The 288,358-nt window shown below is 48.8% G+C and overlaps 1 protein-coding gene across 1 annotated transcript; it reads left to right on the plus strand.

Annotated features, from left to right (window-relative positions):
• The first annotated feature begins 66,942 nt into the window (after positions 1–66,942).
• KCNK5 (potassium two pore domain channel subfamily K member 5) lies at positions 66,943–180,988 on the plus strand. The gene is made up of 5 exons (XM_085610237.1): positions 66,943–68,270; positions 164,304–164,415; positions 169,978–170,144; positions 172,580–172,748; positions 173,694–180,988. The coding sequence occupies exons 1-5, from the start codon at positions 68,085–68,087 to the stop codon at positions 174,506–174,508; spliced, it is 1,449 nt and encodes a 482-aa protein (XP_085466363.1). The 5' UTR covers positions 66,943–68,084; the 3' UTR covers positions 174,509–180,988.
• Positions 180,989–288,358: the final 107,370 nt, after the last annotated feature.

The raw sequence follows: 288,358 nt of genomic DNA on the forward strand, positions 1-288,358 counted from the left end.
AACGGAACGCCGAAGCGGGGGACATCTTCGCCTTCACGCGAGAGCTCTTTAACCAGATCCTGGGGAGGCCGGCTGGCACTGCGCTCATCCTGGACAGGGCCCATCGGGTGAGCCCCCAGCGCCCGGACAATGCCCTACCTGCCGACATTTTGGTCTGTCTCCAGGACTACAACACTAAGGAGGAGATCCTCCGTAAGGCCAGAACACAACACCCCATCACCTTTCAAGGTCATCTCCCGGTGCTCTATCAGGATCTATCCGCCCTGATCCTACAAAAACGCATGAACCTTTCGCCCTGTCACGGACGTCCTCCGTCAACGGGACATTAAATACTCCTGGGGCCACCCGTTTCATCTTATCTTCCGGCACAATGACCGGCTGTATCAGCTTCGCTCCCTGACGGAGGCGTGCAAGCTGTTGGACACTGACTGCCCGAAGGAGGATGGACAGGCAACGAGTTCTCAGAGAGTCAGCGGCCCAGGCTCAGGCTGGAGCCAACTGAAGCAGCGACATAGGGGTGCCAGACGACGGAGGCCGCCCCCCGAGGAGATCGCCCAGGGACGTCATGATGCCATATCCTCGGTGGCAGAATCGTTGGCTCAGAAGGGCGAAGCCCCTTGAGGGTGACTACCTGAGGGAAGTGATAATGTAGTTCCTTTTTCGTTTATAATGCCTCTAAGCTCGTTGGGGCTGTGCTGGCGGGCACGAGGGCGGGTGGGCGGGGGAGAGGGGACAATTTGGTACGCCACGTTACCCTCATTGACTTTGGACATTCTGATCTTCCTTGGAAGATGGACTTTTGGTTCGCTTAACAATGTTGGGGAGGGGGAGGGTGGACTCACGGGGCTAGTTGGCGTTTCATTCTTTTCTATTTCCTTCCCTCCTTTCTCTTCTCTTTCCTGTGTCGGGTTCGAAGGGCGGTGGTTGGACGGCTTGGGCACACTTCCGCCACCACCGGGATGCATATCACAAGCTAGCGTTCGCTGACAGGTGGGAATGCCTCCAATAACACTTAAGATCCTTACGCTCAATGTCCGGGGCCTGAACAATCCAATTAAACGTAGATCCATAATCTCCCTTCTTGCAAAATCAGGGGCGGAGCTATGCCTGCTCCAAGAAACGCATTTACTTACGAAAGACACACACCGGCTGCAGTCCAGGTCATTCCCCATACAGTTCTTTTCCTGTGACTCCACAAAACGGGCGGGGGTGGCGATACTTCTCGCACCGAAGTTCAAAGGGCTCTCGATGTGTAAAGTGGCAGAGATTAAGGGCAGGCTGCTGGTTTACCAATTCCATATGGGAGATTACACATTCACAGCAGGCACGATGTACGCACCCAATGACAGACCAGAACATTTCCTCCATACGGCACTGACGGAATAGTTGTCCTCCCCGGACCGGAGGTTACTACTCGGGGGTGACCTAAACCTGGTCTTCGACAACGTGATGGACCGTTCTGCCCACCGCACGGGGCAGGTAGGCGCTCTATCACAGACGGGTCACACGGCGCTGCAGGAATTAGATATGGTGGATCTCTGGCGGTTATACAATCCCTCGGCCCGGGAGTATACGCACACTTCAGGTGCGCATGGCACATATGCGCGCCTGGACTACTTTCTGGCCACCCGAGCACTCGGTCGGGAGACCTCGGAGGTGGAGATCTTAGCGGCATCCCTCTCTGATCATGCAGCGGTGGTTATGACGCTGACGCTCCCGCCCACGGGCAGGAGGCAGCATCAATGGCGGTTGCGGGATACACTCCTGCTTCGCCCCGTGGTGGTCAAAAAGCTACAAGGGGTCATTGAAGAATACCTTCGATTCACAGCCCTACCCACGTGTTGGCTTGCTCTGAAGGCGGTGGTCCGGGGTGCCATTATAGCCCTCTCCGCGGCAGAAAACAAAGAAAGACAGGTGAAACGCATGGAGCTATCGCAGAAAGTCAGGGAACTAGAACGTATGCATAGCCGTACGGGGGCTCCGAGGGTCTGGCGGCTGTTAAAAACACAGAGAGCGCAGTTGGAAGCGCTGGACCGCGACAGGGCAGAGTATGCAGCACTACGCCTCCGGCATAGCTACTATGTGGGAGGTGATAAATGTGGTAGCCTCTTGGCCCGCTGCCTGAGGGAGCGCAGATTGAGAGAGGGCGTCAAGGCGATAGAGGACTCCCACGGGGTCCTGCAAACAGACGACGGGGAGATTGCCGCGACGTTTCGGGATTTTTACGCCCGGCTCTATGACGAGCAGCCACTCGACGGTGGCGGGCTAGACGCGTATTTGGAACAAGCACGGGTGGAAGGCCTTTCAACACCCCAGGCAGAGCTGCTGGAATCGCCGATCCGGCCTGAGGAGGTGATTTCGGCCATCTCGAGGCTCAAAGTAGGCAAGTCCCCGGGCCCCGATGGCTTTACGGCTACATTCTATAAGCAATTCTGCCCGTTGGTCGCCCCCATACTCACACGACTCTTCAATTCGTTTGACGCGTTCGGGGAGATGCCCCCTTCTATGCTGGACGCCGCAATAGTGGTGATCCCCAAACCCGGGAAAGATAGCAAACAGTGCGGTTCCTACCGACCGATTTCCCTCCTAAACGTGGACCTCAAGTTGTACACGGGGATCTTGGCAGCCCGTATTGCGCCGCACCTGCCGAACCTCATAGATCCGGATCAGGCAGGCTTTATCCCAGGCCGCCAAACGAGCGACCACACAAAACGGGTCCTACATCTTATTGAGAAAGCCTCCCGCTTCCCGGCCGACTACGCCCTCCTGGCGGTGGATGCCGAGAAGGCCTTTGACCGGGTGCACTGGCCCTATCTCGAAGCTGTCCTGCAACGGTTCGGCCTGCAGGACAAAATGAGGGCACGAATACTCAACTGCTACCGTGATCCCCATGCTTCGGTCCGAGTTAATGGCCACACATCTGCGCCATTTCGGATCTCCCGGGGCACTAGGCAGGGTTGCCCCCTCTCCCCGTTGCTCTTCGCAATGTACATGGAACCCCTAGCACAGCACATACGACAAAACGGGCGGATCACCGGTATTCGTTTCGGGGGAGACACCCACACGATTCGCCTCTATGCCGATGATGTCCTATTGACCTTCAGAGAGCCCTTAACGTCCCTGGGAGCGATCCTGGAGGAACTCACCGCGTTCGGGGACGTATCGGGCTTCAAAGTTAACATTGCTAAATCAGTGGCACTCTCCCTTTCTCTCACACCGGGAGCGGTGGCAGACCTACGCGCAAAATATCCGGTCCCCTGGACAACGGGACCAGTCCCCTACCTCGGGGTGCAGCTGACTCCCACGATCCCGAGCATTCGGACCCTGAACTACGACCGTCTTCATTCCACCATTAAAACGGATCTCCATCGCTGGCGACGTCTGCCGATCTCGTGGCTTGGGCGGGTGGCGGCCATCAAAATGACGATACTGCCTAAGATTCTGTACGTGTTCCACACACTCCACATATACCCACCGAAGGGCTGGATCAAAAAGGTCCAATCCGAATTAGCACAATTCATTTGGCAAGGCAGGAAACCGCGTCTCAAATGCCAGATTAGTTCTCTCCCGCCGGAATACCGTGGCATTGGAGTCCCCGACATAATGCTCTACTTCCAAGCCGCTCAGCTACGCTACCTGGCGGAATGGATGAGGCCCGAATCCGAAAAACATTGGCTGTTCCAGGACCAAGCGGTGGCGGGGACACCCCTGGCCACAATCCCGTTTCTACGACGGGAACAGCGGCCACCTAACCTATATGCCTCGTGGGTGACCCAGGCAACAGTACGGATCTGGGACCAGACCGGTGAGAGACAAGACCTGACGTCATTCCCCTCACCACTAACTCTCTGTTCGGAAATTCCGATTTCCCGCCAGGGCTCCCGGAGTCCACTTTCCCGGGTTGGCGATACTCCGGCTGCAGAGCACTAGGGGTCCTGTATAATGAAGGCAGGTTCCTCCCCCTGGCACAGTTGGCAGCTGACTATGGAATTCCGGCCAAGGACCTGATCGGATACTTGCAGGTTAAACACTGGGCCACACAGCCACGGGAGAAACGCGCAGCGCAACGCCGGCTCACACCGTTCGAACGCTGGCTGATCACACGCCATACAGACAAAAAACTGACACCGGATCTTTACAAGATGCTCCTTTCGACACACTATCACTCATATCACGCAGGGAGGGCACGATGGGAGAGAGACTTGGGAAGGGACCTACTAGCAAAGGAATGGGAGGGCAGTTGCTATAGGGCTCGCCACACGGCTACACACACAGGGCTCACTGAGACGTTCACTAAATTGGTGAACTACTGGTATTACACACCGGAACGCCTACACCGCATGGATAGCTCACACAATGCAGAATGCTGGAGGGGGTGCGGTCAACTGGGCACCTTAGCACACATTCTTTGGGATTGCCCCTTGTTATCTTCGTATTGGCGACAAATCCTGGATGAGGTGGACAGATATTTTGACACAGAGCTGCCCAGACTCCCTGCTTACGTCATCCTGGGGGTCCCCAATGCCATTACTTACCCCTTGAAGTCCCACAGGGGGAAACAGATAGCCCTGGCACTAGGGGCGGCCACACAGTGCCTGCTAGCCTGCTGGAAAACACCCCACATACCCACACATTTAGAATGGCTACACCGCCTCTGGCATATCTTAGGGATGGAGCGTATCTCTTTGACATTGGTGGGAAAAGGCGCCTCTTTTCCGGAACTGTGGCAGCCGTTCCGGTCCCTCCTATCCCAGGAGCTGACGTGTCCCCGATACTTACGCCTCTTACGGCTCAGTACAGATCCGGAAGATAGGGAAACCGCATAGACACCCTGATTAGAATATTGGCCCAGAGGTGGCACTTTACGCTCTGCTTTCAGGTCCCTTTGATCCCGAGATAGGGTCTCAATTCTTTCCTTTCTTCTTCTTTCTTTCTCTCCTCTGACTATCTTGTTAACGGGAAAGGGGGGGGGGAGTGAAGGCGGGAGGGGGGTTTCTGGGGGGTTTGGGTTAAGGGTGGGGGGAGAAAATGATGGCGGCTGATGGGTCTAGCAAGCATCTCTTCGACTTCCCACCCAACCGTTAGCGGTGGAAGCGAGCCAAGCTTATTCTGCCCCCGCTGAGGCCAGGGAATGTGTAATTGCTTGATGCTCTACTTTCCTTTGTTGAAAACCTTAATAAAAGATTTAAGCCTAAAGTTAGACTTTTGGTCTAAGTTAGACTTTTGGTCTAACTTTACCTTTGTGAATCGGGCCCAAGGATCGGTGTCGCAGGAGAAAGGGAACGGCCGCCTGACTGGGTCAGAGGTTCCTTATCTGGCATCTCAGTACATTCTTAGAGCACCTTTGTGTGCTACACACTGCCATCCTTAAACTGACACAACATGTTCCATTTGTGCCTAAAAGAGACCAGGAATACCTAAAATCACAAACGCTCCTCTTGGCACGTCGATCGATCAAGAGTAACGATCCGCTAACCCAAGTGTTGCGCGAGTTAAGAGAATGACCTTCTTGCATTGCTTACAGTAAATAGGTTTTTGTGTTTCATGAACATGTTGTGATCATTCACACATTACAGTTTGCTTTCTTATGTAAGCCAGTGACAGTTAACTATGTTTACCGTGGAAACATGTTTTGCATTTCACACGTCAGTTACATATTTAATTGATTTTACATTGGAGTTCTATTTCTAGTTTAAGCTAGTGAAGCCTTGCCATATTTACAATAAATACATGTCTGGTGAGATCTGCATTGCAGTTTTAAGTGAAGAATCACCCTATTTACAGTAAGCGCAGGTGATTTATGCCTTGGGCTGGCTGTGTTCCCAGTTGCTGCTTCACCTGGGTCTCTGCTTTCAGCAGTTGTACAATTTTTGGTTTGGAACTTCTTTCTTTCACTCAGTGCACACTGCTTTCTTGACCCTGGTGGTGATTCAATATCCTACTAACATGTCTCGCATCAGTTACCACTACCCAGTATTAACTTCTATACTGGGAATTCTTGGGGAAACTCTTAAGTTGTGTACCCCAGTGCATACCCATGACCGTGCTAAGACTCAACATTTCCTGACTGATTCGCCAAACAAACGCAGACTAAGCAGGTTATATCATATTTACACTGTAACACCTCAATATGGACATGCTGTTGGTTATCGGAATGATCCATTTTTTACATTTTTTACATGTTTTTAATCCTTTCGCTGCTGCTTGGCCTTTTCTCTCTAGAAAGCTTAGCCTTTTATTTGTCTTTTTGAGGTAGTTTGCGCTTAGGGCTCCATAACTATTTTTTTCGCATTTTGCGTCCTGTTTTCTCCCACCATCCTGGCAGTGGCGACTTGCACGGATCGGGGTTGGTGGCGCGGAGGGCAGGGGCTGAATAAAAATAAAAATAAACTTACTACAACTACATCTCTCCTCCATCGTCTCTCTGCGTCCGGCCGGAACAGGAAGCACCCAGGCTTCCCTAAACCATTCACAATGCTGCAATGCAGCGTTGTGATTGGTTTGAGCACCATGGTTCAGTGCTTAGATGGGGAAAAAGAACCTGGTCATGTTCTCCACCCAGGCTGTATTACAGCCTGGGTGGAGAACATGCAAAATGTGCATGACTGTTTGGCCAGCCCAAGACGGCCGGCCAAACATTCATGCGCACTTACTCCTCACCCTGCTGTGTGAGCAGAGCAACCCCGCCCGCAAAGCTGCCGCAGATCGAAAAAATAAAATGATAATAACATCGAGTTATTTTCATTTTATTTTTCCTATATTTACAGTGCAAAAATCAGTGGGGCAACGCTCCTCCGCCTTAGCAGAGAATCTCCCACATCATCCTGGGGATTCTCAAGATACCCATGATTTGTGTATTCCCCTGCAGGGGACCAAGAAAATAACCAAACTATAGCTAAAGTTTAGATGTTTTGGCAAATATAGTAAAGAAGTGCTCTGCAAAAAAGTGCCAGTTTTTTCCCAATAAATGGCCCCAGAAAAAGGTCTGTTGTCCTAAAGTCACCATCTTCCCATCTTGCAAGAACACGCAGAGCTGAATCAAACAAGAAAACAATTTTAGAACAGTTTTTCAAATAGGTAGCCCATTTGTCCTAATTTTTGTGCTTTCAACCTACTTCCAGTTTGTAGTGGAAACAGGAATGAAACGTATGGTTGATCATGGAAAGCTATAGATTGCTGAAAAGAAGACACAATTCTGAATTCAGCAAATGTCTTTTATCTAAACCTCTCAAAGTTCCCAAAGAAATTAACTGTTAAAATCACATTGAAAATGTGTAGGAAAAACCAGCCATTTGTGATAGAGCTTTCATCCCATGATGGGCGATTTACAAATCAGTATATCCTTCTATCCGCTAGACCCCTCTAGTTCTGGGCTATTTAGGGTTTGAAGGTTCTCCAAGAACCCGAGGTACCCAGAGCCAATAACTGAGCTGCACCTTACAAAGGGTTTTCATTGTATATTGACTATATAGCAACTCATATGACAAAAATGAGTGAAAATGGGTATGAAGGAAACCTATTCATTTCTGAAATGTACGCCAGATACTGAGTTTAGGATCTGTGGTTATTTGTGCACCTCTGAATTTGTGGGCACCCATACTAAAGTGTGGTTCAGAGGGCATTTTTCGATATGTCTTCTTTCTTACAGACTGGGTTACATTTGGAAGTCACAAATGCAGAGAAATCCCATTGGTAATAACACATTTTCTCCTGTTGAGTGTTCCCCCTTATCTCCTTTTACAAAAATGGTAGCTGTGGATTTTGGGCAGGGGACATGTGCAAACGCTGGGTGGTGGGTAATTCATGACTCCCCGCAGAATCTGGTAATTTCAGTCACAGAAATATTAAGAAAATGTGTGTTTTTAGCCAATCTTTGAGGTTTGCAAGGGCTTCTTGGTAAGAAAACCTTATCGGCTCCACATGAGGCACACCACCCTGGAGTCACCTAGTTTGCAAAAATATCTGGGGTTGGTAGTTTTACCCTAGAGACAATGTAGACCCTAGCAGTGAAAGTCAGAAAAGACAAATTTTACTGCACATCCCTGGACTATACAATTTCACACACGTACTGATTGAATTTGGCACAAGGTTGAGTGAAAAGTTCAAAATGTAACTTTTATTAACAAACGATTTAATGAATACAAAAATGCAGAAATCACTGTTAATAAGATAATTGAAATTTCTGAACATTGACCCAGTGACTCACAGTTCGTGAGCTGGAAAGCCACGACAAGGCACCAACCACTTTACAGGCCATTCAAGCACCTTTCATGCGTCACACACAGAAAACCATTAACAACGCCAGCCGCAGGCCCAATTCATTGCAACACCCATGTAAAAAACTGAGCCATTCAAGAGCCCATCACTTTCAAATGTCCACAGGGCTAACACACCAACCACACCCTCTAGAATCTGGTGGACTGTGTGAAATGACGTTTGACTGGCAGTGTGTGTAGTGACCAGCACAAAGTCACTATACACGCACACTGCCAGCAAACCCCCACTACACACACTGCCAGTCAATTGCCACTACACACACCACCAGTGAACCACCACCACATACAGACTACCAGCTAAACACTAGTCCACACACACACTGCCAGCTAGGCACTAGTCCACATATACACCTCCAGCCAAGCACCAATCCAAACACATCGCCAGCCCACACAAACTGCCAGCCAAATGCCAATCCACACACACTGCCAGCCAAATGCCAGTACGCACACCGCTAGCCAAACGCCAGCCCACATACATTGCACTCCAAACACCAGTTCTCACACACCACCAACCAAACCCCAGTCCACACACACCGCCATCCAAATGCCATTCAGATGTCACCATGGAGCTCCACACCACTTTAACTTAAAATGCTCCCAGAATGGACAGATTACACACCAAGAACATACAGAAAAGAATAAAATATCCAACTAAAAACAACACATTATTGTCAGTTTTTTTTTGTCAAATTTAAAATAACCCACCTATTGGTAGAATATGATAAACCAAAAATGAACACATGCACAACAATTGTAACTAAACACATCAAACTATTAGCAGCCTGGTGTCTAAACAGAAACTATATAGCAATACCGTCAGTTGCTCCCAATACTTGAGTCGCGTATGGTACACATGGATCAGGATTTCAAGGACACTTCGAGAAGTACATGCGACTCACCTTTTGTACTCCTCTTCGGACACAGGCTCTAAATCTCTGACAACAAAAGTCGTTTTCGGGTGTTGAAGGAATGTATTCAAGAAAGTGCTGATGTGAGAAATTGGGTTGTTGGCTAACTGCTGTGGAAGCCCTGGTCAAGCAACAGCCACAATCCCCTGCAGGGTAAACCACAAAACGTTCCTAAATTAACCTGTGCTTAACCCTGCATAGCTTGGCACAACAAGCACTAAGGCTTGAAGTGTAAAGTCGTTACGCAGCATACAAACAGCAATAAAGTGAAAACGCAACTCAAGAAAAATCCCAAATCAATTTACAAAAATAGAGTACATTTTTATAAATTATTTGGGAGCAAAACAACAAATATCCACTCAGTAGAACTGGAGTTATGAATTTTTGATGAATAAACTGAAAAATAGTGCCTAACGCATAAAGCGCCAACCGGGTTTATATGGTCGCGCTGGACTGGGTCAAAGTCAAAACTTTACGATGGAGAACGGGTCGGTTACAGTCCCAGATTAGTCTCACTGAAGTTTTACCTTCTCAATTTTTGTGCCGAGAGTTCTCTTTGCATTGGAGAGGATCACGAGGAGCAGGTTGTGGGCGGAAGTCGGTGTGGAGTGAACAGCAGGTTGGGTGTCGCGGACTGATAGGCTGGAGCTTCGCATTGGCAGCCGATGCAGCTATGCGAAGAGCTGTTGGGGAGCCTTTTATGTCCCTGAGGCTCAGGTCAGGAGGCCAGCAGACCAGCCCTTTGAATCACCCCGGAGTCCGGGTTCAAGATGAGCTGCAGGTCCAGTTCTTCATCCCCAGGATAAAGGGCATTGGGTAAGCACAGCAGGGCAAAAGTTCCCTTAGAGCAGCAGTCCAGCAGAGTGGCAGTCTTTGTAACAGCTCAGCTGTCCTTCTTCCTGGCAGAGTATCCACAAGTCCAGAAGTGCACTGAAGAGTTGGCATTTGAGATCCTTATTTTATACCCTGGTGCCCTGGTTCTGGAAGGTAGGAGCAGCTTCTAGACAGTGGCTTTGAAGTGCGTAGAATTCCCTGCCTTTCCTGCTCTGTTTCTAAGCTGGTTGAAGTGACCATGCAGGGTCGTTAGGCCCTTTGTGTGAAGACAGAGCACAGGCTAGTCAGTTGTAAGTTGGGCTGTGCTCAGCTCCACCCCCTCTCCCCCATCCTGCCAGCAAATGGCCCATTCAGGCACAACTACTCCCTCTATTGTGTGACTGTCTGAGAGGAATTCACAAAGTCTAACTGTCAGCTACACCAAGTCATGTGACTCAAGGCAGGCTACAGGAACAAAAGAGTTAAGGGTAGGAAAATGCCAACTTTCTAAAAGTGTAATTTTCAAAAATGTAATGAAAAATCCAACTTTACCATTAAAGAGGGTTTATCATTACCATTTCATAGGTACAAAACATGATATATCTACCTGTTCCCAATTAAGAATTATGTTTATAAAATGTAATGAGGAATCCCGAATGTTATCCTATGGGAGGAGTAGGCCTCACAGTAGTGAAAACGAATTTTGGAGTTTTTAATTACCAGGACATGTAAAACTTGATAAACACAGTGCCCTGCCCTATGGGCTACCTAAGACCTACCTTAGGGGCGACATATGTTATAAAAGGGGAGTTTAAGGTAGGCAAGGGGGTTTAAGTGCCAAGTGGACATGGCATTGTGACGCTGCATTAAGGATGAAATGGCAGGCCTGGGAAATGTTTTGGAGGGCTACTTAAGTGGGTGGCACAATAAGTGCTACTGGCCCACTGGTAGCATTTAATTTACAGGCCCTGGGTATATGGTATATGACTCTACAAAGGACTTACAAGTAAATTAAATATGCCAATTGTGTATAAACCAATGTAACCATGTTTTGGGGCGAGAGTCCCGAAGCCAACTAAAATGGATTCAGGAAAGATATTGAGGGTAAAGGCAAAATGTTTGGGGGTGACTCTAGAGAGGGTCAGGTCCAACACGACCAGCCTAAAGCCAGTGGAGACTAATCAATACCTTGATGTGCTTCTCTGTTTAGGATGATAGAACATGGACACTGGCCCTCTACTGCAGAGCCCTGTGCCAGTTCTTTGCCCCTCTGAATACAGTTGGATCCCTGTTGAACACTCTCTTGAGCCACTTGATTGACCCATGAGGAATCCTTCTCTTCACCTATGGACCCCATCTGTGCAGCACCTAACTTTAATTTGCTCACAAATGCATCCCAGCAAGCAGGCAGTAAAACCAATGGCAAATAAAGTGATGTGGCCCATTCCACTCCTTGGGTCTGTCTTCTGTCCCCAACCCAAGGACAATGCTGCCCGTAAGGGCCACAACCAGAGAGGCTGCTGACAGCTGTGAGTGTCAAGAGCCAGGACCCAGTTCTCCCCAGTATCACTGACCTCTGAAGTTTCTCAGAGTGGGAAGCAACAGTCACGGATGTTCAATCAATCAATAAACCAAGCAATCAATATACATTTGTAGAGCGCGCAGCTACCTCAAACAGCGCTGCCCCGGCGCTATGCAGCAATTGCAGAAGAGGATGCTAGGCACACTAGTTCACTCTCCTTCCCACCAGTCCAGCTGTGGTAGCCTGAGACTGCTCAATCAGCCCACGAGTTGTACCCTGAGGCTGAACAAGAAGTCAGAGGTGAGTCCTTCCTCCTCCTGCCCCTCCATCTGGACACTGTACCCTCCGGTTGGGAGTGGTATAACCAGATTTGTGATCTTTCAGGGCGCCCTGGGCAGCCACCCTTCCTAGCTCTTCTATTACCGGTGGCAACTCTTTCCCCAAAATACAGTCAGTGGGCATCTGGGGACTAACTATAACCCTTCTCTGGGTCACTTCCCCACCCCGCTCATGGGATAGCAGGGTCATGGGGTGGACAAAGACCTGCCCCTGGGCCTGAGATACCCTACACACCTGATCGGTGTACTGCTCTGGGGAAACCAGCCTTTACATTACCATAGTCTGGCTGGCCCCTGTGTCCCTCAGAGCAGTGACAGAGACCCCATTTACTTTGACCTGGTGGAAGTGATACCTCCCGCCCTCAGTAATCGCCAGTCTAGCATATGAGTTCACCAATCAATTAAGGGAGATTAGGGCATAATCTATCTCTTGCCCTTATGGACGACCCTATTCCTAGGGCCATACTGGTCATCCCACTAGAGGTGCAACCAGTGGGTGGTTTCTATAGAGTCCCCCTGCTTGTGTCCTAGCTGGGAACAATCAAAGCAGCGGGGTTAGAAATGGGGTGCCCTGGGCCACCGCCCACCAGAACCTACCTCTTTCTTCTAAGAAGGGACAATGAATACCTTTCCTTCCCCTTCCTCCTTAATCTGAGACTTGTCTGGGTCTCCCTTGACCTCCCCATCACTCTGCTGGGGGAACCTGACCCACCCGTCTTGGGGTCACTCCCAGGTACCTTTTTGGCCATTCTGGTGCTGACATATAGGCCAACCTCCTCAGCAAGCTTCCTGGGGCCAGTCAGCTTGTTGGTGCAGCTCTGAAAAACAAGTATCAAGCATGTGCTCCTTTAAAATCAAGTTGCACAGCCCAGTGAAATCATCTACCTGGAAGCTCCTCACCCAGCCCCTTCCGTGCCTAGCTGGAATAGTCTAAGAAATCCACTCAGGACTGGTTTTGGGAGTTCATGGCTGTCCCAGAACCTTTGTCGGTACTTCTCAGCTACTTCTTTATCAGCCTAAAGTTACTAAGGAGAATGGCCTTCATGAGGGCATACTTGATCTGATTCTCTACCGCAAGTGTGAGGAGTGTGTCTCTCCCCACTGTGGGCAAATACCTGTACATATTACTCCTCTGGGACCTTGTGTACACTCAAAGCTACTTCATATGTGGAGAAACATTTATCTATATCATCCCCCACCACATAACTGGGCACCACGTCTTTGAGTATGCAGACTCTAACCTCTCCATTGGTCACTGCTGGTATGCTGCCACCACTACTACTGGATTTCACTTGCTTGTCTTTTATGTCCAGCTTCTTGAGTTTGAGTTCATGAGCAATACTCTTCTCCTCCATCCTCAGCTTGGCAGTCTCCACCTTGAACTACATCTCCTCCCTCCTGTCCTCCAATTCCCATCGGGTCAGGCCCCTGGCAGACAGACTGCGACCTGCTAAATCCTGGGCATCTGCTGGGTCAAGTTGGGCGCTTCTGGCAGCTCAAGACCCTGGACTATGTCCTCTGTCTCCTCATCCTCTGTTTGTGCTCCCCCTCTTCTCATGCCGTTCACTTCATCTTCTTCCGAGGAGGCCTGCCACCTTTGCACCTCCTCAAACGCTATCCTGAGGGCTACATGGAGATCCAGTTTGGTTGCCTTCTTGTCAGCTTTCAGTCCCTTCTGCTTGCAGAGATTCAGCATCTCAGCCATGCCGAGGGTATCAATGTTGCATGGTACCATCTCCATAGCGCAAAAAGTAAGGGTGGGGTACTTACATTTAGAAAAGGGAGAAAACACCCAATTGCAAAACTAAGGAAGAATTTAAAAAGGGGTCACGATGATGTCAAATTATTTATCTGGGATTCTTGTATTACCCAAATCACTGTATGGTACTGCACAAACACAAGTCCTGATCCACTCTGCTGAACACCAATGTGAGGAATTGGGTTGTTGGTAAACTGGGGTGTGAGCCCTGATCAAGCAACAGCCACAATCCCTTGGTGTGCAACTTGAAACTATATGCATAGCTAGTGGCCCGTTCACACAACATATACAGTTTAATATGATACGTACTGTCTGGAAACCAAACGGCCCTTCAACAGGACCAGAGGCTCGTCCACAGATATATCTTGCCCTGGGACACTGATCGCTGAGAAACGATCGACTAAATGGTCATGGACGTTTCAAATCATGAAGAGATGGTCACAACCAGGGCGATCTCGTGGCAACAGCGTAGCTGTGCTGAATCCACAAAATGCAGCCTCCGCTGCAGAAGCAATTATTGACCTTGACTCACAGTTGCTAGAAAAACAGCAGCTGCCATCGAGGGACCAGTAGACCAGTATAATAAAGACGATGATGACTTCCTTAGCAAACCCATCAAAAACTCCAGAAGTGCTTCATCTCATGGAGATTTGTAGGAGTCCACCGGGTAGCTCTCGATTGGGTCTTAGGTTATCACAGTGCTACCTCAAAAACTGATCTGTATACAGATAGGTCTGCTCAACAATCCAATCCAAAAGCATCATCAATATAGAGCTGGAAGAAATTGATAGGCAAAAAGTTCACTGTATGAACTTTGCTCACTGCAAAACCACTCAAGGCAGGAAAAACAGGCTGCACCCTATTGGGGGCAACCCAGGGCTCACCCCTTCCATTGGGAAGCCTTCCAGCACCTGGCTTCAACCCAGCCTGCTCATGCTGCAACACTGGCACTTCAATGTCCTCCTCTGCAGGAGGTACTTCCTCAGCACTCATAGTGGATTTATCATAAGATGATTCCTCTCTGACAGAACATTGCGAGAGTCTTGCACTGCGTCGTCTGCCTCAGATGCAGAGTCAGTTTCGGAGCCATGTTCGGAGTCAGATCAAAAAGCAAACCAACAACCTTCTAACTGTATCAGTCCTGTGTTCTGTCTTCTTTGTAAAAAAGTTTGGTCTGATAAGTCTGTGTAACTCTGGGTTCATTCGAAGACACATAAGAAGGTACCACCTTGAATGAATCCCATGGGACGATTGTTATATAAATATATGCATCCATTTGGCCTTACCAGAATTTGATTTTTTATCAAACTGATAGGGGTCGTTGCAGCTCATCTGCGGAGATCAGGTATGCCAGTCTTCCTATATCGTGATAACTGGCTAGTGAAAGGCAAGCTCGCCCTAGGTGATTATCTTCCACCTCCAGACTACAGTGGGCCTCCTACCCTTGCTGGGGTTGATTGTAAATGTGCTGAAGTCACACCTGAACCCTTCTCAGACACTCCCTTTCATCAGAGTTGTGCAGTTTCAGGCTCATCCTCCCAAACAGCAAGCCCAGGATATTCAGGCTATGATACTGATATTTCAGCCTCTATCCTGGGTTTCGGTGAGACTGACTGTGAGGCTGCTGGGCCTCATGGCCTCCTTCATCCTGCTAGTGACGGGTGCCTGCTGGCATATACAAGCTTAGAAGGTGTTCCTGAAGTCCCCGTGGGTGCAGCATATGGGGAATCTCTCCAACATGGTCCAGATCGTGGAGGGCACTGCAAAAACTCTGCATTGATAGCTGCGGACCGGGATTCGGTCAGTGTCTGACTCCTCTCCCTTCCCCAACCAGATCTGATGGTAGTGACAGATGCGTCACTCCTGTGATGGGACGGCCATCTGGGAGAGGTGAAGATGAGAGGACTCTGTTCTCTGAAGGAATCTGGACCACACATGAACTTGTTGAAGCTCTGTGCAATCCGATTGGCATTGAAAGCCTTTCTACCCTCCATCAAGGGAAGTCTAGTGCAGATGTTCATGGACAAAACCACTGCCATGTGGTACTGCAAACATTAGCATTCCAATCCTAACAGGGGCATCCTCGTCACCAGGAGCTATCCATTCCCCTTCCGGGACTATCGTATTTACAATAGCCATACACAAAGGCTTTACATGAGCACCAGTTATGTTACGGGCACATTCATTTTTGTTAGGCACAGGGAGATTAAGTGATTTGCCCAGAATCACAGAATGTTAAGCTTCCCTGCCAAGACTCGAACCCAGTTCCCCAGCTCCGAGGTTAACGGCCCTAGCTGTTAGGCCACATTCTGCAACCAATTAAAAAGACCAACAACGTTTCCGTATTGTTGATACAATGATTGATTCTATGTACCCAAGATTGTTTTGATTAGAAACTGTTGCCCCTATATGTCACAACCAATATACCTCTTATGCTGACCTTTCACTTCACCTTTTTCTGTTTTTCTTTGGTTCTGGTTTGATTACACACCTGGGATCTTCTTATCCTATTTTCTTTCTTTAAAAACACTCATTATATGTTTTGTCAGTATATATTTTGTGTCAAAATGATTCAAGTTGAATAAAAACTTGGTTTGGCTGAACCTCAATTGCTTACTTAATTACTGACTGGTTTATTATTGCTTTTCCAAATCCCTAGTTAATATTGGTTTATTTTGATTGAGTTCACACAGAAAAATCTGTGACATTTCAAAATATCCAAACTATGGTGCAAGAGGGAAAGATTCCTTTTGCTGGCGTGAGCACCCTTCCGTGGGCTACTAAATAGCCGTCTTCAAAGTTTAATTCAATAATTTTAAGGAAACTTGTAAGTCAATGATCGTTGATTTTCAAATCAATTTATTTCTGATGAAAATTGCATTAAGACTCCATGCAAAATTACGTGCTTGCGAAGTTAGGAATAAATCTTCCAGCTTTAGGTGAATTAATGATAAATCCAATGCATTTCGGGTCAAATCATGACCCTTCATCAGGGGAATTCCTTATCATAGCTGCAGATACAAAGAACAAAAAAGGCAATTCATTCTACAATCCTGAATCATGTGCCAAAACATATTATTAAAAAAAGAAGATCTGAATCGTGTAGTAGTTAGTGCAATATGAAAGCGGTGAGTTGTGATGTTAAAGTAAAAAAGTGTGGTATAAAGTTTTCTAAGTGTACCGTGAAAAAAAAAGTGGATATTATGCGTTCTAACAGTGCGTTAAATCAGCTGCCAAATGCTAGCAGTCCAGATGTATTAACAAGACAAAAAATTCGATTGAGCGGAAGTTTGTTAAATCGCTTATATCGTTATGCATTAGCAAGCAAACAAGTGCTCATAGTATCGGTGTGTTAACCTAAAGAGGTGCGGTAAAACGGAAACAAAATTGAGCAATTTAACGAAAAAAGTGAACGAGTTAAGGGGCGGCTTGGTGTAAACAGTAACGCGATTTCAGAAAGTAGTTGCTGGTCAAACAGAGCTACCATTCAAAGCTTACCCGGTTAGTCAGATGTGGCTACGTCCGGCGGAAACACGTCAGGTTACGTATCTAACGTGCATACATCGGACTGATTGTGGCTTTAGCTGATAAAAAGAGATGACGGAAAACGTGCACAAATGCAAAAACACTAAACATAGAAAGAGTCAAAATACTAAACATAGAGAAAATCTATGCATGAGAAGTTCAACGTGTAATGCTCATTAACATATTGAAATATTCATAAGCGTAAAAAACGTATAAATGGCTGATCAGAAAAATACATTAATGGCTAATCATAAAATGCCAATAAATATATAGTCATGTTGCGCACGATTAACATTTGAAATAAATAAAAATAGAAATGAAAATGCAAATATAAATCGAAAGAAAACAATTAAATTCTATTCGATCATTCAGCCCCAGAGGTTGTAGGGATTGTAATTTTTTAGTCCAGTAAAATTCTGCACGTGCTAGAGTTTTATGAGGATCAGTGTCTGTTCATAGCTTTAGTGACTTCAGTACGGTAAAACGAAGTTGTGAAATATTATGTTTTGCTTCCATCCAATGTAATGCGACAGTTGATCTCTCATTTTTATTGCGAATGTTGCTTTTGTGTTCTCCTATGCATATTTTCACTTTTCTTTCAGCTCTGCCCACATAAATTTTACCACAAGGGCATTCGTAATTTGATTTTATTGCCTTTGGTTGGATGAATGAAACAATCTCCAATTATCACATTATTGCAATGCACACAGTTCATGCATTTCTGCATCCCTTTAAAGGTTTTAGTGGAAATGCTGGATGGTTTAGTGAGCAGTTCTCTCAAATTTTTAGATCTTTGCATCGCAAATATCGGATTTTGTGGAAATAAAGTAAATAAATCAGGTTCAGTTTGAATAATGTTCCAGTGTTTCATGATGATATATTTAATTGTGGTGGCTTGAGTAGAATGTTTGAGTACACACACCAACGGATTAGATGGTTTTTTACTTGTGCATTGTAATAAACTGTTGCTGTCTGTATTTTCAAGCCTTTGTTTGGCATCTTCTAGAATCTGTAAGGGATATCCTCTTTTGTGAAATCGGTCTATGAATTGCTGGGTAATATCAGCGGTGTCTTGTGGATTAGAAGTAATTCTTTTCAATCTGATGAACTGTGAAAAAGGTAAATGTTTCTTTAGTGTGGGTTGATGGAAGCTGTCAAAATGAAGAGAGTTATTTCTGTCAGTAGTTTTAATGTATACATTGGTTTTGATGGCTCCTATATCAATTTGGATAAGTACGTCCAAAATTTTAATGCTGAGTTTATCTATATCATGGGTACTCATAAACTTTCTCTCGGGGGCCAAATTTACAGTGTGGTTTGTGGCCGAGGGCCGCACCGGTGGGGGCGGGGGCAGTGGTGGAGGGGGCGGGGCTAGAGCAAAAAAAAAACTGTGACCATGAGGTTGAACACAGGCCCCTGCAGCGGACGCCTTCGTCCACTAAGCCACCAGACCCGGCATTCACACACCTCTATCTATCTATCTATCTATCTATCTATCTATCTATCTATCTATCTATCTATCTATCTATCTATCTATCTATCTATCTATCTATCTATCTATCTATCTATCTATCTATCTATCTATCTATCTATCTATCTATCTATCTATCTATCTATCTATCTATCTCGCTCTGTCTCCCTCCCTCTATCACTCTCTCTCTCTCTCTCTCTCTCTATCACTCTCCCTCTCTCTGTCTCCCTCTCTCTCTATCTATCTCTCTCTCTCCCTCTGTCTCCCTTTCTCTCTCCCTCTCTCTCTCTGTCGTCCTCCCTCTGTCTCTGTCTCCCTCTGTCTCACTCACTCTGTGCCTCCCTCCCTCTCTCTGTCTCCCTCCCTCTCTCTGTCTCAGTCCATCCCTCCCTCTGTATGTTTCCCTCCCTCTTGTCTCCCTCCCTCCCTCTGTCTCACTCACTCTGTTTGTCTCCCTCTCTCTCTGTCTCCCTCCCTCTCTCTGTCTCCCTCCCTGTCCTTCTCTCTCCTTCCCTCTCCCTCTCTCCGTCTCCCTCCCTCTCTCTCTCTCTCCCTCTTCCTCTCTCCGTCTCCCTCCCTCTCTCTCTCTCTCTCTCCCTTTCTCTCTGTCTCCCTCCCTCTCTCTCTGTCTCTCTCTCTGTGTCTCCCTCTGTCTCACTCACTCTGTTTGTCTTCCTCTCTCTGTGTCTCCCTCCCTCCCTCTCCCTCTGTTCTCCCTCTGTCTCCTCCCTCCCTCTCCCTCTTTCTCCCTCCTTGTTGTTTGCCATAGACTCATGTGTTCCACACCTAAAGCAAATTCACTGACCCTTTTCTTGTTTCCTGTACTTTATTATGTGTACCATACCCTTTTTACAACCTCCACACCAGCCTGACTATGTTCACATGACTTGCCAATAGTTACCACTTCCATGCAAGAGGGATCATCTTTTTTCCAAAATCTTTCCTTCACCCTCTCTATACCCCACCCCAGTATAAGCTGGCCTCTTAAAAGTTCATCATTATTCATACCAAAATTACACATAGAAGCAAGCTTTATCAGCGCCGTCATGTATTCTTGTACGCTTTCTCCACTTCTTTGCAGTCGTTTACCAAAATGATACGTTTTCAACATGGCTGAATTTTTTCCAAGAAAATGTGGACCTCGTTTTTTAAACAAACGTCATACTCATTCAACCCGAGAGCCTCCTCAGATGACAAATCCGGTTAATGTTGTGAAACTTCCTGACGTGTTCCGTTCAGCGCTCAAAGAAGATCCAAAAATCGAGGCATAATGAGAAAATACCTCTTCAATTTGCCATTTTGAAGCACAGGTTTCACTGGATTGGAGAAGAAGAAGAATGGGGGAGGGCGAACATTCTGCGTTTTAATTGACATTCTAAATCCCTATACAAGCAAGAACGCACCGTTATCGGGCATGATGCCGAAGGTGACAACCCACCTGAAGTGAAATGTGAGTGTAAAGTTCTGAACTCTTAAGATTGGTGTAAAACACTAATTTCACGATTCGGAAACCCCCTAAAATGGTTGCCATTTGTTGGAAGATTACTGCATTGTTCTATGAAGAACACCAAAGCACATTGGGCTGTGCTGCTTCTACCTCCGCCCTACAATTGTGCAGAATCAAATATTAGTGAAAGCAGGCACCGACATCACTACGCTTGTCCAAAGATACTTTCCCAAATCGAAATGGCAGTGGCCTTTGCGCGTCAGGATGATGTCAGGACGTTGAGGTTTGAAGTGCCGAGATCCTCCTTGTCTGCAGGAGTGTAACCCAGGAGAGCTCGAGTGAAAGAACGCCACAGGTCGTGGTGATACATCTTGGCCACAACAGAAGGTAGTTTAAAAGATGCCTGTAATGATGCTAGGTGCTATGTCTGCCTGCTGCTGTTCCCCAATAACTTGCAGGAGGCCTTGTGAGGTAAGTAGATGCCTTTATTATCAATTATATCGCTACTCCGAGAGAGCGCCGGGCAACACGCTCCGATCGCCGTCTCTCGCAACACACTAATGTTCGCGCATGCGCAGTAGCGTCCAATATGGCCGCTACGCGCTTCGCCGTCCTTACGTAGTGCGCGTCAACTAGACCGCGACACTACATATCTCCCCCTTTTCATACCACCCAACATAATTACCCCGACCATGTGGTCAGTCCATTTCATAGTCTCTAAACTTGGATGGTCTCACCACAGCTCTCCCCACCCGGGTGTGTCTTACCGGTGTGGAATGTCCTTCTCGGCCTCCTTCTGCGACCGGGCCTCCGTCGGTTCCTTCCGGAGTGCCCTGGCCCTCTCTCTCTTCTTTCTCGCCGTCTTCCCGGGTCGTTTCCCCCGGGGACCATCCACCTGGTGTGTCTCTCTCTCTCTCCAGCTCTTCGCTCATGTTCTCTCCGCGCTCTCTTTCGGACGTACCTGCGTCCCTTGTCGGCCCTTCCGTCGGGGTTTCCCCTTCCGTGTCCTCACGGGGCCATTGTATGATTTTGTTGCACTTGGCCATGCGATCGTGAGACCACACGTTTCCGTCGCTGAGCAACGCTGCCCGGTCGTAGACCTCTTCTACTCTTAGGGGTGGGGAGTACTTGCTTTCTCCCTTCCGCTTCAGGACTGCCAGATTCACTCTGACCCACTCCCCTTTTTCCAACGCCGTCTCCTTCACCCTCTTGTTGCGGTTGTAGTGTTCCGTATAAATGCGTTGTGCCTTCTCCAGGTTGTGTTGCACCACCGCCGGAGACCATTTGCTGGTGATGGTCTTCTCCTGCCACGCAACATTGTCTCTGGTGAAGGGTTGCCTTCCTCGTAAGATCTGGAAGGGACTGTACCCCGTACTGGTGGGGGTGATACGGTACGCCCATATCGTGCTTTGCACTTCTTTCTCCCAGTCTTTGCCCCTCGTGATGGCCGCTTGTATGGAGCCCATGAGCACCCTGTTGAACCTTTCTACTTGTCCATTGCTGGCCGGATGATATATCGAGGTGTGCCGAAGTAGTATGCCATTCCTGTTTGCAAACGTGACCCACTTGTCCGAGGTGAATTGGGGGCCATTGTCACTGATTATGGTCCTGGGTATGCCTTCCCTGAGGAACACTGCCTTGAGGAAGCGCAGTATTTCGTCCGTGTCCATGATCTCGTTGATGTGCACTTCTGGCCATTTCGAGTACTTGTCTACTAACGCACAGAGGTATTTGGGGATCCCCTGATCGTCTAGTATAGGCCCTAATATGTCCACTGCGACCTCTTCCCATGGGTTACTGGGGTTCGTGAATTTCCCTAAGGGTGGTCTCATTGGCTTCAGTATCTTGTCCGAACCTTGGCACTGCACGCAGTCTCTCACGTGCCTCTCAACTTGCATGTCCATTCCTGGCCACCAGTACGTTTGTTTAGTCCTGGCCTTTGTCTTCACGATTCCCAGGTGACCTTCATGTAGTATGGATAGCAGGGCCGGTACTATGTTCTCCGGTGGTACTACTCTGTGGCCTCTGTAGACGAACACCCCGTCGTTCCCCACCGACAGCTCTTCTCTGACTTCGTAGAAGTGCCGGACTTTGGGTCTTTGTCGTCTCCGTTCTGGCCACCCTCGTACAATGTACAACTTGATGTCCTCCATATCTTCATCCTCCGCATACGTGTTTTTCCACTCCTGCCTGCTGATGGCTTTTTCCGGGTCATCTGTCAGGGCCACCATCTCGTCTTCGTCTTCCCTGCCATTGGAGGCACTGTCCATCGCTGACGCCCTGCTGAGGTAGTCCGCTATCTTGTTTCTTGAGCCCGGGATGTACTCCACGTCGTACCGATACTCCAGGAGTTTCAGCGTCATTTTCGCAATCCGTGGTGTGGCGCTGGCATGACCATCCGATGTCAACACCTTCACTAGGGGCTTGTGATCCGTCTTCACTTGAAATCTGGTGCCCCACAGGAACTGACGGTACTTCGCCATGGCCCATACCACCGCCAGCATCTCTTTCTCGATCACACTGAACTTTTGTTCCGACGCCGTCAACGTCCTGGATGCGAAGCTGATCGTCTCCGTCCCTCCTTCTGGTCGTTCTTGCATGAGCACCGCTCCTAGCCCTTTGTCACTCGTGTCCGTCATCAATATGGACCGCCCCTGGGGATCGTACCCCTGCAGCGGGATCGCTTGGCTAATTTCCTGTTTCACCGTGTCAAACTCCTCCTGCGTCTCCTCAGTCCATACAAACGCCGTCTTGTCCCTCGTGAGTTGCCTCATGTGGTGAGTTTTCGTGGCGAAGTGGTGGACGAACTTGCTATAGTACTCCGCCATCCCTAAAAATGACCGTACTTCTTCCTTGGAGGTGGGCGGAGGTGCGTCGCAGATGGCCTTCACGTTCCCTTTCTTCGGTGTTATCCCCTGCGCTCCTATCTCATGCCCCAGGTATGTGACTGATGTCATCCCGAAGTGACATTTCTCCCACTCCGCCGTCAGGCCGTTCTCCTCCAGGATCTTCAATACCGCCGACAGTTTCTTGTCATGGTCTTCCAGCTCGGTCCCCATCACTAGGATGTCATCCTGGAAGTACTGCACTCCCTCGATGTCCTTGAATAGGCGGGCCATCAGCTTCTGGAACACCGCAGCTGCCGAGGCAAGACCGAAGGGCATGCGGCAGAATTGGTAGCAGCCAAACGGCGTGATGAACGATGTCAGTTTTTTGCTTGTCGAATGCAGCACTACCTGGTGGTATGCCGATTGCAGGTCGATGGTGGAGAACCATTTCACGCCTTTCGTGCGGGCCAACATTTCCTCTATGCGTGGTAAGAGGAATTTTTCTACCACAATGCACTTGTTTAACTCTCTGAGGTCCACACATAGACGCACCTTGCCTGACGGTTTCATGGCCACTACCAGAGGCGCCAACCACTCCGCGCTGTCGATGGGTTCGATGATTCCCCCGTCTTCCAGTCGGTGGAGTTCCTGTTGTACCGCCTCTCTCACCGCAATCGGTATGTTCCTTACTTTGTGCGCCACCGGACGGGCGTTTTCTTTAAGGACGATCTTGTGGGAGAACTTCTCTAGTTTCCCGATCTTCCCGCCAAAGACCTTCGGGTGTCCACTCTGCCATTTCTCTGCCGTCGACTCCTCTCCGTCCAGGGTCACCATCACCTGGGTGTCCCCTCCTGGGTTCAGCTGTACGCCCAACTCTCCTTGGTCCATCCAGCCCAAGACTGACGGCCCTTTCTCCGCGACGTACAGTTTGCAGTGGGCACTCCGCTCTTTGAACTGGAACAACAGCTTCTTGAACCCCACCATCGGGATGGGTTCCCCTGTGTAGGTGACCGGTCGAATGTCGGGGGGTTCTAGCTGTGCGCCCCATGTGGGTCTGAATCTCTCGTTCCACACCGATCTTTGGACGATCGTGTAGGGAGACCCTGAATCCGCCACGATGGTGATGCTTACTCCTCCAATGATCATGTCACACTGGGGCTTGCGTGTTCTCCTCCCATCGATGCCCAGCACCTGGTCCTCTACACACAGGACTTCATCATCTTCCTCCAGACCTTCTGCTTCTTCCCCTGCGTCTTGCGCCACAAATTTCACCGCATGCTGTCTCCCTTTCCTTCGGCAAACTTTCTCGTAATGACCTACTAGGCCGCAGAACGCACACTTGGCTCTGAAGGCGGGGCACCGTTTGTCGTGCGCTGCGTGGCTCGAGCTTCCGCATCTGTAGCACCTCATCGCTTCACCCTTTTCTTGCTTCCATGCCTGTCCTGGTTTGGCCTTCCCTTTGGGCGCTCCTCTGTACTCCCCCGGCGCTGTTTTACCTCGTCCGTGCTGGTCCGCATCATCCACCTTATTGACCGTGAGTCCGGGGGCTGGGTCTCTCTTTGCCGCCTCCGCGCAGCGCTTGGTCAGTTCCGCCCTTTTTACTATGGCGATCACGTCTTTCAGCGTCGCATCCCCACTCGCCCACAGTTTATCTTGCACCGTCTTGCTTGTCGTGTGCATTACGATCTGGTCCTTGATGAACTCTTCCTGTAACCCTCCATACTTGCACGTTATCGCAAGTTTACGCAGCGCCGCCACGTAGTCGTCTATAGATTCCCCCGCTTCTTGCTTCCTCTGCTGGAAATTATAGCGGTCGATAGAGGTGCACACTGCAGGCCGATAGTGGTTGTCCAAGTCTTCTATGGCGTGTGAGAACACATCTGTGTCCCCTACCTGTCTGGCGACCGGTGTGAGGTTTTGAAACACCCGTATTCCTTCTGGTCCCAGGTTGTGTAAGAGTATCCTCTTCCTCCTGGCACTGGAGAACGCCTCCTCGTTCTCATCTTCCAGCGCTTCTAGGTAGTTTTTGAAGTACTCCCTCCAGTCTTCCCACTTCATTTGGGGTTCTCCCGGACGTGGAAGGAACGGGATCGGCGTCGTTAAAGTTGATGGCTGTGCACTCATTTTGGCTTCCGCCTGTTTCCTTGGGCTACCTGGCGCGTCTGTCCCCGCTCCCCTTCTTCGGGTGCCTGGGACTGCGTTCGAGCTGCCTGCGCCTTCGTCACCCGATTCCGCCAGGGTCTCCTCTGCCGTTCTGCGGTCCGCCTGCAATGTTCCTCCACCTCGTGGCCGGCTCCTTTACTGCCCACGTGCCACTCTCTGGCGTCTGTCTGCCACTGCCGCGCTCTCCCGGTGCGTAGGCGTCTGTCCTCGACCCCCTCGGTCCTCTTACCGCGTGGGGTGACGTCCCTCCTTGTGGGCACTCCTCTCTGAAGCAAGTTGGGGGCACCTTCCTCCTGTTCCACGCAGGGTTCTCACCAGCCCAGCCTCGTTGCCACTGTAATGATGCTAGGTGCTATGTCTGCCTGCTGCTGTTCCCCAATAACTTGCAGGAGGCCTTGTGAGGTAAGTAGATGCCTTTATTATCAATTATATCGCTACTCCGAGAGAGCGCCGGGCAACACGCTCCGATCGCCGTCTCTCGCAACACGCTAATGTTCGCGCATGCGCAGTAGCGTCCAATATGGCCGCTACGCGCTTCGCCGTCCTTACGTAGTGCGCGTCAACTAGACCGCGACACTACAATGCCGTGATGAGATGTGTTTAGCAAAGTTTTGAAAACTTTTTTATGCAACACGTCTTACTGAGTAAAGATGTTGTCGGATTCTGCTCCCTTCCTCTCCCTCTGTCTCCTTGCCTGTCTCCCTCTCTCTCTGTCTCTCCCTCTCTGTCTCCCGCTCTCTGTCTTCCCCCTCTCCCTCTCTCTCTCTCCCTCCCTCTGTCGCACTCTGTCTTCCTTCCGCTGTAATCTCACCCGCTGCTCTCACTAGCTGCTGCACCCCCCCTCACTTCACCCTGCTGTCCCTGTCACCTCACCCCGCGCTGAGACGGCTTCCCTGGAACACACACAGCCGCCGCACCCAAGTAGTTCACAGGTCTTTTAAAGACCATTCACTTGTTAATAAGGCTTTGTTGAATTTCACCTCTTCTTAGCGCCCCTGCATCTCCACTCAAAAGCGCCCCTGCATCTCCACTCAATCAGAGTGGAGATGCAGGGGCGCTAAGAAGAGGTGAAATACAACAAAGCCTTATTAACAAGTGAATGGTTTTTAAAAGAATCGCCCGGAGCTATAAAAAAAAACGAGGTATGTTGCCTGCAAGGTCCGCGGGCCGCCAAGGAAGGCTTGCCGGGCAGCTGGCGGCCCGCGGGCCGTACTATGAGTACCCGTGATCTATATGATGGGTGAATTTGATCCAGTTATGAATGTGGTTAAGATCCAAGATATTTCCTTCCAGATGACTGCGGTCTCCTTTCCACCTAAAGCTGGAAGATTTATTCCTAACTTCGCAAGCACGTAATTTTGCACGGAGTCTTAATGCAATTAACCACCATAATAACCGTGTGCACGTTGGCATCAATTTTGTAGTTCTACATTTCAAAATATCCCTGGTGGTTCAACACTTAGTGAGCTCTCTGAACGCCAGAGCAGACAAACTCAGCTGAAGATGCCTAGCAGATCAGGAATGGCATCTCTAACCAGAGGTGGTGCAAGGTTTCTTTGGCAGAAGGGACAGCTTTGGTTAGATCTGTTCGCTGCTACCGAGAACGCGCAATGTCAGCAGTTCTGTGCGCTGGATTTTCCAAGACTGCTCTCGGTCCTCTCGAGTGGAGCTTCGGCCTCTTGCACGCCTTTCTGCCCGTATCACACCTGCCAAGTGTTCTTAAGAAAATCAGAAATCACTGGGCCCAAGTCATCCTTGCAGCTCCAGACTGGGCACGGAGAGTCTGGTATCTCAAGCTGTTGAGCATGTCTAGTTGTCCCTCTGATCCGGCTGCCCCTTCGGGAGGATCTTCTGTTGCAGCAGCAGGGGAGGGTTGCCCTCCAAACCTGTCAACGCTCCGCCTTCATACATGGAAATTGAACGACGACCTTCATCCTTCTGCCCGAAGTCTGTAATGTTATTTTGGCAGCTCAGCGTCCCTCCAAAAAGACTATATACGCCGGCCGGTGGAGCGAGTTTGTGGCATGGTATAGAGGCAAACAGCTTAGTAGGAGTAAGGATGGGGATCATTGTGCCCAAGAATTCGATTATAATATCCTGTGGTAATATCATCCAAAATACATTCTTTGATTTGTATATTTATATATTTGGAGCAAATCCAATGAACCCAGATGAAAAAATTTTAAAAAGCAGCCGACAGGTGTTTCACCCATGGGGCCAGATAGGCCAGGGGCTTTTTCAAGGGATAAGGTCTTGTTAAGGTCATGTGACTGTATATTTTGTACAGAACCTCCCCATATCCACTCGCTCTTGCAATTTCAGCGTCCACACTTTTCCTGGCCAGGTGAAGTGTATATACACTCTGCTCCAAATAAATAAATAAATATACAAATTGAAGAATGTATTTTGGATTATATTACCACAGGATATTATAATCGAATTCTTGGGCACAATCATCCTCACCCTTACTCCTACTAAGCTGTTTAAAATAGTGGTTCTTGGGTGTAACCACTTGAGGGATAAGTGCCAACCACCGATTTGGGTTCTGTCCCTGCTTTTTGCTGAAAATTCCAGATAGTACCCACCCACTCATCTACAATCACTATAGAGCCAAACAGGTTGACCCTTTATCTGTACAGCTTTCCCAAGGTCTTTTGTTTATCCTTCCCCTTGCCCAGTAGGGCTCTGCATTGGGCACGTTGAAGGGTTATTTAGCTGCCATCTCCGCATTCCTGTGGCAGTCAGATCAGCCTTACCTCTTCCAATCCCCCATTGTAAATAGGTTCCTTGAAGATATGTAGCACGTGTTTCCTCCAGCTCCCCTCGTTATACCTCAATAGGACCGTAACTTGGTTTTTACCTTTCTACTGTGTGCTCCCTTTGAGATGCTTCATACCTGCCCTCGAAGGCTCCTCACCATTAAGACAGACTTTCTGGTGGCAATTTCATCTGCCCCCAGGGTCTGTGGACTGCAGGCACTGTCACCTCAACCTCCCTATGTCTTCCTTCCCAGACAAACTGGTTCTTCGGAGTTGGGTGTCATGTCACTCACCGCGTTCCTGTCCGCAGAGATGATGCTGGACCTCCTATCTCTCCTAAGGTAGTGTCTGAGCAAGGAATTGTAACCATGAATCAATTGTCACCCCAGAAGGGAGGGAGGGTTGGGACAAAATAACAGAGAGACTTGCGCGCCTTCGAGATCAGCCACCTTCTTCTTGGAGTCATACGTACGTTTCTTCGCTGTCCTGGAGAGAGCTGTCATGATATGTGCATATTGTAGTGCACAGTGAGTTGTGCTTCAAATACAAGTAGAGAGGTTATTCGACCAATGAATAGTCATTAAATATTCTCTCCCGCCTTCGACATGTGTATTAACAATCACTTACACAATAATGAATCTATTGCTACATAGACTTCTAATAGTCAACTGTTACCCTTGGAGCTGCGGCACTCCCGGCAGAAGCTATATGATGATTTCACATTACACACTAAGGTACATCTTGTTTGTTCAACACTAGGCACAAGGTGCGCATGAGTGGACTTTTGGATTCACAGACTACAGCACAATAAAGGATGGCACATAAGAATGTCACTGGGCGCTAATACCAAGGCCTCGGTATGCGGGTTAAACAACACCCACAATGTCTCAATGTTCAAGAGTCGTCCTGTTTTCTGATTTTCAGCATCATAAAAACAAGTCTTTGGTTGATACATGTGCCATTAGTGCATTAACCTTATGGTTGGTACTTGACCACCTTTTATTTTGTCGGTGCGGGGTAGCAGGGATGGTGTTCGCTGCGTCACTGAATTTTCAGGGAAGAAGATGGCCGCAGTGTTGGAGATTTGCAGGAGAGCCATGGGGCAATGCATGGAGGGGGTTTTCTGCATCGCTGGATTTGCAGGGGAGAAGATGTCCACAGAGTTGGAGATTCACAGGAGAGCTGCAATGCAGAATGCAGAAGAAACTCGCCTAGGCCGTGGAGACATTCAGGTGAGCAAGGTTGCTGAAGAGGATCCATCCTCTTCAACCAGTGGGTAAGCTAAGCAGTGCCTCATGGTTTAGAGGCTTAGTGGACTAATGCATCCACTGTAGGGGTCTGTGTTTGACCACATGGTCACAGGTTCAACCCCCAGCGGGTTCACTCAGTCTTTCATCCTCCTGAGGTCGATAAAATTAGTACCATTGAGTTGGGTAAAAATAAACACCTGTTATTAAGAGCCAAGATGCCCATGAGTGAATGTGCGCTTCACAATTACACGTTATGTCATGTTTGGGTGTGGTATAAATACTGTTCCCAAATCTGAGATGGCAGACAATCTGAACATGAGCTCCCCGAGGGACTATGAGTCAGCCCGAATATCACCATAGTCATGATGAGTCAGCCTAAATATCACCACTGTCATGATGAGTCAGCCTAAATATCACCACTGTCATGATGAGTCAGCCTATAGGCCCTGGGGCATGTTACTGTTTGTGCTTTGGTGTCTCATGACCCGGTGGCCTAGGGTCCCGGGGGATAATTACCATGCCAAAAACATTGTCAAGCCTACAGGTCAATGAGTTCCATGAACAGCCAGGGAGGCACTGAGATATGTGCATGATCCCTCAAGCCACCCACACACAAGGTACAGGAGGAATGAGAATACAAGGAGGTCACGGTCATGACATCGAGTATCCTTCTTGCCGGAGGTAGTCACCCCGTACCACGCAGACCAGTCTATCACATTGCCTACCTTTTACACTCCACCTCATCCCTCTAAGAATGAGGAGAGACTCCACCGGCTTGACCCAAAAAGAGCATTGTCCTTCTAACTTGACCGCACAAAACCGTTCCAGGTGGACGATCAACTCTGCGTGGGATATGTTGGAGCCACGAAAGGAAAGGCAGTGCAGAAACGAACCATCTTCCAATGGATTGTACACTGCATTAAGATCTGTTAAGTATTGGCCAAGAAGCAACCCCCAGAGGGTTTGAGTGCTCATTCCACCAGAGCAAAGGCTCAGACCACTGCATTTTCACTCAGAGTTCTTTGTCCTGGATATCTGCCAGGCAGCAAGTTTGCCAAGCACTGCTGCCTGGACAGCCAGGTCTGTCGGGACAGGCACTTTCCTTGTTCGGTTTTGCATGACTTTCTAGTCCAAATTGTGTTTGTAGTGTCCTCTCACATTTAACACTAGAATCCAGTTTTAGGCAGTCTCTGTATACCCAACAAACTCAGGGACAGACATTTGTAGAGCAAAGCTGAGATTTCAGCAAACAGACAGAGGATACACACAAATTATTTTGACATTTTGTTTCCCTCCTTTGAAGTGTGTCCCAAATGTCGTATGAAAAACTCAGCAGACTAGTCAAGCAAGTCTTGACACTCCAGCAGTATCTGACACTATGATGTCAACAAGAGGCCCAGTGTGACTGAGGCCAGTTTGGCTGGGGGGAACAAAAGAAGGGTACAGGCCAGGATATTAGCTACATCTGCTTGTGACAGGGTAGGTCTCTTTGAAGTTAATCAAGTTCTACGGCCCAGCCCACAGGCCATCCTGTCAAGGGCACAACAACAACTCCCCTCAACCAAAGCATTTTGTCCCTGTCCTGGAAGCAAGTTCACACTTTCTTAATACCTATTACTGGCTGGCAGAAGCTGGGGAGCAAAATGTAAATTTGGCTTCCAGGGAATTCGGGAAGGGCAAAGGTATATTTCTAAAAAAACCTTTTCCATAATATCTACAAAAAAAAATCAGACCTCGCCTTTGAATTGGATTACTAATAACTAATCAAAATAGTTGTTTCATTATTTCTCTAACTAACCCAATTCCCCAGCTACAGTATTAGTATTTAATATTGTACTCCAGGAGTTTCCCCTGGAACAGCCAACCCTGCTATAGTGAAAATAGCTTTGAGGGGCTAGTCTCTCTAAGGCCATGGGTAATATTAAACTTTGACATGCCCGGTTATAAATACTATGCACCATTTGTGGGCACTAAGGCCGACCTGGTTAATAGTAGTATTTAAAAGGAAGATTTTAGGCCTGTCAACAGGGTTTATTTTGACAGTTCAAAATGGCAGTTTAAAAATTACTCTGCCAGGCTACACAGGCAGTCCTGGGGTCGGGTTTATTATGTGCTGCAGCCCACTAATTACATTTAATTTGCAGGCCCTGTATACATTTTATATTTTATACTTGAAACCTATATGCTATGTTGCATTGTATGGCCCTGCTTATCACCCTTTACGGTATCTAGGCGCAGGAGCATAGGCCCTGTGGTGCTCCTAGTTGAACAGCCAGGTCTTCAGTTTCTTGTGAAATCTGAGAAATGGTGTGACAGATCTGATGTGTAGAGGAAGTTTGTTAGTTTTTGGCTGTGATGAGGGAGAATGTGTGGCCTCCTGTCTTGCTTCTGAGGAGGTGGGGGATTTGTGCGAGGGAGAGAGAGGTGGAGCGTAGCTGTCTGGAGGGTCGGTAGAGTTGGAGTTGATCATTGAGGTACGCTGGTCCTGTGTTCCGGACGGCTTTGTAGGCGTGGATGTGCAGCTTGAATTTACAATATATCTGGATTGGAAGCCAGTGTACCTCAGTAAAGTAGGGAGTTCCAGGCAGAGCTCTTACTTCCAAAGAATGGGATCTCTGTTTTGTCCGTGTTGAGTTTGAGGCAGTTCTCTCGCATCCAGTTGGCCACGTTGGACATGCAGGTGGTGAAGTTGGTCCTGGTGGTGTTGTTCATGTCGGTGAGGGGTAGGATGAGCTGAGTATCGTCGTCATAGGAGACAATGTTGATGCTGTGGATTATTATGATGCGGGCGAGAGGTGCCATGTAGACATTAAACAGGGTTGAGATGAGGGAGGAGCCCTGGAGGACTCTGCAGATGAGCTTTCTTTGTAGACGGTGGCGTTAGGGTCCGTAGAGTCCGTAGAGTCATAGAGATGAATGTTGAGTTTGCCGAGCCACAGAAAGTCGTAGGATCCAATAGCGATGGGCGTGATGCATCATCCGAGAAGTGCTGTGGACAATTAAATGTTACCTATAGTAAATGGGGAGTAGCCACTACCAGTATATCGGTGATGGCGAACACGGGCCTGTGGGACAACGTTAGAGTTCCGGCCTTAGTAGGTAGGTGTATATTGTTTGTGTATTTTGTATTTTACTTTGTGTTCATGTGTAAATGCTACTTTTGTCATAAAAGCGAGTGTGTGGATGAAAAATAATTTATTGGGATTGCTGACTGTATTTTGAGTGTTGAGTGTGTGTTCCCCTTGCACCCCCCCCCCCACCGAGAAGTCTTGGACTTCTCAATCCACGCTACCACTGAGAGTCAAGTGTTGAAGTGGTACTTGACCCAGTTACTCAGGACCCATAGCAAGTCGGGCCCCGGAACATCAGAAGTAGAAGGCTTCAACCATCACAGTTGGGTTCAGTATCTTCTGCTTGCTGCATGGCCTTTTTTTGCACATTTATATAGCGCAAACTCGACCCGAAGGTATTGGAGCACTTTACATGAGCATCAGTTACATTACACAAGGAAAAGCATTAGGTCTCGCCTAGCGACGCAGCTCATGCGCTGTCGCCTTGGCGAGATCCATTGTTGTGGGTTTTGCTTCCGAAGTGGGACAAGCCATGTGCACGCGTACAGAGGACAGGAGATGTACATGCGTATGGCTCCGGCGTTAGCACAAGAGACAGCAGATGTGTACGCGTACGGAGGACTGCCCTCCTTTACAGGCAGCAGCAGGACACTTCTCATCGACAACAAGAGACAGCAGATGTGCACGCGTACGGAGGACTGCCCTCCTTTACAGGCAGCAGCAGGACACTTCTCATCGATAAAAAGAGACAGCAGATGTGCACGTCTACGGAGGACTGCCCTCCTTTACAGGCAGCAGCAGGACACTTCTCATCGACAATCAGTTAATCGCCCTGTGACTAATGTGTCGTTGTGTAATGTGACATTACCGGTACAGCAGTCGTGCCTTTAATTTAATTTAAAATGCGTTTGCCAGAGGATACATTTGTTTTGCTGCAACGAGGGCACGTGAATGACAGGAGGAAAAACTGGAAGGTTGTCAAATAAGCGAAGCCGGCCCGCTGAGCGCAAGACAGACAGATTTGATTAGTCGCGTGTGGTTAGAACACATTAAATTAACACTGCAAGCTTCGGTAGGATGACGTCACAAAAAAAGGCGAGCACATCCTGTGATTCTGGGCAAATCAGTTAATCGCTGCGTGACTAATGTGTCGTTGTGTAATGTGACATTACCAGTACAGCAGTCGAGCTGTTACTTTAATTTAAAATGCGTTTACTAGAGGATACATTTCTTTTGCTGCAATGAGGACACGTGAATGGCAGGAGGAAAAACTGGAAGGTTGTCAAATAAGCAAAGCCGGCCCGCTGAGCGCAAGACAGACAGATTTGATTAGTCGTGTGTACTTAGAACACATTATATTAACACTGCAAGCTTTGGTAGGATGACGTCACAAGAAAAGGCGAGCACGTCCTGTGATTCTGGGCAAATCAGTTAATCGCTCCGTGACTAATGTGATGTTGTGTAATGTGACATTACCAGTACAGCAGTTGCGCCGTTATTTTAATTTAAAATGCGTTTACCAGAGGATACATTTCTTTTGCTGCAGCGAGGACACGTGAATGACAGGAGGAAAAACTGGAAGGTTGTCAAATAAGTTAAGCCGGCCCGCCGAGCGCAAGACAGACAGATTTAATTAGTCGCGTGTACTTAGAACACATTAAATTAACACTGCAAGCTTCGGCAGGATGATGTCACAAGAAAAGGCGAGCACGTCCTGTGATTCTGGGCAAATCAGTTAATCGCTCCGTGAATAATGTGTCGTTGTGTAATGTGACATTACCAGTACAGCAGTCGCGCCATTAATTTAATTTAAAATGCGTTTACCAGAGGAAACATTTCTTTTGCTGCAACGAGGGCACGTGAGTGACAGGAGGAAAAACTGGAAGGTTGTCAAATAAGCGAAGCCGGCCCGCCCAGCGCAAGACAGACAGATTTTAATTAGTTACGTGTACTTAGAACACATTATATTAACACTGCAAGCTTCGGTAGGATGATGTCACAAGAAAAGGCGAGCACGTCCTGTGATTGTGGGCAAATCAGTTAATCGCTCCGTGAATAATGTGTCGTTGTGTAATGTGACATTACCAGTACAGCAGTTGCGCCGTTATTTTAATTTAAAATTCGTTTACCAGAGGATACATTTCTTTTGCTGCAGCGAGGACACGTGAATGACAGGAGGAAAAACTGGAAGGTTGTCAAATAAGTTAAGCCGGCCCGCCGAGCGCAAGACAGACAGATTTAATTAGTCGCGTGTACTTAGAACACATTAAATTAACACTGCAAGCTTCGGCAGGATGATGTCACAAGAAAAGGCGAGCACGTCCTGTGATTCTGGGCAAATCAGTTAATCGCTCCGTGAATAATGTGTCGTTGTGTAATGTGACATTACCAGTACAGCAGTCGCGCCATTAATTTAATTTAAAATGCGTTTACCAGAGGAAACATTTATTTTGCTGCAACGAGGGCACGTGAGTGACAGGAGGAAAAACTGGAAGGTTGTCAAATAAGCGAAGCCGGCCCGCCCAGTGCAAGACAGACAGATTTTAATTAGTTACGTGTACTTAGAACACATTATATTAACACTGCAAGCTTCGGTAGGATGATGTCACAAGAAAAGGCGAGCACGTCCTGTGATTGTGGGCAAATCAGTTAATCGCTCCGTGAATAATGTGTTGTTGTGTAATGTGACATTACCAGTACAGCAGTCGCGCCGTTAATTTAATTTAAAATGCGTTTACCAAGGGATACATTTATTTTGCTGCAACGAGGGCACGTGAATGACAGGAGGAAAAACTGGAAGGTTGTCAAATAAGCGAAGCCGGCCTGCCGAGCGCAAGACAGACAGATTTAATTAGTCGGGTGTACTTAGAACACATTAAAATAACACTGCAAGCTTCGGCAGGATGACGTCACAAGAAAAGGCAAGCACGTCCTGTGATTCTGGGCAAATCAGTTAATCGCTCCGTGACTAATGTGTGATTGTGTAATGTGACATTACCAGTACAGCAGTTGCGCCATTAATTTAATTTAAAATGCGTTTACCAGGGGATACATTTCGTTTGCTGCAACGAGGGCACGTGAATGACAGGAGGAAAAACTGGAAGGTTGTCAAATAAGAGAATCCGGCTTGCTGAGCGTAAGACAGACAGATTTGATTAGTCGCGTGTGGTTAGAACACATTAAATTAACACTGCAAGGTTGGGTAGGATGACGTCACAAGAAAAGGCGAGCACATCCTGCGATTCTTGGCAAATCAGCAAATCGCTTCATGACTAATGTGTTGTTGTGTAATGTGACTGGTGTTTATGTAAAACGCTCCAATACATTCTGGTCGAGTTAGCGCTATATAAACAAGCATTTGCAATGCAATAGTTCTCGCATTTTCGAAACTTTGACCTATTGGTATTGTAAATGACAATGCCTTTTATTATTGCAGGTTTTTTTAACATAAATAAAAGGCATTGTCATTTACAATGTGAATAGCGCAAAATCTCGCAAATGCAAGACCTATTGCATTGCAAATGCTTGTTTTTTGGTAGGCATGGGGAGATCAAGTTATTTGCCCAGAATCAAAGGATGTTGAGCCAATGCCAGACTTGAACCTGGTGCCCCAGTACCAAAGTCGGCAGCTATGGCCGCTAAACAGGTTCTGACACCTATCAACTGCATATGGCACTGTTTCCAATGCTGCCATAACATGTGGGGTACAAACCGACCTTGCCCTCCCCATCAATCTGGACTCCCTGCTCAGCTGCCATCAAGGGCCACGCACCGGCCTTCACCACGCCTTGCCTCTATGCGCTCTGGAAGGTGTCGTTTGACCTTTCCCCTCTTGGAGTTAGGCTTACAGGTGCCAACAAGAGCAGTACTGTGGGATAATAAAAGGGTTGGCAGACTTCTGGCCATGGGGATAGCTTCATGGGGGATGTTTGGGGTGTGACACCTCCTAATGAATGTATTTTCTGATAAATAGTTGGGTACAGATGCTTTTTGTCGGGTATGCTGAAGTGTCTGTCGAATTTCACCAGAGATGCTTACACACACACACACACATAAAAAAAACATACACACTCTGTTTTAAAAGTCCTAAAAAGATAGGTTATTTTTCAAAATATTGTGTTTTCACATTTAATACCCGACCAATCCGCAGTCCTATCCCTTTCCGTAGCCCTGTTGGCCCCTCTCATGCACCCTGCTTGTCATATAATGTATTTTAACCTTCTATGCCTGTCTGATTGTCGCCCCCTCCCCTATCTTGCTATCCAAGCTCCGCCCCTGCCGCCGTCAGAGTGAGGGTGAGGATGTCTGGTAGCTAGGCATGTACAGGCATGTATGATGCAACGACATGCACACCTGGCGCCCCTGGCCACGCCCCGCTATCCATCCCCTCCCCAGGCGTCATTGTTCTCTTCATTGACTCGTTAACAGCTGTTTACGGTTCCCGCCCGCCCACGGTTCACACCTGTCACTGAAAACCAGACATCTGAGAGCCCCTGGAGAGGTTTAGGAAGAGAACGGCTGCTCCTAGCAGGTCCCCACCCTCCTCTTCCTCACCCCATTGTCTCCGTGATTTACATCTATTACCCCCGCCCTGGCTATCCGCCGCGTCAACAGGCGCCCCCCAGCCTTGTTTGCTTATTTATAAAAGACAAGCCGTCGTCTTTGTGGTAAGCGTCTCATTTCCTCTTTAAAGTGAGCCTGCCCCGCCCTCCCCCCAAGAAGATAAGCCTGAGGGAAGCTGGGGAGGGGGCGAGCTGAAGTGTTACTGGGTAGATTAAACCTGCTGACGATCCTTTGTGCACGACCCCCCTTCTAATTTCAAATCCTTGAATGGGGGCAGCAAAAAGACAAACCATGAAGGGAAAAGGAGAACTCGCGCAAGAGAGGAGTTCGGCTTCTACTTAACCTCAGGCACGGATTAGCTAGAATGAGTTGTAATGAATACTAAAAGTAGAAGAATTAAACAATCCGAAACATTTTTGTTACTTTTTGCTTTTTTATGTAGCGCGAACTCGACCCTAAGGTATCGAGCGCTTTACATGAGCACCGGTTGCATTACAGAGGGACACATTCATTTTTTAGGCACAGGGAGATTGGGTGATTTACTCAGAAACACCGGATGTTGAGCCGACGCCGAGAATCGAACCGGTTCCTCAGTTCCAAAGTCTGCAGCTCTGGTTGTTAGGCCACATCCTCTAGCTTAGTTAAGACCGTCCTGTCGTGTCCTTGTACAGTGAGACCTTACTGGTCCCTGAGGGACTCCGTAGAGGAATGGATACTCGCAAACATTTCACCGGGGGCAACAAAGTACTTTGTGCTGATATTTTTGCAAGAAGTTGGAAGGTAAACACTGTTGACATTTATTTTCAAAGAACATTGATAGGAATGTTAAAAGTGGCTCTGTCAGCCGCCTCAATGTGAGTGAGGCGAACCAGCCGGCTCAATGTGAGTGAAGCGAACCAGCCGGCTCAATGTGAGTGAAGCGAACCAGCCGGCTCAATGTGAGTGAAGCGAACCAGCCGGCTCAATCTGAGTGAGGCGAACCAGCCGGCTCAATGTGAGTGAGGTGAACCAGCCGGCTCCATGTGAGTGAGGTGAACCAGCCGGCTCAATGTGAGTGAGGTGAACCGGCCGGCTCAATGTGAGTGAGGCGAACCAGCCGGCTCAATGTGAGTGAGGCGAACCAGCCGGCTCCATGTGAGTGAGGTGAACCAGCCGGCTCAATGTGAGTGAGGTGAACCGGCCGGCTCAATGTGAGTGAGGCGAACCGGCCGGCTCAATGTGAGTGAGGCGAACCGGCCGGCTCAATGTGAGTGAGGCGAACCGGCCGGCTCAATGTGAGTGAGGCGAACCGGTCGGCTCAATGTGAGTGAGGCGAACCGGCCTGCTCAATGTGAGTGAGGCGAACCGGCCGGCTCAATGTGAGTGAGGCGAACCGGCCGGCTCAATGTGAGTGAGGCGAACCGGCCGGCTCAATGTGAGTGAGGCGAACCGGCCTGCTCAATGTGAGTGAGGTGAACCGGCCGGCTCAATGTGAGTGAGGCGAACCGGCCGGCTCAATGTGAGTGAGGTGAACCAGCCGGCTCAATGTGAGTGAGGTGAACCAGCCGGCTCAATGTGAGTGAGGTGAACCAGCCGGCTCAATGTGAGTGAGGCGAACCGGCTGGCTCCATGTGAGTGAGGCGAACCGGCCTGCTCAATGTGAGTGAGGTGAACCGGCTGGCTCAATGTGAGTGAGGTGAACCAGCCGGCTCAATGTGAGTGAGGTGAACCAGCCGGCTCAATGTGAGTGAGGCGAACCGGCTGGCTCAATGTGAGTGAGGCGAACCAGCCGGCTCAATGTGAGTGAGGCGAACCAGCCGGCTCAATGTGAGTGAGGTGAACTCTTTCTGCTGCTTAATGCTGTGACCTGAATGTCGTAAATTGGGTAAAAGTAACATCTCTTATTTGCAGCACTTGCAAACAGCAAAAATATGCTAAAAACTTACAGTCAAAACACTGAATGTTTAGTGTAAATCTCTAATAATGGTCTATTAAAATGTATGTAGGAAAGTAGGATCTGCTTTCATAGTCACCCCCACTTTTTACTGGTGTTATTATGTTTTTCTGACTGGGATCCTGCTCATCTGGACCGCAGTCTCTGTGCTTCTTTCCTAAAATGGACATGGTGAGTACTAAGGTACATCCCAGATTGCCTACTGGTATACCCTTATAAGTCCCTAGTATACGGTACAAAGAAACCCAGGGCATAGGTACACCAGGGGTCTCCCATGGGCTGAAGCATGCATTATGCCACCCATGGAAGACCACTAAAACTGTGACTACAGGCCTGTCATTGCTGGCTGTGTGAGCTGGTGCTAGCACCACTCACAACAGATATAAGTTTCCTTATATCTGAGGTCACTGCACTTCAAACCTATAAGTCACCCCTAAGGCAGGCCTTTCAATCCTGAAGGCAGGGTGCTTGGTTCTGAGTGTGAGGGTGCCCCTGCATGAGGAGGACACCCCTACAACCCTAGGACTCCATTCCCCCCCCAGGCTGTAAGTGCATCATCTATTACAATATATAGAGTGGCCATGCGTCATTACGCGATGGCCATCTCTAAACTGGCTGTAACGAACCCTGTCGTGTTTGGTATCAAACATGTTGGAATCATACTCCAACACCGTAAAAACGGTGTTGGAGTAGGATTCCATGCACTGTAAAGCTCCTCCTGGAGGCCCTCAGTGCTCCCGGTGCCAGTCTTCTAGACCCGAATAGCAAACGATGGCTGCTGCCGACCAGACACATGATTCTGCCCTCCTGCTGCTGAGCCAAGCTCCAGCAGAGGAAGGCAGGACAATAGGTATCCTGTCACAGGGAGGTGTGACCACCTCCGAGACAGGACTTAGTGTATTGGGACAGGGTGGGGGCACTGGTCAGTGCCACCCAGACTGCTTGAAGGGAATGTTTGATGCCCTCCTTGCATACTCCAGTTGGAACCAGTTCAGGGAGCCGTTGGCTTCCGCTCTGGTACGAAATTGGACAAAGGACATGGAATTATCCTCTCCACTGTCCAGCCACTCCTGTGGGAGGGACCCCTGAATCGTCCCAACCCTTTCCTTGGGGTACTTAAGGCTTACTTGTAGGTGGTTCCTTAAATTCGTTGTGGGACAAGATTCAGATCGGAAACCACTTCATCTTCTACCATCTGGGCACTTTGGACTTCGTTGGACTTTGCTTTGGGAACCAAGACTGCAATTGGGAAGACTCCTGCTACTCCCGGCCTCGTCGTCCTGCTAGTATTCTGCGTCATCTATGCCTGTGCTCCATATAGGTTCTTCTACAGGCCTGTGAACATCCGAGACACCCAAAGGAATCTTCCTTGAAGTGAAGGAGTTACTTCCCTGCATCTGCAGGCACCAAAACAAAGCTGAACCGTCTGCTTTTCCTGAGCTCCTACAGACTCTGAAAGGTTCAGCAATACAGGTGGTGGTTCTACAACTCCCTCGAGGCCTGCATTGTCTTCACAGCAAGTTTGAATCCAGTATCCCTAGTCGGAACTGATGGAGCAGCACCCCTGTGCACTGCGTCAACTTGCCGTTGCCAAGGCTTATTGATCCTCTTCTCCAGAGATCTTTGGGCTACAAAAAGCCCCAACCTCAAGCATTTCCTGTAGCCAAGATCTTCGCCTGCACCACATCTTCTGCAAGTGGGTCTTCATCCTTTGGTGGGCTGCTCGAGGTCCTCTTGCGACTCCTGTATCTTCGGCCTGTGAGTCCTCTTGAGGGTCTTCTTTGTCTCCAGTGGGCTCCAGTGCTTGCTCGGGGCCTGCTCTGACTTACCTGCTCGTGGTAAGTCACTTGCACCTTGCTGGTCCCGACACTGCACCTTTTTTGACTACTACGCTGGTTGCAGTTGCCAAGGCTTGTTGGTGCCCCTGCTGGAAACTGACACCCTGGCTCTTGACATCCAACGTGGGGCAGCTCGTGAACGGCTCCTGGTCTTCCATAGCATCGCCTGCTCCGCATAGCTACAACTTCAAGGGCACCTTTCAACTCACCTGCAGCTCCGATATCGCTGGGCATTCATCTTCCCTACCTCCTGGTCACTCCTGAGTGGCATAGACTCTGTCCCCTCTTGTGAGAAGGTGGCCTGGTATATGATGTCCACTAATGTAAGCGGGCACCTTGCACCAGTCCAGACAACCCTTCTGGTGATTTAAGAGGTCTTAGACAACCTTAGAAAGCTCTCTAAGTGGTAGCTGTGGAGAGCAGCCTTCAGGCTTAGTCCAGAAGGAGCGTAAAGCAGTTTGTTTCACCAGAATGCAATATTATAGTATTGATTAAGTGAAAAGAACCACACCAAGTATTTATAAAAATATGTATTTATTATATAATACTCTCTAGTACGTTCCGTTATCTTCAACACGGAGATAAACACAATTCACACAATACCTTGGCAAAGAAACACAATAAATAGCACAAAATACACAGTGGAACCCAGGCGGGGACCAAACCATATACTAAGAAAGCGGTATAAGAACCACAACTTGAGTCAGGACAATGTCGAGAGGACCTAGAAGTGCTGGGGACCCAAGGAACCAGCCAAGGTAAGTAGATAGGGACCCCATGGCGAGCGAGTGCAGTGTGGGAACACGACCGCATGCTCTGTACAATTCTACGTGTAAGTCGCAGTTGGATTTTTAAAGATTAAGGACCCTTCCCAGTGGACCCTGAAGAAACCCCATGGAAGACAGAAGGTTGGAGAGCCACCCCACCCGTGGATACCCTAGTACCTACGTTACCTACACCAGAGAAGCTGGGTGCATACGTGTGAAGTGGTGTCGGAAACCACTGTCGAACCCAATCGAGTACTTCGGGAAAGTGCCGCTGTTGCAGAAGGAGAAAGTGTCCGGTGGAATCCGAAGATGGATTCAAGATGAGAGGTACCTGCAAACAGAGGGGACAGAGTCTATGTCAATCGGGAGTGACCAGGAGACTTGGAACACAAATGCCTTCCGATGTTGGATGTTGCAGGATGGATGACGATGACCTGGACTCTGCAGCTGTGAGTACCAGGCGACTCTGAGGAGGACCAGGAGCTGTACACGAGCTGTTCCACAAAGGATGTCGAGTGCTGAGGGGTCGGTGTCCAGCGGGAGCACCAACAAGCCTTAGCAAATGCAACCAATGCAGTAATTGAAGAAGGAGCAACATCGGGACCAGCAAGGTCCAGTGGACTCACCAAAAGCAGGGGAGTCAGGGCAGGCCTGAGCAATCAGGGGAGCCCAAAAGAAACAACAGTGACCCTAAATGGACCCACAGGCCAGAGGCACTGGAGTCGCAAGAGGACCTCAGGCAGCTCACCAAAAGATGCAGGCCATGATGCACACGATACGGTGTGGCTGTAGATTCTGGTCACTGGAGGTGCTCGAAGTTGGGGCTAGTTGGAGCTCGAAGATCTTCATGTAAAGAAGTCAACAAGCCTTTGTAACTGCAAGCTGACGCGATGCATACAGGTTCGGTAAGTGCAACTCCCACGAGGGATACTGGCCTAAAACTTGGTGAGAGGGCAGGGAAGGCCTCGGAAGCTGTGGAAAACGACCACCTGTGTTGCAGAACCTTTGGAGTCTGGAGGAGCTCAGGATAAGCAGACCGGTCGACTTAGTTGTGGTGCCTGCGAATGCAGGGAGTGACTCCAGGAAGGTTCCTGCATGATGCACAGGCACAGACGATGCAGCAGACTGGAAGGGAGATAAAGTCAGGCTAAAACGAACACTTTTATTGGCATTACTTCCTATTGTTGTCAGTGGATCCCTAACTATTCGTTATTAACAAAACCCCTGCTCGCACTAACCACTAAAGATGTGCATGAACACTTGCCTTGGATGCCTGAATGTCAGCAGTCTTTTGAGCAATTAAAAGTTGCGCTTTGCTCTGCGCCTGTGTTTGGTACACCTGATTATGCAAAGCCATATGTGCTGTACGAACACGAGATGGCTGGCTGTGCGCTTTCTATTTCAACACAGGCCTTTGGAGGTAAGCAACGGCTGTGTGCTTATTTTTCTGCTCTTCTTGACCCTGTCGCAAGAGCCCTTCCGAGCTGTCTAAGGGCGGTCACGGCTGTGGCCGTCTCCATAAGGCAATCGGCTGGGCTCGTACCTGATATTGACCTCACAGTCATGGTGCCCCATGCTGTGGATACCCTTTTGAATAAGACCAAGACACAGCACCTCACCAGTGCACGTCTGACCGGTTATGAGCTAACTCTCTTTGTACCACATGCCACGATTAGAAGATGTGCCACTCTGAACCCAGCCACGTTACTACCCCTCCCTTCTGAGAGTAAGGAAATTGACATACATGATTGTATCTTCCTGATGGAGGAAGAGACGAAAGGATGGGTAGACCTGACTGATGTTCCCTTATCGTTCCCCCAAGGGGAACTATATGTCAATGGCTCTTGTTTTAAGTTACCAGATGGCACTACAACAGCCGCATATGCAATCACAACACTGTACACAGTAGTTGAGACATCACGAGTTCCCTATCAGTCGGCCCAAGCTGCAGAGCTTGTTGCCCTTATTCTAGCCTGCGAATTGAGTGCGAGACTTGCTGTCAATATCTATACTGACAGTCAGTATGCCTTCGGAGTTGCCCATAATTTTGGGCAGCTCTGGGCAGAGAGAGTGTTTCTCACTTCTCATGGGATGAAGATCCAGCATGGCCCCCTTATTCATAGGCTTTTGTCGGCTTTGACACTCCCCAAGTGTTAGACCTGGCACCTTGGCGTGAGTCTCCCTTCCACTTTTTTGTCGTTGTGCCTCATGTTTTTGCTGGTGTTAGCTGCTCAGAGCACTGTGCCACTGCCAACCAGTGCCACAGTGCAAGTGCTCCCTGTATAAAATGTATATGTTGGTTGGATCCCATGATTGGCTTATTTGGTTTACTGTCAGACCCCAGTAAATTGCACCAGGAGTGCCCAGGGCTTGTAAATCCAAATGCTGCTGGTGGGCTTGCAGCACTGGTTGTGCCACCCACAGAAGCAGCCTTGTAAAATGTGTCTAAGGTCTGCCATTGCAGAACCTGCGTGCAGTCTGGTACTGTCATGCTGACTGGGCAAGTGCACCCACTTGCCAGTCCGTAAACCTTCCCTTTACTTCATGTGAGTCACCCCTATGGTAGGCCCAAGGGCAGGGTGCGTTGTAAGCATAAGGTAGGACAAGCCCTGATGTGTGTGGCATGTCCTAATAGTGATTACAGGGTAAGCACACTCCTGGAAAGGGAGGGTGTCACTCGTTGCACTCATAAGAGAGAATCAATTCTCCTTGTCCAAAGATTTAGTTCCAAACACTGAAACGGTGATTCAAAGTCAATTAAATCTATTTATGAAGTTCATCCAAAGATGTAGAATTATCATCATTCTATCAATCTTGACTCATATATCAAATATTCAAATATTCATTGATCAAATGCCCAATGCATTTCGGGCCGTTCGAGCCCTTCATCAGGGGCGGCACTGTGGAGGAGACAAGGGAGCAGCACTCATTTATCACGTTATACATAGGTTTAAATATGCATGACAGATTAAAACATGACTTGTGTAACAAGGTGCGGTGAACAATAAAGTTATTTAAATCGAAAGTAAAAGAAACTGGTAGTGCTGGTGAACGTGTTCAAATAACAGCGGGTTTCCATTGTGTTGCAAACCACCGGGTGTGTTGGCGTTAGTGAATGAATTCAAATAGTACAGCTGGCTCTGAAACGCGTGGTGAGATTAAGGAGAGTCTTCATAACGAACAAACATGCTATGTTCGAAGGTGGGGATGCTAAATGGGTGTGAGTTACGGAGGTCATGGAGTGAATCTCCATTAAGTTACAGATCGTAGATCGCTAGGGTAAAAAGTGGGTTAGTAGGGAGCTTTCGTCAAGCAGTATCAGCGCGAATGGAAAAGCGTTCACTTACGTTCGAATCTTAGAATCAGAGTCCCATCACTTAGCAAGACGGCGCTCACGAGTGCTGCGGCAGTAGTGAGGTTAGTGAATCGTAATCATGTGATCAGGGCACGTGACCATTTAAAAGAGAGTAAATTGCACGTGTGCGTGAACTACGGCGGTGGTGGACATAGAAAACAGATTTGTAGTTCGTGAAACGGACGGAGGAAATTAAATCACCTGAGTGAGTAAGAGGAGTCCCTGGAAGTGCTGGGGAAATGTAAAAATAAGTGAACGAAGAGTGAGTGAGTTGTCACGACAGGAGGCGTTGTACCCTTTGATCCTCAGGAGCGAAGCTAGGTCTCACCTTCCCCGAGAACACTGCAAGTCTCCCGATAGTTATAACAGGAACCCTGCAAGTATTCCCAGGGAGCGATGAGCAGACTCGGAAACTTCCACGACGTATGTGTAATGCAGGAGGGATCGTGGCACCAAGGAGAAGATACTGTGAACAAAAAAGGACAATCAATGTTAGAGATCTAAGCGTAAGGGAATCTAAATGTGAGGCTAACATGGAATTGTGTGAGATCTCACTTACCAAATATAAGCAACATGAACCAATGGACTCTCAAAAGAATGATATCATTTTCCGGAACAATCTTTGTGAGGTTGGAGCAATTCACTAGAGCTGAGAAACAAGTGGGTAATGTCCGGTCGTGGAAGTGCCAGAAATGAAAAGTTTATATGTAATTCCGTTTCCGAAAGGCAAGGTTGAAAACAAGAATTGTATAGCTCCGTGAGTCCACTGCATCAAAGTTGCCTTGCTTGTAAAATTGTATCACTCCTTGATTTGACAGGAACAGAGTTTGTTGTATTTGAAATGAACAGTCTCTAACACCAAGGTGTACTTCCGGGAATGGTGTGCAGGCAAAACGCCAAGAACGGCACGTAGGCAGGCGCCTTGGCAGGTAGGCAGGAGAAGCCGGGCTTGATGTACGGATACAACACCGTGAAAGGCACACGGAGAAGCACCGAGTCAAGTAGACAGGAGGACGCCGGGAGCGGCGTGTAAATACACGGGTGCACAGACGAATGCCGAGTCAGGTAGGCAGGAGGACGCCGGGATCGGCGGGTAAACACACGGATGCACAGACGAATGTTGAGTCAGGTAAGCAGGAGGACGCCGAGGTCAGCGTGCATACCCAAATCCCAAGCTGGAATACAGGAAACAGAGCCACAGCGGGCAAACTTCGAGACTCGATAGTTCCAACGAACTGCAGAGGAATTCCGAACAGGCAGGGATGTCCAAACAGATTGGAGAAGCCGAGCAATGAGTGAAGGGGGCGTTTCTCAATTCAAAGGCTGCATGTAATCTAATTGGTTGTTCAACATCATATGACCAAAAGACAGGAGCATTTTGATTCGTTGCCAGGTACTCAGAGACCACACACAATTACCCTAACCCTCCCAATGCATTATGGTACTAGTAGTGTTGAAATAGGTGGTGGTATTAGGGTTGGGAGGTTTTGCGGGTAACATGAGTAGTATGAAAACACAATATATCTCGTAGAGAGAAACTTGTAATGAGTAGAATTAAAAGGAAACCTTGTCGCATTCAGAAAATTAAGAAGATGTAAAATAAGTGAACAGTGAATTCCAGAGGTACATTTTATATACAATCATCAGCTTATCAATGTAGGAGGTCAGATTACAAGTAACAGCCTAAATCATAACGTTCATTCAAACCCTTGGGCTGGGTGGAATTCAGTTTGTGGATCCAATAAATTTCTCTCTGTAACAGGAATCTGTTATTATCTCGTCCTTTCAATATAGGAACCTGTTCAAGGATCAGGAAACGGAGTTGACATATGTTGTGATGATGTTCTTTGAAGTGAGTCGCAATTGGTGATTTAGCCTGTTGCGTTCTTATGTTGCTTTTATGTTCGTTTATTCGAATGCGGATTTTTCTTTCGGTTTTGCCCACGTATGCAAGGCCACATGGGCATTTCAGTAGGTAAATGACATTTTGGCTGTTGCAGGTAGCAGTGACTCTGAGCTCAATGGGGTAACCATGTAGTGGATGTTGGATTGTGGTTCCCTTAATGATGTAATTGCAGTTTCCACAATTGAGACAGGGTTGAGTACCTTTGTAAGGACTTGTAGTAGAATCCCGAGGTTTGGAAAGGATTTGTTTAAGATTGCGTGATCGTTGATACGCAAATCTAGGAGGTGTTTCAAAAATGTTGTTGAAGTCCGCCTCAGTGCTTAACATGGGCCAGTATCTCAATATCGTTTTTTTGATGGTAAAACTCTCGGTAGAGTATTTGGACACAAATGTCATTCTCTGTGGTGTAGACATCGGTCGTTTGGGTTGAAGAAGTGTTTGTCGGGAGAGTCTGTCTGTCTTCAGTACTGCTTTTTCCAGAATGTCACTCGGATATTTACGTTGTTTGAATTTAGAAATACACATGGTTTTACTTGACTCATACAGTTCATTGGTACTGGAAATCCTTTTTAGTCGAAGCAGTTGTGAATATGGCAGGTGATTTTTGAGTGATGGCTGGTGAAAACTGTGAAAGTGAAGAAGGTTATTGCGATCTGTTGGTTTTGTGTACACTTGAGTGGTAAGATTGCCTTGTTGGATGGTAACACGGGTGTCCAGAAAAGTTATAGATTCTGTATTAGTAAGATGAGTAAATTCAATGCGTTGGCCGATGGTATTAAGCGTGGTAATAAGAGATTCCAGTTGTTGAATTGGACCATTCCACAAAAGAAAAATGTCATCTATGTACCTTTTATAGAGGATCAGGTGTTCAGTCCAGTCGTTATTGGTTAAGATGTTGTCCAATTCGAATCTGTGCATGTAGAGATTTGCGTACGATGGGGCAGTGCAATTTCCCATGGAAGTGCCTGAGCATTGGATGTAGAAAGTGTTGGACCATTCGAAGTAGCTGTGATACAGAGTGAAGTGCATCAGTTCCATGAGGAACACTTTAAGATCATTAGGTTTGTCTGTGTTGATCAAAAAAGATTCAATAGCTTCAATCCCTTTGTCATGTGGAATGGAGGTGTAAAGTGATTTCACGTCGATTGTACATAAGATGGTATCTGTAGTTATCAATCCGCGGATGGATTCCAAGATGTTAAGAAAATCAGTAGTGTCCTTTATGTAGGTAGTCATGGATTGTACTGAAGCCTAAAGATGTTTATCTAAATATTTTCCGATAGGTTCATGGAGTGAATTGATGGTAGAAACAATGGGTCTGAACGGAGGTTTTGTGGCGTGCTTATGGATCTTAGGCAGCATGTAAATGTAGGGAGTAGATGGATTAGTTTTGATAAGATATTTTTTATCTTCTTCAGAAATAGTCCCTTGTTCAAGAGCGGTGTTGATGATGGTTTTGAGAATGTCAAGAAAGTTATTTGTGGGGTCCGTAGGTACGGGCATATATGTTCGTGCGTCCTTGACATGTTCATCCACACTTTCAACATAGAAGGTAGTATCCATGATTACTAGTGCCCCTCCTTTGTCAGCTTGACGTATGGTAATTTCAGACCTGTTGGCTAAAGTATTTAGAATTTGTTCTTCTTTTTTTGTGATGTTTTTGAATTTGTTTTTCTTGTGGTAACCAATTTTTTGGAGCTCTTTTAAGACGATTGTCTCGAAAGCGTCAAGTACTTTATGGCTGGTCGGTGCGTTGTAGGTGCTTTTATTCCGAAGTCCTAACAAGGTGTTTTGTCTTGGAATATCCGGCAATTTTAGTATGTTGTTAAAATAGTGTTTGAGTCTGAGTACACGCAAGAACTTAAAGAGGCTGATTTCAGTCTCCAATGCGTTTGAATGGTAGGTGGGAACGAAGGAAGTTCCTTTTTGTAGAGTCATAATTTCAAATTGGGTAAGATCATAGCTAGAGATGTTGATCACAAGATTTTCTGGCTGCGTGTATTCTTCGCTACCGATTTTGTGTGAGTTTTTCCTCCTGGATCTTCTAGTGGTCTGGTGCCTGCCCCTAAAAAATGCGGTTGTCTTGGTGCACTGGTGGTAGGTTCCTCATTGGCTGCTGATTGTAGATCTCCTGTTTCTGCTGGTCTTTCTTTTGGCTGTGAGGTTGAGAAAGTTCTGGGAGCCCTGTCCCTGGAACAAGAATCATCAGAGGACGTTGCGTCTGTCTCAGATCTTTGTCCGGTTTGTTTGCGTTGATGTCTTTTGTAGGCATAAGCCTCGGCCCAAGTATATACCTCTCCTAATTTGTAATCCAAATTGTCGCGTTTAAATTTTCTTAATTTTCTTTCGTTGATCTCTTTAGTGTAGTCATCCAGTTGTTTATTAAGATCTGCTAAGGTGGCATTCCAATCTGTGTCTGACATTTTGTTGGAGACTTCTTGCCGAAGTTCATCAAGTTCTTTATTGAGGTCTTCAAGTAGTATAGATAATTCTTCCACAATAAGTAGTATTAAATCCAAGGAGCATTTGTTAAGGATCGCTTCCCATTTTTCAGAAAAGCGTGAGTTGTTTTTACACAGGGTGGACTTTAGGGCAATAATAGTGATTACAGCCATTTTCGTTTTTCACTATTGCAAGGCTACCTGTTCTCATAGGCCAGAATGGGCTGTCAGAATTGTTACATTCTATGATCCTAACAGACCCAGGGAACCAGTTTAGTATGCCTGAACTCAGAATAATAAAATACATCTTTTAGTAAAGTTTATTTTAATATTCTGTGTTTGCAAATACCACTTTTAGAAAGCTGGTATTTGCTTGCCTAACCATTTCAGCCCGCCTCTGCTATGATGTGTATCTGCTGTCTGGTTTCTATGAGTGACAGGGCTGGGGAATCCCAGAGGGCAGGGCTAGGTAGCCTGTTGGTGAATAGAGAGATTGACATCCAGATGGGTGGGAGGAGTACACCTGGACTCTGAATAGGGCTGTGCTCTGCCACCACAATGCTGGCTCCACCTCCTGTGGAGCGGCTGATGTCTCTGCCCTGCACCTTGAATAGAAAGTCAGAGTCATGTCAACAAAGTGCTCAGGAACTGTTTTTGGCTGGGCAAAGGCCCCTCTACCCCAGAGGAACAAAGGAATTAGGGGTATACGTATTGGGACCCTGCTCCCAAGAAATTAGATCCTGCTTGACAAGAAGAACCTCTGCCTGAGGAGAAGGAACTGGGAAAGCTGTAAGGAGGAGTACTGTCCCTGACCTGGGGGACTGGCCTGCAGTGGTTGCCTTGCTGCTGAAGGAGAGGAGAAAGACTACAAAGAAACTTTGCTTCAACTTGTGCTTAAAGATCTCCAAGGGCTTGTGAGTGAGCTTGCCCCCTGAACGAAGTCCCAGGGCCAGTGGACTTCATCCGCCTCGCAATCCGCTACTAGAAACGCTGTTTTTAGCATTTTCCGAGGCCGGGAGCGGTGTACGCCTCGAACCGCCAATTCGTGTCCAGCAACGCACCGTACCCGCTTGACTGCCTCAATCAACGCGTACTACGATCCGTAGATCGCACCGTGACTGGCCGACTTCGCCGCATACAAACGCTGCACTTCATCGAGTCATCTTGGTTGGTACGACCCGCACCCAGCTCTGAAGTCAAGGCTGCCGTTCGCATCGAAGGAGGGAGTACGCACCGTACGTACGCTCCACATTGCAGCCAAAGACTGAAAGCCGCTCCCACAGTACGGCTCGTACGCCGCAACGAACAGCAAAGCACCGTACAACGTCCCGTCCCCTCAAGCAACGTGACTCAGGGCCCCAACGAGCCGTAAGCTTGCACCGCGAAAGGACGACATCGCAGCGTACAATGCTTTGCCTTCCCCACAGCGTCCGTGACGAACTCTTCAAAGTTAAGGTACTGTGTACGTTCGCACCGTAGGGTGTACGCTTCGCACCGGAGCGTCCGCAACGCTTATAGACTCATTCTGTAGGCCAATTCATCCGCGTACGGGCCGAACTAAGAAGAACGAAGCGCACATAACTTTTAAAGTACGCTGTAACAAAGAACTGCTTATTGCTAATAGTACTGTGGGCCTTTTTATCGTTATTTGGTCTTGTGCTAAGCCTGATATAAAATACTTATTTTTGATAATCCCAGTGTGGAGTCCATTTGTGTGTGTTGTCACTGGGTTACTGTATGTGGTCACAAATGCTTAACCTATAACGCTCTGAGATAAGCCTTGTCTGCTCGCGCCAGGCTACCTAGAGGGTGAGCAGGGGTTATTGTAGGAGTGTAACCCCTTACCCTGACTAGAGGAGAGGGTCCCTGCTTGTCACAAGTACCTACCTGTGCCAACCAGAGATCCCCAATTCTCCACCAAGAAATTAGCGATAGTAAAGTGCAGCGCCCACAAGACAATTACTGACAATGTGGGTAAGGGGAATGCCTTTGCAGACCAGACAGCTAAGAAGACAGCCCGGGCGAAGATGAAAAGGATGTTTGTAGCAGGTCCCACTAGGTGGGTGCCTGAGGGCACCATGTTTGAGGATACGCTGGAGAATGTCAAGGAGATACAGAGTGAGGCAACGATTGAGGAATTGGCAATATGGCAGGAAAGCACTGCACGTTTGGATGAGTAGGGGTGTTAGACTGGTATGTCAGGGAAACAGAGATGGATGTTACCAGATGCATATATTCTTCCTGTAGTCACCATGGTGCTAAAGGTATTTGTAAGTTGTTAGACCCTGTATGGCAAAATGATAACATCCCAAAGACTGGTCAAATATTGTATGGTGTGTATGATGCACAATCCTGGAAAATGTACAGCTACGCCACCTGGTAATTTTGCACCTCCCACTTTCCCTTTTGAGGTCCGCCAGATAGATTACATAGAAATGGATCGAGTCAACAATTTGAAATATGTGTTAGTGGTTGTGTGTACATTCAGTAAATGGGTTGAGGCCTATCTCACGAAAGAAAATACAGCCATAGCGTCTGCAAAAGTACTTCCTTCTTTCCTTGCTTCGGCTTGCCCCGTTTGATTTGGAGTGATAATGGAAGTATTTTTAATGCCATAGTAATTCAGTTAGTTTGTGAGGGACTACATATCAGACAGACGTTTCATGCTGCAAACTTTCCCCAGTCTGTCGGTTTGATTGAGAAGTACAGCGGTACTCCCAAACTGAAACTGACGAGATTCAGGAGACCACAGGGTTGCAGTGGCCAGCTGCTTTACTATTAGCCCTTTTATCCACAAGAACTACAGCGCATTCTAGGACAGGACTGTCACCCTACGAGGTCGTGTTCGGGTGCCCGTCAAATGTCTGGGGCGTCCCGCGTCTGGTAGATTCTCTGAAATTGAATGTCCTCTGATAGTGTACTATCTGTACGAGTTAAGTCTGTGTTCTATTCACTAACAGATCCAGGATTCTCTCCTGCCAGTAGCCGAGGGGCCAGGACATGATATTCGGCCTGGCAATTTTATTCTAATCCGGAATTTTCAGAAGAAGAAGAACTTGGAGCTGAGTTGGAAGGAGCAGTCCAGGTCCTCCTTGCCACCCGTACTGCAGTTAAGGTCACCGGCCAAAAGAACTGGATTCTTTGTCAACACTGCCGCAGAGTGCCTCTACCCTTGCCCTATGATCAGTGGGTCAAGGAAAGAACTGGGGACCCGGAGTGGGAGGAAGTCCCACGATTTGTTCCCCTTTCGGATGCCAAGCTCACATGGACCCGAACAGAGGCCGAGAACAGTGAGGTGCTAAATGCAGCAGTGCCCCCGGAGATCAAGGCTATTCAAGAGCCCCTTTCCACTGTCCCCTCTGTGCCTGAGCCCCTTTTTATTGACCCCTCTGTGCCTGGAGTAGCTAGGTACAATTTGAGCCCTCGATGGAGGAACAGTGCACCAAAGGAGAAGTCAGATTAGCAGGGATGGATTGCGCAAGTTAGGGTGTACTTCCCCTATAGTACCAACAGTAGATTAGGGAGAGGCGATATTGGTGCATTGTTCGGACATTGGACAAGATAGATCAAACGTGCTCCCATGAAGGGGGGTACATTGTCCTGTGCAACGTGGAATTTCATCAAGAGCTAGGATCGAACAGCGCCGCCACCGGTGCTCAAGAGCGCCAACGTTGATGAACAATAGGAGTCTTCCAGTGAGGCTCTGACGGACACTGGGAACACTTGCCTGTGCCATCAGTTTTATTGCATTCCTTTTTCCCTGGTTCCACAATATATCTGTTTGGTCGGCCCATTTCTGAAGAACAGCTGTTTGCACCTCCGCGCCCAGAGCAGGGTTGTTCCACAAAAAGCAAAATAGTTTTTGCATCCATAATTACAATCGCATTGATATTTGTATTCGGGATATCTTGGGTCTCGGAGGAGAAGTATCCTGCATGTTCTTTGACTAGGACAACTCCTGTTCCCCCTGAACACATGTTTGTCACTTTGGCCCCTCACAAAGGAGAGCAGCGAAAGTCTTATAAGGATAATGTGTTTATACAAATGTGCATCAGGCTCATAATGTGTCTAACACAACTAATTGTTGGGTGTGCGGACTACTCCCCTCAATGACCCATAAAAGTGAGAACTTATTGTCCATGCCATTGTCCTATCTCAGCAGTTGCGAGGGTTGGTTTGCATTGCTCAGTATGGTGCGTCCCCATCCCCAATCTGATGCTTTAGATCATGGGTACTCACAAACTTTCTCTCGGGGGGGCAAATTTACAGTGTGGTTTGTGGCCGAGGGCCGCACCGGTGTGGGTGGGGTCAGTGGGGGGCGGGGCTAGAGCAAAAAAAAAACTGTGACCATGAGGTTGAACACAGGTCCCTAAAGCGGGTGCATTAATCCACTGAGGCACCAGACCTGGCATACACATATCTATCTATCTATCTATCTATCTATCTATCTATCTATCTATCTATCTATCTATCTATCTATCTATCTATCTATCTATCTATCTATCTATCTATCTCGCTTTCTGTCTCTCTATCTCTCTCGCTTTCTGTCTCTCTATCTATCTCTATCTCTTTCTCTATCTATCTCTATCTCTTTCTCTATCTATCTCTATCTCTATCTCTTTCTCTATCTATCTCTATCTCTCTCTCTCTCTCTCTCACTCTCTATTTCTCTCTCTCTCTCTCTCTATTTCTCTCCCCTATCTCTCTCTTTCTATCTTTCTCTATTTCTCCATCTGATTCTATCTGTCTCTATCTGTCTTTGTCTCTATCTGTCTCTGTCTCTTGCTGTCTCTGTCTCTATCTGTATTTGTCTCTATCTGTCTCTGTCTGTCCCTGTCTCTCTTTGTCTCTATCTCTGTCTCTGTCTGTATCTCTGTCTCTCTGTCTGTGTATGTCTGTCTCTATCTGTCTGTATCTCGATCTGCCACTATCTGTTTCTGTCACTATCTGTTTCTGTCTCTGTCTCTATATGTCTCTGCCTTTTTCTATCTCTATCTGTCCCTGTCTCTCTCTGTCTCTATCTGTCTCTGTGTCTCTATCTGTCTGTGTCTGTCTGTCTCTCATTGTCTGTCTCTATCGTTATCTGTCTCTATCTGTTTCTGTCTCTATCTGCCTCTGTCTCTGTCTGCCTCTATGTGTCTCTGTCTGTATCTCTGTCTCTGTCTCTACCTGTCTCTGTCTTTCTCAGTCTCTATCTGTCTCTGCCTCAATCTATCTCTGTCCAAAAAGGAAGCTTCCCAAAAGGCCCTTTAAAAGTCAGCTGTGAAAGCGGTTACAGCTGACTTTTAAAGGGCCTTTTGGGAAGCTTTCTGACGGTGCCCTGACGTCACAGAGGCCGGCAGTAAACACAGAAGATGGCCGCAGGAGCATACGTAGTGAATACCTATTTAATACGTATTCACTACGTATGCTCCTGCGGTCATCTTCTGTGTTTACTGCCGGTCTCACTGGAAACGTAGAAATGGCAAAGCAAGGTCCATGGGCCGCCAAGAAGGCCTGCAGGGCCGCTGGCAGCCCGTACTATGAGTAGCACCGCTTTAGATAGAACACATACTGATTCTCGCACCATGGTACAGAATGCACATTTCCAGCATAGGGCTCCCCCCGGCGTTTCAACAGGCCAAGAGCCGTGTGGTAGATTGTTCTTTAGCTCCCTCATGCATGCATACAAGAGGGGGGGAACGTGGTCTCGAATGGTAATAGCTGATTTTCTGCGGGTCAACACGTCAGAGTATTTCCAGTCTTTCCAGGCTCGTAATGTTCGTAATGTTACTGAGGATAAGCCAATACCGCTGTCAGTGGTCAACACAACAGCTAGTTTCTGTGTCCAGGTGACTGGGAAGATAAAGGTGGGGGAAAGTAGATGCAATTCCACATATAGGTTAAGAACGACTGATAGTCTGCCCTTAATGCCACCCCCTAATGTCTATTTTGTTTTTCGACCCCCTGGACCCCGCGGACTTTCGCCACCGCCATCACGGACATCTCGCTGCATGCCATTGCGTCCACCAACTACACCCAACTGGGAGACCTCAACTTCCACCTCGACAACCAACTGGACCCCAGCACGACATCCCTCCTGGACAACCTCCACAACATTGGACTCTGCCAGATCGTGACCGAACCCATGCACTCAGCAGGACACACCCTCGACCCCCTCTTCACAACAGGAAACTTCATCACCTTCAGCCACACCACCGAACTCCCATGGACTGACCATCGATGCGTCCACTTCACCTTCAGAACACCCACCATCCAGAGACACCAGCACCTGCTCCCACAGAGAAACTGGACCAGAATCACAGACGACCAGCTAACCTCATCACTCAACAACTCCACCCCAGCCATCGCAGAAAACGACGACGCAAACACCGCAGCCCGAATCATGCACAGATGGATCTCCAACAGCGCCAACACCATAGCCCCCCTCAAGTAAAACAACAACACCCACACCAAGAAAGCTAGATGGTTCACCACTGAACTTCGAGAGTCCAGACGCACTTGCCGCCACCTCGAAAAGGCCTGGAGGAACACCAAATCCAAAGAATCCCACAACAACTTCAGAGTCGCCACCAACGCCCACCACCAACTCATCAGAACGAGGAAAAAACGATTGAAGACAGAATCTCCACTCACTCACACAACAGCAAAGAACTGTTCAACATCATTAAGGAGTTCGCCCAACCCACCAGCGAGTCCACCGACATCCCTCCCTCACAAGACCTCTGTGACAAACTCAGCATCCTTTTCCACCACAAAATCAAGAGCATCTACGACAACTTCGACGAAGACAACCAACTCACTGAACCCTTACCAACCAACCCCGACACCCTGAAGACAGCGGTCAACAACTGGACAGCCCTCACCACCGAAGACACACTGAAGACGATGAAGTCAATCCACTCCGGGGCCCCCACGGACCCCTGCCCCCACCACATTTTCAACAGAGCCGCCGACACCATCGCACCCATGTTCTGCCACACCATCAGCCGCTCCCTGGCAACCGCCTTGTTCCCTGATGACTGGAAACACGCTGAGATCAACCCCCTCCTGAAGAAACCCTTGGCGGACCCCACCGACCTCAAAAACTACAGACCCATCTCCCTGCTCCCGTTCCCAGCGAAAGTCATCTAGAAAGCCATCAACAGCCAACTCGCCACTTTCATCGAAGAGTACAACATCCTCGACTCCTCCCAATCCGGCTTCAGAAAAAACCACAGTATGGAAACCGCCCTCCTCGCCGCAACAGACGACATCTGTACCTTACTGGACAAAGGAGAAACAGCAGCCCTCATCCTCCTTGACCTCTCAGCGGCGTTCAACACAGTCTCTCACAGCACCCTAATACGCAGACTCCACGACGCAGGGATCCAAGACAAGGCCCTGGACTGGATTCGCTCCTTCATCTCTGGCCGAACGCAGCGGGTCAGACTCCCCCCTTTCCTCTCGGACCCTACACCTACCACCTGCAGAGTCCCCCAGGGGTCCTCCCTCAGCCCTACGCTCTTCAACATCTACATGGCTCCGCTCGCCCCCATCGTCAGAACCTACGGACTCAACATTGTGTCATACGCAGACAACAACCAATTCATCCTCTCCCTATCCAACGAACGCAACACCGCCAGACACAACTTTCGAGAAGTCATGGAAGCCGTCGCCAAATGGATGAAAAACAGCAGTACTCATCATGGGCCCAAACCCAGATGCCTGGTACGACACCTGGTGGCCCCCCGCCCACGTAAGCCCGCCCACCCCCACGGACCATGCACGCAACCTGGGAATCATCCTGGACTCAGAGCTCAAAATGGACCGCCAGATCAACTCAGTCTCGTCCTTCTGCTTCCACACCCTCCGCCTCCTACATAAGACCTTCAAATGGATACCCCTCGAGCACAGAAAGACCATCACTCATGCCCTGGTCACCAGCAGGCTCGACTACGGCAACGCACTCTATGCCGGAATAAACAAAAACCTTACCCGCAAGCTACAGAACATCCAAAATGCCGCAGCAAGACTGGTCCTCAACGTGCCAAGACACTGACACATCTCCCAGCACCTGCACACACTCCACTGGCACCCCATCGAAGCTAGAGTCACCTTCAAGATGCTAACCCATGCTCACAAGGCCTTCCACGACACCGTACCAGCATACCTGAATAGCCGACTCAAATTCCACGCACCCCAAAGGACCCTACGATCAGCCCAGCTCTCCTACGCCGTGGTCCCCCACACCAGAAAGACCAGATCGGGAGGCCGCTCCTTCTCCTTCTGTACGGCCAGAGCTTGGAACGACCTTCTGCTCCACCTCAGACACATAACATCGCTCCCCATCTTTGCTGGAAACCTCAAAACCTGGTTCTTCGACAGACCGCCTCCTTGATGGACCGGAACCTGTGACCCCCCCAACCCCCAGCGCCTTGTGACCCTTACGGTTTGATTTGATCCCAAGGTTATGTCTAGCTCCCGGAGGGATGGTCAGGCAGGTGTTATCTCTTTCCTCCTACCCCCCGTGTATATAGTTCCGTCAAATTACCACAAAGACCATGGGCTGCAGCGTCGGAGTGTACATTTATCCCGAGTTAGAAGGGTTATTAACACAGAAGATATAGATCAGACAGATACCACTTTGCAAAAGTTTGAAGATGCCATGAAGGGTATTGTACCATTTTGGGGCCACATGTCTAATAGCCTTAACATTCGCCAGCTAACAAGGGTTGTTGAAGGGGTTATTAACACAACGGCTGGTATACTGACAAATATCACTGCTGAGCTCCAGGCTACGAGGCTTGTTACCTTACAAAACCGGATGGTTTTAGATGTCATCCTTGCTGATCGGGAAGGGGCCTGTCACGTTATTGGCAGTAGCTGCTGTGTGTACATCCCAGACCATGCCCCAATGTAAATGCTCCCATACAGAAGTTGCGTAGGCTTTCATCTGACATACACCAAGAAAATGGTACCTGGACCCTCTCCGTATGGTTCTGGGGTACATTCACGCCCTGGGGTTGGAAGATTCTTATCTTTCTGGTCGTAATTGCTGGTATTATCTTCACCTGTTGCCTTTGCATACACTGCCTCCCTGCTTGTTGTGCCTATAGTGTGATGAGTCTGAAGACTAAGCCAAGAATTAATGTACATGACACTAATACCACTATCATGATGGTGAAAGATATCAATGATCTCATGTTGCTTGATGAAGGTATTTTTGAATATTGACAATGCATATATCAGCTTGTAGTGGCAGTACATATCTTCTGTATGAGGTTATTTGTTCTTAGACCGTAACAAAATGCTTAGCAAATGATAAAAGGAGGGTCTGTTGGAATAGAAATGTTTATAGACAAATTCTCTATGCATTGTACGACTTATGTTAGCATTTGCTGCACCATTTTGTATACAGCTACCATTTTGAGCCATGATTGAAACTAATTTCTGTCTCATTTTATGTCTGCTTCAGGTGGAAGCAGCTGCAATAGATTTTTTTTGTTTCTCCAAGGCTGAGTTTCGCTGTGCTAATGAATACACTGTCTTTGCTAGTGCATACCTTTCCCTATAGATAGGCTTGCTCCCACCCTTAGAGTGGCGGGCGCAGGCAGAGTGACCTTGGCGTTGAGATAGCATGTACCCGGTCTCAGGACCTAGACCCATCCTTCTGTACCTCCTTTGTTCACCAGCTACCAACTGGAAATTTCCAGTAAGGGCGCGTCATTATCGGTTCTGATCTGTATTTCATATGTTGTTATGCTTTCTGAAGTCAGTCCCTCTGCAGCGATCCAAGGAGGCTGAACAGACCGGACCCCACTCGAGTGTACCTCTAATAAATACCTTTGATTTGTATTCTCTACTATCTGACGACACTATATTTGTGAGGAAGGCTGAGAGGTGGTCGTGGGCGACCCGAGTGACCCTAATCAGGTAACTTCCTTCACCTGACCCTCATCACCAACGCCCCAATGTTATTTGGGAGACAAGTACAGCTCCCCAAGGAATTCTTATTCCATAAGGCAGGGTTCTCCAAAGTCAGTCCTTGAGGGCCGCAGCCATGCCAGATTTTTAAGATAAATACATTTATCTAAATGGGGATATGCAAAAAGTCTGGTAAGGATCCGGTGCTCCAGGACCGACTTTGGAGAACTCTGCCATAAGGAATGGCACCAAGAGCGGGAGCCCCAGGAGGAGGAGTTAGTGACAGTCGAGGCAGTGGAGATCAGACCCACTTACAGGGTCTTGATGGCCTCTGACGACAATCCATTCACATGGGCATGCATTATTTTCTTAGACCCAACTCTCCATGTACTGGACATATCAGACGACTCAGAAGCCTCCACAATAGTCTTTGATGATCCCATAGACAACAGAGTCAAACTGGGCCTCGGAGCCTGTCACCTCGGTAACATCCCTCAGGGATCAAGATTTCACACAGGTAGCCCCACAGCTATGGGCAACTGGACCACAAGACAGGGGGCTCATCAACACCGTCGAACCAGTTAGTAACAAACTCAGGGAAGGTGCCAACCTCCCCAGAGTCAAACAGTATCCACTGTCCAGGGAAGCAGAGGAAGGCATAGTCCCCACGATACAGGCCCCCATCAATCAGGGAGTACTCAGAGTGGGGTATCACCCTGTAATACCCCCATAAACCTTGTGAAGCAGTCAATGGTGGGGCCTTGGTGTCTAGTACAGGAGCTATGCCCCCTAAATGATATAGTAGTTCCAGACTTCCCTGTGGTACCATATTCCTCCATCATACCGACCAACATCCCAACTGATGATGTGTACTTCTCAGTCATAGATGTTTAAAAAACAAATCTGCATTTTGCTTCACCCGGATAGCCAGTACCCAATGACATTCACATTTAGAGGAGCTAAACATCTCTTTCAAAGGTTGCCTCAAGGGTACTGTGAGTCACCAAGTATCTTAAATAGGATCCTGAGGTGCGACCTGTACAATTTCCAATGTAAAAGCACCCAGTTACAATATGCTGATGAGATGCAGCTCCACCGAGCTGATATGCAGGCAAGACACTATAGCCCTCCTCACGCCATCAGCAGAGGGAGCCTACAATGTGGACAAAGAGAAAATAAAATACGTACTGTAGGAGGTCAGCTATTTGGGTCAGCTGATCTCAGCATCAGGAAGACGGGTAGCACCCCAGGGGACACACACCAGTACAGCAATGACGAAAAATTCCTCAGGCTCTGCAACTACGTCAGGCAATAGGTCTTCGACTCTAGCAGCCTCGTAGCCCCCTTGCTGGCCACAATGAAGAATGCAAAGTCCAGTGGTACCCAACTAACATGGACCCCCGAGATGCAGGAGGCCTTCACCCAATCAAACTAAGAAATAACGAACGCACCCGTACTTGGGACCCCAGACTATAAGAAGGAGTTCTTCCTGTTCTACAATAGCGATGGACGGGTGATGATGGCAGTGCTCACTCAGGAGTACCCCTTAGAGCACAAACCCATTGCCTATTACAGTAGTTAACTTGACTCTGTAATGCAGAGACATTTCCCACGCAAGCAGTCCCTGGCCGCCGCAGCCTTCGTGGTGGGCAAAAGCCCATCCGTTGTCATGGGCACACCCCTCACACTGTACACCGAACATGCAGTGTTAGCGATCTTAGAGAAAGGGAAAGGCACCCTGGCCACCCAACGATTCCCAGGAAATGAGCTTGTGCTATCCAGACAAGCGCTCAACATAGTGTGGTGCCATATCGTCATCCCAGCCACTTTCATTGCCCATGAAGTACAGGAAGTCCACGAGTGCCCGGTGCAGGCACCAGACAAGTCCGCTATGGAAGAAGAAGACCCAATCCCCAATAGTAAAATCATGTTCATAAATAGTTCCTCTGTCATAGATCAAGAAACCGGTGTTAGGCACCCAGGGGCATCAGTGGTCACAGGAGACAGTCAGACATCCTCAGATTCCCTGCAAAGCACAGCACAGCCGACACTGCTCCCGCACCTCTCTGCACAAGCAACTGAGGCCCTCACACAAGGGGCAGAGAACATCACATGGTATATTCCAACCTATGTTACAACTACCGTACATTCTAGTATTAGTAGATGGAAGGGAAGGGGTTTCCTGGAATATGATGGCACACCAGTAATGCTCAGGGATCTGTTAGTGCTCCTCATCAACACATTGAAGCTGCCAAAACGGGTAGCAGTTGTCAAGTGCACAGCACACACAGTAAGCCTGACTTTATCTCCCGGGGCAATGCACTCGCCGAACGAGCTGCAAAGGAGGCGGCCTATGGAACCAACCTCCAGGGGACTCTTCATGACCTTACGAACTGCCATACACACAGGTGGCTATATTATACCTTAGGGAAATACAGGAAGGGGCTCTCCCACATGAGCAAGAAATCAGGGAATCTAGGGGATGCAAACCCCCCACGATCTCATCTACAGGGACATTTTTACAGGAAGGCCCATCATGCCCCAAAGCCTACTCTACACCGCCCTGAACCAGCTCCACCTCCTGGCACACACCCCTAAATAGAGCATGCTCTCCCCCCCATAACAAGACTGGTTTATTCCCGACACAGCAGAAATGATCTCTACGTACCTAAATGAGTGCACAGTATGCTAGTTGCACTCACCTAAATCCACACTGAAGGTCATAGCCTAATCTATCCCGAGACCCTCTGGGCCATTCCACGCACTACAAATTGATTTCATCTATGTGATCAACCGGGATGCCACAACCGATATCGAATCGCAGTGGTCTGTCCCTTCTTTAGGTGGATAGAAGTTGGCCCCTGCACACAATGCAATGCTAAAGAAGCAGTTGCCTATCTAGTTCGAGAAGTCATCCCAGGTGGGGCGTACCACAGATCAGACAATGGGTGACATTTCATAAATGAATATTTAAAAAAAATTGTACCCAGATGGGCATAACCCACAAGCTGGCTTCGGCATACCACCCCCAAAGCAATAGCATAGTGGAACGCCTCAATGGCCTTTTAAAAAACAACTCAGCAAACTGTGCGCCACCATGGGTTAGAAATGGCTGCATTGTTTGCCCCTAGCCCTGTTTGCTCTAAGGAACACACCAAGCAGAGACCACCACCTGACCCCCATCAGGTAGTCACTGGTAGGTCAATTCAGATACTAATACCTCAGAGCATAACCAAACTAAGTGCAGAAACCAGCTTCGAGGTCTTAGTTAATGAAAAGCATATGTGTGCCGTTCTTTACATCAACTTTTTCATACCCCGACTAAAAACATTCACCTGTGTATGGTCTTTTGCCCTAGGTGCTTTGATGTTTTTTCAGCTATGTGTCACTATACAGCAACAGGTCAAGTTTCACCCAAGGCCACCTGGTAAAGTGATTCAGCATGAGTCCCGGGATCTAACCCATTTAACATACAACTTCACTACACACAACGACTGAAACCCATATGCATTACACAGCACACTATTACAAAACACCTAGTATCAGCACATGACCTCAGTGGAGAGCCAAGCATATAACCAACTCCTGCTGTTTGATCATTAATACCCCATGCAGTAGGTTCAGATAGACTATACCTGTCCCAGGAGGGACCGCCGAACAAAACCTTGTGTCTCATACACTTATACCTATGCCGAATAAAACCCAAACTTCAGCCCAACACTATAGCACCACAGGACGTCACAGTGAACGTAACTAAGTACGATATTGTACCTGAAATCCTGTACATCCTGACAGCGAGGATCAGACCCAGTCCGAGTTAGACAAACTAAAGAAAAAATGGCTGACACAGTATTGGAAAACAGGGCCTAAAAGCTGCCCCCACAAGGGTTTCTTGGAGCTCACCAAGCCCTCGGCCCAGAGAAATAATGTGTCTGTACAAGTACCAACTTGTGGACCAAGGCTAGCCCTTAGTGTACCTGGAGCCATATTTATGAACAAGTGGAACCCCAACATTCACTTCACCTGCAGAGCCATCACTTTGGGGAACAAGATTGACAACAGGTCCTGTGGGGAAGGGTTGATTAACACTCTACTGATAAAATGCCAAGATTTCTTGAATTCAGAGGCAGGAGGGCACACATGGACAGAGGGTGAGGAGAAACCCATGGTAGTAAGGGAGCCACCAGTGTAATTCTTGGGTTTTAGGCGGAAGGGGACGATACCCATCAGGGTGAACAGCAATTGCAAGAGTATAGCCTATAATAATGATATGCAGTGGGGCACCTCCACCTTGATAGACTCCCATTGGCAATGCCGCAAGCGAGCCTACACCCAGTTTGTCCCCGACTGGAGGAGGATCTGCTCACTGATCACCCTGTACACGCCCACATTAGTCATACCAAGAGACGATCTTTCTGCACTGCATCGCTTTCTGCACTGCATCGCTACCCCATGGGCAAAGGCAACACGCTTCTACACCAAGTACTCAAAAAAAGATCATCCGATTACTTTGGTTGGGACAGATTCAAGGACATTCCTGGAGTTCCGGCTCTTCACCGATCCGTAAATAGGTATAGGATGTTCCTCCTCCTTCTTCACCGTACAAACCAAGGTCAATGCTCGGTGGCTGCAGATTACCAGGGGGGAACTGCTGAAAATGATGAACACCACCAAAGATGGCCTCAACGCAATCAAAGAAGAAATTAGCACCATCCGCCTCATGGTGATGCAGTAAAGGTATGTGTTGGACTTAATGACCGCAATGGAATGGGGCGTATGAGCCAAGATAGGTACTTTCATCCCAATGAACGACCTGGACAATGGCACACTGTCAATTGCCGTTCAAGCACTGCACATCCTGCAGCACGTCATGATTAAAGAAGGAGGTGCCCCAAACATAGAATGCTTCGCAGGTTTGTTTGACAGGGTACCAAGGTGGATCGCAGGCCTGTGTAAGGCCTTCTTACCAGTGGTTGTAATCGTGCACTTGCTGTGCTGCACCCTACAACTACTGTGTGAAGAAGGCTACCCTGAAAATAGTAGGAATACACCTGGTTAGGACACCCAATGCCAAGGGAAACACGCACATCAAATGCCAGAAACAGGAAATCCCATGAGCAAAGGCACCGACAAACAGCCAGTATAGTAGTGGATTAATCAACTACAAGTGGGAATGCTGGCATCAGATTGCTTTATAGAAAGGTCTCCCTCTAAGGAGTTCAGCACACCACAGAGCAACGGTTGCCTGTGCTAACCAAATACACCGTAAAACACTTGTTACCGTTTTAGACCTACCCTTTATCAGATCAACATAAGACAGCTGCCCTCTGTCCACTCCTAGCGCTTCTTGTGCTGGAAACACCAGATATGCAACAAGCCTTAAACACACCTGGAAGGTTGCAGAAGCTGAATCACATATGGCCCCAGGAGGTAATACCTAGAGAAACCAGTCAGATGCACACACATAAACTCAAAAGCACAGCGGAGGGCCTGCATTCGGCCCAAGGACACGATACCTGAGCAGCTGGCCAATTGCATTAATCAGATACAGCCTAATAAATGCCCAGTAGTAAGCGTCACCTTGAATAACACACATGACACACGCGGCCACCTGGATCACCACAGAACGTGACCTCCAGTTCGTATTTAGGGCCCCTTCTATCAGGGTGGTATCAAGCATCTAAACTCACGGTTTATGGCCACTGTTCCAGTATTTGCTGCCGAAAGGGGGCGAGCACCCCTTTTTGCACCCACTGTACAGTATAAAGCATGCCATGTACCTCACGCCAGTTGAATTCCAGTACTAACTGGAAGCGATGCGGCTGCTGGTCCCGGCTGTTATTGTTTAATTCAACTTAAACCATTCCCGATTGCCAATCACTGTTCTCTTTTATGATCATCAGAGCCTCATTCAACACCTGTATTACTGCTTCCGGCTTCAGAAGCAGCCTCTGGGCGCCTTCCAGCAAGGCCTGTTTTATCCAGAGCTCTGGAAAGAGGCGTAGGGTGAAGGAAGTCCTCTGGTAGTTCGTGAAAAGTTACTTGATACCCGTGTTGCACAATGTCCAGCACCCACTCTGGGTGAAATTGAATCTTTCAGCTTGTCCTGGAAGTACATCAGACTGCCCCCTAGTGGCAACCGTTGAAGATCTCCAGAACAGTCATGCTTTGGGGGGCTGGCAGACTGGAAGTAGAAGATCCGGCCCCCTGTGACCAGGGTTGTGGGAAAGCAGGGACCCCCGGCCACATCCCCTACCGCGAACAGGCTGCTTCATACATACAGGCTGCCTAAGGCCTCTTTAGGGGCAGCCTGTATGTAAATGTATGTAAATACATACATAAAAACTTAGGGGCATATCAGCAACAACGGGCGATAATTATCGCTCAGCGCTCTTAGTGTGAGGATAATTATCGCCGGGTACCGTGGATTTTTATCGCTGAGATAGCGTGCTATTAGCAACGCTTATCTCAAAAGCGATAAAAATCCTCACGCTAACTGCCTAACGTGAGATTATCGCTGGAAACCCAGCGATAATCTCACGCAATGTGGCGTTAGCTTGCTGATAGGGACTCACAAACTTAGCCATGATATCCACCTTCCATAGGATATCATGGCTAAGTCAGTCCTGAAGCAGGCGTAAGGAAAGTAGCGATAACAGGGGTCATCGCTACTTTTCCTGACGCTATGCTTCATAGCGTGGGGCTTGATGATAGGAGAAATGTCCTGTCATGTTGTCAGGAACGCCCACTTTGCATCTCATTAGAGATACAAAGCTGGGCGTAAGGAATCCCCACGCTAAAGCAAGGTTTCACGCGTTAGCGTGGCCTTGCTAATTAGGCGATAATTTTTTATCGCCAGCTTGTAAATATTCCCCTTAATTTTCTCTTCCAACAGCCGTGAACTCTTTTTCGGCTAAAAGCAAAGAAAGACGCAGGTTCAGCTTCCTTCTCTGTTGCACGCTGGACGAGGTGGCACAGGCGTCGGGGGGCACATTCAGGGTTGGTGAAACTTTTGTGGTGAGAGAAGCGCCCGATCACTTTGTGACAACTGTGGTGAGGAGATGGAGGAGGAGGGACCTGTCCCCTTTCAGATGAAATACGAAACTGGTACTAATGTGGTAATACTTTTGCCCAGGAGGTATTAATGTGTTAAAATATAGAAAGTGCTGTATGATGACAACTAATTTTCCTTGTTGCTTGATTTATTCAACCCTACAGCATCATGTGGTACCCCACGGGCCCTTCCGCCCCTCCCTCCCCGACTGCTGATTGGGTGATGAAATAGAGCAATGATTAGGGTGCAGTGGATCCTCAGGAACCTGGTGCCACTGCACCTGCTGCACCACTGATACCTACACCCATGCCGCTTATTCATGTGGCCATGGTACAATACATAGTTAATGTGAAATGATGTTAGGGGGTTAACGAGGCGCCCCCTAGTGTGAACACAAGTACACAAAACACAAACCAAAGGCACGTTTCGGTGCATAACTTCGCGCAGCAAAAGAGGCAATCGAAAGTCAACTATCTCGGTGTGAAGGTTGAAAGAATCGTGTTAAAAAAATAGAGTCCCTCCCTTTTCGTCCACATAAGACCAGAGCAATCACCGGTGGCGGGTAACCTTTTGAAGAGATTCAGCTGAGCCCGAAAGTTTGCATCCGAACTGCGTGTGTGTGTGTCTCCTGCCCTCATGCCACGGGACGTGTTCAGTAATGTGCCTTTAATCACGTGGTGTTCACTCCCTCCCGCTAATGTCCGCTTCCGTGCCGCATTACTGGCACTCGGTTGCCACAAGATCCGGTGCCCGGGTTGGTTGTGCGGGTGAGCCGGTCACCTGCTGCTGCTTAATCTGTGGGGGAGCCCCCTGCAGTCCCTTCAGACGAGCACAAACTTCTGACAGCCCAGTGTGAGCGCACGAGGAGATCTCCCGCGCCCCGTCCGAAACTGCCCCGTGTGAGGGCACTGCCACGGCTGAGCACCGCCCTCCCTGGTGGGAGCCCAGGGACCCTTGCCCAGGCACACACCCTCCCTTCCGACACTGCCCGTGTGAGTGTCTTCCGCCCAGGCACACGCCCACCCTTCCGACACTGCCCGGGTGAGGACAGAGCTGAGCACCGCCCTCCTTGGAGAGCCATGGGTCTCCCGCACAGGCACACGCCCACCCGGGTGGAACACCGCGCCTGCGCCGAGGGGGCTCCAAATTCAAACAGGAGCTGAGGCGCTGGCAGACTCAGTGCAGTGCCAGTGGCCGGGAGGGACGGAGCGGAGAAGCAGCTGCGTGCCAGGGGGACACCTGCCCCAGAGAAGGAGCAGTGCCTAGGTACACCTGCCCGAAGAAAGAGCAGTGCCAGGATACACCTGCCCCGGAGAAAGAGCAGTCCCAGAGCCCGGGAAGGAGCGGAGAGCAGCTGCGTGCCAGGGGACACCTGCCCCGGAGAAAGGGGCGTTCCAGCTTTCCAAGGGGGCACCTGCTCCGGATAAAGAGCAGTGCCAGCGTGCCAAGGGGCCACCTGCCAGTGCCCGGGGGGAACGGACAACAGAGAACTAACCAAACTGCACTAGAGACAGCGCTGCGCCAGAGACAGCCTGGAGGACAGCGCGGCACCGGAGACCAACCCAGGCCAGGGAAGCAACGAAGCTGCACCCTAGACAGCCCAGGGGCACGAGAGCAGAGGCAAGGGAGGGTCAGAGTACTGCGCCAGGAAGGGACCTACGCGCGCGAGTGCACTGGAGACAGAGGCGCTACAGAGAACTAAGCCAGAAGTGCACCTGCCCAGAGAATGATTCACAGCGCGGGGAGAGGCACAGAGACCGTCTAGGTACTAGAGAGAAACCGCAGCAGACGCAGCCGAGGGTGCTAGAGTCACCGCGTCTAGGCTCTAGAGAGAAACCGCACTCGAGACAGCCGAAGGTGCGAGAGTCACCGCTGCATCAGAGACAACCGTGTTGTGGCCACAATCCTGTCTGAGGCACACCTGCCCCCCCCCCCCCGAGACAGCCCGGGTTCAAGAGAGCAACAGACAGGCTCTGTCTCGAGGCGCTATACCAGAGCCAGCCACCAGAGTTTGTGGAGAGAGACTCGCGGCGCTATCTGAGCAGTCGCCCCGCCAGCAGAGGGCGCCCTCGCCCCGCCCACCTCATGCTGCCCTTCGGAGCCGCAGGTGGGCGCTGCACACCGCTGCCCCGGCGGAGGGTGTCTCGGAGCTGGTTCTGCTCGCCTTGACTCTTGAGTCCGCCGCTGCAGTATGGTGGACAGGGGGCCCGTGCTGACCTCCGCCGTCATCTTCTATCTGTCCATCGGCGCCGCCATCTTCCAGGCGCTAGAGGAGCCCAACCTGAAGAGGGCCACCGACAGCTACCGCCTCAGCAAGGAGGACCTCCTGCGGCGGCACAAGTGTCTGAGCAAGGAGGCGCTAGACGAGATCGTGGAGGTGAGGTGGGGTCTGGTCGGGGGGAAGGGGGTCTGAGAACAATCGCATGGGGTCTTATTGTTTGAGAAGTATTACAAGTGAGTGCTGTTAAACATGAACTGATACATTCCTGCAGCCCTGTTCGTGATCTGAGTGGCAGATCAGGTGGTGTGTGCAGGCTGTACGTGGCCTTGAGTTTTTTTTATAGACAGAGCGGCATTATCACCTAGTAACTCAAACGCAGGGTGCTGTACAAGGCGCCTCCCGTCCTCCGTACACATTTAGAGGTGCTCCTATACGTGGCACCGACCAGAGGAGTGTTTGAGAAATAAAGGCGCATCCCTGCATATCAGCAGGGATGCGCCAGTTATTATGCCCCACCATGGATGCGCCGCATTTACAATGCGGCGCACCATGGGGCAAAAACGGCACAGATGCGTGACGCATCTGTGCCGTAAAAGTGGCGCATTGCTGGAGTTGCGTCGCAAGCGCGACGCAGCTCCAGCAATGCTCTGGGGGGCCCCATCTGTACAATGCTGCGTCAATCGTTACGCCTGCTTCAAGCAGGCGCAGGGTTTTGACGCAGCATGGGCCTAAAAGTGACTGAGTGAAATCTTGTAGATTTCACTCAGCCACTTTTAGGAGGCGTTCCTGCGCCGGAACGCCCCCCCCTTGCGCAGGAACGCCTACATGTGGCGCAAGGCTTTACAACGTGACGCATCTCCCAGATGTGTCACGTTGTAAATACCCCGCACCATGGCGCAGGATTTGCGCCGCCGCTGCGTCACAAAAGTGACGCAACGGCGGCGCAAAAGTGGCGCAAGTGCAACATAAATCTGCCCCAAGGTATTTGCACAGGATCACACGCGTTGGTCAGCCAGGAGGCTGGGATTGATCCCAGATTTTCCACTTTCTTACAGTGCTATTCGACCTCAAGATTATAACTTTATAACAACAAAGTTAGTGTGTCGTCTTTCATTCCAGCAGGTTTGGATTAGAGCGCGGGTGACTGGCGGAAGCCACGGTTTATTTTCGGCAGATTCACACAGTGGAAACCTTGCACGGGGGCGGGGCATACAAGCGCACAACAAGACGCACAGAATACTTTCCATCTATTTCTTGTTTTTGCAGCACTGGGCAATTTTCTGGCATTCACGGGACTAGTAAACCTGGTTGCCTGTGTTAAATGTTTGTCAGCGGTACCCACAAGGCCAATGCGCCTCCCCTGAAAGCTCGGCTCGAGTTGGGGGGTGGTGGTTCCAAGAGCATCTCGAGCCGAGCCAGGGTTACTTCACACCCGGGGCTCCCCGGTGTCTAGGAGTGTGACGTCACTCTCGGTTTATACCGGTGCCGTGGGGCAGGATTCACTCTGGGGAATCGCCTTTCGGGTAAAAGCTCTGCATATCCGAGTGTGGGGCGGTGAGACGGGAGTATGGCACGGTTGCTCCCCCTCTACTCCTGGTAGGTCAGCGAAACTTGGAACCGTTTAGTAAGTATTCCTTCGTGAGATTTGTGGAGGGGTAAAACGCCGGGCAGTGCGGGATGAGTGGGCATCTTGTGATGCCGCCTCGGGCACACACAGCCAGCGTTGTCGAGCTGCGGACAGACTGCAGGCTGTGTGTGCTGACACCCCCTCCGGCTCTCACACCGACACATTCCACCCCTAAACCGGTAGTTGTGTGTGTGGTCCCACCTTCCCAGTGAACCCTCCCGACTCACACACCGCTCCACTCCACACCACAGTACGCGGTCACACCTACACACTTCCACAGAATGACTCTCAGGCCGTCTAAAGCGCTTCGATGCCCTCAAACGAGCGCTACTCTGGCTGTAATGCCGCTACTTGCAGCGCTACGAAATGCAGCCCTGCCGCGGCACCGCGCTGATCACTCCACTAGAAACGCACGGGGTGAGTGAGCCACGCTGACCTGGAGCTGCAGAGAGGCGCGTGGCGGAGAGGAGGCCTCGAGCGCCCGTCCGGGCCTGTCCGACTTGGCCAAGTGTGCTTGTATCTTGAAGCCCCCCCCCCCCCCCCCCCGGCTTCTCTCTTTCCGCTCTTTCTTTCTCTTTCCACCTGCTCCTTCTTTTTACCCCGTGCACCTTCTCTTTCTCTCTCTGGCTCGCTCTCTGTCTCATTCCTTATCTCCCCATCTCTCTCCCCTTAGTTCCCCATCCCCTCTTTCTCTGCTCTCTCCCCCTCTGCTCTCTCTCCCCCTCTGCTCGCTCTCTCCTGTCTCTTTCCCTCCCTTCCCTCTATCTCTCTCCACTCTCTTTCTCCCTGCTCTCTTGCTCTCCCCCTCTCTTGCTCTCACCCTCTCTGCCCTCTTGCGCTCTCTCCTCTCTCCCCCCCCCCCCCCGCCCCCCTGATACCATGCCGCTGTTGGAGGGCGGCGCGCTCCCATCCCTCCCAGTGAATTACACTGGAGTCCCTCGCCCAGTGACATGATGATTTAGGCGAGGAGGGGGAGTTTAAATCTGATTAAGGAGGTGTTCGGTCACAGTCCCACGGATGGTAACTTTGCGCTACTGGCAGCCCAAGCACTCTTGCGCTCAGCGCCCGGTATCTGAAGTATCCGCATTGGCGCTACTCCCAGTGGGCGTCCTCTGGTATTCCCCGCCTGGCCCCCTGCGCTTTTCTCTGGTCTTGTGAGGGCTTCAATCCTTTGTTCCCATAGACAGACCCTGCATTGTGCTGGGGTTCCCTCCCATGGCTAGGATTGGGGTGGTGCAGAGGGGGAGCAGCTGCTACGTTTTGATTCCACCCCTCCCCCCCCCCCCACATTTTAAGGTATCGGCTGTCACTGCCAGCTCATAGGAGGCAGTGTTGATTTAAATTGCTTGACGGCCATGTTGGGCTCTTGGTCATCCTTCATGGAGGCCGGACCTGGTAATGCAGATGGGCACCCCCTGTCTGTCAGCAGAGTATGAGGACGGATCGGTGAAGGCTGGTTAGCAGTGCTCTTGGTACGGTAGCTGATGTATGGGCAGTATTAACTGACTTGTAGGCGCGATGGTTGCTGATTGACAGTTGTATCCATGGTGGTGATTGGCATGCAGTTCAGACTTTAATTGACAGGCCGTATTAATGGATGCTGATTGGCAGCAGTGGAGTTGGTGGCTGACAAGTAGGATACAGTACAGATGGTGGCTGATGAGCAGCAGTCGTGATCGTAGCTGATGTGACTGGTAGAAGTGATGGTGGCTGACACGACTGATTGGTAGCAGTGATGGTGACTGACTCGACTGGTGGCTGATGTGACTGTTAGCAGTGGAGTTGGTGGCTGACAAGTGGGATACAATGCTGATGAGCTGCAGATGGTGACAGGGAGCTGATTGGCATCTGTCATTTTGGTGGCTGATGAGCGGCAGCACTGATGATGTGGCTGGTGAGTGATAGATGGTGCCAATGGCAGCTGACGGGAACAATTGATGATGATGGCTGATGAACTGCAGACGGTGAGGATGGTTGCCGATTGGTAGCAGTGGCGGTGGTTGATGAGTTGCAGATGGTGAGGATGGTTGCCGATTGGTAGCAGAGACGGTGGTTGATGAGCTGCATACGGTGAGGATGGTTGCCGATTGGTGGCGGTGGTTGATGAGTTGCAGATGGTGAGGATGATGGTTGAGCTGCATACGGTGAGAATGGTTGATGAGCTGCAGGCGGTGAGGATGGTTGCCGGTTGGTAGCAGTGATGGTGGTTGGTGAGCTGCAGGAGGTGAGGGTGGTTGATGAGCTGCAGGAGGTGAGGATGGTTGATGAGCTGCAGACTTTGAGGATGGTTGCCGATTGGTAGCAGTGATGGTGGTTGATGAGCTGCATACGGTGAGGATGGTTGATGAGCTGCATACGGTGAGGATGGTTGCCGATTGGTAGCAGTGATGGTGGTTGATGAGCTGCTGACGGTGAGGGTGGTTGCCGGTTGGTAGCAGTGATGGTGGCTGATGAGCTGCAGACGGTGAGGATGGTTGCCGATTGGTAGCAGTGATGGTGGCTGATGAGCTGCATACGGTGAGGATGGCTGATGAGCTGCAGGAGGTGAGGATGGTTGCCGATTGGTAGCAGTGATGGTGGCTGATGAGCTGCATACGGTGAGGATGGCTGATGAGCTGCAGGAGGTGAGGATGGTTGCCGATTGGTAGCGGGGATGGTGGTTGATGAGCTGCAGGCGGTGAGGATGGTTGCCGGTTGGTAGCAGTGATGGTGGTTGATGAGCTGCAGGAGGTGAGGATGGTTGCCGATTGGTAGCGGTGATGGTGGTTGATGAGCTGCAGGCGGTGAGGATGGTTGCCGATTGGTAGCAGTGATGGTGGTTGATGAGCTGCAGGCGGTGAGGATGGTTGCCGATTGGTAGCAGTGACGGTGGTTGATGAGCTGCAGGAGGTGAGGATGGTTGATGAGCTGCAGGAGGTGAGGATGGTTGATGAGCTGCAGACGCTGAGGATGGTTGATGAGCTGCAGACGCTGAGGATGGTTGATGAGCTGCAGACGGTGAGGATGGTTGATGAGCTGCAGGCGGTGAGGATGGCTGCCGATTGGTAGCAGTGATGGTGGTTGATGAGCTGCAGGCGGTGAGGATGGTTGCCGATTGGTAGCGGTGATGGTGGTTGATGAGCAATAGATGGTGCAGATGGCGGCTGGGTGGTATAATTGACGGTGAGCGCAAAAAGAACAAATGATGGGCTGAATGCTGAACAAATCAAACATTCATCCCAGTCACAGTTCAGGGTTTTAATCAATCATTCCTTTGCTCACCATGCAACCCCAGTTTGGACCCAGCCATATGCAAATCAGTCTTGACCCTGTGCCTCATGGGAGCAGTCCAGCCCCATCTGCCAGGCCAGGTCCTCCCTGGACTGAGAACAAGCATGCTGGGACTGGTTTTGGGCAATCACCCCTCATCATCCAGGATAGCTTGGATACAGTGCCACACTGAGCCAGGGCCCAAAGTCTGGTCATAGCCGGCGCACTTAGGGCGAGAAAGCATAAGGTACAGAAATGATGGACGGAATGTGGAATAAATCAAACATTCAGCCCCAGGCAAGAGATCTAGGCCTAAATCAATCGTTATTTTGCTCAGCCATATGCAAATCAATCTTGACCCTGCTCCTTATGGGAACAGTCCAGCCCGAACTGCCAGGCCAGGTACTCACTGGAGCAGAAGCATGCATCCTGGGTCCGGTTTCAGGGCATCACCCCATATCAGCCAGGCTAGCTTGAATCCAGTGGCATGGAGAGCACGGGACCCACATCTGGGCATACCGGGCCCACTCTGTATGACGAATGCAAAAAAATAGTTGATGGACGGAATGCTGAACAATGTCAAACCTTCACCCCAGTACAGAGATCTGGGCCTAAATCCATCGTGTTTTGGCGGAGGAGCAGCAGACTGCACTGATCGTGGTTGATTGGCAGTGGTGATGATGGTTGTGGTAAGCCGCAGACTGTGCCGATGGTGGTTGATTGGCAGCGCGGATGATAGGGCTGGTGACCCGCAGACTGTGCCGATGGTGGTTGATTGGCAGCGCGGATGATAGGGCTGGTGACCCGCAGACTGTGCCGATGGTGGTTGATTGGCAGCGCGGATGATAGGGCTGGTGACCCGCAGACTGTGCCGATGGTGGTTGATTGGCAGCGGTGGTGATGATGATGGTGGCTGGAGAGCCGCAGACTGTGCCGATGGTGGTTGATTGGCAGCAGTGATGATGATGGTGGCTGGAGAGACGCAGACTGTGCCGATGGTGGTTGATTGGCAGCGCGGATGATAGGGCTGGTGACCCGCAGACTGTGCCGATGGTGGTTGATTGGCAGCGGTGATGATGATGGGGCTGGTGAACCGCAGACTGTGCAGATGGTGGCTGGTTGGCAACGGTGCTGATGGTGGCTGGTGACCTGCAGACTGTGCAGATGGTGGCTGGTTGGCAACGGTGCTGATGGTGGCTGGTGACCCGCAGACTGTGCCGATGGTGGTTGATTGGCAGCGGTGGTGATGATGATGGTGGCTGGTGACCCGCAGACTGTGCCGATGGTGGTTGATTGGCAGCAGTGATGATAGTTGCTGGTGAGCTGCAGGTAACACCAATGCCGGCTGGTTGGTAGCAAGTATGTTCCTTTGTCTAGATCAAATTATGATGTGCCCGCTGGCAACCCTGGTTGCGCCTACTTTGTAAGAGCCGGCTCTGCCCGCTGTTAGCCCCATCCGAGCTGCCATCCAAGGGTGGGGGGTGGGTGGAGTTCTTGTGCAGAGTTCCTAAACAGATGTTGTAAGTCATGCGCAATTGCCCCGGGTCCCCACCTTCCAAGGAGCCCCTTGGAAAGTCAACTTTGTTTGTATGTCACCTCTGTCTTTCTCTCACCTCTGTCTGTTCCTCTATGCCACCCATAGCTGAAAATGGCTAATGAAATACAAAGGTGGTTCCCGCCTGAAGTATGAAGACATACTTCAGGCGAGAACCACCTTTGTATTTGATTAGCCATGTTCTTCTATGCGTGACATAGAGGAACAGACAGAGTAGCGCTGCCCCTGACACTTTGAGTAAGGGTAGAGGAGGCCATTGGCAGGGGCGTGACTTACTCGATAATGGGGGGGGGGGCGGGGGTTTAGGTCTGAGATTCCCCGACAAGCACCCTGGTGAACCCAACCACAGAGGACAGTGGCAGGCTGAGGCAAGGGGAGATACTGAGAGGAAGTGGGGGGGGGGGGGGGGGAGGAGGGACTTCAACTACCAGAGCAGCCCCACTCTAAAGATAAAGGGACCCGCAGCCTGTTTTGCGGCAGGGCACCGGGGTCAGTCTGGCAGAGTGCCCAACCGCCCTCCCCGCCAGGGCTAGGAGTGAGACGCAGAGGGGGTTGGGGGGGGGCATCTAAAAGGGGCACGGGTCAGAAGCATAATTGGGGAATCTTATCTCGGAAGCGTGCTTCACAAAGTGAATCGTGGCTGGTATTTGCTCAGAGTTTCCCATTATTGCAATCCGACATATAGTACAACATTCCTGAAACAGGGCTAACCTATTGGCTTTGCCAATGCTTGTTAGCAACATGAAATAAATGAGAGAATATATGTTTAATAATTTGGAATGAAAAGGGGACCTCGAATGAAACATGAGTGAGGGCTTTGGAACAAGCCGTGGTCTTCAGTGCCCACATCTCTCCCCTTCATACCTCTTTCTTTGGAGTCTCTCACTATTTTAGTCACTTAACACCATTTTTCTTTCTTTCTGAAATTCTTTGTGCATATCTGGCACATCCTCTTTACTCTTTTCAGCAGTGTTTTTGCACTCTGCCCTGCACATATTTCATCTGCACACCCCACTCACTTACCAATCACGCTGCTTTTTTTTCCTTTGGCAGTGACCATATTTCGACAGCTTTATACCTCCTTATCACAGTTCCACACAATTACATTTGGCATAAATGTGACGAACTCTCTTCAGAGGGGTCAAGGATTGAATGTGCATGTAGTCTGAACACCTTTCTGACCCGTTGACAGGCAATAAGCATGTCCCCTGGCAGATGTGGCTCTCTTCTCCTCTGCAGATGCCTAGTGGAGGTGACCACATGGATGGGCAGCAACCCCCTGAAGCTAAAGGGGGGCAAGCCAGGGTCTGTCAGTGGGCCGGCACCCTCCCCTTTGGGGCCCGCATCTTTGGCCAGATATCCTCGGAGCCCCTCCTGTCCCCGTCTCCGTGATTAGGATCTTGGGCTTTTGGCTTGATGGGGAGCTCTCAATGAAACTTCACACTTCCATGGTAGTCTCCACCTGTTTTGGGGTCTTAAGGTGGTTGAAAAGAGTTCTCTGGTTTCTCCTTGTCCCAGCCCAACGAACAGTAATTCAGGCCCTGATCCTGTCCAGACTGGACTATGGTAGCGTTGTGTATCCTGGGGCCTCCAAGACTCCAAGCGCCTACAGGTGGTACAGAACACTACTGCCAGATGGCTTTCTGTCTTCCAGAATTTTCTTATACAGCTACATTTCTCAGAGACCACTGGCTCCCGGTGGATAAAATCCAGTAATAAACATTGTGCTACACGCACAAAGTTTTGTCCAATACGGGTCCGTAGTACTTAAGATTGCCGGTGACGCACTCCCGTCCCAGCCGCTCAGGCCGCTGTCATCGTAGCAAAGTTCCCAGACTCAGAAGAGCTCGCCAGGAGTCGGTTCTTTTTCCTACCTTGGTCCTGCGCTGGGTAATGCACTCCCTGCCAACATGAGACTGCGCCATTCCCTTGGTGGGTTCAGGAAGCCTTTGAAGACGTGGCCACTGATACGCTGCCTCCGAACACCTTATTGTATATGGTCCTGCGCTGGGAAACCCTCGGGTAGCTGTGCGCTCTATAAAACTTCATAATATTAGAAACTCGCTCTGCCACCGGCCTCCGCCCCAGAGTCCTCAATGATCCCCCATCATAAACACTCCCTCACAACCTGAACTCACCCAGACACCTCGAGGAAACTCAGTTCACAACATGCGCGACACACGAGTCATGCGCTGCATAATAAAAACTGCATAAACGCGACCTCTTGAAAAGCAAATATCTTGGGCGCTGAAGATGGAGTGAACCGAGTGAGATGTAAACAGAGACTGCATTGGTTACGTAGATCACATTAAGGGTTTTTGCGATCCTCGCTGAGAAATCCATCCGCGTGTTTTCCAGTAAAGTTAAGGTCATGAATATAAGGCCGTGTAGGGACCAGTTTCAAAGTTGGTTCGAACTAGTGTCTTTTAAAGCACTTGCCAGGCCAGGCAACCCTCCGTTGTGATATGATGGTAACGGAACTGCACTCGACTGTCTCTGCTGGGCTCGGACCCAACTGGAAGATTGAGAGACCTCTAGTGGATCGTACCAAAAACTTGGAGGACGGATATCCGCCCTATTCGTTCCCATCGTTGGTTTTGGTGCCGCCCTCATTTGCTTGCTTCTTATTCAGTGGCGGCCTTCCTCTGCGCATGTCCGTCCTGTGGAGCATAGCCTCTTTACCATCCTTTTGATTGGCTGACTTCTATTGTTCCACTGTACACATCTGAAGAACTACTTTTTCTACTTTCAGCGCTCCGAGAGTGCACGTCTCATTTAGCTCTTCTGAACTGATTCCAGCTACACATACTTGCCCCATGCCCGCCCTGTGTTGCTCCTTTACCTCTTACGTCATTGCTTTTTCTGTCCCTCCCGGCTTTTCTTCTTTTCTTTTCATATCCCCCCCGCTCGAGTGCGCTTGTCGCTCCCTTCCCTCATACTGCCTTCCCACTGCTTCTGCTCCCCTCCCACAGCTCGGCGGCTGCTGTTTACTGATGGCTTCTCCATGTGTCAAAATGCTCTAAGTAACATTTACTTTTATTTACTAACTCAAGTGGTGTCCACGATCTTTCATTGGTAAATAATTAAAAGAAATGGTGTCTACAAGGCATGAGCAACCGTAGTGACGCATGGATGCTCATGCGTTGTCACACATGCGCACGCCTATTGTTGTGGCCGTCTTTTCCCCCCGATGCTGCACAGCACCAGCTGTGTTGCTTCTTGCGATGCCGCACAGCATTGACAAAGCCAATAGATCAGAAAGGGAAGAACGATTAGTTGTGCCAATGATTGTTGCGGTTGGCTGCTGCTACCATGATGGGAAGTGGTCCTTGCGGATGAGCCCCGCTACACTTTGTATAAGAGTAGAAATTATCCTGGTACAAACCTAGAATTGGTCCTTGTGTATTGTGAGCTCTACACTTGGTGTAAAGGGAGGAGAGGGTCCCTTGGATGTGTGTGTCTAGACTTTGAGGTCCTTATGCAGGAAGGCTCAAATTGGTCCTTGTCTTTAGTAGTGGTTCTGTGTGTGGCTAGACGTATCCACACTTTGTATGAGGGTGGATTGGTCTTTGTCTCTAGCAGTGGTTCTGTGTGTGGCTGGGCATATCCACACTTGGGTGTGGGGTGCTACGTGGGTGCGTATTTCCACACTTGGTGTTGGGGTACGATTTGCTCTTGTGTATTGTAGTGGTGCGCTGTGTGGTTGGGAGTTTCCACTCTGTGTTAGGGTGGATTGGTCCTTGTCAATGGTAGTGGTGAGCTACCTTGTTGGGCGCCTCCACACTTGGTGTTTGGATAGGTTTTGACACTTGTCAATAGTAATGGTGTAAGTAATCATTAATTGGCCTTTTCCTGTGGTTGTGGTGTACAGTGTGGTTGGCTGTCTCCACTCTGTGTAAGGCTAGGATTTCCTATGGCGGTAGTGTCATACATGGTTGGGCATCTTCATACTTGGTCCAAGAGCAGGGGTGGTCCTCTTTTGAGAAAACTTTTATTTAAGGGATGGACAATACTTTCCATCTAGAATGGGAAACGGCCTTTACAACACGGGCTGAGACATGCGTGCCGCTTCCACCACAAGTGGCCTTGTGTCCAGATGAGCGGGAAGATGACGCGTCAGAGAAGAAAGCTTCAGACACACACAGGTAAGTGAGGCTATGGCCAGGTTTGGGAGGGAGGGGTAGTTTCTTTTTTGTTTTTACCAGTGAGGTTGGTTGTCAGGCTCATCAGGATAGTTTTAGGCAGGGGGGCAGGGTTTTAGGGCTCACATGCTGGGGAGAGGGGTAGTTGTAAGGGCTGGGGCCAGGCTTGGCGGAGCACCATGTGGCATGCTTGACTCTCGCCGTCGTCGCTCCAGAATCTTCTCCCGAGTGGGGAGGGGGTCACTCCACCCTTGAACCTAAATTGATAATTCGACCTACCCTAAAGTACATCCTAGCTTTGTGCATGAACACACATGCTGCTCTTAGCCTGGGGCGTAGGTAAGCTTGCGTCTGCTCAGTCCCTGGTTCGTGCTGTTTCAGTGGCCCGCTGCCTGCCCGTCTCGGAAGGCGGGCTTCCTAAGCGCCCCGCCCCGTCTCACCTGAATCTAATTAATATAATATTGCTTTGTGTGAAACCCGACTCCTGAAGCGGCCCTTTCCGATTTGTAGCTCGGAGTGGGACAACATTTGATGCTGTATTTACCTGTAATTACACCTCAAAGGCGTTGTAAGTTCTGTGTTCAGTGAATGCCCGGCCAAGCTGGCTGCCTCGCTGCTAGGCAGCTGCTGAGCCGAACTGGCCGGGAGCCCGACCCGCACCTCTGGTGGCCGTGTGCAAACTGCCGGAGAAAGCTATGATCTACATCCGTGCTTCTCAACCGTTTGACTTCTGGGGACCCCCACCGAATCATTACTGGAACCCGGGGACCCCCCAACCACTGTTGGAATACAGGGACCCCCCACTGAGTCATTACTGGCACCCCCACTGAATCACTATTTGAATCCGAGACCCACCCACTGAGTCATTACTGGAAGCCAGGGACCCCCACTGAATCACATTGGAATACAGGGACCCCCCCCCCCCGAGTGTTTACTGCAATCCGGGGACCCCACTGAATCACTATTGAGCTCTGGGGACCTCCACTGAGTCACTCCTGGAAGCCAGGGTCCCCCATTGAATCACCATTGGAATACAGGGACCCCCCTCTGAGTCATTACTGGAAGTCGGGGACCCCAGCCTAAGCATTGTCAATGATTTGAACCGCAGAACAATACACAAAAAATGCATTAAAAAATCATCGAACAAATACGCAAATCATGACACATTTTATTTAATTCGCAAACACCTCCATAAAAGAGAAAAATCAACATTTTAATAGAAAGGTTGGAGCTTTTCTAAATTCATTTGAGGCCGCTCCTTGTCCAGACCATATTCAGTTTGATGCTCCTGCACTCCTCCCACAAATCAATCTGCGCGTGCTAATTACATTCTTAGCCTCCATGCAAATTTCTTCACATCTACAGTATGTTTCACATTGTTAAATTATACATTTAGCTTCTTTATTTATATACACTTTATTATTCTTTGTAATGTGATTTAATATTCGAAGTAGCCGCAGACCCCCTGAAGAGGCTTCGCAGACCCCCAGGGGTCCCCGGAAACAGGTTGGGAGCCACAGATCTACACCAAGGCAGTGGGCCTGCACCGGAGAGCGCAACAGCGAGAAACATGGGCCAGACCCAAAGTCATGGAATGATTTGGGTCCAGTTTATTCCACAGCCCCTTACTTTTTATGGACCGGGTGCAATGTTATCCAGAGTTTGGCGTGACATCAACATCCCTGGGAGTGCACTGGCTTAACCCACCTTGTGCACACCCACCTGATGTGAAGCGAAATCCAGCCAAAACTTACTCTGAAAACCCCCGGTCCTGCTTTGGGTAAATACCATGACGCCCTTGCCCAGACCTGCCCCAAGCCCTTTAGTCTCTGTATGCGGGTCTTAACCTTTTTGACTTCTGTGGACCCCATAGTGAATCATTACTGGGATGTGGGGACCCACAATTAGTCATTAATAGAAGTTGGGCACCTGTTTTCTATGATTTGCACCCCAAAACAATATAAGTAAATACAGAATTAAGCATACACCAAACAAACACATGTGATGAAATATTTACTTCACCGGCAAATATGGAAAAATTGAAATGTTACGTTCAATGGGACGGCTGTATCTTTTCTACATTCGCTTTATTCCACGCACTAGCGTGTCACTTTGTCACTTTTGATTCTAATGCGTGCTCTCTTCCTTGGCCTTTCTACTGAGGCCACCCTGTACATGTGATAATTCTGTTTGTTATGCTTGAGTTACTTCCAACAATCCAGGCAAGGACGCACGCTTAATGTTTAGCCGCTAGGTTCACAATCCTTCACCTTTTAGAGAACATTTTTAAATTTTCAATTTTAGTATATTCTTGCCAAGGCGAAAGCCTTTGGGGGCCGTTTGAGGCTACCAGATGCAAACATCTAGGGTATCCTAGCAACCTAGGCCCGAAGCCGCTGGAATTATGCAGCAGGAGAAGGTAAAATTATGCGGCAAGTTTGAGTAAATTGTACAGCAAGAAAAGGCAAATGATGCAGCATTATGTGGCACATTTTGTAATAGTAATACTTTGTTGTTTTGCCATTTTTTTTTAGTCGAGCCTGGGCAGCGCATTCACTGCTCTACGAGGCATGCTGTATTGTGGTATAGACTCAAAGCCTGCCCACATTTTTCATTGACTTGTCATTGTCTGCTGTAAATTGTGGCTGTCCATTGGTCAAAAGTCTTAGTAGTCCATTCTTAGTACCGCCTTGTCTCATTTTGTGATCTCCCATGGCAACAGACCCTGTTACATGTGTTGTTACTTGGGAGGCTTTATTTACAGCCTCCGAGCACTATTTTCTCAAACAGCTTTGTCGTGCCTGCTGTAGCAGGCAGGAGAACCCTCCTAACACTTTCTAAACCATTTTATAGCACGAGTTTAAGCTATTGGCATTGTAAATGACAATGCCTTTTATATATCCATTTTAAAAAATAACATAAATAAAAGGCTTTGTCATTTACAATGCCGATAGCTCACTCTCGTCAATGCGAGACCTGTTGCATTGCAAATGCTTGTTAAACTTGTTAACACTCTCTAGGCATTAGTTGTACCTCATTAGTACCAGTTTGGCACGCAAATATTGTAATAAGTTACTGAAAGGTGACCAGTCAACCGTTGCAAAGGGTGTTCCACTGCACGGCAACATGTGTCGCTGTGTTTTTACTAACTTTTCAACCGCTTAGGCTAGAAACTATTATTTTTGTCACAGTCTGCAGATTGTGTGGCAGATGGCTTATGTGGCAAATCTACAATTATGCGAAAATCAGCGCAGATGCATAATTCCAGTGGCCCTGCCTATGCCCTAGAGATAGCTGGCTTTCAAACGAACAGCTCCAGGGGCATCGGAGGGCCACAATTCTAGAGACCGGTAGCTGAGGAAATGATCGCCCACCCAAATCTGAAGGAAGTGTGCCACCCCACTCCCAAAAGAACCAACCAGTTGTTGCAATGGCATCATCTATGCCCCTAGCCTCTACCCTGCCTGTCTTTTATTGTTTACTTTTTTTCCCTTTATTGCTTTAATACTTCGCAGCATTTTTCTTTACTCGTCTGTCATTTCCTCAGGACAAAGACTGTGGTGATGGCACTGGAGGGAGGGCGGGGAGAGGTTAAAGGGTATGTGATGCCACTTCTGGTAGTACTGCCACCAAGCCCCCTTTGCAAGGGGGAGAATGTTGTAAAATGGCCCTTACTCTTACAAACCCCAAGTCTACTAGGAAGCAAACAAAATGGCAGGAGTCCAGATGCTGGTGATAAAGGGACTGGCAGCAAAGTTCCTTGGCAAGGGCTCAACATTTCTCAATAGTAAGGCGTTGTTGGATAATTGGAGAACAGCAGAGAAGGGATGGGGTGGGATACAAAATCTCGGTGGAGGGGGCATGTGGGTTTTTTTTTTTATTCAAAAGGATTTATATTGCGCCATGTCATCAAAGTCGTTATTAGAGCGCTTCACAAAAATAATTATTGGAATGCATGAACAAAGGGCCCGATTCACAGAACTAACTTAAGACAAAATCCTAAACTTACTACCATTTTGGTATTCACAGAGGGCACTTACTCATTTCGGTATTCACAGAAGTTAGGAGCCCTAACTTTAGGACTCCTAAATGCCTTCTGTGAATACCGAAAGTCTCAAAATTAGGATTTTTCGCAGTTTAGTAGTAGTAAAGTTAGGAGTCCTAACTTAAGGACTCCTAAACTGAGAAAAATCCTTATTTTAAGACTTTCGGTATTCACAGAAGGCATTTAGGAGTCCTAAAGTTAGGACTCCTAACTTCTGTGAATACCGAAGTGAGTAAGTGTCTTCTGTGAATACGAAAATGGTAGTAAGTTTAGGATTTTGTCTTAAGTTAGTTCTGTGAATCGGGCCCAAAGAGTTTAACAACTTGTGAAGCACACGCAATTAATATACATTTGATAATACAATCAAATAAAAGATCAGATTAACTCTCTCATGTTCTTGGGCTTGTCCAGTTTTTATTTTTTTATTTTGCAAATTGTAAACCACATACTGATGTATAAAAAAAATGTACCTTTTGGCTATTGCTCAACAATTACTGTTATCTCAAACAACACACTGACTCATGTATCCACTTCCATAACCCACTCTCCTCCAAGTTTGTATGAAGCACCAGTCGTGAACCCAAAAGATGGTGTCAAATATAAAAAAGATTTTTTATTTAGCAATGCTAATTCATAAAAAGATATTCTATGTGGTAAACATAAATGCATACACAATTTAAAAAGGATAAAATTACACACTATTTTTTCCAATTACATTTTTTTTGTCATATTCTTAAGACAAGGAGAACACATAGACAAACAATGTGTCATACAAATGTCAATCTGGATTTGAGGAAGACAGTGTTAGGCATGAATCACTAATCCCTGACTTTCCCTAATTCTACCCAATTTGACACACACAAAGCACAGGCGTCGACGCGTTTCGATGGCATTCACTTCATATAGAGCCACCTTCTTCAGGACATAAAATATTATCTCCTTCTCTGTTTGTATTCAAGTCTGGTATCGAATATGCCTATGATGAAACATAATTGTCAACCATAAGATCAAAACATCACAAATTCAGATGATACACATTCTACAGGTTGACATAGAGCCCCTTGACAATATCTTAATTTACATTCTAATATTGCGAGTTATACCGAAAAACGGCGACATATCTCACATATATCCACAACTCAGATGCTTCATACAGTTTGGCGGGATTTTCTAACTCATTTGCAAGAAACCATCTGATTTTTTTGCAGCAACATATCTCTTTTCAAAAACCATTCACTCCTCATTCCACGCATTGATTTTCACTCCGCATTACATTACTTAGCGGTTTTGTACACTATTGTGATTATGACACTCACCGATACAAAAGTATGCTGTCAAAGGTGTTTTATCCCTAAGGGAGTACCTCTAAGGTCCTTCGTAGATGGCTGAAGGCTTGTGATGGCTGCTTCCTATTTGTCACTATGCGTTTTGGAGCAATAGTCTTAAATCCATATATATGGTATTATCCGGATGTAATCACGGTCCCTATAAAACACATAAATTGTATAGGTATCAACAAATTAGATAAGGAGCGCTATTCTAACGTCTCCTATTGATATAAGGGGTGATTTCATTACATAGATCTCACCTTAATTTGTATGAGGGCGCAAATGTTCCCTAAGGATATACGTCCATATATCGAGTATCCTTGTTTTTTACCAGGGCAGATCTGTATTTTATCGTCTCCCGGATCGTCTGTTCGGATGATAAGAATCAGTCAGAACGATTTGTTCTATTTTAATCATTCAATCTTATTGGTGACTACACTCTTCATCTCACATGGTGCTCACCATCTTTTATCTAAAGGCGCGAATCCTCTCGGTGGTTATGGTGATTTCGCATATCCTTATTTTGTCTCGGGGCGAATCTCTGTTGTATCGTCTCCCGGGTAATCTCTATAAATAATGAGGATAAGTATATTAGCTATTATGTCTACCAGTTTTGATTATCCATTCTTATTTACGCATTAAGCCCTAGTATCTTAGTTATCTAAAGCTGGAAATAGATGTCAAGGTTTATTTACCGCGCATTTAATCAATGGATCAGCGTGTTATTGCTGTTAAAATGTTCAAGGGGTCTCACTTAATAAATCGTGGTTTTGCAGCGTGAATCTTTCTGGATTCACTATGCTGTGCATTATTCCGCGATCTTGTGGTTGGGTCCGGATTCGTAGTCTTTTCTTTGTTTTTTTTTTTTTTTTTGTAGCCCAGGTGGGCGTCGACGTCCACCATTTGGTGCACCTCCCGTGACGTCGTCGTGCTTCCTGCGGAAGTCCCACCTTTGGGGCGCCATCTTCAGATTCTTTTTTCCGCCGTTGGGTCTGGATCGACATCGGGAAGCTCCAGAAATTCACTCGGAGGAAGAAGGAAGAAAAGCGAGTTTCATCGATAGAATCAAGAGAAGACATCAGGAATTGAACAGATTTCATCAGGAGCGCTAAGAAAGAGGACCAGCGAGCCTTTTTCTTCGACAGCCCTGGAGAATGCACGCTCAGAGACCCTGAGCGAAATGGACAAGACGCCATTCAAGTTCTGCCCAAACTGCCACCACAAGTTCGCGCAGAGAGACCAGCATCCGGTCTGCAACCTCTGCCTACCGGTCGATCACCAGAGTATCGACTGCAACGCCTGCTCAGCCTTCGCGCCGAAGACACTCAGGGTGAGAGAGCGGCAGAGAAGGGCCAACGCCAACATGGACGGCAAGGGGAAGCCCCCGACGCTCTACGCTCTGGGCCTCTCCTCAGACGACGAGGACAACGTCGCCGAGACAGCCGAAAACTTCACGGTGGTAGAGACCGACAAGAAAAAAGAAGACGAGGTAAGAGAATCGTCGAGCGCAAAACAAAAAGTACCTCGACAACACGAGGGTGACTCGAGAAAAACTGAGTCAAAGTCCACGAAGGGAGCCCCGGCGCCGAAAACTTCGACGTCCAAGGGGGGAACTTCGGACAAAAGGCCCAGCGGATCCTTACAAAAGGACTCCCTGGTGCAGAAAGACGCCGAAAGGCAAGGGTCGTCGAAATCACCCCATGAAACGGGCCGATCGACGCAGAAAGAACGTTCGACGTCGACGCAAGTTTCATCGAAAAGACCCGCGGTCGACGCCGAAAGCATCTCCGAAATGGAGAAAAAGAAGAGGCGGCTCGAGGCCGAAATGGAGAACATCCTTCAAAGGAAGAAGGAGTTCGACACCAGGATGAAGGAATTCAAGATTCCAACAGTTTCATCGGCGGACGTCGTCGAGGTCGAAGAGGAGTTCGACGCCGAAGGGCTGACAAGGGATCTCGAAGAAGAGGAAGAGCCCTATTATGAGGAAGAAGCCGAGGAAGAAGACCAACAGTCGTTCTTCGAATCGGCGGCATCTACCAGCAACGACGTCGAATGGCACGAACTCGACACCGAAAACCCGGAGGAGCCCGTGGACACGTACCCCTCGAGGCCTTCGCCACCCGACGACATCGGGGTATACAATATGGTGGTGAAGAGCGCAGCACTGGCCTTCGGCGTCAAACTCGACGAGGGGAGGCCGAAAGCCGATTTTCTCGTCGAAACACTGCTCCCCATCCAGACTAGGAGTCAGTTCCTCCCCATGCTACAAAGCGTGATGAACCAGGGGAGAGAAGCCTTCAAGGAGCCTGCCACCTGCCGGTCGATCACACCCAGGACAGAGAAGAAATATAAGCACTCCTCCCTGGACCCACCTTACATCAAGGGTAGCGTCACCGCAGACTCCATCATAGCCTCCACGGCCAGGAGAAGGGCCAACGTTCCAGCAACTTCGGGCCCACCTCCGGATAAAGAGAGCAGGAGGATCGACCTCACAGGCAGAAAGGTCGAGAGGAACGCCGCAATGCACTGGCGCATGGCGAATTCGAATGCACTCCTCAATAGGCACCAATACCAACACTGGGATGAGATGGGGGAGCTAGTAAAGCACCTCCCCGAAGAATACCGCCAGAGAGCCTCTCACCTGGTGGATGAAGGAAAGAACATCGCCAACTCCTGTATAAAGACGGCGTTGGATGGGGCAGAGACTTCAGCAAGACTCATGGCCATAGGGGTCACAGAGAGGAGGCATGCATGGCTAAGAATCTCGGGATTCAAACCGGAAGTGCAGAACAACATCCTTGGCACCCCCTTCAACGGAGAGACACTGTTCGGAGCAACGGTGGACGAAAAGCTCACCCAGCTCAAGAAGGAAAACGAGACAGTGAGGTCCATGGGGGCCCTACAGCTGAGGGGAATGAGACGAGGTAATCCCTCGGAGACCCTACGGTAGGGGGGCAAGCCAACAAGGGACATCGCACCAGGCGTTCCAACAAGGTCAGCAGGGCGAAGGTCACGGTCAAGGTCAGCAGAAGCAAAGCTGGCAATATCAACCTCGGGGCCAGTCCTTTCGCGGGAGAGGGAACGGACGTGGCCAAAGGAGGAGAGGGGGCGATCAGCCCTCCTCAAAGTGACTCAGCACGCAAGAAGACGCCTACCCTCGTCAAGTCCCCAAGGGTGAGGCGCAGAAAAGTGTCATCAGGGGGAAGAGAAGATTCAAGAGCCTACGAGCATACGTCACCAGTAGGCGGAAGGCTGAGGTTCTACCTTCAGGAGTGGCGGCGCATAACCACAGACAAGTGGATACGGAACATCGTGCAGTACGGATACTGCGTAGACTTGGAGAAAAGACCTCCAAACAGGAAACCGAAAGGAAGACAGAGATCTGCCCAAGAACTGGCAATACTCAGAGAGGAAACGCGGAAACTCCTACAAAAGGGAGCCATAGAGGCTGTGCCGTTCGGGGAACGCAACAAAGGGGTCTACTCAAACTACTTCGTGGTTCCGAAGGTAGACGGAGACCTCAGGCCCATACTGGACCTCCGTTACCTAAACAAGTTCATAAGAACGCAAAGGTTCAAAATGACTTCACTGCAGGAGGTACTGCCACAGATAAGAGAAGGGGACTTCATGGTCACCGTGGACCTCAAGGATGCCTACCTTCACATCCCAATAAACAGAAGGCACAAGGGCCTTCTAAGATTCAACATCGAACAGGAACACTACCAGTTCACAACCCTGGCCTTCGGATTAAAATCAGCGCCAAGGGTCTTTACAAAATGCCTGTCGGCGGTAGCGGCACACCTTCGAAAGCAGGGCATACACGTATACCCATACTTGGACGACTGGCTGGTCAAGGCAAACTCACGCGAGAAGTGCGAGAGGCACGCAAAACGCGTAACGGACACCCTCACAAATCTGGGATTTTCCATCCACTGGGGAAAATCATCGCTGGAACCGGAACAGGTAAAGATTTTCCTGGGGGCACAGATCAACTCCCTCAACAGTACAGTAGTGCCCAGCGACAGGAGGACAGATGCCCTACTGAAGGAGACGCAGCTCTACCAGAAGGGGCGAGCTCTGACAGTGAGGGCGGTGAGCAAGATGATGGGGATGATGGCGTCCTGTATCCAGCTGGTGCCGAATGTACGCCTGCACATGAGACCATTCCAGGAATGGCTGCAACAGCAATGGTCACAAGCAAACGGAAGTTGGGAGGATCTAGTGGTTGTTACGCACGTAGTGCAGGAGGAGATAACTTGGTGGAACAGAGACAACATAACAACAGGGAGAAGCCTGACACCACCAAGCCCAACAGTGACCATTACCACGGACGCATCGCAGATGGGATGGGGAGCGCACATGGACAACCTCAGAGTGAGGGGTCTATGGGCTCCGGCAGACGCGGTCCGCCACATCAACTACCTCGAGTTGAAAACGATACTGCTAGCCCTGAAGGCATTCCAGAGACACCTGTGCGGGCAGAGGGTGTTGGTACAGACAGACAACACCACGGCGATGTTCTACATCAACAAACAAGGGGGGACACAGTTGTTTCCCCTCTCATCCCTAGCTCAGGAGATTTGGAGATGGGCCATACCTCTCAGGATAGATCTACTGGCAATTCACCTACCGGGGAAGGACAATGTGGAGGCAGACTGGCTAAGCAGGCAGACCTCAGCATCACACGAGTGGGAGCTCAATGGCCAGGAAACGGAGAAACTCTTCCGGAGATGGGGGACTCCCACAATAGACCTTTTTGCAACACGCCACAATGCAAAATGCCAAAGCTTCGCGTCCAGGCAACCAGATCAGCAATCTAAGGGAAATGCCCTATGGATAAGCTGGTCGAGGACATTTGCCTACGCCTTTCCACCGATACCCCTGTTGCACAGAGTGCTCGACAAGTGCAGAACCAGCAACATGACTCTGATCCTGGTGGCCCCACAGTGGGCGAGGCAGACATGGTTCTCACAGATTCAAGAAATGGCGCAAGGCAATCCGTACAAGTTCGAGAGAAGAAAAGACCTGCTCTCAATGCAAAACGGGGAGGTCCTGCACCCAGAGCCAGAGACCCTCAACCTAGCAGCATGGCTCCTGAAGACCTAGAGTTCGCACACCTAAGGTTACCTCAGAGCACTATGCGAGTGCTACGGGAGGCAAGGAAACCTACTACAAGAAAGTGCTACAGCGCAAAGTGGAAGAGATTCACGGTGTGGTGCAGGAAGAAGGGCCTGCACAACAGAATGACAAGAGACTCAACTGTGCTGAGGTACCTCACACACCTTCTAAAGAGTAACCTCTGCTCGAGCTCCCTAAGGGTGCACCTAGCAGCGATCGTTGCCTACACCAGAGGTGAGAAGGGTGGAAGTTTCTTCAGCTCGCAGGTGGTGAAGAGATTCATGGAGGGAGCCAAAAGAATGGCACCCCCGAAAAGGTTGCCGCCGCCGGCATGGAATTTAAACGTGGTTCTGACGGAGCTCATGAAGGCGCCGTTTGAACCCATTCACAAGGCCAATCTACAAATGTTGACGATGAAGACTGCCTTTCTAGTGGCCATAACCTCACTACGCAGAGTAAGCGAGCTTCAAGCACTAACGCTACAGGAGCCCTACATTCAAATTCACAAGGACAGGGTAGTCCTGAGGACGGACCCACACTTCATGCCCAAGGTAGTGTCGGCGTTCCACATGAATCAGAGTATCCAGATACCGAGTTTCTTCCAAAACCCGACTACAAACGCAGAAAAGGCCCTGCACACCCTCGATGCCAGAAGAGCGGTGATGCACTACATTGAAAGAACCAAGGAACTCAGGAAGTCGAAGCAGCTGTTTGTGTCCTTTGCTACTAGCTTCATGGGTAGACCAGTGACCAAGGGCACCATCGCTAGGTGGATTGCCCTCACTATTCAATTCTGTCACAAACAGGCTGGACAGGAGCTAACGGAGGGGCCACAAGCTCACTCCACAAGGAAGAAGGGGGCCACAGTTGCCTTCCTGGCAAACACGCCCATCCAAGACATTTGTCTCGCAGCAACTTGGGCATCTGTGCACACGTTCACAAAGCACTACTGCGTGGACATTCAAATGAATAAGGAAGCACAGGTCGGACAGAAGGTGCTACAACACATTTTCAACGACCAGCGATCATCTTCCACCCAGCCACCACAAAAATAGGAAAACCGCTACAAAGTCTATGCACAGCATAGTGAATCCAGAAAGATTCACGCTGCAAAACGAAAAGTTTCTTACCTGTCGGTGTAGTTTTGCAGCTTGAAGATCTTTCTGGATTCACTAGCGAACCCACCCACCTCCGCCAGGAAGATGAGGCTGGAGGAAGAGGGGGTGAAATGGATAGGATCAAATAGGTGGATACGTACAGAAATATGGACAAAAGGATTAATCAATCGCCTAGGGTTAAAAAAAAAAAAAAAAAAAAAAAAAACAGGGAAAAAAGAACCCGAAGATGGCGCCCCAAAGGTGGGACTTCCGCAGGAAGCACGACGACGTCACGGGAGGTGCACCAAATGGTGGACGTCGACGCCCACCTGGGCTACAAAAAAAAAAAAAAAAACAAAGAAAAGACTACGAATCCGGACCCAACCACAAGATCGCGGAATAATGCACAGCATAGTGAATCCAGAAAGATCTTCAAGCTGCAAAACTACACCGACAGGTAAGAAACTTTTCGTTTTCTCATAGACAATTCTATTGGGCCAATTATAACCACAGTTCTGTTGGATTGAGTCTGCCTTTCAGTTTACTCTCCTTTTCTCTCTTAATGAAGCAAGGACCACTCGGGCCATAACTCTCAGATGCGGTTCTATTTCCTAATGTCTATTCTCTATTGGCCTCTCTAGCGTGCTAAGGATGCAACATTCTACATTTTTTATAGTCATTGGCGCGTATGATAAAGTGTCGGCTTCTACACTCCCCAATGTTTCTAGCATTTTCAAGATTTTACTCTATTTCCCTCCTCTACATCCAGTGCCCATTCGTTTACATTGGCTTACCGCTTGTCGGGGTTGTGTGTTCGTTCCTCCGAGAGCGTCTGTTTCTCCAACTTAAAAACGGCGCCCTATGTTTACGCCCATTATATCCTACGGAGACGCGTACTGGGTCGTTGTATCACGTCACTTGAGTTTGCCGTTAGTTACGTCCCTTCTGTTGCCGCCATTCTGGAGTGGGGAAGGAAACTGAACCATATTCTTCCGATTATTACAACACGTCCCTGCAGTACGGGGCAACCTGCTTGAGTTGTATCCTCACGCCACACCCGATATGGTTTCCATATCGGGTGTGACGTGAGGATACAACTCAAGCAGGTTGCCCCATACTGCAGGGACGTGTTGTAGTAATCGGAAGAATTGGTTTCGTTTGCGGTGTTGGCGGTTTATAGATACCTTGACTGAGAAGGTTTGTGGACTAGCCTGCGGGCAATTCGGGCTCGCTTATTGGATCTTTTATTTACGATTTGAAATCACTGTTTGCAAGGAACCTTTACTTTGAATACTGATGAAATTATCGAGAAAAACGTTTGGAGACTACTTTGAAGCCCTGAGGAAGTCGTAGGGTTTACAACCCATACGCGACGAAACGCATTGGTGCAAGGGAGTGGAAGAAATCGCAAAACTGGCCACGCCCAAGAACAGAAGTCTATCTGATCTTTTATGTGATTGTATTATCAAATGTATAGTACTTGCGTGTGCTTCAGAAATTGTTAAACTGTTTATTCAATATTGGATTGAAATATTGGGAGGACTTGGGTGATTGCTCTCTTTTCTTGAATGCACAGCGGGATACTAGTATTGTGTTGTATATTGTTGCGCAAGTCTATATGAGCGCCTGAAGGCTCTGATATCACCCTTTTTTCTGTTAACTACATGAACAAGGAGTTAACAGAGCTAGGCTGATGGGTAGTGCAGGAGGTTGTGGGATGGAAGTGGGGGGCCAGGAAGAGACAAAGAGGGAGCAAGGGATGGTATGAAACTTAACACTTTGCACAAAAACATAGTGTAGAAATATCAAGTGTCCGTTCTGGCATGCAGGACTGTTGGACTCCGAACTGATGTTGGAGTTGGAAGGATCTGATCTGCCAAAGTAAGTCCTAAGAAGGGAGTCTTTAGGCCTTTGAGGAACAACAAGATGTTCAGTGCTGTGCTCGACTGCAGCGGATTACAATAACATGAAGCCGGGTCTGGTGGCTCAGAGGACTAATGCATCCACCATAGGGGCCTGTGTTCGGCCTCATGGTTGCAGGTTTGAATCCTGGCAGGTCCACTCAGCCTTTCATCCTTCTGAGGTTTCTGAGGTGTGCCATTGATTTGGGTGAAAACAAACATCTGTTGTTCAGCGCCAAGATGCTCTTCTGGGTGAATGTGCGCTTTACAAATACACGTTATGTTGAAGTAATGCCTGTGAAGGATTTTTTGTGAGGCGCTGATTTTCAGTGTTTGCAGGGTGAGAGGGCGCACTCAGTCCACCTGATATGGACAGGAGGTCTGCTAGGCAGCTGAGTCTGCCGTAATGAAGAGGTGAGGCAGCAAGCTTTGAACTTCACTGCGCCTGTAGTGGCAGCCAATCAAGCTGGTAATATTGGAGAGATGTGGTCCAATGTGCGGTTTTAGGTCGAGCCCCTCCAGCGCATGTGCTTCTCTGCGAGGCATGCTGTATTGAGGTATGGAATAGAAACTCCATCCATCTTTTCAATTGGCTCTTGATACTGTCCTTTCAAAATCATTGCTTCTTGTTCGTGAATAGGCTCGGTAGTCCCTCCTTGGTCCCGCCTTGTCTGCATTTGTACACTCCCATAAGGACAGGACTTTTTACTTGTGTGGTTACATGGTCTGTTTTATGTAGTCGGTGAGCACTATTTTCTTTAAAGATCATCCCCTTTTCCACCCACGACGTCGCAGCACGCCGCCCGCTTTTATATTGTAATTAGTAATGTATTTATTAAATTTACGGCACGGTCCGCTTTCTCTTTAGCAACCACATTTATTTATTTAATTTACAGTACGTCAGCTTTCACTTTAGCGGCCGCACTACAGAACCTTTTATTTAATTCTTTTTTTTTTTTTTCTTTTTGGGTGAAAGCGCCCCATCCTATGCTTTCACTTTAATTTTGCGCAAAAGAAGAAAGACCTGGCTGCCATTTTGTGTTGCTGCTGTTTATTTAAGCAGACTGTTGACCTAGACTCATTGGTTCATAGGGTTAATGTGTACAAATTATTTATATTTTCTGTATTTTTACGAACATTTACTTATGTCTGACTAAGATACACAAGCAGTTAACATGATCAGTTAAACATACAATCGTGAAAACAAAACAATAAATACAAAAATGTGCAAATAATGAAAAGCTTTCAAATAATGAGAAATGTTCAAGAATGACACCAGCAGCAAGTTTACATTAAGCCGTCTCAGTGGCCCTGCGCCTTGGCGCTAGTCAAGGGATTGCTGCCACAAGGGTCACACATTTCTCTGCGGGGTTGGTTCATGAAAGTGGAACCTCCTCAGACATCCAACATTTTTACAGGGACCCTTTGCAGATTGAATTTTGGCCACCCCCCTTTCTTTAGCTGCTGCTCACTGTAAACGGAATACAGTGAGAAACGTCTAAAAGGGGCGTGGCCACCATTAAAGTGGTCTTGCATTTGCAAGAGTTTGAGCTATTGGTATTAGAAATGACACTGCCTTTTATATGTGTTGCTTTTAAAAAACACAAATAAAAGGCATTGTCATTTACAATGCAAATAGTGTGAACTCTCGCAAATATGAGACCTATTGCATTGAAAATGCTTGTTCTCTCTGCAATGAGCCGTGCTGTGGAGTGGAGGATAGCTTTGAGTGAGGAAGGTGGCAAACCAGCTAAGATGGCAGTGCCCACATTTCTAGATCTGATGAGCACAGGGGATGTAGGGCTTAATTGGTTGATAGGAAGGAGGAGTTTTTTTTCTTTGGTTGGTCGGGTGGAAGTCGGTAGCGGTCACTTACTTGTTTACATGGCCATTTTGCCCAGTCTCTCCTCCGGGACTTATAGGTCTGGCACTGGCTTCACGTCCCTCCTCCTATTAGTGCATTGCTTGGTAATCTATTAAAAAGATGAGGCATCTGCACGTAAAGTATCCATCCGAAAAAAAAAGTTACTTCCATTTGGTAACGATCTTTCTGGTGGATTCTCCATCCACCTGCCGTTTCCTCCCTGATCCCACCCGCATCCCCATCTTGAAGGATTCCCATTGGCCATGTTGGTAAGGTTTCAAATCATGTTGTGGTAGATGTGCTTTTTCTCTTCGGCATGGAAACGATGGATGGGAAGCTGTTGTCATGGTGGGCGCATTATTGCTCCAGTGAGTTCATGATGGCTTTGGTTCCGGTGCCGATGAGTAGCCAGGGCCCACTTCTGGCTCGCAAAGGGTTCCTGGACCAGTTGAGTTCCTGGGGTATTCAGAAGGTGCGGAATCTGCAGGTAGTGCCCATCACAAAGACTGGTGACGGAAGGCAAGTGTTTCTTTTGTTCAAGATGTTTAGTTCTCCTGCTTCTCTAACCACAGTCGAAGTTTCAGGAAGAAGCTGACCCTCTAAAGGCCGTTTTCGATTAAAGTTTCTAAGAGCAAGGAGCGGTCGAAGGCTGTCAGTGGGTCCTGAGGACCAGAAAGTAGGCCTCACTGTCTTCAAGAATGCAATGAAGAAAATCCATTGAGAGACTTCCGAGTTGCCATTTCGGCCTCAATTAACCCGAGCAGTGTGTATATGACCTGTTAAGTTGGGCAGTGGTTCCCAAACTGTGCGCCGTGGCTCCCTGGGGAGCCGTCAAACCTAGCCTGGGGAGCCAGGGACCAAGCACTTTAATGCATTTAATGTTGAAGGGTCTGTTGGCTTCAGTTAAACTAATTAGACTAAAAAGCATGATGTCGATGATTTGTAAGTGACATGCCTAAAGCTATAAACTTAGTGCTTAATTGACGGCATGTCGAGGGAGATGACCTCCATATTTCACTGGATCCCCACGTACCAACACTCCCAAAGTAAGCTGAAGATGTCTGATTTATTTTGTTAGACTCGTTAATAGTTTTGTTTTTTCCAAATGCATTTACACCAAAGCAAGTTATAGGAAAAGTACAGTTGATCTGCCTGTTAAACACACTATGGGGCCGATTACGATGTCGGTCGGAAACTCTTCCGACCGAATCGGTTACGGAATGGTTTCCGACCGAATGGGGGCTCTGCAAATCCGATCGACCGATTACTATTCTTCCCAACACCATTCAGTCAAACTTGCATTGACTTTAATGGGAGCCTGTGTTCCAAAGGAGAACACAGCCTCCTATTGAAACAAGCATTGGCATAGCCAATAGGTCTCGCTTTTGGGACCTTATAAGTATGTTTACTTTTGCTATAATCGCGGCACATAAAGCATGGGTGCCGCGATTATAGCAAAAGTAAAGAAATAGAAAAAACATCTATTCCTTTACTTTTGCTATAATCGCGGCACCCGCGCTTCACTTTTAATGTTAAAAGTAAAGCGCGGGTGCCGCGATTATAGCACAAGCATTGGCCGCACGGAATGCATACATAGGGGCTGCAGCGGGAGAGAGAGGCAGAGGGAGTTGTGTGCACGCGCGCTGTGCGTGAAAGCACTTGAGCCATGACGGCTTAATGAGATAAGAAAGGCAGATGGCGGCTGCGCGCGTTCACGCAAGCTTTAGGCCATGAAAAGCTTGTGGGTAGCACTTTTTTTTTACCCCCTACTAAAAGTCGAGCAAGTAGCGCATGCGCTGCTCTAGGCTCGACCTAAAAAGGGTGGTTGGGGAAAAGCTTGGACCCTGTGGCGGGCACCTCATGGTACCTGTCACAATGTGCATGGTTGCAAAGAGGGGACCCATGGGTACCCCCACCGGCCCCAACCAAAGGTCTATGGGTGAAGGGGGGTCTGCTACCGTCCTCTGACAGCTGTTTCGGGTCAGGCAAACCGATTCGGAACAGCTATCATAATCGGCCATTGTAATCGCTCAGTCGGAAACCGTGTCCATAATGCTGTACGATTCCGCTCCAAAGGACTCGGGCTGTCTGAATGCCGATCGGAACCGAATCGGACAGCCCGAACGATTTGCCTGCATTGAAATAGATTGGTCGAAAATGTATCCGATTTAGACAGAAACATAGGCATGAGCAAAGCAGTGTAACTAGGAATATTTTATTAGAGGCACCGCCTTAGTAATACGGAATACCCTGCGCATATGATCACAATTCTTTCATCAGCTTCATCCCAATTATTTTCAGGGAGAAAAATGCAAATATTCCCGAGGCCGGAATTACCCTTCCAAATAAAATAAGTAACAGTGGGAAGCCACGGGCGATGGGTCATGGGAGCCCCGGGTCAAAAGTTTGGGAACCACTGAGTTAGGGTGACCCGACGTCCCGGAGTTGCCCGGATGGTCAGTTTTGCATGGACTGTCCCGGTGTCCCTACACTTTTTTCTACAACACAGACATGTCTTGCTTTTTGAGAGCGGGTCGGATGAGGACGCACATTATCAGTGTGGTACAGGCGCACGTTTCCTCCGGCTCTCAACACAGGAACATGAGCCGAGCGGTTTAAAAGCCACCCTCTGTCTTGCCTTTCCCAGGCAGCACAGCAGGATGTAATGAGGGGTCGACTCCGTGTCCCATCAGCCCAAGCCAGACTCAATAGCAGCCCGCCCCTGGGTCTCATCACATGTGGGGGGGGGAGGGGGGAGAAAATATATAATTTACTCACTCGTTCTTTCTATGCACTGGCACTTAAGCCTTAATTGCACCAGACATACAGAATGTAATGACTCAAGAGTCCACTTGCCATTAGTAGCTTTTAACCCTTTCTATACCGTGACATCTGCTTCATTCTCATCTGCGTCGCGCGAGCTCGTTGGTAGCATTAAGGACAATTCTTGAAGGAGTCTGGTGTTTAGCGTGTGCTTTTGTATTTTTCACTCCACGTTCTCTAATCATGTAATGGTTTAAATTATCTGTATCGTGATGAATAAATACAAGAGCTATGAAATATATGCATATGGGAAAGTGACCTTAAATATTTTTAGTGCAATCCTTTTGAAACGTTGATCCGGCCCGAGCAAAACTTAGTCCTATTTCTATGTCGGCGGCCATCCAGGTTTTTTCAGTCTGAAAATCCGGTCACCTCATGCGAAGTGCTCATTATGTGGGGTGCATGGTACTCGAGAGTCTGTGGCTGTAATGTAGTGGCAGTGTTTTGATTTGTTAAAGTGCCGGGGCACTCCTCACGAGCCATTTTATTAGGACAGGGTTGGACAATCATAACCAGAAACATAACACAAATCCCCAACAACATTTCTCACTATCCCATACTCTCCAAGACTCCAACTACTCCATCCCCACTTCACACCGCAACCTTCTCACTTCCATTCGCTTCCTCACTTCTCTTCCAAAACTCCACCATCATCTCAATTCGTCGTACACTGGTCAGACGCACCCCCACGTTTCCCCAGTATCCCCCTCCCTGGAAGGGTGAGTGTGCCCGTCATGGACTCCTCCCCCCTCCCCAATCCGCCCCACACACACACAACCCGTCCTAAACTGGCACGCTGAATAAACATGACAACTCCAACTAGTCACGTGATTGCCGGGTGGGCGGGTGGCCAACGATCCACTAGCTGACCCACCCTGAGGCGCTGGGGAAAGGAAGAGGAAGGACTCCCTCTTCCTCCCCCGTTTATCCCCTATCTGACGACCCCACCCCTTATCCCACCCCTTCCTCCCCTGTCCTTCACATTGCGCGAAATCCCCGGGGGAAGACTAGACCGCTGGTCTTACTTCCCCCGGGGGCCGCATTGAGCACACAAGCCACCGGCTCAAATTAAGCACTCCAGGTCCTGCGGGACTTGCAAGCCCAGGGGTGAGGGCAAGGAGGTAGCTTGAAGGAGAGCTGGAGAAGAGGCGGTGGGCTGGTACAAAGTGTGGAATTGGAGCTACGGTGGTTATCAGGGGGCTTGCCAGATGAAGAGATTGTTGGCCCTCTAGGAAGGGCTCTGGTCTGTAAAACGACATGGCGGGTGTGCAGTGTGTGTGTGTGTGAGCTTGTAGCTGTGAACCTTGAGCGCCCCTCTTGTGCAGTGACCGCCTGTAGTGACTTGCGCAGTTTGGCCCGTCATGTGTCTTAGCCCCGGCTCTGGCTCCGCCTCCCGGAAGCGGTCCAAGGTTGTGTGCAGCCGAGGATCTCAGGATGCGGCGGCGGCTGCTGTTTGCCTTCAGAGCTTGACAAACACTGAGCACTTTTCCCTCTCAAAGTTTGCGAACTCGTCCATGTGATGTGTTTAAGGGGAGGGAGGGGAGAGGGGTGCGATGGGCAAGCGCCCAGGTGGCAGCGAGCCCGGCTCTCGTTCTGCAGGGTGAGAAAAAGGAAGGGCCGAGGGATTCCGACGCTCCTTGTGAATGTGTTTCCCTGAAGAAATGTGAATGACTTCCTAGCGCTAAACAGGAAGGGCTGAGAGTCGTTGACAAGTTGTGGCTGATAAGGGCAGAGTGGAAGCGGCTCCATTACTGTACCCCCTCGCCCCCCACCCCTCGCTGCCACATCTCACACACTGGCACAAAGCCTGGGAGGGCCCCGGCGGCTTGGCTTGTGCGCACCAAGGGAGGCGGCTGCTCTGCCCTCAGCCCTCGCTGTGCGCACCAGGGGAGTCTGGGCCTCTGTCCTCTCACTGTGCACCAAAGGAGTCTGTGCCCTCTCACGGTGCGCCCCAGGGCAGTCTGTGCCCTCTCACGGTGCGCCCCAGGGCAGTCTGTGCCCTCTCACGGTGCACCCCAGGGGAGTCTGTGCCCTCTCACGGTGCACCAAAGGAGTCTGTGCCCTCTCGCTGTGCACCCCAAGGGAGTCTGTGCCCTCTCACTGTGCACCCCAAGGGAGTCTGTGCCCTCTCACTGTGCACCCCAAGGGAGTCTGTGCCCTCTCACTGTGCACCAAAGCAGTCTATGCCCTCTCACTGTACATCCCTTGTGAGTGTGCCCTCTCACTGCTCCCCAGGGGAGTCTGTGCCCTCTCACTGTGCACCCCATGGGAGTCTGTGCCCGGTCACGTGATCATGCTGCACACACTAGAAGGCCCGGTCACATGTTTATGCAGCACACACTAGACTGCCCCCTGCATATGTTCCCTTGCACACGTCGACACCGCGTTCACCAGCCTTCTGCAGTGCTTGCACTCAGCCCGTCAGCATACCTGGGCACTATTGTGCACACTTATCACAAGTACACCTGCTCGGCTCCACTTTTTCACCTCCACGTGAGAGCTCGTATTGTGGGGAGTTTGCAATGACCCCCTCCCTCCCTGACGTTTGCAGTGAGACGCTTGAAGTTTGCAGTGAGACCCCCACCCTCCTCCGACGCTTCGTGTGGCATGGACTGCAGTTTGTGACCCCAGCCCTTGCGTGGGCAGTGTTGGGGGTGGCTGCCAGCGCCATCTGCAGGCATAAGATTATGCCGGGGGGCGTGTCCCTGGCTCTGGGCCCGAAGCCACGAGTGAAGCCCAGTTTCCTCGCTTAGCTAAGCACTAGGCCTGCCTCGTATGCCGGTGGCCGTTGGTGATGCCCACGCGGCGCTTTGCATCAAAGGGGGTGGATTTCAAGGGCGCAGATTGCCGGTTTGGGGTGCGGGAGGTGCCCTCGCTTGGCATACACTGTGTGTGCAACAGTTTGTTCAGGGGGGTCCTCAGATAGTCTAAACAAATCCAAGTGGTTCTCCTTGAACATGAGCCTAGCAAGCAGAAGTGCAGCAGGTGCAGTGTCACCAGGGCCTTAGCCAGCATCACAGATATCGACTGTCTTTTACTAACAACCAGGAGACAATGAGGCCTCGGGCAGGCGCGGTACCCCCTGGCCTGGAGTTGCATCTGTACTCTCGCTCCTAGTCGAGTCTAGTTCTGCACAGTTCTTACATGGGCGAGTCCATCTTCAAGCAGTTTGTAGATCGGCTGCAACGAAGCGTTGTTCCCAGTGCTGTTGGGATCTACCACAGCGCCGCGAAGCAGCGAGCAGCGCCTTGAGACACTTCACGGGTGAATTGTTGTGCTTTATAAGGATTGATTGACTTGGTTCCCAGGGTCGCAACATCACCCTATATGGACTGGCCACCTGGCCCGACAGAGCAACCCCCCCTCCCCCTCACAACCATTTCTAGCGAAGTATAAAACGGAGTAAAAGAGAGAACTTGCTCACAGTGTGTGACCACATGAGACGTTCTGGCGGTGGGTACAGAGAGGCTGCATCTTTTGAACACCGGGATCCGACCTTTGCTGTCATGGAGTCTTGTCTTTCTGATGTCCCAAACCTCTCCTGACCCTGGGGAGTACCTTTTTGTTACTGAGCAGAGCTGGCACTTTTTTCCTTTCAAATGAACCCAGCGCAGGCCCTCAGACCAGACCCGGCAGGGACTGCCCATTTAAAGATTTATGCCCAGATCTCTACTGGGGTGAATGTATGACATTGTTCTGCATTCTGTCCACTGTTTTTGCATTTAAAGAACCGACAGTAGCGCAGAATTATCTATCCTAACGTGGGCGCGGTCACTCCCTGCGAGCAAGGACGGGGGCCGCCAGTCCTGCCACCCGACCAGTGGCTGAGATTAATTCAAGCATTCCATCCATCACCTTGTTGTTTTTGCATTTGTAGCCCTCAGTGCACCGGGTATCGCCGGACGTGGGTCCTGGGCTCACTGTGCCACTGGATTCAAGCTAGCCTGGCTGATGAGGGATGATACCCTGAAACTGGTCCCAGGGTGCTTGTTTCCGGTCCAAGGCAGACCTGGTTTGGCACAGTGGCGTAACGAAAGCTGAAGGGGGGCCCCCCTGCAAGGTACACAGAGGGGCCCCGCTCCGGATTTAATCCGGAGCTCACCGGTGTGAGTACAGTGCTGCGGGGGCCTGTGTTACTCCCCTGGCTTGGCAGCTAGGGCTGGACTGCTTGGTCAATTCTGATTTGGAGATGGCTGGTGCAAACTGGGGTGGCTTAGTGAGCAAATGATGGATTGAGATGCTTCCCGAGCGATTGCCAGTGGCTTAGATTCATTCAAGCATTCATCCGTCGCCTTGTTTTTGCATTACCCGACTCGTGAGGGTCCACTCACCCAGACAGGGCCTCCTCTTGCGCAGTTCGACTGCGTTCTTGTTTCTCACCTGCGCTTCCCCCTCCCTGCACAATTCGGGGTACTCGCCCCTCTTTTCTCTCCCTTATGGTAATGACCCTGCCCTCCCTCTCTTCAGTCATTCTATGCACTCCCTTTCTTCTATTGTCTGTTGTGTCCTCTGACCCCTTCCTCTGTCCTTTCTTTGTCTCCTTTTTCTTCTCCCTAAAACCCACTCCATTCTCTTGAACAGCCTGTATGTTCTCTGCTTTCTCCATGCCCCGCCTGATCCTCTTTCTCCTCCCACCAGCTATTTGCACTCTCTATGTCCCATGCCATCTGTTTCTTCTCTCCATACCTCAGTCGTTGTTCTGTCCTCCCCGTGCACTCTGTTCATCGTTTGTTGTCTCATCTGCCTGCAGTCTCGCTTGTCTCTCTTCATGCACAACCCCTTCTCCTCTCTGTAACCCTTCTTTTTTGTCCTCTCCTGCTTTATGGACTGTTCTATCTCCCTTCCTTAGAACCACTTTGCATCTGCCTCCTTTTTAGGTCTCAACTGAGACAGCGCACGATTTCGTTAGTTACAGGGGAGCCCGCCCGTTGCTTTGTATTGCTAAGTTTCATCCTCACTCTCGCTTCCTTGCTTCTCATTGGTCTGCGTGTGCTGGCGTCACTTCCCCTTCATGTGTTGTCCCTCCGCTGGAGCGCGGCCCAAGTTCAGCTTTGTTCACGCAAGCCTCTGCGCGTGCCTAATGACCTCTTTGTGCAGAAATGACCCCTCCTGATAGAACTTTGAGTGTTTGAAGTCCATCTGCTTGTACAGCCGTCCCATCAGCAAGGCGCATCCCTGCATTCCTAAAGCATGTGGTGGGACAGGTCCGCATGAACACACCCACACTCGTAGCTTTCGGGTCATTTGCGTGTTGCTCGTGGTAGTTTTCCACCACAGTAGTGCGCACAAATGACTGCTGTCGGGGCCAGGACAGGAGTGCACGTGTGTGCAGGGTGAGATTAAGAAGGCACACTAAAGTAATCGACAATCGTTTTTGGAAAGCGGTTTCTTCATGGAATAAATATTCCCTCTAATTACAACCACATTAGAAAAAGAAAATCATGTTTTAATCTGACACAAATGGATGTTGACAGTGCAGAATTAGACCATTGGAATTCTGCATGTACATTTTACGTTCTCGTCAGAATCCAGGACGGTCACCTGTTCCCCAAGCTCCTAGAAGCTGTTCATTTTGTTGTGTGCGCTCTGAAAGTTATCACTGGATGGGATGCTCACGGGTATTGTTGTCTACTTGGAACTAGTGCCTCCTGGTAGACTTGGAGGCGCTAGGCGCTGACCTAGGGCCTGTGCAGTGTCCGTGCTTTCTTCTGGTCCTGCCCAGGGCGCTATCTGGGCTAAGGCCAGCTCTGTTCCAGAGGGAGCCCCGGGGTCTGGGCGACAGGAGGCCGGAGGAGGGAGGGCGCGAGTCTTGGGGTGGGGCAGGCCTGCTGGAAGCAGCTGCTCTGTGGGGACGGGTCACGGGCCGGAAGTGAGGCGGCGGCGGGCCCTCCCGGCACAGCGGCGGTCTCATAGCTTCTAAGGGCACAGTTCAATGATCGCAACCCTCGTCATGTGAGGTCACGCCACTGAACATCTCGACCCCTCTCCACAGTGTCCCTTGTGCATTGTGTGAGATCACGTCACTATGCACATCTCGACCCCTCTCCACAATGTCCTTTGTGTAGTGTGTGTCAGCTCACGTCACATTGTATCGTTTGTGACCGCACGCCACTGCACATCTCGACCCCTTTCCACAAAGTCCTTCGTGTAGTGTATGAGCTCACGCACCCCACAGAAGCGTGCTCGTGATTTCACCTGTGCGCTTTGCAGGCGCCACACAACTCGTTGAAATACTTGGCGCTAAAGGCTGCCTGGCTTGCGCATTTGGCGTTTTTCGAGTTAGAGGCAGGCTGGACTTGGCGACCGTCTCATGGTTTGAGTTAAACCATAGGTTATTATGGCCTTTCACCGTATTACGTTGTATACATATGTGTACGTCACTCACCGCCTCTCTCCTTTACGGGTCGGTCATATGGCCGATGTTTTCTGTCCAACGAACATGGGAGCCCCCCCCCCACCCCCCCCCTTACAAAGCCAAGAGTATTAGGAGAGGGAACCAGCCAGCCCCCGAGACTGTTGAATTATCATGCGGAACACCTGTAAATGCACACAGTTGTTGTGCAAATGAGTTGTCAGATTCGAGCTGCTGTGTGTGGGTGTCGCCTGAGGTGATGGCAGCCCCGCTGCTTGTCCGTACACTGAATGATCTGCATTTATCACCTTTGTGTTCCAGAGCCGGCCTTTGTCAGGGTAGCGCCCTGGGCGGAAATGCATTTGGCGCCCTCCTGCTGGAGCATAAGGCGAGGCAGCGGGGTGCCCCTGTGTTCAGAGGTCCGCTCCTGGCCGATTGCATCAGTGGTGTCTGTCCCCTGAACAGACCCCTCCTCACCCTCACGCCCCTGAATCATACACCGATTTGCATCTCACCCCGGTGCCAAGTCGTTGGTTGGAGGGGGGTTAACAGTGCGTGGCAGCAGGGGGTGAGAAGAGGTGGGAGGGCAAGAAAGGAGGCTTATGAGTGTTAAAAACAGGTCTGCAGCCCTGGAGCCAGGGACCTGGACTCCTTGCGCCCCGCTGAAGCCTGCCGCCCTGGGCATGGACCCCGCTCGTCCATGCCAAAAGCCAGGGCGGCTGGCACACACAGAAGCATGGCCTCTCTGCAGGCCGCAGTGATGTCACCCCTTCCCGACCCTGCCGCCCGCTTCAGCCTCGATCTTTGCAGAGGCCTGCTAATGTTGAGGGTGGCCATGGGCAGTGCCCTTCCAAGGCCGGCGGTGGGCATGGTGTATGCCAGCTGAATTGTTGTTCCTACTTTATCCCCAACAAGCACTAGGAAACTCCGGGGGTCAAGCGCTCCAAAACAGAGGATGCATTTCCCATCATTTAATATTTCCTTTGCATGGGCAGAGGATTAACTTGTTAATAAGGAGCACCAGATTATCAGGCCAACCGGAGCTCAGTTAGCTCCTAGAACCAGCAGTGGCCTCATGGCACTATAAAACAACCCCCAAACAGTAGAACACAGCAAAAGAGGGTTCGTCCAGCCGACGTCCACGCGGACAGTCTTTTAGACCTTAACATGCTGCCAGCGTCTTCCAAAGCCAGGATGTTTGTGCAGCAAAGGTCTGTTCGCCCGGGCTGTGCTTGCCAAGCCTTGCTGCTGCATGGGCAGCTGCCCAGAGTCCAAGCAGAGTGGCACGGCTTTAAGTCTGTGCAGAGAATTGATGGGTAGAGGCCTGTTTGTCCCTCTGTGAAAGGCCTCAGCTGTTGGGTCTCGCTTGACCCTTGCCCGGAGACTAGGCCATTAATGAATGGTAGGTAAACGGTGAGTAATTCACTCCCACCGACCACTGCGAGATGCCTCTATAGGGGGCGCTATTCTGCAGTTGTTCAAGACCTTGTAGTGAACTTGGAAATTCCGAGGTAGCCCCTGCGTGCACAGTTCTTGCAAAAATGAACACTGCCAGCACACCTTGAACTTATATGAACCACCACTGGAATTATGCGGCAGGGATGAGTAAAGTATGCAGCAACAAACGCAAATTATGCGTCACATTCATTTTATAGCATTACTTCATTATTTCATCATTTTTAAACTTGGTAATACTGTCTGGGCGTTGGTTGCACCTCATTAGTACCAATTTAACACCCAAGTATAGAAATAAGCAACGGAAAGGTGACCAGTCCAGCTTTGCAAAGGGCCTTCCACTGTGCGGCTACACGGGCCGCTGCATGGTTAGTAACGTCTGATCCATATGGATTATGTGGCAAATGCGACAGATTTATAATTGTGACTATTGCCGCACAATTCTCACAATCAGAGGCTTGAGGGACAAGTTGGAATCGGCTAATACCCTGGTATTATTGGCTTTAACAGCCACAGATCAAAGAAGTTGCCTACAGTACCAATGCATGTCTCTCTCTTGAGGGACCGATTGGAATCAAAATGGAAGCATAAGTTCCTAAGTAGGTGTACAGGGCAAGTGGGCACGGGCCCCTCCAGATTCAAGCCAAAGTTTGGCCAACTAACTTGCAGCCGTTTATATAAATATATATAAATATATGAAGTGTGCAGAGCCCAGAAGACGCCACACTTGAAGCTGACCGTCTGAGGTCTCAAGGAGGCCGCCTACGCAGGAGTAAGGGAGGGCTCTGTACTGCCTATGCACAGCTGTGCAGCCTCTGTTTGTGCTTCGCTTTACAAAAACAAGCTCTGGCAAAACTCTAACACGTATAGTCTGCAGTGACTCGCAGTCTGTTCAAGAAACCTCTGTTCTGCATATGCTGTTGAATCCTTGTGCACGCGGCCTGTGCTCATCTCACCTGCCTCTGACCAAAGTCCTCGTGAGGTGGACACGCCCTCTGCTTCGAGGGCTCCACACTCTGGAATACTTGGGTTTCAAAAGTGGACGAAACGACTTCCCGATATGGTTCTTGACATTAGGCCCTGATTGGAAGTTCACCAGGGTTTGGCGCTAAGCCTTGTGGCGATAAAATGGTGAGTCCTGTGCCACAGTAGGGTCCTCGTGTGCCCGTTTGACAAAGGACCGCCTGGAGCGCAGAAGATGCCCCGATGGATCCCATTGAGGTATGAAGCCAGTCTGTTACCATGGAGCGCTTCAGTCGCAGATTCCTTGCTCATTAGCAGGCTAGCAAACCGGTGTTTCCTTTAACCAGCTCACTGGTACTTGTTTTATTGATCTCAGAAGCTGACGGGCAAAATCACCCCCGCCTGGATTCACACCATTTTATCCTCAGGTGACCCAAGGTTCCCTCTTCTCGAAAGGTTTGAGCCTTCTGGGGTTTAGAGTGAGCTTTTCAAGGAGCCTGTGGTTAAAGGGCTGGATTCCCGGTGCACCCCACTCAAATATGCGCCTCCTTTCCATTCCAGTACATGGGAGTGCAGACTTCAAACTGTCCCGACCCCTAATTACTAGGATTTCAAAATGGATGTTTTTCTAAAGGAGTGTTTTGGTGGAAGAGGAGCCTTCGGTGGTCTTCATCTCCGTCACAGAAAGCGCTCCTTTTATGTAGCGCCTCGTACCACATTGCAGGGCACCAAGTTGGGATCATCAGATGGGTAGTGCAGATGGAAAGAGTGTGGCTGAAGTGTGCTTTATTGGTTGTGTTCCAAGCAGGGAAGCGTTTTGGTGTGGGGCGTGGTTGGCCGAAGGGTGCTTGTCTTGGCAGTGTGAGGGAGTTAGGAGCCTGATGGCTGCTCAAAGATTGTAGGTGACTGACTGCTATGATGTACTCAGCAGCTCCCATGTTATCTTCAATACTTTTCTGATACTTTCCAATCCGTTCCCCAAGCTGACTGAAAGGCCGGGGCCCAGCCCCGTGTACTCTTTGTTAGACTGGGGTGAAGGCCAGGCGGTGGCCATCGCCATCATCCGTATGTGATGGGGAGTGAAATATGTCACCATGGTTACGGCACTCCGGCTTTGGGACTTGCAGGGATGGACTATATATTTTAAAACTTCTTTTTATTGATTTTCTTACATTAGCAGAACACTATGCTATGTCACAGGCACTATACGGTTATGAAAGGGCGGTTTTATTTCGCTTTCATGCATCATGCCTGGGATTTGTTGCACGTGTGTACAGACATGTGTGGACCATTGTTTGTAGTGTGTCTCAATCTGTATCTGTTACCCTCTCCTTCCCGCTATCCCCTGTGTACCCTCCAGGGCCCCCAGTGCTGTGTGAATCTTGCCTCGGCCCCCCCCCCCATACATTGTTTCTCTGCTTCCAGGAAGACGCTCAACCCGCGAGGCCATTTGCCTATTGCAGGAGCTGTGTGGCCACCGGCTCCGGGTGCGGCTTTGCCACCTCGAGCCCCGAGGCACCGAATGCTGCTTTGCATCTTGTTCGTTCTTCTCCCGGATTGCCTCAAGACACCGGCCCCCCCTGGCACTTGGGTGGGGGTGAGTGAGGGAAAGAGGCAAAGTATTTCCTCCTCAGATAACTGACACGCCCCCTGCCCCCACCCCCATGCCCAGAATATAATCTTTGTCAGGGAGGCGACTACGAATGGCTACATTTTCTTTATCTGTTCTGTATTTTTCCACCACGTGTCCAGAAAAATCCTTCCAGAGACGGGCTGAGAACACTGGATTCTCTGCAGAGAACACTGGAGAGAAAGTTAGGTTTGCCATGGAAGGAAAGGGAGAAATGTACTGAACCTTCTGTGCAGGTTTGTTTGCTTCGTGGGGAGAGTTGCTGAAAGTGACCGCAGGTCCTGGCATTGACACTGTTGACCTGCGCGTCATTCTTTAAAGGTCCGATGTTTTCCTGTGACGGAGCTGTCTGCATTATTCTCACTTTTATACCAAGATTCCCCCCAGCCCCTGCTTGGATCACCAGCGTCTATATGGCCCACACCGGTGACCTGACCCTTTTATACATTTCCGCCTGTGCCATCAAGAACTTGCACCCCGCCCTCTGGCTCCACTCAGCAGCCCCAGACCTTGAACCCTTCCCAGGCTTATGCATAAGTCCATTCTAGTGCCTTCATAGGTGCTGATGTAGCAGACACCGGTGCCAGGACCCTTCATACAGTTCCGCCTGTGCTGACAAGGACTCTCATGCCACCTCTGGCTCCATTCAGCAGCCCCAGACCTTGAACCCTTCCCAGGCTTATGCAGACGTCCATTCTAGTGCCTTCATAGGTGCTGATGTAGCAGACACCGGTGCCAGGACCCTTCATACAGTTCCGCCTGTGCTGACCAGGACTCGCATGCCACCTCTGGCTCCATTCAGCAGCCCCAGACCTTGAACCCTTCCCAGGCTTATGCAGAAGTCCATTCTAGCGCTTTCTTGCCTTCATAGGTGCTGATGTAGCAGACCCCGGTGACAGGGCCCTTCATACAGTTCCGCCTGTGCTGACCAGGACTCGCATGCCACCTCTGGCTCCATTCAGCAGCCCCAGACCTTGAACCCTTCCCAGGCTTATGCAGAAGTCCATTCTAGCGCTTTCTTGCCTTCATAGGTGCTGATGTAGCAGACCCCGGTGACAGGGCCCTTCATACAGTTCCGCCTGTGCTGACCACGACTCGCATGCCACCTCTGGCTCCATTCAGCAGCCCCAGACCTTGAACCCTTCCCAGGCTTATGCATAAGTCCATTCTAGTGCCTTCTTGCCTTCATAGGTGCTGATGTAGCAGACACCGGTGACAGGACCCTTCATACAGTTCCGCCTGTGCTGACCAGGACTCGCATGCCACCTCTGGCTCCATTCAGCAGCCCCAGACCTTGAACCCTTCCCAGGCTTATGCAGACGTCCATTCTAGTGCCTTCATAGGTGCTGATGTAGCAGACACCGGTGCCAGGACCCTTCATACAGTTCCGCCTGTGCTGACAAGGACTCTCATGCCACCTCTGGCTCCGTTCAGCAGTCCCAGACCTTGAACCCTTCACAGTGCTTATGCAGAAGTCCATTCTAGTGCTTTCTTGCCTTCATAGGTGCTGATGTAGCAGACACCGGTGATAGGACCCTTCATACAGTTCCGCCTGTGCTGACCAGGACTCGCATGCCACCTCTGGCTCCATTCAGCAGCCCCAGACCTTGAACCCTTCCCAGGCTTATGCAGACGTCCATTCTAGTGCCTTCTTGCCTTCATAGGTGCTGATGTAGCAGACACCGGTGCCTGGACCCTTCATACAGTTCCGCCTGTGCTGACCAGGACTCGCATGCCACCTCTGGCTCCATTCAGCAGCCCCAGACCTTGAACCCTTCCCAGGCTTATGCAGAAGTCCATTCTAGTGCCTTCTTGCCTTCATAGGTGCTGATGTAGCAGACACCGGTGACAGGACCCTTCATACAGTTCCGCCTGTGCTGACCAGGACTCGCATGCCACCTCTGGCTCCATTCAGCAGTCACAGACCATGAACCCTTCACAGGCTTATGCAGAAGTCCATTCTAGTGCCTTCTTGCCTTCATAGGTGCTGATGTAGCAGACACCGGTGACAGGACCCTTCATACAGTTCCGCCTGTGCTGACCAGGACTCGCATGCCACCTCTGGCTCCATTCAGCAGTCCCAGACCTCGAACCCTTCCCAGGCTTATGCAGACGTCCATTCTAGTGCCTTCTTGCCTTCATAGGTGCTGATGTAGCAGACACCGGTGACAGGACCCTTCATACAGTTCCGCCTGTGCTGACCAGGACTCTCATGCCACCTCTGGCTCCGTTCAGCAGTCCCAGACCATGAACCCTTCACAGTGCCTATTCAGAAGTCCATTCTACCGCGTTCAGGCCTTCATAGCGCACAGTTGACCTTGGCCATGGAAAGGCTGAAGTCTGGGCCTGAGTCACCTCTGCGCTCGGTCCAGTAGGGGGCTCCACCGTATGTTGGAGTAGGCCTGCCTGGAGCCCCAGCCTCTAAGTGTCCATGTTCAGGCAACGGCCAGTGAGGAGTGCGTTGAGACTCGAAGCCTTCGGGTCTTGTCTTTATTGCTTCAGTGCCATTGATTTAACTTTCAGGCATAGAGCTTCTTGGCCGTGCAGCTGTGAGTGATGGGTATGGGTCAAACGTGTGTACCCGTCTCATCCGATGGCGAATTTACATGTAGGAAACTGCAACTTGCGATGTTAGATACAGCAATATCTGACCATAGGACTGAGCCCTAGTCATTCACATAATATAACGTTTATTTGTAAAGCGCACGTTCACCCAGAAGGGTATCTTGGTCCTGAATAGCAGATGTTTATTGTTACCCAATGGTACTCATTTTATTGATCTCAGAAGGATGAATGGCTGAGTGGACCTGCTGGGATTTGAACCTGTGACCATGAGGTTGAACACAGGCCCCCACAGTGGGCGCTTTGGTCCACTAAGCCGCTAGACCTGGCTGCAGCAGTCTGTGCAGTGTGTGGCCGTCTCCTTGCATCCTCTACGCTTCGGACGACCTGGAAGACCCAGCTTTCTCCATTGTTGGTCCGTGCTTGTTTGTGTCATCTTGAAGGTTACACTTTAACCAACACAGCTTATCCTTACCGAAGAAAGCGTTAATCACCCCGGTTATCAGGGAAAGTCCGGCTCCAGGGGAGAACAGTAACTTATTAACATGTGGCGCATTACGTGGGGGTCAGAGAGGGGACCGGTGTCCTGGACTTATCAGGTGCATGATCCAGGCTTGTAGGAATCCGCTGAGCCATGCTGCTTTCATTCGCCCTCGGTTTCTGGTACCTGTCCAGAATTCCTCTGGCCAGACTTCCTGGTCATGACGCGCGTTCAGGTAGAACCCATATCTACAGCATGGAAGGGTCGTCCCGCGGCTGATTTCTTTCGGTGTCGTCAGCCTGTAACATTACCGTCAATTGGTCTATTTCAGTTTCATTGGGTGCTGGATAGATGATGGCCAGGGAATGTGCCGATGTCTCATGGTGGTCCACCCTTACAAACTCTGCCCGCCTGGCACCTGTCTATTAATGGCCAGGCCGGAGGTCAACTGTTTGGATTAGAGATCGCAAGATCTCTTGCCCATATTTATTTTACACACAGTTTTATCAGATCTTTCTTAAAAAATGGATGGTAACCACGGTATTTACATATTGCTTACAAGTGAAACCCTAACTAGTTTGTTGCTGGGCACGCGCCGTCCTGGGTGCTAAACTGGCAGCCATGAGGTCTGGTAAGCTAGGGCACCAAAGCTGCCACCCGTCGCTCCGCGAACGGTGAGGGGAACTCCGCTGCTTCTGAGTGGTGGTACATGAAGGCCTGCATCTTAAAACGAGACCGAGCACCCGCTGCATTGTTTAATATGCGAGGAACATGCTTGGCTTCAAAATTGACGTTCAGCCTCAAACATAGCAGTGGGGTTTCCCTCAAAGTGCCCTTTCTCTTGCCTGAGGTGCCACTGGCCTCGTTCACGGTGCACTCTTGCCTGAGGTGCCACTGGCCTCGTTCACGGTGCACTCTCTTGCCTGAGATGCCACTGGCCTCGTTCACGGTGCACTCTCTTGCCCGAGGTGCCACTGGCCTCGTTCACGGTGCACTCTCCTGCCTGAGGTGCCACTGGCCTCGTTCACGGTGCACTCTCTTGCCCGAGGTGCCACTGGCCTCGTTCACGGTGCACTCTCTTGCCCGAGGTGCCACTGGCCTCGTTCACGGTGCACTCTCTTGCCCGAGGTGCCACTGGCCTCGTTCACGGTGCACTCTCTTGCCCGAGGTGCCACTGGCCTCGTTCACGGTGCACTCTCTTGCCTGAGGTGCCACTGGCCTCGTTCACGGTGCACTCTCTTGCCTGAGGTGCCACTGGCCTCGTTCACGGTGCACTCTCCTGCCCGAGGTGCCACTGGCCTCGTTCGCGGTGCACTCTCCTGCCTGAGGTGCCACTGGCCTCGTTCGCGGTGCACTCTCTTGCCCGAGGTGCCACTGGCCTCGTTCACGGTGCACTCTCCTGCCCGAGGTGCCACTGGCCTCGTTCACGGTGCACTCTCTTGCCTGTCGTTCACGGTGCACTCTCTTGCCTGAGGTGCCACTGGCCTCGTTCACGGTGCACTCTCTTGCCCGAGGTGCCACTGGCCTCGTTCACGGTGCACTCTCTTGCCCGAGGTGCCACTGGCCTCATTCACGGTGCACTCTCTTGCCCGAGGTGCCACTGGCCTCGTTCACGGTGCACTCTCTTGCCCGAGGTGCCACTGGCCTCGTTCACGGTGCACTCTCTTGCCTGAGGTGCCACTGGCCTCGTTCACGGTGCACTCTCTTGCCTGAGGTGCCACTGGCCTCGTTCACGGTGCACTCTCTTGCCTGAGGTGCCACTGGCCTCGTTCACGGTGCACTCTCTTGCCTGAGGTGCCACTGGCCTCGTTCACGGTGCACTCTCTTGCCCGAGGTGCCACTGGCCTCGTTCACGGTGCACTCTCCTGCCCGAGGTGCCACTGGCCTCGTTCACGGTGCACTCTCTTGCCCGAGGTGCCACTGGCCTCGTTCACGGTGCACTCTCTTGCCCGAGGTGCCACTAGCCTCGTTCACGGTGCACTCTCTTGCCCGAGGTGCCACCGGCCTCGGATCAGAGACTGTTCCCTAGAGGGTAGGCCCTTCACGCTGTCTGTAGATTGGAGGACACTGGTGTTTTTGCTGGACACAGGCTGGGTGCAGAGGCGAGGCTGGGCAATGCCTCTCAATGGAGGATCAAACTTCTCAAATCCCAGACTTCAGCCTGTGCGTGCTGTGTCTAATGCATGCAGTTTGGACAAAGTTCACTTTCTCTGGGCTGAAAATTGTTAAAGTGTCAGAACCAGTTCACAGAGCAGGCGTGGAGTGGACGGACAATGGACTTCTTGGTTTCTTGCCTTTATGGTGTCTTGCTTGTGCTTGTCTGGGATGTGAATAACTTATCTGAGGTGGCCTTGCAGGGGACATGGAGGCACGAGGAATCGCTGTGCTGTACTGCTCTGTGATCGATACCCCGCGCTTGGCGTGCTGCCCTACTGCTCATGTCTCGCTCCCCTGCTGCGTTCATGCCAGGGCGACCAGTACTTTTCCTTGTTTGCCTTGAGGTATGTGGATTGTACCTTGTTTTCCCTCTTCCCTCTCCCCTTCAAAAGCCCCCCCCCCCTTGCCCAAGCTCTTTTTCGCTTTTTTTTTCTCTCTCTAAATGTATTCTCTCTCCATCGTCTCATATAGGTACAAAGTGCAGACTGGATAGGAGGTTGATTTCTCTGAGCTGCGGTAGCATGCCCAGTGGCACTGCTCTGCCAAGGTAATGCCCAGGACAACATCTGCATCAGTGCTTGCCTTCTCAATATTGGAGCCGCGTGCGCGCACTGCGGCATCTCCCAGTAAGACCTCCAGTATTGAGAAGCCGACCTGTGGGGCCCGTTGTAGTTCAATGTGTGCCCTTAGGCCAGCATTGAGACAGATGATGTCCTAGGCATTATCTCGGCAGAGAACACACGTGGACTGCTCGAAGGTGAAATTTCAGATGGTATGTTTGCCCTGAGAAGACCCCTGCGACTGAACTCAAGGGTCGAACAACTGTTTTATTGGGATTGTTCGATCATTCATATGGTGTACCGTAACCTGCGATTGTATCTGGGACTGTTTTATTTACTGTAACTTCTAGAACCTCCCTTTCTATGAATGAATCATTGTAAATAATGCACGTCCCTTCTAATCCCATTCTAATACGGAAAATGGAGCGGGAACTCTTCTGCGCTCCAGGTGGTCTGGTCCTGAATGGAGGGGCGATGGAAGCGATATCTGGAGTCGGGGGTGTCTTTCTTCCTGCCATTGTACCATGTCTTGTGGAGTGACAGCAGGGGCATGGAAGTAACTTTGGAAACACCTCTTCAATAAGATATTAACTCAACTCCTTGAGCTTCTGGGCCGACACATGCCTTTTAAGGCCTCTCGGTCGTGGATGGACAGCCACTGCAGAGATTCCCTCCCTCTGTGACATTGTTGGAGTGTTTTAAAGCAACGATCCATGCTACGCGAACAAATGATGGACGGAATGCTGAATAAATCATACATTCACCCCCAGTCAAGAGATCTGGGTTAAATCCATCGTTATTTTGCTCACTGCGCCACCCCAGTTTAGACCCAGCCATGTCAAATCAGTCTGACCCTGTGCCTCATGGGAACAGTCCAGACCAAACTGCCAAGCCGGGTCCCAAGATGCTTGTTTCCGGTCCAGGGAGGACCTGGCTTGGCAGTAGGGTCTGGACTGTTCCCATGAGGCACAGGGTCAAGACTGATTTGCATATGGCCAGGTCTAAAGTGGGGTGGCATGGTGAGCAAAATAATGGACTTAACCCATATCTGTTGACTGGGGGTGAATGTATGATTTATTCAGCATTCCGTCGTATTAAAAAGGTCTGAGCCTTCTGGGGTTTAGAGTGAGCCTTTTCAAGGAGCCTGTGACGAAAGGGCCAGATTCTTGATGAACCTCACTCCGAGATGCACCTTCATTCCAGTACATGCAACTGCAGAGTTCAGGCTGGGCAAAGGAGGAGTCCAGTGTCCGACCCCTACATACAAGCAGGGCCACTGGAATTATGCGGCAGGGTCGAGTAAATTGTGCAGCAAGAAAAGGCAAATGTTGCATCATGCGGCACATTTTGTAACCGTATTACTTCATTATTTCGTTTTTTTCAACTCAACACTATCTGGACATTGGCTGCACCCCAGTGGTACCAGTCAAACACCCAAATACAGCAATACACAGAAAGGTGACCAGACCAGCTTTGTAAATGACCTCCCACTGCCCAGCAATACGCGTGGCTGCATTTTTAGTAACGTTGGAACCGATAGAGCTAGAAACAAAATCTTTGTTTTTGGTAAAATCTGCAGATTATGTGGCACATGATGGCCTGTGTGGAAAATACGGCAAACCTGTAATTATGAGAAAATCGTTGCAGCCGCACAATTGCATAATTCCAATGACCCTGCTGACAAAGATGTCAGAATGGATGTTTGTCTAAATGAGTGTTTTAGTGGAAGAGTGGCCTTTGGTGGTCTTCATCTCCACCGTAGAAAGGGCTCAGCCCTGTTGTGAGTCTGGGTTTTATTTGCAGGCGCACGTGGCCTTCGAGGTCTCGCTGGTGTAGCCGATGGAGGAGAAACTGCAGCGCAGTGATCTGCGGAAGGATACATTTTATGTCTTCTCCCAAGGGCATTTGCTTGGGAGGACTTTACCCTGCTGTCACGCCACCCTTGCACTCTGCCTCTTCATGAGACTAGGCGAACCGTCGCTCCACATGGGCTTGTGCAGTGCTGGAATGGAATGTGGTTTGCATCACAAGATAACGCAAGAGTGATGGGTACCAAGAATTGCCCTCTTCCAGAGGCATCGGTAATTAAGTGTAACCCATGCTCAAATTGAATGTATGAAGTTCACATTTGTCTATCTCTTACGCATTATCTAAGTCAAAGGTCGGCCATGCTGCATTTACCCCACAAGCATTAACGTGGCTATTTGTAACGTGCGCATTTTTCTGCCTCCACTTGACGACAAGCTGGAAGACGCACCACTTCCCCCAGGACCTGCCTTTAGGACACGGACCCCCCCAGATTGTTCCCGGCCCCGCCCCCATAAAACCCACAAATCAAGACTTTGACGCCACAGCTGTGGGTTAAAGAGGCCATGTTTAATCACATATAAACATGACAATATATATAATCAATTAAGATTCAAATTTCATACGACATAGATGTATCATCTTTGATCGCTGTATGACATTTCATATTTATGTTGATCATCACTTCATAATTTACCCAAAGAAATGACAGCACTCAATTTTATCAACAAAGAATGTTCTCTATCGCTCCAGCACTAAGGGGCCTTCTGGCTTGCATCCCCCCAACGGAGAGCCACGCAAGGCGCAACCCACCTGCGTCCTTGAGAGGTGAGCCCCTGCCCTCTGGTCCTTGTCTACCACCTGAGGGGCCCACCCCTCCACCACCAGGCTGCCCATCGGGGCTCGTAGGGAATAACCAGGGGCGGATGCCCCATGCCCTAGGTTGTAAACTGACGCCCTTGCCCCCAGCCGGTGTCTCCATACTCTCTGGGGTGAGCTTATCGTATCTCCCCCTCAGTGCTGGCCTAGGGTGTATGCAGGCGGAGTCCCCTTCACAATGTAAGGCAATTTATGTGGCCTCCTTACCGCCACAAGGGAGACCAGGACCCACCGCCCTTCGCCCTCCCCACCATCAGAATACTGCAGCACCACTAAGTTCCAACATTCCACCGCCTCAGTCATGTCCAATTCAGGTCCCAGGTAGCCACGTGCCCACCGTTGCATAAAACCATACGATTCCCATGCCCAATTTGTGGGCGCAGTACCAGGTAGGCCCGTGCACCGCTAGGTCATTCCGGCCGTTTAGCACTTGGCCGAAACATTAATGGTGCTATTTGACCATAGTCCTGGCCCCCAATTTTGTCCCGGCACGAAGGGACCACGTTATCTAGGACACGTCTTATCCCAATGTGGGCAACCCCTACAGGGCTTCCCTCGTGGCCCGGGGACACAGTCCACCCTTATTACCTCTTAATGTAGGATATCCCTCCAAGAAACTGCAGACCCCATGGCACATGCCCTCTTCCACCAGCTGTCGCTGTGTGTGAACTGAAAGTCTACAAAGTCATTCACCCAAGGGAGGCATTCTCACGGTCCCCAGCTTCAACTCACGCCCCCGCTGCTCATGAGCGATACGGGGGTAGATCCAAATGTGCTATGCACAAACCCTGCACCCGGCCGCCCCTGACAGGTGGGCATGCATGCCCCCTTGAGCTGATTCGGGCTCAACTGCCGTCCCCTCCTAGTACGCTCAGGTTAGCACCTCCCCTAGGAAGTGAGGTGGTCTGCATACCAACAGAGTGTCTAGGAACTGCAGACCCCTCCCCATTGCCCTGAGTTGCGGTGCCTCACAGATTAACCTTGCCCAACCGGGCCAGCGTCCCGACGGTCACTGCCCTGGAAGGCACTAAGAACAACTAGACAACAAGAAAGAGAAACTCCGGCGCCCATCGATTCACGCAGCAGATTCGCGCAGTCCATAGCACACGGGGCCGGCGCAGTAAGCAAGAGAGGATGAGGGCCCGGGCAATGCGCCCTAAATGGGCCCCCACCAACTTCACCTCCCATCGCTGGTCCCGGCAGAAAGTCACGTCACGTCCTGCCCCGAAAGCGATTCCGTCCTCTCTGCCGCCCGTGGAATGACCCTAGAGTCAGGAGGCCGTGGCCAGGATCCTGGCGTGCCAGATCCCAATGTTCGCGCTTTCCCAATGTTCATGCGAGAGGTGTATACAAGTGAAATCTTAAAGGTTCCCACACACACATAAGTGCTTAAATACCACAGACGGGGTGTTTTGTTTTTAATTCGGTCTGTTGTTACCGCAGTAAAAATAATCAGTACAACTAATCTGGGAATACCTCTTGGGTAATTCCGCATCTGGGATTACCAATACTACACTGTTCCTGGCAGATGTACTAATTTCATCCTGCATTCCTGTCTGTCACCCACAGACCTACTCCTGCAGTACTGATTTCCTCCTGCAATCTTGCCTGTTGCCCAGACATACTCCTGCAGTACTGATTTCCTCCTGCAATCTTGCCTGTTGCCCAGACATACTCCTGCAGTACTGATTTCCTCCTGCAATCTTGCCTGTTGCCCAGACATACTCCTGCAGTACTGATTTCCTCCTGCAATCTTGCCTGTTGCCCAGACATACTCCTGCAGTACTGATTTCCTCCTGCAATCTTGCCTGTTGCCCAGACATACTCCTGCAGTACTGATTTCCTCCTGCAATCTTGCCTGTTGCCCAGACATACTCCTGCAGTACTGATTTCCTCCTGCAATCTTGCCTGTTGCCCAGACATACTCCTGCAGTACTGATTTCCTCCTGCAATCTTGCCTGTTGCCCAGACATACTCCTGCAGTATTGATTTCGTCCTGCAATATTGTCTGCCACCCACGGACCTACTCCTGCATATGTAACCTGCCCAGTGTCTGGAACCGCACAGGGAGTGGTTTTAACGCACAAATCAGAATCCCAGTTCTGATTTGAAGTTCTCAACAGCTCCTCGTCCGGCGCTGCCCCGGGGATATGGACACCTTCTGCTGACGCTTACTGTGTGTACACCTATCTGCCTCCCTCCAGGGTGCTGTTGCTGCTGTGGTCTCATGCTCCAGGGAGCTGCTGAACCTGTTCTGCTGAACAGGTTTCCAGCGCCACCTCTGGGGGTAACGGCCATGGGCCTGTCACTCTGTAATAAGAAAGCAGCACCTTTGAACTGTGTGCACCGCCCTTCTGCCTCCCGGGTGCTGCTGCTGCTGCTGTGGTCGCATGCTCCAGGGAGCTGCTGAACCTGTAATGCTGGCAAGCTTCCAGAGACAGCGCCACCTCTGGTGGGTAACTGCCATGGGCCTGTCACTCTGTTATAAGAAAGCGGCACCTTTGAACAGTGTGCACCGCCCTTCTGCCTCCCGGGTGCTGCTGCGGTCGCATGCTCCAGGGAGCTGCTGAACCTGTTCTGCTGAGCAGCCTACCCGAGCCGGCGCCGCCTCTGGAGCAGAGGCCAAGGACCTGTCACTCTGTAATAAGAAAGCGGCACATTTGGAGCGCACCTGCCTTGTGGGAACCCTACACACAGACTTCTCCAAGAATCTGCAAAGGAAAGAAACCAGGCCAGTCGTCTGTACATTCCTAGACAGCACAGGCAATGTGTGCATGGGGGCCTGAACTGCGCAGTTAACGCTGCCGTTGTGCAGGGGTTTAAGTGGGTGGTGTCGCTCCGGGTCTCAGACCTGGTGATAATTTTAAAAACGGTCATTGAAATTGGTCCCTTCCGGACCCTGTATTCATGTCCTTGACTCTTCAGGCAAAACACTAATTTATTTGTGAACAATGAGCGTGGGGAAAAAGTTAAGGTAACCCATGTAGTTTCTGTTTATATTTCGCATGCTTTACTTAATCGTGCATTCCCCACGAGTGTTTACTTTTTCCAGGGTGTTGCTGCTGTGTGTTTTTTTTCAGGCAGATAACACTGTTGTGTAAGACATACTTTAAACTGAGTAGCATCCAGGTGTTTATCTTGGGGCAGAATTGAGTGTGGCTGAAGGTAGGGAGTTTCTCGCTGGGCCGGTCAGTGGGTCAAAAAGGTGAGCAGAATCGTGGCCATCCAAGCCTTGGCCTTTCTGCAAAGTGCACAGGGCAGTGGTAACCTATGCTAGTTACATGTGTATTTCTAAGCAAATGCGCGGGTAGGGTGGCACTTTTTAAACGTATATTTCTATGCCACGCCTTTAAATATTTGGGCCCCGCCCCTTTCAGGGACCCCAACCCACTCTTTTTAAATCCCACTTAAAGCCCCGACTGGGGTATTAACTTGCCTGAGCCCTCGGCCTCTACTGTTCATCACCCATCCTCTTGAGAAGCGGTCCTCCCTTAGTGAAGGCTTTTGATGCTGTACCAGGTGAAGGCCACTACAAATGCTTTAAATATCTTCTATGGCGTGGTCTTTACTCTCAAACTGTGTCCCAAAACTGATCTAATCTGGGTAATAGGTGCTTAGGAGGAAGTAAACTGAGTAATCGGCAGCTCTGGTCACCTTGCACGGTGAGGGCCACTTGTGACCTGAGGAGTAGGATGTGGCAGATGCAAAACAGGTGACAAATGTGCCTTCCGCTGGTGTTTACAGAGGTCCTCGCCCAGGTAGTGGAAACATGTCTGCTTTTCCCAGATCTTAAACTTGGACAGAGACTTGTAGCAGCCTCAAAGGGGAATCTGTCCTATCAACCAGGGACCCAGCGCTTGGTGGCAGACAGACTAGGGGTGACAAGGCCATTGGTTGCGCAACCTCGACCATAACCCAGTTATTACACTCCCAAGAAACGAGACTTTTACGCCTAAATTAAACCCCTTTAATGGTGTTAGGATACTGGCAACCTGAGGTCTGTAGCTTTAATTATACAGGAGATTTTCCATAAAGTAACTTTATGATCAGGGCCCTTGTGCTCTTGCGGCGGCGGTTTTGGAGCCACAATTCTATGGGCCATATGTACGAAACTTCCAGTTTGCATTTCCTGAATAGCAAATCCTAAGAGCGCTATTTAGGAAATGGTCAATGAAATGCACAAAAATAAAGATTTTCTACTGTTAGGAAATCGCTATTTAGGAAATGCTAAACCATTAATTTCTATAGGTACAAAGTTTTGCTTTTCCAAATTTGTCTTTTCCTAATAGGAAATGCAAAACCAAGGTTGAGTTGACATGCATGACATTCGGCCGGTGGCACTGCACTGCCTGCACCCGCTTTACCAACTGCAGTGCAGATGAGTCCAGTGCTGTGCATTTGTTCCTTCAGAGTGGTTGAGTGTTTTGAAGCAGGGCCGTGGGCCAATGTTTGTTATTCTTGCACGTAGGTGTCAAGGCTTTGCCACTGTGGTGATAACTGCACACTACTGAGCATTTCACATCTGGATTCCCTTTTCCAAGAACGCTTATTTATTTGTATTTTGTTTAAACCCCGTGGTGGACGTCACGCCACGATTCATGTGAAGGGCCAGGCCCTTGATTCCTCTCGACTTCCGGTTTCCCACAGTGACGTGCCGGGGGGCGGAAGTGGCCTACCGCGCACTGACGTAACTCGTCGCGTGCTGACGTGGCGCGCAACGGTGTGGCTGCTCCAGTGCTGCCAGAGGCGAAGACGGTCGCTCGGCCTAGGAGTCTATATGCAGGGCGCTCACGGTGACGGCAGCTAGAGCCGCCGGCCTGTGCTGCTGCCAGAGGCGGGGAGGGGGCTCGGCAGGCCTAGGCCCTGGGGGTGTGTACGGCTCGGCAGGCCTGGGAGTGTATATACAAGCCGCCGGCCTCTGCTGCTGCCAGAGGTGGAGAGGGCGGCTTGGCCGGCCCGGGGCCTAGTAGTGCACTTACAGGCCGCTTACGGTGTCCGCACAGCTGGAGCCGCCGGTCTCTGCTGCTCCCAGAGGCGGGGAGGGCGGCTTGGCAGGCCTGGGAGTGTATATACAGGCCGCACACGGTGTTCACAGCTGGAGCCGCCTGCCTCTTCCAGCTGTGGACACCCGGCCATATGTTTGGCTTCACAGCCGCCACGTGGACCTTAAAGGGGGGTGCGGCTGGGAAACCTGACGCTCTTCGAGCAGCCCCTGTGCCATACCACTACAGCGGAGCTCCTCGCAGCCATAGGAAAGGCCACCCTGTGTGTGTAGGGGTCCGCTCCACTTGCACTGCTCTCTGCCTGTAAAATGACATTTACAATTTAAATTAGAACATAGTTCCATGGCCTTTCATTCCAATCTACATACGTCGAGTGTAGCTGCAGGGGGAATCTCTGCTCCAGTTACACACTGCTCTACCTGTACATCGAGCCATTAAAACCTTTAAATTAGAACATGGCTCCACGCCTATGGATATCCGACTGCATCAATCTGTAGTAGCTGCAATGCGAGTCTCTGCTCCAGTTACGCACTGCTCTACATGTGCAAATAGCCTTAATAACCTTTAGAACATGGCTTCACGCCCTACGGATATCTTACTACAGCACAGTCTGTGTTTGATACGAGGGATGATCCTTGCACCTGTTATACACTATATTATGTCTACATAGTCTAGCACTTCACAACATAGTCTTACGCTTGAAGCACTGACCTGCGCCGCCGCCCTGACTGGAGATGCTGGAGTCCACCCTTCCAGTGGGCTGGTTCTGGTTTTCCTTGGTGTAGGGCCTAGCTGCAGACTGTACTGCCTTCCGCCATGGAAGAGGAACTGTGGTGCAACTGTGGGAGGCATCCTGGGAGCCACCTTTACCCCCTCCACTCCAAACCATACCAGACTACTTTCTCTAAATGTCAGCTACTTCCACGGTTCTCCGTTCTCCTCTACTTGGGTTCTGCTGCCTGGTGCTTGTACGATGGAGGCTACATGTGCCAGAGAATTCCCAGTTTCTCATGGGAAATCCCTTTGCAAATGAGATTAGAATTTTAAGGGAACGTGCTGGCTCATGTGTATTCCAGATTAGAGTGCTAACTGAAACCCTTCCTTAATCCAGAGTAGCACAGCAAGTTTAAATGTTGTCACCAAAACCAATCTATTAACTGCCCGAGCCTGTGAGCATGCAAGAATGCGGCCAAGGGGACAGATGGCAGCCCCCTGCTCTCTTAGTTCATTTTATGTGTAATCAGGGGTATCATTTGACAAACGCAGCACATATTAGTATGCCTTGTTAAAGGAAAGTCAAGAACTTTCATTTTTCAAATACACACGTGTGTGTGTGTGTGTGTGTGTGTGTATATATATATATATATATATATATATATATATATATATATATATTACCTACTGGCGGTCGCCAGTAGGTAGTTATAGTTAGGACCCCTTTTCCATAGGAAAACCTCAACATTCTATTTTGAATAACTTTGGCGCCGGTCGATGAATCCTCGCGAATTTCTCAAAATAGGTGGGGCGCTACGCTACGCTCCTACCCTGAAAGTCTCGGGGGGATTCGTCAAGCGGGGGCTGAGATAAAAGGGGGGTCCCAAAACGCGTTTTTCCCATGCATTTTTCCATAGGACCTTTAGAACGAGCTACAGCCCGAACGGCTGAACAGAATTACTAGAAATTTGGCAGAGAGGTAGTCCCTAGGTCAAGGAAGTGCCTTTTGTAGGTTTGGTGTAAATCTGTTCAGTAGATTCTGAGAAAATAGCCTTTAAATCAATATATATATCTGAGCACGCTTACCGTACGCTTACCGTAAGCGTACGGTGGCGTGCGCGAGCGCGATTCTGATTGGCTCTAAGATCTTAGTAAACATTCGAATCGGCCGAAACCAGGAAGCGGCGGCCGCCATTTTGTCTCTCGCACTGAGTGTTGTTTATCAAACAAGATGGCCAAAAACATGTTACGGGGCTGTTTTGACAACTCCCTCCCACATAGTCATGTTGAGGGAGTCCCCAAACATCCCCCAAGAGCAAAAACGGTTTTATTTTTTTTTCGGCAATTTCGCCGAGTACGCTTACCGTACGCTTACCGTAAGCGTACGGTAAAAAAAAAAAAAAAAAAAAAACACTATCCACACTTACCCCACCCCCTGTGCTTTTGGTGGCCGTAGGCCACCAAATGTACAGGGCTTATTAAAAGGTAAAAAAAACTAAATTTTGGCAACATGAAATTATAAAATCGAAATAAAAAAAACACTATCCACATTGACCCCACCCCCTGTGCTTTTGGTGGCCGAAGGCCACCAAATGTACAGGGCTTATTAAAGTTGATAAAAACCGTGCACGGAACGAACTGCGTTAATTGGGCGCGCACGCCTCGAATGGCGTAAAGTAACTTAGCATTTAAAAAACCGTACAAATTCACTGAAAAAACCATAGGTTTCACACACGTTATAGTTAGGAATTAGCATTTAAAAAACCTTGCAAATTCACTGAAAAAACCATAGGTTTCACACGTTATAGTTAGCGGAAATTTTACTGATAAAAAACCAGTGAAATTGCCCCGTTATAGTTAGTGCTGGCAACTATAACTCACGCGACCGCAATCTTCTGCTGATGACATATGTGTCTTTATGAAAAAAAAATATTTGTAATATATGTATAGCTAAAAATGTATGGAAGAAGACATGGGCAAATAAGTGTCTAAATACAGTATTAGCATCAGCAGAGGATTGCGGTCGCGTGAGTTATAGTTGCCAGCACTAACTATAACGGGGCAATTTCACTGGTTTTTTATCAGTAAAATTTCCGCTAACTATAACATGTGTGAAACCTATGGTTTTTTCAGTGAATATATATATATATATATATATATATATATATATATATATATATATATATATATATATATATATATATATATATATATATATATATATATATATATATATATATATATATATATATATATATATATATATATATATATATATATATATATATATATATATATAACCTACTGGCGGTCGCCAGTAGGTAGTTATAGTTAGGACCACGTTTCCATAGGAAATCCGCAACATTCTATTTTGAATAACTCTGGCGCCAGTCGACGAATCCTCGCGAATTTTTCAAAATAGGTGGGGCGCTACGCTCCGCTCCTACCCTGCAAGTCTCGGGGGGGATTCGTCAAGCGGGGGCTGAGATAAAAGGGGGGTCCCAAAACGCGTTTTTCCCATGCATTTTTCCATAGGACCTTTAGACACAGCTACAGCCCGAACGGCTGAACAGAATTACTTGAAATTTGGCAGAGAGGTAGTCCTCAGGTCAAGGAAGTGCCTTTTGTAGGTTTGGTGTAAATCTGTTCAGTAGATTCTGAGAAAATAGCCTTTAAATCAATATATATATCTGAGCCAGCTTACGGTGCGCTTACGGTGCGCTTACCGTACGCGTACGGTGGGGTGCGCGAGCGCGATTTTGATTGGCTCTTAGATCTTAGTAAACATTCGAATCGGTCGAAACCAGGAAGCGACGGCCGCCATTTTCTCTCTCGCTCTCTGAGTTGGGCAGCAAAAACGAAGCCAAAAAATGGCTAAAGAGGCAGTTTCGTCACATCCTAACCACCCAGCATTGATATAAGGGCCCCCAAACAACCCACAAGCCCAAAAAAAAAAAGTATTTTTTTTTCGGTAATTCGCCGATTACGCTTACCGTAGGCGTATGGTAAAAATTAAAAATAAATAAATAAAATCCACATTTTCCCCACCCCGTGTGCAAATGGTGACCGAAGGGTACCATTTGTGCATGGCTTTTTACAGATATAAAATTAACAAAGAATACATTTCAAAAAGTTGCGCATAATATGTCCCCCATGTGCGCACGGTGCGCGAAGCGCATCGTGCGTACATGGCCCATCCCGCATAATGTGGGCACGCGATGCGCGCAGCGCACCGCGTGACCACCGTGCGTGCACGGTACTAACTGCGTTAACTGGGCGCGCAACGCCACGAATGGCGTGAAGTAACTTAGCATTTAAAAAACCGTACAAATTCACTGAAAAAACCATAGGTTTCACACACGTTATAGTTAGGAATTAGCATTTAAAAAACCTTGCAAATTCACTGAAAAAACCATAGGTTTCACACATGTTATAGTTAGCTGTACATTTCACTCGTAAAAAACCAATGAAATTGCCCCGTTATAGTTAGTGCAGGCAACTATAACTCACGCGACCGCAATCTTCTGCTGATGACATGTGTCTTTATGAAAAAAAAATATTTGTAATATATGTGTAGCTAAAATTTAATGGAAGAAGACATGGGCAAATAAGTGTCTAAATACAGTATTAGCATCAGCAGAGGATTGCGGTCGCGTGAGTTATAGTTGCCTGCACTAACTATAACGGGGCAATTTCATTGGTTTTTTACGAGTGAAAAGTACAGCTAACTATAACATGTGTGAAACCTATGGTTTTTTCAGTGAATATATATATATATATTTTATTTATTTTAAAAAGTCTTTTATGAATGCCTGACTATAAAATCTTCCATGTCCAGGCAAACAGAATGGCCGCCGTGAAGAGTCCATGGTCAGACTAGTGCAAACACCTTCACTGTGAGTGCAGAGAAGCTTCTGAGCAACGAGAGGCAGAGTTTGGCGATTCCAGTTCACTTGATGGAAGCTCCAGTAAAGGTTTCCTTGTGTCAGTAACTGAGGGGTGTACGACCAGGCTAGCGAAGTGGTGTCTTCGATGCCTGAGAATTTTTCCTATATGCTGCTGCTTTCAGACCTGCATGAGCACATAAAGTAACAACTATAAAAACAAACCTAACCAGCAATTAATGCATTCTTAGAATGTATAAATCCTTGAGCACCTCGGTTTTACATGTATTGGACGTCACTGCAGGTGTGCAGAATGTCGTGTCCTCAAACCTTGGCAGCACAATATATTGGTTTATAAGACGGTGTGTAACCTGTGCATCAGCTTCTAAACCTCCCCTCTCGCCACCACAGCCTAACCTGGTTAGGAGCTTCTTTCACTCGTCTCACCCGCTCATGTTCCCCCTCCCCATTCTTGCTTGACACTGCTTGTACAGACATATTGGCAGGATTCTGAGTCTCCAGACGCTAAGCAAGGCAGCCCTGGATAGGTCACTGATATAGAAGATGGTGAGTACATTTTAAAACCATGCAGCAGAATGTTCTGCGTAATAGAACTTTACCCCAGGCTCAGTGAACTGCACAGATGTCTAAAAGGACCAGCCATGCAGCCCGTGGGCAAATTCTGACTCTTGTGCACCACTTTCTTCTCTATAATTTTCCGTGCTGTGCCGCAGTGCTTAATTTGAGACCGTGGTTTCCGTTGCTCAGCACCAGCACTTAATTGTCAACACCGACACTTGTGGCAGTTTGCCACATGATGGAGCACGCATGACGTACGCATGCGCACGTGGAGCACGTACGCATGCGCACACGGAGCACGTACGCATGCTTGCACCGTGCGCGCACGGACAAAAACCCTTAAAACAATTTTTAAAAAATGTTTATAAGTTTATAGAAGATATTAACTATGCTGTTCAACTCTATCCAAATAAAAAAATAAAAAAAAATGAGCCATTCCATATTACAGGATGAAGTTAATCTAGAACTATATATATATATATGTATGTATATATATGTATGTAGCTTATTGTAAAATATTTAAAAAATATAATACGTTCATAAATTAGCATTTAAAAAACCTTGCAAATACACTTAAAAAACCATAGGTTTCACACACGTTATAGTTGGGAATTAGCATTTAAAAAACATTTGATATTCACTAAAAAAATATAGGTTTCACACACGTTATAGTTAGGAATTAGCATTTAAAAAACCTTGCAAATTCACTGAAAAAACCATAGGTTTCACACATGTTATAGTTAGCTGGACATTTCACTCGTAAAAAACCTTGCAAATTCCCCCGTTATAGTTAGTTCAGCTAACTATAACTCGCGCGCCCGCAATCCACTGCTGATGACGTCACATATTACATCACTCATGACATGGTCAGTGACATCACTCATGACATCTCAAATTACATCACTGATGACGTCATCTGTGTTAAATTACCACATCTTCTCACACCCTAATATAACCTTTAATACACCGACACAAAATTTCAGAGTTCCATTCTCAAAACCATACATACTCCAATACCAATAACTACATACCCACTTATTAACTGTTAGGTCTACATACACCTCCACTCATTCACCTGTACAGTCACTCATACTTAGTCACTCCATACAAGACTATCATATGCATTTATACACCTATATAGACACACACACACCACCAATCATCCATAGAGGTACTCACACCTAGTCAGTCATGCAAATGATTACCCTCCCATTTACTCACCTATGCGGTTATACACACTCAAGTTCACTTAATCATAAAAATAGTACCACATTCTTACGCTCTTATAGAATCATTGATACAAGCACACACTCATCCATACAGTCACTCTCACAATCTCACATCTACCCACTTATATACTCTTACACGCATATATACTGCCTTATAGTTAGTCTCAAATGTGCCACTGAGATATACATTCAATCCCTAACACACCCATACATACACTCACTCAACCATACAGTCCATCACAGATGCACTCATAAAACCATGCAACCATAGAATCACCCACTCACACATCTATGCATAGTCACACACACCCTACCCACACAAACACTCAGGAACCCATACAGATACTGAGACAAGCAATCAATAACTCATATAGACACTCATATAGGTATTCACAAAACCATGCAGCCACTTATACACCAACATACAGACATTTACACAGTTTAGTCACTAGTCTGCAGTAAGATACATTTAATGACTCACTTATAGTTAGTTACGCACCACAGAAAATCATCCATTTACACACTTGTACACCCACTCCTTCTTCAACAGGCCTTTCCCTATATATATTAAACATATTAAAATTGTTCAGAAACACATACTCAATGGATGATATCAGTGATGTCATTTGAGATGTCATCAGTGATGTCATGAGTGATGTCACTGACCATGTCATGAGTGATGTAATATGTGACGTCATCAGCAGTGGATTGCGGGCGCGCGAGTTATAGTTAGCTGAACTAACTATAACGGGGGAATTTCATTGGTTTTTTACGAGTGAAATGTCCAGCTAACTATAACATGTGTGAAACCTATGGTTTTTTCAGTGTGTGTGTGTGTGTATGTATATGTGTGTGTGTATGTATATGTGTGTGTGTGTGTGTATATATATATTCACAGAAAAAACCCTAGGTTTCAGGCACGTTATAGTTAGGAATTAGCATTTAAAAAACCTCAGAAATTCACTGAAAAAACCATAGGTTTCAGGGGTGTTATAGTTAGCTGGACTTTTCACTTGTACAAAACCATTGAAATTCCCCCGTTATAGTTAGTTCAGCTAACTATAACTCGCGCGCCCGCAATGCACTGCTGATGACGTCACATATTACATCACTCATGACATGGTCAGTGACATCACTCATGACATCACTGATGACATCTCAAATGACATCACTGATGACATCACTGATGACATCATCCTTGTGATAGAGTGGCAGACCTCCTCTTCCCCTAATATAACCTTTGATACACACATTCAAAAATAGAAATTACAATTTTAAAAACAATGGACATACCAATACCAGTTACAACAACCTATACAGTAATTCTAAGATCCACATACACATCCACTCATTCACCAACAGTCCTATACAGTCACTCATACATGTACTCACTCATCATATGTACTCATACACCTATACATCCTGTTACACAATGCCACTCATCCATAGAGGTACTCACACACATAGTCACTCATGCTAATAAAGAATCAAACATACATTTACTTGCATATACAGTTATACACACACCACCACACTTACTTCTACGGAAACTTACACATACTTAGTCTTTTAAACAATCACTTATAGAAACACATACTTATTCATATAGGAACTCTTTCAATCTCTCACTGTCACATATACTCGCTTATATACACCAATAGTCATATATACTAGTTTAAAACATATGTAGTTACTCATAAAGACACTATTGAGACAGTCATTCACTCACTAACACACCCATACACTCACTCATCCACCCATAGAGTCCTGCACACATGCTGTCTTCAACACATACAAAGAGTGAGTCATTCATTCATGCACCTATGCACTACGTAATACCCCCACCGAACCATGCAGACACTCAGACTGATACTCATAAAACCAACTAATAACCTATATAAACACCCATGTAGCTACTCACCAACCCATGCAGCCACTTATACACAAAGTGAGAGACTGATACAGATATTTACATATTTAAACATTACTCACTAAGCCATGTATTCACTATGAAACACTTAATCAGTCAGTTACACAATCAATTTTTCAAAAACAAATCATCCATTTAGACACTTATATACCCATTTATTCTTCCATCGACCTTGAGATATACATATATAAAACATATTTAATTTTCAGAAACACACACATTCACTGGATGATGTCATCAGTGATGTCATCAGTGATGTCATTTGAGATGTCATCAGTGATGTCATGAGTGATGTCACTGACCATGTCATGAGTGATGTAATATGTGACGTCATCAGCAGTGCATTGCGGGCGCGCGAGTTATAGTTAGCTGAACTAACTATAACGGGGGAATTTCAATGGTTTTGTACAAGTGAAAAGTCCAGCTAACTATAACACCCCTGAAACCTATGGTTTTTTCAGTGAATTTCTGAGGTTTTTTAAATGCTAATTCCTAACTATAACGTGCCTGAAACCTAGGGTTTTTTCTGTGAATTTCAAAGGTTTTTTAAATGCTAATTTCTAACTATGCCTACAGAGATAGGACATGTGAAGAAAGAAGAAAAAATGCACAGAAAGAAACAAAAGAAGTGCAGAAAGAAGCAACAGAAGTCCTCAAATACGAAGATAAGTGCAGGAAGAAGGATAACGTGCAGAAAGAACAAAAAGAAGAGCAGAAAGAAGCCTTGTTGCAAAATCATCCTGTACCCTCAACTTTTTCAGACGGATACTGGTGGTAACTGAGTCTGACTAACCAGTCCTAGAGCCAGTGCTATGTTAAAAGACACTTAGAATACAGTGAAAACACCTACATACACTAGGGAACATTATGCGTTGGGGTCCCCCTGTGATTAACATGACCTCCTCTGGAAGCCCCTAGTGTATAATAGGGCATGGGGATTAAAACTACCTCTTAAAACAGGCCACAGGGCGTTTTTGCACACGTTAACTCAGGCCTCGTCCCCTCCCTTCACCACTGTGTAAACACGCCCTGTGTCCATTTTTAGTTGGGAGATTAAGTTCATTTGAATCCTGAGGGTCCCTAGGGTCCAACTAGCCCACTAGGTACCTCCAGTAAGTGCCACAGAGCTGCGTTGCAGAGAGGTGTAAAAAGTGGCACGGCCTGGACCACCTCTCTGCAATGCAGCTCAGTGGCGCTTACTGGAAGCACTTGGTGGGCTAGTTAGCCCCCAGGGGCCCTCAGTATTGAAGGGAAATTATATCCCCAATTTAAAACGTGCCATAGTGCGTGTTTGCACACGTCACCTCAGGCCCCGTCCCCTCCCTTCACCACTGTGTAAACGCGCCCTGTGGCTGTTCTAAGTTGAGAGATTAAGTCCCCCTGAATCCTAAGGGTCCCTAGGGTCAAACTAGACCACTAGGTACCTCCAGTAAGCGCCACAGAGCTGCGTTGCAGAGAGGTGTAAAAAGGGGCTTGGCCTCAGAACACCTGGCTGCAGCGCAGCTCCCTGGCGCATACTGGAGATGCCTGTTGGGGGCGCGTTTGCAGAGTGCTGCACGGAGGGGGCATGGCCTCCGGCACGATGCCAGTCTTTTATTTATTTTAGTTTTTTAAGAAGGGGGGCTGTTTGGTTCCCCTTCTTATTCTAATTTATTGGCCCTGATGACCCCATCCCCCAGGGCCAGTCTCCTAATTATATTTTTTTGACCCCAATCCCCAGGGCCGGCCACTGTTTTTTATTATTTTAAAAAAATATATATTTATAGACACACCTAGGACATGCTGGACAAACCGTACGTACCTATCACCATGACGATTTGCGTGATATTCATTAAAAGGCGACTATGCATGCAATGAATCCACGTGGAATGTATTTACACCACTAGTGAAGCTCTGACATGTCTGATGCCCTACCGTGCCTAATCCTGGTAGACACCCTTGTCGTTTATTTATACAAACATGGGTAGCTATTGACGGGCACATTTAATACACATGCACACCAAGCCATTCAAAGGGGATTCGACAAAAATTCGACCAAAACTATGCAAGAAACCCCCCTCACGGTTAATAAAACACACATCCACTGCCGGATGTGTAATACTTTTTATTTTACTCTCTGGAAAGGGGACGAACATCACTTGAGAGTCACAGCGTGCTCCTGACAGAGCCCAATGCTGTGTTACACCCACCATTGCCTGCCGAGTGCCACACACCTCTGTGTTGTATTTCACTAGCTAGTGCATATGCTATGACACTCTCTAGCCCATGTGCACTGTAACACCACCCCGTGAATATGTCATGCCACACTTGTCTTCGCACGGGTTATATTGCCCCATCTAACGTGCCTTTCTCGATGCCTATGTTATAACGCACAGTGCTTTGCCATACATATTACAATCTGGGATCCATATCTTTGTCACAGTGCATATGCAACGTTACACTCCCCAGCACATATTTTATATTACAACTTTAGAGACTAGTTAGGTTACACAACACTGCCCTGTGCATATTACACTCCAAGGCGCATATCGCATAGCACGCGCTAGTGCCTGTGCTATCTCGCGCTCTCCCATGAATCTGTCATTGCGCACAATGTATTGCATATTATATTTCACGCCCGGTTCATCTTATATCACACTTTTTGGTGCATAGTTTATACCATACACTATATCTAGTTTTCATTTTCAATCGTGCTCTCAGGACTATGTTCTATATAACACTGTGTTCACCTACCCTTTTCACGGGCATTACATTTTGCGATAGGGGGTGGAGGGTCAGGGGGTGTTTCTGCCAAGTGAGCCCGGAGTCACAGTCACAAACGTCCTCTTCTTCCTGAATAAAAGTGAGATTATGCTGCATACTTGTTCATATTTTAAGTAGTTCGCACAGACACAATGTTTTAAAAACAATAAAGTTCCTAATACCCGCCTTCTCTGAACAGTTAGCTTGCTGCCCCATCCCCTTCCTCCCTATCCTCTGTTGTGTGAATCCATGGACTAGCCTCCTCCCTCCTGCCATGCATGGTCTGATGTGCTGCCACTGCCCTCAATTTAGTATGATGTACCAGTCCACTCCTCCTGCCCTCCATTGCCCAATTCTATGCCCCATCATTGACCTCCTGCTTAAACTCTGTGCTTAGCTTGCTGCCCCTATTCTCCTTCCCCCTGCCCTCCGATGTCTTTGTGCATGCCCCTGCTCCATCCTTTTTGCCCACCATGTCCCATGGACCTGCCACTCCTATCTACTCTGAGTGTTCTGTTGAGCTGCCACTCCCCTCCCACCTGCCTAGCATTGTCAGTTGACTGTAACCTGTCCCTGCCACCTCCACCCTGCCTGTCCACATGCCATGCCCCTATCCTCTTCCTCCTGTCCTACATGGTCCATTGTACTGCCACACCCTTCTGCCCTCCCTGGTCTGTTGTGCTGCAACTGCTCCTCCTGCCTGCCCCGTGTGGTCTGTTGTGAGGTCCCTTCCCCTGAACTTTCTTGTCTGTGCACAGGTCCTGACCCTTCCTTCTATCCTCCATCGTCCTTTGTGCATGCCCCTCCACCCTCCTTCTTGCCCATCATAGCCATTGTGCTGCCACTAACCCTCCCACTTGCCATGCATGGTCTTCTGTGCTGCCATGGCCCCTCCCACCTTCCCTGTGTGGTCAGTTAGCTGCCCCTGACCCCCTCCCACCTTCCCTCCATTGTCTGTGTGTATGCCATCACAGTCTCACTGTTGCTCTTCATGGTGTGTCTTGCTTCTAGTGCCCATCCTGCCTGACCTCCATGGCTATCTTGCTGCTCCTGCCCTGCCCCCTTGCCCCCAGCCCTACTCCCTCCCTCCTGGCTTGTCTGTTCCATTGTAATGCCCCTGATCCGTCCCTCCTGCCCTTTATGGTCTGTTATACTGCAGCTTTCTCTCCTGTCTGTCCATTATGGTCAGCTAGCTACCATTGCCTCTTGCCCCTCTGTTCTCTGTTGTCCATGTGCATGGTCCTGTCCCCTCCCTCTTGCTTTCTATGGATTGTTGTGCTGCACTCCCGTCCTGCATGCCCTGTGTGGTGTATTGTGCTGCTGCAAACCCTGATGCCTGCCCTGCAGGGTCAGTTTGGTGCACCTCTCCATGTCCCTCCTGTCCTCTGTTATCCAAGTCCATGTCCCTATCCCATTTCCTTCCATGATCCAATGTACCATACTTGCGAACATTTTGAACTTGGTAAGAGGGAGATTTTGAAAAAAAACTGGGGTATTGATTTTCCCCTTTGAGTTACATTGAAAAAGAGGATATTGTAGACAGGAGACAGATCAAATAAAGCCCATTTGAGCTTAAAAACATTGGACGTTTCCTGGCTGAATCGGGTCTGTTGGCATGTATGGTTGTACTACCATTGCCTCTTCCTTCTGCCCACAATGGTCTATTACATTGCCACAGCCTTGAAGGAGGGTAGATTTTGTATCACAGGGGGCCCCTGGCCCGTTCTGTCCACACCTGAAGTATGAGACCCTTGTCCTTGCCCTGCCAGCTGCATTTGTAGGCCGTATTAAATTGACCAGCGGGTCCTGTGTTGCTATATAATTATCCTGAGACATCCTTACCACTTAGCCAGCATAAAACCCCTGTGTAGGCCCTTCTGTTCAATATGTAGGCCTCTTTGTTAAATTGACCATAGCTCTGCAATTTTAGTGTATAGCAGTCTGAAGGCAGGTCTGCGAGGCCTTCTGATCCAAACTAGTAGCCCCCACCCTACCCGAGTGCTCCGTGCTCGGTATCAAAGTTCAACATCCCCCTGAAGCTGTCGACATACAGTAGGCTGCATCCTGGACTGGTACTTGCTTCCTGGGCAGGTTTCCCGCTTTTAAGGAAGTGGCAACCGCAGAGCGTCAAGTTAGGAGAACTGAGGAGATTTTATACATGAATATATTGAATTCCCGTACAATACCCATTATTTTCTGCTTGCTCTATGGAACTTACGATAAGCGATTGGCCTGAGAGACTGACCTTTTCACCCAGTCCATTGTCAGCATTAAGTGGGTAAATGACGAAATGTCTGGTAAAATCTGCAGACGAAGCTTTTGGGTAGCATACGTAGGTAGATGTAGCGTGCAAAGGAGCCCACAAAATGATATAAAAAGGGAGCACCCACAGATATCGACGGACTACCTCGCCGTCTGTATGTAGGTTAACAGGCAGTGCAGGTTTTCCCCAAGAGCTGGGAGCTCTTGTCTTCCTTTGCTTAAAATGTCTTGCTCTGCTTTGCTTGAAGTATCTTATTCTATTTTACCTATATGAAATGTCATGTTATGTTTAACCATTGTTCTCTTTACTTTTGCATTTAAAAGATTTTGTATTGTAATTGCAGGAATGCTTGCTCTAAGAGTAAACGTGAGTGTTCCTAGGTAACATTTTCCTTGGTGTAACTTGTTTCTCATGATGCATTTATAGATGTGTTTTCTCTCTCTCTCTGTCAGTACATTAATTGAGATACAGAGAATATCATGACAGCTGTATGATTATCTGGATTCTGTATTTTGTACTTTATGTCTCTATTCTGCGGTTTCTTTGAAGTTGCATCTTCTCATTAAACTGCCATTGTATTCTGCCTCCAATTCCATGTCTCATATGTCTGTTTTCTTCATTTTTGGAGCAAGCGTTCCTAGGCACCCCGGCTCAAATTAAGGTGCCCCTTTTGTCCCTGACTCACTCTCCTGCTCAGTTCTGTGGTGGCTCCCGGGGATCTGGGGACCGCCCCTAGCTTCCTTGACCCGTAATAGATCTTCCCTCCAACAGCCTCTCTTGCAAGTCCTGTATTGTTGGTTTGTTGCCCCTGCCCCCCTTTCCACTGCCCTCCATAGTCTGTTGTGCTTCCACGGCCCTTCCTGCCTGCTCAGTGTGGTTAAATTGTTGCCTTTGCACCCTCCTACCTGCCTTCAATTTTCAGAGTCCGTGCCCCTGGCCTCTGCCTCTCAACAGTATCCTAATGAACAACTAGATTGCTAACATTCTATATTTATTACAAAAGTGTGGAACGCCTGACATCATCTTGATGTAATCAAAACTGTAATACCTAGAGCATTTCCTTTAGAAATTACATATATGAGAGGGTCTTATTGGCATCAAAATTATGGTTAGTGCTCTAAAAGACTAAAATAAGGACATATTTTCTGAGTTTTCAAATAGCGACAAAGCACTTTTAAATTATTTGTTATCTTTATGTTTTTTTATCCAGTTGACCACTTGATTAAATGTTGCACTTAGGGGAGAGGATGTGGTGTTACTTCCAGAACTGCAGACTTTGCAACTGGGGAACCAGGTTGAAGTTTCTGCTTCAGCTCGACATTCTGTGATTCTGGTCAAATCACTTAGTCTCCCCATGTCTACAACCAAAATGAATTTGTTCTTGTGTGATGTAACCAATGCTCATGTAAAGCACTCCAATACCTGACAAGTCTGCACTATATAACACTGCAAAAACACAAAATAATAAGTGTTTTGCACACTTCTGTCATTGGGCTATATTTGGGCTACATCTGGGTGATTTTGGGCTACATTTGGGCTCTTTTGTCTCCGGTGGCCATCTTGGGAGATTTATTTGTTATGAAGTTTCCTAATTTCCTCATGTACTGCAGTCTCCTCAGTAGGAAATGCTTTCAGTTTTTTACTTTGATTCCATCATGAAGGTATTCAGATATGTCACACATTTGCCATAAATTCTGAATGTTAGCACTCTAGTTGCTCATTAGATCACTGTAGTAAAACTACTGCACCATGGAAGTCTGCTCCTGGTATTAAAAGTGCATGTTTCAGTCTGCATGTCAGAATTTTTTAATGAAATAGAAGAGGATTTGAGAAGTCACTCAAAATGTGCCCTCATTTTCTTTCTTCAGCATTAATCATAATTTCTATGGCAAAATGAACCTCCTCATTGTGTTCCTTTTTAAATTAAATGTTTTAAGTGTTACCAGTTTATTCCAATCAAGATGGCTTCAGGTGTGCCTTACTTTTGTCATAATGAAGACAGTAAGCGCTCTAGTTGTTTTTAAGAACATTCTGGGACATTCTGTCATTGGGCTATACTTGGGCTACATCTGGGTGATATTTGGGCTACATTTGGGCTCTTTTGTCTCTGGTGGCCATCTTGGGAGACTTATTTGTTATGAAGTTTCCTAATTTCCTCATTTACTGCAGTCTCCTCAGTAGGAAATACTTTCAGTTTTTTACTTTGATTCCATCAAGAAGGCATTCAGATGTGTCACACATTTGCCATAAATTCAGAATGTTAGCACTCTTTTTGCTCATTAGATCACTGTAGTAAAGCTACTGCTCACCAGGGAAAACTGCTGCTGGTATTGAAAGTGCATGTTTCAGTCTGCATGTCAGAATTTTTTAATGAAATAGAAGAGGATTTGAGAAGTCACTCAAAATGTGCCCTAATTTTTCTTTCTGCAGCACTAATCATACTTTTTATGGAAAAATGAACCCCCTCATTTTGTTCCTTTTTAAATTAAATGTTTTAAGAGTTACCACTTTAATCCAAGCAAGATGGCTTCAGGTGTGCCATACGTTTATCATAAGTAGGACTGTTAGCGCTCTAGTAGTTCTTTGGAACACTCTGGGAAGCTGCAGTAGAACACAAAGGAATCAACTGACAGTCTCTGCCCTTGTTGGATGTACATGTTTTACTGAGAATGTCAGACTTCATTCTCACATGACTGAGAAAGATAATGTGAATTTACAGAAAATAAGCTCTCAGTTTAGCCTATAGATCACCTTCCAAACCTCTGTGGTAAAAGCATGAGAAAATATTTTTCTCTCAATCATGATATCCCAGCAGAAGGCTTTTTCACATGGTGAAATCACCTTAGAACATACCACAATTCCTAAAATGAGTATGGTACCATCAACAAATGATTTATAATGTAACTAAAGTCTTAAAACCTTCTATTAACTGCAATGCTTTTTAATGAGGTGCTATCATGTATATTGGTCCCAAGATGGCTGCCAACACTTCTTGGATGAAGTGCTGACAGCCAATCAGATCTCAGGATGAGATGTGTGGTTAGGCTCCGCCCACATATATATATGCTTTTAAATGCTATTTTCTCAGGAAATACTAAACAGATTTACACCAGACCTGCAAAAGGCACTTCCTTGACCTTATGGCTACCTCTCTGCCAAATTTCAAGTAATTCTGTTCAGCCGTTCGGGCTGTAGCTGTGTCTAAAGGTCCTATGGAAAAATGCATGGGGAAAACGCGTTTTGGGACCCCCCTTTTTTCTCGGCCCCTGCTTGACGAATCCCCCCGAGACTTTCAGGGTAGGAGCGGAGCGTAGCGCCCCACCTATTTTGAAAATTTCGCGAGGATTCGTCGACCGGCGCCAAAGTTATTCCAAATAGAATGTTGCGGATTTCCTATGGAAACAGGGTCCTAACTATATCTACCTACTGGCGACCGCCAGTAGGTAATATATATATATAGCGCGGCACCAGTGAGGGAGCACTATAGCAAGGATAGCACGGAGCCTGCGATCACTAGTCCTGATTCGGATACACTGCAAGAACCCTGATCACTATCCTGGTGAGAGTTGGTCCCGGAGGATATATGGGGTGTAAACACGCATTGCGATGGAATCCAGTGGATCCCCATTAAGGACCAAACGGAGGATCTTGGTCACAGCTGGTGGCCTAGTGACTAGAACCCAAGATGGTTCACTAAACCTACTTTAAATATTAGATTTATTTTAGCAAAGCCAGAAGGTCGTTTTTGTTCTTTTCAAGTGGGTTTTATCTCGAATCTTTTATAATCTACTTGCAGCTACTGACCCAAGCAGGGACATGCACTGCACTTGCTGGCCATATCCACTGATCCTGCTAGCCTCTCCTGCAGTCACAAACTCATGTTTGTTTCCACTTCTTCTAGTACACGGTATACCTGCCTTTACACCCTGCATTTCATCCTGCATATTCAACCTAGGTTAGTACATCCCTAAATACGTTGGATATTTTAACCTTTTCAGTCCATTAGTGCACATGTCAGTTCTTTCAGTACATTAGGCACCTCTTTAAACCTCACCTTTCATCCTGGATTTTGTACCTCCTTCGGTACATTGGTACATCTAACTTTAAAACTTGTATTTCATCCTGGAAAGTGCTTGCAGAGGTCTGCCCTGGTAAAAAAAAAACTTACCTTACCAGATACAGCTTAATAGATGGATTTTTATATTAATCTTAAGCCTTAGCACGGTCTGGGCAGCGTGCCATTAATTTGTGCCTTTTCTCCTTAGCCGTCCCCATATAAAATTAAACCTATCACACACTGTCCTTTTCCCACCACAGAAGTTGCAGTTTGGCCCAGACTTAGAGACCATGTACGGTGTTCTCTCTGCTGACTTGGGCTTAGGTTTAAGCTGTGAGCTTGACGCCCTCATGATATCCATGGTTCATTGGGCGTCCTTCCTGCTGGACCAGATATCTGACACTTCAGCAATCTAGCACTCGCTACCACCTGAAATCAGACTGAATCCCTCAACGGCATCTTTAAACAAGCATTTGCAATGCAATCGGTCTCGCCTTTGGGACCCAATATGTATTTAGCTATGCAGCACATTAGCCTGGGTGCTGAAACATCTACTGTTCTTTAACATGGAGGGAAACTAAGCACCAAACTGTATGACGAGCCAGGTATGGGAACTCATGGAGAGAAATATTGCCTTTCAGTGGGAAATGGTATAGCCCAAAGCTCTGTTTTTAATATAAAACCAGGGCCTTCGATGGTCATATCACTGAAAATACAAGATTTGAAAAAAATATTTTTGTCTATGGGTGCCAGTGGAAGACCATTTCTATGGACTGGAATCTAGAGAAAGCTAAAGTGATTCTGGTATTTTACGGACCTCTGCTGGTCATTTTCTATCAAGAAAGTTAAATAGAGGCAGTTGCCAGAATTTTTTTTTTTTTAAAGTCCCTCAGCAGAAAGCAATTCTTGTATTTTACTGAACTCTACTGGTCGTTTTCTATCAAGACAGTTAAATAGAGGCAGTTGAACAAAATAAAAAAGTCCCTAAGTGGAAGCAGACAAGTCCTAGGGCTGATCTCCAGAGCCCACAAAGTACGTACACATACAAGTAATTAAATAATGAGTATATACTAAAGTATATACAAGAGGTCTCGAATGCTCGACCTAAAAAGGAAGCCCCTTCCCTTACACCCCATCCCAGCATGCTGTTAGGCAAGTGGGGCTAGCGAATTTGTTAGTGGAGAGGCAGAGCAGGCCGAAGACCAATACCAATAAAAGGCATACTTGGTGGAGCCTTTAAACCAACTCTTTTTTCCAGCCCTTCCAACACAAATGCGAGCTCAAAGTCTGCATCCAACTTATATTCCACCCGATGCCTAACAAATGAAGGTCAAGCCGTGACTTCGCCGGTCTCATGCGTCTCAGACTGCAGAGAGGCCAAAAGCATTGGGGTCAACTGCAATCTCCATCCACAAAGTTGTATTTTATGGATAAACAAGTAAATGTGCTCTTACAGGGAAATGCTAAAACTGCAAACGTCAAATTCAAGCGAGCCTTACAGGACGCAGAAAGCAAATGTGCGTATAAATTACCCAGCCAAAGCCTAATTATTATTTCTACTCTATATAGATGCCTGCTCCACCCTCACTGTCAGCCACCGCATACATCTCGTATGCTGCTTCCCCATGAATAAAGTTCTGGAGCTTTTAATTAGAATTTCGTATGTTTGTGAAAAGAAAAGGGGGGGGGAAAAAAACTACAACTGACCCAAAAGGAGGATAATCTCCACGAATCAAACAATTCGCCGAAATTCAAAGGGTAAAAGTAGCGACTGGTTACCTCTCTGTTGGGCGAGGTGAACGGCGTGCAGTCAGACCACAGTGCATCGACTATATCTGACCAAGCCCGGCTACAAGTAGCACTGATCAAGGTTACGCTTTTAATGCTTGTGTTATGCGGATAACATTCAGCCGTGACTGGCAGGAAAGACATCTGCCGAATGTGCTTTTAGATCGAACTATAAATAAACAGAGCAGGAATGTGTGCGCAACAGGGAGAGGCAAATGTGCGCTTGCGAGGCAATTGGCCTTCACTTTGCTAGGAAACAAAAGTTCACTAAGCCATAGGGTGAAAAAGTCCATATAAGCAAGGGAGGTGTGAATCGAAAGGCGAGTCTGCCCAGCTAGAATGCGATTTGATGCATCACGGAATCTCAACTGGAAAACAACTTCCCTACAGTGACTAAATAGCAACGAAAACACGTCACTAAGGCTCTACCTCCCATCACCCTTTATGTTCTGCCAAGATGTGTTCAAGAACGTTGGGTACAACAAAAGAAGCCGAGTTTTTACCAAAAAAAAACCAAGGGAAGCCATCGCCTCCTCCTGACAGGAGACTGCTTTGGAGGTCAGAAAAAACGAACAGAACAAGCCGCCGCCTCACGTAGCAGCTGTTTTGAAGCACACTCGTGCTTGCGTCCGTACTGTCCTGGGAGCGCGTGTGTGTGTGTGAGAGAGAGAGGGAGAGGGAGCAGGAGGTGAGCCCGAGAGTGGTGCGCGCGCAGTCTGCTCTTTTTGGAAGCGCATACTCGTGCTTGTGGCACGTCCCTGCGCGCTCCCGCAAGGTGGATGCCGCCACAAGCACGAGAATTTGCTTCGAAAAAAAGCAGAACGCCGGCTAAAGGTCCTCCTAATCAGCGCATGCTCGCTGCATAGGCGAGACCTAAAAAAGTTAAATAACTACTTGTGAGCACATTTCTGTCCTATGTTATGTTAGTTGCATTTGTAGAGCGCATGGTTACCCTGGGGTGTCCTGGCACTAGCACTGGTTGCTAGTGGAAGAGAATGTATGCTACTGCGCAAAGAGCCAGATCTTTAGTCCTTTCCTAAAGGAGAGGAGATCCGGGGCGCTCCTGAGATGGAGGGGAAGCTCGCTCTAAGCTCTGGAGGCACAGTTAATAAAACTCCTAACTCTCCTGTTGACTCTTTTAAATGGAGGGGGACTTGAGCGTATTTGGCTCCTGAGGAGCGTAGCGTTTCCCTGGAACATACCAGAGGAATTTACGCCCAAGGAAGTCTGGTCCTGTTCCATTGATGGCCTTAAACACGGTGCAGGGTGCCTTGAAACAAACTTTGTTTCACCGGGAGCCAGTGAAGTTGCCTTAGCTCCTTTCTCATGGAAACAAATTTAGGAGTTCTGACAGCTCTCTTGCTGCTGCATTTTGGGCTTGTTGGAGCCGATTAATGTGCTGCTTTTGAGCGTTGAGATAGTGGGCATTGCAGTAATCCAGACACGACATTAGAGCCGTAATCACTGTCTTGAGACTATTTTCAGACCGGAAGAACTTTCCTTATAATCCTCAAAGCAAGCTGAGGTCACCATGCTTTTTTGGTCACTCATGGTTAGCTTATTGTCCAGCAGTACCCCTAGGTTTTTTGCTTTCCTTGTGGGGGGGGGGGGGCATACACCAAGATCTTCTGGCCACCAGTCCAGTGTCCATACACGTGGATTGTTGCCTAATTTTATGACCTCGGGCTTGGTGGAATTCAGTTTTAGGAAGTTAGCGGCCATCCAGTGCGAGATGGCCCCGATACAGTCATGAAAACGTGCCCCAGTTTCCACTTCCCTCCCTTCCATCAGTGATAGTACTATCTGAGTGCCATCAGTGTATGAGGTAATCTGGTAGCCAAATGATCTAATGACACCAGCCAGGGGTGCCACATAGATATTGATAAGCATCGGGCTTGTGGCCCTGTGGCACCCCGCAAGGAAGGGAGAAAGGTTTGGAACCGTTACCATCCAGATCCACCGTTTGTGATCTGTCGGTTAAAGACTGCAGCAGTTTCGAAGCTGGCCCTTCTACTCCTAAATCTGACAGACTGTCCATCAACACTCCATGGTGGACCGTGTCGAAAGCCGCCGACCGGTCTAGCAAAATCAGCACGGCATTGGCACCCTCATCCAAGGCCTCTGATTTCCTCCGTGGATTTAAGTAGAGCGAACTCCTTGTTATGCTCTGAACCCATATTGGAAAGAGTCAAGAGTTGTTGAGCTGCAGAAACGCGCTCAGTTTGATATTCATGGCTTTTTCCAATATTTTGGCCGGGAAAGGGAGACGTGAGATGGGCCTGTAGCTGTTAGGGTCTTTTGGATCCAGGGTCTGTTTTATCAGCAGTGGGAGAATGGCCTTTTTCCAGGATTTAGGGAATATGCCAGACCCAAAAATAGCATTTAGCAGGGGTGTGAGTGCTGTTCCAATGATTTCAGGAATTTGCTTTAGAGTCCGTACTGGACTGGGATCAGTAGGAGCTCCAGAACAAATAGAGTTCAAGAGTTTAATAGTTTCTGGTGTCTCAAGGGATTTAAATTGTGCTATCACCAGTGGGGGGCAGGGGCAATCTAGACTATCCAAATATGGGCGATCATGTGCCTTATTGTTTACTTGTGAGAACGAGGAGAAATTGATTTCTACTTTTTGTAGGAAGAAATCGGCTAATTTGTCTCAGAGTTATTCTGACTCTTAGGGACATTCGGGGTGGCACGTTTTTTAATGGTTTTAAACTGTTCCTTCGAGTTTGATTTGGCCAGTGCTATTTGTGTGGTGAAGAACATTTTTTGGGCTTCTGACAATAGTTGTTTGTAGGTAATGATACTGAGTTTGTATTTTTCCTTGTCCGGCTTTGTGTACTTTTTGCGTCATCCCCGTTCCAGTTGCTTACAGGCCAATTTTTGGGCGCGGAGTTTCTCAGAGTACCAGGGTTCTGAAGGTTGAGCCCGTTTAGGGATCCACTTTTTAACAGGGGCTAAAAGGTTGCAGGTTGTACCTAGCCATTGAGTATAGGCTAGTGTGGCCTCATCCACTTTAAAGGGGTCGTACACCCCGACGCATGATCTACACCCATGATTATTGCGAGGCTTTCGGAATTTACCCATGATCTAATCGACTTGTCCTAGTGATATGATCTGTCTCCATTTGTGAATTATTAGGTTTCTTCAGCCTTGTTTAGAGCACTGGTGCACAGTTTTGTACCTCCTGATTAATTTTGTTGTTTGCTTTCTTGTTCTCTTTACTTCGGTCCCAATCTTCTCTAAAGCGCTCTGATCCACTCTCACGTTATGTTTGCGCTATATAAAACTTTATAAATAAATAAAAATACACAAGACACTGGAGTTAGACCTTGGAGGATCCTTTTGCACTTGGGCAAACGAACGTTCAAGTTTGGTCTCCTGTCCCATGCCTCGCCCGCAGGCATTAGTTTGCTATCTACCAAGACTTTCCAGCATGCTGCGCCAATGATAAGAAACCATGCTTTTTCATTCCTGTGGTCTTCGTACACATGCATTGGGTCTATGCCAGTATTCCATGCTCTTGGCCCCAGCGGCCTTACTGTTGATAGCACAGACTTCTGCACCCATAGATATCATGTAACACGCAATACTTGCCTTCTGGGGCATGACTGTCAGTTGAAGACCATAGCTTTCCGCTGCTGCCACTGGCTTGCCCTTTGGTACACTTGGCACCTCTTTTGCCGGCCCAGGTCTTCGGGGCCATGCTGACAGCAGCAGAAAGAGATGAACAGGAATTTATTGCATTTTATACGGTCTATAATTTCCATTACTTGCAGTTAGCACATCAACATCCTCTGATGTGCTACCAAGGGGCTAGAGTGGGGCATGTGGTTAACGCTGTGAGGTCATTGGTCTCCAAAGGATGCACAATGTGCCTTCTGCCTCTTCTGAGCTTGTAGTGAATTGGACGTCCATGTTTGGAAGGAGTAGGCTTCTGATGTCCACAGAGCGAAGCGCTCATCGCTTACAGCTGAGTGCAAATACACACGCGTGTCCAGCAGGATTTAAGGCGCGGGAGCCACGTATTATGCATCTGTGGTTGTGAACGAGACTTCAGTTTATAGGGCTTCCATTGTGAGCCAAATCATGTCCCCAGACGAAGACCACCTTCAGTGCTGCCGAACCTTCAGCCAGTGTATTAATGGGGGTGGAGCAAAACTGATGCCTTATAAGATATATTAGTTTTTTTTTCCTATGGAGATTTTAATAAATTATGGTTCATGCACCAACGGTAAAGCGGACACTGGCTGATTGCTGAATTGATTAATCTGCTTTAAGATGGTCACCCTAATTTGTAATTTGTTTGTTCTATGTTGTTGACCTACAACAACGTGTACCCAGGGCCATTGGTATTATGCAATTGTGCGGCCACAGCTATTTTCCTATAATTATAGATTTGCCACATAATCCATCATCTACTGCATAATCTCCATATTTTCACAAAAAAAACACGTTTGTTTCTAGCTCAAACGGTTCAAATGTTACTAAAAATTCAGCGACAAATGTTGCTGTGCAGTGAAAGGCCCTTTGCAAAGCTGGACTAGTCACCTTTCTGTTGCTTATTGCTATGTTTGTGTGTTAAACGTGTATTAATGAGGTGTAACCACAATGCACATACAGTGTTACCGAGTTTAAAAACAAGCATTAGAATAGCCAATAGGTCTCGCCTTAGGGGCGTTATAAGTGTTTTGACAGAGCTATGGGCTTTGTTAATGTTTTTAATATGGCTTGTATAGTATTGTGAATGTTGTGCAGCATGTTTAAAAGTTATGTTATAATAAAAAAACGTTGCGGTACAAAAGGGGGTGGTGATGGACGGAGCATCAGAACCAATCAAACACTCACACCCAGTCAACAGATCTGGGTTTGATCCATCACCGTTCTTTAGCCCACTCTGCCACCCCAGTTCAAACATGGCCATATGCAATCAGTCTGACCCTGTGCCTCATGGGAACAGTCCAGCCCGAACTGCCAAGCCATGCCTTCCCTGGACCGGAAACAAGCTTCCTAGGACCGGTTTCTGGCATTTCAGCCGTCTTCAGCCAGGCTTGCTTGAATCCAGTGGCAAAGTGAGAAAGGGACTCACGTCTGAGCATACCCTGCCAACTTACGGCGAACAAAGCGGTACAAAAAGGGGTGGTGATGGACCGAGCATCAGAACCACTCAAACACTCACACCCAGTCAACAGATCTGGGTTTGATCCATCACCGTTCTTTAGCCAACTCTGCCACCCCAGTTCAGACATGAAAAACGTGTTATAACCATTGCTGGTACCTTATATATAACCTAAAAAAAACATTCTATACAACTGAAGTATCGTAGGTTAGGTTTGCTCTATAAGCGTCGGTATTAAATATGAAGTGCCTTGGTGAGTCCCAGAAACCACCAGCTCAAATTAAGCACTGTAGGTTACAAAATGCAAAAAGCATATTAAACGGCACGCACAATAACTGCATCGCAGTCCTTAAATAAGAGCTATATCCGAAATGTGTTTTACTTGTGTATGTTTTAAAAGCCAAAGAGCATGTAAAACATTGCGCACAATAACATCGCAGTTTATAAATGAAAAATATATCATAAATGAGTTTTACTTGTGCGTGTTATTATGCGTTTTAATATATCTTTAAATGGTGCTTATAAAAAGCACTCCAAAACCTTTGGGTCCAGTTTGTACTGTAAGCACCGGTGTTGACAATTAAATGCAGTGGGGAGTGCAGGGAAACACTGGCTCAAATTAGCACTACTATAAAACATTTTTTTTAAAAGGAACAGATTAGGAGAAGCAAATGTCATTTGGGAAAGCTATCATGTAACCGGCAAAGATGCCGACTTTAGAGCTGGGGAACAAAGTTCGAGTCTTGGCATCGGATCAATATCCTGTGATCCTGGGCCAATCACTTAATTGCCATGTTTGTGCCAAAAATTCTTATGCCCTTAAGTGATATTTATAAAAATAAGTATTTGTTCCATAAAGTAATATGTACTTAAGTAATGCTTATAAAAAGCACTCCAAAAACGCTGGGTCCAGTTTATGCTATAAGTGCCAGTGTTTATAATTAAGTGCTGTGGTGAGTTCCGGAAAGCACCAGCTCAAATTAAGCACTACTATAGAAAAAGTAACAGATTAGGAGAGGCAAATGCCATTAGGGAAAAGCTATAACAAAGCACTGAAAGGTGCTGACTTCAGAGCTAGGGAACAAAGTTTGAGTTTTGGCATTGGCCCAACATCCTGTGATCCTGGGCAAATCACTTAGTCTTGGCTTTTCTACCAGAAAATAATATGCCCTTAAATTATGCTCCTAAAAAGAATTCCAATATTTTTTGGTCCAGTTTGCTGTATAAGTGCCAGTGTTATTTAAATGCTGTGGTGAGTCCTGGAATCCACCGGCTCAAAAATAGCACTGGCGGTTACAAAATCAAAGCACCATATTAAACACCGTAAAAAATAAGAATATCAAGATCTAAAAAGAAGTATCTCAAAACCCCAAACTCTGACTTGCTCTGCCTCAGCCCCATCGGCCTTACAGAAGCAACGTCCTGTCCTAATTTACCTAGACCACCTGTATCCACCGACGACTCTCACTGTGGTTTCAGATCCAGCAGGGAACCGTTGGGCTTATTAAGAAATAGAAAATATGGGTGACCGGGAGAGCAAAGGGGGAGGAAAGGTGATTTCAGAGGATGAGGACTCGAGATTTTATGCGGAAGGGAAAGGAGTAACATAAGCGGAGTGGTAATATAGGCAAGGATAGGAGAAGCTACAGCATCATTACCGAGCATGGACAGAGGAGAGCGCGACTGACCTATAATGGCCACAGAACAGATGAAGAACAGGGAACACTGGATTACTGCGGAGTGATTAAGGACGGAGTAAGATTGACCGCGAATGGAAGGGAGTGAGACTGACCACTTATTACTGCAGACTAAACAAAGTAAACTTAGCACAAGTGACTGATGTGCACTACAGATTGCATGAAGGAGGAGTAAGAGTGTCACATCATTCATGCACGCGGCACAAGCAGCGAGAGTGACTGATCACTACTCCATAGTGCACAAAAAACAGACTGAGCACAAGACTGCGAAAAACACTGATGCTGGGAAAGTGACCGATAATTACCAAGTAAGAACTACCAAAGTCATTTCAACCGCATGCGGATCAGGGTAGCGCACACTGTACAAACACCAAACACGCTGCAGCAAGGTGGGAACACAAGCATTTGAGACCAGTGCAGCCGCGAAAGTGAAAGCGATCGTAACCTGATCCAAAACAGATGGCACCCTGCGCGCCCCTGCTCGCTCCCGCAAGCTGGATGCCATGGGAGGAAACATTTACTGGAAAAGGTGGGACATGCACCCGTCATTTTTGAAAGCCACACGCAAAGGCCAATACAATGTGTGAAAAATCGAACCACACGCACTAGTTTTCAGAAAAGCTGGAGTGATTCGAAGAGGCCTTCTCCCGCGCTAAGCTCAACCTAATGACATAATAAAGAGGTACTATTACAAAATGTGCCACATTATGCCTCATTTGATTTTTTTCTTGCCGCATAATTTACTCAATCCTGGCACAAAATGTGGCCCTCTCCTGCCACATAATTCCAGTGTCCCTGCCTGTACCTCATGAGCGGTTTGAAGCCCTGTACAAATTCAGCTATAATACACTACAATCATAGCTGAGAGGTTCACCTGCATTCTTCGTTAAACTCTGCAGTCCTGTAGGCCTTATCCTCTCTCTTGTTACCCCTGGGGATGCTTGAACCTCTCAAGGCCTCCTTTTCAGATGCTTGGCACTTTGCCAGTTGCCTGTGGCTTCTTGTTTGCCTGGGACCGAGATCTGAGCCTGGTACTTGTTCCTCTCTACCCTGCAGTTGCCTACTTAGTTGAGCTGCAGTGAGCTTAAGTCTCACAACTCCCATCTTTTAAAGGCTGCCCTGTGCCTAGCTGCAGTATAAACCACATGCTGCCCACGTCACTCGCCCTCATCCAAGTGCCAGTATGTCAAGAGTAGTCTTTGGGCTTCCTTAGCATGCAGCATCGACCTTTGCAGATACTGTGTACTGGTCCTCTGGCTCGCCCCCCCCCCGGACTCAGCTGGTGACCACTCATCAGGGTGTCGCATCTGAGCCCTTTTACTTCGTGATGGGCTAAGCCCATTTGTTCCCTTGTAATATGGACCGCAAGGATTCTAGAGGCCCTCCTGGGTGCTTGTAGTTGAATTATTGTTCTCTTACTTTATGCTTGTGTTGATTTAGTGCTTGTGACTTGTGCAGGCGGAGGAACGCATATCCACAGAGCAAGTGCCTGGTGTATATATGTGTGGGTCTATGTCTTTTTGTGGGTATACGTACATATAATGGGCAACCATGTTATATGGTCCAGTATTGCCAACCATGAGGCTGAAAGTTTGGAAGTGTCGCCAGAAGCGTGAGGTAGCAACATTTGTGTATTTTAAAATGATACATGTTTGTTTTGGGTACTTTGCATTAAATCACGTTTTTCTTCAAAGTATAGCTTAAAATGAGCTGTGATTGGATTATAACATTTCCTAGATGTTAGACATGGATGCGAAAATGATTCTGTCCAACGTAACTTTATTCTCCAAAAGCAGTTAGAAAAAATCTAGAACACTACATATCCCTAAAGCCTTCAGGACAACAGTAGTCAAACACTGAACCACAGTCCAAGTTACTCTAGACCTCTCCATGTAAACACCCCCTGTTTTCATACTTCTCTCCATTTAAATCCTGCTTCTGTTCGGCACTCATCACCAGTAAAAAAATAAGAAAGACATGAATAACTTCCTTCAATACTTTCTCTTAAATCTGTTTACACATTAGGGATAAAAACACTGTTGCGTTATATACATTGTATGTCTTAATGATAAACCAATCTTAATAGGGACAAGCATTTGCAATGCAATAGGTCTTGCGTTTCCAAGAGTTTGAGCTATTGACATTGTAAGTGACAATGCCTTTTTATTTATGTGTTTTTAAAACCAATAAATAAAAGGCATGGACATTTACAATGCCGAGAGCTTAAATTCTCGCAAATGCGTTTGGCCATGAAGCAATATTTGTCCAGTCCAGCTTTGCAAAGATCCTTCCACTGTGCAGCAACATGTCTCATAGCATTTTTAGTACCTTTTTGAAGCATTTAATTAATCGCACCCAACTACTGGTTAACCCCTAGCGCCCTAGCTTCCTTCACCATGGATTCATAAGCCTGAATGCGTTGTACCACAAAGCAAACACAAGGAGATGATGGACGGAGCACTGAAACTTTTTAGGCACTCACCCCCAGTCACAAATCTAGGTTGAATCCATCATCGTTCTTTAGCTCACTTTGCCACCCCAGTTTAGACACAGCCATATGCAAATCAGTCTTGGCCCTGTGCCTCGTGGGAACAGTTCAGCCCAAACTGCCAAGCCAGGTCTTCCCTGGACCGGAAACAAGCATCCTGGGACCGGTTTCGGGGGTAACACCCCTCATCAGCCAGGCTAACTTGAATATAGTGGCAAAGGACCAACATCGGGGCATACCCTGCCAATTTAGGGCGAACAAAGCAAACACAAGGAGATGATGGATGGAGCGCTGAAACTTTTTAGACACTCACCCCCAGTCACAGATCTGGGTTGAATCCATTGTCGTTCTTTTGCTCACTTCGCCACCGCAGTTCAGACCCAGCTATATGCAAATCAGTCTTGACCCTGTGCTTCAGGGGAACAGTCCATCCCGAAATGGCAAGCCAGGTCTTCCCTGTGATGAATACAAGCCCCAGCTAGGCCCGCAAGAGACAAGGGTTCGCTCTTCTGTAACGAAATCTATAAGGAAGTTGGCACGGAAACTGCAAAGTACAAAAACAACGTTTATTAACCCTTAAGGGTGGTCCTACAATCCACACAACACTCTTCAGTATTGCAAGGAGTAGCACACAGAACTTGCATACACAGTCCCCTTTTATACACAGCGAAGGGGCTCATGAGTGGGTGGATACCACTAGGTTGAAGAACATTACCATTTAGGGTCATTCTCGATACCAAATCAATACATGGGCGGAGCTAACACACTCCTTGGGCCCGCGAAAACACATGGTCAAGCAAAGCTAATTATAACAGATGTGGTCAAGTCTGGGCATGCGCCAGACGGGCAAGGGAGAGCTATTTATAACCTGTTGCTAGGCAGATCACAAGAGCAACTAACACAGAAGTCGGACTCTTCTCGTGGTGAGCACATGGCAGCATGTCAATACAAAATGGAGTCCGGACTTCGGCCAACATAATGGGGAAAACACGATAAAAGGGAAACACTAATGTTTTCAGTAAATGCTTAATCACATTCTGCCTTAATTTACAACAGACGACCCTTTCAGCATTTACTGAAGACATCTGGCTTCCAAGAATAATCATCGTATATGTCAATTATCATCATTCCTTTAACCTCTTTAGCTAGACCCTTCTGGCGGGCAACTTCGGCAATAGCTTTCTTATCTGGAATGCAGAATGAAATGCATACAGAACAGCACAATGGTCCACATTGAATACACATACAGAGAAAAAACAGAATTGCTATAATAATACAGAGACCAGTTAAGACCTTCCATCCCCAGGCAGTAACCAATGCCCAAAACCATCCAGAAAAGGACCAAGTGCCATTTTCTGTGTGGATTTCAGCTGCTATTTTATGCAGCTTATTAATGGCGTTATAAACGGATGGCGTATGATCAGGAATGAACACACAACAGCTACTTCCAATAATTTTACAGGCTCCTCCTCGATCAGCTAGCATCACATCCAATACCATACGATTCTGTAATGCAACAATCCTGGTAATCTGTAATTCTTCCGTAAGATTCCCAAGAGCAGCAGCAGTCTGATTAGTCACAGCTTCTACCACTCTTGTTAATCTTCGGATCTTCCTACTATTCAACGCGGCTCCGACAAAGAAAAACAGTCCTAAATTAAAATCAATATACTGTTGCAAACTGGTATCAGTTTGATCCACATCATCGATCGATAAAGTACGTTTATACCTATTTACAGTCACATTATTCAACAATTTCAAGTCTTTATGATACGATGCAGGTGCTAGGAATACAGGAGGTAATAGGAATGATACATAGCATACCCCAGACCACCCAGCCGGCAGACGGTAATAACCTTTATTTCCACATACAAAGTAGGTATTATGGGATGCTAGGAAGGTGCTGTTGTTCAACCCATCAATGTTTAGAACAGTAAGGCAATCACTGACACCAACAGGGATGAAACCCACACTCTGGACACACAAGTCCGCTTGAGCTTGTGCTACTTGAATTACAAATTTCTCTCTTCCCATAGTGTCTCTGGTGTTCGTGAAGATATAGGGAATGGATTCATTGTCCGGTCGGTATTCTTCCCATTCCCAAATTGTCCCATTCGCTTGTGGATATCCATTCTTGTCCTGATGGCATTCTTTATTAAGTCTGAAAAGCAATCGTCCCACTGTCGGTTTTCGAGTGGCAAACAACAGAGTATACCATGCTCTACAAGAGCCATTGTGAGAGAAAGGAAGTGGTATGAATGGCGTACCTCCTTTCTTCTGATGGGCTGGCATCATCCCACATATCCAACAGTTCGTAGCGTTTGTAGCAACGTGGGTGTGATGCAGCATCTGAATGAAAGTGTTATTCAAATAGGATTGCCGATGCTTCAACTCTTGGTATGGCAATGTGTAAAAGTAGTGCTCCGCAGGCACTGGAGTCGTCAACACAAGTGTCTCTCGGGCTGGAGTTGCCTCCTCCACAAACCATGTGGTTATACCAACAATAGCTACTGTTAGCATGAACCCCAACGCACAAAGAATTTTCTTCTTCTCCATGTCAAAGGAAATAATACCCTGATATCTTCCTGCAACTAAAAGTCTGTCAGAACTCTTCCCCTTGGGCAGCGGTTGATTTCTTCACCAGCGGGCCAAGACGGGTGTCGCTACACTAATGCAGGGCTGATCTCCCCCCCCTTGCCTCATCGGCTCTCCGTTTCACTAACCCAAGGGCCGTTCTGACAGTATGTCCCGGTACCGGAAACCTCACTTCCTTGGTCGCAGATGATATCGCCTTCCTCCAGAAGTCGTATGGTCCGGAAAAAGCTCCTCAATGTCGTTTGGCTCTGCAGCACGGCCTGTCTCTGCTGCTAGGATGTCTCGTTGATCGGTCAGCACGGCAGACTCCACCAATCCGGGCGGTACCTTTCGACAGTGCAAGGAATGGATCCAGTTCTTCCTGTTCGAGACTCGCACTGCCGTCCTCGTTGCAAGAAGGACTTGCTCAGGTCCGACCCATCTCGGCTCCAAACTGTTCGTTCTGTCGAAGACCTTCAGCATGACATGATCCCCAGGGCGGAGACCATGTCCTTCACCGGTAGACCGATCAGGGAGCGCCTCTCGGACCTGTTGATGAATAGAAACCAAGTTATCCGTTAACTGTGCCAGATAATCACTCATCATCACACAAGGTACATCATACACAGCCTTAGGCCTTGGTGGACCCCAAATATTCATTGGGCGTCCAAATACAATCTCATAAGGTGTAAGGCCGGTTCGAGAGTGTGGCACCGACCTAATTGACAATAACGCCAGTGGCAAGGCGTCTGGCCAAGTCAAAGATGTTGAAGCTTGAATTTTGGCGATCTTAAGCTTCAGTGTACCATTATACTTCTCGACTAGTCCTGCAGACTGAGGATGGAACACGGCGTGAAACTTCTGGGTGATGCCTAGGCCCTTCAAGACATACTTTATAACATCTGCTACAAAGTGAGGGCCATTATCACTCCACAGAAGTCTACAGACGCCGTATCGGGGGAAAAACTCTTTCAGCAATAGCTTCGCTGTAGTCATTGCAGTATTGTCTTTCGCAGGGTACGCCTCAACCCACTTACTGAAAGCGCAAACCACTACTAGAACATACTTCAAATTGTTACAGCGCTCAAGCTGGATGTAATCCATCTGCAGAACCTCAAAGGGTGCAGTGGGTGTCGCAAATCCTCCTGCTGGAGTTCGCGTGCCTTTCCCTGGGTTGTACTTCAGACAAATCATACAGGTCTGCACCACCCTCTTTGCTGTGCTAGCAATCTCTGGATGCTCCCAGACTTGGGTAAGCAATTTCACAATTGCGGAAGCTCCAACATGTGCTAGCCCATGTGCCATCTGGACCATAGGTTGTACAAAAGCCGTGGGTAACTTCCATCTATCCATCTGCTTATTTCTCCAGCAACCCTCGTCATCCAGTTCTCCTTCGCTAGCCCATTGTTCCCGCTCTTTGTCAGAAGCGGTCTTTTGTATTTCTCGCACTTCCTCCTTCGCATCATGCCATCTCTCCACCTGTGACTTCACTACGTACATGGCAGTAGTACCGGGCTGCATCGCAGTCTCCCGTGCTACTCGATCCGCTAACGCATTTCCTTCTCCAACCTTATCAACCACTTTCCTATGGGCGCTACACTTAACAATGGCGATTTTCTTTGGGTATGTCAATGCAGTTAAAAGGTTGTGAACTAACTCCCCATGCATTATCTGTACCCCATGTGATGTTAGGAACCCTCTCTCCTTCCAGAGTAGGCCGAAATCGTGCGCTACTCCGAAGGCATAGCGGCTATCTGTGTAAACATTCACACACAATCCTGTACTGAGCTCACACGCTCGTGTCAACGCTATTAGTTCCGCCGCTTGAGCTGATTTCTGTGGTATGCGTGCTGTCTCCACTATTGTTTGTAGTGTGGTAATTGCATACGCTGCTGAAGTCGTACCATCTGGCAGCTTCAGGCATGATCCATCTACCCACAACTCTCCATCTACATCTGAAAAGGGCGTATCCTGGAGATCAATACGACCCTTTGTTTGTTCCTCAGTCACAAGAATACAATCATGCGCTTTCTGTGCCTCAGGCTGGGTCTCGGGGTATGGCAACAATGTGGCCGGGTTTAATGTCACGCACCTTTTTAACGTAATGTGAGGAGCTAAAAGCGTCAACTCATATCCCGTTAAACGGGCACTGGTCAAATGCTGCGTCTTTGTTTGATTAAGCAGGGCATCAACAGCGTGGGGAACTAACACCAACAGTTTATGGGACAATACAATTCCTTCACTCTGCCGTATTGACACAGCTGTCGCCGCAACCGAGCGAAAACACCCCGGCAATGCTCGGGCGACAGGATCAAGTACAGCCGAAAAGTATGCACAAGGGCGCTGCTTATCGCCGTGCATCTGCACTAAGACTGATAATGCACATCCATCTTTCTCATGCACATACAACGAAAAGGGTTTTGCATAATCAGGGGTCCCTAACACTGGTGCTGAACAAAGGGCCTGTCTTAATTGCTGAAAAGCAGCGTCACACTCATCTGACCAGGGGATCGGGATGGGCGTGTCTTTTGTCAAGAGCGCTAGTAATGGCTTAGCTATGTGTGAAAACCCCAATATCCACTGTCTACAAAAAGAAACAAGACCCAAAAATGCACGCACGTCCTTCTGCGTGGATGGCCTTGGTGTGTCCAAAATTACTTGGATACGATCTGGTGTGAGTGCACGCCCCTCCTTAGACAAAAGGTGACCCAAATAAGTCACCTTTGGTCTACAGAATTGCAATTTCTTCCTAGATACCTTATGATTGTGGGATGCTAAAAAGGAAAGTAAGGCTATCGTGCTTTTCTCGCACAACTCCAGGGTGTCAGCCGCCAACAAGATGTCATCGACATATTGAATGAGGGCGACCCCCTCGAGTAAAACAAAGGAATCCAACTGTCGCTTCAAAGCCTGACTGTAAATACTAGGGCTTTCTGTATAGCCTTGGGGAATTCTACAAAAACGATAAGATCTATTGTTTAATGTGAACCCAAAAAGAAATCGGCTATCAGGGTGAATGGGAATAGAAAAGAAGGCATTTTTCAAATCAATCACTGAGAACACGGTCGCCGTAGGCGGGACCAAGGTGAGCAACGTCGTGATATCGGAAACCACCGGGTACTGAGGTATCACGATCTTGTTCACCTCCCTCAAATCAATTATAAACCGATAAACCTTTGCATCCGTGTCCTTTTTCAGAATAGGGAGAATCGGACTGTTACAGATATTATAGGGAACTTCTTCCACTACCCCCACTGCGATCAAGTCTTGCACAATCTGTATGAGAGCCTCCTCGCCCTCCTGGGAAATACGATACTGTGGGAGGCGCGGTAGTACCGCCCCCTCCTGGACACTAATGTGGACCGGAGGAATCACCATTTGTCCGACATCTGTGTCCGATGTTGCCCATAAAGTTTGGGGGAGGGTAGCCAACAACACGTCCTCTGAGATCGTACACATCCGCCCAGATCGGGGGTAGTTGTCATTTAAAATCACCCTCACACCCTCAGGGGAACAGCGAATGGTAGCCCTAAAATGCTTTAACATATCAAGGCCCATAATGTTATCCGGTGTGTACGGAGCAAGCAGAAACGGACAAGGCGCAGAAAAACAATCAACTTTAAATGCAAGGGGCTGTGAAAGAGGGCTTCGGGAAAGTGTACCGTCAAACCCTACCGATGTAACTATTGAGCCGGATGGGGGAGCCCCCGGAACCAAGTACCTAGACAATACACTACGTGTCGCTCCTGTATCCACTAGGAACTGATCAGTAGAACCTAAAACCTCAGCCGATACATAAGGACCCGACTGATCGACCGGCACCTCAACTGATTCGGACCCCCATCCTACGCATTCCTATGCATACTGAGAATCATGATATCCTGAGCGATCGATGTCCGATACACGATACTGGTGCTGGCGATCAAAAACATTTGAGCTATCTCGGTGCTGTCCAGCGGTATCGAAACGGACATTATCGTTGGAATTCCCTCTAAAGTTCGAGAAGCCCCCTCTACCTCTCGGGCCACCCGGAGTGTGCCCCTGACGCGAAGCACGCAACGCTGGGCAATCCCTGGCCCAATGGCCCAACTGCTTGCAATACGCACACTGGTTCCTATTCAAATCAGATCGGCCCGAAGGGGGACCATAAGATCCGCCCCTTCCTCTATTATTATTTCCCCGGCGGGGCGGGCCATATACTTGTGCTAACATCACTTTGGTTTTAAGATCTTTCGATTTCTTCTCCTCCTGGCCCTTCGCCTCGTGCTCCTGACGCTCATAATACTGGGCGATGGTCAGAAGGGCCGTCGGAGTCGCGGAGGACCAAGAACTCTCACTCGCTTTTAACCGGGCCGCAACTGCCGGCAGCAGATTAGCCACATATTTGTCCGCGAAAAGGTGGCGGCCCGTGTCGTCAGTAAGCGACTGGCCACTAAAATCATGGAACGTTTCCTCAAAACGCGTAAAGAAGTCCGCGACTGACTCGTCAACTTTCTGTTTACACGCAGCTAACATATTCCAATCAATCTTTTTAGGGGGGATAATCGTCTTCAACTTAGCCACAATAGCCGCAGGGAGATCTAAAATATTCTGGGGTGGTTTCTGTGCGGGCTTCCGTTCCCTATCCTCATCCTCAAGGTCAGACCACCGGGCCTTGAAGGCAACCGCATCATCTACCTTCCGGACAGAGCGCCACGTATCCGGCGGTAGGATAAGGCCAAAGAACAGGTCTATATCCGCCAAGGTCATAATGCAAGAATTCAAGGCCCCCTCGACTTCTTCATAGAAGGCCGCTGGATTCTTGCGGGGGTCAGGCAGCGCATTCTTTAATGCCATAACATCGGCCCTATGCCATGGAGTATAAACCCAGTTATATACAAAATATCCCCTTGCATCGGCGGAGTTAACATCCGAGCTAGTCCCCGCTCCTTTAGGAGGAACATACAAAGGCGCCGCCTCTCGCATTGGTTTAGCATGCACTATGTCATCCTTATCTGACTGGGAGGCGGATGGGTGGCCCCCTGCTGCAGACGAATCCGACTGCTTCTCCTCCTCCGTTTGTTGACGTGCTTTCTCTCTAAGGGCCAGTACCTCGTCCCGCAGAGCGAACAGCCGCCGAGCCGCCTCAGAAGCCTTAGGGGGAGAAAAAACACCATTACGTAATGCTCCGGCATCCGAAGACACGTCGTCAGGCTCAAGGACACTAGAATATTTTCGGAAAGCTGCGATTACTTCTTCTGAAAAATGAGACAGAAAATACACCCTCTCTCTATCTTGCCACGACCCCCAAGCATGGAACAACTCATCCATAGACATCTTGCCCTTAAGTGCACGAAGGGAAAGTTTCCGGAGCTCAGCCATATACTCGGCCGATAACATGGACCGTGTGTCGACCTTACCCGGAGCCGGGCCAGAATCTTGCGGCCGTGGAGCAGATGCGCCAACATAAGGGGGCGGAGAGCGATCTAGTAAATAAAAATCGTCATCAGGATTATTAAGGACAGGATAAAGCGGCTGACGAACAACATATTGACCCGAAACTTGTAGCCTACGCTCTTTCTCTTGTCTGTCCGTTTGCTCTTTGTCCTCCCGACGCTTCGCTTCCTGCGCTCGCACATGATCATTCTTTCGCTGCTCCTTATCAAACAGCGCTTTCTCACGTTTCTCTCGCTCACGCACTTCCTTCACCCATAATCGCACACACTCAAACATATCCTGACGAGCACGTCGCTTACACATACACTGTTCCACATACTCAATCTTACGTATATCAAACGATCCATACAAAGGCCATCGCAACTCAGGATCCTTCCTAGTATATTTCCTCCATAACGTGCTGTACATTATGGAAGAAAGACCATGCTTCACGTACATATCCCTATTAGGAGTCCCCTCTGGGGGAGCTGGAGCAGATTCCTCGAGGTTCAACCGGTTCCCAAGACAGCAACACCACTTACGGAGTGCGCTGAAAGCAGGCATGTTAGGAATAATGCAAAATGTGCAGTATTATCAAAAAAATGGCACTTAATCGTTGCGCCGTTCAAAGTTTACACAGCTCCGGAGAAATTTCTCCACATTACCTGCCTATATGTGTTGCAACGCATATATTTTCACAAAGACAAATTCAAAATATGACTAGTCACCATCAATCAAACTCAAATAGCCAGACCAGGCTTCAAAACTCGGAGCAAGTACCGTACAACGGTTCTTACCAATCAAGAGTCCAGGTTCCAACTGCCAAGCTCCACAATCGCCCAAACGGCTCTCACGGCAGGACCGACAGAAGAGGTCTCAGTCGATGACCGGCGCCACCCAGATGGTCAGCTCGGAAGGGAAGGAAGAAAAACCTCGGGATGCCAAGGCTAAGACGCCGCTGGCAGTGATCACGTCCCTGGCCAAACTCCTCACCTTCGTCGCGACCAGTCCTTCGAGCATCCGAGTCGCCGATGAGCCCCACGTGACGGGCGCCAATTGATGAATACAAGCCCCAGCTAGGCCCGCAAGAGACAAGGGTTCGCTCTTCTGTAACGAAATCTATAAGGAAGTTGGCACGGAAACTGCAAAGTACAAAAACAACGTTTATTAACCCTTAAGGGTGGTCCTACAATCCACACAACACTCTTCAGTATTGCAAGGAGTAGCACACAGAACTTGCATACACAGTCCCCTTTTATACACAGCGAAGGGGCTCATGAGTGGGTGGATACCACTAGGTTGAAGAACATTACCATTTAGGGTCATTCTCGATACCAAATCAATACATGGGCGGAGCTAACACACTCCTTGGGCCCGCGAAAACACATGGTCAAGCAAAGCTAATTATAACAGATGTGGTCAAGTCTGGGCATGCGCCAGACGGGCAAGGGAGAGCTATTTATAACCTGTTGCTAGGCAGATCACAAGAGCAACTAACACAGAAGTCGGACTCTTCTCGTGGTGAGCACATGGCAGCATGTCAATACAAAATGGAGTCCGGACTTCGGCCAACATAATGGGGAAAACACGATAAAAGGGAAACACTAATGTTTTCAGTAAATGCTTAATCACATTCTGCCTTAATTTACAACACCTGAACCAGAAAGAAGCATCCTGGGACCACACACAATTTTGACAATCCTTAGACCAGGTAAAATATTTGCTATTTGTTGTTGAACGCCTAGAAACTGCAAGTGTTACTCCATGCGGTGTAAACTTTCTGCCAGATAAGTCTTGAACCCCAACATCAGAGAGTTGTTTGCAAGACACCAGGCACAGAAGCATAGCCAACTTATCGGACATTCACTTCCTCATTAAAAACGTGTTTTTTACTGGTAAAGAAACACAATCCATGCTCAGTTCACATCCCATACAAAGAAATCTCTCGGCACTGGGAGCAGTGCAAGTGTCGCACCTCATCAATTGTCGCTCAGTGGGATGCTGTCCTACTGCAGTCCCATCTAGAAACAGGTGACCTTGTTGATCTGAAAGTGTTTACTGACCTGTAACCTTGGCGTTCTTCAGCCCTTTCTGATAGGATGTTCAGAATATGGACCATTTCTGCCTTAACAGGATCCAAATTCCGTTAGACACCAACCAGTTCATCAACGCCAAGCCGATTTGTACCTCCTTGAAAGTGCCTTCTGGCCAAGCGAGTTTGAGGAACTCTGCAGCATGTCAAGGAAGGCGTGATACTTCCTAGCAATCTGGTAATCCTCCAAGCCATGAGTTGGGGTGTCTCCTCCTCCACCAAGCGATGGCAAACTCCTTGTGGATCCATGAACATGTTCTGAAGGAGTGGGAGATCAAGCAATACCTTCCAAGATCATTCCAGTAGAACTGACCATCAAAACAGCGACCTCTAAATCAGTGTTACTAATGTCTTCTCACGAGAGCTACCACTTTTACAATCCTGGCAGATAGCAGGATAGCATAATTGTTCTTAGTTTTCCCATTCTGAAGGAGCACATCTTTGGCCACCCGCCCCTGAACTGGTCTCCAACTGAAGTATCTGGGAAGTTGGTCATCCGGACGAGACACAAACGGGTCTGCTCTAAATGTTCCCAATACCTCATCAGGGCCCGCAAAATATCTGCTTATAACTTCCAAATTAAGGAATCCTGAAAGTACTGTACATGAAACCCTAACTTTAGGTAAGACCAATCGACCAGTACAGGGTAAAAGTGCAGCATGCTTCTTTTCCAGGTTTGGGCTATGGAGGGAGTGCATTCTGAAGTGCGCCTCATCCCCAGGAAGTGCAGGTGCCCTTGAGGGTGAAAGGGTAAGTGGACTATGAGTATGGTGCACCAATTATCATTAAAGGGGGTCACCTGCTCTTGTATATGGAGGGTCAAATGAGTTGAGTTGTTATATATAACTCAGCGCTGTCACCGCTTGCTATAGGGAACATTTACAACCTGCGGCACATGGAGCACATGTTTGTTGTAGCATGATAAATTGACCCTGAGGTTCTGCACCAAGAATCGTACTATGTCTGTCCGTGGGCGACTTGCTCAACTATCGTAACAATGTTAAGGTACATTGAGCTGGAGAAGAGTTTGATTAGGTGATGTGGCAGCACATTTGAGTTTCACATAATTAAACTTAAAATAGGCAGGTCACTAATCAATCAATCCGGTCCTATTGGTATGGTGCTGCCTGTCACCCTTGAGGTTCTCCAGGCGCTTTCGGCTGGTCTCAGTCAAACAGCGAGGTCTTGACTCCCTTCCTGAACTCGGCCAGAGATGGTGCAGTGCGCAGGTGGAGCGGCAGGGTGTTCCATGTTTTGGCGGAGAGGTGGGAGGAGTGTTCTCCGGTGCGGCTGTGACGAATGTGTGGAGTCTCTGCGAGGGTGATGCGTGCGGAGCGTTGGCTCCTGTTTGACTGGAGTAAGAAGAGTAGGCGGTGGTTCAGGTAGGCAGGTCCTTGGTTATGGGGTCTTTGTAGGCGTGGGTCAGGAGTTTGGAATGGCCCCTCTTCTGAACAGGTCCTTCAGGTGTTGGGTAATGTGGTTTCTTTTGGGTAGGTTGAGGATGAGTGGCCGCCGTGTTCTAGATCGACTGTAGTCTTTCCGTGAGTTTGGTGGCTACAGTGAGTAGTTAGAGGTGACTTTTTGGGCAGCAATAGCTGCATTCAGAGCCAACCAGCAGTGTGACCAGCAGGCGACTGAGCCAACCCGCAGCTGCTGTTTAAACATAGAAAACCAGAACTAGCTCTCAAGCGCTTTCCTCTGAAATGAGCTCTCGTCACTGGGATTTGTCATTTTATTTTATTGATTTATGTTGTTGGAACTCCTTCTTAGAAAGCATGAAGCTTTTTTTCATGTTACTGCACGCTGGAGGTGGTAACATGTGTTTGCAAGGAATGACTTGCTGGCATGCGGATTGCATGTCCTGTTATTGTCTTCATACGAATGAGCAAACTGTTTACGTGGTTTGAGAAACGAGTGATGGTTTGATCGAGTAATATGAATAAAATCCTCTCATGTTCAAAAGGAGTCTTTAGTGGCTTGCAATATCATTATAATTCAGGCTCCTGTTTTCCATTTTGTACTGATTTTTACAGATCAATACAGACAGTGTTTCCGGTCTGTATTTTTAAAAGCAGAAATACTGAAAATTGTGCTTTAATGAGTGACCTTCTGTGCTGTGTGTGAATTCCAAGACCAGGGGTGAGCAGTTAAGTAGCCATGGGAAGTCAAAAGAAAAAAAACCGGTTAAGATATCTTTAAATACGGCCATATGTTAACATATATGTGTAGTAAGTTGCTAAAATGTACCTGTAGGTGTCGTGTTTTGCTGCTGAATTTGCTAAAACGCAGCAGGGATCAAAGTATGAGAGCCTTTTTATCAGTTAAAGAAATGTGGAAATATACCAATTTTGACTCCATTTATTCGCAAAATATTGTTAAATACCAATAAGATGGCCCAAAAATAAATATGGCTAAATACAGATGGGAATATAACCAAAAAAAAAGCATAAAACCGGAGCCCTAGTTATAATATCTGGTCGATGGGTCTCCAAAACCTTTCAAATACTGGTCTCCGCGACCCCAGAGTGTCTCTCATTGGACAAGCCCTTGTCGCAGACACTGAGGGGCCATTGTCCTGAGGGCAGACAGCAGGATGGGATGAGGGCAGGGGCGTGGCCTGACCTCCCCCATCAGACAGGGCAGCTGTTACATTGAACATGAGCGTCGAAGGGGGGCAGGGGGAGCAGGAAATGAAAGGAGCAGGTGCACTTCTCCCCCACTGAGCCCCTGGTGGGTGGGTGGGGAGGGGGGGGGGTCAACAAAGAGGCTATTCTGGCGCCGGAACGAGGGGTCCCTGTGGAGGACGGACTGCGGAATAAAACAAGCATTGATTAGGAAGTCATAAGACAACAGCAGGACTGCTCGAGCAGGGACCCCTCCCGCCCCCCATGGCCACCGCTCTCTCAGGCATATCAAGAAACGGGATTTCCACCCCCTGGTGTGCTGGTGGCCCTGGTCCCTCGTCTTACAGAGGAAGCAAGCCACTGGGAATCCACCGGCTCTGTAGATCCCATCTTTTGTCCACGCGCTCATAGCACGTGATTACTACAAATGCACTTTTATTCACTTCTACGCTCCCACCAAGCTTGGGGGTCTTTTTTCATTCTCCGCCCGATAAAGGCCTTCCTGCCCTTGACTCCAATACATCACTTTTCCGAATGTGCACATTACTTGTCCAGCGACGTTTGTGAATCCCCCCACTTAGTTCGTTTCCCCCCAAATGTTCTATCGATCCTTGCTCAGAACACCCTGAAAATCCGTAATGTAAAAGGGATTTGATCGCGCCACCTATGACGACAGCAGAAGGTGTATTTATTTGCAAAGCGAACGGGCTAATGCATGTTTATTGTTCCTCAACTTATCGACCACCGGAGGATGGAAGGCTGAATGTACCTGCTTGGACTTGAACCTGTGCCCACGGAGCCCACAGACCAAACTGAGCCGAGCAGCAGCTCACGTCATGTGAATTTGAACATTAAATGTGCACTTTTCTTTGCCGCATTTGGCCCTGTACATTGAACTTCCAGGCACCAGTGGGTTCTTGAATAGGACGCCGTGTGGGCGAGGCGCCTCGGGAGCAGGTCTACTCTGGGCCCTCATCTCAAGCACTGACCCCGGATTCGCAGAGGGTGGGGGGGACTCGGGGAATGTGGTCTGCAGACCATGAACTCAAGCATGTTCTAAGTGGAAGATGTTAGATACGTTGGTCTGTCGCTTAGGAGTGGCTTCTCTTTCTGCCTGGGTTTGCTTCTCAGTAACTACAGACCACTAGGCCCATCCAACACAGAGCAAGACCGTCCCACCCCTGAGAGCCGGGCTCGACCGGGCCGGAGAGCCGAGTCCGACCGGGCCGGAGAGCCGGGCCGTCCAACCCAGACTGACCGCTAGACCCTTTGAAGCTGACCGCTAGGTCCTGCTAACACCGAGTGGAGCCCTGTCCAGTCCCAGTCCCCTCCCAGCTACAGCTCTGTTGGCGGGTCTGTGTGCCCCCGCAGGAGCGCTGCTCACACATTGGCATTGTACACTTGCCATGGGCACCAGGCAGCGCCTCCTGTCTGTGGGGCACCGGCAGCGCCCCGAGGGTTCCGAGGAAGCCTGCCAGCTCCATGGGCCCGTAAACTCGCCCCGCGCAGGCCTGAGTAAAGGAACCAGGAATGCCACCCTTCACCCGCAGTCTCCGTGCCAAGGGCCTTGCCCAGCACCGGGCCCTGGCCTGCCACACCCCGAATATCAGAAACCAACCGGGCACTGGAGAGAGAGCGCAGGCTGGTTCTTCGGCTGCCAGGGAGGCCTTGAAGAGTGTGGGCACGGCAAGCACGTGTCAGGTGACTACCTGCCCCAGGCCGGGGCAGTGCACGTCTGTGTGTAGCACCCAAAGAGCCACTCAAGGTGCTTGTGATGGGCAGCTTCCCTTCCAGAGCACCAGCGCTTGGACGCGTCACTGTGTGACAGGCACGGCGGACTGATCATCTGTCATTTATCACAGTTGACCTAAAGTGCCCTCCATGCAGAGCGTCTTTACACAATCATTTCCCAATCGAATTCTGTGCTCATTCTATCGGTGTCAGAAGGATGAACGCTGGAGTCGGCTTCCATAGCCATAGGATTCGTAGTGATCTGTACATCATGCGCACACATCACTCTAGCGCCTAAGTCTTTCTGTGTTTACCGGGCCACTATTCAGTTCTCACTCAGAATATACAGGTAATGTGGGTCATGCCACTGGCGACGTAGATCGTCACTTGGGAGCGGATATGAGGATCTGCTGATAGCCATTGTTGCTATGTCATTTTGCTGAGATTAAAGTAGCGCTTTATTTCCGTCAGCATCCCTCACAGCACTGTTGGGTGCTCTTCAGGATTTTGCGCACATCCCATAGTCCGTTTTCTGTTTCATCCATCAGTAAAATGCATGTTGTATGTCAGTAAAATGTATGTTGTATGTTGACAGTTGTAATTCTGTTTTAACCGTTTTTCTTCTGTTCCTTGGTATTAACACTCTCCTTTTCTTGTTTTTGCCCTCAGGTTGTTTCAGCAGCCCAAGGTCAAGGGGTGACGCTCTCCGGGAACTACAGCATCAAAACATGGGACTGGCCCAACGCGGTCATCTTTACTGCGACAGTCATTACAACCATCGGTGAGTCTCATGCAATGCGCGTATGTAGCCGAAGTATTGGTGGGTCTCATGCAATGCGCGTGTGTAGCAGAAGTATTGGTGGGTCTCATGCAATGCGCGTGTGTAGCCGCAGTATCGGTGGGTCTCACGCAATGCGCGTATGTAGCCGCAGTATCGGTGGGTCTCCTGCATTGTGCGTATGTAGCCGCAGTATTGGTGGGTCTCCTGCATTGCGTGTATGTAGCCGCAGTATCGGTGGGTCTCTCGCATTGCGTGTATGTAGCCGCAGTATCGGTGGGTCTCTCGCATTGCGTGTATGTAGCCGCAGTATCGGTGGGTCTCTCGCATTGCGTGTATGTAGCCGCAGTATCGGTGGGTCTCACGCATTGCGTGTATGTAGCCGCAGTATTGGTGGGTCTCACGCATTGCGTGTATGTAGCCGCAGTATCGGTGGGTCTCTCGCATTGCGCGTATGTAGCCGCAGTATCGGTGGGTCTCCTGCATTGCGCGTATGTAGCCGCAGTATCGGTGGGTCTCCTGCATTGCGCGTATGTAGCCGCAGTATCGGTGGGTCTCACGCATTGCGTGTATGTAGCCGCAGTATTGGTGGGTCTCATGCATTGCGTGTATGTAGCCGCAGTATCGGTGGGTCTCTCGCATTGCGTGTATGTAGCCGCAGTATCGGTGGGTCTCCTGCATTGCGTGTATGTAGCCGCAGTATTGGTGGGTCTCATGCATTGCGTGTATGTAGCCGCAGTATTGGTGGGTCTCACGCGTTGCGCGTATGTAGCATTTCATGGTGCCGCTCAGGTAGAGGGGTTCCTCTTCCTCTGTTCTGAGATGAGCCTTACAGTTAAAGTTGTGGAGTTTTTCTCTGCTGTAATAAACATAAAAAAATTGAAAGTTGAAAAAAAGTTCAAAGATATGGTAAACCTTCTCATCTACTTTATTGCTTCTAATGATCTACCGCTATGATGGACGGAGTGTTGAACATTGCAAGCACTCGCCCCCAGTCAACTGATCTGGGTTTAATCCATCATTCTTTGGCTCACTCCATCGCCCCCGTTCAGACATGGCCATATGCAAATCAGTCTGACCCTGTGCCTCATGGGAACAGTCCAGCCCGAACTGCCAAGCCATGTCTTCCCTGGACCGGAAACCAGCATCCTGGGACCGGTTTCTGGCTAATCAGCCAGGCTAGCTTGAATCCAGTGGCAAAGTTGTTTTTGCATTTGTCACACCGAGTGGGACGGGTATGCCCAGACGTGGGTCCCGTACTCTCCATGCCACTGGAATCAAGCTATCCTGGCTGATGAGGGGTGAAACCCTGAAACCGGTCCTAGGATGCTTGTTTCCTGTCCGTGGAGGACCCGGCCTTGGCAATTAGGGCTGGACTATTCCCATGAGGCACAGGGTCAAGACTGATTTGCTGGGTTCAAACTGGAACGGTAATGGATTTAGGCCCAGATCTCTGTACTGGGGTGAATGTATGACCTTGTTCTGCATTCTGTCCATCAACTGTTGTTTTTGCACTCTATAAAGTTGCCCATCTTGGGCTGTGATATTTTTCCTGATGGATACTCTTATCTAACCGTGGATTCCTCGTCTATAGAATATCCCACAGCTACACACTGATCAGGAAGATATTTTTTCAGCCTATCCCCTGTGCATCAGTCTGTGGCATCGCGTGGCCCGCGCCATCTCTTCTGCGCTGGAAATGACCACTGGAGCTGCATATAGGGACCACCCAAGCATGCTGACATCCTTTCCTTTCCTTCTACTCCTTGATACGCGGCTCCGGAGCTGGTGCCTGCTTTGTCTCGTCAGTTGAAGAGCTTTTTCTATTCAGATTTCTTTCCAAACTGCAAGGGAACTTGTCGTCTCCTAATACTACGGGGTTTAAGCCTTGTAGGGACTGTCGCAAACAAATGGCTGTGGAGCCTAATCGGCTGCAGGTTCCGAAGCACCTTGAATTTCGGGGTCTAGTGAAGGAATAGTTTGAGGCGTTTAAGGAAGGACTTGCTCTACCAGATCCCACTAGCATGCTTTCCGGCGCCATGGACACCATCTGTTTCTCCTAAACCTGCTTTGGTTTCAGCAGAGCAGACGCCACACCCAGCACCATGATTCATGCCAGTTCCTCCCACATTGTCACCGTACTGCCAAAATTGAAGGAAGATGTATGCCCCCCCTTGTTCTGTCCAACCCTGAACCAAAAGATTCTAAACCTAGCTTCTGTCCAGTGCTCCCCTTACCTCTCCGCTCTGACTGGGTGGCTGACTCCACATGTGATAGAAATCTGTTGTAACCTTTGGGGGGGCTGTGTGAACCAACTGCTGTTGGTTGGAAAGGTGTGAGGAGAACCAGTGAAAGACATTGCTTGTGAATCCTATTTGCGCCATGAGGGTGGGATGGTCAAAGGCAGTCGAAGGCTGCAATAGCAGGCAGGAGTCCTTCATCTGTGGGTAAGACGGCATCGTCTAGGATGTATACGGTGGTGGTCTCTGTGCTGCAGCGTGCACAGGAGCTAGGCTGGTAGTGGTGCAGGGGATGGCTAGCATGGATGCGATCTTGAAGCCACAGTGGGACCGTAACTTGGACCTGGGCTTCCTTATGTGTTCCCCTTTGGAGCCGTTGCACAGCTGTCCTGTCTCCAGACCTTGAAGTAAGCCTTGCTCATCAGCATCACCTCCGCTCCTCATGTGAGTGAGCTACAAGCTTTATCAGTCCAGCCTTCCCATACCGCCTTCTCTCCAGATAAGTTGGTGCTGAGGAATAAAGCGACCTTTCTACTGAAAGGTGTGACTGCATTCCATGTGGGACAGTCCGTTACTCTTCTGGCGTTCTTTACTTCCCCTGGTCCCCCCCCCTTTCACCCCTTGAAAGCGGAGGAGCGAACTATTCACTTGGCACCCAACCGAGCACTCTGCTTTTGCATTGATGGTACCAAAGCCCATCAGGCGGACTGTAAGCCCCTTTGTGGGTTTCTCCTGGGCACAGACAGGCAAGGTCGTGCAGAACAGGACTTTGTCCTGGTGAATACTCCTGCGCATTAAGATCTGCTCATGCCGCCAGGGCCAAGGCTGCTATCGCTGTCCTGGAACACCTGTATTGGGTACTTGTTAGGCGACCACATGACCATCCGCACACAGGTTCATGAAGCACTACTTCCTGCCTTCACAGGTGGGTCTGACCGGAAGGGCATTTTGACTAATCAATCATGCAGGAATGTTTGCTCTGAACCGTTCCACAGACCCGCCGCTGGGATAGCTCCTGCTTTGGTATGTTTCTAAAGGCGAGGAATCTGCCATTAAAAGTATGCATCAGTAACGTGCTTTCTGGTGGATGCTGTATCTAACCACAGGTCACTCACTGCCGTCCCGCCTCCCTGTTATATGGAATAGAATCTTTTGCACCTAAAAAGGTTCCAAATTAGAGGTCTGCACACTCGCACCAATAATTGATTTTTGGGCTCTGCGTTCAAGGGCGCATGCGGCGTCCAGAAAGAAACTGATGTCCACACTCTTGGTGGCGCCTGTATACGACTCCAGCTGTTCTTCTGGGCGGAGCGCAGTCTGCTCAGAGATGCACACCGCCACCTGCTGGCAGGAGGGGCCATGCTGAAAGAATCTTCCAGTCTGGCACCTAGGGATATTCTAAAGGTGAGGCATCTGCGGTTAGATAGACAGCCACCAGAAAGAGCATTACCAAAGGTAAACAACTTGTTAAATTTCAGCCCTGCTCGCCTCAGCCAGATAAGTCTGTAAACACAGGCAGACAGGACTAAAGAGGAGAAAGTTCTGCTCCCCTGAAACCCATTTACAAACATTTGTTTTACATATTTATTGGGGCAATGCAATGATGAACCAAAGCACCAATAAATTCAGGAGTTACACAAAAGATAATCTAAGAAAGCACGCAAAAGAAAAGACGGTTTCCTTTGTTTAAAAATTATCCTGAATGCAGTGTAGATGAGCCTTGGCAAAGCCTAGAAGCCTTGCCTTTTAGCTTTTGTCTCCGCAGACTTATTGGCTTTGACTTTGCATTTGTACGATTCTGTTCAAGGAAATAGGTTCTAGCATGTATCATGATGCATGTTGTACACGTACATGCGTCCTCACACACGCGCTCCTATGGATCATGGTCTACGGCAGCCCCAGCATGATGACTATATGTGCACATGTATCACCACAGACTCTGCGGTCTTTTTTTTTCTTCTTCTAATTTATCACCTTCTGAACGATATTAAAAAAAAAAAAAAAAATTGCTCAAAAGCACATTTTCGGAATGGATTTACCCAGGAGCAAATTATAGCACTTAAAGTAAAAAAAAATATGACTTCTGTATCTGCTGATTTTTATTGTCTTGTTTTCTTTCCTGTAACCATGTAAAGCGCTCTGATACCCGCACGGGTCATGTTCGCGTTCTATAAAACATTAAAAAATAAAAAAAAAGAATGAATAAAAGTCAAATCTGCTAGGAGCTGGGTGTGGGGAAGTTAGTAAACACTGCCGGGAAGTAGGTTGCATGGCGGGATGGGGAAGCAAGAGGCAGGATCGTTATCACGGGGAAAAACACCCAGCAGGGTGGCGAGGGAGGGGTAGGGGAAGCAACAACGAGTCGGGGATGGGTCGAGCAACACAGGAGGGTTTGGGGGACTGAAGGGGGAAACAGCCCACTGATGGAAAGGGGGGGATGGCAGTGAAACTCTTGCGCTCCTTGTAGCGCTAAAAGGAGAATGTGAAAGTAGTTCCCTGTGTGTGAGCAGTGAAAGGATACAAGTCAAAGGATGGGAATGAAGCTGTGCTCCAGGAAAGAGACAAACACAAGAAGAGGAAGGGGAACTATTGAATAGGAAACAAGCACATAAGTGTGACAAAGCCAACCATTGATGAGCAAGGGGCTGCCATAAATCTCAGGGGAAAACAAGGAAGGCTTGGGCCCTGTACTCCCCAGACTGGACCACCCAAATATAGCAATCACAGAAAGGTGTCAAGGGAGGTTTATTTTAAAATATTCGCGATAATCCTGAGACCACCAATTCTGATATTTTTGAGCATTTATTCTGCTTAATTTTGATAATTCAAAAAGACCTTCATAAATAAATTGGGCATGTCTTTTAAAAGGAAACACCACATTAGTAAATCACACAATTGCAACACATTTGTATGCGTAATTTAGAACGATTTCTTTTGGTTGCTTTGGATTACCTCTGCGGGAGGGTGGCTTTCCAAGCCAGCATTACACACACACGGTGTTTGTGGACCATCACACTGCAGAGAGAGTAGACCTACACAGACAAACCAGGGGCGCCCACCCACCACAAGATACCGCAGTGGGTGGAGTGGGCTTGGTTGCTTTGGATTACCTCTGCGGGAGGGTGGCTCCCCAATCCAGCATTACACACACACGGTGTTTGTGGACCATCACACTGCAGAGAGGCTAGACCTACACAGACAAACCAGGGGCGCCCACCCACCACAAGATACGGAAGTGGGTGGAGTGGTCCTTACTGCAATGCAATGTCTGTCTTCGTAATGGTAAACCTTGCATTCCTTCTGATCAATGTCTTCTTCCTTTCAGGCTATGGCAATGTTGCCCCCAAGACCTCAGCCGGCCGCCTCTTCTGTGTCTTCTTCGGCCTCTTCGGGGTGCCGCTCTGCCTGACCTGGATTAGTGCTCTGGGGAAGTTCTTCGCTGGACGGGCCAGGAGACTTGGCCAGTTCATGAGAAAGAGAGGCGTAGGTCTGGTAAGTTCTGGCTCGCGGATGGGAACATGGATTTTAAGAGCCCATAGCTATGGAAGAAGTGCTTCAAGTAATATATCATAATGTTTGTAGTGAAATGTCTGTGGTTTTGTCATGTCCCCTTGTTGCATGTTGGTGTTAGACACACATGAGAAGATGGGCATTTGGCATGTCTTGCACTCAAGTGCAACAAATACCATATTGATTGTGAGACTGTGTACATTGCGTGCTAAAGGGTATAGAGACCTGGTCCAGGGCAAAGGTGAGGGTCCAGGGCATGGCAGAGTAAGGAAAGAGCCTGCTTCATTCCATGGTTTACCTCTAAAAGCATGATATACCCTGGGCGCCCCGGGCACCTCGTGTGGAGCAGAAGGGTCGCCGCCACGTCTTGCTAGATTTCTGATTCAGGGTCGTCTCCATCCTTTGAGTGTGGTTTGTTGCTGCGTCTGAAGTGTGTTTGGCTCTTCTGCTGGTCTTGTCTATGGTAGTGATTTGCAGTCACCTGAGCGGTGGCAGTTAGATGATGCCCCTGCTTCCAACCAGTTTGTTTGTAGGGCGGTGTCTTTGCCATTGGCTCCTCTGTGTAAGGGGAGGCTTTTGATGCCACATTGAATCCGCCCTTCATTACGGTATTGGATGAACCCTTAAGAACCCTCCAGCATTGGCATTTAGTTACTATGGCTTGAGGCACAACCAGGAGGGACAAAGTTTGAGTTTGAACACTCACTATGACCGCGCATTATTACAATGAACCGCCCCATCTGATTTGCCTCTGCTACTACCTCCCGCCTCCACTGCAGGTCCTCACCTCGCTCCTCCCCTGGCTGTACGTCGGAACCACGCTGGCATTTACCGCGCCTTCCTTAACAATGCGGTCCGAACCGCGAATGAGTCTTTGCCAAGCATTCCTTTACCGTGCAAGTAGTTGAAATGACCTGCCCTAGGGAAACTGCTGAGCTTGCAATAGTATCATTTAATATTCCAACTCCAGGCTGCGCACCAGCAGGGAAAGTTTGGGAACTAAAGTCCCGCATCAGTCCAGCAACGCTTTCCTTGGGGCAAGTCATTGTAATGACTTGCGTGGTGAAGGACTGCGTGAAGGTACAGCTGGAGAAGGGTGGCATTGGGGAGGTCGTGTAAGATGACGTAAGAAGGTGCAGCAGAAGGGTGGCATTGGGGTGGTGCAGGAGGTACCCCTAGTAAGTGGCAGCAATAACCTGATGAGAGGGGTGAAGAGGTCGGCGTTAAAGTGAGATTAGCAGGTGTTGGGTTAATGGTTAGTGTACGTTTGCCTACACTTTTCACATGACTTGTTTTCGTCTACATTTATACCTCTGCATTTTAAATCCCTTTTTAAGGTCTCGCCTGACCCAGCGCATGCGCTGGTCTGGCGAGACATTTTGTGAGGGCTCCAAAAAGTGCTACCAGGCCAGCCTAGAGCTACAGTGCATGTGCACGGGCGCGCGCGTCGCGCTTTACCACGATTACTTTCACTTTCTCAGCCGCACGGCAGCTTTGATGTTTGATCGCGATTGATAACTTTCGCGGCCGCATGGCCGCTTTGATGTTCTCCTGTGAGGCTTCAATAGATTGCAGCAGTTAAAACAAGCATTGGCATAGCCAATAGGTCTCGCTTTTGGGACCTTATAAGTGTTTAGTTATGCAACTGTTGCATGGCTAAACACTTGTAAGGTCCCAAAGGCAAGACCTATTGGCTATGCCAATGCTTGTTTTTAACATGGCGCCGTAGTATGATCACGTAGTGATTGGGGCAGATAGGCATCTGATGGAATTACCACATCTGCCAGGAAGCGCAGATTTTACATGGCTGCAAATCCCTAATTCAGGCCTTTGCATGTCACAAGGCACTGCCGGGGTAAATGCAACCTTTCGATGCAGAAACCTCTGGATTGAGGCTTGACCAGCTGCTCTAGATTTTTGTTCAGAGCGATCTGTGGGAAAATATCAAACTGTATTTTACAGAAAGTAGAATGGCTTGAACAAGTGATTAAAGGGGTGTGGTTTCTGAACTCTGACAGAAGTAAACAAAAAGGCAAACTTGCCCTTGCAGGGATGTTCCACAGCATAGCCTGTTGTGCCTGTGTTTAGACCCCTTCCTTTGTGTACCTCGCATCTTTGCTGGGCTTCCAGTACTTTTCCATCAATCAGTACTTCTATAGCGCTGCTGATCTCCTGTGAGGGTATCTGGGCGCTAGGTAGCTGGGCTCAGTTGAAAAGCCAGGTCTTGAGTCTCTTCCTGAATTCTTCCAGCGAGGGGGGGGGAGGGGGGTGGTGACCACACCGTGCAGTATCGTTCCCCTTTGCAATCTTTTACTTTTGAATCCCAGAGGGGAGATAAGGGGGATGTGATCTCATGCTGTGGTCTGAAAACCCCCAAAGTCTGACCACCTTCTTCTCTCTTCTCCTGCTGCAATCAGAGAAAGGCCCAGTTCATCTGCACCGCCATCTTCGTCATCTGGGGCGTGATGGTGCATCTGGTCCTCCCGCCCTTCATCTTCATGGCCACCGAGGGCTGGGACTACATCGAGGGCCTCTACTTCTCCTTCATCACCATCAGCACCATTGGCTTTGGCGACTATGTTGCTGGTAAGTTGAAGATCTGGGTGATATTTGTAGGTGTCGTTGCTTTGTCCCCCTCCGCTGCGTTGCCCTTCAATGTTTGCCTTCATACAATAATACATTGTTTTTTATTTAGTGCTTCATACTCCCCTCTGCCATTTCGAAGTGCTGAGAGCAATTAATGTTACTATTACTCAGTGGTACTATTGCTAAATGGTTCTCAGTTTGCCTGCCTCGCAAGGATGGAAGGCTGAATCTGCCATACAGCGATGCCAGCTCGACTATCCTCTCGCCGCATTTGTTGGTGGCATATTTTCTGCTCCCTGAATTTTCCTTTCTGCAGTCAATGCCCATACCTGTATACGTACGGCACGCGGCCGGTTTGATATGCCTTCTTTTTTCCTGTACATAAGCAACACGATATGTATACAGTAACTCTAAATATTGTGTTTTAGTTTTCTTAGTCTCATAGCTTACTTTTTATGTTTGTAGCATGCCCAGACTACTCCACTGAAAGCACATTTTGTATTAAATAATGTTTGTATATGTACACTAATAATATACTTCTGCTACATATGTGTACATTATTTGTGATTTAATTTAATTACAACTTTTGTGATTTATGGCATGCCGCCCCACATAATAAGTAATTCCTTGTATGCCTCTCTGTTTAACTGTGTGTCGTGTAGATCGTTCACATGGCAAGAATCCAGTTTTATCCCTCACACTTGTCAACATAAAAGATTACAATGCCTAGGCAGGTCTCTTTACCAGTTATGTTTCTAGTGAAGATCTTTTGACCTGAATAAATGCGAAGCAGAAACCTGTCCCTGAAGAACTACCTGGGAAACTTGAAAGCTGGAGTAAATCTTACTAAAGTAGTCTGGTTGTGCACAAAACCTCCTAAAGGCCACAATAGGTTTTCCTGAAGTCTGTTTTTCCTGCTAAGTGTGTTCTTTCTTCTCTCCTCAGGTGTCAACCCCAGCATCCGCTACAGCGTCCTGTACCGATACTTCGTGGAGATGTGGATCTACATGGGTCTGGCCTGGCTCTCCCTCTTCATAAACTGGAAGGTCAGCATGTTCGTAGAAGTCCACAAAGCCATCAAGAAGCGGAGGAAGAAGAGGAAGGAGTCCTTCGAAAATGACCCTGAGCCTAAGGAAGCAAAGCCTCTCCCTGGGGCCAGCTCGAAGGATATGACGATCTTCAGTTTCTTATCGAAGTCCCAAGAAACGTACAACGATCACATGAAGCAGATTGGCAGAAAGTCTGCCAAGGCCATTTGTGAGCAAATCACGGCTCAGAGTAAAATGGCGAACGGGCAAACGCCAACCAGATCAAGTTCTCAGAAGAACCTCACAGACTTCCAAGTGAAATATACAAAGGACCAAGGGACGTCGTTTGACGAGATCGCTCTTTTCAATGGCAACGGGAAAGAGAGTGGTGTGCGGCCGCTCAGCAACAAGGATACCACCATCTTTGTAAACCAGTTGGACCGGATCAGCGAAGAGGAAGGGGAGTTGTGGGATGCCCGGGAAAACCGCCCGTTGATCTTTGAGAACGCCAATATAACGTTTGTCAACGAGCTGGGCGAGGATGATCTCTCAGCCGATGAGAAATCAAAGTCCTCCAATGAGGAGAATGCAGGAGAAGTGGAGACTCCTCAGAATGAAGACAAAGAGTCTTTCACCGACGAATCTTCTGTTTCTAGCAGCGAGGAAACTTTGGTCTCCTATGAGCAGCTTAAGAATGATTACAAAGTTGACAACGTAACGGTCACCACGTGACACACAGTGCCGAAGACTAGTATTTTAATCCATAAAATGAGTCGCTGACCAAAAACAAGGCAGTCCTATGGTTCTGCCAGACATGACCAGGAATTGGGTTTTTTTTTGTTTGTTTTTTGTGTTTATTTTAACATTGAAAGAAAATTGGCAATCTTATGCTTGAAATCTTTGGTCTTCGACCTGAGCCAATTGATAACATTGAACCAGTTCTACAAGTGATTTGATATTTGAAAAGACAAGCACTCCTACTCTGAAACCAGAAGTCGTTTGAGTCCACCCCATGGAGGACAACTGATTCTGAAACTGAGCTACGTGCAATTTTAAAGAAGCAAATTTGGAGTTGGAAGACTTTTGAATTTTTTTTTAATAGGTTGATTGGTTTATATCTCACATAAATGCTATGGAGAATCCCTTATCTAGCCCATATTGGTCTTAATGTTCTAATGACTGCCCTTCCAGGGTGCCGGGAGATCTGGTTAGTGCAGCTATGCAACATACTTTTATTGAGACAGTGGTTGATGCCGAGCATGATCAAAACACATGAGCGAGAACGCTGAAAGGAAACCCTGATGGGAGCAAAGAGCTGTCTCCCACTCAGCTCCCCGTAGAAATACTTGAAAACGACAAGGGAGACTTTGCTTCTACCTCATGTGGCTGATGTATGAGTGTCGGCTACCCATTCGACAAGACCTTCTTCAGGGTTCCGTATTGTGTAGTGCGATGTCCATGTGGGTGGAACTTCACGACCCACTGCTGCATTTTCCGATGCAGTGAAGTTGTATCTCTTGCGGATGTAGAACACTTTGCTTTGACCGGTACTGACACGTCACCTGAACTGAATAAGAGGACGATGTTTTATAGTTCGAAACATGTCACCCCTCTGCTATTTTTACGGGGCTTTTGTGCATGATGTTGATCAAAGTGCAGTTGCTGGGCATTCTTACGGTTATAGTTTTTATTCTTTACTCCCTCCTGCAGGATCCCAGCTTCCTGGCACTTCAGTTTTAGATGCCTCTGACATTCTGATCCTAGGGTGCAGGTTGCCATAGTGTTTAGTATTTTATTTTTAATGTATTAATACTTTCGTAAGGAATATGCTCACTCCTCTGAATCTTCGCACACACAATCAAGACTCTGGTTTTGACAATAGGAAGGTTAGTTCCTGATGTGTAATCCCCGATCATGGCTTCCTAGGGCATGGCATCAAAATATTTTTTAAAGTATCATGGAAGCAACAGTGTTTCCTCTGGTTTGGAGATGCGTGCAGTCGAAAACTGTGCAGCTTGCTGCAGTCGCTGCACGCGTTGTGTTGTCACTCTTGCCGTAAAGGCGCATAACCACAAGCCCAGGTGGAGAAGGGCGTACATGAACACTCTCCCTCAACCCCGCATTGACCTCCCCACGTAGTAGGGACATCCACTACCCCTCCCTGTTCATGCCCACCTCCCTGCCCATGCCCACCTCCCTGTATCTCCGCTGCTTGGCTTTGTACTCCTTCAGGAGCTGCAGGGGGTTCCCTAGGAGTCCCAGACTTTGCAGTGGGTGGTGTGGATGGAAGAATCCTTGCCTCACATACTCCTCACCCCACTCACACCCTGCCACTGTAAGAGGGCCCTCCCTGAGGTCTGTACACAGCAGGAACAATCCTGTGTCCTAACCTCTCGTTTACTGTGATAAATTATTCGAAGCAACAAGGTATTCGTGGGGGCATTCTCCAAAGCAGCGACCATATATTGTCTCCCAATTTTAACGTTGCTAAGTTTTTATGTTGACTTGTTTGAACTTGCCCTTTTATCTTGTGGCCTCTTATCGTGTTCTTCTTTCCGTATTTGTGAATGCACACCTTGTATATGCACTCACCCTGCAAGTTCCTAACATCGAAGTCACTCCTAACATCTTTATTTTGTTTGTTTGCTGTCTGAGGTGTCTTGATGCTGTCTCTGAACAAGAGGTCCGGGCTCTTCATACCCATGGGTGGTTGTGTAAGATATTTAATGGTGCTTGTAGCTTGAACTCTGTGCCGAGGTCTTCAGGTGGTGGTGCCGGCCAAGTGAGCTGCTAGAGCAGGTTGACCTATTGGAATTGCTCTCGCAAAGAGTCCATAACAAGAGTTTTGTTGCACGCCAAATCTGGCAGGAAACCCTTGCGACCAATACAGGGAGCACAGGATGTATGTACAAGAGTGCTGATTGGTCCAGGCAGCTGTGGCGGTCCTCCGGGCCAGCTGTGGCGGTCCACTGGGAAGAAAGAGCGCACGCACCAGTTAGACTCCTCAGGTGGACATTCTTATGGGCCATCCTTTGTGTGAAGGCAATATTGGTTCTGCTTGCTCGGTGGACTGGAAGTCACTCCAGAGTTCGGGCCCCTTGTAAGCCTGTATGCCGTATTCATGTCCCACGTGGTACCGTTGCGCATCAGTTCATGGGTTGTCTTCCAGAAAGGACGCTGGGTGCATATGTTGGTAGGGAGCCCCCCAGGGGGTCCCCCACCCCTTGTAATTCGGTTAAGGTTGCTATACATTTGTGTGCATTAATCATCCCGTTGCACAAGTAGACCGGAAATCCTTTTGAAGCCAAGTTTGCATTTCTGATCGGGTCCAGAGTATTGTTCGGTCGGCAACAGACACCTTACCGGATGTTTGACAAGACATCTGCTGGTGGGACCCGGGTGTCCATTTCCCTCGGTTTCAGGCACGTGCTCAGCCCCCGGCCCAAGATGGCGCCGCTGGGCGGGAGGTCAGAGCAGCCCTGCTTTACGATGGAAGAAAAGCTGTGGGTATGTTGCACCTGATCAGCAGAATGTGCCCCCCGGGTCTGTTTCGCCCGGGGGGGGGGGGCTGACCCCCTAAAAGCAGGCTGTGGTGAGCGGATCCAGCTGTCTGCTCCAGCTGCTGCGAGTGAAATGCATTAAGTAATAATAAATCTTTCTGTTATCGCATAAAAATGGAATGTTCTCGCGCCTCGTCAGTGTTTGAAAGTAGGACTCTCTCGGCAGCTGTTGCAAATTGATTAAAAACACACAGAGAAGTCATTTTTTTTAGGCGATCATAAAAGAAATGCTGGAAGACGTGCGTCTCCCGTGGCCCCCCGAGGCTTTGGGGTTGGTTTGGCTGCACTTTACATTAGGCCTGGCGTTTGCATCTCTTGTTTTTTTGTCTTGCCTGACGTTTGCATCTCTTAGTTTTTGTCTTGCCTGACGTTTGCATCTAGGTTGGTTTTTGTCTTGCTTGACGTTTGCATCTCTTAGTTTTTGTCTTGCCTGACGTTTGCATCTAGGTTGGTTTTTGTCTTGCTTGAGGTTTGCATCTCTTAGTTTTTGTCTTGCCTGACGTTTGCATCTCTTAGTTTTTGTCTTGCCTGACGTTTGCATCTCTTGGTTTTTGTCTTGCCTGACGTTTGCATCTCTTGGTTTTTGTCTTGCCTGATGCTCGCACCTCTCTCGTGCTTTTTGTTGTTGTCTGTCACAGACCTGGCAGCCAGTGCACAGCTCGTACACGGCCCTGTGGCCATAAGAAGGACGCTGCACTGTAGTGCCTCAAAGCCCTGTCTTCCATCGTTACCACGCTACCTTTGTACCATGATAGCAGGCCCTTTCAGCATGCTGGTTGAAACCTTTGTCTTCTTGTTGCTGTGGGTAGGTGGGCTGCAAACGTTATTTTGACTGACCGAAATTTGAGCTTATGGTTGCAGGTAAACCTCCAATGTTGAGACCACCTATTTGAATGTTGACGGAGGGGCTGGGGCCAGATCACAAGGACTATATTCTGTTACTGCCAGTGCGGGCCAGCAGCCAGGACACTGAAGCCAACGGCGGATAACCAAAGGGGTATCGGATATGGCAACTCGCATGCTGATGGCCCCTTACTTTTGTTATGTACCCCGACCTTTGATTTAGACCGTTGACTTGGGGGGGGGGGGGGGGAGTGCCAATAACTAGAATTATTGACTAGCTCTCTGGTCATTAATACTAAAACTAACTTCGGACCCTAGAGGAGTGGCTGGATTAAGGTGGCTTTATTCTCTCCGCCGGAGGATGGGTCGGTTCACACGTCACTAGTTTGATGGCTTTTTAGCTCACTCGGATGTGACAGTCTAGTGTGCATGGACCTGTGTCGGCCATGTTTGACCCCAGCTGCTGCGCAGCCTGTTCCGTCAGACATGGGGGTACCTTTTATACATGCTGCACGTCTCACTTTCCACTGTGCCTGCTTTACACAAGCATTTCGTCTGTGATCTGTTCCCTCCCCAAATACCCATGTTGGACACCCATGGTCTGAAACATGCGGCAGGGACGCCCCATTAGCAACAGTCTGGACTTGTCTTTATCCGAACTGCTATTGGGTGGCCCAGAGTAGTCCATAGCCGCACCGCCAGTGTGGCGTCATTTGCGTATCCATCCGAGCCTCACAGAGCATAGTCTGCAGTGATGGCATCTGCATCTTTAAGTACATCATCCTTCAAGGGACTTTATGTGAATGAGCGACGCATCTGTCACCTGTCAGCCATTTTTTATTTGTGCTTCGTTGTCCTTCAAGTGTTGATATGATGGTTAATAAATGTGCTGCTGCAATATTGCTCCTGGGGCATAGGCCATCAACCAGGACTATCTGGCCATCTCTGTCCTGGGCTCTTCTTTCAATCCCCATGTGCTCCAATGATCTGTGTTCATGTGACCTTTTATACCACTGGAATCGCACTGTATGTAAATACTTATGCCTACTACATCTCCTGGGGCATAGGCCATCAACTAGGACTCTCCAGCCATCGGCCGTGGGCTTTTCTTTCAATCCCCAGGTGCAGGAACTCTTTTAGTCCTTGGACCATGAACTCTCAGCTGCTTCTCGGAAACCCCTTCGCTACAAGATTTCACAAAGATCTGATATTAGATGCCACTCGTTCCGTAGGCTTTCTCCAATCTGAATTTTATTTGCACCTCAGAATTGTACACTACTTGCATTCTCATATTGCCTCGACGTTTTTGTACTCTGAACACGCCTGAATGTATGACTGAATAAATGAATATTGTGTTAGATATAGGACTCCTTGTGCTAAAGGGGTAAAAAATGATTTGCCTAAACCAAGACCTCTTTTAGTATTCTAGCGTCTTTTGTGACCCGTTTGTAGGGAGACAAACTCTCTTCTATTAGTGCCTTGAATCTTACAGACTCTTCAGCTTGCCTTCCGTGCAAGAAGCACTCCACACTGTTCCAGCTCCACGTGCAGATCAATAGGCTGCTATTTGACCGACTGTGGCTTCGGCCATATTACCCTCCTGTCTTTAGGGTGCGGGGGATTGACAAGTCTTACATTGACCTTCGATTGCCGCTTTCCTATAAGCCGCACAGTGTGGGGCCCAGGCAGCGAAGGTGATCCTCTTCAGTGTGTCATTGTTTGACCTAATTCAGTATTAGTGATGGAAAATGTATTTCAACTTAGGCTATCGTGTATGAAGATTTGCTCATAGCTTGATAGTGTCAAAGATCCTGGGTTAGAAGCTTGTTGGGAGGGAGGGGACAGCGGGGGGAGATTTGATGAGCATGAGGAACATCTTGCCCATTGATGGACTGCTTATCCCTTGCATCTTCTCTTCGAGTCCTCCATGTCTCTTCCCACATGGCATGTTTCAACCATATAGGAGTTTTCATGCCCTGAAGAAGCTCCTGTTCCTGCTTCGGGCCATGCCGAAACAAGACCCATCTGCTTTTTTCATGTTGAAAATATTAATCTAGGTAGACTTCTGCTCTGTGAAATGAGGGGATACCTTAACTCGGAGTCTCATTAGTTTGGGCCGTTTCCAAGTGTCAGGTTGAAGACAGATTGTTTTCACCCCTTCCTCCCTGCCCCTTTTCATCCGGTTTGGTTTGTACACAAGGGTTTGTTTTCCCGTGGTAGGGCAGACTGGGGAGGTGTGGAATAACTGCCCTGCGACAGGTGAATGTATGTGTCCATCTGTGTGTGTGTGTCTGTGTGGCCAGCAGATTTAGAAAGAAATACGAAACACATGTTGTTGGTACGAAAGTGCTCAGTTGCTACTCTGAGCGACCCTGGCATATGGGCACATTCAAATCCGCATTTTTGGAGACTCAACCTGGTGTATATGCTTTGGAAAGGAAGGGTGAGGTGAACAGAGTATACCCTGACCTTATTTTCTCTCTCCTTTCCAAGGGAAGCCTGTCCAAAAATTGCCTTCTTAGTAGCACACGCCCAAAGTTTACATTCCTCTTGCAACAAGTGCCTTCACCTGTCACCTTACCTTAAATTTCATGCACTCCAACTTGTAATGCCTTAAATGTCTTGCCATTACTTCTGAGCCTGTAGTGCATATGGTTAAAAGGCCCCATGGTGACACTCCGAAAGACTCAAAGCTCCGATGGACTGTGTGCACGTGTCCACTGGAATCACACTGTATGTAAATATTTGATGGTTCTTTGTAAGATATTGTAATTTATTTTAAGATTTTGCAATAAAAAGTGAAGACAAAGTAAAGGTCTGCGCGTTTGAATTCAGTGTTACCAAAGATGAAAATGATACCATAGATTGTATATTTACATGTGCACACTTATATTCCAATCCCCACTCTCTCTATTCAATAAAACCATAAACAACCAAAAGACAAATCTCTGAGCCAGTGGACCGACCTTGTGCAGCACATTGAAATCCTCGGCCTTACCGACGGAGATGCATCCTCGGAACACCGTCTTGGTCCTATCAAGTGGAAGGTGCTAGTTCAACCCCCACCCTCTTTCAGTCAGCCCCAAGCAACCATTTGATATATTTATTTGCACCCCAGATGCACAGTGGGATCCACAGAAATATAACCTTTCGTAGCTATCGTGAGAGAAAGTTTCAGTTCTATTAAGACCTGGAGGCGAGGATTATTCTCTTCCTTTGCTTTTATTTCACAGCAGCAGTTGGAACAAAACACCAATCACAAAAGTCCTCCAACAACTCTGGAAACTGACTGCTCAAAATAACAAATCCCATGGCCTTCGATCCATTCCCTTGTGACTTGCTGGTCTTTCTTCTCACATCACCTGCTCAAGCGAAGATTCAACTTCATTCATGTTTTTTCTTGGTTCCTAAAATAGCAAAAACCAACATTCAGGCTAGACTTTCCAAAAAGAATTCAGCATGCAGATCTCCACATTGATATTCAAAGCTCTGAAACAGATCGTTATCCTAGCAATGTTATTGAGTCTTGATGTAACCTGGATACGCAGAAAACAAAATGAGTATTCGACTGGATGGCATAAACCTCCCCTCTCCCTTCTTCATAGAATTCCTTCACAAAAGCTGGAAAATGTGATATTCTATGTCGGACGTGAAGGTGAGGATTATGCTAGTTCAAAGCTTACTCGCCACCAGTGTGCACATAATCATCACAGGCTTCCAATAAAACCTCTTAATGGTTGAGTTGAACGACCAGTCACTTTTATTTGTCTTTTAAACCTTCCCACAAGAAAGAACACCTGAGATGCCATATTGCCTGTGGCCAAGTCTTACCCAAAGACAGAAACGTTTGTTCCTGCTTCTTGTCGCGCCCGCTTTACCCAGCATACTATGGTAGGTTAACAGACTGCGGAAACTGCTTCCGAATGGAGATGGACACTGGTTCGACCCCCCTTTGGGACAAAGCTCTTCTGGCGCACCCATACCTGTCGATTCATTCAGCAACGCACAGTTCTGGGCAATCCCATAAGAGTCGAATTTAAAATCCGCAGATGACCAAAGAGCAACACCAGGTTATTTCAAAGGTTGCACCATGTGGGGTGAACCTACCACCAGACGTTCATCATCCTATGTCCAACACACTCCTAAAACACATCAAACAATAACAACATGGTCAACTTCCCTCATAGTTCCTTTGCTGGCAGAAATTCATTCTGCCGCCATAAAAGGAGTAGGTTAACACTTATAACAACCCACAGTCTAGAATACCCGGGCCCCGGAGTGGCAAAAAAAATGCGTTCTGCTCAACAACCTACACCATTAGGTTCTTTCCCACCGGAACCCTGTCAATCGCCACATGACCGGTTAAAAATGCTACACCTAAAGTGTTACATGACCTGTCAGCCTGACCCTGCTTAGCCAGATCTAATTACAAATTAAAGATGAGGACAAACTTGAACCCCACGAGATCCAGACACCATTCCATACACAATCAGTCCATGTCTTCATACTGGTTTATTTCTTTTCACTGTACTGTAAGCCAGGCTCTCCAAATGACCTTTCCAGCCTGACTAGAAAGACTTGGGGTTGCCCAGGGTCCGAACCGGAGGGTCTCCTCCACCAATTGGTGGTGACGCCCCATTGGATTTGTTAGAAGATTCTGGCAGCGGGAAACATGGATGGGCCAATCCTACAAGAGATCCATCAGAAATGAGTGCCAAATCGGAGCAACAAATTGATATGATGAGTGACATTAATTGTTTTGTCTCCTGGCTTGCTCCTCCACCCTTGTTATCATTGCAAATGTAGGTAGTGACATGCTTGTATTTTGGAAAAGCACCGCTTGGGCCCTGAAAGAAAGCCTGAATGGAGGACAATAGGAGCTCCAACAAACGTGCTGTTGGATAGATATCTTGTATGCAAATCAATGAGTAAGAGTAAGAGTCAAAAGGAGCTAGTTCATTCCCCCTCTATGAATAAATGTTATGAATAAATGTTATGAAGAACTGGCTGGATATCTTGGCCTTTGCCTGGAATCTCAATTCCTGTCCTGATGGGTGTTGTCTTCATCGGGACGCTAGGAATTGCCAATTCTGTGGGGTGTTTTTTTTTTTTTTACAAACCGCAACTCTGTGTCAGAGGTGACTTGTTGATGAAACCCAGATCTTGCAGAAGCAAAACTGCCATCTGTAGTTGTCTTGTGAGAGGGTCCGGACACTGATCCATCAGGAGTATATCATCTTAATAGATGGTCCGTCATCTTAATAGAGGGTCAGTCATACTTCTCTGGCTCAGAACAACTCCATGGCCTGCCTGAGCTCCTTCATGAAGCACCAGTGGATGTAGGATAAAGGGAAGGGTTTGCAATTTGTAAACCTGTGGTCTCTCAATGAGCACCAAGAGCAACTGTGTGGTGGAAAATGGGTATAATCAGAGAGGTGTCCTTCAGGTCCAGGCACACCATTGAGTTCCCTGGAGAAAGACCTCCATAGTTGAATGCTTCCATCTTGTAGGGGCGGAACTCCAGACACTTGTTCAAGACCCTGCAGTTCATCACCGGGCTTTGCCTCTTGTCCATTTTCTCCATGAGGAAAATATTGCTTTTGAAGCCTCTCGGAGGATAAACACAACAGGCTATGGCCCCTTTTTCTTCTAGAGAAGCTACTTCCTAATCCATCAGGTGCATCTGCGGGACCAAAAAAGGACATCAAACTTTGTTGTCACCTTTTAGTTTGGATGATTCATTCAATTCCATATGGATGCCTTTGATCATTTGTAGGACCTACGTATCTGAGGTCTGGTGTAGACAAACACTACCAGTTTCCCTCCTACTCTTTAGTGGGGGAAAATGAAGGAGATTTATTGGATTACCAACTGTTGGAGGAAGAGCCCTCCTGATTCTGTGGGGTTTTGCGCTCGTGAGGGAAAAACATGCCAACGTGGTGTGTGTTTGATTTAAAAATTTGCAAAGCGTGACGTTTGCCCCAGGGTATCTTGGCGCTACCAGTAATGTGAAGGAAGAAACCAGCATCTAAAGTCTACAGAGGGAAAGTGAACAATCCTGTTTTTAGTAACTTTCTGTAAGCCAGGAAGTTGGAGACATTCCTGAAGTGCTCTGGCATTTGGTTCCAGAGGCAAGAGGTGGTGTGAGAAGAGCCTCTACATCCCCAAGAGGCTTTATGATGAATGCAAGAAACAGACACTTTCTTGGCTGTGGATGAGTGCAATGATCTGTTTGGAGTGTACAATGGAAATGTGTTTTTCCAAACATCTTGGCTTTGAAGATACAATGCTTTGTGGGCAATGCAGACAATGCAAACTCTCTTTAACAGGCAGCCAGTGAAATTCTTCTCTAGCTTTGGAAACTAGTTAAAACTTTTTGATCTTTTTCAGAACCTTAACTGCGGCATTTTGCAGTCTCTGAAGTCTTCCAAAAACACCCTACTGGGCTCCGACATAGAGGGCGTTACAGTAATCGAGCTTTGAGATCGCCAGAGAAGTGACCACTGTCTTCTGTAGATCAAATGGTAAGAAAGGAAGAATTTGTAAAATATGGAATCATTAGGAGGTCAAATGATTGGTTTGGTCCCTGAAAGAGAGCTTAGTGTGAAAAATGATTCCAAGATTCCTTGTTTTAACCGCAGGGACTGGAAGAGGGCCCAGGGCTTGAGGCCTCCAAGAACTGTTCCAGAAAGAGGTATCCTGCCCAAAGAGGAAAACCTCTGCCGTTCCATAGTTTAATTTGAGGCCATGGGAGCTCATCCAGTTAAAAATGGTCCTCCGGCTATTGTTTAGGCGAGAGGCCACCTCTTCAAAATTATTTTTTATGGGAACGATAATTTGAGTGTCATCTGCATAAGACACTACAGAAAAACCATAAGACCTTATCAATCCCTTAAGAGGGGCCCATATATATTGACTACGGTGGGACTTAATGAAGAACCTTATTGGGAAACCACAAGTCAGGAAGAAAGACTTTGACCTAAAGAAATCTCCCATATTGACCATTTGTTCCCTTTCATTCAGCGGAGTAGCTTGAAGGCAGAGCTTTGGACACCTATCTCCAACAAATGTTGTTTCAGAATCTTGTGGCTTACTGTGTCAGACTGCGGATAGGTTCAAAAGGACCACCGCAGCCTTTGCTCCCCAGTCAAGAATTGCCCTGACCTCCTCTGAAACTGCGACTAGAGACATCTCCATACTGTGGGTTTTCTTAAAACCCGAACTGGGAGTTGTCCAGGAGGGCACTCTAAACCCCCAAAAACAGAGAGAGAGTTGTTAAAACATCGTTCTAGTACTTTAACTAGAAAGGGAAGTCTCCATATCGGGTGATAATTCTTTTCTTCTGCAGAGTCAAGAGTTTGCTTTATTTTTTTTTAGAAGTGGCAGAACGGAGGCCTTTTTCCACTCTTATGGAAACATCCAGCTTTTAAGATATTCTTAAGCTGCAAGGAAAGTGGAGGTGCAATAAAGTCAGCTGTTTTCTGCAGCTCTCTGGTAGGGCTTTAGTCCTGCCACTGTGTTTTTTCTGGTCCCTATCCTCTTTGCAGTCCATGGTTTGGGGAGCAGCCATTCAAGCGCCATCTTCCTCGTCTGGTTCCTCAAATAAGCTTTGGACCTAAGATTCTAACATAGTCTTGTGCCTTGTCCAGCAACGGAAATGTCAAGCCACACTTGAAGAGCGGCTCACCACTCAGATGGCATCACTGGACCACCTTCCTATGTTCTGAGATCCCCAAGTGCCTGGACTTGTGAATTCACTTTTTTGGGTCTTTGACAATCTTTGCTAGAAACATAGCTACCTGGCTGTCTAATTTGGGCATTATTGCCACCTTGCCTTCCAGGGGTTGTACACGGGCATTCTGCCTGAAAATTGCTAATCACTTCCTTGTCCAGAGGCATTCTCATTCACTGCCCCACTACTGGCCGACTTTCTATACCTGTGTCCATTCTGACAAGCAGGGAAGATAATGTACTCCAGACCCAGCGTGTCGGCTGGTGGATTATTGCTGGGTTGGTCTTCTGGCTCCTCTGGCTTGTGCTTCTCAAGGTTGGCTAGGGCCCACAATGGCCATCACTCATCCACATGCTCCTGATTGGAACCCCCTTGGGAATCATCAGAGTCTATCAGATGATCTGTATTGTGGGAGTTTCCAGAGATGTTGTGGGGGAGGGGGGGGGGGGTGTTCAGGGTGAACATGCCACCAGGCTAACAAATATCTGCCCTTTGTAGCTGTCTGCTATCCATCTGGGCTTTAGAGGTCCCTGGAAGAATTCTCTGAGCCTACTGAAGGCATCCAGGCTACTCTGCTGGTTTCTTTTGTTCGGTTTTTGCCCTGACCCGAGTCTGGCCCTACAGCCTACGGTTCTGAGCTCCCAGGAAGGACCTTGCTATCTTCTCTCCAATGGAGGGGGTCTGGGTGGCAAGTGGTCTTGACCTAGGTTTGGTCAGCCCTGTTGTAAAGCACATCTGGCTCCAGAGGTCAATAGCTGGGCTTAAACACTGCAGGGGGTGCCAAGAAACAGAAGCACAGAGTTAAAATCTGCTGAAGGTGTCAAATGATGTTCCATAAGGGCTGGGGCCATGACAGATTTCCAGGGTATCCGAATGAGGGAACTCTACAGACAAATATAAATGTAAGTGATTTACCCTGTCCTCATAGTGGACCAACATCTAGATTACCCTGAAATATGCATCACCGTTCCTTGTAAAGTATCGCAGTATCTGAGCAAAGGATAAAAGATTCTCACAGCAGACCGCTGTGAGTTTAGAGTACAATCCCATGAAGTTCTTCCCCGACTACAGGTATTCAAAGGATGGTTGGAAAATCATTATTTAATGGAAGTTCTTGTCTTTAATTTCATGGTCCTGGTGAGGCACCAAACCACGTTTGCGGTTGGGTAGCACCCTACGCTGAGGCCGTGGCGTGTCTTGAGGAGTATCTGTCACATGAGTCATGACCTATATGTGGCGTGTATAATATCGCGAAGGAGGGTGTGTGTTGTGTTCTTGTTGCATGTTCTGTAGCGGCGCCAATGTGTGAGTTTGGAGGAGTGAGGTATAGGACGCTCAAGCATTCGATGCAATGGAGGAAGGTGTGACCATAATAATGGTCATTATGCAGCCAGTGGTACTATAGGTGCAGCGTAGAGAAGTCAGACCGCGCTTGGGAAACTCCAATCCTACCCTTGCATGGGGTCTGTTGGAGCGCCTCGGCATTAGTGATCGCGCGACCCTCTCGAGCCATCCAGACCTACGGAGTGGTCGAATGACAGAAGGAAGGATCGATCACAGAGGAGGGTAGTGGAGCACCGGGGCCAAACTATTGGAGGGGGAGGGGGGGGGGGGAGGAGAAGGTGTACAAAGCCTAAAGAAAACCTGACCTGCGGCTAATGGAGGGAAATACTCCAAACCATGGCTCACCTGGAGTCCATTTATACGAACTTTGCAGATAAGCAAAGAAATCTATTCTAAGCATACAATGAATGCAGTAAAACCACTAATACACTCCAGCCTTGTGGGTGCTTTTAATTAAACCTGGAAAGTGTAGTAATTACACAAGTAGTGTAGTGATGTGTACACCGCAAAGAAGGTGTACTAATGTCAAATACAAGGTGCAGTGAGGAGGCAAACCTGCGAATGTGCACTGTGTCCCAAGGTGAAAAAACACGCACATGTGTAAAAACACGCACATGTGAACAGGTGACCATTTTATGTACAGGCGACAGTCTTCATTATGTGTTTATACATGCATGACCGATAATCTTGTGGTATCCCTCTTGTCGGTTGCATGTCCGTTCCTGTGGTGAGGTCCTGGTCAGTTGTCAGGGCCGGCTTTACCGCTGGTGGCGCCCAGTGAGACAGTGTTAGTTGGCACCCCTCCCCATGATCACCTCCACCATGGGTATCTCTCACTAGCACCCTTTAACAGTGACCAAGTCTCCCTAACAACTCTCTCTCAGATGCACTGAATTAGTTATACAGCGCCACTCATACCAGTAAAGGATTTCAGAGCTTTTTGCATCACACACACATTACACAGAGGCAATCAAACATAGGTTTGAAAATCAGCTTGTAGGAAATGTTCCATAAGCCAAAGGACTAAAAGTGTAGGAGTCACGTGTCATCCATACTGGTAGGCCATATAGTTTAGGAGTGCTTGGTGTGGAGAAGCACAAACTCGGAGTCGAAAAAGAAACAGCATAGTTGAAAGTTTTCTTTAATAAAAGTAATCGATTTCTACCCAAAGTAACGCTTTTTGCAACATTAATCTATGCTCTAATGTATACTTTGCAGTGTGTTTGCAGCTCTATGTTGAAAGGGATTACCTCATTGTTCTATATTAGGACTTTAAGTTATCAATTGCAAGGAATAAAAGAATGTTGCTTCTAAAAGCTGTAACCTGCTGATCTATTTACATTATATGCACTCTCTAATGTACATTGTACACGATTTTTGCAGCAGGCATGTTAACCCTCTGCACTACCTTCGCATAAGTCAAAACATCCGCTATACAAAACTCCAATCTCCAGCTCTGCCAAGTACCACGCTTCGGGCGTTAGACTAACGCATTTCAGTGTGGTGATCCGCACTGAGAAACTCCAAGAAGATCTTAAAACTGCTAAAAAAGCACCAGAAATGGTCTCTCTGTCCTCATGGGACCCGGCCCAACAGGAAGGATGTGTGAGAGCCCAACATGAACAAGTTACACACGAAGGCATCTCAGCTGCATAAGTGTCCCACAGTCTCAGCTGACTGTAGAGCGCACAGACTGTCAAGGATGAGAAGGAAGAAGAGAAACAACAGGAGCAGGGAGAGGAGAGAGAGAAGGAGGGAGGCAATGGGAGTAGGGAGAGTGGTGAGAGGGGAGGAGGTAGACAAAAGGAGGAGAGATGTGAGAGGGAAAGAAACAGAAAAAAGAAGGGGTGTGGGTGAGATTGGAGGAAAGAGGTACAAAAGCAGAAATGAAAGGGTAAAAGAGAGGGAGTAACCAGGAGAGGGTGTGGCAGGTAAGTAGGAATAGAGGAAAAAGGAGGATTTGTGATATGAAGGAAGAAAAGGAGAGAGAGGCTTTGAGACAGACAAAAGAACTGAGACAGAAAAGAGGTTAGAAGATAGATGGAATAGCGTGGTGAGAGGAAGACACACAATGAATAGGAAGTAAGAAATGTGGGACAAGAAGGATAAAATGGGAGGTACTAAAGCAAAGTGACTGGGAGTAAACCAGAAAGGCAGGAGAGACAAGAGGAAGAAGATCGAAGGTAGGAAGGATCAAGAGAAGGAGATGAAGGAAGAGGGAAAACGAGAAAAAGTGAGAGTGAAGGTAGGAGGATGGGGTGTATAATGAGAAGAGGAGGGTGGGCATTAAAACTGAAGGAGATAACGGGACAGAGGAAAGGATGGAGAGAGAGAAGGTTTCAAGAGTTTCCAGACTTGTAACCACAACAGAAAGATGGATACTGTCTTAGTACACTTGCGGTCAGCAGCTTAGGGGCTTGGTTTTGAGCTAGGCTGCAATCAAGTATTCACAAATTCCTGGGGAAGTGCTAAGTATGCAAGACAGTCCAGTGGTGATCTTTTTTCACCATCGGTTGTCCGGTGTTTCTCAGACTGCCCCTGTAGCCAGGCGTGATGTCAAGCCCAGCGGCTCTCGGCTGCCTTGTGCTCTGGCCCGGTTTGTGACCACTCTTAGCAGAATGAGATGCAGTCGGGAAGGCTCCCTGTTTCATCCTGAGTACATTCGATGTGTGCTTCACTGGGCACGCGTTGTTGCACCTGGGAGCTCTGAAATGCCAGTGTATGGCTCATCTTTGTCAAACAGTTTCAGGGTGTCAGCCCTGCCACGTGCTGCGCATCGTTAGTCTAACACTTTTAGGTCGTTTTTTGCATAAGTGCAAGCATTAGAGTTTGGCATTAGAGTTTGGCATCAGAGTTTGGCAGGACTGCCACAAAGTGGTGCACCAGGTTTCACTGCGCCGGAGACAACAGATTGCAAGATCCCACTAACTCGCACCAGTACAGCAGCGCTACCCCTTAGGTTGTAGAGGGATTGTCACACTGTCATTGGACAGCAGAACTGTCTTCCAGTTTACAGAACTCTCTCAGGCTGACACCCTGCACAACAAAGCCCTTCCTCGTGCACGCAAGTCTCTTGGGACACGGCATGCTATGTGCATGTCCTTGTTTGAGTAGGTTTTTGTAGCGCTGTACAGAAGGGCGCGCTTCTAAGCACCTGGTGGATGTCCGTCAGAGCAGAGTGCAACAAACAAGATGCAGATTCTCTGCTTTTGAGTCCATTCACAGTCGGTTTCGGTGGCTGCATGTCCTGCTGTCTGTCTGTGCGGGCATAGGAGACACTTACATCCGGGAAGGGGGGATCGTCAGGGGGAGGGCATGGTAATCTCCAGATCCAGTACCGCTGAAGTCCAAACAATTTACATGTTAGAGGCCATATTAACACAGGAGAAGTCAAAAAATTGCACAGTTTTTAAAACAAATTGTGAAAAAGGGAAACCAATTGTGCCAAATAGTCATAATGTACAATTAAGCCTTCTAGCACAGGGAAGGGCACCAACCGATTCACTCTGGGTCAAGGCAGAAAATAACTTTTAAAACAGAGTAAGATTCATAAGTTGAATGTCGACTTTTCAAATTAAGAAAAACACTGACATTATCGTCCAGCCACGTTTCCTTGATACTCCCTACACGGCTGAAACCCACAGGTTTGCTCTTGGACACAACAGATCACTGCCAGGCCATTACTACAACCCGTTGTGCGACACAAGCAGCAGCCAGCCGCCGACTGCAGGCAGCTCTGAAGCTAAAGCACAGAAGGGTAGTATAGATAAGCAGGCCTGATAGACGTAGGAGGCATCTTTGAAAACCCAGCTAAGGCATGTTTCACAGGGTCACATCAAGTGCATTTTCGACAGGCACGTTTGACAGACAACCACACAACGGTACATTTAAAAGGCAGAGGTGACCAATCCAAGGGGGGAAACGGTTTGACAAACGCACTCCCGTTTTGCAAGACGAAGAAAGAAAAATGTTTGAGTAAAGCGCTCCGAGGTTTGCGACTGCATGCGCATTGACAGCCTCGTTAACAGCGGGGCATCCAGTAAACATGCCAGGCACACACAATGTCTGCAGTGGGGGCCGCCTTCCCATCGACACCAAGAACAGTGGCACCAGGAGCGTCCCTCCCTGGGCATGCACGGCCCAGCTCAGCGTGCAAGGGCAGCGTAAAGTCCCAGACCAGCACTCGCCGTGGGTGGAGGCCCAGGCTGCAGGTTCCTACTCGGTAAAACCTGCCGTCTTCGGCCTCCCCGCCTCGCACGCTGCATCGGGACACCGCTCTCTCTCTCCAGGAAGAACATTAATCACATGACACGTGTGTGAGGCCCGGAGGAAGGGAACGCGGCAGCAGGTGCTTTCAAAACAATATAAACTTGCAAACACGGCGCCCCCAGCAAGCCAGCACCCGGTGCGGTGGCACCGGTCGCACCGCCCTAAAGCCGGCCCTGTCAGTTGTCTTCAAGCCATGGTTGAGGGCATGAGATGAGATGGAGGCTGTTGTGCTACCCAGTGAATTCGCCTTCAAGCTCGAGGTAGGGATTATGCAAGAAAAGAATTGAGGTGTGAGGAAGAAGTGGAGACGAGGGGCAGGAAGAGGTTAATAGAGAAACTAAGATGGAAGTTTGAAGAGAGAAAAGCAAGTGGGTGGTGGAAGGCTCTTTTCATGCCTGATGAAGTCGAGGTCATTATTTACCAACATTAAGGAGTGTATGAAGCTCCGGGGTGGGGGGGGGGGGGGGGGCGACGTCTGTGCCAGGCACAGAGGGGCGAGGGGAGGGCGAGGCAGTGTTGTAGAGGAGAAAGAGCAGGGCTGGACTGAACTGCAAGCAGCCCCCAGGGTGGGTGGGGTGCAAGCGTGCGGCACTGCTGTTTTTGTTACTGGGGGGCAATATTGCAGCACCACTGACAAACTGGCCCACTGTAACAAAACCGCCCCCACCGCTGCAGCACCGGCCCCTCCCTTCCAGCCTCCAGGTGACATGCCCGACGTGGCCGGTCAGGCCCTGAGGAAGAGAAGACACAGAGCGAGAGGGTTGGAGGAACCTGCACGCGAGATGCGTGTGCGCTCTGCATCTGTGCCAGGGCTGCAGGTTGGGGAAAGAAAAGGGGTATGAGGGAAATTAAAAGCAACAAAAAGTCCACCTCTTTGGGTGGCAGAAGAGCAGATGGTAGAAACTACAGGCTGCAATGTTATGATGGTCAGGAGGGGAGGGAGGGAAGGGACTCCGTTTTCCAAGTTCTTGGCGAGCAGGATTTCGTTGACTTTGGGTTGGAAGATGAGACCGGATGTGGCTGGCTCGCAGGGAGGGGTTCCAGACCCTGGTTGCATTTCCAGAGTAGCAGCTCTTGAAAGTGGCGTTTCCTTGCCAGTGTATATTCGGTTCTGAGATTCCCCTTGGCTCCAGACATTGTGGGGTTATTTGAGGTCTTCTGGGGTCCTGCGGTTTACAGCCGCAGAGGTGGTGCAGACAGTAGCGCTGGCTTACCTGCTGGAGGGAGCCAGGGAGGCGCTTTCTGCGTGTTGGTTGCCGCTGTGGTTGCTGCCAGGAGCGCAGCTTTTAGTGAACCGTAGCCTCACAAGGAGACATCTGAGGGGTGAGGCCCTTCTTCTAGGCGCGGTCTGACCATTGCTCATGGCTCGTTTGATATTGTCTTTCAGATGCACCTCTTGGCAGCTATAGCGCCTTGAGGTGTGCTTGTCTCGTTTCTCCTTAAGCAAGAAGCCGATGGATTCGGCTTTTGAGACGGTTTGGAAAGTTTTCAACACATTTTAGATGTTGTATTTTTGGATTCGGAGGAGAGGGTGATGAACTTTCTTTGTTTGGCTGCATTTTAGTTTTTTTTGTTATATCCAGTCTTTTATGGTGTTTCAGCATTTTCTGGAGTCTTTTAAAGTTTGATAAATGTGCATAGATCCACCCCGGCCATCTGAATCTATTTCTACAATTGTGATCCCACAAAGATCTGTCATCAGACAACTGGGGCATTCCAACAGAGCTCCCCACACTTGCTCCCCTGTGCTCCTCTCCCTGGTGAACCACCCCCATCCCTTGTGCCTCACAGCACAGCCCTCGTGAGCTCATCACCTGCAGACATGACTCACAGAGGAGGCCTCCACGCAGTCCGTCATCTGCACCGGTACATTCACCGCGCCCAGCCCAAAGCCGCTGGGGAACCAGAGGAGGTTTAAACCAGCTGGCATCTGGGCATCACACCACAGCACCGATACCAACCATCGGAGCACATTGGGTAACCACATCTCAGAAGGAACGCTGCTGACGCACTACACCCAGGCCACCCACTGAAAGGGAAGACCAAGGGAGATGGCCACACCCTGCCAACTCATTCATGTCTTATTATTGTTAAAGAAGGTACCTCGTTCAATGGAAGCTGCAAGTGTACTCGCCACACCCTTCACACAGGGGAGGGTAATGAATGGAGGCAGCTCGCAACTCCTCTTGCCCCCCTCCCCCGCATCACTCTGGAGTAGACCTTCCCGCACACCCCCTGAACTCACTGTCAGGGTTACATAGCAAACGCTGTAGCCTCATATCCGCACTGCCCTTATCTGCATTTCCTGACCAGCATAATCCAGCCAGAGGTAATAGGGCTGCTACCAACCAAAGCATTACCACATAAACCCCCCAAAACCTCGAATAATAGATCTGGGAGAAGGGAGAGTAACTCGGCACAAGCCGACTCCCTAAATATTAACAAGGTGAACCACAACTCCCAAGCCGAGCCGTGCACCACATCTCCCTATCAGAGCCGAGTCATGCACCACAGCTCCCTATCAGGAGCTAGTCATGCATCCCAGTTCCCTATCCATGCTGTGCACCACAGCTCCCTATCAAAGCTGAGTCATGCACACAGCTGCCGAGCCGTGCACCACAGCTCCCTATCGGAGCCTAGCCGTGCACCACAGCTCCCTACCAGAAGAGGAGAGGAGTTGGCCTAACGGCTAGGGTGGTCGACTTCGAATCTGGGGAACCGGGTTCACGTCTCGGCAATAACGCTGAACATCCTGAATCTCCCTGTGCCTAACAAAAATAAATCTGTCCTTCTGTAATGCAACTGGTGCTATGTAAAGCGCTCTGATACGGGTCAAGTTCGCGCTATATAAAACTGTGTTAAAAAAAAAAAAGTGAGTGCTCCACAGCTCCCTTCGCACAATATCCACTCCACGCTGTTAGCATAAAAGGCCATTTATTAGGACAGGGTTGACAACCAAGTTTAAACACACCAATAACCATTAACAAGCCCCAACCTCATGTTTTTCAACCATCTATTCACACTCCAGTTACTCACTCCCAATTCACCCAGTGACCTCTTAACTTATACCATTCGCTTCCTCACTTATCTTTCAACCTCCTCCAGCATCTCCAGCCATCGTACTCCTGCATGCTGACCCCCACCTTGCACCTGTGTCCCCCCTCCCTGGAAGGGTGAGTATGCCCGTCATGGACTCCCCTCCCGTCCCCCCCTCCTCCCAAGTACTGCTAACACACCACTTCAACCCGTCCTAAACTGGCACGCTTATTCACAGCCAATACCCTTTCCCACGCCTAAAACAAGTCGGGTGGGAGGGTGGTCAAAACTTTTCCCTAACCCTCCCCTGACTGCGCTGGGACCGGAAGAGGAAGAACTTCCTCTCCTGCCCCCTTTTGAAACCTTGAACCAAACCCCACCCCACCCCACCCCTATACTACCCAACACCCTGTGCTATGTCTCGCTCGAACACCCCAGGCGAAGTCTGGTCCGCCCACCTCACTTCCCCCTGGGGGCCGCAATCGTAGCCGAGCCGCGCATCACAGCTCGAAATCGGAAGCGAGCTGTGCACCGCAGCTCCCCACAGCTCCCCATCGGAGCCGACTCGTTCTGATCCATGTGGAGAAGCCTTAGCACTGCCTGCTCCTTCCTCACTAACAAAACTACCCCGAACTACTCCTGCCTCGCCTGTTCTCATAACTAACGTGTATTTGTTTAAAGCGCACGTTCACCCAGAAGGGTTTCTTGGCGCTGATGAACAGATGTTTGTTGCCCAACTCGATGTGCCAGTAGCTGCTGTGACCGGCTCCATCGGGGTTAAGTGACCGCTCTATAGAGGGCCTATGTGAATGCAGGCAGCTATTGAAGATGACAGGATCCCATCTCCAGAGGAGACGGTGAACTACAACCCCAGCGCGGTCAGTCCCAGGGGCATCTGATGCGGTGGCGACCTGCAGGATTCAGGACACGTGTTTAAGGCCCGCAAACGGGTATTCGCAATGAGCAGCAAAGCGCTGTTGGTTTAGTGTCTGCCCGGCCAAGCTCTCTGGTTGCCTAATTTATACTGATTTCAGAGAAGGGTTCAGTGAGGGACACTTCTGCAAGGCCGCTCATCACTGGCCCTAGGAGGCCCGGCCATTGGATCAGGGCCATGACATACACACACACACACAGACGGAGACACCCAGACACACACACACACACACCCGCGCACAAGTATTTGTGAGAATAGGAGCAAGTCAGAAAGTGAAAGTAATTCAGCTGGCGGCACTCCCGGCACCGGTGCACCGCCCCCACCTCCGATGCCTCCCCCCCTTCCCACGACAGGCGAGCAGTGGGGGGGGGGGGGCACTCCCAGCCTCTACATGTCTTACCCCAGAGCGCTGCATGTTTTCACTGACGTGATTTTTAATAACCACTGAAAGCCATCGAACCATTCCTAGTCGGGTGCTCCGGGGGAAAGAAGACCCCCTGTCCAAGATGCCTTTTGTTTTCCTTTCCAGCTGCACAGGGCTCGGCTGCACACACCGAGCATTGCACCCTGGTGACTGCTGGGGTGTCCTTCACACCCTCCACCGCCCCCCCCCCCTGCGGCTGTAAGTGGTCGTGCTCATGGGGGGAAGGTTGCATGGGGCAAACCTTAGATTTGAGGCTGGTCTGTAGGCCAGGGGTGTTGCCGTTCAGTGAGTTATGTTCGAATTATTACGTTGTACAAGGGAAGATGCCACTAAACGTCATGAGTAAGTCGCAGATCTCGCACCGCACTGGACACCTGCCAATCACTGGATCATATCCCACACTAAACAAGGCTACATACCACAGACCTCACCAGCCTTTTCCCTGTAAAAGTCAAGCGGATATTCCTAATGAGACCTGGCTTTGAAAACACTGCACCCTGTCAGCTATGAGATGAACTCAAACTCCTCTAAAATGCCCCATCAAAACTCACTCAATAAGCGAGCTGTATGTAAGGCTCTCAACTCAAAGAGCCCCCCCAAATTATGGCCCTTTTAGCTACGAGCTGTGCTCCTGTAATCCGCGACGTCTTCAATTGCTCTATAAAAACGGGCACCATTCCTCTTGCTTGGCAAGAGGCATCTGTCCGCCCTATACGGAAGAAGCCTACGGCGGATGCATCCATCCTTTCAAATTATCGGCCTATTTCCCTACTACCACTCCTGGGAAAACTGTTGGAAAGTATTATAGATAGACAACTTTGTTCTTATTTGGAACAAAATGGAATCTTGGATCCATCGCAATCGGGCTTTCGGCTAGGTTTCAGTACGGAAACCGCCGTACTAGCAGTGACCGATTCGCTTAGACAGTAGATTCAGGGGGATCAGCGATACTGATCCTCTTGGATCTCTCCGCAGCTTTTGATACCATTTCTCATGCTAAGCCGGCGGAGAGACTAGTCACCTGTGGTATCAAAGGGACTGCCTTGAAGTGGCTACAACATTTTCTGGCTGACAGAACTCCGTCATATTGGGTCCCTATTCCTCGGCCAAAATGCCTTTGAAGAGGGGTGTTCTGCAGGGCTCCTGTCTGAGCCCTACCATTTTTAGTATTTACATGGCCCCTTTGGCGAGGATAGTTGAACAGTTGGGCTTCGAGATCATCTCTTATGCAGATGATACGCAGCTTATGTTCACTATTGGAGTAAACCCAGAGAAAAAGAACTCGTTTTGCATATGGCATGAAGATGATATATGACTGGATGACGGGTAATTGCCTACAACTGAATCCAGATAAAACGGAGATCATGTTGTTGGGAAAAACAACTGACTTTTGGTCCGAAGATTGGTGGCCCGTCCAACTGGGCTTTGCTCCCATTCCCAAACTCTCAGTAAAAAACCTGGGTATAAAAATAGATCGGTTGCTGTCCATGAAGGACCATATTGCGGCCACGACCACCTCATGCTACTACAGCCCCCGGCTTCTGCGGAAAATACTTCCATATATGCCTACCTGTCATCGTAGGACATTAGTGCAGGCCATGGTAATTAGCCGTTTGGGTTACGGCAATGCACTGCTGGCAGAAGTAGGGGCGATCCACCGAGCCAAGCTGCAGGTGGTTCAGAATACAGCAGCGAGAATGATTTTAAATCGACCGGCAGGCTCCCCCCTCGCTTCCGCTGCTCAGAGAACTACACTGGCTATCGGTGAAAAAGAGATCCTTTTTCAAGATATGTTGCCTCACTTATAACGCTCTGAACAACAGAGGCCCCCTCTATTTACAAAAAAAAGATTTTAAATATTGCCCGTCCAGGAGTCTTAGATCTAGCCTGCAGGGCCTTCTTCAGGTTCCTCGATTTCGTCTTACTCGGACGGGTGGCATAGCTTTTTCATATCTTGCCCCAAAATATTGGAACCAGCTTCCCCAGACTTTGCGATCAATTCCCAAGTATGAACTTTTCAGGAAACAGCTGAAAGCTTTTTTGTTCTGAACTCTTACTCCTGTCTGCTCCATTGCTTCCCGTACAGGATTTCTAGTCGGCGCCGAGATGCCCTAGGGTGAGTTGAGCACTATATAAACTAATTAACATAACAAATATCACACCTGGGTGCGAGTCCCTACTCACAGTCTTCTATCAGACAGAACACCTCCCTCTCATTCCTACTGACCTATAGACCACCTGGATAGTTAAGCATATTGGACTCAAAACAAAGTATCCTTGTTGGTCACCCAGGCCTCATCTAAGGAGATGCCAACATATGGTTTAAATAGCCTAGCAAATCCACGACACACTCCCTGATCACCAGCTTAGAAACTCAGCACCTGAAACAAATTCTGAAAGGGCCCAGCAGCCGAACATCACACATGCTAGATGCAGTCCTCCGCACTAACAGCCTTCCAGCTGAAGCCCCCCTCTTATTACCATGTGGCAATCACTGGTTTACCACCTTAACAATAATGACAACCAAAAACCCAGCCTTTATGCTTCCCACAGTCAACCTACAGACAGCCGCAGCCCGTCAATCAATTAGTGTATTGTAAGCGCGCTACTCACCCGTGAGGGTCTCAAGGTGCTGAGCTGGGGGAGAGGGTCCACAGGTGCGGTGGGGCAGGTAAGAGCAGAGGTGCGGTGGGGCTGGGGTGGTGGGTATTTCGGCAGTCGGTGATGAGGCAAAAATTAAATATTAATTTTCCCTTGTCATTGGCTGTTGAAATCCCCCCCCCTCACCCGCCGCTCCGCTCCTCCGCTGTTACCTGCACAGGCCACGGCTGCCTACAGATGGAGTCGAAAAACATAGCGCTCCCCGTCTTTGGAAACGCACTCAACCACTGCAAACAACCCTTCACACACCAATTAAGACCAGCTCAAATCCCTACTTTTGGACCTGTTGATGTTAAAAACAACTTATTGGCTACTGATGCTAATCTCCATGGCAATAAATGTGATAAATAAATTTGATACTTGTATAGCGCACTACTCACCCGCAAGGGTCTCAAGGCGCTTGTACGAATACCGCTGTGGAACCCATCCTGGCTTCCCCTGTGAGGCGTCCACTCCTGGACACCCCCAAGGTGGAGGCCAGGCATCTTTAGCGTTGTGGGGGCCGTTGTGGAGATTAAGTAAGCTATTGCCCAGAGTTGCAGAGTGGGACTCCATGATTGGAATAGGCACCGAGGCGAGAATTATCAGGTCCGTGGAATTTTTGAGCCCAAGACCTGCCGAGGCGGGGAATTGAACCCTGGTCCCGGGCTAGACCTCTGCATCAGGGTCTGCCGCTCTAATCATTGAGCCACACTTCTCCAATGGTGCGGTATTGTCCCAATTGAGTGATGGAGACAAAAAGGTTGTAGCTTTTGCCTCCCGCTCTCTCAAGGAAGCTAAACAGCATTACTCAGTGACTGAGAGGGACGCCTTGGCTGGTGCATTGCCCGTGCCAAACAGCATCACTCCGTGCCTGAGAGGGAGGCCTTGGCTGGTGCATTGCCCGTGCCAAACAGCATTACTCAGTGACTCAGAGGGAGGCCTTGGCTGGTGCATTGCCCGTGCCAAACAGCATCACTCCGTGCCTGAGAGGGAGGCCTTGGCTGGTGCATTGCCCGTGCCAAACAGCATTACTCAGTGACTCAGAGGGAGGCCTTGGCTGGTGCATTGCCCGTGCCAAACAGCATCACTCCGTGCCTGAGAGGGAGGCCTTGGCTGGTGCATTGCCCGTGCCAAACAGCATTACTCAGCGACTCAGAGGGAGGCCTTGGCTGGTGCATTGCCCATGCCAAACAGCATCACTCCGTGCCTGAGAGGGAGGCCTTGGCTGGTGCATTGCCCGTGCCAAACAGCATCACTCCGTGCCTGAGAGGGAGGCCTTGGCTGGTGCATTGCCTGTGCCAAACAGCATTACTCAGTGACTGAGAGGGAGGCCTTGGCTGGTGCATTGCCCATGCCAAACAGCATCACTCCGTGACTGAGAGGGAGGCTTTGGCTGGTGCATTGCCCATGCCAAACAGCATTACTCAGTGACTGAGAGGGAGGCCTTGGCTGGTGCATTGCCCATGCCAAGCAGCATCACTCAGTGACTGAGAGGGAGGCCTTGGCTGGTGCATTGCCCATGCCAAGCAGCATCACTCAGTGACTGAGAGGGAGACCTTGGCTGGTGCATTGCCCATGCCAAGCAGCATCACTCAGTGACTGAGAGGGAGGCCTTGGCTGGTGCATTGCCCATGCCAAACAGCATCACTCAGTGACTGAGAGGGAGGCCTTGGCTGGTGCATTGCCCGTGCCAAACAGCATCACTCTGTGACTGAGAGGGAGGCCTTGGCTGGTGCATTGCCCGTGCCAAACAGCATCACTCAGTGACTGAGAGGGAGGCCTTGGCTGGTGCATTGCCCGTGCCAAACAGCATCACTCCGTGACTGAGAGGGAGGCCTTGGCTGGTGCATTGCCCGTGCCAAACAGCATCACTCAGTGACTGAGAGGGAGGCCTTGGCTGGTGCATTGCCCGTGCCAAGCAGCATCACTCAGTGGAAGAAATGGGTTAAATTATTCGAATCGTACCTTATTGCTATTGGTGGGGACAGGTTTTCAGCAGTACGTAAACAACATGTTTTACTACATAATTTAGGCAAACAAGGAAGAGAAACTTTTGAAGACTTACCTGATGACATTGTTGAAAATGCAAATGTAGACATTGGGGGTGAGGGTGATGTACAGCATGATGTGTATCAGCTGACGTTATTGAAATTGGAGGCACAATTTGGGGACAAAATCAATATAGTTTTAGAACGCCACAAATTTTTCTTGCGCATTCAAGGGAAAAGTGAAAAAGTGATAAATTACGTAGCTGCATTGAGAGGGTTAGCCTCTACATGTGATTTTGGATTGTTAACTGAGTCTTTAGTCAGAGATCAGTTAGTGAGATGCACTAGTAATAAGAAAATTCAGGAAAGACTTCTAGCAGAAGCACCAGATTTGAAACGTGCCATTGATATCGCTAAAAGTATTGAACATACTGCGTATTGCATGAATGAAATGAAGGAAGCTGTTGATATTAAACAAAGTACAGAGGGAAGTGTTCATAGAATAGTTAGCAAAGATGTCAAGCATAAACTCCCACCTCCCAGTCCAGAAGTACATGCTGCAACGGGAAATAAACCCAAATGTTACAGGTGTGGGAATCCCAATCATATGGCCAACAACATGAATTGTCCCGCAAGGGGTGTTGTATGTAGCAAGTGCAAGAAGAGGGGTCACTTTTCCAAAGTCTGCCACAGCGAAAAAACTAGTGTCACCCATATGATTGGTAGTGATGTAGAACCACAGTTAGAGCCACAACAATTTAGTGAAGAGATAATTTTTCAAATAGCCAACTCCTCAGAAAGCAAATGCACTGAATACCCTAAATGTGTAATTTTGTTAGACAGTATAAAGTACGAAGTTTATGCTGATTCTTGTTCCCCGTACACTCTTGTTAATGAAGCTACTTTCCAAGCTAATTCTGGTACACGTGCATACAAACTTCTACCCCCAGACATCAAACCCGGGGGGTACAATCAAGATCCTATACCATTGGTGGGGATGCTACTGATGAACATTGATTTCAAGGACAGATCCACAGTGGGAAAAGTCTACATTACAAAAACCGGTTCAAACCTACTAGGATGGAAACACCAAAAGGATTTGGGGATCAAATTAGACCCCAATGCTCCTGAACCTGTGTATTTGATCGACAGACCTAATGTGGGTAGGGAGATATGCAACAAGTTTCCTGAGGTGTTTACGGACGGAGTAGGACTTCTAAAGGGTTTCCTTCACAAAATAAAATTAAAATCTAATGCGAAACCAATAGTTCACAAACCAAGATCCATCCCACTTCTAACAAGAGAGCCACTTAAGGAAGAGCTGGATAGATTGGAAAGGTGCAAGATCATAGAGAGAATTGAAAGTTCGGAGTGGTTGGCGCCCATCGTTGTAGCAGCAAAAGGGGGAAACAAAGGGATTCGTCTATGTGTGGACCTTAGGGATCTAAACTCTAATATTTGGGTGGACAGACACCCTCTTCCTAACATAAATGAAATGTTAGCTGCAATCCACGAGGCAAAAGTTTTTTCGGTGTTAGACTTATCCTCAGCATACCACCAGGTCGCCCTCCATCCGGACTCCAAACCTCTCACCTCATTCATAACCCCGCTGGGAGCGTATCAATTCGCCAGGTTACCCTTTGGTTTGGCGTCGGCGGCAGCTGTATTCCAACGTATCATGCAACGTATCCTGCAAGGCTTGGAAAAAGTTCTTTGCTTCCAAGATGATATCTTGATCCATGGTTCATCCGTTGAAGAGCATAATAAAAATTTGGAAGCAGTACTGACCCGTCTCAGCCAAGCAGGTTTTACCACCCAAAGGGACAAGTGCAAAATAGGGGTGGATTCGGTGGTCTATTTGGGTCACAACATATCAAGCGAAGGAATCAAACCCAAATCAAGTTTGGTTGATGCCGTCAAACAAGCTCCAGAGCCCACCAACAAAGAAGAGCTCAAGTCATTTCTGGGTCTTGCAGAGTATATGGCCAAGTTCGTGAAAAACTTTGCAGACCAGGTGCAGCCTCTCAGAGAGCTGCTTAAGAAGTGTTCCAAATTTGAATGGAATCAACAGCATCAGTCAGCTTTCATTCTCATCAAGAAGGCAATTGCGGATGCTCCTATTCTGGGGGCGTTTGACTCCAATGCCAAAACCACACTCACCACGGACGCTAGCACAAAGGGGCTAGGAGCAGCACTAACTCAAAAAAAAAACGGACAGGAAGTTGTGGTAGCGTTCGCATCCAGAACGTTGAGAGACGCTGAGTTCAACTACTCAACGGTGGAAAAAGAGGCTTTAGCCTGTTACTGGGCCATCAACCACTTCAAGTATTTTCTGTGGGGTATCCCATTTGTGTTAAGGACGGATCATAAACCGTTACTACCGTTATTCTCCACCAAAAGGTTGGAAGGTACTACTCCTAGAATTGCAAAGTGGGTGCTGAGTCTTCAAGGGTTCAACTATTCCATGGTATACGTCCCTGGAAGTGATAACAGGATAGCAGATTGTCTTTCACGGCTTCCTGTGCACGGGGGTGATCCTATGCAAAACCCACCGGAAGAGACGGTCTTATGGGTGGAGATTCCTGCCATCAACCGCAAAGAGTGGGAAGAATCCTTAAAGGAGGATAGCATGATGATCATACTGAAGAACATGATTCGCACAGGATGGCCGGATAACAAGTCTGAGGTACCAGAAACTATCCATCAATTCTGGCCGGTACGTGATGAACTATCCATTGTGGGTGAACACGTCTGCAGAGGAAGTAAAATTATTCCTCCTAAGAACATGTACGAAAGGATAATCCAGATTGCACATGAGGGTCATCCTGGTAGAAGTATGACCAAAAGTAAAATCAGACAACACTACTGGTTCCCAGGGATGGATTCCAGTGTGGAGGAGAAGGTGAAGAATTGCACGGCATGTGGTACCAGCGACAAAACCAAAGTGATTCGCAAGTTTCCCCTTGTTCCAGTTGAAGTCCCTACTACACCATGGGCTAAATTGGGGTTGGACATAATCGGTCCTCTCAACCTACTTAACCAATCTCAGAAGTTCATGTTCGTTTTAATTGACTATCACTCTCGTTGGATTGAGACAAGACTGGTCCCCTCCATCACTACGGCAGTGTTGTTAAGTTTCCTTAGAGATACCTTCGCCAAAGAGGGCATACCAGAAGTCTTAATAACGGACAACGGAGTTCAATTCGTTTCGGAGGAAATGAAGCTGTTTTTGACCACGCTGGCTATCACGCACATCAAGACACCACTCTACTGTCCCAAGGCCAATGGGCTAGTAGAAAGAACAAACAGGATGATTAAGAACACCATTCAGCTTGCATTGAGTTCTCGCGTATCAGTGGAGGAGGCCATCAGGAAGATGCTGTGGTCATACCATACAACTCCCAATGCGGTCTCAGGAGTGTCACCGTTCGTTTCACTTAAAGGGAGGAACCCAGGCTCAAAACTCACGCCCAACTGGCTAAATGGAGGAACCCCCGTATGGGTGGACAGAGATTACGTGGAGGAGAAGACACGGAAACATCAAGAAGAGTACAAAATATGGTACGACAACCGGTGGGGTGCGTCTACAAAAAAGTGGAAAGAAGGCCAATGGGTGGTGGTTAAGAAGCCCTCCCTATCCAAATCCAAGGTCTCTTCATTTTCTAAACCATTGAGGATAACGAAGGTCTACAAAAATGCTGTAGAGCTAGAAGATGGGGGCACATGGAGTATGGACAACATAGCGGGGTGCCCTAGCACAGTTGGTACCCAACCTACATGTGAGAGTAATCATAACATGGGTAGGCTGGGCAGAGAGGAACACAAATTTACCAGAGCACGTAGACCCCCAAGTTGGCATGCAGACTACAAAATGGGGCCGTGACTGGACAGGGGTTTCTTTTAGTTCAAGAGTGACCTTAGTCATTTTCCTTGCACAGTTCTCAGTTGTATTGGTTTCAATGTACATGCAATAGTTGTGTCTGCTCATTGCTTTGTTCCGCAGGGAGATGTGTTATAACCTGTCCCTGTTCCTCTTCCCATTTCCCCCCCCCGCCCTCTTCCCCTCTTGGGTTCGCCCACGAATGGAATGTTGACATGAAGCTTGGTTTAGAATGTTGGGTCAGTGGCTAGCGAAGGCTGGAGGATTCACTTGTAATAAATTTGTTCTCCACCACACACACCGCCTGGAGACTTTATTTACAACAGAGGCCTTGGCTGGTGCATTGCCCGTGCCAAGCAGCATCACTCAGTGACTGAGAGGGAGGCCTTGGCTGGTGCATTGCCCGTGCCAAGCAGCATCACTCGGTGACTGAGAGGGAGGCCTTGGCTGGTGCATTGCCCATGCCAAACAGCATCACTCAGTGACTGAGAGGGAGGCCTTGGCTTGTGCATTGCCCATGCCAAACAGCATCACTCAGTGACTGAGAGGGAGACCTTGGCTGGTGCATTGCCCATGCCAAGCAGCATCACTCCGTGACTGAGAGGGAGGCTTTGGCTGGTGCATTGCCCATGCCAAGCAGCATCACTCAGTGACTGAGAGGGAGGCCTTGGCTGGTGCATTGCCCATGCCAAACAGCATCACTCAGTGATTGGGAGGGAGGCCTTGGCTGGTGCATTGCCCATGCCAAACAGCATCACTCAGTGACTTAGAGGGAGGCCTTGGCTGGTGCATTGCCCATGCCAAGCAGCATCACTCAGTGTCTGAGAGGGAGGCCGTGGCTGGTGCATTGCCCATGCCAAACAGCATCACTCCGTGACTGAGAGGGAGGCCTTGGCTGGTGCATTGCCCACACCAAGCAGCATCACTCGGTGACTGAGAGGGAGGCCTTGGCTGGTGCATTGCCCACACCAAGCAGCATCACTCAGTGACTGAGAGGGAGGCCTTGGCTGGTGCATTGCCCGTGCCAAGCAGCATTACTCAGTGACTGAGAGGGAGGCCTTGGCTGGTGCATTGCCCGTGCCAAACAGCATCACTCAGTGACTGAGAGGGAGGCCTTGGCTGGTGCATTGCCCATGCCAAACAGCATCACTCCGTGACTGAGAGGGAGGCCTTGGCTGGTGCATTGCCCATGCCAAACAGCATCACTCCGTGACTGAGAGGGAGGCCTTGGCTGGTGCATTGCCCATCCCAAGCAGCATCACTCAGTGACTGAGAGGGAGGCCTTGGCTGGTGCATTTCCCATGCCAAGCAGCATCACTCCGTGACTGAGAGGGAGGCCTTGGCTGGTGCATTGCCCATGCCAAACAGCATCACTCCGTGCCTGAGAGGGAGGCCGTGGCTGGTGCATTGCCCATGCCAAGCAGCATTACTCAGTGACTGAGAGGGAGACCTTGGCTGGTGCATTGCCCATGCCAAACAGCATCACTCAGTGACTGAGAGGGAGGCCTTGGCTGGTGCATTGCCCACGCCAAGCAGCATCACTCAGTGACTGAGTGGGAGACCTTGGCTGGTGCATTGCCCATGCCAAGCAGCATCACTCAGTGACTGGGAGGGATGCCTTGGCTGGTGCATTGCCCATGCCAAGCAGCATCACTCCGTGACTGAGAAGGAGGCCTTGGCTGGTGCATTGCCCATGCCAAGCAGCATCACTCCGTGACTGAGAGGGAGGCCTTGGCTGGTGCATTGCCCGTGCCAAGCAGCATCACTCAGTGACTGAGAGGGAGGCCTTGGCTGGTGCATTGCCCATGCCAAGCAGCATCACTCCGTGACTGAGAGGGAGGCCTTGGCTGGTGCATTGCCCATGCCAAGCAGCATCACTCAGTGACTGAGAGGGAGGCCTTGGCTGGTGCATTGCCCATGCCAAGCAGCATCACTCAGTGACTGAGAGGGAGGCCTTGGCTGGTGCATTGCCCATGCCAAACAGCATCACTCAGTGACTGAGAGGGAGGCCTTGGCTGGTGCATTGCCCGTGCCAAGCAGCATCACTCAGTGACTGAGAGGGAGGCCTTGGCTGGTGCATTGCCCGTGCCAAACAGCATCACTCAGTGACTGAGAGGGAGGCCTTGGCTGGTGCATTGCCCACACCAAGCAGCATCACTCGGTGACTGAGAGGGAGGCCTTGGCTGGTGCATTGCCCATGCCAAACAGCATCACTCAGTGACTGAGAGGGAGGCCTTGGCTGGTGCATTGCCCATGCCAAACAGCATCACTCAGTGATTGGGAGGGAGGCCTTGGCTGGTGCATTGCCCATGCCAAACAGCATCACTCAGTGACTGAGAGGGAGGCCTTGGCTGGTGCATTGCCCATGCCAAACAGCATCACTCAGTGACTGAGAGGGAGGCCTTGGCTGGTGCATTGCCCATGCCAAACAGCATCACTCAGTGATTGGGAGGGAGGCCTTGGCTGGTGCATTGCCCATGCCAAACAGCATTACTCAGTGACTGAGAGGGACGCCTTGGCTGGTGCATTGCCCGTGCCAAACAGCATCACTCCGTGCCTGAGAGGGAGGCCTTGGCTGGTGCATTGCCCGTGCCAAACAGCATTACTCAGTGACTCAGAGGGAGGCCTTGGCTGGTGCATTGCCCGTGCCAAACAGCATCACTCCGTGCCTGAGAGGGAGGCCTTGGCTGGTGCATTGCCCGTGCCAAACAGCATTACTCAGTGACTCAGAGGGAGGCCTTGGCTGGTGCATTGCCCGTGCCAAACAGCATCACTCCGTGCCTGAGAGGGAGGCCTTGGCTGGTGCATTGCCCGTGCCAAACAGCATTACTCAGTGACTCAGAGGGAGGCCTTGGCTGGTGCATTGCCCATGCCAAACAGCATCACTCCGTGCCTGAGAGGGAGGCCTTGGCTGGTGCATTGCCCGTGCCAAACAGCATCACTCCGTGCCTGAGAGGGAGGCCTTGGCTGGTGCATTGCCTGTGCCAAACAGCATTACTCAGTGACTGAGAGGGAGGCCTTGGCTGGTGCATTGCCCATGCCAAACAGCATCACTCCGTGACTGAGAGGGAGGCTTTGGCTGGTGCATTGCCCATGCCAAACAGCATTACTCAGTGACTGAGAGGGAGGCCTTGGCTGGTGCATTGCCCATGCCAAGCAGCATCACTCAGTGACTGAGAGGGAGGCCTTGGCTGGTGCATTGCCCATGCCAAGCAGCATCACTCAGTGACTGAGAGGGAGACCTTGGCTGGTGCATTGCCCATGCCAAGCAGCATCACTCAGTGACTGAGAGGGAGGCCTTGGCTGGTGCATTGCCCATGCCAAGCAGCATCACTCAGTGACTGAGAGGGAGGCCTTGGCTGGTGCATTGCCCATGCCAAACAGCATCACTCAGTGACTGAGAGGGAGGCCTTGGCTGGTGCATTGCCCGTGCCAAACAGCATCACTCCGTGACTGAGAGGGAGGCCTTGGCTGGTGCATTGCCCGTGCCAAACAGCATCACTCAGTGACTGAGAGGGAGGCCTTGGCTGGTGCATTGCCCGTGCCAAACAGCATCACTCCGTGACTGAGAGGGAGGCCTTGGCTGGTGCATTGCCCGTGCCAAACAGCATCACTCAGTGACTGAGAGGGAGGCCTTGGCTGGTGCATTGCCCGTGCCAAGCAGCATCACTCAGTGACTGAGAGGGAGGCCTTGGCTGGTGCATTGCCCGTGCCAAGCAGCATCACTCAGTGACTGAGAGGGAGGCCTTGGCTGGTGCATTGCCCGTGCCAAGCAGCATCACTCGGTGACTGAGAGGGAGGCCTTGGCTGGTGCATTGCCCATGCCAAACAGCATCACTCAGTGACTGAGAGGGAGGCCTTGGCTTGTGCATTGCCCATGCCAAACAGCATCACTCAGTGACTGAGAGGGAGACCTTGGCTGGTGCATTGCCCATGCCAAGCAGCATCACTCCGTGACTGAGAGGGAGGCTTTGGCTGGTGCATTGCCCATGCCAAGCAGCATCACTCAGTGACTGAGAGGGAGGCCTTGGCTGGTGCATTGCCCATGCCAAACAGCATCACTCAGTGATTGGGAGGGAGGCCTTGGCTGGTGCATTGCCCATGCCAAACAGCATCACTCAGTGACTTAGAGGGAGGCCTTGGCTGGTGCATTGCCCATGCCAAGCAGCATCACTCAGTGTCTGAGAGGGAGGCCGTGGCTGGTGCATTGCCCATGCCAAACAGCATCACTCCGTGACTGAGAGGGAGGCCTTGGCTGGTGCATTGCCCACACCAAGCAGCATCACTCGGTGACTGAGAGGGAGGCCTTGGCTGGTGCATTGCCCACACCAAGCAGCATCACTCAGTGACTGAGAGGGAGGCCTTGGCTGGTGCATTGCCCGTGCCAAGCAGCATTACTCAGTGACTGAGAGGGAGGCCTTGGCTGGTGCATTGCCCGTGCCAAACAGCATCACTCAGTGACTGAGAGGGAGGCCTTGGCTGGTGCATTGCCCATGCCAAACAGCATCACTCCGTGACTGAGAGGGAGGCCTTGGCTGGTGCATTGCCCATGCCAAACAGCATCACTCCGTGACTGAGAGGGAGGCCTTGGCTGGTGCATTGCCCATCTCAAGCAGCATCACTCAGTGACTGAGAGGGAGGCCTTGGCTGGTGCATTTCCCATGCCAAGCAGCATCACTCCGTGACTGAGAGGGAGGCCTTGGCTGGTGCATTGCCCATGCCAAACAGCATCACTCCGTGCCTGAGAGGGAGGCCGTGGCTGGTGCATTGCCCATGCCAAGCAGCATTACTCAGTGACTGAGAGGGAGACCTTGGCTGGTGCATTGCCCATGCCAAACAGCATCACTCAGTGACTGAGAGGGAGGCCTTGGCTGGTGCATTGCCCACGCCAAGCAGCATCACTCAGTGACTGAGTGGGAGACCTTGGCTGGTGCATTGCCCATGCCAAGCAGCATCACTCAGTGACTGGGAGGGATGCCTTGGCTGGTGCATTGCCCATGCCAAGCAGCATCACTCCGTGACTGAGAAGGAGGCCTTGGCTGGTGCATTGCCCATGCCAAGCAGCATCACTCCGTGACTGAGAGGGAGGCCTTGGCTGGTGCATTGCCCGTGCCAAGCAGCATCACTCAGTGACTGAGAGGGAGGCCTTGGCTGGTGCATTGCCCATGCCAAGCAGCATCACTCCGTGACTGAGAGGGAGGCCTTGGCTGGTGCATTGCCCATGCCAAGCAGCATCACTCAGTGACTGAGAGGGAGGCCTTGGCTGGTGCATTGCCCATGCCAAGCAGCATCACTCAGTGACTGAGAGGGAGGCCTTGGCTGGTGCATTGCCCATGCCAAACAGCATCACTCAGTGACTGAGAGGGAGGCCTTGGCTGGTGCATTGCCCGTGCCAAGCAGCATCACTCAGTGACTGAGAGGGAGGCCTTGGCTGGTGCATTGCCCGTGCCAAACAGCATCACTCAGTGACTGAGAGGGAGGCCTTGGCTGGTGCATTGCCCACGCCAAGCAGCATCACTCGGTGACTGAGAGGGAGGCCTTGGCTGGTGCATTGCCCATGCCAAACAGCATCACTCAGTGACTGAGAGGGAGGCCTTGGCTGGTGCATTGCCCATGCCAAACAGCATCACTCAGTGATTGGGAGGGAGGCCTTGGCTGGTGCATTGCCCATGCCAAACAGCATCACTCAGTGACTGAGAGGGAGGCCTTGGCTGGTGCATTGCCCATGCCAAACAGCATCACTCAGTGACTTAGAGGGAGGCCTTGGCTGGTGCATTGCCCATGCCAAGCAGCATCACTCAGTGTCTGAGAGGGAGGCCGTGGCTGGTGCATTGCCCATGCCAAGCAGCATCACTCAGTGACTGAGAGGGAGGCCGTGGCTGGTGCATTGCCCATGCCAAACAGCATCACTCAGTGACTGAGAGGGAGGCCTTGGCTGGTGCATTGCCCATCCCAAACAGCATCACTCCGTGCCTGAGAGGGAGGCCTTGGCTGGTGCATTGCCCGTGCCAAACAGCATCACTCAGTGACTGAGAGGGAGGCCTTGGCTGGTGCATTGCCCGTGCCAAACAGCATCACTCCGTGACTGAGAGGGAGGCCTTGGCTGGTGCATTGCCCGTGCCAAACAGCATCACTCCGTGACTGAGAGGGAGGCCGTGGCTGGTGCATTGCCCACACCAAGCAGCATCACTCGGTGACTGAGAGGGAGGCCTTGGCTGGTGCATTGCCCGTGCCAAACAGCATCACTCAGTGACTGAGAGGGAGGCCTTGGCTGGTGCATTGCCCGTGCCAAGCAGCATTACTCAGTGACTGAGAGGGCGGCCTTGGCTGGTGCATTGCCCGTGCCAAACAGCATCACTCAGTGACTGAGAGGGAGGCCGTGGCTGGTGCATTGCCCATGCCAAGCAGCATTACTCAGTGACTGAGAGGGAGACCTTGGCTGGTGCATTGCCCATGCCAAACAGCATCACTCAGTGACTGAGAGGGAGGCCTTGGCTGGTGCATTGCCCACGCCAAGCAGCATCACTCAGTGACTGGGAGGGATGCCTTGGCTGGTGCATTGCCCATGCCAAGCAGCATCACTCAGTGACTGGGAGGGATGCCTTGGCTGGTGCATTGCCCATGCCAAGCAGCATCACTCCGTGCCTGAGAGGGAGGCCTTGGCTGGTGCATTGCCCATGCCAAACAGCATCACTCCGTGCCTGAGAGGGAGGCCTTGGCTGGTGCATTGCCTGTGCCAAACAGCATCACTCCATGACTGAGAGGGAGGCCTTGGCTGGTGCATTGCCCGTGCCAAACAGCATCACTCAGTGACTGAGAGGGAGGCTTTGGCTGGTGCATTGCCCATGCCAAACAGCATCACTCAGTGACTGAGAGGGAGGCCTTGGCTGGTGCATTGCCCTTGCCAAGCAGCATCACTCCGTGACTGAGAGGGAGGCCTTGGCTGGTGCATTGCCCATGCCAAGCAGCATCACTCCGTGACTGAGAGGGAGGCCTTGGCTGGTGCATTGCCCATGCCAAGCAGCATCACTCCGTGCCTGAGAGGGAGGCCTTGGCTGGTGCATTGCCCATTCCAAACAGCATCACTCAGTGACTGAGAGGGAGGCCTTGGCTGGTGCATTGCCCGTGCCAAGCAGCATCACTCCGTGACTGAGAGGGAGGCCGTGGCTGGTGCATTGCCCATGCCAAGCAGCATTACTCAGTGCCTGAGAGGGAGGCCTTGGCTGGTGCATTGCCCATGCCAAACAGCATCACTCAGTGACTGAGAGGGAGGCCTTGGCTGGTGCATTGCCCATGCCAAACAGCATCACTCAGTGACTGAGAGGGAGGCCTTGGCTGGTGCATTGCCCGTGCCAAGCAGCATCACTCCGTGACTGAGAGGGAGGCCGTGGCTGGTGCATTGCCCATGCCAAGCAGCATTACTCAGTGCCTGAGAGGGAGGCCTTGGCTGGTGCATTGCCCATGCCAAACAGCATCACTCAGTGACTGAGAGGGAGGCCTTGGCTGGTGCATTGCCCATGCCAAGCAGCATTACTCAGTGACTGAGAGGGAGGCCTTGGCTGGTGCATTGCCCATGCCAAGCAGCATTACTCAGTGACTGAGAGGGAGGCCTTGGCTGGTGCATTGCCCATGCCAAGCAGCATCACTCAGTGACTGAGAGGGAGGCCTTGGCTGGTGCATTGCCCATGCCAAGCAGCATTACTCAGTGACTGAGAGGGAGACCTTGGCTGGTGCATTGCCCATGCCAAGCAGCATCACTCCGTGACTGAGAGGGAGACCTTGGCTGGTGCATTGCCCACGCCAAGCAGCATCACTCCGTGACTGAGAGGGAGGCCTTGGCTGGTGCATTGCCCGTGCCAAACAGCATCACTCCGTGACTGAGAGGGAGGCCTTGGCTGGTGCATTGCCCACGCCAAGCAGCATCACTCAGTGCCTGAGAGGGAGGCCTTGGCTGGTGCATTGCCCACGCCAAGCAGCATCACTCCGTGACTGAGAGGGAGGCCTTGGCTGGTGTATTGCCCATGCCAAGCAGCATCACTCCGTGCCTGAGAGGGAGGCCTTGGCTGGTGCATTGCCCATGCCAAACAGCATCACTCCGTGCCTGAGAGGGAGGCCTTGGCTGGTGCATTGCCCATGCCAAGCAGCATTACTCAGTGACTGAGAGGGAGTCCTTGGCTGGTGCATTGCCCATGCCAAGCAGCATCACTCAGTGACTGAGAGGGAGGCCTTGGCTGGTGCATTGCCCGTGCCAAACAGCATCACTCCGTGCCTGAGAGGGAGGCCTTGGCTGGTGCATTGCCCATGCCAAACAGCATCACTCCGTGACTGAGAGGGAGGCCGTGGCTGGTGCATTGCCCATGCCAAACAGCATTACTCAGTGACTGAGAGGGAGGCCTTGGCTGGTGCATTGCCCGTGCCAAACAGCATTACTCAGTGACTGAGAGGGAGGCCTTGGCTGGTGCATTGCCCATGCCAAGCAGCATCACTCAGTGACTGAGAGGGAGGCCTTGGCTGGTGCATTGCCCATGCCAAGCAGCATCACTCCGTGATTGAGAGGGAGGCCTTGGCTTGTGCATTGCCCATGCCAAGCAGCATCACTCCGTGACTGAGAGGGAGGCCTTGGCTTGTGCATTGCCCATGCCAAGCAGCATCACTCCATGCCTGAGAGGGAGGCCGTGGCTGGTGCATTGCCCACGCCAAGCAGCATCACTCAGTGACTGAGAGGGAGGCCTTGGCTGGTGCATTGCCCATCCCAAACAGCATCACTCAGTGACTGAGAGGGAGGCCTTGGCTGGTGCATTGCCCATGCCAAGCAGCATCACTCAGTGACTGAGAGGGAGGCCTTGGCTGGTGCATTGCCCGTGCCAAACAGCATCACTCCGTGACTGAGAGGGAGGCCTTGGCTGGTGCATTGCCCATGCCAAACAGCATCACTCCGTGACTGAGAGGGAGGCCTTGGCTGGTGCATTGCCCGTGCCAAACAGCATCACTCCGTGACTGAGAGGGAGGCCTTGGCTGGTGCATTGCCCATGCCAAACAGCATCACTCCGTGACTGAGAGGGAGGCCTTGGCTGGTGCATTGCCCATGCCAAGCAGCATCACTCAGTGACTGAGAGGGAGGCCGTGGCTGGTGCATTGCCCACACCAAGCAGCATCACTCGGTGACTGAGAGGGAGGCCTTGGCTGGTGCATTGCCCATGCCAAACAGCATCACTCCGTGACTGAGAGGGAGGCCGTGGCTGGTGCATTGCCCATGCCAAGCAGCATTACTCAGTGACTGAGAGGGAGACCTTGGCTGGTGCATTGCCCATGCCAAACAGCATCACTCAGTTCCTGAGAGGGAGGCCTTGGCTGGTGCATTGCCCGTGCCAAACAGCATCACTCAGTGACTGAGAGGGAGGCCTTGGCTTGTGCATTGCCCATGCAACATTTGAATTGGTTTTTATGGGATTTCCCTTTTACTGTGCGGGCTGAGCATCTGAGGAAAATGTTTCCACAGGTTTAAAAGATGGTTGGAAGGACTGGGGTGAATCTGATTTCCTTGTCGAATATTAACCAGGAATTCATAATCGAGTAGCTGATTCCTTGTCACGACTTCTAAAAGAAACAACTGGTGAATTCCGAGAAACTAAAACCATTAATTGGGTTAAAGAAGGTGCGATCAGTGAATCCGAATGGAAAAGTGCAGGGAAAAGGGATCTCGCTTTCCTTAAAATGAAAGAATTTGTGGCAAGTAGCTGGCCAGATTTCAAGGAGCTCTCTGACAATTGTAAGCGGTTTTAGAATTGTGTTTGATGGAGAACTTTACAAAGGTTTTAATTTAGTGACTCCTGTGAGACAGTGATGCATTTAGCACATGAAGGTTATTGATGTATTGAACTCTCCTGTAAGGCCACAGTACACCAATGAAGGTACATCAGTGGCATCGAAAGTTAAATGTCACCTGTGGACTGCAGCACATATTGTGCCACCCACTAGCGTGACAAGGAAAACATGGCTTCAGGCCTATCAATGTTGTCTGACTGCTGCCGTTTCAACCCAACTTTAATAACCCTCTGTCACGGAAGAAAACATTCCTTTTAAATATAAATAAGGCACCCCTGTGTTGGCCTTGTATCCCAGAAGGTAAGGTATATACGGTATTTTCAAGTGGGAAACGTAATGCTGTCCTGTCCCTGCAGTGACCAGTCCCCAAAACTATTTTCACTGAGGAATACTCTGGCTGTCCTGTGAGAGAACTAGATTACAAATTAAAATAGTATTTCTGCTATCTCTGGTTTGGGACCAGCTAGAAAAGTGATTCAACCACTATTTGAAATACTAATCAAAAATCTAATCTAATGGTAACGTTTACCTCGTGTAAGCTCTTCGTAATCGGGGCTCTGGAAACGAGGGTTGCTGATTCACAGAATCCTCACCGCTGGGCCAGATTCTGTTTCCCAGAATCCCCTGCCAAAGGAGAAGGCTGGGGCCCAGTGTTCCCACTACAAAGCGCCTGCAGCTAACCTGCTGCGTGGGAGCTATAGAATCATTGCAGCTCGATCGGACTCTGTTTCCCAGCATCCCCTGCCAAAAGAGGGCGGGGCCTGGAGATCACACTTCAAAGTCCCTGCATGTCTGCTCTTGTCCGCACCAGTTTGAGACCAGGCAAGGCCCCATCTTTTGGGTTCTGTCTTTGCCTTCATCATTGCCAAGGGTGAGCAAAAATCCTCACCAGTTCACACTTCTATAATGGGTTGAATATTCTGACTTTTTTATCTTCTGTGGTGGAGGCTTTTGCAGAGGAGATTACTACAGTGCAGGAGGAACTTTGGTTGGACGCCAGCATCCCCGCTCCTGGCTCCTTTGTCTCCCCCACTGCTCCTCATCCCAAGAACTCCTCAAATTTATCTACAGATCCTATTTCTGAAACCATGATTGCTGCTTCTTCTTGCCCTAGGCTCACCGTTGAAGATTATGTTCATCAGTCTTGTGACCCCATCACCACAGTCCTGTGCGCTGTACCTCAAAGAAAGAGAAGATCGAAGGCGGTGGACCGACAAGGTTTCATCACATAACTCCAGGGCTGACCGTGATACCAATCTTTTCCGCAATTCCCAATTGCTTAACATTTTGATGAATATAGAACACTTAATTGCAAAATCCTTCAAGGAATGTCATGATGGACTTACTGACACTGAAAAGGCCCTTAGTGGCCTCCTCCCCTCTTCATCTATCTCTCTCGGCTGCAACTTGTTGCAACAGAAACTACTGAGATTCTGGAAGCCAAGTACTTTTGCTCTTCATTGGCCCATTGGCCTCTAAGCCTCTTTCCAAAGGACTTATTGACACATCTGCAGAGTGGAGTGAGAGCCTGAATGTCCAGACTGGCACCCCAGTGTGAGAAAGACCGCGATTCTTTCACATAACAACTTAGAGAGCACCCCGTCGACTGGGGCCCGAAGCACAGGTAACAGGACGGACATGGCTGACTCAGACCTCACGCGTCTAGATCTTCCACCAGCGGCTTGGCCATTTGTTGTAGTCTTGACCAATGTCCCTAAAGGCCGGGTCTACGGAGGACTGTCATCAACTCAGAAACAAGGTCACTCACTGGCCTCATGGTCAGCTGGGCTCTACATTATACCTTTTCAACCATATAAACGTGGTCAGATGGGTTTCCTGATTGGGCAAGGGCCCTAAAACCTTGGCCGGAGATTATATAGTTATTAACTTTAATGTGCAAGGAACATTCTAAAGGCAATGTCTTTGCACTGCAATTGTGATCTAGGAATTACTCCAGTATCTTTGGATTACTTTTATATTTATCTTCATTTGAATGCTGGGGGTTATCGTAAAGTCATCAAATCTCGCAGTATTGACGCTTCACTTGTTTGCCCAGCTCAGCCCCGAAGGGCCATATTTAAGGTATCTACCTCTAACCCTTTAGAACCTTTGAGCCCCCTGCATGCCAGTGACCGACTTCTTTCTTTAGCTGTAGCCTCTGGGACCTGGAACCAGCTCTCCGAGACTAGGATCCATACTATTAAGTCCTCTCACACACTAGGTTTTCTTTCTGGACATATTTGCATCATTACGTGCTCCAGGGACGATCCTTCTTGGGTGTCCATTTAAAGGAGTTTTAAAATCATTTGCCTCCAAGAGACTTGGGAAGTCAACCATAGTTTCTTTCATGATGGTTAATTGTGCCGCACGCAGTTCTCAGTTGGTGAGGGCCAAGGGCGGTCTTTTGACTCTAGTTTCTCCTGCTCTCAACTGTAAATTAGAAGAACTGGACACTGGTACCCCTAATTTGTTAGCTCTGTGGGTGTCTTTCTCTAGTTCACCTCAGACGGCTCTTCATCAGTTTGTTCTATTCTACCATCTCTCAGTCCACTGATGAACATGCAGAAATACTCCGATCCTTGCTTGACAAATGCTTCTATTCAGTGAGTTCTTTTACCTCTGTGATTTTATTAGGTGATTTTTATTTGCATCTTTGTCATAGTTGCAAGTTTACTGATGTGACTCCCTTTCCCCCTTCAGACACTCACTTTGAGCTCTCTGCCCAGGGAATTTGTTGGATCATTGCCTAATGCGCTTTCATCGCACCTTGCCCGCCGTGTACGGGCGAGACTCTCCGCAACTTGTCTGACATTATAAGACGGCATGTGAAGGCCCTGCCTGCTAACGCCTTAGCCTCGCTTGCCTCTTTCTGTCCAATAGCTTGACTACTCCTGCCCCAGGGCTCATGGTGACCTTCTGGTGGCTCTCAAGGAAAGGCCCAGGGATAGATGTAAGGCTGCTTCCCTTGATCATTGTATAATGCCGCTTTACAGCATAGGAAGTGCACTCCAAACAGGAGGCCTGCAGGATCTTATTGCCTCCACCTCCAGATCTAGAGCTCATTTTTGGGAGATCGTGAAGCGCCTACTATTAAATCTTGACTCGGGAAGTCCACTATCACAGCACATTACAGCCGGCTCATGGGTCAAATATTTTGATGCCTTTTATGACAGGCCTTGTTGTACTGCTGGTCTCACTGAGTCCCACCCAGTTTTGACATATGTGAGTGGCTTCTCTCTTTCCTTTGACTGGTAGGAAGTAAGCTATCCATACTCTCCCTAGCAGCCAGGCCCCGAAGGACCTATTTAATGCACAGTACCTCTATGGGTTCCAATTCTATTTATTTTAACATGGCCCATAAACATGGCCTACCTAGCTCATAATGAAGAGGGCTCAAGAGATGACCGCCAGTGTTCTCGTCCGATGTCTTTGATAGACTCTGAAGTCAAACTTATAGGGAAAATGCTTTCATCCAGACTAATGACCAGCCCTCAAGACCGCAGGGTGCTCTTTGAAGTTCAATACGGTTTTAGGCCAGGCAAGGGCACAGTGGACCAATGCCTAAAGCTGTACCTTCTAATAAGTACACTGTGGCCAGACCCTGAGCCATTCATTTGGCCTTTATGAACTCAACCTCTGCTGGTGATAGTGTCAACAGAGGAGAGGTGTCCCTATAATGCTGGATTTGGGGATTGACAAGAGTTTTGTTCTCTTCTTACGTGATTTGCACTTCAACTTGGGTGCCTCTGTCCGGTATGGCTTGATGGGAGTATGCACTGAGTAATTTTCACTTAACAGGGGCGTAAGATGAGGTTGTTTTCTGGCCCCCTTTTCATTTACTCTCTATGTCAACAAGCTGAAGCAGGTCTTAGTAGCTAGAGGTCGTAACCTGCCCATGTTATGTGGCCAGCCAATCCCAGCTCTCCTATGGATGAAACTGTCATAGTTTCCATGATGGTCCAGGGTTCTCAAATTTTATTGGACCTTTTTAGTAATTACATGGACACACTTGATCGAAGTAATATCTCCATTAAATCTCATACCATGATAATAGGTCCGAGAAACACACCCCACCTATGCAAGGGTAACACACTCCCTAAAGTCAAAACCTTTCCTTACCTCTGCATTCTGTTTGCCATTACCTGGTCACCACTGATTAGGGAAAGGAGGCATGTCTTTGCTAGAAGTATTACAGTGGTCTTTGACTTTGCCGTTAGCTTAGGACATAAGTCGTGGAGGCCATGCTTGCGATTGTGTGCCCATAGGGTCCTATGACTGTGACATTTGGGGGTATGCCAACATTACCATCTCACAGTGCACCCAGAACATATTTCTGAGAAGGCGTCTTGCACTACACAGCAGCTCAACTTCTGTTATCACCCATGAAGAGCCGAGGCAGGGCTTTTTGCGTGACACGATTCGATTGAGACCTCTCATTCTATAGTTGCCGATCTGACTCAAGCCTGAGCTGGAGCTCAATAAGAAGCTTTTAAAGGATTGTCTAGGACTGGAGCATGCTTTATGTGTACTCTGGATTTCTTATGTTATAATGAGTTTTTTTTTCAATTAGCTCGACCCACCCTTTTTTAGCAATCCTGAGACCATTGTGAAAGTGGACCTCACCTGAGTAAAGGATGCCTTTGTTAGAAACACATGTGAGGAAAGGGAATCCCTGGCCTTGTCCAATGGTTCAGTTACGTCGTATATACTTGTACAGATACCTTGCTTATAGAGCCAAACCTTCTTTACATGTCCAGTTCTCATCGTTATTTTATAGCACGGTTTAGACTAAATATGGTTCACTCCTCATTGAGTATCCCTAAAGGATGGTTCTGTGATGCGGAACTTCCACCTTCCACTTGTTTTTTAATATCTAAACAAGACACTATTCACTTTACTTTATTTTGCCCAATCTACAAGAATCTCAAATTCCTATTCTTAAGGCTACTTTTAGTTGGAAGACACATGACTCAGGTCAGGCCAGCTTTATTGTTTCTATAGTTACTCAATGATCCTTTGTTGGTCCTTTGCCTGTTTTTAATGCGTACAGTTAGATTAAGGAATTCTATGATTAATGATAACGGATGCTATGTGTTATGTTTGTATTATGTTTGAAATTTAAATGCAATTGAATTTTATGGTTTGGAGATTTGAAACCAAATAAAGTATTTTGATGATGAAGGTAAAGTTAGATTTTTAATAAATACATTTTGTAATAAATATTTAGGAAAAGTAACTTTTGGGCATTTTCCCTTTCTCTGTCTGAAGCTCTAAAGGCTAATTTGCATTAGCCGACCAGCAGCTGCCTTGTCAGTGCTTGACCTTAATGCAGTGTGAAAATTGCTCCCTGAGAAGGGCAGTGGCTTAGACCTGGTGAGAGAATAAGCTAGCTGTGGGGCAGGTGATCCCTAACCGCTCACAAGGAGCCGCTTGAGAAGTTCTATGAACTCCAATAACTTGAAAGGAACAGAGGTGAAACCTGTCCATTCACAGTTTAGTGTCCAGGGAGACCTAAGAAAGAGGAAGCCTTTGTTGTATAGGTCCAAGGTAACCAGTTGGGGACCAGCCCAGTGGGAGGAGGAGGTGGTCCCAGAACAATTTTGTGTTTTGGTAAGAGGAGGGTATTGCTCATTTCCCTAACCCATCCCTGAGTAATAAATCCGCTCTCTTTAGGGTAGAAGGCTTGTGCCATCTTGGATTTCCCTTACACTATGGTACTCTGGGATAGTTAGTAGTAAGGCAAACAGGATGTGCTGTAAAAGAGGATAGGGTTTCCCCCAGGAACATGTTCTCCGTTGGTTAGGGAGTTTCCAGTAGTCCCTTCACCCAATGGATAGTGAAATACAGAAAGCTGTCCCCTCACTCACAGCTCCTCCGAACACTTTCTTGTAGAAGAACAGTAGAAGGACTCCTCCTGTTTTTGAGAATGACAAGGAGACCTGAATAGTTAGACCTGCTCCACATGTACCCAGGACAAAGAAGTGGACTCCCAGGGTCACGTGGCTGAACTATGTGGTTGAGGGACACAGTAATCTGCACCCCTATCCTAGTTGACTCGACCAAATCACTAGGAATCGCACTGGATAAGAACCTAGACATTAAAGCCCACATTAAATTAATGGCAAAAAGTGCCAGTTTTCACCTGAACTATCTTAGAAAAGTGAAACCATTTATCACCACGTGGGACCTTAAAATGGCAGTTCAGTCCTTAGTCATATCAAGGATTGAATATGGCTGTACAACATTAATAGGTCTATCAAAAATATCAATAGCACCACTAAAAGTCTGTCTGAATGCGGCCGCAAGACTCATTACAGCAGAGCTTTCCAAACTATGTGGCGCGACACGGTAATGTGTCGCCTGACATGTGTGGGTGTGTCGCGCGACGGTGCTCTAATCAAGCATGTACGTCTATCTGTTTAAAACTTTAGACTTAAAGATTTAAGACAGACATACATTCTCGTGCATCGGTGATACAGTACAGTACGCAGAGGCAGGAGAGGAACCTGTGCGCGCTGTGGGTTCCTTTGCCGCGCAAATTGATAGGTGAATGCGCAGTGAGTATTTTTTTTAAACTGTAAAATACTTGAATCAAATGCGCATCACGACGTCTGCGCATGGCAGTGACTCAGTATGGTACGCAGAGGCAGGAGAGGAGCGTGTGCGTGCGGCCGGTTTCCTTTGCCACGCGTGTTGTTCATTGAGGGTGGAATGCGCAGTGAGTATTTTATGAGAATTTTATTAGGTAGACTTGCACGGACTAGATTCCTGGAGTACACCCTGTCTACGGACAGCGGACTCCTGAGCCTTGGGTGGATCTGGTTTCCCAGGCACTCTCCATCAAGTCTTCATCGAATCTGGTTTGATAAGGACGGGTCAGGGTGTGTTTATTGTTTCAGGTGATTGATTTTCTTTTTTGCAAGTACATTCCTCCAAGATACAGCGATGCGTTTAGTACTTGCATATTGCGGTACATTTGGCTTTTTCATAACTCGTAGCTTCTAATCTACGGCCTTGTGCGGTTGCAGGGACATATAATTTTGCCATTGTGTTCGGTCATTGACCAAGCTTAGCTCCTCTGACATAAACCAGTGCACGTAGGAGAGGGACCCGTTTTTAGCCACAAAGGAGTATCTCATGAATAGTGATGCACTTAAACCAGGGAGTGTGCTGTACTGTTGTGGGAGGGGAGCTGCAGTGATACCCTTGGTGTACAATAGGCAGCGAGTGCAGCTCCCTGCTCCCGCTGCAGACAGTGTACGAGTGGGGGGGCAGGGCAGGCGGGGTGGGTTGTAGTGAAACACCAGCTTGATTAAAGAAGGAAGAGGGTGACAGAGAGGGGTGATCTGCTGTGCCACACACTCTGTCCTTGAGCTGTCGGTGGTCAGTCATGCCTGCTATGAGCACAACCACTGCCTGTCTGAGGCCAGCCATGCCTGCTATGTGCTCAATAACATGCCTGATGCACAACCTGTCTGAGGGCAGACATGCCTGCGCTGAGCACAACCACTGCCTGTCTGAGGCCACCCATGCCTGCTATGTGCTCAATAACATGCCTGATGCACAACCTGTCTGAGGGCAGACATGCCTGCTAGGTGCTCAATAACACACCCTATACATAGCCTGTCTGAGGTCAGACATGCCTCGTTCTTGAAAGATACTATCCATTATGGCAAAATGCATGTTGTAATCAGCGCACTGCTCAGAAAATGTTCATTGCATGCATTTCATTCTATGTAACATCCCAGTACCAAGCGTGCAGCAGCTAAATAAGCAATGACAACGTTTTTTGAAAAAGGAATACATTCAGAGGTGCATATGGATCTACGGCTCTTCTGCGCTTAATGTTGTTTACAGCTATTGCTAAAGCGGACAGTTTGTGAGTGTGCTTTATAAATGATGCATATTTTAGTTCAAAGCTGTTCTACCTACTTATCAAAAAATAGCATAGGACCCTGAATGTAGCTCAAAGAGTGGAGACCGGGCATGCTGCTAATCTAGGTTCAGGCAGACGGAGCACGTGTGAGAGTGGCACTCGCGGTAGCCTCTGTGATTCTTCTGCAATAGCTGACATTTGTCCCGCATATTCCACCAGTCAGACGGGGTCTGTGCACTTCGGAGGCTGGTGCTGAGTGTAACGGTGAGCAGGAGGGGCCTTTAGCCAGTATCAGCTTTTTCTGCCTTACACCCTACTGATGTGCATGATTATATTCTTGTTCCAGGCAAAAACCTAACCTTGCTTACACCCAGTTTTGCCAGTCACTGTCTTTTTTAGAACAGATTCACAATTGCTTTATTAACCTTCCTGCTTTCTCAAATTTGCTTGGAAATGCACCATTTGCCCACTATTTATTAAAAATTTTCAAAGGGGGAGAATCCCCTAACCCCCCTGAGGTGGTTCGGGGCCACTCGCTGCACTCGCTCGCATTACCGTGTCCCTAGTTGAAGATTTTCTGAAAGGTGTGTCACCAACATGAAAAGTTTGGAAAGCTGTGCATTACAGGATCAAGAAAATATGACCACATCTCCCCACACCTGAAGGCATTAAACTGGCTACCATACGAAGCCAGAATTCAACTAAAACTGGCATGTATTACCCACAAAGCGTTCCACTACAAAACACCAATGTACCCAGCCCAGAAAATTGAATTATCAGATGGAAGAAGACCATCCCGGAATGCCAGAGACCTGTTGTCCGTCAGGAGTGACAGTTGCGCTATATAAACCTCAACTTTCATTTCATTTCATTGTTGAAACCTCCCATCTTTCAGAAGAAGAAAACATATGACACAGCATTCTACGGAGCTGCCCCCCGAATCTGGAACTCACTCCCTCCAACCATTAGAAAAATCCCAAACGCAACAACTTTCAAAAGAGAGGCAAAAATATTCCTGATGAGCAAGTTCCTACCCTAAACAATGATTGATCACCATCTGCATCGTGATCAATAACAAATATGAGGGCAAACTCACCAGTTAGCGGCGATGACACTGTAGACTGTACACTAATGCAACAAATGGATCTTTTGTAATATTGTTGATAATAATGATATGAAGACACACATCGGAACCTTTCGTATAATACTACTGTTATACCATGTACACCTAATTGATCCTAATTGTTATCGTGGAAACTGATATGAAAGACACGAACCGGAACCATATGTATATCACTGCTGTACCCGTTGCTCTCTAAAAGATCTAAATCGTGCAACTCTAAAGCGCTCTGATTCCTTTGGGTCATGTCCGCGCTATATAAAACTCTATAAATAAATAAAATAAAAATCTGCAAGAGGCCCTTTTCCTGAAGTGACCAGTTGCAACTGGAAGAGGACGGGATCATTCTGGAGGTTTCTGCTGTTGTGAGTCCTTACTCCTAAGTGCTGTCCCTCAGGTCCTGGGAGTCTTAGTGGTGTCCCGAATAACATATTCAGAAATTTGAGAAAAAGTTGGCTTTGGTACCAATTGCAACTTCAAGACCTTACTGAGCAAGAAATTGAAGTTGGTTTTTTTTTTCAAAGCTTTTTGCCACTTGAAAATCAAATAAAGTGGACCCTTACGACAAGCCTATCTGACTTTGATGCAACCTTCCCAGATAAACCCTGCTGCCTTGCCACACTGGAGGAATCCGAACCCCAAAAAAGGACTAAGGCCTGATTTAATTATTGGTTGCTGGAGTAATTATTGTCGCCATGGCAGAGTACTTTACTAGGGTACTCCGCCCCCCGTATTTAGAAATGTCTGCTTCCCCTACAGACATCCCTAGCATTTACAGGAACCCCCGTCATGGAGTTTTCTATACATGCATTGTAAGTTTTATGAAGCAGTACATCAAACTTGCAAAGAAACTGGATTTTATTTTTGAAAATAAAAGATTAATGACCCCCTCACCACATGATGTGAGGGTCATTTAAAGGTTTTCACTGCCCTTTACCGCCATGTTTTTCATGGTGGTGATGAGTAGTGAAAACTTGCCATCTGTCTGCCCACTCTTAATATGGCAGGTAAAACCTCGACAGCCCTTACTCTGGTCTCCATCGTCTATACACTGAAGGTCTGCTCAAATCTAAATGAGGCAGGGGACCTTAAGGTTGGCGGAAAGGGTACTCGTACAAATCCAACATTTAAATCCTCCCGTAAGTCGAAGGTAGAAATCTTGACCGGGCGAAAGCACGGTAAGTATCCGGCTGACGATAGGACTTACTTGGCCTCAAAATTTGAAGTTTTCTTGCTTGGAACCTTTCCCACCGGCTTCAGCAGGGCCTCATCCAATGGCTATCCGACGTAGAGTGAACTTCTTGGCTAAAGCTACTAATTCGCCCCAATGAAGGATTTCAACTTTCATTTCAGAAGTCAGACGGTGAAATCTTTGGGACAAACCTGCTTGGTGTGTGCAACTCCTGCTCCACTGCGGTCGACCTGAAATCATGCAAAGGTCCTGGCCACACACAACTAAATACTTTCCATAGGCGCTTTACTTTTTTCTTGGTGCTTTTTTTTCTTGAATCTTCAAGAAATCATATTTCTTGTTCCCGTTACTGGATTTTTGTCATTTTGGTGCATTTTGTTTATTACATTTTAGTCTATTTGTATGAATTGGAGGCAGGTTTTTATTTTGTTGTATTTTTGACTTTTTAACTGTTTTGGTCCTTCTAAATGCCTTACACATTTTCTCTAAGTTAAGCCTGCCTGCTGTATGCCCTAGCTCAGAGGGGTTGAGCTCAGGTTTAAATTTTTGAAACCTTTACCTGTGCCTGTAGGAATCCACTTTCTTACAGTGGTAACCTATACTATATTTTTCCTACTTGTAAAGCTTGTAAAGCGCTCTTATGTAGAAGCTTCTTGGCTTTGAGGGAAATAAATCTACACAGCACTAACACAATAAGGACACTTGTGTTGCTGCTGATGGATGGGTCTCCTGTTGCCGTGTGCTAGGATGTCTGCAGGAAAGTGCCCCTTTTTGCATGTTTATCCCCCACTTTTTGCCTGACATGTGATGCAACCTGACTTGATGTGCTTCAAGTCTGTGCCAATCAGGTTCCCAGGGCCTGTGTTCTTTCCTAAGACTGTACCTTTGTATCCACAATTGGCACCATCCCTGGCCACAGGTAAGCCCCTTGTAAAAGGTACCATGGGCACTGTGACGAGGGAAGGTCTCTAAGGGCTGCAGCACTTGTTGTGCCATTCTCAGAGGCCCTGCATGTTAACCCACACACAGTCACTGCAGGCTGTACATGTTTTGGTGCAGAGAAAAGTGAAGAGTCGACATGGCACACATCCCTGTGTATTCCCACATCAAAGATCCGGCATTGGTAGGCACTTTCTCAAATTCTTGTTATCTACAGGATTGATGTGGGGAAGATATTCTTATCTTTACCCAGAACCATCTGTTGATTAGCGCAGTCTGTGCCCACTTGATTAATATTTTAAAACAAATTCAAGAAGAAAAGTGGTCAGTCAAATCACTCAACACACAGCATACCCCCTCTGATTAAGTGTATGTGTGCTACAAAGAAAAAATGTGTAGGAGAATGAGAAAGTATCTCACGTGCGCACCACCAGAGGAGCTACAGGTAGGTTCTCACCAGGTTGCCCACGTTTTTGTCATCATCGATAACTTTCTCAAACGAAAAAAGAATTGTGTCCAGTGAAGGAAAGGTGTAGAAAAAAGACAAACAATAGAGACCCCGTGGAGAATGAGACTCAAGAAGTCTCTAATAAAATTGAGCTAGACTCACACACCTCCTTGGCACTTTTAATCCGAACTGTGAGTCTGCCCAGTATTAAAAACACGGCGTGTTGTAAACCACTTCAAGGACAGCCAACATGTTTAATTGCCTGTTATATATTAGCGGCAAATTCGTCAGGGCACCCAAGGACAGTAATCAGCTCCCTGGACATCTAGCAATAAAAAGAGTGACTGACAGACACACAAAAACACCAATAAGGTTTTATTTAGAGACACCCCCAAATCAAGGCTTCTTTCAGTACAGGTATGAATTAAAAACGGACAAGTGGCTGAGATGTGGCAACTAGTCCTTTGTTAAAAATTCATAATATTTACCTAGTGAGAGCCATGGGCCCACATACCAGCTCCCACTTAGTCATAAGGGTGTGTATCGTTTATACTTTCAATCCCTTCATATAGCACAATCGTTGCTTACAATTTCATCTGTGGAAATAGACATATCTCATTTAGTGTTTCTAAGTCATGCCACTGGAATTAGCACAACCTAATTTCTAAGGATTCCAACACACACTCGCCTTCAATCTTACTCGCAAGTGTGCCCCAGTGTCTAGCCCACTGCTGGTTTAAGGCACGGACACAATTTCCTTAGTTCGATTAAAAACAGAGCTCGACATCCTTGCTGCACGACGGTATCTACTTTATATTAAAACCATGCCCAAGCCAATGCAACCTACCTAGGCATAGTGACCGGGTAACGTATCGCTCACTTCATTACGCCCTCATCCTCAGCCTTATATTTATTCTCAAAGGTTACATCACTCATAACGCCATCATTCTCGCCCGACATACTCTTACCGCTCTACCAAGGATCTCCAAGTGGTAAATCAACCCGGCAAGTCGCTCGCAAGCGGTTTCCATCCATTTAAGCAAGACGCGATCAGCCTACATGCGCGTCATGGCGTTTTCATCGTCACATGACCCCCATTACATGCTCCTTATCATTACAAAAAACTCGGGCACCATCTTGGGATGACAAACGGTGTTGTATTCAGACAGCAGGATCTTGCTACTACGGGATTCCAATGGAAAAATATGTATGTGCACATTGCGCAATCCGACAAAACCGCAATGTTTTTACTTCCTGCCTGTTTTAACTGGTCATGGTTAACTACACTAACTACATGACGTGATCATCATTACATCCCCACTGTCGAGATAAGGGGTTTGGGCATCATCTTTAAATGCCCCAGTTTATGATATACTGATATAAACAGATCCCCTGATCTGCCTCATATTAGTTACTGGTGAGACCCAGATTTCACAATATGTCAGGGCCCCTATAACACTCCTTTTCAGCTGAGTTATCAAATTACGGCCAGTGCAAACCTCTTTGCATGCCTATTCTACTGTGCAGTATGAGGAAAAGTACGCCATTTTTGGCTATTCAGGGTTGCTTAAAGGCCATGTAAAACATTCCCCATCAAACTCATATCAACCAGCATGAATACATATTAGCAATACGACAGTGGTATCATGCATCCAAAAAACATCTAACTATGGGCCAGATATAACAAGTGCACAATCCCGGGCTGCAACTGCCCCCAAATCTATTCAAATCAACATCTCGCCGCACCCTTAACATTCATACTGGGTGGGGGTACCTCCCCATCCGGGGATGACCCATTGTCTACTTCATAACAAAGGAATGTAAATTCAGTTTAAAATACATCCGTCGTCATTGTCAACAGTGGAGGACAAGTAATGCCTAACATGGTACCTAAGTCATCCCTCAGTCACCATTTACTGATCTTATTCCACTCAATCTGGTCATTAAGGCCAATCTGGTCTGCTTTCTCGGAAAATATCCAGCGAGATTCCTTGGTAGCGAGTATCAGATCCAAGTAACTAGAGTCGCCCACTACCTTCTCTAACAACACCCATTTTAATGCTCTATAGTTGTATTGATATTCCTGTAGTGTTGTACCAAACGTGTGGTCCATTTTCCTGCTTTGATTGGGCTGAGATGCTCTTGCACACGGACCTTAATTTTACAAGACCTCAGACCTATGTAATGCAATCCGCATTGGCATGTCAATCTGTAAATCACATTTACTGAATTACTGTTGCTGAACTTGTTTAGGTGCCACGTCCTTCCATTCAGCAACTGCAATCACATACTGAGCAACAACCACATGGGTAGTGCCTTAACGGAATGGAAGTGTTCACAGTGCGCTGTATCGGTCTTGTATGGACAAGCCTGTCCTCTAAATTCTGTGCACGCTGCAAACCTTGGTTGCGGCCTTTGAAACTCTGTGGTAGACAGCAACGACCAATGTTTTCTTGTGTCCTGTCGGATTTTTGTGGAGAAGGGATCGAAGGTCAGCACAACTGGCAGGCAATAACTAGATTCTTTACAGTTTCTTTCAAGAAGCGCCTCCCGGGGGGGTGTTGTGTGCCATGCCTACAATCCACTACCGAAAGCCTAGCTAAGTCACTGCTCTGGCAGTGTGCACTAGCCCTAAGGTTCGGGAAAAGAGGCATGAGCCCTGTACCCCTACAGTGTCTAAGTCCATTCTTAGACATTGTAAGTGTAGTAAAGACATAAAGAGTATATGGTCTGGGAGTTGGTCACCACGAACTCCACAGCACCATAGTGGCTTTACTAACAAGCATTTTCAATGCAATAGGTCTCGCATTTATGAGAATTTAAGCTAGTGGCATTGTAAATGACAATGCCTTTTATCTACGTTTTAAAAACTAAAACAAAAATAAAAGGCATTGTTATTTGCAATGTCAATGGCTCAAACTTGCATAATTGCGAGACCTATTGCATTGCAAATGCTTGTTTCTTTGGCTGGCTCTAAAGCCAGGCATACAATGGTTTTGTTATAGGCATGAGTTCTTGAATGGGCAAGTTTCCACTCTAGGTAGAAGTTCCTACTGTACATTAGGGCCCTTTTTGCATGGCACATAGACAGAGTGTACAGGATGAAAAAGTAATCAGAATGTGTGTTGTTTTCGTGGGACCCACTATTTGTTTAAATGTTACTTTCATATAGAACTCAGCACCCTAAAATGATTGTATGCATATCAGCTGTCGTTGAGCTCTAAAATATGTCCAGGCTCCACATTGGATGCTGTGGCTATTAAAAGGGAATACTAACTTTTTTCAGGGAGAACCGACCGATACTCCCTGTTTACAAAATAGAGAATGTCTTTCTAAAAGTGACTATTACAGGGCTCCCTCATCTTCAGTCAACCTTGCCGGGTGATAGAGGAACTTCCAATCCCTGCAACACTTAGCAATTTCATTTTTGATATTTTAATTTCAAAATGTGCATAACTGCCTGTTTTTTGTACTCCTAAGATATTCGGACTGGAGAAAATTAATATCCTGGAAACCGACATGCCAAAGAGCCAATGGAATTAGTGTTGTGAGCTCTCAAACAGATGCACAAAAATATAGGGTCCTTATGATAATATATGATTTTTTGCAGCAAACGTTTTCATTTATAATTTTCATATGGCTTAGATTTGCACATTTGGCTTACAGAATACATTAATTCTAGCTGCATTTTGTAGTTATTGATTTGTTCATTTGGATCCTACACAAATTGAGATTAGTTTTGCAGATTAAGGCCCTTCCCTGTTTAACCTCACCTCCATATAGTTTTCATAAAAAAGGGCAGTAGCCTGTGCAGGACCCAGCAGCCAGATTTTTCTAAGCACTTCTTTTAGGGTGTACTGCTTTCCTTGTGTAATTGAATACATGACTTAATTTATGCAGATACAGATACTCCTTCACCCAGGTCCTCCTAGAAAATAACATCAGCCCAAATTGGTTCTTATAGTTCAGTCACACTGTAGTTTCTCAAGATGAAACCTGATTTAAGAATAGCTTTCATTAAGGCCTGTGTGAAAAAAAAAATAGGAAGCTATTCTGCAGATTTTGCTCAATAAATCTAATTTTGTACCTAGACACAATCTCACTGACATCACTCACTACTTAACTATTATTTCTAGCAAACGTATACCATTTTAACTAGGGTGTTCCTGTAGCCAAGTCACCCACACACAGTAAATGCACTAGCCAAGTACTCCCAGCAGATAGTATTAAGGGTCTCGAAATCCTTTCAGCCATCTCTGTGCCGCGCTAGGCAGGCACTCGGATGTGTCCCTTCACCACATATGACAATTTCTTTAAACAACTGTTCCTATCTCTGCAATTTCCGTGGCATTTTCTGGCTGCAGTACAGAGCTAATTAATACAATTATTCTGTGGATTTCTTACAATCAATACAGCCTAGAAGTGAAAGCCAATGAAGAGATAGGAGCCTAAAGTTGATAGGATCCTTTCAATTCAACTCAGCCACAAGCATGCTGCCACATTTTAAATACACTCGAGTTTTGCAAGCTTTCATAGACAGGCCCGGATAGGTTCAACCGCAGCGTTCAGGGATCAAATGCGCAAAAGAATATGCAAGACTAATGTGGTAGGGAACAGAAAATCAGCAAGGAGCTTTAGAAATGGGAAGGGCTGCTTTTAGAACTCCAAGGAATATATGCTCCCTGTAACCATTCTTCTATTATCATTAGATCCAAACATAATGTAAATGCAATGCAATAGGTCTCGCATTTCTGGGAATTAGAACTTTTGGCGTTGTAAATGACAATGTGTTTTACCTACGTGTTTTGGTTTCGAGTGGAGTGGATGTATGTAGTGTGGAGTGGAATTATGTAGGTTTAATTGGAATTGTGTGGAGTGGTTTTCTATAGTGGAATTATGTGGCATTATGAGTAGTGGAATTGTGTGGAGAGTAATTATGTAGTAGTGAGTGTACTGGAATTATGTGGAGTGGGATTGTGTGTTATAGAATGTAATTATGTGAAATGGTATTTTGTGTTGTGGAGGGGTATGTAGTTTTGTTTAATTATATGGTGTGCTGTTGAATTTTGAGGCATGATGTGATATTGTGTGGATTGGATGTATGTGGTGTGTTGATTTATGTGGCTTGCTGTTGAATTATGTGGCGTGGAATGGAAACGTGAAGATATGAATTGTGTGGTGTGGAAGTGTGTGACACTCAGTGAAAATATGCTGATTAGTATTATGTGACATGGTGTGGAGTGTATTTATGTGCATTGTGATGCCAAGTTTTAAAATGATGAAGCATAATTTGTGTGCTCAATATCTGGAAACGTGCTGCGTTCTTCAGTTATGACAAGGCTGAGTTCATATGTGTTGGGGAGACTTGCTAAATTTAGGGCCTCTGTGTCACGCATGTTCATTTTCCCAGCTGTTTTAGTGCATCTTTACAAGTTTGAAAACTAAAAAATAAGGCTGATGCTGCCTCTGTAATACAATTGCTGAAACTCAGTCAACCCTTCACTAAGAGGTCTATAGAAATGAATAACCAAAAAGAATGGCATCGCTTTAAGTAAAAGCATTACAAGAACAGAGATGCAGGGAGGATGTGATCTGCCCACTGCTGATAATGCTGCCCACAAATCATTTTTCTTGAATGAAGAATGCTTTTTTCCTCCCTAAGATAATGTAATCATTAAAACAGTATGATATGTGGCCCTTGTTCACGTCAGCCCCAACAAAAAGGTGGGTAAAATAATGTTTGGGCCTCTATGCCGATATCAATGCTTAATTCTCCATTGAAACCGACTGCAGCGCCTCATAATGGATATTATTGGAGGGAGGGGGCAGGCTGTGTTCAGCATTGTGCTCTTCCTATCTTGAAAACCTCAATGCTCTACGAGCCAGCAGAGACCATGCCCTTAAGAGCCAGCAGCCCTTTGTTATTTAGAGCCAACACCAGCTTTAGGCTGCAGCTTCCATGAATCAACACCGTAGTTATCCCATTTTCCAGCCAGCTTCGTAGTTTAAACCACTGACTTGCCGATCAACCTTAAGAAGGGAGTGAAAACTCATGCTCTTTCCAGCCAGAAGACTGCGTGCCCTTCCCACCTTGCAGCCCTAAATCCTAATGCAGCAGCCACACCAGCCCCCCTCTGTATAAGGGTATCAGATGGCTCCATTACACCATATAACACATTGCTCCAATCCTGGATCTCCATTCAAAAAATGGGAGTTGAAGTCTTAGCTCACTCCAGTTTACCCAATGTAACGAACCTAAAAACAGTACATTGTAAATGACAAGAGCAACACTGGAGCACTGCATCTCGGAGTCACCTTACCTAGGCAGTGACAAGTTCATGGTGTAGCGGTAAACACCCCATCCACAAAATTCCAATGCTAACCTCATCACAAATCTCTTGTTTTTTTACATCAACCATGTCCATGGTGAGCTTGGTAGAGAAAGACATTTTGCTCTGCCACGAACAGCTGATGCAGCTAAGATTTGAGACTTCAGACCTATGCTGCGCTGCACTCCCTCCCCTGAACAGAGAGCACCAGCCCCCCCGCAGGTCACCTTAATCAAGTGTAAAAAATCCTCAAGGCCTCTACATCCCGCATGCCCATTTCTCCCATTGGATGTACAAAGACACATCTCACAGGATAGAAAACTCATATTGGTTCACGCTGGAATTAAATTGAGAAGAGGAAGGAGAGGCAGGGTAAGTTGAATAGACAGTGGTCATGTGTCAGGTGCTACATTTGGCGCTATATCTAAGCAGATTGTTGCTCTATCACTGGCTGGGGTACAATCCTTGTTTGTATAATGTGCTAATGACGTGCCCTTCATTATGGCACACAGCGTGAATTAGAAGCGCGAGCGGAAGAGGGTCTGTGGTGCATTAGGTTGAGGTCTGTCTCCTATTACTGTGCTGTCTCACTGATGTTCCCCATTTACACCAGTGTGAGCTGTGAGACATACTGCATGTCTGTGTACCGTGGCGACAAGAGACACGAAGTGACAGTAGAATAAAAGTGCACGTGTACGGCACTGGGTTTTTATTGTGCACACTTTTAATCAGTGTTTGTTTTAGGATGGCATCTTTCCGAGAGGAGGGGGTTTGGTTCCTTTGAAGGGGGTAGAGTTAAGTGCCTGTGACAGTGCTACTGCCGGGAAGCTCTTGCTGCCCAGTAATGGCGGCGCACGACGGGTGATGCCCCTGGGTAAGTGCATTCATTGCACGTGGGTGCCACAGACCCATAAACCAACCGCTGGGCTCCCGACTGAAGCAACAATCACCCAGCCTGAGCTAAACTGTCCTGAAGTGCAGCTGACACGGATTTGTGAAATCCTTTCACTGACTCTAGAACGTTTTGTGCAAGGTCACTAAAATGCATGCCAATTACTACAGCGCGGAGTAAGAACAAGAGAAGGGTGCGCTATAATTATGCCGCGGTCTAGTAAGGATTAATAGACTACATTTGTTTAGTGTATTCCTTACCCCCATAAAGCAAAAACACATTTTACAAGCCTGTGTTCTCCAGTTTAGCTGTTCAGGAGTAACAACATCGAGTTAAAAAAGTTTACAAGTACTCGAAAATTAAAATGTAAAGAGATAAGGTAGGTGTCCAGTATAGCACAGTAAAAGGCATCATGCACGTTTTATTCCATTTCACCACTTGAGGGACAATGCACACACTGGATGCACTACGGAGATGCTCGCAACAAGGGTTCCCAGTCCCAACTCTCTGGATCCCCCCCCAATACCCTGGCACCAGTGAGAGGTGGATCGGAGGAGGAGCCCACCCTCCCTCAGCACAGCTGTACCTCCAGGTCACTGCCCATCGCAAGCATTGCATGGCCATGTGTCCCGTCAGATGAGATGCATCCCCCCTATAGAGAAGAGGCAGGGAAGCATCCAGGAGATGGCAGACTGTCACAGGAGGGGGAGAGTGGAGCAACTGGCGAACCATAGCCAAATAAGAAGACATGAATAGCGGAGCAAAGACGGGAGAATGGAAGAAAAGCAAGCGGCAACCGGAGTCACAGAAGTAACAAGAGCAGCCTTGACTCCGCCCATTCCGACGTCATGAATAAATTAATCTCCGCACACCTACCATAAATGTACGTGTTCTTCTCTAATTTATGCATGTAAAGCGCTCCAATATCTGCTGATCGAGCTTGCGCTATATAAAAAAAAAAGCAAAAATAAATGTAATCAACTCACAGGGCTTTTACTGGTCAGCAGCAGGTTCAAAGAGCAGTATTCACCCGGCCGTCCTGAAGACAGAGCATGGGCCCCTGAGAACCAGCAAGGCGGGAGGGCTACATGAAACAAGCATTGGACGCGCGAGACGCGATGGTGGGGGGGTGGGGGAGAGAAACGCGAGTTCCTGCAGAGGCAGAGTAAGGGAGGGTGAGGGTTGGCTCAATATGGAAAGGAAAAAATTCAAAACACACCATGAAGCGGACGGCGCGTCTGCTAAAATACAAGCATTGCTAGCACCGTGCTGTCCAAAACATGAAGCACGGTGAATATAACAAGCATTGGCCGCACGCGCGCCTCGCGCTTTAAGTTTAAACAAGCATTGGACACGCGTGACGCGATGGTGGGGGGGTGGGGGAGAGAAGCACGAGTGCTGATAAACTGGTGTGAAATAGCAGCAGGGAAGGGTGCGGAGAGGGGCTACGAGGGAGAGCGACGTAAAGCCATATGGCTGCTTTGCGCGCGTGCACGCCTCGTGCACTGTAGCTCTATGCCAGGGGAAGCACTTTCAAAAACCCACTTACAAAATGTCTCAAAGAGACAGCTTTCGCTGTCTCAGCGAGACCTAAAAACTGGAAAGTTTGGTAGCAAACTTCTCAGCACATTAAACCCACACTGATGCCAGTGTGGAATTTGATGAAAAATGCACCCAGAGGGCATCTTAGAGATGCCCCCTGAAAATCGACCAGCCCTGGTGTGGTTCCTGAATGGCTACCCACAATTTGCCACCACCATACAAGTTTCTGGACCCCTGGGCCAAGAAACAAAGGTCATCCTGGGCAGAGGTGTCATGCCTCCTCCCCCAGGATGGGCTTGGTCCACGAGTTGGGAAGCTTCTAAAGCCTGTTCCCTTTGGACGCTGTCCCTGCCTTTTGCTGCCCCCAGCAACTCTCTCCCACTGGTTCTGGCCCCCACTTTGGGTCGGAAATCCAAGCTAGGAAGAGCAGTGTGCCCACCTATGCCAACCCCACCCCTCAGGTGGGGTAGGCGAGGTGAAGCACATTTTAAAGATATGGGGACTCAGCCAATTAGGAAGAGGCTCATGCCCCTCCCACTGGAGGGTGACATAATAGGGGGTGTACCCACCCCAAGGAAGGGACCTATTGGTCCCAACCTGCCCACCCCTTTAACGGCCCTAAATCTAGTATTTAGGGGCAGCCATGAACCTTGCTTCCTCAGATTTGAGGAAGGAAAAAGAAGGACCGAAGAGTTGTGCTGACTCAGGAAGGAGAAGAGGATACCAACTGCCTCGGCCCCAGCTCTACAGGCCTGTCCTGTCTAAGACCAGTCTACAGCAAGAACCAGCAGCAGCCAGCAACCCCAAGAGCCCTGAGGACCTATTGCAAAGTGTAAAAAGTCACACTTACCTTGTATGTAGAGATCCTAAGCTGTGGTATCGAAGCATACCACCCCCAGTACTCAAAGTAATCCTGAAGTAACAAAAAAGTAATCTGAAAGTACCTACGCGATACAAACTGCATTTAAAAGTGATACAAACCTGTAGCAACTGCAATTTCTATTTCAACTGCATTTCCTTGTTCAGTTTTGCATTTGAAAGCATATTTTACTCACGTGTGCGAAGTCCTGCTTGGTTCTAAAATAAAACATAAGTATATATTTTTTATACTTACCTAATTGGTCTGGATTCTGTCTCTGAGTGTGTGTATCAGTGATTGATTGAGTGAATACAATTTATGCTCAAAAAAGATCCGACATCAGGGATCAGAGAACCTAGCTAGATGGGAAAGGAGGGGTCTACTTAGTGAGTAAGACGCACCTCAAATAGAGAAAAGAAAATACTTTTCTTGAGTCCTATAACTCACCAAAGGTTTCCCCTAGGTGACATGCTTCATCATTGGGGCCATCCCAAGCATCTACTGCTTGGGGCGTGCTGCGACTTGCGACAGTTACGTAGGAGCACTATTTAGTGAAGACTATGTGTAGTGCAGTGAGAGGGGAGTGGTGCGGGTTAATTAAAAGTTACCTAGCTTGTGAGCGTAAATGAGTTTATTCTTGCTCCTAGTTGGTAAAGGATAAAAAGGGGGGGTTTAATAAAAGGGAGGAATTAGGTAATAATGTGCTAATAGTCCCCAATATTGAAAGCCAACATGTTTCGAGGTTATCCCCATTAGTGTCGGCGTAAATCAATTACCTGAGACTATAGGATGCCCCGGGGGGTTCTCCAACCGTTTATGGATCTTTGGTAGTGTGTAGAAGTATGGCATAGTGGGGTGATTGTTGATCAAGAAATCCCCCTAAAATAGGGTGATTTCTTTCACTATACTATACCCCACTATGCCATACTTCTACACACTACCAAAGATCCATAAACGGTTGGAGAACCCCCGGGACGTCCTATAGTCTCAGGTATCGGTTCCATCCTTGAACCACTATCAAAATTTGCGGATGCTTTCCTACTGCCGCTCATTCAGAATACCAATACTTACCTCAAAGACACAAAAGCAGTCCTCTCCCTCCTCAAGGACTTACCCTTCGACCCCAGTAACAACGTTCTCATAGGTCTTGATGTGGAAAGCCTCTACACAAGCCTACCACATAAAGCAACCTTGGACATCCAAGAAGACATTCTCTATGGAGTGTCCTGGCCTTACCATACACCGCGACATATGGTTTTGGAATGTTGCAAATGGGCCCGCACAGAAAAGTTCTTCCGTTTCGAAGATACCATCTTCCAACAACAACACGGGAGCAGTATGGGCAGCACCTTCGCTCCTAGTGTAGCGGGTTTGTATGTCTACCACATGGAAGAACATAAGATCCTTTCGGACAACAACACCTTTCGGCTCCTGAACACCGAATGGAAGAGATACATAGATGATATCCTAGTAATATGGAATGGCGATGAAAGAGGCTAATCTGTTTTTAGAACATTTGAATTTACAAGACCCTTTCCTCAAATTTACACACACAATGATCAGATCTGAGCTTACCTTTCTAGACCTCCACATCTACGCCGCAGAAGGACATCTAAAAACCACTACCCATTTTAAACCCACTGCAAAGAACTGTCTCTTGCTCTACGACAGTTTCCATCCAAGACACCTCAAAGAGAACCTACCATTTGGCCAATTCCTCAGATTAAGGAGGAATTGCACGGAAACGTACGACTATGAGGAACAGGCTAGAGACCTGGCAAAGAAATTGAAAGACAGAAAGTATCCCTCACATGTCATCAATAAAGCAAAGACGAGAGCAAAAAATAACAACAGAGATGCTCTCCTAGAAACTTACGTTAAACAGGAAACCGAAAAAGACTGGAGACCCATCTGCATCACCACTTTTAGCACAGCGTCGGACAAAATCACCAAGTTGGTAAAAAAACACTGGAGGATCCTTAACAGCGGCAACCTTGATATCCCTACACCCATGCTTTCACATAGGAGGGGTAAGAATCTACGTGATCTCTTGGTACACGCACGCCCAAAAGCGAAACAGAGGAACATGCAAAAGACCATAAGCAATTTACCTACAGGCCATCACCCTTGTCATAACTGCAGTGTGTGCCACCTGACCTCGACCACAAAAACGGTCCAATTCAATACAGGCACAACATGGGAACTCAGAAATTTCACGACAGGCAACACAGTGGGTGTAGTCTACCTGATCACATGCTCCTGCAATCTCCACTATGTGGGCATGACAACTAGGAAGGTGAGCACAAGGATTTGTGAACACGGCAGCAACATCCAATGCCACAGAGCAAGTACCAGAATGACAGCACATTTTAACGACATGCAACACACACCTAAAGACATGAGGTGGGTGGTCCCGGAGCATATTAAGCCTTGTGACAACCTCGAGCATAGACTGCTAGAAAAAGAACGCTGGGTCTTCAAACTGTGCACCGATACCAAAGGATTAAATGACAATATCCCGTGGGGCCAATTTGTCAGATAAACCGGCCTAATCTCACGGACATATTTTGCATTTTTCTTTTTTCCTTCCTAAACCTGTTGTATATTCTGTTTTTTGCCTAATCCCTAGTCCTTTTTTCTTAATTATTTTGGATTTTTATTTCTTCGCATAATAATCTTTGCTTTAAGAAAACTATGTGCATCATCTTTGCACTTTTGTTGCCAATGTCTTGCATCATTCTTTTAATTAATTCCTTTCCATTAATTTTTCTTTTATTGTTACCTTCAATTTTTTCCTCTTTTCCTCATTGATCATCTCCCTCCCATTTTTCCATTTTTGAGCTATCAGCCAGTGCCCACCCTTCTCAATTTTGCCTGGGACAATTTCTTCCCCTATCTTTCCCTTACCTTAGCAGACTAGGCTAAAATGGCCGCCACTTTTTTGCGTTCCTCCTTCTACTAAGCCGACTCTCTCTCGGCCTCCCAGGTTCGAGACTCCCCATTGTCCGTCTTCCCTAATATTTTTTTCTAATAATTCTCTACCTCTTCCTCTTCATTGCTAATGTGCTCCGCACCCTTCGCAATAATTTTACAATCCTTATCCAACTTTCATAGACCTAAAACGCATCGCCTACTACACCCAAGATGGCCGTTACAAACGAAGCGCTACACGTGGCCCAGCTCTTCTCTCCCACGAGCCGGTGACTAAGCATTATTTAACCACCTCAGAGAGTATTTAGATCCCTGGAACCCAGGACACGCTAAGATGCGGTCCGCCGATGGGAACCAATAGGTCTAATTGACGGAGGCAAGCCGAGTCAAGTAAGCTTTCTCTCTCCTGCGCTTGGGGCTAACTCGCAACCTTGAGCCCGTTTTTTGCCTTTTTTTTCATTAACTTAAACTTTTGTCCGTTCTGCAGGGCTGTAACGCCATACCAACTTTAAGCTTTATAACCCCCACTCTCTCCTAGGGTTATTTAGGCTCCTCCACCCCGGCAGACCATGAGGCAAATTTTGAGTAACTACTAAGTAGGTCCAAACGCCACTATATATGTTTTATGTTGTGTCTGTTATGTCGGATGTCCCATCACGAGTGTAATGTCTTTTCATATATGTTTTACCAGACTACATTGGATGTCTACACCTATTCTATGTTACAGGCATGAGCACCATCACCTACAATTGATTTTGATCCTAGATGAATCACCTGCCCACGACTTCGTTGGGCAGGCAGCGTATTAACATGTATGTTTTTTGTATTTCTCCAGATACTACGCGTTCAATCTAACCGTATGTAATTGATTTACGCTGACACTAATGTGCGCGTTTATTTTTCCTTTTTACTTTATCACCTTATTCTAGGTCTTTGCATGGAGTGGTACACATGGGGCTGGTCCCCATGCGGTCCTGAAGAAGAGGTTTAGGGGATAACCTCGAAACATGTTGGCTTTCAATATTAGGGACTATTAGCACATTATTACCTAATTCCTCCCTTTTATTAAACCCCCCCTTTTTATCCTTTACCAACTAGGAGCAAGAATAAACTAATTTACGCTCACTAGCTAGGTAACTTTTAATTAACCCGCACCACTCCCCTCTCACTGCACTACACATAGTCTTCACTAAATAGTGCTCCTACGTAACTGTCGCAAGTCGCAGCACGCCCCAAGCAGTAGATGCTTGGGATGGCCCCAATGATGAAGCATGTCACCTAGGGGAAACCTTTGGTGAGTGAGGGAACTCAAGAAAAGTATTTTCTTTTCTCTATTTGAGGTGCGTCTTACTCACTAAGTAGACCCCTCCTTTCCCATCTAGCTAGGTTCTCTGATCCCTGATGTCGGATCTTTTTTTGTGTTATTAGTACCTAGGAGGACGAACCTAGCCATATCCTCCTCTCCCCTCTCCTTATTTCGATACAATTTATGCTCAACACCCCCTCTGGATCAGCCTAACTGCTGTTAGGACTTCGCTAATTTAGCCTCTGCCATACCTCTGGGGACTCCCTGGAGTCTGTGCACACTCTACCTTACTTTGGTATAGTATATACAGAGGCAGCTCTCTACAGCGCCTTTCTACAATGAGAGGGTTTACTTACGGTTGAAGCCTGGCCTCCACCCTCGATGCTGTGTGTGTTTGCCTTGCCTCCTTCCTTTGACGAGGTTAGAGGTGGTATTGACGCACTTCAGGAGCACAGAATGCCAGCTTTGGACTTATCGGCTCTGATTGTGCGCGGCACGTCACCCACCTTACATTATCAGCACACATTGTATCACAGAGATCTCTGGAATAAAAGAAACTTTGATCATAATGTCCTTTCTACTGGGAGAACAACTTTCACTTGGGCCCAGCCCGATGGCGACTGAACTGCAATAAATTCCCGTCATCTGAGATATTTTTTAATAATACTTTATGGAATTTGACTCGCACCCTTTTCGTGTTCATGGTTTCGCCGTAAGGACTGTCCATGTCAAGTCTGTCCTGTGTGACATCTAGTAATTGGTAGTTTTGTTGAAAAACTGATGAAAGAGAAGCATCTTGTGTTATATTTTAATTCAGATGTGCTCTGTATGAGAATTGCAGGAGGTACACATGGGTGCAAGATTAAAATAGAAACGATCAAATTAAACTGTGAGGTTTTGAAAGCCAAATAGAAAGGAAATGAAGTAGTATTTGTTTAATTAGGTTTTAGCTATGCATTTCTATAGTTGAATAGAGCGCCTTGTAAATGTACACCAATATAAAGTTACAAAGGTAATGGTGGGAGAGGGTGGGTGTTAGTAGAAATGTCTTAGACATTTTTTTAATCTTTCTAATGTAGGTTTGAAGTGCTTGAAGTGCTGACGTTGATAGATCTGTAGTTTAATTTGTTAAGTGTGACCGCGTTGAGGCAGAGTGATTGATCATTGATACATTGTTAGTTTTGTGTTATTGTGAAGTACTGTTGTGTGTGATGCTTCATTGCTCTTACTCTGTAGAATGTCGTGTGGATGTTGGTGTGTGTGAGTGCACGAGGTTGGGATTTCAGAAGTATGTGAATATGTGGGTTGTCTTAGTGCAATGAGAGGGGTTAATTATGTCCAGGATACAGTCACTGCAAAAGGCTACTTCAGATGTCCTGGAAAAAGAGTTTGATGACTTTGCCAGGGCTGTCAAATTCAACATTATCATGAGATGTTCACTGCAGAGGCGGATTAGGTGTGGTAGGTGTGGAAATGTGCTAGTAGAGTAGGCTGGGCATGCAATTAGTAGTAGATTAGCTAGCTGTGTTAGATATGACAGGTTAAGTGAGGAAGGTGGAGGTGAGGTGGAGAAGTGTGGCTCAATGATTAGAGCGGCAGACCCTGATGCAGAGGTCTAGCCCGGGACCAGGGTTCAATTCCCCGCCTCGGCGGGTCTTGGGCTCAAAATTCCACGGACCTGATAATTCTCGCCTCGGTGCCATTCCAATCATGGAGCCCCACTCTGCAACTCTGGGCAATAGCTTGCTTAATCTCCACAACGGCCCCCACAACGCTAAGGATGCCTGGCCTCCACCTTGGGGGTGCCCAGGAGTGGACGCCTCACAGGGAAAGCCAGGATGGGTTCCACATCGGTATTCGTACAAGCGCCTTGAGACCCTTGAGGGTGAGTAGTGCGCTATACAAGTATCAAATTTACATTTACAATGTACAGCAGCTATGACAGGGTAGGTATGGCACATTGGGTGTGGTGAGTTAGGTATGGTAGATTAGGTATTACCGGTAGATGTGATCTTTAAGTACAGTAGGTACATATTATAGGCTAGCATTGATAGCAATGTATGGTAGGTTAGCTAGTTGTACTGGGTACGACAAGGTTTGGTAGATGCAGTCCCACACAGGTGGATCTGGTTTCATAGCTGCAGCCCAAGTCGGGGCGACCAGAATTCGGTAGATGAAGCCCCACGTGGGCCGATGAGATTTCAGTAGATGCAGGTAGCACGGGTCAAACTCCATTTGGTAGATGCAGCCCCACGTGGGCCGATGAGATTTCAGTAGATGCCGGCAGCACGGGTCGAACTCCATTCGGTAGATGCAGCCCCACGCGGGCGATGAGATTTCAGTAGATGCAGGTAGCACGCGTTGAAATTCATTTGATAGATGCAGCCCCACGCGGGCGATGAGATTTCAGTAGATGCAGGTAGCATGCGTGGAAATCCATTTGGAAGATGCAGCACCACGTGGGCTGATGAGATTTCAGTAGATGCAGGTAGCACGCGTTGAAATTCATTCGATAGATGCAGCCCCACGCGAGCGATGAGATTTCAGTAGATGCAGGTAGCACGTGTTGAAATTCATTCAATAGATGCAGCCCCACGCGGGAGATGAGATTTCAGTAGATGCAGGTAGCACGTGTTGAAATTCATTCAATAGATGCAGCCCCACGCGGGAGATGAGATTTCAGTAGATGCAGGTAGCACGCGTTGAAATTCATTCGATAGATGCAGCCCCACGCGGGCGATGAGATTTCAGTAGATGCAGGTAGCACGCGTTGAAATTCATTCGATAGATGCAGCCCCACGCAGGCGATGAGATTTCAGTAGATGCAGGTAGCACGCGTTGAAATTCATTCGATAGATGCAGCCCCACGTGCGCGATGAGATTTCAGTAGATGCAGGTAGTATGCGTGGAAATCCATTTGGAAGATGCAGCCCCACGTGGGCTGATGAGATTTCAGTAGATGCAGGTAGCACGCGTTGAAATTCATTCGATAGATGCAGCCCCACGCGAGCGATGAGATTTCAGTAGATGCAGGTAGCACGCGTTGAAATTCATTCGATAGATGCAGCCCCACGCGGGCGATGAGATTTCAGTAGATGCAGGTAGCACGCGTTGAAATTCATTCGATAGATGCAGCCCCACGCGGGCGATGAGATTTCAGTAGATGCAGGTAGCACGCGTTGAAATTCATTCGATAGATGCAGCCCCACGTGCGCGATGAGATTTCAGTAGATGCAGGTAGTATGCGTGGAAATCCATTTGGAAGATGCAGCCCCACGTGGGCTGATGAGATTTCAGTAGATGCAGGTAGCACGCGTTGAAATTCATTCGATAGATGCAACCCCACGCGAGCGATGAGATTTCAGTAGATGCAGGTAGCACGCGTTGAAATTCATTCGATAGATGCAGCCCCACGCGGGCGATGAGATTTCAGTAGATGCAGGTAGCACGCGTTGAAATTCATTCGATAGATGCAGCCACACGCGGGCGATGAGATTTCAGTAGATGCCGGTAGCACAGGCTGCTCAGGCAACGTGCAATCACAGCCGCAAGCGGGCCTCAGCAATTGCCCAAGGTTCTCAGATCGCTCTACAGTTGTCTACTTTGTCTGGGAACCCCAGAACCACCTGGGACGTCTTGAACCTCACTCCTGGAAAGTCTCTCCACCTGCAGGGTGAGGTGGCTCCCTACCTTTCTCATCAGGCAGGCAGGCTTCTTGGCACTTGATGATGGGTACACAGCTTCTCCAGCACGAGAATCCACCAAGCTCTTTACCTGGTACTTCCTAGACTCCAACAAATCTGTTTCTAAACATACCTTGTTTTTCTCCGAACTCTGCCTAATGCCCTGATTCACTCGCAATGTTTCCTCTAACATGAGTCGTATGTGTGCACACTTTTCTAGGTTGTGTGCACAGTAAAGACGAACAGTGAGCTACCACGTGAGCTGTCAAAAGGAGCAATCAGTCCCCGAGTATGTGGGAGAGGGCATTCAATCTTGGATTTTGTTCAAACTGTGAACTTGGAGTGGGGTTTGGAATGTCCTTGCCAACCTCTCGCTGTAGAAGGGGTCTAGCTATACGATTTGTAACCTAATTTGGGGTGAATGTACAGGTCCTGGTGCTTAGGGTTAAGTTAATGCTTACCTGCACCGCATTCAGCGCGCGTCTGCAAAGAGACGTTGAAGGTTTGTGATTGTCACTGTCAACCATGCTTTATTTGGTTAAATACCATATAAGCATAAAAAACAAAGACATTCAGCGCTATATATCTCATTAAAAACAACATTCATACAATATACCATGTTCATTTGTTTCCTTAAAACATAATAATAGAAATTAATACTTCCTAAGTGCATGTGTAAAGTCTGCAATACAATCGCACAACACCCCTCAAGTATCACAGGCACAACTGATTTGAGGCTAATATTTCATAAAGTCAACATTCTTACAATGTAAACCACCGATAAAAGGACTTCTCCACCACTGTCCTCAATCTGACGGCAGCACAGATGAAGTTCTAGACAGCAGAGCCAGCTTGTTCTGATTGCAGAAGCTGGAACCAAGCAGGCCTGCATCTTCTGATGGGCGAGGTCCTCAACAGTGGGAGTAAAAATGTTTTCCTGGGTACAGCATATAATTTACACAAAAGAATTAGGTCAAGTGTGACCCCAGTGCTCTAATGACACTCCCTGAACAGGGAGAGGCTGACATTTTAAATCCAGAAATTATCAACACATTGGATCTATGTGCCCCCAGGTTAGGAAGCAAACCAAATAGGAAAACACCATCTGAAAAATGGTGTCCGCCGAGAAGATTGACCCCAAAAAACACATTTGGCCGAAGGGGCGCATGTTCCCAAAATACCACAAAGTCAGATGCCAAGTGTATTTAGGAACACACAGCATGTACTCTACGTGCAGTGATCATGCACTCCCCATGTCGGACATCTGCACACATACACACTGGCACGCATTGAGTCTCCACAAAGTCGAGAGCCACCTGCACCCCTTATCAGATGGTTGAATGTATGGTTCTTGACTAGGCCCGTATTTACATGCTCTAAAAGAATGTGTGTATTGTACTTCAAGAACTGTATATAATGCCGGCTCAAAACTCTGTACTTCAAGACAGTCTTCAGACACAACTCTGTTGCTGCTCTCCTTGCCACTGCGTTTGATTAAACCAACTTGTTCCTGTTTTGCCGAACGCCTCTTGTCTTTTCATTTTTTCAAGGTAAATTCATATTTGAGCAACAAGGGTATAAGGCCCAGATTCATGAAGTACTTTACTAGGGTACGAAACCAAGGAATGCACTTTGTTGAATTTGAACTATATCAGAAAAAATCTCTGGGAGTTCTGAAAAGGGAAGTGTAAATAGGGTTCCATGTTGGGCCGAAGCCGCTAATGGGATAGAAGCAGACACTCTCTGCTTTCCCACTTCTCTGCCTCCCCTTCGCTGCCGGCAGGCAGTGACAAAATCCATCTGTAGTTGCTTTTTGGAAATGGGAGTGTCGCCTTGTGGGCTATTGTCAGATTTCCCTAGTAGGCCGAGTTGATCGTTCACATATCACAACTACAAAATGCTGTCAACATTGTCTAGGCATAAACAGTCATTTATGATTGCCTGATTTAAAACTGTTTTCATCTTTGGTCGTCACCGGACGCCACAACTTAAGGGGAGCTAGCTTGATATAATCTTCTATATTTGATACAGCTAGTTCCCTATGGCAAAGAAATGAAGGTAGAGAATTAGTAACAGACAAAAGCCTTCCAACAAGCCTGTTTTCATTGGCCACAACGGGCGTAGTGTTGCAATAGCCCCACACCCTGGCTCCATAAATTATGGCAGAGAAGCAGCGAGCAGCCAAGATCTGTATTATGACATCTACCAGCTTACAACCTAGCTTCCCAGCAAACCAGAAAAGGGCCTCCGTTGTTTGGTTAACCTGGGCGTTCCTGACTTTAATTACATGAGGCCAAGTATCTTTGTGGCCTAAATGGATGCCCGTCTGAAGACCTGATTCGCTCAAATAGGAAGCAAATCTAGTTAACACCGGTAGGCACACCCCGGTTCTCGACATCAGGACACAGTCATATGGGTATAACAAAGCAGGGAGTTTTCTCGATCCAACCGTGGGTGTGTCCGTCACACCCATATTCAGGGAGGTCTCCAGATTATTAATATATATATAAAAAAAGGAACAGAGCCTACACTTGTCCTTGCCGTTCTCCTTGCTTCATGTTGATAGGGTCGGTGCATTCCAAATGGGCTCCATACCTAATGCGACCCGTCACTGTCTCGTCCATTTGTTCCAAGAAATGAACCAAAGCTACCAGCACTCCCATAGCAAGCATTTTGCAACCAATTTTGCCTCTATCCACCCAGTCAAAGGCTTCAGTAAGTTCCACGAAGGCTAGAAACAGACGGCTCTTCTTCACCTGTGTATATTTACTAATGCTCCGGTGTAGATTTAAACATTGCTCGGTTGTACCGAGATCCCGCCTGAATCTGTACTGGATTGGGGAGAAACTGCGTTTGTCAGCAGCCCAGGCCTCCAAACGATCCAACAAAATCTTTCCCAAGACAGTGATAGCAGGATCGAGCAAAGAAATAGGTCGATAGCAGCGGAGATCTGCTCTATCGCCCTTTTTAGGTCTCGCCTAGGCAGCGCACATGCGCTGCCTAGGGGGGCCTTTAGCCATCGGTCTTCACTTTTCAAGCACTGCACTCGTGCTTGTGGTGGCATCCACCTTGCGGGAGCGAGCAGCGGCGTGCCACAAGCACGAGTGCAGTGCTTGAAAAGTGAAAACTGCTCTCCCAAACGCCCGCGCGCCTCTCTCCTCGCCCACACGTCCTGGCCACTCACTCACTCTGCCGTCTCCGTCTCCTTTTTGCTAGTGCTTCTTGTTTTGTAATGCAAGAGGTATCTGGCTTATAATAATCCACACTTGTCTGTCCGCTACACAGTGTCTCATAAATAATAAATGCAATTGGTACACCGGAATAAATGGAAAAGGGTACGAAAAAGTGCTAAATATCTTTCTTTGGCGTGTCAATGCTGCCTTTATTGCTTTTCTACTGTTAAGGATTTTTATGGGAGAAAAACAAACTGTAAATGCAAGCTAAGAGGGAACATCAGAGTCATGGACTTGGGGAAATTCTGGTTGAGGTGTCCCCACATAATTCCTCCTTTTATCTCCTCTTCCCAAGCAAATATTACATGTTCAATTCGGACTATTAACACGTCTGTTATTCTGTCGAGTAGTCGCCCCTGCTGGAATCCTATCGTGTCTTTCGCATTATACGAGCCATGCTTACTACTGAAAGGTTTACAGCACATGGAAATCAATATAGCTCCCTTAAATGACTACAGTCCTCATTTATCTCACGTTAAAAAATAATCCTTGTCACTCGTGCGTCCGCAGTTTATTACTGCAACACTTGTATTTGCTGTCTTTTTGCTGCACTGAAGTACTACAGTTCATACAGGTCACGCACAAGACTCCACGTGCCTTCTGCTAGTAACGTCCGTCAGAAATGCGGTAAGCTGCGGTGTAGTGGTTGAAAAAAGAAACGTGAGGTGAAAATGCAGTTCTGTCGGCCAGGCATGGATGTTAAATTGAGGGAGCATGTGTTATTCTTAGCTTGCTTTTTGTTACCCCTGATACTGTCCTTTCTGCTTCGGGTAATAGGGAATAAGATGGCAGTCGCTTGGACAGAAAGAGAACACGGCTCCAAGTGCCCTGCTTGCATTCTCAGCCCTCCTCGCCTTTTTCATTACAACTACTAGCCCCTCAGCAGTAAATTGGAGACAGCTGAGGGTTTAGGAATTTGACATCAAATAAAATGTGATGTCACACTTGGCGGGAGATCACTTCAGATTCTCCTGGTATTTTGGTGATTCGACATCCATTTCCAGGCGGCACTTAATGGAATCTTATTCTTGCTTCTAATTAGGTTAGAAACTCTCTCTTATGAATTTGTCCCATAAACATTCTGTGAGCATGCTTTGTTTCTACTAGTGAACTTACAGGACCATTTACTGTTCTTGCAACACAAGTAAAAGAGGGAGCCGATGGCAGTGGCGTAACAAAACTAGAGGGGTCTCCCTGCAAGGTACATGGAGTGTCCCTCCTCTGGACTCAAACAGGAGCTCTCAGGCCAGGGTACTGTGTTGAGGCAGGTCCCGTGCAGTTCGGGTCCCCCACCCCGCACTGCAGGGGGCTATGTTACGCCACTGACTGATGGACAAAACGTCTAGGGCCAGAACTTTGGTATTACTTCTAGGCAACAAAAGCTAGTTATCCAGTACCAAGTCTGGAAACTGGCTACTCATTCATCCTGCAAAATCCTCTCCAGATTAAAGCAGATTTTGGATAAATCATAATACAAATGGTGAGGCAGGTCAAAGAAGAGCTGCAGGAGAAATGTTGTTTATCACTATGCTTCGAGTCTGAAGTGGTCTCGGCACTACCTACCAATCCGAAAGGTCGTGCTCCAGAGTCATCTTAACTCTTTATCAATAGTTACGAGATTTTGAGATTTATCCAGTCCCATGGTTCCCCCATGGTGGGTGGTGGTGGTGCAAGAAGACACTGCTGATGCGTTGGGGTCACCAGACAACATATTATCTCTGAGAATCCATCCTGTTTCAAAAGATCTACCAAAATCAGATGAAAAAGATGCCTACGGCTTACCCCTGCTCATGGTTTAGGATAGGGTTTCTATCTTGTGCAGCAGGCTTTACGGTTTTGAAGAGAGTGGAGACTGTGTAGCTGAAAAGTAGCAGAACAGCAAAATTATCCCACTATGGTGAACTGAGCTTCCCATACGTAGAAACAAAAACTGAAAGATAAGGACATACTGTTATAGACTTGTAAAGAAACATATGTATTGATGAATGCTGTTATGGAAATTAATTTAACATCCTGAAGGAGCCGAGTCTTGATGACAATAATTAACATATGTGATATTTTGAAGGATACAACAGTTTTTTTTAAATATCTGAAATATAAATTGAATAAATCAGAGGTACAAAAATCATTCGTTTTTAGGTCTCGCCTACGCCGCGAGCAAGTGCTACTTGAGAGACGTCTTGGCATCGCTCCTCACTTTTGCTAAAACTCATGCATGTTTGCACTGCTCTCTATGGGCACTCGTGCACGTTTGGCGTTTCCCTTGCGGGAGCAAGCAGTGGCGCCATCTGTTGGCAATTATCGTGCCTTGCTGCTCGCTCCCGCAAGGGAAACGCCATACATGCCTTCAGCGTCTACAGGTGTCCTTGGTGCAATTGGATTCATTAATTGCTTCTCTCCTGCGACGCCACCCTCTCTTGCTTTATTTTTTCTATTTCACTCTCTGGCTTGCTCCCTCTCTTTGCCCCCTCTCTATATTCACCTTGTCAGAGATCACGGCGTAATTCTCTATTGACTCTTGTCAGAGATCACGGCGTATATTTATTTACAGATAGTATTTTACATTCCGAACGCTCACACATGAATTAATGGGCCCTCAGCACTTGATTAAAGTGTTGAGAGGCAGCAGACGCAGGGCTGTGCTCTGCCTGAAAATGTTGCCATTTGAGAAAATTGCACTCTTTATACCATTCTGTCCTGTGACTCAGCTGTAAATCAGAGATACTTAGCAGCCACGCCTGGGGGCTCGAGACAGAACATCGGTGTATTTGTAAAGCGCACGTACACCCGTGGGCATCTTGGCGCTGAATAAGAGACCATTATTGTTACCCAACTTAATGGTATCGACCTCAGAAGGATGAAATGCTCCGCCAGGATTTGAACTTGTGGCCATGAGTTCAAACACAGGCCACAGCAGAGCATTAGTCAACTGAGCCACCTTCCATGGTGCGGCGTGCGAGGCATTGCAATGCCTGGATGCACACTATCTGGAGACCAAATAGTGCCTTAACAACACTCGCAAAGGGCTGGTCTCCCCAGGCGGTGGCCTTGTGTACTTACCTCGCACACAGAGAAAAGGGGCCTTTTCTCGGTCAGGGAGGGGGTGGCTTCCGTCGAGAGTGGGGAGTCAGACTTTACAGTGAAGTGGCAAAAATGTGTCCTTCATTTCCATTGCCCAAATAAGATGGCTTTAAGATACGTGGGGAACATCGCCGGGTTTCCCTAGCAACAGCCGGCTCACACCGAGCCAGCCGGCCTGGCCTGGCCCACTGCAGCGAGATGATGGCGCGGAAGCAGCTGGTGCCAACGAGTGCCACGAAGCGTGCACAGCGCCGCGCTAAAGACATCACAAGGCAGCTTTGTCTCGGACGCTAAAGAGCCTTCCCTTTTGTGGAGCCGTGGAGACGGAGATTGGTCGCGGCTGTCCATTTCCAATGTGAGTTCAGGAAAATAAACACTTTAAGAGAATGTGGACGGAAAGCATTTTTTTCATTTTAATGTTATCACCACTAACTGGATTTACGTGAAAGAGGCTGTTATGTTAATGTTAAGTTTATTTGTAGAGCGAAATGGTTACCCTGGGGTGTCCGGGCGCTAGTTACCTATCATTTCAGCTATCACCAACAGAGAAATATAATTGTTGAACAGCCATGTTTTCAAGGCCCTTCTGAAAGCCAACAGATCTGTGGCATTTCTGAGATGGGCCGGAAGGTCATTCCAAGCTTTGGCCGCTCCGAAGACAAATCTTCGTCCTCCCCATGAGACCTTTTTTGTGGACGGGACTATGACCATTTTGGCTCCTGCTGAGCGTAGATTTCTTGTGGGTATGTACCGATTAAACTGTTTCTGTAAGTACTCCGGTCCAATACCTTGGAGCGCTTTGAATACAGTGAACAAAGATTTAAAAAGTACTCGCTTTTTCACCGGGAGCAATGTAGTTTTTTAATTTCGTTGGAGATCGCCGCAAATTTGTGCACCCCAGTGAGTAATCTGGCGGACGCATTTTGTATCCTTTGGAGTTTATTTATAAAGCTTTCTTGAATGTTTAAATAAAGGCTATTGCAGTAATCAAGTTTTGACAAAACAAGTGCGGTGACCACTGTTTTCCGGCTCCCTGCTGGCAGGAATGGCAGCATTTGTTTCACTGTTTTGAGAACAAAAGCGGTTGATGATGATACTGCATTGACTTGGTCGCCCAGGTTTAATTTGTCGTCTACTAATACTCCAAGGTTTTTTACTTTCTTCATGGGAACAGGAAGTGATCCCATTGTTGATGGCCACCAGCTTGGGTTTCAGAAGTTAGGATCATTCCTAAATAGTATGACTTCTGTTTTATTTGAATTAAGCTTTAGGCAGTTTTTCGCCATCCAACCGCCCACTGCTTCCATGCAGTTGTGAAAACGGTTGTCCATACCCACCTCCTGTCCTGGCAAAAGAGACACCACAATTTGGGTGTCCTCCACATAGGAGGTGAGATCAAAGCCAAAGGTGTTAATGATAGGGGCCAGGGAAGAAACATAGACATTGAACAACGTAGGGCTCAATGACGACCCCTGCGGAACCCTGCAGGGCAGAGCAAAGGATTTTGACTGAGATTCACCCAGGGATACCACTTGTACTCTATCCGTAATGAAGGACTGCAAGAGATTCCAAGCCTTGTCCCGGAGTCCGCATGACCTTGATCGGTCCATCAAAAGTTCATGATGGACCGTATCAAAGGCCGCGGATAAGTCCAATAGGATCAAGGCGGCCTTTCCGCCTTGGTCAACTACTTTCCTAATTCATCTGTTGTTTTTATGACCTCCCATGAAACCATATTGAGTTGGATCCAGAGCTTGTGGAATGTCCTGCTTCGATTCCTCTTTTACAACCCTGCCCCCCAACCCTCTATTTTATTAAGATGCAGAAATGTAAGACCATCCATAGTGGGGAATAGCGGAACCTGTTTATGTTTCACATCACCAGAGATCGCGTGTTTCCTAGTTCCGGAAGTGAACACCGCATCCAGTTCTGATTTTTCTGTTGCAGTTTGGGATTTGTAGTCCTGTTGTTTCCAACACAAAATTAGAACTACAAGTCAAAAAACGCAGAGGGAAACTCGGACCGGCTGAGGTTCTCGCGCATGGAAAGGAGACACTTGAAAACTCTGTATGACAGTTGCATGTCAAGCCCGAAAGGCCAGTAGGGGTGTGGAAGAGGCAGTCACATGTCAGGCACACGCCTAAAATGCTAGTAGTGCTGTAGCAGAGTCATTCCCATGTTAGTGCGTATGTATAAACACAGGCCAGGGGTCATTTTACACACAGTGCCCCCGGGGCACAGGTTCTGCACCCCTGTGACAGTGTTGGACTGCAGAAGGGGCCACAGAGGTTTGCATGGGGTGGCCTGGCCTGCCAGATTTGTAGGGGGCAGTTCTGGATTTTCACCATTTGTCTCAACAGATTTCAGTGAATTTAGTACATGTTCCGGTTTTCAGAGAGAGAGGACGATAGAAATGTGTTTTAGTTCAGCATTTGATTAGTAGCGGCTGCTGCAAATAAAAAGTGGAGAGGCAGGGGTGGGGGTGATAGTAATAAAAACAAGCATTGGCATAGCCAATAGGTCTCGCCTTTGGGACCTTATAATTTTTATTATGCAGCACAATATCCTTGGTGCAACATCAACTGTTGCATAGCTAAACACTTATAATGTCCCAAAGGCGAGATCTATTGGCTATGCCAATGCTTGTTAAAAATAGGAACAATGACGGAATTTGACCATGATTTAAGTAGACTAATGATCATAGCGCTCTTTAGGACATTTGTGATAAGTGGGGCCCAAAGATCGATGTGATTATTAAAGAGATCCACTGTCGCTCCATCAGGACCAGGGGCCGTATCCATCCCACTCTGGTTGAGCGCTGAGCTGCGCTCCTCTATGGTACAAGGTTGCATAGCCATGCAAGAGCCTTGGGAGTCCACCATGACAATATCCTGACAGCTGTCGGGAACTCCTTGGCTTTCACATAGCCTGGAAAAATGCTCCACCCATTTATTAGGAGGTATGACGATGTCAAAGGGAACGTTATGACTATCTCCAAAGTTAGGAGCATTGACAGTTTTCCAGAATAACCGAGAATCATTCTTTGTGCTGGCTTGGTGCAGGCTCTCCCAGGCTTCTGGTCTTATTATGTGTTCCTTTTCAGGATAGCTTGCATACAATTTCATCTGCAGGATCTTGCCACCTCTCTCTCTCTCTGAGCACCTACCTTAGGGCCGAAATAAGGTATTTATGGGCTTTAGAGCAAGCATTGTCAAACCATTTTTGGGGCCTATCATGACTAACCTATTTGTCTAAGTGCAAAAGCCTTTGGTGTTTTGGCAATTTCATTAAATGCTCCCAGAATTTGGTTAGGGTCCAGCTTATCATCCAAAGAGACCGATAACGGAGTCCCATTTTCCACGACACGGTCTTAACAGTCGCCCTAGGCCAAATGTATTTTGGGGCCCCTGTTCGCAACGGCTTTGATTGTATGATCCAGTTTCAGCTCTTTCATGCCCTCGTTGGTCAAATTCCAAATGTTTGTAGACATGATATTCAGGGACGGTGGTGTGTGTTTTCAGCATTGTAACACAGCAGCAGCTCAAGAATATTACTGCAAATAACCTCTCACCCTCCCATTTCTCATATGCCGCCTCCAGTATTGATCTAAAAGAAACTTTTTACATGGATGTTGCATGAAACATAAACACATTTTGTCTGCAAAATGGCTGTAACAGACTCCCACATTTAAAATAAATGATCGAAACACACTCTTCACAAGAATCTGTTTAAAATTATTCAAGGTCGTCGGGGCAAGACTCTGCAGACCAGAGCTGGCTCTATCTGGGGGTCCCCTGAAAGGCTGGGGCCCTGGGTCAGAGCCCACTTTGCCCTTGCCTTAAAACGTCTCACAGTGGCCCACTCTCAAAGAAGCCCCCTTTTTTATTTAAAACAATTGGTGTGGTGATAGGTTTATGGTGTTGCGTTACCATGCCCAATTCTAGAAGAATTGCCAGAGGGTAATTAATGCTCACTCAAACCATTCTGTTGGATTTGAAAGTCAATGACGTCTGCCTATAATGATGGGGAAGAGCTATAAAGTCAACAAGACTGCGCTGACCTCTACCAGTAGAGGTCACAAGGCCGCGTGTAGGAGCAGGCATAAGGCCAATGGCACGGACAAGTGAGTACTTTGCCACAATCGAATTAAAATTATCCCTACACTGGTTATGTTCAAAATGAGAATATTCATCAATATCGTATCTTTGTACCTCACAAACGAGATGACTAAGATGTGTGCCCAACCTACTATTAAAATCGCCCCACCCCCCCATCACAATGTAATCCTCGCCTTGGTCACTCTTGGCATGTAGGAGCATTGGTTAAGAGACAGGGCCATCTCTGTGTTGCTGACAGAGGCCGTTTCTAGGTGTTTTGCATCCCTTGGCAAGAATTGAAAAATGCCGCCCCCTCCCTTTTACTACCATAACTCTCTCCCCCTGTCATCCAGGGTAGAAGAATTAACGCATTAGATATAAAAGAACTTGTATTCAAATGTTTCCCTCCTTTTTTGCCGCCCTAGGCGGCTGCCTAGTCTTGCCTAATGGTAGAAACGACCCTGCTGGCAGCAAAATTACTGTGATAACAATTGACCACAGTGAGCGTTTCCTTGGTCTTCTGCTGCAAAGTAATGATTTGCAAATGTGGTGAGTCAAGTTGTCTTTTTGAACTTCCGATCTAAAAGTGTAGAAATAAGCGTGAGCAGGCCGCCTCTATGATGGCCCGCACTAGACGAATCACCCGAGTGTGAATACACATAAAATCTTTGATGTGAACTATATCGCGAGCCCGCCTCTTGAAGACGAATCACGGTACAGCCTTTGACTACGTCAGTCCAGTCGGTAATGACCGGTTTAGACCGTAGGGCAGCGACACTCCAAAACAGGCATTTGAATTAAGATTAGAGTCGCCCAAATGATGTCATTATCAATAGATAGATGTGCCAAGGCAAATACCCACATGTGTTAAATCATGGGATGTTACATTGTTAGCAACCAGCTCTAGCTACCAGGGGTATCAACTCCAAGTCTTTGCCAGTTGTAGTTACTGCCAGTTTAGAGGTATCCAGTCAGTCGTTAGCCGCTAGGCCAGGGAGCGGGCAAAACGTGGGCATACGGGCGAGGAGCAGGATTAGCTGCCAGAGGTCCTAGCGTGGACTATGGCCCTGCGATGGAGGGTGGACAGTAAAGGAAGCCCAGTGGGAATGTGCTTATCTTGTTGTGATCTATTGTTGGTAGATTTGAGCTCCCACCAGCCATGTGCTTTTGAAATCCACCACCAGGCAGCCTCCTATTACAGTTTTCACAGCATGACCTAACCATCCTACCCTCCGCACCCTACGAATCGCATCTACCAGGTCATTAGACTAGTCCTATGTACTTATAATCTAATGTGCAGCTTTGTGTGTAGACCCCTTCAGTCTTTAGATGAGTCCTTCTCCAGGGGAGAGACACCAGTAAGAGCGATCATGTAAGGTGTGCACTCAGAAGGTAGTTGAAGGCGGGCCAACCGCCCATTGCTAGCAGAATCATGTCTATGATTATCCGCTAACTGGTGGCGATGGCGTATTGTACGCCTGGTTTCTGTCGCTGTTTCGCTCAGTGATTGTAAGTTTTGGGACGCTGGGCATAGGCAAAATGGAATTATGAGGAGTCAACCATGGGTTTACCACTAGAGCCAGACACAGGAGAAGCTTCTACGCGCAATGAAAGCCCCGAGAGGGGCTGGGAGCTGTGACGCCGGCTCTCTGAGAGGACTTGTACTTTGTTCTCAACATCCTATAGTTTGAAAATTACATCTTGGTGGAAATCTTTCAATACGGACTCTAGTTTTTCAAAAAAGGTTTACAAATATGAAGCAGTTCAGACCTAAGATGAAGTGATGCCAGGTTGGCAGAATCAATGGAACGGGGTCTGGTTCTGGCTTTGGCTTAAGGGTCGTGTATGCGCCCGCTTGTGTTTTTACGTCACCCCGGTTTCGCTTGTGAGGTGGGGATTTATGCCCACTTGAGTGGGGGCACTGGAAATCTCATCCGAAAGGGCATGTACAAAACAAGAGCTGGTGATTTGAGCAGTAGCTAGTTTTTGCTGGCCAGAGGTAGAGGCCCCTGGGTGGGTATCAAGGCCAGAGGTAGAGACCCTTGGGTGGGTATCAAGGCCAGAGGTAGAGGCCCTTGGGTGGGTATCCAGGCCAGAGGTAGAGGCCCTTGGGTGGGTATCAAGGCCAGAGGTAGAGGCCCTTGGGTGGGTATCAAGGCCAGAGGTAGAGACCCTTGGGTGGAGACCCTTGGGTGGTATCAAGGCCAGAGGTAGAGACCCTTGGGACCTTGGGTGGGTATCAAGGCCAGAGGTAGAGTCCGTTGGGTGGGTATCAAGGCCAGAGGTAGAGACCCTTGGGTGGATACCCTTGGGTGGAGACCCTTGGGTGGGTATCAAGGCCAGAGGTAGAGGCCCTTGGGAGGGTATCAAGGCCAGAGGTAGAGACCCTTGTGCCCTTGGGTGGGTATCAAGGCCAGAGGTAGAGACCCTTGGGCGGTTATCAAGGCCAGAGGTAGAGGCCGTTTGGTGGGTATCAAGGCAAGAGGTAGAGGCCCTTGGGTGGGTGTCAAGGCCAGAGGTAGAGGCCCTTGGGTGGGTATCAAGGCCAGAGGTAGAGGCCCCTGGGTGGGTATCAAGGCCAGAGGTAGAGACCCTTGGGTGGGTATCAAGGCCAGAGGTAGAGGCCCTTGGGTGGGTATCAATGCCAGAGGTAGAGGCCCTTGGGTGGGTATCCAGGCCAGAGGTAGAGACCCTTGGGTGGGTATCAAGGCCAAAGGCAGAGGTCCTTGGGTGGGTACCAAGGCCAGAGGTAGAGGCCCTTGGGTGGGTATCAAGGCCAGAGGTATAGGCCGTTGGGTGGGTATCAAGGCCAGAGGTAGAGACCCTTGGGTGGAGACCCTTGGGTGGGTATCAAGGCCATAGGTAGAGGCCCTTGGGCCCTTGGGTGGGTATCAAGGCCAGAGGTAGAGGCCGTTGGGTGGGTATCAAGGCCAGAGGTAGAGACCCTTGGGTGGAGACCCTTGGGTGGGTATCAAGGCCAGAGGTAGAGGCCCTTGGGTGGGTATCAAGGCCAGAGGTAGAGACCCTTGGGTGGGTATCAAGGCCAGAGGTAGAGACCCTTGGGCCCTTGGGTGGGTATCAAGGCCAGAGGTAGAGACCCTTGGGCCCTTGGGTGGGTATCAAGGCCAGAGGTAGAGGCCGTTAGGTGGGTATCAAGGCCAGAGGTAGAGACCCTTGGGTGGAGACCCTTGGGTGGGTATCAAGGCCAGAGGTAGAGGCCCTTGGGCGGGTATCCAGGCCAGAGGTAGAGACCCTTGGGCGGGTATCCAGGCCAGAGGTAGAAACACTTGGGTGGGTATCAAGGCCATAGGTAGAGGCCCTTGGGTGGGTATCAAGGCCAGAGGTAGAGGCCCTTGGGTGGATATCAAGGCCAGAGGTAGAGGCCCTTGGGTGGATATCAAGGCCAGAGGTAGAGGCCCTTGGACCCTTGGGCGGGTATCAAGGCCAGAGGTAGAGACCCTTGGGTGGGTATCAAGGCCAGAGGTAGAGGCCCTTGGGTGGGTATCAAGGCCAGAGGTAGAGACCTTTGGATGGGTATCAAGGTGGGTATCAAGGCCAGAGGTAGAGGCCCTTGGGTCGGTATAAAGGCCAGAGGTAGAGACCCTTGGGTGGGTATCAAGGCCAGAGGTAGAGACCCTTGGGTGGGTATCAAGGCCAGAGGTAGAGGCCCTTGGGTGGGTATCAAGGCCATAGGTAGAGGCCCTTGGGTGGGTATCAAGGCCAGAGGTAGAGGCCCTTGGGTGGGTTTCATTTGATGATGTGCTACCGGCTGGGTACCTGTGTGACTTACTGGGGCCTTAACCAGCGTCTGGAGGGCGTCTATCCGAGCCTCGACTTCCTCTCGCTCCGTGGGTATTGCCCCCATAGCACGAGATAACTATGTTGTTATTAGAGGGGATGCAATGGTTCCTTGCCCCGGTTTTGGGTTGTTGAATAGGGTTTTTCTTTCCCACCCTCGTGCAAGTAACTATTATTATTATTATTATATATGAATTTATTAAGCGCGCAGCTACCCGTGGGTTTCCCGGCGCTAGGAGCACAGAAGTAAAAGAGGGCAAACAGGAGTGCAAGGAACAGGTTACAAAGAGAACAGCCAGGTTTTCACTCCTTTGCGGAACTTAAGATAGCATGTTTCAGACCGCAAAGGGATGGGAAGCGAGTTCCAGAGCGAGGGCGCCAAGTAGGAAAAAGAGCGCCCACCAACTCTAGCACGCTTAAAACGGGGGACAGAGAATCTGCATTGAGTGGAGGATCTGAGAGTGCGGGTGGGACAGTATTGATGAACTAAGGTGGATAGATAGTGAGGGGATTTTCCAGCTTTGATACGGTGCATAAAGCATAGAGCTTTGAATTTGGACCTAGATTCTATGCGCAGCCAATGCAGGCTGCGCAGGGAAGAGGAAACAGAAGTGGTTCTAGGCAGATTGCAAAGTAAACGGGCAGCCATGTTCTGGACCACTTGAAGCTTACGGGAAACCTCCTTGCAGGCACCCAGAAGAAGTACGTTACCGTAGTCCAGCCGCGATGTCACTAAGGCCTGGACCACTGACTTCTGGGTGTCTGGGGGAAGCATCCATGTGATCTTCTTCAGCCACCTGATGATGGTAGTACAGGTGGCTGAGACTTTAACCACATGTTGCCTCATGGATAACTGATTGTCAAAGAGGACCCCGAGATTGCATGCTGTTGTTGCTGGGACCGGCAATGGTCCCATTCGCTGAGGCCAATGTTGCGGGCCCCAGAGAGCGGAGTCCGGCCCGAACAGGAGCAGCTCCGTTTTATCGCCATTCAGCTTCAGTTTGTTAGTCAGCATCCAATTGGCGATGTCAGTAAGCCCAGAACGAAGAGAAGAGGAGGGGGAGTGCTGATTAGAAGAAAGAGAGAAAATGATTTGAGTGTCATCAGCGTACGAAAAAATAGATAGTCCAGACTGTTCGGCAAGAAAAGCAAGGGGTCTAACATAAAGGTTAAAGAACAAAGGACTGAGAATAGAACCTTGGGGGACACCATACGGGGCATTATGAACAGTGGACACCGAAGAGGGGGAGAAGACCTGGAAAGTGCGATCAGAAAGAAAATTGGAAATCCAAGCAAGTGCGGAGCCACAGATCCCAACAGACCTCAAGGCAGAAAGAAGGATGGTGTGGGAGACGGTGTCAAAAGCGGCACTCAAGTCCAAAAGGATGAGTGCCACCGTCTCCCCTCTATCTACCTGACGTCTGACTGTCTCCGTGACTCCCAGAAGGGTGGACTCCGTAGAAAAGCCCGCCCGAAAACCAGACTGGGAGGGATGAAGAACGTTCGCTGATTCAATGTGAGTGGTTAGGTGACGGTTGACATGCTTCTCCAGCACCTTCGAGAGGCAGGGAAGCAAGGAGATGGGTCGGAAATTGGCTGGGTTGCTGGGATCAGCATTAGCTTTCTTCAGGAGCGGGACCACCATTGCATGCTTCCAGACGTTAGGGACAGTTGCCTCAATGAGAGAAGCATTCAAGAGAGCCAAGATACAGTCAAGTGAGACGGAGGCTAGGGTACAAAGAATCTGAGGGGGCATGGGATCCAAGGGAGAGCCGGATTTGATCTCTGCCAGCAGTTTCTGGAAGGCGGGCATAGAAATGAGTTCCCACTTATCTAATAGAGGAGATGAGGACCGTGCAGGGTCGTCCTGAATGGATGGTTGGTCATGGTTCTGTATGGATGAACTGGATGAAACAGATGGTAAAACTCCAAAACCTGCGTAGATGCTGTCAATTTTCTCCGTAAAGAAGTCCGCCAAGGAATTGCATTGAGTGCTATCCAGACAGGGGGCTTTGGGAGCACATGACATACCGGATAGTTCCTGAACTGCCTTAAAAAGAGCTTTGGAACGATTCTGAGCTTTCAGTATCGTGTTGTTAACGTGATTGGCCCTGGCAGTATTACATAGAGCGTGATATTTATATAATGCGAGTTTGTAGTTTTCTTTATCTACAGGAGAGTAGTTTGACCTCCAAATACGCTCCAGTCTTTTACAGCGGGACTTCTCCATTTTTAGTTGTTCATTAAACCAAGGGGCAGGGAGTGCAAAAAATGTTGCTTACATTTACGTGCCGGGAGGCAAAGATCAATTGCAGAGGTAAGCCAGGTACTAATCGTCCCCACATCATCCGTAGAAATATTAGAAAGAGGAGGCATGGTCTTTTCTAGGGAATTATTAAGTTGCTCCAGGTTAAGTCTTTGCCAATTTCTACTGGTTCTAAGGGAGTGTGGGTTGCCAGGGGGGCAAGTCGCACCCGCTGTCTTAATGTAGAACTCTACAATAAAATGGTCAGACCAAGTAATAGGTCTGGAAGGTAGACAGGTTACAGTGTCCAGATTAGCAAAGATTGGGTCTAGTAGGTTGCCGCCTTTATGAGTTGGACCGGAGTTGAGAAGACTTAAATTGAGGGCGGCAAAGTCCTGTATAAGATGAGTGCTAGTAGAGCATAAGGTGTCGTTAAAATGGATGTTCAAGTCACCTAATAACAGGAAATTATTAGATTCCAGCAAAAGGGGAGCAATAAGCTCAGGAAGGGCAGCTGCCCATGCACCAGCCGCACCAGGCGGGCGATACAAAAGAGCACCGGACAATGTAAAATTCGGGGATAATAGCAATTTAAAACTACCTGCTTCACAATTAGGGATGTCAAGGTCTTCCCACTTGCAGGAGTAGCTCCTCTTGTAAATAATGGCAATGCCACCTCCATCCCTGAGAGTTCTGTTACGCCCCACAAAGGTGTATTCATCAGGGAGGGCAGTGGCAATGTCCGGCACAGAACAGTCATTGAGCCAGGTTTCAGTTAGAAACAAGGCCGACGGACTAGACGATGTGAGGAGGTCAAATATGTCCCTCTTGTGTTTAGGCAGAGATCTGCAATTTAAACTAATAAAACTAAGGTCAGGAGGGAAGTCAGATGGGTGTGCAGTCACTGGGAGAGGGGTGGCAGTCCAGAAAGAGGAAGAGGGAATACACAGCTCCGAGGGGAGGGATGTGAGAGCCGGAGCACATGTAGGGCAGGACAAAGGGGCGTCATAACAGCGCAAACGAGAACAATAAATACCAGGTGACGGTCGGAGGCTATACAAACAAGAGCGGGAGTATGTAAGTCTGGGGATCGTAAAGCCAGAAGCAGGGGGGGTGGCCCCAGGTCCCGTCTGGGCTCGGACGGGCGCAGACGGGCTTGCGTCTGGCGCGCCATTGGCGCGCCCGCTGCGCGCGCGCGCTACGCGCTTGCATTGGCCTGAAAGAAATAGTCCCCGGCAGTCAGCCCAATCAAAAATGGCGCCCGATGATAGGCCCGGACAGAAGGGGAGGAGTCTCGCAAAGCGAGTGAGTAAACTGTAGTTTTAAAATGCGGGTAAGTGGGCCGTACAAATCTTTATAAACATGTGCAACAAATTCTCCTAATACAACAAAGTTCTCTTAATTCACAAATAAAAATATTAAAATAGCAGCAAGTTTAAGGGTAAAAGAATAGCGCAACTCTAGGGCTTCCGACCCTCAAAGCGAGCGTTTATGCGATACAGTACGAACGTTGGTAGGGTGTCTCTGAGCATAGGCTAGCGCGCTTGCATTGGCCTGAAAGAAATAGTCCCCGGCAGTCAGCCCAATCAAAAATGGCGCCCGATGATAGGCCCGGACAGAAGGGGAGGAGTCTCGCAAAGCGAGTGAGTAAACTATAGTTTTAAAATGCGGGTAAGTGGTCTGTACAAATCTTTATAAACATGTGCAACAAATTCTTCTAATACAATACTAACTAGACGGGTAAAACGCAAACACAAAGCGTCAAAGCAATTGGAGGTAGTAAATGGAAAGATTCTGCCTTAAAGGGAGGCCAACAACTAAGGGGGGGAGGGGTGCGTGGCCCAGGCCAGCCTCCTCTGGCTGGTGTGGACGGGCATGCTCTGGGCTCAAGCATAGCCCGGGTGCGTCTCGCGCCACGGGAGCTGACGTGCGCTATATAGCGCTGAGGTCCTCACGGGGCTCCTCCCCCTGCCCTTACTGGTCACAACATGCTTCCCTGGGGTGGTAATCCCGCTCGAACTACAGAGGTTTGTCCTAAAACGAGTGCTGGCCGTGAGCACAGAGTGGGGTGAATTCACCTCAAACATTGTAATTAACTACGCCAGAACTCTTCGATATTAGGCGCGTCCAAGTAGTAAAGGTTTGAAACCTTGTTGAAAGAAGAAAGGCATATATTCACCTGACACTAATTTGACCTAAGTGCTTTTCTCTGTCTGTCTGATAGAGCTCGGTTTGAGTAATTCATTCTCTTGTCCATCATCTAAGCGCCTAGGACAGGAAGCGCCTCTTGCCTTCTCTTCCCTGCCAATCTCTCTGGAGTGTCTCACAAAAGAAGACAATTGTCTGAACTAATCTGCAGATTCTAAATTTGTCATATCCTTTCTTCATATATCAGTCAACACTAAACGAAGCTGATTAGCAATGTGTCACTCCTGTGCCCAGCTCTGTACCTTTAATTTCTTGTCTGTTATTTGTTTTAAAACTCAATGAATATTGCTGAACATAAGAGTCCTCTCTTGTACCGATGGGCCAATGCCTGTCAGTAGATATGTCATGGGGAACGAGTAGGTATTCTATGATATCTTATCAGTGTTGTTCCCCGCTCCCTCCTTCCTGGTCTGCCTTACCAGTGTTACACCTCAACAGCTGATGAGTGCACAGATGTGTGCAGCTGGTGCCCAGCCACCCAAACAATGAACCCTTTATACAAAAAAGAAAGTATCTCAGTGAAACGGTTTTATTATGCTGGATGGCTCAGCGAGGAAACTCCTGCCATGGATCTATGCAGCATACACAAGTCTCAAGTTTGAATGAGGCGCGGCAGACCCACGCTTTCATCATTACAAGCTCGATAAACTGAGACTCATGAAATTGAGTAATACCACCACTGGTGACTTACACCATTTAGAAACCTCAGAATGGGAGAATGAAGTTACTGTGTAAAAAAATAAGCTAATATGTGTTTTGCATTCACCTTTGTGTGCACAAACCAGCAGATCCTCAGCAGATTGTCACTTGGTGCACCCCTTACTCCTTCTGACTCTGTCCTATTGTGCTCAGCTCTCCCACTCTGACCTGCCAGCTCACATGGAGCCGCCGTGTTTCACACAACATCAGCTCTGCTCACACGGTCCCCTGGTGAGGACCGATATCACACGATGGGAGAGAACATGAGCTGGGAACCCCTAGGCGCAGCGGGTTTCCAGCTCCATGTGTAAGCTGTGCACAACTGACATCGATGCAGGGTTTTGCAACCTCCACAGCACCAGCCCCTGAAGCCTTTGCTTGTTTATCTGAGGAAGAGGCGGGTTGAGTGGCCCTCAGTCACTGCTTGGCACAAAGGTCTGCCTCGGCCCATGGCCTCGGAAGCCCCTTCATGGCTGCTGAAAATAATGGGCACAAACCCCACTCCACACCCCACTGTGGCAGGTCTGCACTGTGTCTGTAACTTTGATCCTAGTTCCAGCACTGCTTGGGCTCTCTGTAGTAGTAGTGGCGTTCCATGAAAGAACCTCATTTGCGTCATCCAAGACTATTTAAAATAAATGCATTAATCAAAGATGAGTCCATATGCAGAGCCCACCTGTAGGAAATTAGGCTACACGCTGTGTAACCCTACTCAAGCAGGAACCACAAACCTTGTTGGGATGAAGTCACAAGCATCCCTAGATTAACCCGAGCTCCACTCTCGGGTAGTCTGACTCAGAACAGTCAGGCTTAACTCAGAGGCAATCTGTAAAGTATTTGTGCAGCACTTCAGACAGTGCCATAGTGAAAACACACAACAAAAAGGATCCCACACCAGATTACAACAATACAGTAATTCTTACCGGATAAAACAAGACCAAAACAACAAAAATACAATCAGTAGAACCGGAGCTATGCTGGTATAAAGATTTCAGTAAAAATAGTGGCAAAAAGCACAAAGCAACAACCAGGGATATCTGGTCGCGCCGGATCGGGAAAAAGTCATAAGTTCAGGCCTGATGGTGTGCGGGTCGGCTACAGGGATCCAGTTAGGCTTGCTAAACAAGTACCGTACGTCCTGGTTGTGGTGCATTGCAAGGTTCCGTGCTGAGGATGCGTCACACAGCCAGACTGAGGCGTCAGTTCCGAGGTGCGGTGAAGCTGCGATGCGACGTTCTAAATCGTCGTCGAGCATCCTGTCGATGGCTTGCATTGCAAAGTCCAGCACCGAGGATGCATCACGCAGGTGGCAGTTCCCATGCAGTCACGGGGTCGAAGCGATGCATCAGTTCCAAGTAGCTCTGAGTCTGCAACGCCACAACCCGCATCGTTGTTGAGGTTGCCATCGACGGGAGATGCAAGGGTCTGGGTCGGGAAAGCTTCACACAGACGGCAGTTCCAATGTGGCTGAAGGGTCAATACTGCGTCCTTTGCATCGGTACAACCCTCGCAGTAGAGGCGATGTGTTGGTTCTGCTTGGGTTTGCACCACAAAGAAGAGGAGAGGCATCCGTTTTGCTGGGACCACAGATGGGCTGGCAGAACAACTTCAGGCCCACTTCCAAGGGTCCAGGACTGGAGTGGCATCACTCGGGTAGGGCTCACAGATGGAAGAGCCCAGGTGGTGAGTTCAAGGTTGTTGGAGCCTCTGTCCCTAATGCTCTAGTCAGGAAACCAGCCAACTAACCCTTGCAGTCACATTGGGGTCCTGGGTTAAACAAATGCAGATCCAGTCCTCCTCACCCAGGCAAGAGGGCAGTAGGCAGTAGGTCAACACAATAGGGCAGAAGTCCCTTCAGATCAGCAGTCCAGCAGAGTGGCAGTCCTTCCAGCAGCACAGCAGTCCTTCCTGCTGGCAGAGTATCCACAGGTCCAGAAGAGAACTGAAGAGTTGGTGTCTGAGGTTCAATATCTATAAAAGGTGCCTTCCTTGAAGTGGGAGAAACTTCTACAGGATTCCCTTTGAAGTGCTCAGGTTTCCTGCCTCCCCTGCCCCGGCTCCAGACTAACTACAGGGGTATAGAATCCTTTGTGTGAAGGAAGGACACAGCCTATTCAGGTGCGACTTTGCCTAACTCCTTCCTCCTGTCCTGCCAGTGATGGCCGATCCAGGCAAACCTAAGCTCTCTATTGTGGGTTGTTGTCTAGGAGGAATACATAAAGACCAGCCACCAACTACAGCCAGTTATATGACCCAGAGACAGGCTGCAAGCACTAAATTGCCACAGCAGGAAAATGCCAACTTGCTAGAAATTACATTTTCAAGATTGCAATTCAAAATCCGACTTCACCATAAAAGAGGATTTTTCACTACAATTCCAAAGACACCAAACACGAACTGTTAACATGTTCGCATTTGGAAAATGCCCTCAATAAATGGCAACTCCAAAGTTATCCTATGGGATCAGTAGGCCTTGCAATAGTGAAAAAATTATTTACTCGTTTTTCACTATCAGAACATTTAAAACCTACAAGTACATGCCCTACTTTTTAAATGCATTCAACCCTGCCCTTTGGGCTGTTTGGGGACTACCCTAGGGGTAACTTATAGGTACTAAAAGGAAGGTTTGAGCCTTGCAAAAGGTTTATTTTGCCAGGTTGAATTGGCGGTTTAAAACTGCACACACAGGGTGCAGTGGCAGGCCTGAGACAGGTTTGCAAGACTACTTAAGTGGGTGGCACAACAAGTGCTCGAGGTGCAGTAGTAGCATTTCATTTATTACCAACTTATAAGTAAATTAAATATGCCAACTGAGTATAACACCGTTCTACCATTCTTAGAGGAGCGAGCACTAGCTTTTTAGCACCGGTTAGAAGTGGTAAAGTGCACAGTCGCAAGGCCAACAAAAACCGGTTCAGAAGATAGGAGGGTGAAGGCAAAAATTCTGGGGATGACCCTTCAGAAAGGGCCAAGTCCAACACCACTGAACATTGCCCCTCACACTGGATCCCGATCTCCAGCTGACCCAACCATCAGTTAAAAGAGCGGGAACCAGAACACACAGGCGGCTCTGAAGATTCACGAGCATCCCTGCTTGAGACTCATACCATCACGATACATACAAATGCAACATCTCTCTTTCTTAAGCAAACAAAGCAGAAAAAAAATCACAAAAAGTTAGACCCCATTATCAACTAAATGCATGGTTTTTTTTAGGAATGCGACCACGCAGTGTTTCCATGACCGGCCTCTTCAAGAGCAGGCCAGCGGCTGCATGAAACAACCCTGTGGTCATTGTTGTGCTTTGAGTTAGTTCCTGCTGAGTCTGACCAAAACCTCTACATGGACTGAAACCAAAACATCAATTTGCAACAAATTCTCAGCCTTATGTAGTTTATCAGCGATTTCTTTTTCTTTTTTACATTTGTTTAACAGCAAAAGTTCCTCAAACTTAACAGAACTTTGTGTAACTTGACATACCTTAAATGGGCTCTAAAAATTGAAATCAGTTTTGTGTTTTTTACCTTTAATCTTCTTTAACGTCACCCACGAGCCTCTTACAATAATCATTCTGGACAACCTGGACCTCCTAGCGTGTTAACCTTTCATTTTGTTTTGTGCTTCCCTGATTTGAGACTGTAGTTTTGAGCGATCATTTTGCATTCTACAATTCTATGTACTTTGGACCCGATGCACGACCATTCACATTTGCGAGTCGCAAATTGCGTTGAATTGCTACTTGCAATTTGCGACTCGCAAAAGTGAATGTACAACCGTGTCTCAGACACTGTTTGCGATTTCCAACGGGGTCGCAAATTGCATGCCTCCTCAATATTCATGAGGCAAGCGCAATTTGTGACACGATTGGGAATGGCTAACACTCCCAGTGATGGTGGCCTGTTGGGGTCAGCAGACCACCATATCTGTGACTGCTTTTAAAAGAAAGCAGTTTTTTGTAAATGCGGCCCGTTTTACTTAAAGGAACACGGGATGCATTTAAAAAAGAAAAATGAAACTTTTCAGTTTCATTTTTTAAGGGCAGGCAGTGGTCCCTGGGACCACTACCGGCTCTTAAAAATTATTTTTGCACACGAGGGACCCCTTCCCATTTGTGAGTGGTTTACCACCTACTTGAAGTAGGTGGTAAACTGCGAGTGTTTTGCGACCGCAAATGCAGTCGCAAAACAATAGTACATGGAATTGAGTCTCGCTATTAGGAAGGGACGCCCCTTCCTAATAGCGAGAGTCGCAAACACTATTTTGCGAGTCAGTGACTCGCAAAATGGTGCTTGTACATGCAGGGACCCTTTTTTGTGGGTGCAAACGGGCCGATCTCCAGTTTGCAAGCGCAAACAAGGGTAATACATCTGGCCCTTAGTAATTTAACCAATTAAGAACAGCAGGATTGCAAGACACTCCCCCCTTAATATGACAAAAGGAAATACATTAGTTGTGCATTGGTGATTACTGTGATGTGCCCAAACCTTGTTTCTTACAAACTCCACTCCATCCCCACGGTTAGTTAATGCTGTTTGGATGCCATGTTTGAGTATTTTGTTGACCGTTTTCCACAGCTCCATTGGATGGTGGTCTATACAAAGAGGTTGTATGATGTTTAATATTCCAATTCTTTCACAAATATCTCCTTCTTATTTAAGATCAGTTGTGCCCAGCTATCAGTAGTGAGTTCCAAGGGTGATTGCTGTATGGCAAGAACTCTGTTGAGAAATATCAATCGCACCTTGTGTGGGTGACTCACAGTCTACCCATTCAGAGTATTAACCCACCAGCACAACAATGGGCTGCATTTGTTTGGTAAGGCAGACACTATGCCTGCAAAATCAAGGGCCAACTTGTCTCAAGCGATGTCAGGAAAAGGAGCAGGAAACAAAGGTGTATCCGTCAGCTGGCAATGCTTGTTAGAAAGTAAACATGCTTCACATCTACTTACAACTTCTCCAACCTGACTATCCATGGCCGGCCAACAAAATGTTTGTCTAAGAATTATTTTAGTTGAAGTCGTTCCTAGATAACCACTAAATGAATTATCCTGTGTCTCAACTCCATTGGAGGAACATACCTGCGAGGCCTTAACCAGACACCAGTTTCTACAGATAACTCTACAGAAACCTGAAAAGAACAAGATAAATTATTCTGCAGGTGTTTCAGGAGGGGTCAGCCCTTCTTTCACATATAGCATTACTTTCTTGAAGATAGTGTCCTGTTTGCCACCCTCATCTCACTCCTCCTCCGTGGTGGTACCTTGGCATTTTTAAACTGCATCAATTAATGAAACACAATCCGCCTCAAATACATCCGAATCCTCAATTTGACTGCAACTTAGATAAACAATCAGCACGTACATTTGCACTGCAAGCAATGTGATGCACTTCAAAAGTATACTCCCGTAAATTGGACAAAATGTGCATCAATCTAGATAACTGTATGCATTCCTTTCTCGCCCAATATGTATGTCAACGGTTTGTGATCAGTACATACAATGAAGTGTGTACCCCATACAAAAGTAAAAAGATTTCAATGCCCCCGGCACATGCCAAAGCCTTCTGATCTATTGTGCTGTACCTCCTTTCTAAATCACTCAGATATCTAGAGGGAAACGCAATTGTGTTCTCGTCTTTTCCAACCTTTTGACATACTATGGCACCAGTTTCTGTGGCACTAGCATCAATCGTAATGATTCACTTACAACAGGATATTTAGGTTATCTGATAGAGACTTCTAGCCGCAGATTCCTTACCTTAGAATACTCCCCAGACGTCAGGCCGGACCCCAAAAAACGTTCAAGCACTTCCTTTGCATGCCTCTACGTCACATCGTTCGGCACAGCACTAATGTCGTCATCCGCACTGGAAGTGACGTCTACGGTGCCTATTTAGGCACCACCCCAGCGCACTTGCACCCATTTTTTTCTTTCCACGCCAGTAAGCGCAGATCTGGAGAAAGCTACCGCCATTTAATTTTTTTGACTGACTTTTTTCAATGTCTTGTAGAGCTTTCTGTTGAGATGTTGTCTCCCAGTGTGATAAGGATGTCTCCCAAAAAGAGGTGGAGGTTAAGCCCTGAACTTCCAGTCACAGACAGATGTTTGCGACAGATCCCCATCTGGTTTGATTTTGGTGCTTGAACCCCAAGGCGCTGAGGGAGCTCCTAGTTGCCCATCACAGGTCACCTCCACAACGCTCCAAGTCCTGGTTGTGAGGAAGGTCTTGTGCCCGTTTACAGAGTCACTACAGGCTAGTTGGGTTAGTCCCACAAAAAATCCTCAAAAATCAAAGAATTCGAAGCTCTCTTCAACTTCACCATGCCAGTCCAAATCTTCGGATGAGTGATGGGAACAACGTCACTTTAGGCCACGCTCCAATATGGAGTCTGCCTCTGGGTCCGTTCCGCGTGTCCCTGAGTTTCCTGAAGCTGGAGTGACCCCTGCCCAACTACAAGAATTTAATGAGGCTATGCACCTCAGGTTTTGGCGAGCCGACCCCACTGGAGCACCTTCCAACCCCATGGGTTTAGCGGCTGCATCCACTGGTTTTTCCGAGGGCAGATCCACCCTCAGTGCCTGTCGGGCCCCTTGTATCCAGTTCTGGATCCAGAATGACTCCGATCACAAGACTTTGACCCTCCCTGAAGCCTGAACCAGTGACGGCATTCCTGCGGTGCCACCCCCTTAATCATACCCAACTCTGATACAGAGCCAGATTGGCGTTACCCGACATTGTCTCCAGAGCTAGCCGCAACGCGACCTTCTGAGTTGGAGCCAGTGCCTCCTTTTTTCAACAGGTCTGGAGAGGAGAATGACTGGGTAGGATCTGAGGATCGTTATGATCACGCCAACCCCCTCGATGAGGCTGAAGATGAATAGTTCGAGGAACTGGTGTGAGCCAGTGGTCTGGACACATGACCAGACACTGGTATGGTCTCTCCTAGTTTGGCTACGGAAGAAGGGGCTTTATTTGCTATGGTGGTGAGGAGGGCAGCTGAGATCCTTGACCTTGGTGGCAGTCAAGACTAATGTCTTGACAGAAGTGCTTCAATCTGGAGTTGCCCTATCAGAGCCCCTCCTCCCATTTATTGAACCCTTCATGGCTTGAGGCCTGGGCCAAGCCCTGCACAGGTGCACCTGTGCACAGGACGATTGGTTGCCGCCATCGCCCCGATTCAGGGGACCTCTTCTCACACAACATCCCACTCCGGAGAGTCTGGTTGACCAGGCCTCCACCTCCCTGGTCAACCCTACCATGCTCCTTACCACACCACTGGATAGGGAATCCAAGAGGCTGGGCAATTTTGTCAAGAGGATGTTCTCTTCTGCTAGCCTTGCACTGTGGTAGGTAAACACTGCATGCCTTTTGGGCCGAAACACCCCCACGGTTCGGGATTCAGTTGTGCAAGTGCTGCCTATGGTCTCAGAGGAGCCCGAGCCATACTGTCACAGGCTATTGAAGATAGCAGAGACGCAGCAAAGTTCACCATTCGCTGCGGACTGGATTCGACCGACTCACTAGGCAAAGCAATTGGCTTATCAGTGGCGCTCAGACGCCACAACTGGCTGAGATCGAACGGCTTTTCAGGTGATGTCCAGATATCCCTTATGGACCTGACCTTCGATGGCACCTTTCTCTTCAGAGACAAGGCAGATTCAGCACTGGAGTGCTTGAAGGACACCCATGCCAAAGCCAGGTCCTTGGGCTTCTCCATAGCCCCACGTCAACCCCATTCTACCTTTCGCCCCTTCTGTGGCTATGGAAGGTGCTATCAACTGCTTACATTCCTGACCAGCCAGCATACTCCCCAGTCCTTTTGTGGACGCGGTTGTGGACGTGGTTCCCAGAAACCCCTTGGGACACATGCCCAGACATCCTCCCAGTCCACCAACCCCAGCAGCCACAGCCTCAAAAACACTTTAGTTTGCCCTCGTGCCATCACTGGCACCATGTTGGCAGCAAGATTTGTCATCACCTGTCCTGATGGCAGTTCATAACATTGGCCAAGTGGGTATTACCATGTGTTCAGCTGGGTTATTCCATCCATTTGCTAGAAACCCCTGCCACCCATGCCACCATCACCATATTGAGTCACAGAGGACCACCTCTCCCTGCTCTGTCAGGAGGAGCAGGCTCTTTTGACCAAAGAAGCCATCAAGAGCGTGCTGGCATCAGAAATAGGTTGTGATTCCTTTTTCCGCTACTTCTGGTTTCCATGAAGGACGGAGGCCTTTGCCTCTTTTAGACCTCCACACTCTAATTTGTTTCTGAAGAAAGAAAAATTCAAGATGCTCACGTTAGCTCAGATTCTGTCTGCCTAACAACCTGGAGACTGGATGGTAGCATTGGGTTTGCAGGACACCTATTTGCACATTGCTGTCTTGCCTACTCCCAGTTTCTACCTGTGGTTCACAAGCATTATCAGTTTGCTGTGCTCCAGTGCTTAATTTGAGCCAGTGGTTTCCGGTACTCGGCACCCGCACTTAATTGTCAACAACGGTACTTATGCTAGCTGCCACATGGTGGTGCTGTCTGTCTAATTTAGAGATGAGCAGAACAACAGTTTATTATTAATATAATATATATTAAAATGACTAATAGCTGCTTCCCAAGTCATTCATATGGCTTTGGAGACATGAGATAGTCTGAATTGTCATCTGCAGCACTAGCAGGGGCAATGGGTGGAGTGAGCTGCAGTGGTTCCCAGAAAAGGGTCCTGACACTTATTGTTTTACAAATTAAGCACTGCTGTGCTCCCTTTTGCCCTCAGCAGTGCCCTTCTGGTGTTCACCAAGGTGTAGGGGTGGTTGCATCACAACTGCAGAGGTTGCGCAATGCAGTCTTCCCCTACCACGACATATGGCTGATGAAGGCTGGCTCGCCCCCAGGCAGTCGTCTCTCAACTCCAGACTACGGTGGACCTCCTTCATTTGCTGGGGTTCATAAACGTGTGGAAGTCACACCTGACTCCCTTGGGAGCTCCCTTTCATGGAAGCTGTTTTGGACATGGTGCAGTTTCGGGCCTAACCTCCTGTACAGCGAGTCCAGGATATTCAGACTGTGATTGCAATGTTTCAGCCTCTATCCTGGCTGTAGGTGAAACTGACTGAGGCTGCTGGACCTCATTGCCATCTGCCTCCTGTTAGTGACGCATGCTCGTTGGCATAGGCAAGCTCTGCAGGAGGACCTGAAGCCTCAGTGAGTGCACCATCAACAAAATCTCTTTGAACTGGTCCATATATCGGTGGGAATTGCAAAAGTGGTGGCTGACAAATTGTGATTCGGTCACTGGCAGATCACTCTACCTTCCCCGCCAAGAGTTGACTGTAGTGATAGGTGGGCTGGGGCAACCACCTGGGAGAGCTGTAGATCAGAGGACTCTGGTCTCTGGCGAAGTCTCAGCAGCACATAAATCTGTTGGAACTGAGATCGATCCGACTGGCGTTATCAGGCCTTCTTCATTCGATCAAGGGAAGTCTATTTCAGGTGTTCATGGACAATATCACTCTGTGGTATTGCAACAAGCAGGACAGGGTGGGGTTGTGGACCTTGTGTCAAGAGGCCCTGCATCTCCGGACAAGCCTGGAACGTCGGGCATTTGAAACATCAGGGCGTTCCCTGGTGATTCAACATCTGATGGATCTCTGAACGCCAGAGCGCACAAACTCGGCTGTCGATGCCTAGCAGATCAGATGGTGGCTCCATCCGGAGGAGTGGCAAGATCTCTTCAGGGATAGGGGAAAACCTTTGTTAGACCTGTTAGGCACTGTTGGACCCGGCCTCGTGGCGTGGTCCTTAACCCCCTGGATTGTGCCCGTTCCCCGCCCCGGCCTTCACGGGCCACCCGTCTGAACTGCACCAAGGCCCTTCACCCGGAGCTGCACGTGGTCACATACTCCTCGTGGCTCCGCCATCTTGTTGGCATCCACGTCACACCGTGCACCAGCCGGCGCGACCCCGCTCAACCCGGCCTCGACCCCAGCGAAGCCCCGACATCGAGGCACCACGAACTAGCCAGGGGGTGCCGCAGGAACCATTCATCGCCCCCGGCGGAGGACAGTATCGATGGGACCCTCAACTGTCCTCCCCTCTCGAGGTGTGATCGCCCTGCAACTCCCATGGGCCTGGCGCCTCTCCTGCTGGGCGTCTGGCCACCTCCACCCGGCCACTCCGCCCCCTCGGGCGCCTAGGTCCGGACATCAAAGGGCTCCAGACCTATATCTGGGGCGACCCCACCACAGCTCGGCAGTTGTATCCCGGAGTCGAGAGCCCTGCTGATTGAATCGCGGCTGACCCTACGGAGAAGAACTCTTGTCGGAACCATCACGAGCCCTGCTGACTGCATCGCGGCTCCTTCTTGTGAACCCTTTCTGAACCACCTGGAACATCGGAGCCCTGCTGACGCTGTCGCGGCCCAACCTCGCTGAAACCTTCCTCGGAGCCCTGCTGACGACGTCGCGGCTCGAGCTGAGCAGAAACCATCTTGAGAGCCCTGCTGATTGAATCGCGGCTCTCCACGAACTGAACGCCAGAGCCCTGCTGACGCCGTCGCGGCTCGACCCATCCGAGATCCGGAGGTCCTCCAGTTTGAGGATAGGAACTGGGCCCCAGGTACCCTCGTACCGCATTCCTGCCAAAGACTGTCCCGCTACCCCGACCCTTCCAAAGAGACACTGAGACTTTTGGTGGATCCCTCGATCCCTTCGTGTAAATATTGACCTCGTAACCTTTTTATTGCTGATAAAGAATTGCTTGTCACAAGACAACCTCCTTGAGTCCTGTGTGGTGGTGTTACTGTGCTAGTACGTGATAGGAGAAGGATCTCTCAGGAGACTTCTCGGCAGCGCTCGGCTACTTCGTGCAGTGTGAGGGCCCCCCCCTTGGTGGTCTCACCGACTCCTCGGGGTCCGCCTTCCAACATTTGGTGGCCAGCGACGGGATCCGAGCCGAACGCAGTACGTACCAGCCAGTACCCACTAGCTACCCATCCAAACGAACAGCATCATGAGCAGCCAGGAAAACAACGCGACAATGGAGTTCCAGCCCGAACGGCTGGAAGAATATACGCACAAAGAATTAAAACAGTTCTGCAAAGACAAAGGCATTGCAACCACCAGCCTAGGTACCAAAGAGGAGATGCAGAAAGCTCTGAGGGCATGGTTGGAGGCCGGGGCAGGCCCCTCCCAGGAAGAAGGGCCCTTGCCCCTGACTGAGACCACAGCAACCGCACTGACTCCGGCAACCGGAGGAAGAAAGAGCCTAGAAACCGGCCTCTCCGAAGAAGAAATACGAGAGCGGGAAAAGGTCCGGAGCCACGAGCTAGAGCTCGCCCGACTGCGGCTGGACGGCGAACTCCAGCTGGCAGAAAAGAAACTGGCCCTAGAGCAGCTACGCCTTCAAGAAGAGATAGAGGAGAAGAGACGACACCGGGAGTTGGAGGAAAAGAAACTAACTCTTGAGCACGAGCGCAGTCTCAAGGAGCTCGAGATCAAGGCCAAGAACGGAGGGACCGACACCCCCAGTACTAGAGACACTCTACCGCCTTCCGAGGCCAAGGTACATATCCCGAAAGAGGTCGTCAAGGAGTATTACAAGAATGACGACATCCAACAATGGTTCAAGGCCTACGAGGTGGCCATGACCTCTCATCGGGTGCCCCGAAAAGACTGGGGCGCGGGCCTGTGGGGGCGGTTCCTGAGTGAGGGGCGGGACACGCTGCTCCAGCTACCGGAGGAGGTGATGACCTCCTACGATCACATGAAGGAGGCCCTGCTTACCCGCTACGGGCTAACAGCGGAAATGTACCGCCAGCGGTTCAGAGACTGCAAGAAAATCCCGGGTACCACATGGGTGGAATATGTTGACTTTTTCAGTCGGGCCCTAGAAGGGTGGATCAAAGGGAGCAAAGTAACCACCTACGGGCAGCTGGTCGACCTCATCGTGTGGGAACACCTTTCCAACAATTGCTTCGTGGAACTGAGACAGCACCTCCTCGACAGCAAAATGACCGACCCGCGAAAACTTGCCGTCGAGGCCGATCGATGGGTCAACTCCCGGGTCCCCCGGAACTCAATGGGGGAGTACCAGAGGAACCCCAACGGACCCCCCCGCCAGCGCGGTGGGGGGGGAGGGCCGAACAGGAACCGAGACCCTCCCGCCGGGGCCCCCAGGAGCCCCCCTCGAGGGCCACCGCAGCCACATCTCTCCCCGAGCCTAGCCCGAAGGGTGGGCCCGGCCCGACCCGGACCACGGCCACCAGTGACCTGCTACGGCTGCCAACAAACCGGACACTTTGCCAGCGATCCGGCCTGCCCTCTGAACCGAAGAAACGGGGCCGGCGGGCCCCCGCCCCGGCAGCTGACAGCCGCCGCCTTGGGGGGAGGAGAAGAGGAAGAGGAGGCCCTCGACCGAGAGAACACTGAGTGGGAGCCGGCAGCCATGTCCCTGGTCTGCCTGGGTAGCCGAGAGATGGTACCCTGCACCCCCATCCCAACCAACACCCAGAAGTACCGGCAGCAGGTCACGGTCAATGGACAACGGGCCGAAGCCCTTCGTGACACAGGCGCCAGTATCACCGCTGTCCGCTGCCACCTGGTGACCCCTGAACAGATTCTACCGAACGTGCTGTGCCCCGTACGGGCGGCCGACAACAGTGAAAGCCTATGCCAGATGGCCCTGGTCCCCTTCGAGTGGGGAGGGGTGACGGGCCTGCTGAAGGTGACAGTGCGCGACGACGCCCCGGTCGACTGCCTCCTGGGGAACGACTTGGAAAGTTCCCCCTGGGCTCAAGTAGAGCGACGAGAGCACCTCCGAATGTTGGGACTGGCTGATTGGGCCTGCGCCATCACCCGGTCCATGACCGCCCAGGCCCCCCGCTCATCCTCGACCTCCGGGACCGCCCAACCCGAGGGGCTCACACCCCCTCCCACCAGCAGCGAGGAGGAGGCGGACACCGACCCTGGACCCAGCGAATCCTCCCCCGAAGAGATGGCTTCTCCGAGCGCCCTACCAGAGCTGACACAATGGCGACACGAAGGGGGCCCCACCCGAGAGCAGTTCCAGCAAGAACAACAGTCCTGTCCCTCTCTCGAAGGGGTCCGACAACAGGCGACCGCGCAAGCCAACGGTGACCAGACCGGCACCCACTGGATCTACTGGGCCGAGGGCCTGTTGTACAGTGAACAGAAAGTAGCAGAACTCGGGGCCAGCCGCGTGTTGGTGGTCCCCCTCCGCTTCCGGGAGTTCCTTCTCAACCTGGCCCATGATGTGCCCCTCGCCGGACACTTGGGGCAAGACAAAACGTACAGTCGTCTGGTGACCCACTTCTACTGGCCCCGGATGCGGAGAGATGTGGACAACCACTGCCGGTCCTGCCAGACCTGCCAAGCCAGCGGAAAGACGGGGGTCGGGTCAAGGCCCCCCTCCAGCCCTTTCCAGCCGTCAGCACCCCGTTCGAACGGGTCGGAATCGATATTGTGGGACCCCTGGACCCCCAAACCGCCCTGGGCCACCGCTTCATCCTGGTCCTCGTGGACCACGCCACCAGGTACCCGGAGGCGGTCCCGCTAAGAACTATAACGGCCCCTGTGGTAGGCCGGGCCTTGATGGGGATCTTCTCCCGAGTGGGATTCCCCAGCGAAGTGGTGAGCGACCGCGGCACAAACTTTATCTCCAGGTACATGCGGTCCCTGTGGCAACAGTGCGGGGTCACATACAAGTTCACGACCCCCTATCACCCTCAGGGGAACGGACTGGTTGAGCGGTTCAACCGAACATTAAAAGGGATGATCCAGGGCCTGGAAGAACCCCTCAGGCGGAAATGGGATGTCCTGCTGCCCTGCCTCCTGTTTGCCTATCGGGAGGTCCCGCAGAAGTCCCTGGGGTTCAGCCCGTTTGAACTATTGTATGGACACCCGGTCCGCGGACCGCTCAGCCTGGTCAAGGAGGGCTGGGAGATGAAGCCCCGAGGCGCCCTTCCTGACGTCTACCGATACCTCCTGACCCTCCGAAACCAGACCCGCAAGTTCCGAGCCATGGCCGAAGCCAACCTCGAGGCCAGCCAGGAGGACATGAAGCGGTGGTACGATCGCAACACCTCTACTATAGAATTCGAGCCAGGTCAGAAAGTATGGGTCATGGCCCCGGTCGAACCCGGCGCCCTCCAGGACAAGTGGACCGGGCCCTTCAAGGTGGTGGAGAAGAAAAGTCCCGTCACCTACCTGGTCGATCTGGAGTCCCCCCGGAACCCCCTCTGGGTCCTACATGCTAACAGGCTAAAACCCCACTTCGCCCGGACCGAACTGAGCCTGCTGCTGGCGACCGACGAGGGGGGCGAGGACGACTCCGAGCCCTTGCCCGACCTCTTGCAATCCGACATTCACGATGGATCGATCGAAGGGGTCCAACTCGCCTCGTCCCTGACCCCGGAACAGCGCAACGACTGCCAGCAATTACTGCGGGACTACGCAGCCCTCTTCTCTCTCACCCCGGGGGTGACCCACTGGTGCGTCCACGACGTCGACACCGGGGGGAGCCCCCCCATACGACACAGAGCCTACCGGGTGCCTGACCGAGTGCGGGCCTGCATCCAGGCCGAAGTAGCGAAGATGCTGGCCCTGGGGGTCATCGAGCCTTCCGACAGCCCGTGGGCCAGCCCTGTCATCCTGGTGCCCAAGGCCGCAGCTCCCGGTCACCCCCCGGAGTTGCGATTCTGCGTGGACTACCGAGCCCTGAATGCAGTAACCAAGACAGACGCACACCCGATACCCCGGGCCGACAAACTCATCGACCGCCTAGGGGCCGCTCGCTACTTGAGCACGCTGGACCTCACTGCCGGGTACTGGCAAATCCAGCTCACCCCCGGCGCCCAAGAAAGATCCGCCTTTTCGACCCCGGATGGGCATTACCACTTTCGGGTGATGCCCTTCGGAATGAAGAACGCCCCGGCCACCTTCCAAAGACTGGTGAACAAGGTTTTGGCCGGGCTTGAGGCCTTCAGCGCGGCCTACTTAGATGACATTGCCGTGCACAGCAACCACTGGGCCGAGCACCTCCTCCACCTGAAGGCCGTCCTGGCCGCCCTCCAGCAGGCCGGGCTCACAATCAAGGCCAGCAAATGTCAAATCGGCCACGGATCCGTGACCTACCTGGGCCATCAAGTGGGGAGCGGGCAGGTGGCCCCCCTCCAAGTGAAGATAGATGCCATCCAGACCTGGGAACCCCCCACTACCCAGACCGCTGTCCGGGCCTTCCTGGGCCTCACCGGATACTACCGGCGGTTTATCCGGGACTATGGGAGCATTGTTGGCCCCCTCACAGAGTTAACGTCCAAAAAGCAGCCCAAGAAGGTACACTGGACACCCCGCTGCCAAACAGCCTTCGACACCCTAAAGACAGCCATGTGTACTGCTCCGGTGCTGCAGGCCCCGGACTACCAGAAGGAGTTCGTGGTACAGACGGACGCCTCCGAGTATGGGATCGGGGCCGTCCTATCCCAAGCCGACGAAAAGGGGCTCGACCGACCAGTGGCCTTCATCAGCCGACGACTACTGCCCCGAGAGCAACGCTGGAGCACTATTGAGCGTGAGGCCTTCGCTGTGGTGTGGGCCCTCAAGAAGCTCCGGCCCTACCTCTTTGGCACCCACTTCCGGGTCCAGACCGACCACCGGCCCTTGCAATGGTTAATGCAAATGCGGGGCGAGAACCCCAAGCTGCTGCGGTGGTCCATCTCGCTACAAGGGATGGACTTTGACGTCGAACACCGGCCCGGCAATGACCACGCCAACGCCGACGGCCTGTCCCGCTTCTTCCGCCTTGACGAGGAGAATCCCCAAGGAGATGGGTGACTCTCCATGCCTTCGGCTGGGGGGGACGCCTGTTGGACCCGGCCTCGTGGCGTGGTCCTTAACCCCCTGGATTGTGCCCGTTCCCCGCCCCGGCCTTCACGGGCCACCCGTCTGAACTGCACCAAGGCCCTTCACCCGGAGCTGCACGTGGTCACATACTCCTCGTGGCTCCGCCATCTTGTTGGCATCCACGTCACACCGTGCACCAGCCGGCGCGACCCCGCTCAACCCGGCCTCGACCCCAGCGAAGCCCCGACATCGAGGCACCACGAACTAGCCAGGGGGTGCCGCAGGAACCATTCATCGCCCCCGGCGGAGGACAGTATCGATGGGACCCCCAACTGTCCTCCCCTCTCGAGGTGTGATCGCCCTGCAACTCCCATGGGCCTGGCGCCTCTCCTGCTGGGCGTCTGGCCACCTCCACCCGGCCACTCCGCCCCCTCGGGCGCATAGGTCCGGACATCAAAGGGCTCCAGACCTATATCTGGGGCGACCCCACCACAGCTCGGCAGTTGTATCCCGGAGTCGAGAGCCCTGCTGATTGAATCGCGGCTGACCCTACGGAGAAGAACTCTTGTCGGAACCATCACGAGCCCTGCTGACTGCGTCGCGGCTCCTTCTTGTGAACCCTTTCTGAACCACCTGGAACATCGGAGCCCTGCTGACGCTGTCGCGGCCCAACCTCGCTGAAACCTTCCTCGGAGCCTTGCTGACGACGTCGCGGCTCGAGCTGAGCAGAAACCATCTTGAGAGCCCTGCTGATTGAATCGCGGCTCTCCACGAACTGTACGCCAGAGCCCTGCTGACGCCGTCGCGGCTCGACCCATCCGAGATCCGGAGGTCCTCCAGTTTGAGGATAAGAACTGGGCCCCAGGTACCCTCGTACCGCATTCCTGCCAAAGACTGTCCCGCTACCCCGACCCTTCCAAAGAGACACTGAGACTTTTGGTGGATCCCTCGATCCCTTCGTGTAAATATTGACCTCGTAACCTTTTTATTGCTGATAAAGAATTGCTTGTCACAAGACAACCTCCTTGAGTCCTGTGTGGTGGTGCTACTGTGCTAGTACGTGATAGGAGAAGGATCTCTCAGGAGACTTCTCGGCAGCGCTCGGCTACTTGTGCAGTGTGAGGGCCCCCCCTTGGTGGTCTCACCGACTCCTCGGGGTCCGCCTTCCAACAGGCACCGTCGGGAACACACAATGTCAGCACTTCTCCGCGCTGAACTTTCCAAGGTGACTCTCACTCTGAGGTGATTTTCGTCTCGAGTGGACCTCCTGTTTCCTGTATGTCTTTCCGCTGATACTACTCCTGCCCAGAGTTCTAAAGAAGATCAGGAACAATCAGACCCAAGTCATTTTTGTGGCCCCTAATTGCAGTGGCTCATTTTTGCAGGTGATTTCCAGTGCTCAGTACCGGCACTTAATCGTGAATGCCTGCGCTTATAACGCAAACTTGACTCAAAGGTGTTGGAGTGCTTTTCATGGGCACCAGTTTAGGACACATTCAATTTTTTAGGCACAGGGAGATTAAGTGATTTGACCAGAATCACAGGATGCTGAATCTATGCCGAGACATGACTCTGGTTCCCCAGCTCCAAAGTCGGAAGCTCTGGTCATTATGCCAAATCTTCTCCCCACTTGTAGGGTTTCAAGGTTAGTAGTTTGTTCTTTTCCAGATGGCGCTAATAGGAGCAATGGTCTGGTGCCAGCTTCCTCCTGCCGAGAGCCCGGCATTTTTTTTCTTCATATTAACCACTGCCTAATTGGGCACGGAGAGTATGGTACCCCAAACTCCTGAGCATGAGCGTCGGTCCTCCAGTAAGGCTGCCCTACGGATCTACTGTCACAGCAACATGGCAGGGTCCAGCACCTGAACATATGCACTCTCCTCCTTTATGCACGGAGATTGTAAGGCAGCAATTGACAGTTTTCGATCTCCCTGGTAAAGTCTGTGATGCGTTTCTCGCAGCCAGGCGTATGTCAACCAAGACCGTATACGCCTGCCATTGGGGCAAATCTGTAGAACGTAGGACGGCTGCTGGATGCGACCACCACTAGCCATAGTACACACTGTGGCTCGTAGAATAACTTCAGTTGCCAGGAACCAAACGTTCCTTTAAATTTAGACACTCCCAAGTATTTATTGAATGTGGTTACCCTCAGGATGTGGGGTAATTTGATGCGTCGATAACCAGTCAAATACTCCACACAAACATTCTGCATGGGACTCAAATCTGTCCCTCGCCTCCAGTGTGCACTAAAAACAGCATGACAGCAAATCAAAATGGTGGTACACACAAGTCATGTTGCGTGCGTCAGCGTCTACACCACCTGATCCTACCTGCTTGCATGTGGACACCCAGGACAGTGGCTATGTGTATGTCCAATGTCATAAGCGTCTAATACGTTACCCCCTGACCTCCGCGTCACTCAGCCCTGAACAGGCAATGCCACCTTCATGAAAGCGCAGGTGGCACCTTCCTTGTTGTTCCTTTTTGCCACCACCCTAGGCTCAGCAGCATGACAAGGTGTGAACAGTGAAATGAAATGAAAAGTGCGGCTTGTATAGCGCGACTGTCACTCCTAACGGAGTCTCCTGACGCTGACTCGTGGGTGGCGGGCAGAGGCTGACGCAAGCGAGGGGGTGCTGATGCGAGGTACAAATCCAATTACACTTAACTTGCCGCTGGTCCCGCCGCTGTGTCTCTGAAGCCAGGCTACCCTGACCAACCACAACGCTGCGTTGTGATTGGTTTTGAGTGTCCTGGTGGGACGCTCAACAAGGGAATGGAAGCCTGTGCTTGTTCTCAATGCAGCCTGCGTGGAGAAGGGGAAAGTGCCCATGAATGGTTTGGGTGGCCCGAGTGGGTAAACCGCTCCTCTCCTGCCCTGCTCCACGTGAGCAGAACAGACCCACCCACCCGCCCACAAAGGAAGGAAACATAAAATGATAACTAAAAGTTATCATTATATATTCCCTTTCCTTTACACTGCTCAAACAACTAGAAATGGCAGAATTGCAGTATGAATTGTATTATTGAAACAAGTTATTACTCTACAGGTGTTTGTGGTGCTATAAACATTTTAGAAAGGACCTTTGCAGTGCTGGAGTCGGGCCATTATCCTTGCATGTTAATGCCTGGGCTGACAGACTGCATCAAAGGCTTTAGCGCCGCTCCCTGGCTGGTTTAAAGCATAATCCCTCCACGCATCATCACATTTCTCCTTGTTAGCATTAGAAGAGGGGTGAACGTGTGTTTAAGGGGGCACTGCAGTGCTCCACTCCCCCAAACCTCCACCATGTTAACAAAAGCACTTAACACAGCTTGTGTTCCCGCTATGGGGTTGATTTAAACCTGCTTGATTTGTTTCAAAACAGGTTTCAAATGTATATAAAAATGCAGTTACCAGGCACACGCGCAGTGCTTAATTTGAGCCAGTGTGTTCCGGTGCTCAGCACCGGCACTTAATTATTAACACCAGCTCTTATAATAGTCGAACACATGGTGACGCTGTTTGCGTAATTTAACTATGAGCAGAACAACAGTTGCTACATATACATTATGCATTAAAAACAACTAATTCATGCCTTCCAAGCCCTTTTAATACCTTTGGGGGCCTGGAGTAATCTGAATTGTTCCACTTGTGAGGCAGCGCTGGGAGGGGCAGTGTGCGGTGCAAGCTGCAGTGGCCTCCTGACGAGCGCCCTGGAACTTTTTTTTACATTTTAATTAAGCACTGCCCGCACGCATATTTTTACCGTGAATATGCATTTACAACGCATGCAAATACTATGCATTTAAGGTATATTGGGGGATGCAGGGGGGTCTCCCCCCAGAAATACATTGTTTTTAAATCTGAAAACAATGCGTAGTATTGGCATGCGTTGTAAATGTTTATTCGCAGTAAAAACATGCGGCTAAAAAATGCGTGGCAAAGGCATACGACGTATTTACCTGCGTTGTACCGTCGTACAACCCTGCTCCGAGCAGTACAATCAATGACACAAAGGTTTAGTATCGAAAGCATCCTGCCCTCCCCGAAGCAAAGACTTGTTTCCATAAAAGAAAGACCCGAATTCTGAGCCAGAGATGTGGGTAGGGCCGGGAATTCCCAAAGCGGTTGGTATCAGCAAACATTGAATCGAAAGAGGAAGCAGATAACAGTTCCAATTAAAACCCGAAGAAAGGCACGTGCTCTCGACGGTATCTGCGCGAGCCGGAGGATAAGGAGCATTACCTCCTCGTCCAGTCTTCCTCGCCACAGTATTCACCAATGAGCCTCCGGCTCCACACAGAACTCCAAGTAACTTAAAAGAGCAGCGCTCTAGTCTCCCCTCCCTCCTCCAACATGGCCCCCAGTGGCTTCAGCCAATCCCATAAAGGGATACAAACCAGCCAGCCCGATCTGTTCTTTTTTTCTGCACTTCTCCGAGTGCTGCGTTGCCTGTGTTGACCGGTGGTGTCCTCAGGTGAGTGGGGCTGGGTTCCTGCTTCAGCGGTCCCGTTATGCCCTTGGGTATTTAGTTTGGGGGTAGTAGTTCGATTAAATGGTTGTGTTGTACCTCCTGCTACTGCCTTTGACGCCGCTGGTCCTGCTCTAGCGGACTTTCAGCGGCGTTCGTCTTGTTTGTTTGTTGGCCTGTGTCGTTCGGTGAAACTGACGATCCCTCGTGGTCTGCTTCATTTCCCGGCCGCGCGTCCTGCTCAGCGGACGTAGCGCGGCCGGATGCCTTTGATCTGGGGGCCCGAGGCTCCCGGTCTCATTGCTTACCTGCTGTTCCTGGAGCGTGTGCGTGCTGTGGGGGCGGGTGGCTCCCGTGGGCGTTTCTTTCACGGCTTCTTCGTGGTGTGTTCCTTGTTCACCTCTGCCTCGGTCCTCGCTGGCTGGGTATGTGACCATGCGCGAGGCTGTTTCTCCTCCCTTTATGGTTGGTTGGTCTGGTTACGGGTTCTGGCTGGTTTGGTTACCTAGCAACCCCGGGGCCTTTTAAGCCAGGCGTGTTGTCTTCTCCTCTGCCTGTGTTCTCTTCGTGCGTTCACTGGTGTGTTGCTGTCATGGAGTGTGGTGATGTTCCTGATTCTGCTCCTGAGGCTTCTGGTTCTGGTGTCCAGATACCGTCTATGGCTGTGTTACAGCAGCTGATCAATTCTGCTGTTGCTGCTGCTCTGCAAAGTCAGACGCCTGTTCCTCCTGCTAAGCGGGCTAAGGTGGAGGTAGCTGCGGCTGCTGATTCTGACGTTGAGGAGGATGTTGATGTCAGAGGTCGTTTTGTGCAGGGTGCCGACCTGAAGGAGGTGCTGGGTCACATTAGAGAGAACTTGGTGTTTCCTACTTCTGTGGTTCCTCTGGATGACGATCTCTTTGCGCAATACCAGCGTCCTGCGCCTGATTCTTTGCCTTTACACTCTTCGGTCTTGAAGGTCCTGGAGAATGAATGGAAAGATGTGGACAGAGGCTCCTTTCCACGCTTTTTGAGTAAGCGATACCCACTGCAGGACTTTGATGTGAAGTTCCCTTCTTCGGTGAAGGTTGATTCATTGTTGGCCAGCATGGTGTCTCATGGTACTGTGGTGTCTGAGGATTCTTCTCCTGCTGAACCGGTTGACCGTAAAGTGGATGGTGCGGTGAAACGCACTTTTGCGGCTGCTAATTTCTCTATCAGGGCGGCTGCCTATGCATCTTACACTATACAATCCTTGCTGAAGGATTTTCAGTCCCTGTCTGAATTGATGGACCAAGGGGAGGATGTTTCTTCTACCCTGGCGATGATGGAGCAACAGGTTCGGTTGCTTTCGGATGTCTCCTTTGACTCTTTAGGGGCTGCGGCTTCCGCAGCTGGGTCTTCGGTGGCTGCGAGGCGTCAGTTGTGGCTTCGTTCGTGGAAGGCTGATGCTGCGCAGAAAAATCTCCTGATGAAGATTCCTTTTTCTGGGGTTAAACTTTTTGGGTCACTGATGGATGACATGGTTAAGAAGACGGCGGAGGACCGTAAGCTACTGGCTCCTGAGCGAGCGGGTCACTTCCGTTCCTTTGGTTCTCAGAGAGCTTTTGGCCCTTCTCGGAGGGGTCGTGCTGGTCAGCCCTTTCGTGGGAGGGGGCGTGGCCGGGGTGCTCCTTCCTTTGGTAAGACCCGGTTCTCCGGTTCCTCTTCCTCCTCCACTCCTGCACCTAAGTCGTGACTGGATCGCTCCTGGTATGGGTCCGGTTGGGGGTCGCCTCCGTTTCTTCCTGGAGTCTTGGAGACGGTCTGTTTCGGACAAATGGGTGCTGCAGGTGGTTTCAGAGGGTTTGCGGATTGGGTTTATCCTGACTCCCCCAGACTGTTTCAGGGCTACTCCTTGTCCCAGAGATCCTGTAAGGAGATTGGCGCTTTTGGACGGCGTCGACTCACTGGTGGTCAAGGGTGCGGTGGTTCCTGTTCCCATGGATCAGTTGGGGCTGGGCGTGTATTCCATCCTGTTCCTGGTGTCGAAGCGCACTGGAGATCTTCGCCCTGTGATGGACCTGAAGTGGGTGAATACTTACATCCCTCACGAGAAGTTCAAGATGGTTTCCCTTCCGTTGATCCTTCCTCTGATTTCTCGGGGCGACTTCCTTGCATCGATAGACTTGAGGGATGCTTATCTCCATGTCCCGGTTCATCCGGATTCCCAGAAGTTTCTCCGATTTTGCGTGATGGGTCAGCATTACCAATTCCAGGTACTGCCATTTGGACTCTGCTCTGCTCCCAGGGTCTTTACTAAGGTTCTGGCTCCTCTTATTGGCCTATTGCATGGGGAGGGCATTAGTGTGTTTCCTTATCTGGACGACATTTTAATTTCTGCTTCTTCTCTTCCCAAGGCGGAGTTGCATGTCAAGAGGGTGTGCCATGTCCTGGAACGTCATGGGTTCCTCGTGAATGTCCCGAAGTCCTCCCTGGTTCCTGCACAGGAATTGACTTTCATTGGGGCTCTGTTCAGGACTCAGTTGGGTATGGTGTTCCTTCCTCCTCCCAGGATTCTGTCCCTGATGTCTGCTGTTCGTGCCCTGTTGGTGGAACTGTCTCATCCTGTGAGCCTATGGCTGAGGGTTCAGGGTCTGATGTCGGCGTCATTGTTGACGGTGCCGTGGGCTCGCCTTCACATGTACCCGGTGGTATCGCACATTTTGTCGCATTGGGACCCCTGTTCCCTGGATATGACTGTTTTGATTCCTATGTCGGAAGAGGTTCGGGTGGTCCTGGGTTGGTGGTTGGTCGACGGTCATCTGTCCAGGGGCCGCCCTTTTCTGATTGTTCCCACCCGCGTGGTCACTACCGATGCCAGCCTGCTGGGGTGGGGTGCTACTCTGGGGGATTCGACGACTCAGGGGGTTTGGCCTCAGTCGGTGGTGTCATGTTCCTCCAACTACAAGGAGCTGAAAGCCGTCCTTCTGGGTTTGTTGGATTTCTCGAGTCTGGTTCAGGGTCACCATGTGCAGGTTCGAACGGACAATCAGGTTGTGATGTCCTATATAAACCATCAGGGAGGGTGCAGAGTTCGATCCCTCAGTTGCCTCGGCCGTCAGATTTGTGGTTGGGCGGAGTTGAATCTGGAGTCCCTGTCTGCCATTTATCTTCCTGGCACGGAGTACACTGTGGCGGATTGTCTGAGCCGGGTGTTTCCCTCCATGGGCTCTTTGTCCCTGACGCCTGTGATTTTCAGGAGGTTGCGACGGATGTTTGGTTGTCCGATTGTCGACCTCTTTGCTTCCCGGGACAATTTCAAGATCCGTTGCTATTGCACAATTATGCCTTGCCGGGATGCTTGGAGGGTGGATGCCCTGTCGTTCCCTTGGCCGAAGGGTCTCTTGTATGCCTTTCCTCCTGTTCCCCTGATTCCGGCGGTCTTGCAGAAGATCAAGAGGGAGGGATCCTTTGTGCTTCTCATTGCTCCGGGTTGGGTGCGTCGCCCTTGGTATCCCCTGATGTTGGAATTGGCTGTGTCTCCGGGGTGGGCCTTGCCATTCAGTCCTTACCCTCTGTTGGGCCCTCCTCTTCCTCTGCCTGTGTTCCGGTCCTTGGGTCTGCGGGCCTGGCTCTTGAGAGGGATTCGTTGATGCGAACTGGCTGTTCCTTGGCTGTAGCTGGGGTCATTCAGCAGTCCAGGAGACCTTCTACCCTTAAGTCCTATGCTAAACACTGGGATAATTTTGTTTCTTGGTGTCTGGGTCGCGATCTGTCGGTGGCTTCTTTGGATCCGGCTCGCATTTTGGATTTTTTGAATGATGGGTTTGTGCTAGGCTTGGCCATTTCGACTCTTAGGGCTCAGTGGGCTGCGATTCAGGCGTTCCACGTCCTTCCTTTGATTTCTGTTTCACCTTTGGTTGCTAGACTTTTTAAGTCTCTATCTTTCCAACGCCCCCGTCCTATTATGTGTCCTCCACCTTGGGACCTGCCTTTGGTTTTGCGCTCCTTGCAGTTGGCTCCGTTCGAGCCTTTGGAGTCGGTGGAGTTGAAGTTTTTGACACTCAAGGTGGTGTTTCTTGTGGCGATTGCTTCTGCCAGACGTATGGGGGAGCTGGGTGCATTCCTTCGTTCTGCTCCCTTTTTGTTGGTTTTGCCGGACAGGGTGGTGTTGCGCCCTCATCCTACGTTCATTCCTAAAGTGGGTTCTTATTTTCATAGGTCTTCTGAGGTGGTGCTTCCATGTCTTTGTCCTGATCCTTCCTCGGATGAGGAATCCCTGTTGCACCTCTTGGATGTTCGGCGTGCTTTATTGATATATTTATCGCGCACGTCTTCGTTTTGCAAAGTGGACAACTTGTTTGTCAATTATGGTTTGTCACGTCAGGGTCTGAAACCCTCCCTCTCGACGATCAGTCGCTGGATTAAGGAGGCCATTTTGTTGGCGTATGCTTCGGTTGCTGAAGTTCCCTCCCTTCCTGTTCAGGGGCGTTCCACCCGCTCTGTTGCTGTGTCTTGGGCCTCCTTCAAAGGGGTATCCATGGAGGATGTTTGCCGGGCTGCTACTTGGTCTTCACCTCATACATTCATGTCCCATTACCGCCTCCAGGTTGGGGGTGGGGGTTCTGTTTCATTTGCATCTTCTGTGTTGACTGCGGGGATGCCTTGAGGGGTTGTATTTGATTGCTGTACCTCTGTATATTAAATCTAGTTTCACTGCACTTTGCTGTGGTCTTTTCCTTACATGAAGCTGATTGCTTTGGTATCGGCTCATTGGTGAATACTGTGGCGAGGAAGACTGGACGAGGAGGTAATGCCCGGATTACTTACCGGTAATCTTCATTACTCCGAGTCCTAGTCTTCCTCGCCACAGTATAGTTTCCCTTCCCTCCCGGCCCTGGTGGTGGCTTCATGTCTGCGGCTTTGGTTATCAGATCGGGCTGGCTGGTTTGTATCCCTTTATGGGATTGGCTGAAGCCACTGGGGGCCATGTTGGAGGAGGGAGGGGAGACTAGAGCGCTGCTCTTTTAAGTTACTTGGAGTTCTGTGTGGAGCCGGAGGCTCATTGGTGAATACTGTGGCGAGGAAGACTAGGACTCGGAGTAATGAAGATTACCGGTAAGTAATCCGGGCATTGGTCTCAGGAGAGGAGGGAAGGCGCCCGCCCGCCCGCAGGGGTGCACAAGGCACGAGCCAACAAGCTTTGCACACGCAAACACCCCCTCTCTCGCTTCTCTTCGTGCGTGGTGTCGGCCTCCTTATCACAGAATAGTACAACGCCGCGACCTTCACGGCATCACACCACGGAGCACGGACGTCTCCGCGTTCGCAGCCACTGCAGGGGTTCAC

This window comes from Triturus cristatus, chromosome 6, assembly GCF_964204655.1.
Source record: "Triturus cristatus chromosome 6, aTriCri1.1, whole genome shotgun sequence".
Lineage (NCBI taxonomy): Eukaryota > Metazoa > Chordata > Amphibia > Caudata > Salamandridae > Triturus > Triturus cristatus.

Excerpts from the sequence above, each read along its gene's own strand:
- KCNK5 (XM_085610237.1), top strand. The coding sequence starts at position 68,085 with ATGGTGGACAGGGGGCCCGTGCTGACCTCCGCCGTCATCTTCTATCTG. Across the intron at positions 164,416-169,977 it reads GACAGTCATTACAACCATCG|GCTATGGCAATGTTGCCCCC; the intron begins GTGAGTCTCATG and ends TCTTCCTTTCAG. Across the intron at positions 170,145-172,579 it reads GAAAGAGAGGCGTAGGTCTG|AGAAAGGCCCAGTTCATCTG; the intron begins GTAAGTTCTGGC and ends TGCTGCAATCAG.